Genomic DNA, 288,358 nt, shown 5'->3' on the forward strand with positions numbered 1-288,358 from the left:
AATAACCGGACATACTCAAAGAATTTGGCAAAGTACTACTTTATTATTAGCATAAAAATAAATTAGGGCAATCTGGCGAACAACAAACAGTAATTCATGCACTCACACCCAAATGTGATTATACAAATGTTTTATACCTCGATATGCATCATCTATGACATCATCTTACATGGAAAACTGCAAAGGGATGGATTGGTTAAGGGAACATGTGTACCTATAGTATGTATAAGTGTTAATAACTTAATTGGCTGCCCCTTATCTGGTGGGCACGCCTTGAACCACCTCTCAATACAAAAATGGCAGCGGGTTGGTCTTTGCAACATTATATAGCATGTTGCTACATAGACCCTCTGATTGGTTTGCATGCCTTCCCCAACCTTGGACTTTCGGTAAGAAAAACGAAACTCAGGTGCCGAGAGTAACATCAGAATACTCCCCACTTTCCCAATTAGTCCATCATCTCTCATCGGTCAGGCCCCAAGCCAAGGATTCTCCTTTGTAGTTGACCTTGAAGCCTGTTCTCTGTTCTGGGACCAGCAAGGGAGTGTAGGCACACCATTATCTTCATTTGGGCTAAATGAATAGCCCTTGTTTTTGACTTCTGAATCATGTGTGAGGAGACCACAAATGTGTCCATCTCGACCTTCCATTTACTGCAATTTGATTCAAATGAGCTGGGTGTCTTTACCCTTCTTAGCCTCAGCAGACTTGCTCACTCCATCTTGCATAGGTTTTCTGAATCTTTATTTTCCAATACTTGGCTCCTGCAGATGTTTTCTTCTATGCTTAATCTAAGAGAAATATGCCTTACGTACATGGCTTATCCTTTTAACTTCCCTTGTGCCTTGCAATTATTCCTTGAAGTAGCATCCTTGATCCCAGGCCAATAGAATCTTGTTTATTCCTCAGACAAAGCAGTTTTTCCAGCATCTCCTGACTCTGCAGATCTGGTCTGTTTCTGAGGTAGGTTGATTGGTTTCAATGTGGCTCCAGCATCCATCTTTCCATCATGGCTGCTCTAGCCACGTAATGTTTTCTTTTGCAGCAAGTTTCTATACGCCTCATCTACCTTGCGTTTCTGCGTATATACACTTATTAGTCAGCAGGTTACTTTATCTTCTTTGCACATATGATTTCTTCATATATGATTGCATTTTTCTCTTGTTACATCCGTTACATCTTTATTCTTTGAGTATTTGCACATCGTTTCAGTGAGTCTCGGTATCTTTCCTCTATGACGTCACTCTGCTCTTGTCAGATTTCACTTATAGCTCTATACTGCCCAATGGTGTGTGCAAACATCCTTCTATCCTTTCAGTGCGAGGGTACATCCGATACAGTTGTCTGAGTGCATATCGTCTCTCATACACTCGATGTGGTATTGGGATGATACCTGATGTCCCATATAGGGCTCTTCTCCTGCTGTTGCAGTATGATGGAGTTGAGGGGGCAGGAGCTGGGGGGGGCGTGTCCACCTGCTCCTCTACAGCAGAGATATTCTTATCCAGTAGCTAATGATGCTATCTAATCATGAAGAACGTCTTTTAAGTCTTTACCTGGTGGACATGTCTGGAATTCTTCAGGAATTATCTGTGCACCTTAATCTAAGTCGCCCATAATTCAAAATTATCTTCTTTTGTGTTAGTTTTCCAGGTAATGGGTTGATTTCCCTTTCCTCCATGGGTTTCCCACAGCAACCAGTTCAAATGATTGATCTGCTCATTTTAGGTCAATCCAGTTGATATACTCAATCGTTCAGGTTTTGTACAACCTCAGTCACCTTATACAGGCTATTTTACTGAGCAGCTGATTTGTTATCACTGGCAGATAACAGCAGCATGGCTAATATCCTCTCTTCGAAGTGTGAAGGCTGGCCTTTTTGTTGTACAGGCTTTTTCTGTTGTTTGGGTCCCTTTTTATATATTTCTTTTTCATGCATGTCTAGACTAGGCCCCATTGTTTCTTTGGTGTTGTGTACATACTTGGCCAGACTTAGGCTAGAGGTTTCTTGGTCTTCCAATTCTTTTTGGATCATTTCAGTGACATCCTGTGGGTTTCTTCAATAAACTTGCTCAAACAGGGAAAATGTGGTGGTAGTTTGGAGCATGTTCCAGACAACAAACAAAAACCATGGTAACAGACCACCACAGTTTCACTGATCCTTCTCGATTACCTCTCTGAAGAGATGTGTATGGTCTTTCGTAACCTCCTGAATACACCCTTAGTATGTGGATGGGTAGGATCTTGATTTCTAAAAGTGTTTCCATCCCTTCCACTACTTTTGGTATGAAAGATGAGCATTGTCTTTTAGGATTTCCTGTTGAAAGCCTGCCTTTGTGAAGTAAGACAGGAGGATCTTTAAGATGTCCCAAGTGATGTTGGCTGACAGTGCAACACTCATGGGTAACATGTACTGCAATTCCATGCGGATTGAATATAATGGAACCACCTCTTGGATGGTTTGAGTGGTCCTATGATGAGCATTACGATCATTTCAGAAGGTATGTTGATGATAGGCATCAGTTTTAAGCACCACTTCAGGATATCTTTGCTGCTGGTCTTCTGAAAAATATCACAAGCCTGAGAGGACCTTTTCATGCTGCTGTATATTCATGGCCAATGGAGCTGGCTCAATATATGATCTTGAGTCTTCGTCGTACCCAATTGTGAAGTCCTTCGACAGATGAGGGCCAGAAACATGACAGCTTTTTGGAAGGATTTGGCGACCAGCAATTGAAGGCAGCTTTTTCTCTCCCCTCTTGGATTAGGTTACACCCTGTATAACAATCCTCTCCGGTCCAAAAAATGTTCTTCTTCAGGCCTTCTTAGTACGTAGTACGTTGTTCAATGGCTTGTTTTAAAAGAGCATCCCTCAAGTGTGGGATTGTCAGGGAAATTGGCCACTCCTGAATGTCAGAGGTGCAGGTGAGACCGAACTTTTCTTTAGTAACTGGGATTGTTTCAGTGATTTGTGGGTATGATGTAATTCCGTAAATTCACTGCATCCTAAGATTCTGCTTCCTCATTCTGCTTCCTCATTTTGTTGTTTCCAGGCTTTCTTCCGATTCTAACTTGGGGGCTAGATCTGTTCACATGTCAACTGTGCCATGTTGCCAGCCTTTGCCAATCTCAAAAAGAAGAACCCCAACATTGAAGAGATGAATACCAGTATTCCCTCTTTAATTGCCATTTATGGCAACGCCTCCAACATCAATAGAGCTCGTCAGTGCTAGCCCCGACCGGAGTGCAATTGAACTATAGAAGCCGGGCGAGGTACAGTTGTACTGGGTGGCGGGGAGGAGAGGGGCTATCAACAACAACTACGACGTCACACCAAATCTATTCATGTTTGTTACAGATATATGTCTAAACATCTAAATGTGGTCAGTAAAATGTGGATACAAGAATGGCTTTTAACTTTGATATAGGAATATATATTTTGGATAAATAATCACAAGTTTTTCAGCGAAAATAGATTGAAGCAGTTTTCGTGTGACATAAAGGTCTTGATCGTTTTGTACACCAATATTTCTCAGGACATGGAAATAAATTATAGCAACCTTATACTGGGTGGAAATAATGTGCCCCCATGGCCTGAGGACAAACCGAACATTCGGACACCTGGCATAATGGCTGAAAACCACTGCACGCTCTCCAAATCGCCCAAGAACGGGCTCCTTTCAGACTAACTCCACTTCATTGTCAACACCTCCCAGGCCCTAACACAGGGGTATTCAAACTTTTTTATGCTGAGCCCCCCTTGAGTAAAATATTGCGGCCGCCCCCATTGAGTAAAAATATTGTTGCTGGGTCCCCGCCAGATGCCATATCTGCTATATTTTCTATTATTAACAGTTACCGTAATCCCTTTTTGAAGAGCCTCGTGCCCCCGTGGGCATCCTTCGGGCCCCCCTCAGGGGGCCAGCCCCCCAGTTTGAAGACCACTGCCCTAACAGAATACTTGCTCTCTTTTGGGTATCAGGCTTTGCGCCAAATCATCTTCCTGGAGATGCAATCAAACTGCCCCGGTGGCTCTACTTTAAGGATCGGTCTATGCAGAAGCTTCTGGATACCACTTAAAATACTCCCAGGAAGGCTTTCTACCCAACGGGTGAGTGGTCGCAGAGGCATAGGCTGGTGTTTCTAAATAAACTCCCTATAATAATATGAAACCCACAAATAACACAAGGTCTCCATGATGTAGAGGGGCATGGCCAGTCCAACTCACCAGACACCGTCTTTGGATCCACAGATAATCCAACATAGGGTGGCCCCCCAAATACTCGACACTTTGTTCCCAATTCTAAGATTTGGCTGGTAGCTGACTATTCTCTCACCTTCCCCATATCGCTCCTTTGTAAGTTGCATGCTGCTCCAGTATGAGGGAATAAGTAAAGATAGTAAAAAAGAAAAGGTCAGGCGCGCACTCTAGTTCCCAGTCATTTTAATTCTTAAACTAGTAATAACAGGGTTTGATCCCAGCAATGTTCAAAAAATATACCAGGGTTAAATCCCAACTGCCAGTAGTTCAAATGCACAATAGTTCTGCTCCTCCAAGTACTTTCGAGTCTCCAACTCTCTTCAGGGAGGCTGTGTTTCTTTTCAACTGTTGCCAATTACTCTTTTAAGGACAGTCTCAAGGAATTCTGGTCATTGTAGTGATGGCACAATGTTTTGTTCAGGATACCAGGAACTAACTCCCCTCCAAACACACACATTTTACACAAAATTGGGGGAGGGGGGAAACCATGAATATGGCTCTCCAAAGGGAGGGCATGACAACCCCCGGTGCTGCTGCCTCCAGGACCCGGGCTTACTGAAATATCAAGTAAAAAGAAAAGGTTAGGAGCGCACTCTAGTTCCCAGTCATTTTAATCCTTAAACTAGTAATAACAGGGTTTGATCCCAGCAATGATAAAAAATAACAGGGTTAAATCCCAAATGTGAGTGGTAACAGGGTTGGATCCCACAAAATACTAGTTTAAGGATTAAATTAAATGACTGGGAACTAGAGTGCGCGCCTGACCTTTTCTTTTTTACTAAATGTTGCAGGAAGCCCGGGCCTGGAGGCATCAGCGCCGGGGGTTGTCATGCCCTCACTTTGGAGAGCCATAATCATGGTTTTTCCCTCCTCCCCCAATTTTTGGTAAAATGTGTGTGTTTGGAGGGGAGTTAGTTCCTGGTCTCCTGAACAAAACATTGTGCCATCACTACAAAGTCTAGAATTAATTGAGGCTGTAATTAAAAAAGTAATTGGGAACAGCTGAAAAGAAACACAGCCTCCCTGAAGAGAGTTGGAGACTCGAAAGTACTTGGAGGAGCAGAACTAATGTGCATTTGAATTGGCAGTTGGGATTGAACCCTGGTATATTTTTTGAACATTTTGTGGGATTGGAGGAGCAGCACTACTGTGCATTTGAACTGGCAGTTGGGATTGAACCCTGGTTTATTTTTTAACATTTTGTGGGATTTAACCCTGTTAGCCCTCACCTTTGGGATTTAACCCTGTTATTTTTTAACATTGCTGGGATCAAACCCTATTAATACTAGTTTAAATATTAAATGACTGGGAACTAGAGTGCGCGCCTGACCTTTTCTTTTTTACTTAATGTTGCAAGAAGCCTGGGTCCTGGAGGCAGCAGCACCAGGGGTTGTCATGCCCTCACTTTGCAGAGCCATAATCATGATTTTTCCCCCCCTCCCCCATTTTTTGGTAAGATGTGTGTGTTTGGAGGGGAGTTAGTTCCTGGTCTTCTGAACAAAACATTGTGCCATCACTACAAAGACCAGAATTCCTTGAGACTGTAATTAAAAAAGTAATTGGCAACAGCTGAAAAGAAACTCAGCCTCCCTGAAGAGAGTTTGAGGCTCGAAGTACTTGGAAGAGCAGAACTACTCTGCATTTGCACTGGCAGTTGGGTTTGAACCCTGGTATAATTGTTGAACATCTTGTGGGATTTAACCCTGTTACCATTCACATTTGGGATTTAACCCTGTTATTTTTTAACATTGCTGGGGTCAAACCCTGTTAATACTAGTTTAAGGATTAAATGATATGGAACTAGAGTGCTCGAGTGACCTTTTCTTTTTTAATAAAATAGGCCATCACTCATGGATTGATTATCGGTGCCTGAAACCGTGGGCAAATAGGCGGCACGTTGCACACCCCAGCGGTCATCAGGCAAAACTGGTAATGCTCGAACCGGGCCTTGAATGTGATGCTCCACCCATCGCCAGGCATAATACACTAAAGATGATGGGCTCATTACAAGTATGGCAGCGGGGGGAAAAAAATTGGTGGTAACGAAATGACCGCCACTTTTCCGGCTCGGCCATACTACGAGTATTGCCCCCAGAGTGGGATTGTTGCCATAAAATGGACATTAACTCTGCCACCGCCATACTGCCGGACCAAGTGGTGGTAACAGTAATTACGTTAGGCGGTATTCTGGCAGATTAACGGCCTGAATACCGCCCAACTCGTAATGAGGCCTGATTACCCCTCCCCATCCCACCCCACCCACTGCAGATATCTATTTAGTGGAAAGTGATAGCCCTACAGACTCATTCCCAAGGCAAGGGAGAGAAATATTTGATTGTTACATTGCTTGTGTGTTATATGTGGGGGGGGTCGGGAATATCAGGCCTCATGGCAGCAGAGAGTACAAAACGCAGCAGTGTGATTGGCCAGGGGACTTTCTAAATATGTCTCTGTCATCTGCTGGCTACTCTCTGCACTGGCTTCCTATTAAAAGATCTCGCGGATGGGTTTTAAATGCCGGCATGGCATAGCTCCTATATGCCTGAAATCCAAAATGTGCCTTTACAGGCCAGCCCGGCGCTTAGGTTCTGAGGATAAGGGTCGCTTTAGCATTCCAAGAGCGAGGTTCGGCCTCAGAGGTGACCGGGGCGTCTCTGTCGCCGCCCCACGGCCTCGGAATCAGCTACGGTTGAGTTTGCAGAAGCTGTGTCATGATCTGCTCTTGAGAAACCCCCTCATGGCATTAGAATTGTGCTAATCTTTCACAGCATCTACACGTGGCATTCTACAAATACCCGTCACAAATTCATTAGGCACCCACAACAGGCGACACACCTTAGTTACACATTCTGCTGGGATGGGCTGGAACTAGAAATGCACACCTCTAATTGAGAGCTGTGGGGATTCCAGGGCTGGCCAGTGCCAATCCTTGCCTGCCTGTATACACCTTTTCCCACAGAGCTGCGGAAGAGCCTGCCAGGACCTATCGCCACCCCCGACCCCCCCGTCCCCCACCCCCCGCTGCCATCGCTCTGCGTGCACTGCTGTAGAGCCGCACAGCCCAGCATGGTGCCCGCGATCGGCGTGCCAGTGAATCGCCCCTTTGCGTCTCATGGGCAGCTGTGCGTTCCTTCCGCCTGCAATGCAGTGAGTGGCCTGATGGGGGCGCTCTGCGAGTCCAGCCTCTGAGTGTGGCAGCCAGGAAACAGCCTCGCTCAGAGAGCAGTCGCCTGTCTCGTGGAAAAGTGCTGTTCTGCTCTCAGAAAGTACGACTCGCGCGGTATCACACACTTAAGCACCCCAGAGGACGCGTTTCAGACATATTGCGCCAAACCCGCCAGGGCATTGATATTATCTGGACATTCTGGCTTCCACCGATGCATGAGGCAGGCCCCCGGGCCATGCCGGTGTCGTATGTATTTGCACAGCGCTCGCTGCATGACTCAAGTCCAGCATTCCAGCGGTGCTGTAGTCCCGAGTCTCTTCTCACCAGATCGGTCTTGCACTTTTTTCCTGACAGGCATCAAGTTGGGGAGTCTTTTTTACCTCTCCAGGGAAGTTATTCTACAGGCGTGGAGTGAGTTAATGGAACCCTGACCCCTAACCCTTCAAATGTTGGGGCAGGGGTTATCTTCAGAGGCTGTGGGGGAGGGCCAATCTTACTTGTGTCGGGGCATCTAACTTCTTTTACACATTCTAATGAGACTAGGCTGTTGCAGCGTTCATGTTGTTCATGTTACAAACAGTTAACTCTCTCCTTCAGTCTGAAAACACCCACTTAAGAACTGCTGTTAGAATGAGCGCTCTGCTGTCCCCCCAACCCTTCTGATCTCGCGATTTGAATTGCCTAAAAATGTATGCACACAAATGCAGGTGCTAACAATTAAAAGCTTTACATTAGTAATTGCGGGGCCTTTATTAACTGTGCAGCCGCGGACACCCGTTTAGTCTAAGTCTCATTTCCTGGCAGCCAGGTCAAGTCAACAAAAAACAATTTTTCAGTGGGGTGGGAGGGGGCTAAAGCCCAGGCCGCCCCGTGGTCGAGGGCGTTGCAGTAGGGCAGACTCTAGCTCGCACAGCCCCACACGCTGTTGAGTTATTTTCTGTGTGGGGTATGTTATGTTATGCCGGTGCCAAGTCCTCATGTCATTCTAATTATATTAAGAAGCAGTTTTCATTGCACCCGTTTTGGGGCACCAACTCAAAGGATCAGCACCATGGGCAACCCCAGGTTTGAGTGGATGTTTGCTCTTAAGTTCTGGCCCTTAAAGCTCAAAGACCCCGCAAAAAACTGCGGCGGGTTTTAAAACCCCAAATCGAGGACCTTAAATCCAACAGGAGAAACATTGCTCCAGATCTTTCTCGGACTCAGAAGCCGGCAAGACGACATGCACGCCCACCCTAAACTCTTGCTGTGTCTTCCACGTGACAGCCTTTACATGTTCCCAACTTTGCACCAGTCTCTGTGGGATAACGCCCCGATAGGGCAGTGATAGAGCAGAACTGGCGGAAGGATTTTTGCTGCTAGGGTTAGGCAAGGTTGCCTTCAGTTAGAACTGGGCGGTGTGATGCTGCCCCTTTAAGGGACGCATGCACGCGGCGGCGTGACGTTGCACTCTGCCGTGTGCACTATAAATAAAGGGGGCGTTCCCGGGTGAGGTAGAGCTACCGGGGAGCCTGAACTGCATAGACATGTCCGTGGTGCAGTCTGTAGCGGGAGGGGGCTCACGGGCAGCGGTGTGCACCCAGAGTGCACCACAACAGTGGCGACCGAGGCACGGATGCATCCCAAGCCGGGCGGTGATAATCAACGGCGAGTTTTGATTGTTTTGAAACATCAGCACCGTTTGATCTTGCTGCAGGGCAGGAGGCAATCCACGCGGTCAGCGGGCATTTTGTGACTGGGCCTAGAAAGGCCACGGCAGTGATTTCTTTCACTTCCAAAGGCCATCCAAGCCCAATTTTCGGAATGCTTGGCAGCGGATTGCTGCTACTACCACATGCTGTGGTTTTGGACAGAATTTTTTTTTTTTTTTCTGTTTTCACCGAGTGAAGGGTGGTTCCTGGAGAGGCCTGCTAACCCATTAGGACAGTCTCTAGGCCCCACCTGGCTCACTTTTTGGGACTCGTACCCACAAGAGGGGGAAGATATTGGGTGACATCTGCCCCTGGAAAATTCGCTGGCTCTTCACAGGATCAAGCTGGTGGAAGGACTGAAGTGTCCTTGGCCTGCCTGCAGGGAGAAGAAGCCTGCTGACCTACAATTTGCCTGCCTGCACGAGGAGAGAGCCTGAGTTGCTGCCTTTGGTGTCTTATTCAAAGGTGCCTGTGCGCTCTATGCAATGGACGGCGGTGGACCAGCAGCACCCCAACAGCAACCAGATCAAGGTCAGCCTCAAGCCCCTGTTCAACCTCCAGTGCAGCCTCCTGTGGCAGCTGTCCAACCTCCTGTACAGCCTCCTGTGGCACCTGTCCAGCCTCCAGCCTTACCTCTTGGGGCAGCTGCTCAACCTCCAGCGCAGCCCCCCGCGATGGCAGCACCACAACTACCAGGTGCAAGATCCCCAGGTGCGTTACCACCAATGCCTGAGTTTCATATTTCGGGGGCGCCTTAGAGCCTGGGGCCACATTGGAAGATGCGGATGGACAGGCTGTAAATGTACTTTCGTGCCACAATGGAGCCTAATGATGACAGAAAGTTAGCCACCTTGCTGTATTGTGCAGGTCCAGCTGTGCATGAGGTATTCCTGTCGCTTCAGCCACGTGATGTCTCCTATGCTGCCGCGAAAGACGCTCTGCATGGATATTTCTCACCCCTTGCCAACGCAGATTATTAAAGATTCCTCATGGGGGCAGCACGCCAAAAGGACGATGAGACACTTGACACGTTCTATGGAAGGCTGAGAAGGTTGGCGGTGCCATGTGCATGGGTGGATCCTGACACAATTATCAGAAATCAGTTGATCCAGGGCTGCACGTCTGGCAAACTAAGAAGACAAGTCCTGAGTGAGCCTGGCATCAGCCCGTCACGCATTCTGGAAAGGGGAGGTGCCAGGAGGTTTCTGACCTGCGAGCGTCCAGAATGGAAGTGGGGGTACGCCCCATCAAGACTGGAGAGATCTGTGCAGTCGGACACGGCAATGGAGCCAGATGTGGGGGAATGAGTCAGCGAGAGAGGGGGTCAGCCCCTGCCAATTCGTGCCCCAAGTGTGGATATGACACTCGCCACCCAGCGGAATGCCCGGCAATCGGAAAGACATGTGGCAGGTCTGATGGTCCAGACCACTACACCAGGATGTGCAGGGCCACCGCTCCGGTAGTGGTCTCCAGAGGCCCGGTGCAGGCTGGTTTCTTCCAGGAGCAGCACCCTCAAACGTTGCGCAGCTTGATCAGGCGGAGGACAATTCAGCTCTCGATGAGGAAGAGGAGGAGGAAGAAGAAAACGTGTTCTTCGTATCCACCATTGGCGTATCGAAGGCAAAGACAAGGTGGCAGCCTCGATGTCTGATGATGGTGAACGAGTCCTCAGTCCCGGTATTGGTAGACACAGGAGCTTCCGTCAATGTTATGGCTCGTGAACACTAAGACGCCATGGCATGCCCACCCACCCTGACCAAGCTGAAGGCCCGAATCGTCAAATTTGGAGGAGCAGACCCAATACAGCTGGACGGTACATTCATTGCAGATGTCGAACATGGTGGGCCCGATTCTATGTGACGCCGGTCAGCAGCAACACCCTGCTGAGCTGTGCGGCGGCAGAGGCACTGGGTATCGTGACATTTGCATACTCCATCTATGTGGATGACATCCAAACCCTCCTGGAGAAACACAGGGTCCTGTTTGAAGGAATTGGACAGATGGTGGGGGACGCGGTCAAACTGCACATAGACGACTCGGTGCAGCCTATCGCTCTGGAGCATCGACGGGTCCCGTTCCACCTAAGAGATCTGGTGGACAAAGAGCTCAACAACCTAGTCAAGTTGGACATTATAGAAAAGGTCGAAGGCCCGACACTGTGGGTGTCCCCCATTGTTGTCGCTCAAAAGCCGAAACAACCAGACTCAGTTCGCATCTGTGTGGACATGCGCCTGCCCAACAAGGTCATTAAGAGAGAGCAACACCTCACGCCCACGATTGATGATATCATCACTGAACTGCAGGGTGCCCGGTTTTTCTCAAAGCTAGACATATGGGTTGGATACCATCAGGTGGTACTACACCTGAGTCAAGGTACATTACAACATTTACCACCCACAAGGGCCTCTACAGGTGTAAGAGGATGAGCTTCGGGGGTGTCGTCCTCAGCAGAGGTATTTCAGAATATCATTCGGGGGGCGCTGGCAGACCTGGATGGTGTTTTGAATATTAGTGATGACATCCTAGTATTCGCCAAATTGGAGGCGGACCATTTGGTGAAGTTAGCCAAGACGTTTGAACGCCTATGATCTCTGGGCCTGACACTACACCGAGAGAAGTGTGAATTTCTCCGCACCACCATTGAGTTCTTCAGTTCTGTGTTCAGGGCTGGTGGAGTTTCGCCCGATCCACGCAAGGTGAAGGAAATTATGGAGGCAAGGGCCCCTGAAAACGTCTCGGAAGTGAGGAGTTTCCTCAAATGGTCATCTATTGTGCCCGTTTCATCCGCAATCTGGCAGCTAAATCCAAGCCGCTCAGGGCCCTCACGAAGAAAGACATGGCCTGGCAATGGGGCCCTCTCGAGCAGGCGGCTTTTGAGGACATTAAGGGTGCTCTCACAGCAGAAGATATCATGGCCTTCTTCGACCCTGCACTGGAGTTGGAAATTGTGGTGTACGCCAGCCTGTGTGGCCTGGCAGCAGTGCTAACACAGATGGGTATCAACCAAGAGGTCCGTCCCATTGCGTATGCCAGCAAAGCGCTATCAGAGAAGGAGCAAAGATACTTCCAGATCGAATGGGAGGCCCTGGCCGTCCTGTGGGGTTGCCGCCATTTTTGATTGTATGTTCTGGGACAACGAGTGACAGTGGTCACGGACCACAAACCCCTGCTGCCCATCCTTGCAGGGTTTTCGTCCAAACCGCCAGCCCGAATTGAAAGGTGGATGCTGGCCCTGTTAGAGTATGGCGTGTCATTAGTCTACCGCCCTGGAAGCAACAATGCGGCGGACTTCCTGTTGAGACACCCACGAGAGGGCACTGGTGGGGTGCTGTCTACGTACGCAGAGGAAGCAGATTAGCATGTACAGCTTGTGGTGGAGGCCGTGATCCCCAACTCGGTGCCCATACAGGTCCTTGAACAAGCATCTGGCGAGGACGACTGCTTCAGAATACTCAAGTCTGCCATCCAACAGGACTTGTGGCAAATGGTAATTGACTCACTGGCAGCCAGAACGCAGGAGGCCAAATCCACCCTGGAGCAGCTATGGAGAGTAAGGGGGGAGTCAACATTCTCGGACAACGGACTCCTGCTGAGGGGGGACAGCATTGTCATACCTCAGAGTCAGACACAGCAAATGATAGTGCTGGCAGACCAGGGCCATCAAGGTGCGGCCAAAACAAAAGCATGTCTACACCAGAAGGTCTGGTTTCCCAACCTGGAACGGAGGGTGGAGGAATTTGTGGCATCATGTGTGAGGTGCCAAGCATCATCCCCTGCCCAGAGAGAGCCGGAGATTGAGACCATGCCGAGAGGGACCAAACCGTGGGAGGTCGTCCATGCTGACTTTGGCTCCACGTCAAGGGGCACCCACTTCTTGGCGGTGGTCGACGAGTGGTCCCACTACCCGGAGGTGGAGTTCATCGAGTTGGTGGCTTTCGACAAGGTAGCTGTGGCCATTGAAAAGATCTTTGCCACCCATGGACTGCCCACGGTGCTCTGCTCCAACAAAGGCCCGCCATTCCAAGGGGACAGCTTTGCGGGTCTGATGGAGGAGTATGGTGTACATCATCGCAAGGTAATGCCGCTGTGGCCTCAGGCCAATGGGGAGGCTGAAAGAATGATGCGGACCCTCAACAAGGTCTTTCACATTGCCCAAGGGGAAGGGAAGTGCCTGGAACAGGCACGGTACAAATTCCTGAGAGGATACCGCAACACACCCCATACCTCCACGGGGCTGGCTCCAGCAGAGGCAATGTTCCAACGGTGCCCCCGAGACCTACTACCAGAGCTCGGCGAGCGGGAGCCCGCCGTAATCAACAATGAAGAGGTGGAGCAGGAGCGCCATGAACGGACGGCAACCGAGAACATTCGGAGAGGCCTGAAGCCGCAGTGGTTTCAGCCGGGAGACGAGGTACTGGTAAGGAACCAGCACCCCCAAGAAAAACTGTCGCTGACCTATGAGCCGGACCCGCTGGTTGTGGTGGCGGTGAAAGGGTCAATGGTGACTGCATCCGATGGAAGCACCTCGGTAACACGCAATGCAAGCTTCTTCAACTGCTTGGGAGAGCCAAGGACTGACCCTACGCCCAGCGGGCGGCAGTGGAAGTTCCGGATGAAGGGGGTGGTCCCCCATGCCTCCCGAGCTCCCCAGCTCGGGATCTGGTGGGAGAAGGAAATCCGAGCAGAGATGTTGGCAGGAGGTACCCACAGAGGACTGGGCGAGGGAAACCTGCCCATCTCACGGACTTTGTGTTGGAGTAAGACTGTGAATGGGAGCCATGAATGTCCCGAGGACCCGGTGGCTGCTATGGAAGGGGCTCTGGGTTTTGTCTGCAATGAATGTAGTAGTTGGAACTGTTCAGCTTCCTTTGTTCAGTCTTTTGTTTTATATGAAAAAGGAGGAGTGTGATAATGCCCCTTTAAGGGCCACACGCAAGCTGCGAAATGACGTTGCACTCCGCCGCATGCACTATAAATAAAGGGGGCATTCCCGGCTGCGGTAGAGTGACCGGGGAGCCAGAGCTGCATAGACGTGTCCGTCGTGCAGTCTGTAGTGGGAGGGGGCTCACAGGCAGCGGTGTGCGCCTAGAGTGCACCACAACAGGCAGGTCTGGTGGGGCTCTGAGCCCCACTAGGGCTCTGGCCTGATCCGCCTCTCGGGTCAGGGCCTGTCCAGAGCAGGGGCCAGTCACACGCCACACCAGCTGCCGACTCAGTCCTTCACTTTTGTAAAAACAAATGAAAAACCAAAAGGAAAGACAGGCTCCTGATCTGTCGACAGCACATACAGGGCCATGTCTGCCTCTCTTTCAGTCCCCGCTACCTGACTGCTAGTCTGACCCCTGGGGCAGGACAGGAAGTCAGGTGGGTTGGGCAGGAAGTCAAGCAGACATTCTCCTGTAAGACAAGTGCTGCCAGCACACCAGGAGCATGTCTTTTTTTGTACTTCCCCAGCCACTCACTCATTGATTGGCTGGAGCAGGAATTGAACACTTCCTGGTGGTGCTGTGAGGCAGAAGCACATTCAAACAGATAAGTGAGCCCCTTTCTTGCCCACTTCCTCCTTTTCTCACCCTTCCCAGTACCCTTTATCCCCTTTTGTTGCCAGAAAGCATTTAGCTGCCCCCTTGACCAGATTTCCCCTTTTCTTGACCCAGTCCCATTTAGCTGCTTTAGCTGTCCCTTAAACCCTTTAGCTGCCCCATACCCATATTGCCCCTTTCCTTAGCCCCAGTCCCATTTACCTACCCCTTTAACTGCCCCAAACCTATTTTGCCCCTTCTCTTGACCCCAGTCCCATTTATCCCCTTTTATTGCCCCTTAACCCTTTTAGCTGCCCAGATCCGTTTTGCCTTTTCCTTTGACCCCAGTCCCATTTAGCCTCTTGTTTGGCCCCTTAACCCTTTTAGTTGCCCCATACCCGTTTGACCCCTTTCCCTGACCCGCCAGTTGCACTTAGCCCCTTTACCTGCCCACAGACCTCTTTAGGCCCTTTTTTTGGCCTCCACTCCCCTTTCGCCCCTTTTGTTGACCCTTAACCCTTTTAGCTGCCCCAGACCCGTTTTGCCTTTTCCTTCACCCCCAGTCCCATTTAGCCTCTTGTTTTGCTCCTTAACCCTTTTAGTTGCCCCATACCCGTTTCACCCCTTTCATTGACCTGTCAGTCGCATTTAGCCCTTTTAGCTGCCCCAGACCCGTTTTGCCCCTTCTCTTGATCCCACAGTCACATTTAAAATGCCAGAAAAACATACCATTCTGTTGTAAAAAAAATATGATTGCTTCAATGCCCCCCTGGTACAAAGGGGGTTTGCTCTGTCGTCTGGAATTCTGGGGTCTACTAATTGACTGCAGTAGGCCTGGATTTATTCTATCATGTCACATACATACAAAATCACTTTAGATGTAGTAGTACTCATGAAATTTGAGAAAGTTCAGACAAACAATAGAAATAGAAAGTACAGCTTTTGTTTTATTTTGCTGTCAAATGCATTTCGAAGTCATGCATTTGGAATCTTTTTTTAAAAATTCAATGCCCTCCTGGGCCTCACCTTAGCACGCGTGTGTGCGCACACACACACACACTTTCATCCACCAGTCAAGCACCCATACAGCTTCTCTGTCATTCACATGATCGCCCAGAATATGAAAACTACATTCTCATTCACACACGCACTCATACCGTTGCACAACTTTCACACTGGGTTCATTTATGCATGCGCGTTTACGAACATTCCATTCAACACATACACGTACGTACTTACACAGACACCCCTTCACATGCATGCACTCATACATTCATACATACAATCCGCGCACACATGCATGCACACAGACAAAAATGCTTTGTAGACCTTACCTGTTTCACGCCAGACTCGACATGATGCCACCTCCTTAGCTACTCTCTAGGCCTCTGGCTCTCGTGCTCCACACAAACAGGAACCAGGAAATAGGGAGAGCTTCTTGGTTCCTGACATGCACTGAGAAGCCAGAGAGCAACCTCTGCAAGCTTGTTCTTAAATCTTCTCTGTTTTATGGAATGTATCGTTGGGCTTACTTTCATTCCATTCAGTTCAGCAGCATTGCACAGAGTTCCGCAATTGCAAAGCAGTGAGAGAGTGCATCTGGCATTGGCCACGATATACTTAATTGGTTAGGCTAGCTCTTGAAACTTTCAGCCTCAGATGAAGAGTCGGTGAGGACTCGAAACACGTGTCAGTCTACTTTGTTATTAAACTCATTGGACTCATGAAAAATCCCTCCTTCTTTGAATTACTTGGAACACCTGTCACTATTGCACTGTTCTGTTCAGCGCAGTGAGACTGAGAACTGTCTGTGTTCATTTAGGTTCCTAACTGTGGGTGGCATCTGGCAGTGCTCCCACACCTCTCAGCCACCTGCAGCTTTAGTGCTTCCCTAATTTCTTCAGAGTACAAGCACTGTGGACTTTGACTTGTTCTGCCAAACCTGTGTGTTTCATTTGGCTATGATGTTTGCAGAAATTCTCAGCGGAGAGGTATTATTGATAGCCATAGGAAATCAACAAATGTATTGGGTGTTTTATCCCACCATGATGCACATTATTTAACAGTGATCTCATCTCATATCTCCTATTTTCGTTTTCTTGCTTTACCAGGGATCATGATCACCCAAAAATAAACTTCTGGATACAGGCCTGACATTAAGGGCCTGATTCATGGAACGTTTTCCTATGGGATTGCGCCATTATAAAACACTTGCATGAATCAGGTCCTAGATTCATGGAACGTTTTCCTATGGGATTGCGCCATTCTAAAACACTTGCATGAATCAGGTCCTAGATTCATGGAACGTTTTCCTATGGGATTGTGCCATTATAAAACACTTCCGTGAATCAATCCCCTAGATTCATGGAACGTTTTCCTATGGGATTGCGCCATTCTAAAACACTTACATGAATCAGGTCCTAGATTCATGGAACGTTTTCCTATGGGATTGCGCCATTATAAAACACTTCCGTGAATCAATCCCCTAGATTCATGGAACGTTTTCCTATGGGATTGCGCCATTATAAAACACTTCCATGAATCAATCCCCTAGATTCATGGAACGTTTTCCTATGGGATTGCGCCATTCTAAAACACTTGCATGAATCAGGTCCTAGATTCATAGAACGTTTTCCTATGGAATTGCGCCATTATAAAACACTTCCATGAATCAATCCCCTAGATTCATGGAACGTTTTCCTATGGGATTGTGCCATTCTAAAACACTTGCATGAATCAGGTCCTAGATTCATGTAACGTTTTCCTATGGGATTGCGCCATTATAAAACACTTCCATGAATCAATCCCCTAGATTCATGGAACGTTTTCCTATGGGATTGCGCCATTATAAAACACTTCCAGGGAATACGTCCTAAACCTCTGAAGCTAAATTCACATTCTGAATAACCTCTCGATGAATGATTGAAATATACCCAGCTGATTGGAAACCCTACTCATATTTCCACGTGTGTACTGCACCCCATTTATTCCTTCAATCATGTGTAGAGAGATTCCTGCCTTCATAGATTTGAAGATTATAAACCCCAAGTCCTGGTGACCAGTGAAATTGACAACTATAAATGCCCACTCAGCTGCTGAGTGGGCATTTACAGATTTTGGGTGGTCCTTGACTGCTCAGGCTCTACCCTGTTGGGGCCTCTAGTTACGGAGGGGGATACGACTGTGGTAGTAAGAATGGGTGTGCAGTCACTGCTGATGGATTAGTGAGAGGATGTGGCTGTGGTAGTAGGAATGGGTGTGCAGTCACTAATGATGGATTAGTCAGGGGATATGGCTGGGGTAATGGAAATGGTGGTGTAGTCACTGCTGATGGATCAGGCAGGAGATATGGTTGTGGTAGTGGGAATGAGTGCAGCAGTCACTGATGATGGATCAAGCAGGGATATGGATGTGTTAGTGGGAATGGGTTTGTAGTCATTGATGATGGATCAGGCAGGGAATGTGGTTGTGGTAGTGGGAATGGGTGTGCAGTCGCTGCTGATGGATCAGGCAGGGGATATGGCGGCAGAAGTGGAAATGAGTGTAGTCACTGCTGATGGATCAAGCAAGGGGCCTGGCTGTGGTAGTTGGAATGTGTGTGCCACCACTGCTGATGGATTAGTGAGAGGATATGGCTGTGGTAGTAGGAATGGGTGTGCAGTCGCTGTTGATGGATCAGGCAGGGGATATGGCTGTGGGAATGGTTGTGCAGTCGCTGCTGATGGATCAAGCAGGGGATATGGCTGTGGTAGTGAGAATGGTTGTGCAGTCATTGCTGATGGATCAGGCAGGGGATATGGCTGTGGCAGTGGGAATTAGTGCAGAAGTCACTGCTGATGGATCAAGCAGGGGATATGACTGTGTTAGTGGGAATGGTTGTGCAGTCGCTGCTGATGGATCAAGCAGGGGATATGGCTGTGGTAGTGAGAATGGTTGTGCAGTCATTGCTGATGGATCAAGCAGGGGATATGGCTGTGGTAGTGAGAATGGTTGTGCAGTCATTGCTGATGGATCAGGCAAGGGATATGGCTGAGGTAGTGGGAATGATTTCAGGAGTCCCTGATGATGGCAAAAAACGTAGCCAGTATTTTCTGAGGAAGCAGAGCCTAGTACATGGTCGAGTTTTACTAGAAGTATTCAGAGGATGGTTGTGTGATGGACCTGAGATGTGCTCAAGTGTGATCTTGAAGTACCATGGTGAGGACAAAGGGAGTGAGGTCAGGGAGGTAGAGATAGAGATATTGGGGAAACGGTGGTATGGCTGTGGGTAATGGAGACGTGTCTGTGTTGAGGACATAGGCAGTGGGGGTCAGTGAGGTTGGAAGGCAGATAGCTGGGTCACTGTGTGTGGATGCAGGGTAGTGGAGAAGTCACAGCGGTGAGGACACAAGCAGTGAGGGTCAGTGAGGTTGGAAGGCAGCTAGTGGGATCACTGTGTGCAGATGTGGGGTAGTAGAGAATGTGTGTGTTGAGGACGCAGGCAGTGGGGGTCAGTGAGGTTGGAAGGCAGCTAGTGGGGACTCTGTGTGCGGATGTAGGGTAGTGGAGAAGTCAATGAGGTGAGGACACAGGCAGTGGGCTCACCGAGTGGAGGCGGGGTCGGGGAGAATTCACTGTGATGGGGACACAGGCAGTGGGGTCAGTGAGGTTGGAAGGCAGATAGCTAGGTCACTGTGCACTGTTTGTGGATGCGGGGTATGGGTGAAGTCACTGTGATGGGGACAAGGGCAGTGAGGTTGGAATGCAGCTAGTGGAGTCACTGTGTGGATGCAGGTAGTGGAGAAGTCACCGTGGTAAGGATCACAGGTAGTGGGGTCAGTGAGGTTGTAAGACAGCTAGTGGGGTGACTGTGTGGAAGCGGGGTAGGGGAGAAGTCACTGTGATGGGGACACATGCAGTGGGTGTCAGTGAGGTTGGAATGCAGATAGTGTGGTCCTCATGATTTGGGTGCAGGTAGTGGAGAAGGCGAGGTGGTCAGGAGTGGTGGTATGGGGATGCAGGTAGTTGGGGACGGTGAGGGGGGAGTGCAGGTACAAGTAGTCAGTTTGGTGTGGATACAGGTAGTTGGGGTCAGTGAGGCAGGAGTGCAGGTACAGGTAGTAAGTTTGGTGTGGATGCACGTAGTTGGGGTTGGTGAGGCAGGAGTGCAGGTACAGGCAGTAAGTCTGGTGTGGATGCAGGTAGATGGGGTCAGTGAGGTGGGAGTACAGCTACAGGTAGTCCGTTTGGTGTGGGTGCTGGTAGTTGGGGTCTGTGAGACAGGAGTGCAGATACAGGTAGTCAGTTTGGTGTGGATGCAGGTAGTCGGGTCAGTGAGGCAAGAGTACAGGTACAGGTAGTCAGTTTGGTGTGGATGCGGGTAGTCGGGGTGGGTGAGTGGGGTGTGCAGGTACAGGTGGTCAGTTTAGTTTGGATGCAGGTAGTTGGGTCGGTGAGGCAGGAGTGCAGCTACAGGTAGTCAGTTTGGTGTGGATGCAGGTAGTCGGGGTCAGTGAGGCGGGAGTGCAGGTACAGGTGGTCAGTTTAGTTTGGATGCAGATAGTTCGGTCAATGAGGCGAGAGTGCAGGTACAGGTAGTTAGTGTGGTGTGGATGCAGGTAGTCGGGGTCAGTGAGGCGGGAGTGCAGGTACAGGTAGTCGGTTTGGTGTGGATGCAGGTAGTCGGGGTCAGTGAGGCGGGAGTGCAGGTACAGGTAGTCAGTTTGGTGTGGATGCAGGTAGTCGGGGTCAGTGAGGCGGGAGTGCAGGTACAGGTGGTCAGTTTAGTTTGGATGCAGATAGTTCGGTCAATGAGGCGAGAGTGCAGGTACAGGTAGTTAGTGTGGTGTGGATGCAGGTAGTCGGGGTCAGTGAGGCGGGAGTGCAGGTACAGGTAGTCAGTTTGGTGTGGATGCAGGTAGTCAGGTGGGTGAGTAGGGTGTGCAGGTACAGGTGGTCAGTTTGGTGTGGATGCAGGTAGTTGGGGTCGGTGAGGTCGGAGTACAGGTAGTCAGTTTGGTGTGGATGCAAGTAGTTGAGGTCAGTGAGGCAGGAGTGCAGGTAGAGGTAGTCAGTTTGGTGTGGATGCAGGTAGTTGATGTCGATGAGGAGGGAGTGCAGGTACAGGTAGTCATTTTGGTGTGGATGCAGGTAGTCGGGTCGGTGAGGCGGGAGTACATGTAGCTAGTGGGGTCACTGTGTGTTGATGTGGGGTAGTGAAGAAGTCACTGTGGTGGGGACACAGGCAGTGGGTGTCAGTGAGGTTGGAATGTAGCTAGTGGGGTCACTGTGTGTGGATGCGGGTTAGTGGAGAAGTCGCGGTGGCACAGATCATAGGCAGTGGGGGTCAGTGAGGTTGTAAGGCAGCTAGTGGGGTCACTGTGTGTGGATGCTGAGAAGTGGAGAAGTCACTGTGGTGCGGATCACAGGCAGTGGGGGTCCGTGAGGTTGGACTGTAGCTAATGGGGTCACTGTGTGTGGATGCGGGTAGTGGAGAAGTCACTGTGGTACGGATCACAAGCAGTGGGGGTCCTTGGGGTTGGAATGTAGCTAGTGGGGTCATTGTGTGTGGGTGCGGGGTAGTGGAGAATTCACTGTGGTGAGGACACAGGCAGTGGGTGTCAGTGAGGTTGGAATGTAGCTAGAGGTGTGACTATGTGTGGAAGCGGGGTTGGGGAGAAGTCACTGTGATGGGGACACATGCAGTGGGTGTCAGTGAGGTTGGAATGCAGATAGTGTGGTCCCCATGATTTGGGTGCGGGTAGTGGAGAAGGCGAGGTGGTCAGGAGTGGTGGTATGGGGATGCAGGTAGTTGGGGCCAGTGAGACGGGAGTGCAGGTACAGGTAGTCAGTTTGGTGTGGATACAGGTAGTTGGGGTCGGTGAGGCGGGAGTGCAGGTACAGGCAGTACGTTTGGTGTGGATGCAGGTAGTTGGGGTTGGTGAGGCGGGAGTACAGGTACAGGTAGTCCGTTTGGTGTGGATTCAGGTAGTCGAGTCAGTGAGGCGAGAGTGCAGGTACAGGTAGTCAGTTTGGTGTAGATGCAGGTAGTCGGGTCGGTCAGGTGGGAGTGCAGGTACAGGTAGTCAATTTGGTGTGGATGCAGGTAGTCGGGGTGGGTGTGTAGGGTGTGCAGGTACAGGTGGTCAGTTTGGTGCAGAGGCAGGTAATCAGGTCAGTGAGGTGAGAGTGCAGGTACAGGTAGTCAGTTTGGTGTAGATGCAGGTAGTCGGGTCGGTGAGGTGGGAGTGCAGGTACAGGAGTCAGTTTGGTGTGGATGCAGGTAGTCGGGGTGGGTGAGTAGGGTGTGCAGGTACAGTTGGCAAGTTTGGTGTGGATGCAGGTAGTTGGGGACGGTGAGTCCAGTGTACAGGTAGTCAGTTTGGTGTGGATGCAGGTAGTTGGGGTCAGTGAGGCAGGAGTGCAGGTACAGGTAGTCAGTTTGGTGTGGATGCAGGTAGTTGATGTCGATGAGGAGGGAGTGCCAGTACAGGTAGTCATTTTGGTGTGGATGCAGGTAGTCGGGGTCGGTGAGGCGGGAGTACAGGTAGCTAGCGGGGTCACTGTGTGTGGATGTGGGGTAATGGAGAAGTCGCGGTGGCACAGATCATAGGCAGTGAGTGTCAGTGAGGTTGGAAGGCAGCTAGTGGGGCCACTGTGTGTGGATGCAGAGAAGTGGAGAAGTCACTGTGGTACGGATCACTGGCAGTGGGGGTCCATTAGGTTGGACTGTAGCTAGTGGGGTCACTGTGTGTGGATGCGGGTAGTGGAGAAGTCACTGTGGTACGGATCACAGGCAGTGGGGGTCCTTGAGGTTGGAATGTAGCTAGTGGGGTCACTGTGCGTGGGTGCGGGGGAGTGGAGAATTCACTGTGGTGAGGACACAGGCAGTGGGTGTCAGCGAGGTTGGAATGTAGCTAGTGGGGTGACTGTGTGGAAGCAGGGTAGGGGAGAAGTCACTGTGATGGGGACACATGCAGTGGGTGTCAGTGAGGTTGGAATGCAGATAGTGTGGTCCTCATGATTTGGGTGCAGGTATTGGAGAAGGCATGACTGTCAGGAGTGGTGGTATGGGGATGGAGGTAGTTGAGGCCGGTTAGGCAGGAGTGCAGGTACAGGTAGTCAGTTTGGTGTGGATACAGGTAGTTGGGGTCAGTGAGGCAGGAGTGCAGGTACAGGTAGTCAGTTTGGTGTGGATGCAGGTAGTTGGGATCGGTGAGGCGGGAGTGCAGATACAGGTAGTCAGTTTGGTGTGGATGCAGGTAGTCGGGTCAGTGAGGCAAGAGTGCAGGTACAGATAGTCAGTTTGGTGTGGATGCAGGTAGTCAGGGTGGGTGAGTAGGGTGTGCAGATACAGGTAGTTAGTGTGGTGTGGATGCAGGTAGTTGGGGTGGGTGAGTAGGGTGTGCAGATACAGGTAGTTAGTGTGGTGTGGATGCAGGTAGTCGGGTCGGTGAGAAAGGAGTGCAGGTACAGGTAGTCAGTTTGGTGTGGATGCAGGTAGTCGGGGTGGGTGAGTAGGGTGTGCAGATACAGGTAGTTAGTGTGGTGTGGATGCAGGTAGTCGGGTCGGTAAGGCAGGAGTGCAGGTATAGGTAGTCAGTTTGGTGTGGATGCAGGTAGTCGGGTGAGTGAGTAGGGTGTGCAGATACAGGTGGTCAGTTTGGTGTGGATGCAGGTAGTTGGGGTCGGTGAGGCCGGAGTACAGGTACAGGTAGTCAGTTTGGTGTGGATGCAGGTAGTTGGGGTCGGGCGGGAGTGCAGGTACAGGTAGTCAGTTTGGTGCGGATGCAGGTAGTTGATGTCGATGAGGAGGGAGTGCCAGTACAGGTAGTCATTTTGGTGTGGATGCAGGTAGTCAGGTCAGTGAGGCGGGAGTACAGGCAGCTAATGGGGTCACTGTGTGTGGATGTGGGGTAGTGAAGAAGTCACTGTGGTGGGGACACAGGCAGTGGGGGTCCTTGAGGTTGAAATGTAGCTAGTGGGGTCACTGTGTGTGGATGCGGGGTAGTGGAGAAGTCACGGTGGCACAGATCATAGGCAGTGGGGGTCAGTGAGGTTGGAAGGCAGCTAGTGGGGCCACTGTGTGTGGATGCAGAGAAGTGGAGAAGTCACTGTGGTACGGATCACTGGCAGTGGGGGTCCATTAGGTTGGACTGTAGCTAGTGGGGTCACTGTGTGTGGATGCGGGTAGTGGAGAAGTCACTGTGGTACGGATCACAGGCAGTGGGGGTCCTTGAGGTTGGAATGTAGCTAGTGGGGTCACTGTGCGTGGGTGCGGGGGAGTGGAGAATTCACTGTGGTGAGGACACAGGCAGTGGGTGTCAGCGAGGTTGGAATGTAGCTAGTGGGGTGACTGTGTGGAAGCGGGGTAGGGGAGAAGTCACTGTGATGGGGACACATGCAGTGGGTGTCAGTGAGGTTGGAATGCAGATAGTGTGGTCCTCATGATTTGGGTGCGGGTATTGGAGAAGGCATGACTGTCAGGAGTGGTAGTATGGGGATGCAGGTAGTTGAGGCTGGTGAGGCAGGAGTGCAGGTACAGGTAGTCAGTTTGGTGTGGATACAGGTAGTTGGGGTCAGTGAGGCAGGAGTGCAGGTACAGGTAGTCAGTTTGGTGTGGATGCAGGTAGTTGGGATCGGTGCGGCGGGAGTGCAGATACAGGTAGTCAGTTTGGTGTGGATGCAGGTAGTTGGGATCGGTGAGGCGGGAGTGCAGGTACAGATAGTCAGTTTGGTGTGGATGCAGGTAGTCAGGGTGGGTGAGTAGGGTGTGCAGATACAGGTAGTTAGTGTGGTGTGGATGCAGGTAGTCGGGGTTGGTGAGTAGGGTGTGCAGATACAGGTAGTTAGTGTGGTGTGGATGCAGGTAGTCGGGTCGGTGAGAAAGGAGTGCAGGTACAGGTAGTCAGTTTGGTGTGGATGCAGGTAGTCGGGGTGGGTGAGTAGGGTGTGCAGATACAGGTAGTTAGTGTGGTGTGGATGCAGGTAGTCGGGTTGGTGAGGCAGGAGTGCAGGTATAGGTAGTCAGTTTGGTGTGGATGCAGGTAGTCGGGTGAGTGAGTAGGGTGTGCAGGTACAGGTGGTCAGTTTGGTGTGGATGCAGGTAGTTGGGGTCGGTGAGGCCGGAGTACAGGTACAGGTAGTCAGTTTGGTGTGGATGCAGGTAGTTGGGGTCGGGCGGGAGTGCAGGTACAGGTAGTCAGTTTGGTGCGGATGCAGGTAGTTGATGTCGATGAGGAGGGAGTGCCAGTACAGGTAGTCATTTTGGTGTGGATGCAGGTAGTCAGGTCAGTGAGGCGGGAGTACAGGCAGCTAATGGGGTCACTGTGTGTGGATGTGGGGTAGTGAAGAAGTCACTGTGGTGGGGACACAGGCAGTGGGGGTCCTTGAGGTTGAAATGTAGCTAGTGGGGTCACTGTGTGTGGATGCGGGGTAGTGGAGAAGTCACGGTGGCACAGATCATAGGCAGTGGGGGTCAGTGAGGTTGGAAGGCAGCTAGTGGGGCCACTGTGTGTGGATGCAGAGAAGTGGAGAAGTCACTGTGGTACGGATCACTGGCAGTGGGGGTCCATTAGGTTGGACTGTAGCTAGTGGGGTCACTGTGTGTGGATGCGGGTAGTGGAGAAGTCACTGTGGTACGGATCACAGGCAGTGGGGGTCCTTGAGGTTGGAATGTAGCTAGTGGGGTCACTGTGCGTGGGTGCGGGGGAGTGGAGAATTCACTGTGGTGAGGACACAGGCAGTGGGTGTCAGCGAGGTTGGAATGTAGCTAGTGGGGTGACTGTGTGGAAGCGGGGTAGGGGAGAAGTCACTGTGATGGGGACACATGCAGTGGGTGTCAGTGAGGTTGGAATGCAGATAGTGTGGTCCTCATGATTTGGGTGCGGGTATTGGAGAAGGCATGACTGTCAGGAGTGGTAGTATGGGGATGCAGGTAGTTGAGGCTGGTGAGGCAGGAGTGCAGGTACAGGTAGTCAGTTTGGTGTGGATACAGGTAGTTGGGGTCAGTGAGGCAGGAGTGCAGGTACAGGTAGTCAGTTTGGTGTGGATGCAGGTAGTTGGGATCGGTGCGGCGGGAGTGCAGATACAGGTAGTCAGTTTGGTGTGGATGCAGGTAGTTGGGATCGGTGAGGCGGGAGTGCAGGTACAGATAGTCAGTTTGGTGTGGATGCAGGTAGTCAGGGTGGGTGAGTAGGGTGTGCAGATACAGGTAGTTAGTGTGGTGTGGATGCAGGTAGTCGGGGTTGGTGAGTAGGGTGTGCAGATACAGGTAGTTAGTGTGGTGTGGATGCAGGTAGTCGGGTCGGTGAGAAAGGAGTGCAGGTACAGGTAGTCAGTTTGGTGTGGATGCAGGTAGTCGGGGTGGGTGAGTAGGGTGTGCAGATACAGGTAGTTAGTGTGGTGTGGATGCAGGTAGTCGGGTTGGTGAGGCAGGAGTGCAGGTATAGGTAGTCAGTTTGGTGTGGATGCAGGTAGTCGGGTGAGTGAGTAGGGTGTGCAGGTACAGGTGGTCAGTTTGGTGTGGATGCAGGTAGTTGGGGTCGGTGAGGCCGGAGTACAGGTACAGGTAGTCAGTTTGGTGTGGATGCAGGTAGTTGGGGTCGGGCGGGAGTGCAGGTACAGGTAGTCAGTTTGGTGCGGATGCAGGTAGTTGATGTCGATGAGGAGGGAGTGCCAGTACAGGTAGTCATTTTGGTGTGGATGCAGGTAGTCGGGTCAGTGAGGCGGGAGTACAGGCAGCTAGTGGGGTCACTGTGTGTGGATGTGGGGTAGTGAAGAAGTCACTGTGGTGGGGACACAGGCAGTGGGGGTCCTTGAGGTTGGAATGTAGCTAGTGGGGTGACTGTGTGTGGATGCGGGGTAGTGGAGAAGTCGCGGTGGCACAGATCATAGGCAGTGGGGGTCAGTGAGGTTGGAAGGCAGCTAGTGGGGCCACTGTGTGTGGATGCAGAGAAGTGGAGAAGTCACTGTGGTACGGATCACTGGCAGTGGGGGTCCATTAGGTTGGACTGTAGCTAGTGGGGTCACTGTGTGTGGATGCGGGTAGTGGAGAAGTCACTGTGGTACGGATCACAGGCAGTGGGGTCCTTGAGGTTGGAATGTAGCTAGTGGGGTCACTGTGCGTGGGTGCGGGGGAGTGGAGAATTCACTGTGGTGAGGACACAGGCAGTGGGTGTCAGCGAGGTTGGAATGTAGCTAGTGGGGTGACTGTGTGGAAGCGGGGTAGGGGAGAAGTCACTGTGATGGGGACACATGCAGTGGGTGTCAGTGAGGTTGGAATGCAGATAGTGTGGTCCTCATGATTTGGGTGCGGGTATTGGAGAAGGCATGACTGTCAGGAGTGGTAGTATGGGGATGCAGGTAGTTGAGGCCGGTGAGGCAGGAGTGCAGGTACAGGTAGCCAGTTTGGTGTGGATACAGGTAGTTGGGGTCAGTGAGGCAGGAGTGCAGGTACAGGTAGTCAGTTTAGTGTGGATGCAGGTAGTTGGGATCGGTGAGGCGGGAGTGCAGATACAGGTAGTCAGTTTGGTGTGGATGCAGGTAGTCGGGTCAGTGAGGCAAGAGTGCAGGTACAGATAGTCAGTTTGGTGTGGATGCAGGTAGTCAGGGTGGGTGAGTAGGGTGTGCAGATACAGGTAGTTAGTGTGGTGTGGATGCAGGTAGTCGGGGTGGGTGAGTAGGGTGTGCAGATACAGGTAGTTAGTGTGGTGTGGATGCAGGTAGTCGGGTCGGTGAGAAAGGAGTGCAGGTACAGGTAGTCAGTTTGGTGTGGATGCATGTAGTCGGGGTGGGTGAGTAGGGTGTGCAGATACAGGTAGTTAGTGTGGTGTGGATGCCGGTAGTCGGGTCGGTGAGGCAGGAGTGCAGGTATAGGTAGTCAGTTTGGTGTGGATGCAGGTAGTCGGGTGAGTGAGTAGGGTGTGCAGGTACAGGTGGTCAGTTTGGTGTGGATGCAGGTAGTTGGGGTCAGTGAGGCCGGAGTACAGGTACAGGTAGTCAGTTTGGTGTGGATGCAGGTAGTTGGGGTCGGGCGGGAGTGCAGGTACAGGTAGTCAGTTTGGTGCGGATGCAGGTAGTTGATGTCGATGAGGAGGGAGTGCCAGTACAGGTAGTCATTTTGGTGTGGATGCAGGTAGTCGGGTCCGTGAGGCGGGAGTACAGGCAGCTAGTGGGGTCACTGTGTGTGGATGTGGGGTAGTGAAGAAGTCACTGTGGTGGGGACACAGGCAGTGGGTGTCAGTGAGGTTGGAATGTAGCTAGTGGGGTCACTGTGTGTGGATGCGGAGAAGCAGAGAAGTCACTGTGGTGCGAATCACAGGCAGTGGGGGTCCTTGAGGTTGGAATGTAGCTAGTGGGGTCACTGTGCGTGGGTGCGGGGTAGTGGAGAATTCACTGCGGTGAGGACACAGGCAGTGGGTGTCAGCGAGGTTGGAATGTAGCTAGTGGGGTGACTGTGTGGAAGCGGGGTAGGGGAGAAGTCACTGTGATGGGGACACATGCAGTGGGTGTCAGTGAGGTTGGAATGCAGATAGTGTGGTCCTCATGATTTGGGTGCGGGTATTGGAGAAGGCATGGCTGTCAGGAGTGGTGGTATGGGGATGCAGGTAGTTGAGGCCGGTGAGGCAGGAGTGCAGGTACAGGTAGTCAGTTTGGTGCGGATACAGGTAGTTGGGGTCAGTGAGGCAGGAGTGCAGGTACAGGTAGTCAGTTTGGTGTGGATGCAGGTAGTCGGGTCAGTGAGGCAAGAGTGCAGGTACAGGTAGTCAGTTTGGTGTGGATGCAGGTAGTCAGGGTGGGTGAGTAGGGCGTACAGATACAGGTAGTTAGTGTGGTGTGGATGCAGGTAGTCGGGATGGGTGAATAGGGTGTGCAAATACAGGTAGTTAGTGTGGTGTGGATGCAGGTAGTCGGGTCGGTGAGAAAGGAGTGCAGGTACAGGTAGTCAGTTTGGTGTGGATGCAGGTAGTCGGGGTGGGTGAGTAGGGTGTGCAGATACAGGTAGTTAGTGTGGTGTGGATGCAGGTAGTCGGGTCGGTGAGGCAGGAGTGCAGGTATAGATAGTCAGTTTGGTGTGGATGCAGGTAGTCGGGTGAGTGAGTAGGGTGTGCAGGTACAGGTGGTCAGTTTGGTGTGGATGCAGGTAGTTGGGGTCGGTGAGGCCGGAGTACAGGTACAGATAGTCAGTTTGGTGTGGATGCAGGTAGTTGGGGTCGGGCGGGAGTGCAGGTACAGGTAGTCAGTTTGGTGCGGATGCAGGTAGTTGATGTCGATGAGGAGGGAGTGCCAGTACAGGTAGTCATTTTGGTGTGGATGCAGGTAGTCGGGTCAGTGAGGCGGGAGTAAAGGCAGCTAGTGGGGTCACTGTGTGTGGATGTGGGGTAGTGAAGAAGTCACTGTGGTGGGGACACAGGCAGTGGGTGTCAGTGAGGTTGGAATGTAGCTAGTGGGGTCACTGTGTGTGGATGCGGGGTAGTGGAGAAGTCGCAGTGGCACAGATCATAGGCAGTGGGGGTCAGTGAGGTTGTAAGGCAGCTAGTGGGGTCATTGTGTGTGGATGCGGAGAAGCAGAGAAGTCACTGTGGTGCGGATCACAGGCAGTGGGGGTCCTTGAGGTTGGAATGTAGCTAGTGGGGGCACTGTGCGTGGGTCCGGGGTAGGGGAGAATTCACTGTGGTGAGGACACAGGCAGTGGTGTCAGTGAGGTTGGAATGTAGCTAGTGGTGTGACTATGTGTCGAAGCAGGGTTGGGGAGAAGTCACTGTGATGGGGACACATGCAGTGCGTGTCAGTGAGGTTGGAATACGGATAGTGTGGTCTTCATGATTTGGGTGCGGGTAGTGGAGAAGGCGAGGTGGCCAGGAGTGGTGGTATGGGGATGCAGGTAGTTGGGGCCAGTGAGGCAGGGGTGCAGGTACTGGTAGTCAGTTTGGTGTTGATACAGGTAGTTGGGGTCGGTGAGGCAGGAGTGCAGGTACAGGCAGTACCTTTGGTGTGGATGCAGGTAGTTGGGGTCGGTGAAGCAGGAGTGCAGTTACAGGTAGTCAGTTTGGTGTGGATTCAGGTAGTCGGGTCAGTGAGGCGAGAGTGCAGGTACAGGTAAACAGTTTGGTGTGGATGCAGGTAGTCGGGGTCGGTGAGGTGGGAGTGCAGGTACAGGTAGTCAATTTGGTGTGGATACAGGTAGTCGGGGTGGGTGTGTACGGTGTGCAGGTACATGTGGTCAGTTTGGTGTGGATGCAGGTAATCGGGTCAGTGAGGCGAGAGTCCAGGTACAGGTAGTGAGTTTGGTGTAGATACAGGTAGTCAGGGTCAGTGAGGTGGGAGTGCAGGTACAGGTAGTCAGTTTGGTGTGGATGCAGGTAGTCAGGGTGGGTGAGTAGGGTGTGCAGGTTCAGTTGGTCAGTTTGGTGTGGATGCAGGTAGTTGGAGTCGGTGAGGCAGGAGTACAGGTACAGGTAGTCAGTTTGGGTGGATGCAGGTAGTTGGGGTCGGTGAGGTGGGAATGCAGGTACAGGTAGTCAGTTTGGTGTGGATGCAGGTAGTTGGGGTTGGTGAGGCAGGAGTACAGGTACAGGTAGTCAGTTTGGGTGGATGCAGGTAGTTGGGGTCGGTGAGGCAGGAGTGCAAGTACAGGTACTCCATTCCGTTTGGATGCAGGTAGTTTGGGTCAGTGAGGCAGGAGTGCAGCTACGGGTAGTCAGTTTGGTGTGGATGCAGGTAGTCGGGTCAGTGAGGCGAGAGTGTATGTACAGGTAGTCAGTTTGGTGTGGATGCTGGTAGTCAGGGTTGGTGACGCGGGAGTGCAGGTACAGGTAGTCAGTTTGGTGTGGATGCAGGTAGTTGGGGTCGGTGAGGCAGGAGTGCAGCTACGCATAGTCAGTTTGGTGTGGAAGCAGGTAGTCGGGTCAGTGAGGCGAGAGTGCAGGTACAGGTAGTCAGTTTGGTGTGGATGCAGGTAGTCGGGGTCGGTGAGGAGGGAGTGCAAGTACAGGTAGTCAGTTTGGGGTGGATGCAGGTAGTTGGGGCCAGTGAGGTGGGAGTGCAGGTACAGGTAGTCAGTTTGTTGTGGATGCAAGTAGTTGATATTGATGAGGAGGGAGTGCCAGTACAGGTAGTCATTTTGGTGTGGATGCAGGTAGTCGGGGTCGGTGAGCGGGAGTACAGGTACAGGTAGTCAGTTTGGTGTGGATGCAGGTAGTTGGGGTCGGTGAGGCGGGAGTGCAGGTACAGGTAGTCAGTTTGGTGTGGATGCAGGTAGTCAGGGTGGGTGAGTAGGGTGTGCAGATACAGGTAGTTAGTGTGGTGTGGATGCAGGTAGTCGAGGTGGGTGAGTAGGGTGTGCAGATACAGGCAGTTAGTGTGGTGTGGATGCAGGTAGTCGGGTCGGTGAGAAAGGAGTGTAGGTACAGGTAGTCAGTTTGGTGTGGATGCAGGTAGTCGGGGTGGGTGAGCAGGGTGTGCAGATACAGGTAGTTAGTTTGGTGAGGATGCAGGTAGTCGGCTCGGTGAGGCAGGAGTGCAGGTATAGGTAGTCAGTTTGGTGTGGATGCAGGTAGTCGGGTGAGTGAGTAGGGTGTGCAGGTACAGGTAGTCAGTTTGGTGCGGATGCAGGTAGTTGATGTCGATGAGGAGGGAGTGCCAATACAGGTAGTCATTTTGGTGTGGACGCAGGTAGTCGGGTCAGTGAGGCGGGAGTACAGGCAGCTAGTGGGGTCACTGTGTGTGGGTGTGGGGTAGTGAAGAAGTCACTGTGGTGGGGACACAGGCAGTGGGTGTCAGTGAGGTTGGAATGTAGCTAGTGGGGTCACTGTGTGTAGATGTGGGGTAGTGGAGAAGTCGCAGTGGCACAGATCATAAGCAGTGGGGGTCAGTGATGTTGTAAGGCAGCTAGTGGGGTCACTGTGTGTGGATGCGGAGAAGCAGAGAAGTCACTGTGGTGCGGATCACAGGCAGTGGGGTCCTTGAGGTTGGAATGTAGCTAGTGGGGTCACTGTGCGTGGGTGCGGGGTAGTGGAGAATTCACTGTGGTGAGGGCACAGGCAGTGGGTGTCAGCGAGGTTGGAATGTAGCTAGTGGGGTGACTGTGTGGAAGCAGGGTAGGGGAGAAGTCACTGTGATGGGGACACATGCAGTGGGTGTCAGTGAGGTTGGAATGCAGATAGTGTGGTCCTCATGATTTGGGTGCGGGTATTGGAGAAGGCATGGCTGTCAGGAGTGGTGGTATGGGGATGCAGGTAGTTGAGGCCGTTGAGGCAGGAGTGCAGGTACAGGTAGTCAGTTTGGTGTGGATACAGGTAGTTGGGGTCAGTGAGGCAGGAGTGCAGGTACAGGTAGTCAGTTTGGTGTGGATGCAGGTAGTTGGGGTCAGTGAGGCAGGAGTGCAGATACAGGTAGTCAGTTTGGTGTTGATGCAGGTAGTCGGGTCAGTGAGGCAAGAGTGCAGGTACAGGTAGTCAGTTTGGTGTGGATGCAGGTAGTCAGGGTGGGTGAGTAGGGTGTGCAGATACAGGTAGTTAGTGTGGTGTGGATGCAGGTAGTCGGGGTGGTTGAGTAGGGTGTGCAGATACAGGTAGGGTGGTGTGGATGCAGGTAGTCGGGTCGGTGAGAAAGGAGTGCAGGTACAGGTAGTCAGTTTCGTATGGATGCAGGTAGTCGGGGTGGGTGAGTAGGGTGTGCAGATACAGGTAGTTAGTGTGGTGTGGATGCAGGTAGTCGGGTCGGTGAGGCAGGAGTGCAGGTATAGGTAGTCAGTTTGGTGTGGATGCAGGTAGTTGGGGTCGGGCGGGAGTGCAGGTACAGGTAGTCAGTTTGGTGCGGATGCAGGTAGTTGATGTCGATGAGGAGGGAGTGCCAGTACAGGTAGTCATTTGGGTGAGGATGCAGGTAGTCGGTTCAGTGAGGCGGGAGTACAGGCAGTTAGTGGGGTCACTGTGTGTGGATGTGGGGTAGTGAAGAAGTCACTGTGGTGGGGACACAGGCAGTGGGTGTCAGTGAGGTTGGAATGTAGCTAGTGGGGTCACTGTGCGTGGATGCGGGGTAGTGGAGAAGTCGCAGTGGCACAGATCATAGGCAGTGGGGGTCAGTGAGGTTGTAAGGCAGCTAGTGGGGTCACTGTGTGTGGATGCGGAGAAGCAGAGAAGTCACTGTGGTGCGGATCACAGGCAGTGGGGGTCCTTGAGGTTGGAATGTAGCTAGTGGGGTCACTGTGCGTGGGTCCGGGGTAGGGGAGAATTCACTGTGGTGAGGACACAGGCAGTGGTGTCAGTGAGGTTGGAATGTAGCTAGTGGTGTGACTATGTGTCGAAGCGGGGTAGGGGAGAAGTCACTGTGATGGGGACACATGCAGTGGGTGTCAGTGAGGTTGGAATACAGATAGTTTGGTCTTCATGATTTGGGTGCGGGTAGTGGAGAAGGCGAGGTGGCCAGGAGTGGTGGTATGGGGATGCAGGTAGTTGGGGCCGGTGAGGCAGGGGTGCAGGTACGGGTAGTCAGTTTGGTGTTGATACAGGTAGTTGGGGTCGGTGAGGCAGGAGTGCAGGTACAGGCAGTACGTTTGGTGTGGATGCAGGTAGTTGGGGTTGGTGAGGCGGGAGTACAGGTAGTCTGTTTGGTGTGGATGCAGGTAGTTGGGGTCGGTGAGGCAGGAGTGCAGTTACAGGTAGTCAGTTTGGTGTGGATTCAGGTAGTCGGGTCAGTGAGGCGAGAGTGCAGGTACAGGTAGTCATTTTGGTGTGGATGCAGGTAGTTGGGGGGTGAGTAGGGTGTGTAGGTGCAGGTGGTCAGTTTGGTGTGGATGCAGTTAGTTGGGGTCGGTGAGGCCGGAGTACAGGTACAGGTAGTCAGTTTGATGTGGATGCAGGTAGTTGGGGTCGGTGAGGCGGGAGTGTAGGTACAGGTAGTCATTTTGGTGTGGATGCAGGTAGTCGGGTCGGTGAGGTGGGAGTACAGGCAGCTAGTGGGGTATTTGTTTGTGGATGTGGGGTAGTGAAGAAGTCACTGTGGTGGGAACACAGGCAGTGGGTGTCAGTGAGGTTGGAATGTAACTAGTGGGGTCACTGGTGTGGATGCAGGGTAGTGGAGAAGTCATGGTGGCACAGATCATAGGCAGTGGGGGTCAGTGAAGTTGTAAGGCAGCTAGTGGGGTCACTGTGTGTTGATGCGGGGAAGTAGAGAAGTCACTGTTGTGCGGATCACAGGCAGTGGGGGTCCGTGAGGTTGGACTGTAGCTAATGGGGTCACTGTGTGTGGATGCGGGTAGTGGAGAAGTCACTGTGGTACGGATCACAGGCAGTGGGGGTCCTTGAGGTTGGAATGTAGCTAATTGGGTCACTGTGCGAGGGTGCGGGGTAGTGGAGAATTCACTGTGGTGAGTATACAGGCAGTGGGTGTCAGTGAGGTTGGAATGTAGCTAGTGGTGTGACTATGTGTGGAAGCGGGGTAGGGGAGAAGTCACTGTGATGGGGACACATGCAGTGGGTGTCAGTGAGGTTGGAATACAGATAGTGTGGTCTTCATGATTTGGGTGCGGGTAGTGGAGAAGGCGAGGTGGCCAGGAGTGGTGGTATGGGGATGCAGGTAGTTGGGGCCGGTGAGGCGGGAGTGCAGGTACGGGTAGTCAGTTTCGTGTGGATACAGGTAGTTGGGGTCGGTGAGGCGGGAGTGCAGATACAGGCAGTACGTTTGGTGTGGATGCAGGTAGTTGGGGTTGGTGAGGCGGGAGTACAGATACAGGTAATCCGTTTGGTGTGGATGCAGGTAGTTGGGGTCGGTGAGGCAGGAGTGCAGGTACAGGTAGTCAGTTTGGTGTGGATGCAGGTAGTCTGGTCGGTGAGGTGGGAGTGCAGGTACAGATAGTCAATTTGGTGTGGATACAGGTAGTCGGTGTGGGTGTGTAGGGTGTGCAGGTACATGTGGTCAGTTTGGTGTGGATGCGGGTAATCGGGTCAGTGAGGCGAGAGTGCAGGTACAGGTAGTCAGTTTGGTGTAGATGCAGATAGTCAGGGTCAGTGAAGTGGGAGTGCAGGTACAGGTAGTCAGTTTGGCGTGGATGCAGGTAGTCGGGGTGGGTGAGTAGGGTTTGCAGGTACAGGTGGTCAGTTTGGTGTGGATGCAGGTAGTTGGGGTCGGTGAGGCAGGAGTACAGGTACAGGTGGTCAGTTTGGGTGGATGCAGGTAGTTGGGGTCGGTGAGGCGGGAATGCAGGTACAGGTAGTCAGTTTGGTGTGTATGCAGGTAGTTGGGGTCGGTGAGGCAGGAGTACAGGTACAGGTAGTCAGTTTGGGTGGATGCAGGTAGTTGGGGTCGGTGAGGCAGGAGTGCGGGTACAGGTACTCCATTCCGTTTGGATGCAGGTAGTTTGGGTTCGGTGAGGCAGGAGTGCAGCTACGGGTAGTCAGTTTGGTGTGGATGCAGGTAGTTGGGTCAGTGAGGCGAGAGTGTATGTACAGGTAGTCAGTTTGGTGTGGATGCTGGTAGTCAGGGTCGGTGAGGCGGGAGTGCAGGTACAGGTAGTCAGTTTGGTGTGGATGCAGGTAGATGGGGTCGGTGAGGCAGGAGTGCAGCTACGCATAGTCAGTTTGGTGTGGATGCAGGTAGTCGGGTCTGTGAGGCGAGAGTGCAGGTACAGGTAGTCAGTTTGGTGTGGATGCAGGTAGTCGGGGTCGGTGAGGAGGGAGTGCAAGTACAGGTAGTCAGTTTGGGGTGGATGCACATAGTTGGGGCCAGTGAGGTGGGAGTGCAGGTACAGGTAGTCAGTTTGGTGTGGATGCAAGTAGTTGATATTGATGAGGAGGGAGTGCCAGTACAGGTAGTCATTTTGGTGTGGATGCAGGTAGTCGGGGTCGGTGAGGCGGGAGTACAGGTACAGGTAGTCAGTTTGGTGTGGATGCAGGTAGTTGGGGTCGGTGAGGTGGGAGTGCAGGTACAGGCAGTCAGTTTCGTGTGGATGCAGGTAGTTTATGTCGATGAGGAGGGGGTGTCAGTACAGGTAGTCATTTTGGTGTGGATGCAGGTAGTCAGGGTCGGTGAGGCGGGAGTACAGGTACAGGTAGTCAGTTTGGTGTGGATGCAGGTAGTTGGGGTTGGTGAGGTGGGAGTGCAGGTATGGTTATTCAGTTGTGTGTGCATGAAGGTAGTCGGGGTCGGTGAGGCGGGAGTACAGGTAGTCAGTTTGGTGTGGATGCAGGTAGTTGGGGTCGGTGAGGCGGGAGTGCAGGTACGGGTAGTCATTTTGGTGTGGATGCAGGTAGTCGGGTCAGTGAGGCGGGAGTGCAGGTACAGGTAGTCAGTTTGTTGTGGATGCAGGTATTCGGGGTCGGTGAGGCTTCAGTGCAGGTACAGGTACTCAGTTTGGTGTGGTTACAGGTTGAGGGAGTTCCTGTGGGGAAGATCCACGCCCTGTGGGTCACTATGGCAGGGGTGCAGGAGGTACTATAGGAGCGGTCCGCTACAACGGGTGTCGATATGTGGAGTGCAGGTAGGGCGGCGACGCTGTGATGGAAATGCAAGTGGAGTTACTGTAGTGGGGGTCACATGTTGGGGGGTCACTGTTAGAGTGATGATGCATGGGTACTTGCGGAAGATGGGCAGAGGGCAGATACAGTGGGTGTGTTTCTGAGGGGCTGCAGATAGTGCGATGCCGCGGTGGTGGGGGGAAGGGGGCTTGTAGCTTCTGTGCATGACAGGGAAAGTGGGTGCCACTCTGGCCATACAGGTGGAGGGCTCACTGCGGTGGGAATGCAGGGTGTGCGGGCGTCGCGGATGCCACCGTTGGTGCTGCAGAGCTGCTGCAATTGGGGATGAGTGCCATCTAACATTGAGAGCCGAGGCGTCTGTGTGTTCTCGTTAGGTACCAAAAAACTCCCGCCCGCTCTCGCCGGCCGCGCAGTGACGTGTTTTCCGCCCCCCCCCCCCCCTCCACCCCCTCACAGGTTTCATTAGATGTGTTTGCTTTGACAGCGGTGGAGACAGAAAATGTAATATATGTCAGCGCCGCTGATGCGAAATCCACACTGCTGACGTCATCGTGGGTCTCTGAGGGCCGCCCCCTCCCGGCAGAATCTTTACCCTTTATTCTCCTTCTCTCTCTCTCTGCCCCCCCCCCGCCTCTCCTACTCCATGCTTTCCCGATCTGTCCTTTCTACCCCCACCCTGTGCCCGCCGCCGACCCTCTCTCTTCCCTTTTCCCTTTACTCTCGGGCCCCTCACCCCCAACCCCTTTCCCCCTCGGTGTCTCTCCTTTCCTTTCCCTTACACTTCTGTATGTCTTCATCGCCCCTCGCCCACAACCTTGCCCCTCCCCCATCCGTCTGCTCTCTGCATATAACACCCCTTCAACTCTGTCCCCCCCCCCGCCCCCGCCTCTCTGATTTGCTCTCTATTCTAATACCCCCGCATCATCCTGTGCGGCGCCTCTCCCCGGGGCACTGAACAGCGAAACAGGGTAAAGGTTCCTGGGGCGTTGTGGGTGGGTGACATGTTGCTAGGTCTGGAAAAGACCCGGGGCTACGCTGATGTCAGAACTGTCGGGACTGGGGGCTAGCCAGCCTTTTGGTTGTAGCTCCTGAGATTCTATCGGGGGCTACAACCAAAAGATCAGGGGAAATAGCCCCCTTAGCCCCCCCTAGCAACGCCTCTGGGTGGGTCCATTTCCCTCAGATAGAGGTGGGCGGCGCGGGCGAACGCTGGAGATGGGGGTGGGGAGGGGGCTGCATGGGATAGCCGTGGGGACCACGATGAGGGTAGTCCCTCCCTTCCCTGCTCTGGACCCCTTTCCTCTATCCGCTCACTCCCAGCCCCAAAACCCCTTTTCTAACACAGTCCCTCTATCCCCTCACCCCCTCTACTGCCAGACCCAACCGAGCCCTCTCTTTTGACCCTTCCTTGTCGACCCGAGCTCGTCCCCTTCTCTCTCTTTCCACGTGTTCTCCTGTTTTAACCGTGTACGTTGTTCACCTCGCAACATCCCTCAGACCCTGATACCCCTCGTCCTCTCATATCTACCCCCCTCTGACCGCACGCCCCTTAGGCGATCAGCTCTCATTGCTTTCCTCATCCTAAACCTCTCATCGCTCACTATTTCACCTTTTCAAAGCTCCTCACTCTCACTATTCCTGCTTCCCTTACTCTTAGGTCACACTATTTCCTTTCCTCTCATAAATCCCAGCTCTCACTGTTTTCCCCTTCCCTTACTCCTCAGACGCCCTGCTTATCTCTCACTATTTCCAGCTTCTGTTATTCTCTTAGTTCTCACTACTTCCCTTATCACACACCTCTCTCTATTCCCCTTCCCTTATGCTCTTAGTTCCCACTATTTCCTTCGCTCCCCATACACTCCGGCTCTCACTGTTTTCCCCTTCCCTTACCCCTCAGCCCTGCTTACCTCACACTATTTCCAGCTTCTGTTATTCTCTTAGTTCCCAATACTTCCCTTACCACACACCTCTCACTACTTCCTCTTCCCTTGCGTTCTTTGTTCCCACTATTTCTCATACTCACTTTACCCCTGAGAACTCATTATTCCTCTCTTCCCTTACTTCTCAACCCCATATCTCTCATTATGTTGCACTTCCCTGTTGCCCATAGCTTCAACTATTTTCCTTACCCCCCTCACCCCACACCTCTAACTATTTCCTCTACTCCCCTTAAGCCTCAGCTCTCACTATTTCCCCCTTCCCTTACTTCTCAGCCCTGCTTATATGACACTATTTCCCTCTTCCCTTACTTCCCAAACCCCCTCAGTGCTCCTAATTTCCCTTTTTGCTAGCCCTTAGCTCCCACTCATTATTTCTCTCTTCATTTACCCTTCAACTCTCACCAACTCCCTGTCTCCTTGCCCTTCAGAGTTCACTGTGTCCTGTTCAGTGTACCCAACATCTCTTACAATTTCCTTCTCCGTTACCCCCTCGGCTTTCACCATTTCCTCCTTTACTTACTCCCTAACCTCTCACTATTTCCTTTACCCCTCAGCTCTCACTACTCCCTCTTTCATTCATCCCCCCTCAGCTCTCACAAGTTTTCTCTTCCCTTACCCCTCAGTTCTCACTATTCCCCTCATCTGCTACCCATCAGTTCTCACTATTTCCCTCTTCTCTTACCCATCAGCTGTCACTATTTCTATTTCTCACCCCATCAGCTCCCGCCATTGCCCTTCTTCCCTTACCCCTTAGAGCTACAACCTCAAATCTACTTCCCACATTCCTTGTCTTTCCCTGTTCCCTATTGCCTCAGGTTGTACTGTTGTCCCTTACCCCACAGCTCTCACTATTTCCCTCTTTCATTTTGCTTCCGCTTTCAGTATTTCCCTCTTCCCTTACCACTCTGCTCTCACTATTTCCCTCTTTCCTTCCCTCTCAGCTCTCAGTATTTCCCTCTTCCCTTACCGCTCTGCTCTCACTATTTCCCTCTTTCATTTTGCTTCAGCTTTCGGTATTTCCCTTTCCCTTACCTCACAGCTCTCACTATTTCCCTCTTTCCTTTTGCTTCAGTTTTCAATAATTCACTCTTCCCTTACTGCTCTGCTCTCACTATTTCGCTCTTTCATTTTGCTTCAGCTTTCGGTATTTCTCTCTTCCATTAGAACTCTGCTGTCACTATTTCCCTCTTTCTTTTGCTTCAGCTTATGGTATTTCACTTTTCCCTTACTGCACAGCTCTCACTACTTCCCTCTTTCCTTTTGCTTCTGCTTTCGGTATTTCACTCTTACCATACCGATCTATTCTCCCTATTTTCTTCTTTCCTTTTGCTTCAGCTTTCGGTATTTACCTCTTCCCCTACCGCTCTGCTCTCACTATTTTCCTCTTTCCATTTGCTTCAGCTTTCAGTATTTCACTTTTCCCTTACCGCACAGCTCTACCTCTCTCTTTCCCTTTGCATCAGATTTTGGTATATCACTCTTACCGTACCGCTCTGCTCTCACTACTTCCCTCTTTCCTTTTGCCCCAGCTTTCAGTATATCTCTCTTACCTTACTGCTATGCTCTCACTATTTCTCTTTCCTTTTGCTTCAGCTTTCTGTATTTCCCTCTTCCACTACCTGACAGCTCTCACTATTTCCCTTGTTCCTTCTCCCTCCGCTCTCAGTATTTCCCTCTTCCCTTACCACTCTGCTCTCACTATTTCCCTCTTTCCTTTTGCTTCAGCTTTCGTATTTTACTCTTCCCTTACCTCAGAGCTCTCCTTGTTTCCCTCTGTCCTTTTGCTTCAGCTTTCAGTATTTCACTCTTACCTTACCTCAAAGCTCTCCCTATTTATTTATTTCCTTTTGCTTCAGCTTCTGGTATTTCCCTCTTCCCTTACCGATCTGCTCTCACTATTTCCCTCTTTCCTTTTGCTCCAGCTTTCGGTATTTCCCTCTTCCCTTACCGCTCTGCTCTCACTACTTCCCTCTTCCCTTTTGCTTCAGCTTTCGGTATTTCACTCTTCCCTTACCTCACAGCTCTCCATATTTCCATCTTTCCTTTGCTTCAGCTTTCGGTATTTACCTCTTTCCTTATCGCTCTGCTCTCACTATTTCCCTCTTTCCGTTTGCTTAAGCTTTCAGTATTTCACTCTTCCCTTACCGCACAGCTCTACTTCTCTCTTTCCTTCTGCATCAGATTTCGGTATATCACTCTTACCTTACTGCTCTGCTCTCACTACTTCCCTCTTTCCTTTTGCCTCAGCTTTCAGTGTTTCACTCTTCCCTTACCTAACAGCTCTCCCTATTTCTTTCTTTCCTTTTGCTTAAGCTTCCGGTATTTCCCTCTTCCCTTACTGCTCTGCTCTCACTATTTCCCTCTTTCCTTTTGCTTCAACATTCAGTATTTCACTATTCCCTTACCTCACAGCTCTAACTATTTATCTCTTTCCTTTTGCTTCAGCTTTCAGTATTTCCTCTTCCCATTCGCTCTGCTCTCACTATTTCCCTCTTTCCTTTTGCTTCAGCTTTCTGTATTTTCCTCTTACACTACCTGACAGCTCTCACTATTTCCCTCGTTCCTTCCCCCTCAGCTCTCAGTATTTCCCTCTTCCCTTACCGTTCTGCTCTCACTATTTCCCTCTTTCCTTTTGCTTCTGCTTTCAGTGTTTCACTCTTCCCTTACCTCACAGCTCCCCCTATTTCTTTCTTTCCTTTTGCTTCAGCTTCCGGTATTTCCCTCTTCCCTTACCGCTCTGCTCTCACTATTTCTCTCTTTCCTTTTGCTTCAGCTTTCGGTATTTCACTCTTCCCTTACCTTACAACTCTCACTTTTTCCCTCTTTCCTTTTGCTTCAGCTTTCGGTATTTCACTCTTCCCTTACCTCACAGCTCTCACTATTTCCCTCTTTCCTTTTGCTTCAGCTTTCGGTATTCCCCTCTTCCCTTAGCGCTCTGCTCTCACTATTTCCCTCTTTCCTTTTGCTTCAGCTTTCGGTATTTCACGCTTCCCTTACCTCACAGCTCTCACTATTTCCCTATTTCCTTTTGCTTCAGCTTTCAGTATTTCATTCTTCCCTTACAGCTCTCACTATTTCCCTCTTTCCTTTTGCTTCAGCTTTCAGTATTTCCCTCTTCCCTTAATTCACAGCTCTCCCTATTTCCCTCTTCCCTTTTATTTTATTTCATTATTTATAACGCTCACCGAGCGCAAGAGCAACAGAGCACTTTACAATGTCTGGAAGCCAGCATTTGACATGATGTTTGGAAGAAGGGGGAAATAGTAGATTTAGTCGGGCGGGAGGTATTGATGGAAGAGCCTTGTTTTAAATGCTTTGCGCAACTGGATGATGATGGGGGCACGCCAAGCTTGCAGCGGGATTGAGCTCCTTTATTTTACTCGCCCTTTCCATCCCAACCTCCCACTTACCCTCTTTTTACTGCCTCCCTGTGTCCCACATCCATCTCCCCCTGTGCCCTCCTGCCTCTCTTGCTATGTCTGTATTGCTGCCCGGTACCCTCCCTCCTTCCCCCCAGGCTTCTCTCCTTCCTCCTGCATTCCCTCGGCCCCCCCAACCCTCCCCGCAGCCCCCCTCCAGCTCAAGCAGGTGTACATGTCTAAAGGCCTAGAGCAGGTCTATATTTAGCTCTGTTTGTCATTCCCAGATTCATTACCAACTCCAGAGATTCTGCAATGCAGTGGGAGTGGGAGGGGGCAAGGGAACAATAGAAGGGGGGAGGGGTGCTGAGGGACAGACAATGACCTAAATCCTTACACTCATGAGTCCATTCTGTGCTCGTGGGGCCTGAGAGCCAGGCTTTATAAATAAATGTTGTATGTTGCCAGGAAGGTGTATGTAGGGCCAGGTCCATTATCTAATAAGTATTTAAATAGCACCTGGTGCAGTATATTAAAGATATGCATATAATTCCGAGTACATCATATTATACATATGTATGAAACACCCTATTACAGAAACTTTGCACCGGTGCAAGTGCAATGATGCCCGGTGTTATCAGTAGGGCAAAGTTTGCCCTATTTCTAAAAACACTGGGACATATTAGAAAACCATTGCACCATGACAAGTGCAGTTTCGCATGGTATAAGTCCCAGGGCGAAAATTGCCCTACTGCAAAAAAGAGACATTTTTGATCAGGCTCGGACTGGCCTATAGGCACTGGTGTAATGGGCCCCCACCCGCAACCCCTGAGGTGCGGGGGGCCACATGCTGCCCATGCCCAGCAAGGGGGAGGCCAGTGGCAGTGTGGGGGGCCTTCAGCAGGGCTTGCAGGGGGGCCCTCACATTTTGTGTTACGCCACTGCCTATTGGACAATAAGCCCAATCCGCCCAGTCTCGCTTGCCGAACTGCCTGCCGCTTGATACCCGCAGCTGTCTCCCGCCACTAACTCTGTCTCACGGGCTGTGAAGTGCATTGGAACTGCCTCGACGATGTCGAGCATCAAGAACTTCTTCAGCACCAGGTACATTGTGGTTCTGCCCTCCTGGTCATTCTCTGAAGGCCACTAGAGACAGTTACGACCCCTTGCCCCTTTGGTTTTGAAACCAAATGACCTTGAACAGTAAGTCGATTGCTTTACCAACTACCCTCCTGTCAGTATGCATAGTGCATCTATTTCCTTTGTGAAACTGTATGTCCTCTGTGTTCCTTTTCAGTGTGGGTTTGTAATTGTAGTGTGCTAGAACTGTCTGTTGTAGTAATAATAAAGTAGATATTTTTATACAGCATTGACTGGGCAGTCCCTTTTATCATTGGGTAATTGTTTTTCGCTGTGTTGCAACTAGCCAACGATCTATGACCTTGCGGCGATAAGCCTGCCATTCTGTCCACTTTACCAAAATTGGACAAGGAGGTCTTATCATTTACTTGTATTCCAATCTGTTCGGGTCCCTTCTGGTGTACTAGAGATGTGGGGTTGATTGATGGTTTAGAAAGGGCCACGAATCTGAGGGCCTGTCTGCCTCTATCCGCGGCCTTACAATAGGCCCATGGCCAAAACAAAAACACAAAATGCTGCTGTGGACCACTTTCTTTGGTCAAAGTGTGATGAATTCAACCTTCACCCCGTGTGGAGAGTGCACTTGCCTGGGCTTTTTGATTTTCGTTTACTTAATGAGAATGAATGATGGGAGATCAACCTCTGTAAAATATGTGAGGCCATTCCTGCTCATATTCTCCACACTCACAGCACAGCAGAAGAATAGCCATTTACTCTGTGAGTAAACCGCTTACCAGCGCCGCCCTACCCTGTCATGTGTAGCTGACACCTGACAGCTGTGGGTACATCAAAAGCCCTTGGTCGTGGGCAGACTGATTAGCATTTCAAGTCCCTATGGATTTGCATCTCCATTGTTACATCTCGCTCGTGGTGGCAAATACTGAAGAATGTTAATTAGCAGCCTCAGGGAAGGCCTGGGTGCAGGACGTGACAATGGAGACCAGAGACCAACACCTCTTTGTAATGCAATGTGTCAACTTGGTAGCAACACCCCTCCTTGGTATGAAAGGGCAGTGAATGTCCTGACTGGAATCACTCCTTTCAGAGCAGGGAAGCATGTGAATTTTAACAGACTAATGTCTGCCGGCAACCCCCTACTTCAAAGGAGGCCCATGTTGGGACTAAGTGCCACATAGGGCTCAGTTAATTAGGGAGACACTTTGATATACAGCAGACAGCAAGATGGGGTGGGACTTAGAAGTATATGTTGCCATCCTTGCCCTGTCTGTTGGCAAGCGCTCTGATTCTGACCCGAAGCATCACTGAAGATTGTTGGTGGGGACCCAGGATTGGTTCATTAAGGTGCGCTTAGCCTGCACCAATCACTGTGGCCTGTTTGGCTTTAAAAGACGGCTGAGCCCCTCATCAGAAGACATGGAAAGGAGTAAGAAGAAGGACTCATTTGGACCCAAACTGACGGTACAGTCTACCTTACATCTTCTGCCAGTGAAGGAAGGCCAGGACTTCCAAGAGGGAAGCAAGATCCCTCCCCTAAACATCTCCCAGGGAACAGAGAGAGATACTGGACTCAGAGGACCCATCCAGCAGCTCCAGAACCGGTACCCAGCCAGCACACAGGGTGCTCTGCTAGGTTCTGACAGCAAGCTTCCTAGGTTGGAAGTGCGAGAGAGTCTCTGGACAAAGGACAAGGCTGTTGCCTGCTAACACCCTCCTGTGCTTTGTGCTGTCCACCTTGACAAGACACAAGCCCTGCGAAGAAGCTAGGAGAAGTGCCACTCAAGCGTCATCCAGCGTCCACCTTTGCAGTCACCAGAGGCGTCCGAGATGCCTCGACCAGCATTCCAGATCTGCCAACCAGCACAGAGACAAAGATTCTTGTTCCAGATCCACCACGCCGGACAGCCTGCAGACGTCCGCCCAGTCTCGCTTGCCGAACTGCCTGCCGCTTGATACCCGCAGCTGTCTCCCGCCACTAACTCTGTCTCACGGGCTGCGAAGTGCATTGGATCTGCCTCGACGATGTCGAGTACCAAGAACTTCTTCAGCACCAGGTACATTGTGGTTCTGCCCTCCTGGTCATTCTCTGAAGGCCACTAGAGACAGTTACGACCCTTTGCCCCTTTGGTTTTGAAACCAAATGACCTTGAACAGTAAGTCGATTGCTTTACCAACTACCCTCCTGTCAGTATGCATAGTGCATCTATTTCCTTTGTGAAACTGTATGTCCTCTGTGTTCCTTTTCAGTGTGGGTTTGTAATTGTAGTGTGCTAGAACTGTCTGTTGTAGTAATAATAAAGTAGATATTTTTATACAACATTGACTGGGCAGTCCCTTTTATCATTGGATAATTGTTTTTCGCTGTGTTGCAACTAGCCAATGATCTATGACCTTGCGGCGATGAGCCTGCCATTCTGTCCACTTTACCAAAATTGGACAAGGAGGTCTTATCATTTACTTGTATTCCAATCTGTTCGGGTCCCTTCTGGTGTACTAGAGATGTGGGGTTGATTGATGGTTTAGAAAGGGCCACGAATCTGAGGGCCTCTCTGCGTCTATCCGCGGCCGTACAATAGGCCCATGGCCAAAACAAAAACACAAAATGCTGCTGTGGACCACTTTCTTTGGTCAAAGTGTGATGAATTCAACCATCACCCCGTGTGGAGAGTGCACTTGCCTGGGCTTTTTGATTTTCGTTTACTTAATGAGAATGAATGATGGGAGATCAACCTCCGTAAAATATGTGAGGCCATTCCTGCTCATATTCTCCACACTCACCGCACAGCAGAAGAATAGCCATTTACTCTGTGAGTAAACCGCTTACCAGCGCCGCCCTACCCTGTCATGTGTAGCTGACACCTGACAGCTGTGGGTACATCAAAAGCCCTTGGTCGTGGGCAGCCTGATTAGCATTTCAAGTCCCTATGGATTTGCATCTCCATTGTTACATCTCGCTCGTGGTGGCAAGTACTGGAGAATGTTAATTAGCAGCCTCAGGGAAGGCCTGGGTGCAGGACGTGACAATGGAGACCAGAGACCAACACCTCTTTGTAATGCAATGTGTCAACTTGGTAGCAACACCCCTCCTTGGTATGAAAGGGCAGTGAATGTCCTGACTGGAATCACTCCTTTCAGAGCAGGGAAGCATGTGAATTTTAACAGACGAATGTCTGCCGGCAACCCCCTACTTCAAAGGAGGCCCATGTTGGGACTAAGTGCCACATAGGGCTCAGTTAATTAGGGAGACACTTTGATATACAGCAGACAGCAAGATAGGGTGGGACTTAGAAGTATATGTTGCCATCCTTGCCCTGTCTGTTGGCAAGCACTCTGATTCTGACCTGAAGCATCACTGAAGATTGTTGGTGGGGACCCAGGATTGGTTCATTAAGGTGCGCTTAGCCTGCACCAATCACTGTGGCCTGTTTGGCTTTAAAAGACGGCTGAGCCCCTCATCAGAAGACATGGAAAGGAGTAAGAAGAAGGACTCATTTGGACCCAAACTGACGGTACAGTCTACCTTACATCTTCTGCCAGTGAAGGAAGGCCAGGACTTCCAAGAGGGAAGCAAGATCCCTCCCCTAAACATCTCCCAGGGAACAGAGAGAGATACTGGACTCAGAGGACCCATCCAGCAGCTCCAGAACCGGTACCCAGCCAGCACACAGGGTGCTCTGCTAGGTTCTGACAGCAAGCTTCCTAGGTTGGAAGTGCGAGAGAGTCTCTGGACAAAGGACAAGGCTGTTGCCTGCTAACACCCTCCTGTGCTTTGTGCCGTCCACCTTGACAAGACACAAGCCCTGCGAAGAAGCTAGGAGAAGTGCCACTCAAGCGTCATCCAGCGTCCACCTTTGCAGTCACCAGAGGCGTCCGAGATGCCTCGACCAGCATTCCAGATCTGCCAACCAGCACAGAGACAAAGATTCTTGTTCCAGAGCCACCACGCCGGACAGCCTGTAGACGTCCGCCCAGTCTCGCTTGCCGAACTGCCTGCCGCTTGATACCCGCAGCTGTCTCTCGCCACTAACTCTGTCTCACGGGCTGTGAAGTGCATTGGAACTGCCTCGACGATGTCGAGCACCAAGAACTTCTTCAGCACCAGGTACATTGTGGTTCTGCCCTCCTGGTCATTCTCTGAAGGCCACTAGAGACAGTTACGACCCTTTGCCCCTTTGGTTTTGAAACCAAATGACCTTGAACAGTAAGTCGATTGCTTTACCAACTACCCTCCTGTCAGTATGCATAGTGCATCTATTTCCTTTGTGAAACTGTATGTCCTCTGTGTTCCTTTTCAGTGTGGGTTTGTAATTGTAGTGTGCTAGAACTGTCTGTTGTAGTAATAATAAAGTAGATATTTTTATACAACATTGACTGCGCAGTCCCTTTTATCATTGGGTAATTGTTTTTCGCTGTGTTGCAACTAGCCAACGATCTATGACCTTGCGGCGATAAGCCTGCCATTCTGTCCACTTTACCAAAATTGGACAAGTAGGTCTTATCATTTACTTGTATTCCAATCTGTTCGGGTCCCTTCTGGTGTACTAGAGATGTGGGGTTGATTGATGGTTTAGAAAGGGCCACGAATCTGAGGGCCTGTCTGTGTCTATCCGCGGCCGTACAATAGGCCCATGGCCAAAACAAAAACGCAAAATGCTGCTGTGGACCACTTTCTTTGGTCAAAGTGTGATGAATTCAACCATCACCCCGTGTGGAGAGTGCACTTGCCTGGGCTTTTTGATTTTCGTTTACTTAATGAGAATGAATGATGGGAGATCAACCTCCGTAAAATATGTGAGGCCATTCCTGCTCATATTCTCCACACTCACCGCACAGCAGAAGAATAGCCATTTACTCTGTGAGTAAACCGCTTACCAGCGCCGCCCTACCCTGTCATGTGTAGCTGACACCTGACAGCTGTGGGTACATCAAAAGCCCTTGGTCGTGGGCAGCCTGATTAGCATTTCAAGTCCCTATGGATTTGCATCTCCATTGTTACATCTCGCTCGTGGTGGCAAATACTGGAGAATGTTAATTAGCAGCCTCAGGGAAGGCCTGGGTGCAGGACGTGACAATGGAGACCAGAGACCAACACCTCTTTGTAATGCAATGTGTCAACTTGGTAGCAACACCCCTCCTTGGTATGAAAGGGCAGTGAATGTCCTGACTGGAATCACTCCTTTCAGAGCAGGGAAGCATGTGAATTTTAACAGACGAATGTCTGCCGGTGTCATGCGCCGCCAATGTTGGGGGATATGGTCGCGGTGGAGACTGGGCCGCCATTAGTCAACCCTTCACGTACCACCACGCACTGTGTTCAGCGGTCTAGTTGTTTCCGCAGCGCTTGCTTCGGCACGCCTATTTCTTTCCGTCACACCCGGAAGCCTGCGCGTTGCAACCCTCTCGCGTCAGGCTCCGGGTGAGACGCTAGTTTTCTCTGTTTTCCGTTCCCGTCTTCTGTCAGTTCTGCCGGCCCTCCCGGCCGGTGCATTTTCCCGTGCCTTCCCTTTGTTTCCCCGTTCTGTTCGTTTCACGCCCCTTTTCCTCCTCGCCTAATTTCTTTCCCGCCTCTCTCTAGCTCTACGGACTTTCCGCTCTGGAGGTTCTCTATACTTTCTGCCTTCCATATCATCTGGAATCTACTCAACACAGCTACGCCGGGGGTTTTTTATGCCATCAGGCTTTTTCCCCCATATAGCTTGCTCCGGCAGAGAAGCCGCTTCTAGACCTTGTTGTATCAGGTCAGGGTGGCTTCCTCCCGGGGTAGGCCCTATCCTCCATCAAAAAAAACTGCTTGGTGGAAGAAGAGATTGGGACCGCCCAGGGAAACCATCGCCACAGGTGAGGAGGTGGTCGGAGGGTTGGAGTTAGAAGAGGAAGAGGGTGATTCGGAGTTTGACTCTGACAGATTGCAACGCCCGAAAGAAACTATGGCTACCCCCGAACAGCTGCAAGAGCTGATTCAAGCTGTACAAGGAATGAACGTTGAATTACAGAACGTCAAGGCTGAAAATGCAGCATTAAGACAAATGATTACGGCTTGAGAATCTAGGGAGACTGATCTCCCTCCCATGTCTTTGTCCTCTGGCAAATATGATGGATCGCCAAAACGTCTCAAGGAATTTCTCGAATCTTGTGCCATTTATTTTGCCTTTCGTCCTCATACCTTTGCCAGCGCTCATACCAAGGTGGGGTTTGTTATTTCAAATTTAATAGGAAACGCCCTGGCCTGGGCTTCCCCACTAGTAACCAGCAACAATCCAATACTCCAGGACTATGGCGCCTTTGTTACCTTGTTTAAACAGACCTTCGAACAGGCTGAGATAACTCACATAGCTGCAGAAGAACTGCTAGACGTTCAGCAGGGCAGCAGCGATCTCAGGACCTATATTTCGTCCTTCAAACGCCTAGCGACAGAGGCCGGGTGGCCGGAACATGTGCAATTTACAATATTTCGTCGTGGTTTAAAAGAAGAATTAAAGGACGAGCTGGCTCGTTTGGCACTTCCCACCTCTCTATCTGATATGATGTCCATAGCCCTCCAGATAGAATACCGTCTCAGCGAACGGCGGGCCGAACAACGAAAGTTGCGCATCCCAGTCAACTCACCCTCCTCAGGAACCCCTTCTCATCTGTTACCCTCAGCATCAAGCAAAGAAGAACCCATGCAGATAGGCGCCGCAAGAGCCCCATTAACACCTGAAGAACGTAGAAGAAGGCGAGACACTGGTCTCTGTTTGTATTGTGGATCGGATACGCATCTACTACGAAAATGTCCAGCGGTTCCCCCCCGTACACCGGGAAACGACAGACCTCGGAACTAAAGGGGGCAGGTTTCCGAGGTATGTCTTCTCGCCCCTATGTAACCTTGGCTGTTACCCCCCAAGGTGATACTATGGACTCTCGTTTGATGGTAGTATCCTTACAGATACAAACGTCCACCAAGAAGCTAACTACGCTAGCCCTCATTGACTGTGGTGCTGCTGGAGTCTTTATGGACACCATTTGGGCTGATCAACAAGGTATTCCTTTGGTTCGGCGTGAGGATGTCCAGAAGGTAGAAGGCGTTGATGGGACCCCGCTTTCCTCCGGTCCCATCACTCATACCACAGAACCACTCACTGTGGTTATCCAACATCATACAGAACATATGAAATTTGATCTTATTCGAGCAGCCCACTTTCCAGTCATACTGGGTATCCCATGGCTGAGAAGGCACAACCCCTCCATTGATTGGTTCAGGAATACCATTACCTTTGAGTCGGGATTCTGTAAGGAACTCTGTATGCCACACCGGTCACAGGAAGTAGTGAAGGTCCTCGCGCCTGAAGCCACCACCAAGTGCGAGGTCTGTTGCATTCCAACTGAATTGGAGGAATTCCACGAAGTCTTTGTTGACAAGACGATACTAGAGCTACCCCCACATCGTCCAGAGGACTGTGCCATAGAACTCGCACAAGATGCATTAGTCCCCTTCGGGCAGATGTTTTCGCTATCTCTCACTGAAAAGGTAGCTCTACGAAAATACTTGGACTCCCACCTGACCAACGGATTGATCCGACCTTCCAGATCTCCCGCAGGGGCCCCATTATTTTTTATCCCCAAGCGCGATTCTACAGAATTAAGGCCTTGCATTGATTACCGGGGCCTCAATAAGGTCACAATAAGAGACAGATACCCTATGCCGCTTATTGCCGACATTCTGGAGGCAGTACAGGGGGCCACCATCTTTTCTAAACTAGACCTACGAAGTGCATATCATCTTCTCCGAATACGCGAGGGTGATGAATGGAAGACGGCATTCCGTACACCTTTTGGGCTCTATGAGTATCGGGTTATGCCCTTTGGCTTAGTGAATGCCCCAGCTGTTTTTCAGCGCTTCATGGATCGACTATTCTCTGAAGTCCTCTTTATCTTTACAGTGGTATACTTAGATGACATCCTGATTTTTTCTCGATCCCCACAAGAACACGACCAGCACCTACGAAGCGTATTAGATCGCCTTCGGGCCAACTGCCTCCTGGTAAAACCAGAGAAGTGTATTTTCAAGACCAGCACAATCTCCTATCTGGGATTTATCCTATCTAAGGATGGTGTCTCTATGGATCCTGGAAAGGTATCTGCCATACTGCAATGGCCCACACCTACCTCACTGAAAGACGTCCAACGATTCCTAGGTTTGATGAATTTCTACAGAAAATTTATCAGTCATTTTTCTCAAACGGTATTGCCTATTACGGCTTTACTCAAGAAGGAAGCTGGCTCTTTTGTTTGGACTGACCAGGCCGACAACGCTTTTGAGCTATTGAAGAAATTGTTTTGCTCTGCTCCAGTGCTTCGCCAACCTGATCAAACTATACCGTTTGTAGTCGAGGCCGATGCCTCCGCTGAAGCTTTGGGAGCTGTGTTATTACAAGAACACCAGGGAATTGAGCACCCAGTGGCCTATCTCTCAAAGACCTTGTCGGTGAGTCAGAAGAACTATTCGGTTATAGAGAAGGAACTATTAGCACTCAAGACGGCTTGTGAGGAGTGGAGACACTTGCTGCAGGGTACCGTCTCACCCTTCATTCTGCGTACTGACCATAAAAATTTGAAGGTCCTTAGGGGGATGGAATGCATAAATTCCAGACAAGCACGATGGGCGCACTTCTTCAGTCAATATGACTTTGTCATAACCTACATCCCAGGCTCCCAGAATGGTCTCGCCGACGCCCTTTCCCGGCGAAATACCCCAGGGATGGGTGCCACCTCTCCGGCAGAAGTTCTTATTCCCCGCAACAGGATAGTGGGTATCATATCGACATTCCTTCAGGAGGTTAAAACTGCAACCACTGAGGGCATGGAAGTCATCTTACCTCCAAAAAAGAGACAAGAGATAACAAGGTCAGGGGGGCTCCTTTGGTACAGACAGAAATTGTTCATTCCCACACAAGCTTTGCGCATGAAGGTTATGGGATGGTGTCACGACCATGTTACGGTCGGACACCGAGGACAGAAGGGCACTTTGGAGCTAGTATCTCGTACGTTCTTTTGGCCCTCTATGTCTAAGGATGTCAAGATGTACTGTAAGGCCTGTCCGGTCTGTGCGCAAAGCAAGGTTTCTGTATGTAAACCATTAGGGTTGCTAGAACAACCGGAAACACCATCACGTCCTTGGTCTCTTATCTCGATGGATTTTATTGTGGAATTACCCGTGTCCCAGGGATATACCTGTCTCATGGTCACTGTTGACTCTTTCTCTAAGTTGGCCCATTTTTCCCCTTTAGCTGGTGTCCCCACTGCCCCGGAATTGGCCGAGGTGTTTCTCAGGGACATATTCCGACTACATGGACTCCCTGATAGGATCATTTCTGATAGGGGGAGTCAGTTCACTTCTCGGTTTTGGACAGCCTTGTGCCATCGCATAGAGATTAACAGAGCTCTGTCCTCGGGGTTTCATCCCCAGACCAATGGCCAAACCGAACGACTTAATGCCACTATAGAACAGTATCTAAGATGTTACATAAATCGCCACCAGGACAACTGGGTATCCCTTCTGCCCACCGCAGAATTTGCCTATAACAATTCCGTACACTCGGCTACCAACCTTAGCCCTTTTTTTTGTACCTATGGGCTCCATCCCCGAGGAATTCTCCCCTTACTCAGTTCCCCGACCAACATACCCTCTATTGAGTCCACATTAGCCGACATTTCCACTGCCCATAAGAGCGCCCTGACCAGTTTGTCCTCAGCAAGAGAAAGGTATAAGTTACAAGCCGACCGACATCGCCAGCCGTGTCCCCTATGGAAGGAAGGGGATCGCGTATGGCTATCCACTAAATACCTACCTCGTTGGTTGCATCCTACAAAATTGTCCCCCCGTTTCGTGGGGCCGTTTAAGGTCTCACAGAGGGTAAACCCTGTAGCCTTCAGGCTCAGTCTTCCCAAGGATATGCGACGCATTCATCCAGTCTTCCATTCTTCTCTCCTGCGCTCGGCTGATCCCAATACCCCCAGAAAGAGAAACCTACATCTCCCTTCGGATCCCGATCCTGTTCCCAAAGAATATGAGGTTTCCCACATTAGGGATTCCAGATTTAGAAGGGGAAGACTGGAATATCTGGTGGCTTGGAAGGGATATCCCCGTTCGGAGGATTCCTGGGAACCGGGGTCTTTTGTTCATGCCCCCCTCCTTACCCAGAGGTTCCATCGTTTCCACCCTGGCAAGCCTGGGTGGTCCAGGTATAGAAGGGGGCATACTGTCATGCGCCGCCAATGTTGGGGGATATGGTCGCGGTGGAGACTGGGCCGCCATTAGTCAACCCTTCACGTACCACCACGCACTGTGTTCAGCGGTCTAGTTGTTTCCGCAGCGCTTGCTTCGGCACGCCTATTTCTTTCCGTCACACCCGGAAGCCTGCGCGTTGCAACCCTCTCGCGTCAGGCTCCGGGTGAGACGCTAGTTTTCTCTGTTTTCCGTTCCCGTCTTCTGTCAGTTCTGCCGGCGCTCCCGGCCGGTGCATTTTCCCGTGCCTTCCCTTTGTTTCCCCGTTCTGTTCGTTTCACGCCCCTTTTCCTCCTCGCCTAATTTCTTTCCCGCCTCTCTCTAGCTCTACGGACTTTCCGCTCTGGAGGTTCTCTATACTTTCTGCCTTCCATATCATCTGGAATCTACTCAACACAGCTACGCCGGGGGTTTTTTATGCCATCAGGCTTTTTCCCCCATATAGCTTGCTCCGGCAGAGAAGCCGCTTCTAGACCTTGTTGTATCAGGTCAGGGTGGCTTCCTCCCGGGGTAGGCCCTATCCTCCATCAAAAAAAACTGCTTGGTGGAAGAAGAGATTGGGACCGCCCAGGGAAACCATCGCCACAGGTGAGGAGGTGGTCGGAGGGTTGGAGTTAGAAGAGGAAGAGGGTGATTCGGAGTTTGACTCTGACAGCCGGCAACCCCCTACTTCAAAGGAGGCCCATGTTGGGACTAAGTGCCACATAGGTCTCAGTTAATTAGGGAGACACTTTGATATACAGCAGACAGCAAGATAGGGTGGGACTTAGAAGTATATGTTGCCATCCTTGCCCTGTCTGTTGGCAAGCACTCTGATTCTGACCTGAAGCATCACTGAAGATTGTTGGTGGGGACCCAGGATTGGTTCATTAAGGTGCGCTTAGCCTGCACCAATCACTGTGGCCTGTTTGGCTTTAAAAGACGGCTGAGCCCCTCATCAGAAGACATGGAAAGGAGTAAGAAGAAGGACTCATTTGGACCCAAACTGACGGTACAGTCTACCTTACATCTTCTGCCAGTGAAGGAAGGCCAGGACTTCCAAGAGGGAAGCAAGATCCCTCCCCTAAACATCTCCCAGGGAACAGAGAGAGATACTGGACTCAGAGGACCCATCCAGCAGCTCCAGAACCGGTACCCAGCCAGCACACAGGGTGCTCTGCTAGGTTCTGACAGCAAGCTTCCTAGGTTGGAAGTGCGAGAGAGTCTCTGGACAAAGGACAAGGCTGTTGCCTGCTAACACCCTCCTGTGCTTTGTGCCGTCCACCTTGACAAGACACAAGCCCTGCGAAGAAGCTAGGAGAAGTGCCACTCAAGCGTCATCCAGCGTCCACCTTTGCAGTCACCAGAGGCGTCCGAGATGCCTCGACCAGCATTCCAGATCTGCCAACCAGCACAGAGACAAAGATTCTTGTTCCAGAGCCACCACGCCGGACAGCCTGCAGACGTCCGCCCAGTCTCGCTTGCCGAACTGCCTGCCGCTTGATACCCGCAGCTGTCTCCCGCCACTAACTCTGTCTCACGGGCTGTGAAGTGCATTGGAACTGCCTCGACGATGTCGAGCACCAAGAACTTCTTCAGCACCAGGTACATTGTGGTTCTGCCCTCCTGGTCATTCTCTGAAGGCCACTAGAGACAGTTACGACCCTTTGCCCCTTTGGTTTTGAAACCAAATGACCTTGAACAGTAAGTCGATTGCTTTACCAACTACCCTCCTGTCAGTATGCATAGTGCATCTATTTCCTTTGTGAAACTGTATGTCCTCTGTGTTCCTTTTCAGTGTGGGTTTGTAATTGTAGTGTGCTAGAACTGTCTGTTGTAGTAATAATAAAGTAGATATTTTTATACAACATTGACTGGGCAGTCCCTTTTATCATTGGGTAATTGTTTTTCGCTGTGTTGCAACTAGCCAACGATCTATGACCTTGCGGCGATAAGCCTGCCATTCTGTCCACTTTACCAAAATTGGACAAGTAGGTCTTATCATTTACTTGTATTCCAATCTGTTCGGGTCCCTTCTGGTGTACTAGAGATGTGGGGTTGATTGATGGTTTAGAAAGGGCCACGAATCTGAGGGCCTGTCTGTGTCTATCCGCGGCCGTACAATAGGCCCATGGCCAAAACAAAAACGCAAAATGCTGCTGTGGACCACTTTCTTTGGTCAAAGTGTGATGAATTCAACCATCACCCCGTGTGGAGAGTGCACTTGCCTGGGCTTTTTGATTTTCGTTTACTTAATGAGAATGAATGATGGGAGATCAACCTCTGTAAAATATGTGAGGCCATTCCTGCTCATATTCTCCACACTCACCGCACAGCAGAAGAATAGCCATTTACTCTGTGAGTAAACCGCTTACCAGCGCCGCCCTACCCTGTCATGTGTAGCTGACACCTGACAGCTGTGGGTACATCAAAAGCCCTTGGTCGTGGGCAGCCTGATTAGCATTTCAAGTCCCTATGGATTTGCATCTCCATTGTTACATCTCGCTCGTGGTGGCAAATACTGGAGAATGTTAATTATCAGCCTCAGGGAAGGCCTGGGTGCAGGACGTGACAATGGAGACCAGAGACCAACATCTCTTTGTAATGCAATGTGTCAACTTGGTAGCAACACCCCTCCTTGGTATGAAAGGGCAGTGAATGTCCTGACTGGAATCACTCCTTTCAGAGCAGGGAAGCATGTGAATTTTAACAGACGAATGTCTGCCGGCAACCCCCTACTTCAAAGGAGGCCCATGTTGGAACTAAGTGCCACATAGGGCTCAGTTAATTAGGGAGACACTTTGATATACAGCAGACAGCAAGATGGGGTGGGACTTAGAAGTATATGTTGCCATCCTTGCCCTGTGTGTTGGCAAGCGCTCTGATTCTGACCCGAAGCATCACTGAAGATTGTTGGTGGGGACCCAGGATTGGTTCATTAAGGTGCGCTTAGCCTGCACCAATCACTGTGGCCTGTTTGGCTTTAAAAGACGGCTGAGCCCCTCATCAGAAGACATGGAAAGGAGTAAGAAGAAGGACTCATTTGGACCCAAACTGATGGTACAGTCTACCTTACATCTTCTGCCAGTGAAGGAAGGCCAGGACTTCCAAGAGGGAAGCAAGATCCCTCCCCTAAACATCTCCCAGGGAACAGAGAGAGATACTGGACTCAGAGGACCCATCCAGCAGCTCCAGAACCGGTACCCAGCCAGCACACAGGGTGCTCTGCTAGGTTCTGACAGCAAGCTTCCTAGGTTGGAAGTGCGAGAGAGTCTCTGGACAAAGGACAAGGCTGTTGCCTGCTAACACCCTCCTGTGCTTTGTGCCGTCCACCTTGACAAGACACAAGCCCTGCGAAGAAGCTAGGAGAAGTGCCACTCAAGCGTCATCCAGCGTCCACCTTTGCAGTCACCAGAGGCGTCCGAGATGCCTCGACCAGCATTCCAGATCTGCCAACCAGCACAGAGACAAAGATTCTTGTTCCAGAGCCACCACGCCGGACAGCCTGCGGACGTCCGCCCAGTCTCGCTTGCCGAACTGCCTGCCGCTTGATACCCGCAGCTGTCTCCCGCCACTAACTCTGTCTCACGGGCTGTGAAGTGCATTGGAACTGCCTCGACGATGTCGAGCACCAAGAACTTCTTCAGCACCAGGTACATTGTGGTTCTGCCCTCCTGGTCATTCTCTGAAGGCCACTAGAGACAGTTACGACCCTTTGCCCCTTTGGTTTTGAAACCAAATGACCTTGAACAGTAAGTCGATTGCTTTACCAACTACCCTCCTGTCAGTATGCATAGTGCATCTATTTCCTTTGTGAAACTGTATGTCCTCTGTGTTCCTTTTCAGTGTGGGTTTATAATTGTAGTGTGCTAGAACTGTCTGTTGTAGTAATAATAAAGTAGATATTTTTATACAACATTGACTGGGCAGTCCCTTTTATCATTGGGTAATTGTTTTTCGCTGTGTTGCAACTAGCCAACGATCTATGACCTTGCGGCGATAAGCCTGCCATTCTGTCCACTTTACCAAAATTGGACAAGGAGGTCTTATCATTTACTTGTATTCCAATCTGTTCGGGTCCGTTCTGGTGTACTAGAGCTGTGGGGTTGATTGATGGTTTAGAAAGGGCCACGAATCTGAGGGCCTGTATGCGTCTATCCGCGGCCGTACATGCCATCGGCCAGACCCCCTGCCCGAAACACGTTCGCCAGTCCACGTGAGTACGTCGCCCCATCCATGATACCTTTCTTATTTTGGACAGCACAAGCGGTACATAACCTCTACCTCTATCCGCATCATCCGGCGCCTGTGACTCACCCATTCCCACTACATTTGTTGCTCTCTCCACATCGGCTCCTGGCCAACCAAGTCCCCCATCATACTCGACTTGACTAAATCTGCCGCCACTTATACGAACTTGTTTGCTCAGGAAGGCTACTGCTACTAATGATCTAGAGATCCTATCTCGACCTGCACGCCCACTTGTATTAGCATCACCTAGCCTATATATATCTAGTGTGTACCAGATCAATCTTAGCTCACGTGTGCACTGTTGTCGGAACTCTACTCAGCCTGTACCGCATGTCTTTATTTTGCCACTGTGCCATCGCAAATGCAATATCTAGCGCATGTGTACATTGTAGTAAGAACCTTATTTAGTCTGTACTGCATGTCTTTATCTTGCTAAGGTATCACTGCAATTGCACCATCCAGCTCTTGTGAAGCATTATAGCCAATATTTCCACTTAGCCTCTGTATTGCATCTGTGTGGCCTAGCCTTCAGTGTTCTGCATTGTAATAGCCTTACCATGTGCAAGTGCACAATCTGCTTTGTACTAATTCTATTTAGCCTTCCCATGCTTTCAGACTTCTGATTGTTACCCACCTCGGCTCACTCAGATAGACGAGCTATATAGCCTCAGCTCTACCACCCTCAGAATCTTGGACTGCATGAAATTCTAGCCAGGAACCACTAACATTTGATAATCGCCTCACCTCACCTATGCAGTGATACCATGCTACTACACCCTTCCCCAAGGCAACTGCTCTCTTCACTGAGGACAACGCACTGTGCGCTGGGGGTTCCCACCAATATACTACTTCTAGCACTAGCCGGCCTAGCTGCACTCAGCATTGTGCGATCTGTAATTATGACCCCTACATGTAGACCTTCAACTGCACTCTCAAGCGTTGAGCTGCCTAACATCTACTTAAATGACCCTGCTTTATGGCTAGAGCACTTCACCAAAAAACTTCACCCAACCAACCATGCTCTGCTCATTTAAGATACAAAAGATTAGGAACTAGATTCCTGGGCAGGATGGGCCATCCTATACACCCTTGCATCCTGTCCAATCGCTTAATGCCTAGCCTGTCCCACCAATCTCCCATTTCATGTACTCCTGTTCACTCTCAGGCAGTCTCAGCCCCACCTAGTAAACCACTCAGATCAAGGCTGCGCTGGTCAATGCAAGATCCCTTGCAGCACATGCACTGGACATAGCTGATCTCATCAAGACTCAGGAGCTTGATCTCCTTGCCATCTCAGAAACCTGGCTGCACCCCGCCTCTGGCCCGGCACTATCCCTGGCTATCCCCCACAATTATACCATCTCGAGATGCGACCGTACCTCCAGAGGTGGCGGGATTGCATTCATCCATAAAAATTCTCTTGGACTTAGAACCCTCCCAAGTACAAACTTGGAATTGGCTAAGCTACTCTCTGTCAAACTTCCCAAATCTGCCAATCAAACAGCCACTCTACATCTAATATACAGACCACCCAGTCCTCCCACAACATTTGTGGATGACATGTCCCTAGTACTTGACAAAGCTAAAACGAATTCTCAAACAATCATCCTTGGAGATCTTAATCTAGGCTACCAAGACCCCAACGACCTCACAGCCACCGACCTCGCTAACACCCTTACCGATTTCGGCTTCTCCCATCATATACATGAACCTACCCACATTAAAGGGAGATCCCTAGACTGGCTAAGTGACACTAATTGCAAGATTAGCCTGCTCTCTAATGTTCCGTGCACATGGTCAGATCACCACATCATCACCTTCATTATTGAATCAGACCATTTGCCTAAGCCGCCCATTGCCCCTGCCATCCCCACCAGAAACAAAAAGAATATCACTGCCGAAAAACTTCTCCCCCTTATCCTTCCTACACTTAACAACATCACTAACCTCTGTTCAGACCCCACCACCCTGGCTGATACCTACAACAGACAGTGCTTTCAGCCATAAACTCCATCGCCCCCTCTTCAACTAAGGAGTCCTAAACAGCATGCGCCCCACAACTCGTGGTTCACACCTCGGCTTAGAGCGTTGCGTAAAGAGAAACGCACTGCGGAGGCTCGGTGGAAAAGTCACCCGTCTGAGGCCCACAAGGACAGTCTATTCCTTGCTACTCTCAGCTATAAAGAAGCCATCTTTCAGGTTAAAAAAGATTCTTATAATAACCACATCCTGACAGCACAATCTAACACTAAGGAACTATGCAAAATCCTCAAGGAACTTGAGACTCCTGCAGCACCCCCCCTGACTCCTGTACTAAAGATAGCACCTGGTGCTCCAACATACAGTCAGCACTTTTGGGCAAAATTGCAACCCTCCAATCCAAAATTAAAAACAAACAAAACTCGTCACAGTCTGGTCAACTCCTGACCGTTCCCACGCCTAACACCTGCCAAACTAACCTACTCTGTAAACCTTTTATATTCTCCCCTCTTACTACTCAAGAGGTTGAAGGGATTATAAAAAATCTCAAACCCTCCAACTGCCAAGGTGACCCCTGCCCTGCTCCCATAATCAAGGAAGCCTCACATGAATTAGCCCCCTTCATCACGGCCTTCATAAATGCCTCCTTCAAAACTGGCATTGTCCCTGACAACCTCAAGGATGCCTGGGTAATCCCTTTACTCAAAAAGCCATCACTCGACCCCAATATACCTACCAATTTCAGACCTATCACCACTGTCCCCTTCCTCCTCAAGATCCTTGATCGTGCAGCATACCTGCAGATCCAAGACTATCTTGAATCCAACAACCTTCTTGGATTAAGACAATCCGGTTTCCGCCCCAAACACGGGACGGAAACAGCCCTAATCGACTTGAAAACCCAAATGGAGACTCTAAAAGACAATGGGAAGCTAGCGCTACTCCTTCTCCTAGACCTCTCTGCGGCATTTGATCTGGTCAATCACCAAATATTTTGCCAACATCTCAAATCAGCAGCCCACTTCTCGGACTCTCCCAATGCATGGATCCACTGCTTCTTAAGCAATAGATCCATGCGGGTCTTCTCACCGTTGGCATCTGCTGACCCCTCACCAATTCATTGCGGCGTCCCTCAAGGGCCCTGTGTATCACCCACCCTCCACAATGTGTTCACTAAACCCCTCTTCGATGTGCTCGACTATGTGGGTGTCTCCTACACCAACTATGCGGTCGACACCCAGATACTTATTCCCATCACTGGTGATCACATAGCCGATTCCAAATCACTGAACGATGTCTATCTGGTCATACAGGCCTGGCTGGCACAACATGAATTATGCCTTAATGACGAAAAGACAGAGCTACTATTACTAGGCTCGACTCAACGTCTCAGCAAATTAGACCAAGCCTTTAAGTCATTCAATATTGACGGCAATGACCTCAAGGTATCGGTAGACACTAAAACCCTAGGCGTCTACCTGGACTCGACCCTTTCGCTGAACAGGCAAATGAACGCAGTTAGGTCGGACTCAGCCTACACCTGTAAACTTATCACCACCTGCAGACCTTTTCTCAACCCACACAATTGTATTACATTGGCAAGAACACTCATCATGTCAAAAATCGATTACTGCAGTGCCCTCTACCTGGGGACTAGTCAGTCTAACCTCAACAAATTGCAAACAGTCCAGAACAATGCTATCAGGGCCGCCCTCAACATCCCTCGGCAATCCCACATCTCTAACACCCACTCCGACTTCCGTTGGCTCCCAGTAAAACATAGAATCGCTTTGAAAACTCTAGACTTGACCCACAAATGCCTGGACAACAAAGCACCACCTTACCTAGCCTCTTGACTCACACTCCAGACTTCCACGCGACCCACCATAACTCATCATGCCCAGATTCAAACTCCAAAAAGCTGGTGGGTGAGTTTTCCTGTCCTAGCCACCAAGCTTTGGAACTCCTTGCCCGCTCCTATCAGAATGGAGCCTTCTTTTCTAACCTTTAAGAACAAATACAAATCCTGGCTGTTCTTGCAGAATGTATGAAACACCTACCCAAGATTTAGCTCTGTCTTGTAATATACTGTAACTGTGTATATATCTTCTGTATTGTGTTGTAAATATTTTCTACATTGTACGTATGGTAACTGATCTCAAGAAAATGTGCCTGGTTACCCGAGGTCCTGGTTGCGCTTTACAAATAAAATAAAAGAAAAAATAAAAGAAACCGATATTCATCCCTGGAACACTAGTGCCCCAGAAGTTTATTTGTCACACAAATTGGGTCATTTCTTTGGCCAATGTGGCCCAGTTTGATGAGTTACTTCACTCTCCAGAAAGTAGTTTTGACCAGTGTTACTGAATAAATATTCTTTAAAATGGACCATTTGCATGACATTTTATCAAAAAACTCCCCCTCGGGTCCTTTTAAAACAGTGTCACAGAAGGAATAAATAGCCATTTGCAACTGTGGGCCACTTTTTCGTTGGCCTCCGAGACAAGTTTATGACCCAGTCCGACCCTGTAATTGATGCATTTTTGCACCAGGGCAAAGTTTCCCCCTGTTGCTAATACCTTGCTAAAATGCACTTGTCATGGTGCAATAGTTTCCTAAAACCTCCCATTGTTTTTAGAAGTAGGGCCTAGTGCTAATACTGTGCAACTTTGCACACTTGCACTGGTACACATTTTCTGTAATCTGGTCCCTGTATATTGTGGTATACCTAATAATACAGCACCAGGAACATTATAAGTGCTCTATAGCACCAGATACGGTATGTAACATGTATTTCTGTAGTGCTAAGTATTCATTAAGTCACTGGCATGTTCTTTGTGATCATATATATAGTACCTGGTTCGTTATGTGATAGCTAGCGTGGCAAAGTGAAAGGCCTGTCCTCGCCACCAGACCTGGGCAGGCCTCTGTGGTTCCGGAAAGCCAGAGAGGTTAGCAACCCGGAAGCAGAACAAGGCGGGAGCAGGAGGTGAAACCTCCGTCCCAGGGGCCCCTCCCACCACTCTCTGGCGCATATGTGCCGGCTTTAGACACTGACGACCACGGACACTGAACATTGGCTTTGGCAATGGTGGCTTGGAGACCCCCAACCCAGCCTGTCTGCGATTAGAACCTATGGCACCCGATAGCAGAGCTGCCAACCCCCTGAGGAAGCTACCCTAGCAGGGGGAATGCCCACCGCGTATCCAGGACGTACAGGGCCGCGTCTGTAGGATAGTTTATGTTTAACACATTAGAAAGGCGCCAGAAGCCCTTGGGCAGGAAGGAGCACAAACAACAAGGCATCCAGGCAAAGGTCCCAAATCACGAAGTGGGAGAGACCAATTAGGCAAGTAGCAGGTAAGATAGCTCAGCGTGTTGAGTACTCGCTGCTGCGAACTAAGCGTCATCTGCAGGTCGCAGGTTCGAATCCCGGCAAGACCAACTAAGAATTTCATCCTACCGAGGTCTCTAAATTAGTACCAACTTCAGTTGGGGGATATTGTATGTAAATATGTTCTTTGGAGTAAAGCGCTATATAAAAACGCACATAAATTTCATACAGATCCTTTGTATGTTTCAGCCGATCCATGATAGAAATTAAGTAAATGCTTTCTTAAAGATTGCCAAAGAGAGCATGTATCGCTTAACTGGAGAGGAAGGCCATTTCAGAAATAAGGCCCAGCAAAGTCAAAAGCCAGGTTTAGCACATGGCTTCACTAGACACTTCGAGCGGTAGAGCACGGGTGCTGGACTTCAGAGCTAGTCATCTTTGCAGGAAAACCGGTGCCCTCCCATACAAGCACTTATGGATGACCCGAAAGGCAATATGCTCCCTCACAGGAAGTCAGTGAGGCGCGGCGCGACCTTCGCTAACACGGTCCCTGTGCTTGAGTTGGTTGGTAATTCGCACAGCACTGTGTGCAGTGTACTCGTGGTCCCCTGTAATGAACCATACAGAAGAATACTACCATAGTCTATTACAGCACTACACGCACCGCGTGTGTGCAAGTCTCTTTTGATAAAAATTGGCGAATAAGGCAAAGGAGCTTGAGATTATAGGATGCAGTTAGTTGTTCCTGCGTAGTCCAGAGTAGTTCCTCCGCAAGCTGAAAGAGAGACACTCCCTCACACACGGGTGCCTACCCAAGCGGGTCAGGGTGTTCCTGGCCTACCACCCACAAAAGCAGACTCAACTCGGGCACAGTGCTCAGAAAAGCTTGGAGCTAAACAATGGCATGGTGAAGGGGTGGGACTTCCGCCTGGCCCAAACATGGCCACTGGAGCTTTTATCATGTCACTGTAGTGCGGTCCCACAGGAAGGGAGCAAATAAAGATTGACATACAGCCCCACCAATTAAATGGGCCCAATCGAAGAGAAAGTGAATCTCAACTTTGAGGAACCAGGACACAACTGCAGGTCTTGAAGGAGGCCTATATAAAGCTGGCCATTCAGAAGGGAGTTTGGAGTAAGGATGGAAAGAGCAAGAAGGCGAGAACACTGGGAGAAGCTGGAGAAGCCCAAAAAGTAGCATCCCTTCATAGAAGCCCTGTGCATTAATGCTTCCAGTGAGCCAAAGAGGGCTGGAGGTGATTGGTGGCGAGGACCAAGGCTGTGTGGAGATACCCCAAAGAAGCTCCCTGCACTGGGAGATCAGTGAGGATCCTGAACAAGGCTAACAGGCCCTCAAGAGAAAAGTTCTCTGACTGTTGCCTAGAGTGGCAAAGACACTATATCTCTTGCGGGTCAGAAGGGCACGACATGCCCTAAAATACAGATCTAGTCAGATGGACACCATTTTCTCTAAAATACAGATTTGGTGAGAAGGGCGTCATATGCCCTAAAATACAGATATGGTGAGAAGGGCGCCATATGCGCTAAAATACAGATATAGACAGACAGGCACCATATGCGCTAAAATACAGATTTGGTGAGAAGGGCGCCATATGCCCTAAAATACAGATTTGGTGAGAAGGGCGCCATATGCCCTAAAATACAGATATGGTCAGAAGGGCGCCATATGCCCTAAAATACAGATATCGTGAGATGTACACCATATGCCCTAAAATAAAGATAGGGTGAGACGGGCACCATGTGCCCTAAAATACAGATTTGGTGAGAAGGGCGCCATATGCCCTAAAATACAGATATGGTGAGAAGGGCCCCATATCCATTATAGTGACGTGGGGCACTAAAAACCCAGACTAGCATGTACGTGGTAGGCACTATCCTCCTTTCGTGGGTTTCAAAAAGAAGGGAGGTTGCTTTAACCCTGTGAATACCACTCGTGGCAAAGAAGCAGCTGGTGCTATATCCCAGGGACGGAAACCTGAGGCAAGATGAGCCTGGGTGCTATATGCTCATTCCACTGAACCAGGAAATCTATGGGTGCTATGTGTTCATTCGTATGAACCAGGCAGCATCTGGGTGCAATATACTCATTATAGTGAACCAGGAAGTACCTGGGTGATATATTCTCATCACTGTGAACCAGGAAGCGTCAGGGTGCTATATGCTCCTTACTGTGACCCAGGCAAAGTCTGGGTGCTATATCCCTGGGACTGAAACCTTGAGCAAGATGCAGATGATATGATATGATGTGGCATTTATAATGCGCCTATACACAGGTGTTTCAAGGCGCGATGAGGCAAGGGAGGGGGAACATAGGGAGAACAGATACAACGATCTTACTCGGCCAGGTGACATTGAGATCGCGCAAGTGCAGGTGAGGGGGGAGGGGAAAAGTGCCAGGGGGAGGGAGGCAATGCTGTACATGGGATCAAAAACAATAACAAGAAGTGCGCCCAGCAGGTGCAAGGGTAAGTGCAGGCAGCAGGTGTCCAAAAGTGCAGGTAGGGAGACTGTTGGGTTACAGATACAGACCCAAGTGCAAGTGTTGCCGGGAGGCAGTGCAGGTTTGGCGTGCAGGGACCTGTGCCTGAAATCAGAGGGTAGCCAGGTGACCAGTGCAGTAACAGACAGGAAATCAGCAGGGAACAGCAAGAGAAAAGGCAGAGGCAAAGAGGAAGGTCTTCAGGTGCTTCCGGAACCAGAGATGGTTCTCCTCAAAATTCAGGGAGGCAGGGAAGCTGTTCCAGAGGGAGGCCCCAGCTGAAGAAAGAGATCTTTCACCAACCCGTTGCTTGGAGAAGCGACTGACTCTGAGGGAGTTGGAGGTGGAGGAGTGAAGAGCTCGAGTAGGAAGGTATTTACGAAGAGAGAGTTGGAGGTATTGAGGGCCCAGGCCCATACGGCTTTGTGGACAATGCAGAGGGTCTTGAACTTAATCCTCGCAGGCACTGGGAGCCAGTGCAGAGATTTCAGTCCTGGAGAGATACGATCCCTGGTCTTGAGGCCAAGGACAAGTCTTGCAGTCCTGTTCTGGATAAGTTGTAGAGGGCGGAGAGTAGAAGCAGGCAGATTTAGTAAGTTGCAGTATTCCAGCCTAGAGAGAACCAGAGCTCTGGAGACAGTGAGCTTCTGGGGGAAGGAGAGGAAAGGAAGAATACCTCGGATGAGGTGCAGTTGGTAGTTTGACTTCTTAGAGATGTCAGAGATGTAAGGAGCAAAGGAGAGCGTGGAGTAGAAGATGAACCCGAGGCTCTTAACCTCACAGATGGGAGCGGGAAGAGGGCCAAGGGAGGCTGGCCAGAAAGTTACAGGAAAGGAGGGTGCAGGTGTGCCAATGAGGAGAATCTCCGTCTTACTGGCATTAAGGCAGAGATCATTGGTGGCAGACCACTCCTGCATAGCAGACAGTTAGAGATGAGAGAAGGAGTTGAGTGTCATCCGCAAAGCACTGTCATTGGAGCAGAGAGCAGCAATGCAGCGGGCAAGAGGTGCCAGGTATTGGTTGAACAGCCAGGGAGAGAGGTTAGACCCCTAGGGAACACCACAGTTAGAGAGTGAGATAGTGGAAAGTAAGGACCCGAGTTGGACCTGAGAGGGTTGATCAGAAAGGAAAGAGGTCAGCCAGGCCAAGGCATGATCAGTGATACCCAGGTTATCACAAAGACGATTGAGCAGGATGGCATGGTTGACCGTAACAAAGGCAGAAGAGAGATTAAGATGAGGACAGAGGGGAGATTAGAATCAAGGTTAGAGTGCAGTTCTTCACGGATGTTTGGGAGAGCAGTTTCTGTGCTTCTGGCTGCTCTGAAGCCAGACTGATGGTCATGGAGACAACCAACAGATTCAGTGTGAAGATTAAGCTGGGAGATGGACAGCTTTTCCATGAGTTTGCCCAGGAAAGGAGTGATGGAGATTGGGCGATAGTTACCCGGGCAGGAGGGGTCGGCTGAGGGTTTCTTGAGAAGAGGGTGCACAAGAGAGTGCTTCCGGGGTGAAGGATAGGCTCCAGTGGCAAAGGAGTGGTTGCAGATGTCAGCCAAGGCAGGGGCGAGGGTGTCAATGTGGTCTTTGATGGTTTGGGAAGAACCTGTTTTGACGAGACTTTCATCGATCAGACTTGTCTATAAACCTCATCAGGGGAGAGCAGAGGAAAGGCAGGGAAAGATGGAGGAGAGGTGGCCGCAGGGGAACCGGAGGTAGAGGAGAAAGTAGAGGGAGGATGAGCAGAGGAAGAGAGAGTGGACAGGATGTCCTGGGTTTTAGATATGAAATGAGAAGCCATGGCCGTGCAGAGGACCTGGAAGGGGACAGGAGAGGTAGAGACTGCAGCAGGATTGGCCAGCTCCTTGCAGATTTTAAAGAGTACAGCCGAGTTGTTAGATTCCGCAGAGGCACGGGGGAGAAGGGTGCTATATGCTCAGGACTGTGGACCAGGATGTGTCTGGGTAATATATGCTTGCTACTGTGAACCAGGAAGCATCTGGGTGCTGTATCCCTGGAACTAGAACCAGAGGCAAGATTAGTCCAGGTGCTATATCCTTGTTACTGTGCACCAGAACGTGTCTGGGTGCTGTATCATGGAACTAGAACCAGAGGCAAGATAAGTCTGGGTGCTATATCTTCGTTACTGTGGACCAGGAAGCGGCTGGGTGCTGTATCCCTGGAACTAGAACCAGAGGCAAGATGAGTCTTTGTGCTATATTGTCGTTCCTGTGGACCAGGAAGGGTATGGGTGCTCTATCCCTAAAACAAGAACCAGAGGGAAGATCAGTCCGGGTGCTATATCCCCCTTACTGTGGACCATGAAGCATCTGGGTGCTGTATCCCTAGAACTAGAACCAGAGGCAAGATGAGTCTGGGTGTTATATCCTAATTACTGTGGATAAGGAAGCAGCTGGGTGCTGTATTCCTGGAACTAGAACCAAAGGCAAGATGAGTCTAGGTGGTATATCCTAGTTATTCTGGACCTGGAAACAGCTGGGTGCTGTATTCCTGGAACTAGAACCAGAGTCAAGATGTGTCTGGGTGCTATATCCTCATTACTGTGGACCAGGAACCCTCTGGGTGCTGTATTCCTGGAGCTAGAACAAGAGGGAAGATGAGTATGGGTGCTATATCCGCCTTACTGTGGACCAGGAAGCATCTGGGTGCTGTATCCCTAGAACGAGAATCAGAAGCAAGATGAGTTTGTGTGTTATATCATCGTTCCTGTGGACCAGGAAGCGTATGGGTGCTGAATCCCTGGGAGCTAGAACCAGAGGAAAGATCAGTCCGGGTGCTATATCCTCATTACTGTGGACCAGGAAGCCTCTGGGTGCTGTATTCCTGGAACTAGAACCAGAGGGAAGATGAGCCTGGGTGCTACATCCTCAAGCCTGTAGTCCTGGAAGAGTCTGGGTGCTGTAACCCTGGAACTAGTACCTGAGGGAAGGTGAGCCAGGGTGCTACATCCTCAAGCCTGTGGACCTGGAAGAGTCTGGGTGCTGTAACCATGGACTAGAATGAGAGGGAAGATGAGTCTGGGTGCTATATCCTCATGCCTGTGGACCAGGAAGCTTCTGGGTGCAGTATCCCTAGAATTAGAATCAGGAGGCAAGATGAGTCTGTGGGTTATATTGTCATTCCTGTGGGCCAGGAAGCATGTGGGTTCAGAGGCCCTGGAGCTAGAACCAGAGGGAAGATGAGTCCGGGTGCCATGTCCTCATTACTGTGGACCAGGAAGCCCCTGGGTGCTGTATTCCTGGAACTAGAACCAGAGGGAAGATTAGTCCGGGTGCTATATCCTAGTTACTGTGGATCAGCAAGCATCTGGGTGCTGTATCCCTGGAACTACAATGAGAGGGAAGATGAGCGAGGGTGCTACATCCCCAAGCCTGTGGACCTGCAAGAGTCTCGGTGCTGTAACTCTGGAACTAGAATGAGAGGGAAGATGAGTCTGGGTGCTATATCCTCATGCATGTGGACCAGGAAGCGTCTTGGTGCTGTAACCCTGGAACTAGAATGAGAGGGTAGATGAGTCTGGGTGATATATCCTAATTCCTGTGGACCAGGAAGCGTCTCAGTGCTGCATCCCTTGAACTAGAACGAGAGAGAAGATGGGGCCGGGTGCCCCTGGAACTAGAACGAGAGGGAAGATGGGGTCAGGTGCTATATCCTCATTGCTGTGGACCAGGATGGGTCTGGGTGCTGTATCCTTGGAACTAGAACTAGAGGGAAGATGAGTCTGGGTGCTATATCCTCATTCATGTGGACCAGGAAGTGTCTGAGTGCTGTATCCCTTGAACTAGAACGAGAGGGAAGATTGGGTCAGGTGCTATATCCTCATTGCTGTGGACCAGGAAGCACCTGGGTGCTGTATCCCTGGAACTAGAACTAGAGGGAAGATGAGGCTGGTTGCTATATCCTCATTCCTGTGGACCCAGAAGCATCTGTATGCTATATCCCTGGAACTAGAACTTTAGGGAAGATGGGGCTGGGTGCCCATGGAGCGAGAGGGAAGATGGGCTCAGGTGCTATATCCTCATTCATGTGGACCAGAAAGCGTCTGAGTGCTGTGTCCCTTGAACTAGAATGAGAGAGAAGATGGGGCCGGGTGCCCCTGGAACTAGAATGAGAGGGAAGTTGAGAGCGGGCGCCCCTGGAACTAGAACGAGAGGGAAGAAAGGGCCAGGTGCTATATCCTCATTCCTATGGACCAGGAAGCATCTGGGTGCTGTATCCCGGAGACTGTGTTGTATTTTCTAGTTCCTGTTGGAGACCAGTAACCCCATGGGAAGGGTTTCCTTGACCTATTTTGATACTGTGGCATATTCACCATAATCCCTTTTTAAAGAGCCGTGTGTCCCCCATGAACATCGCCTCCCCACTCCCCAGAGGGCCAGCCCCACAGTTGGAAGACCACTGCTTTAGGCCAGTCCCAGAGCTAACAAATGACGTCCATGTGCTTTTGGAAGACTTATTCTTTATTTTGTTGTGGAAAGAACTTTTTTCCTCATATGAGGCTATTTCAATCCCCTCCCACTTGAAAAGAAGATCCCATTTAAATCTTGAAATGTCAAGTTGTTGATCCACCGCATGAGCTATAGGTAATGTATGTTACATATTTATACAGTGCAAATGACATTTTATTATAAGCATTTAAAAAGTGAGGTGTATGGTAGAGGTATGTACATGGCATGTTATAAGTAGCTATAAGAACCACGCCCCAAAAAAGATTCGATGAACTTTCTCGTTATTTCGTACACGTTTAAATTGCAGGCGTAGAAATGCCTGACGATGAAAGGACGTCGTACCATAAGAATGGCGTGCAAGTATGTACGTAGCATCGTTATATTTTTGTCAGGCAAGGGGATTCACCTTGTGGTAGCAAGGTAATGTTGAGGCTGTGCTCTGTAGAAGGCTGATGGGGCAGGCCAGGATACAGCACACCGCAGCACATAGAGGCAATATCAATGAACAGGTAGGGTTTCAGCAGGTCAACCTGAATATATCATCTTCTAGTTCCAGACACAAATCACACAATTACACTTGATCAGTTCTTTGGATAGGGAAAAGACAACAGAATCAAAGCGCTGTAACCGTTCTTACGATAACCGTATAACTATGTTCAGAACACAGAGGGCGGGTATCTCGCTCCCGAGTCCCGCTCAAGCATACCCAGTTGAGAAGCTGAAAGCGCGCGTCAATGATAACCCTTGAATTAACTCCAGCTAAACTGGAGACCACGATTCATCAAGGCAGTCCAGGTTCAGTGTTGGGTGTTGTCACAGTAAGTCTGCTTGGTGTCACAGAAGGAAAGGGCGAGCTTACAGTGCAGAGGCTAAGAAAAGGAAGAGTGCCTTCCGCAGAGGCAGTGCTAGGGTGTGACTGAGGGGGCTATAGCCTGGGTCTTTTGGTTGTAGCCCCGGATAGAACCTCAGGGGCTACAACCTAAAGGCTAGCTAGCCCCGAGTCTTGACAGTTCCAACATTAGCGTAGCCCCGGATCTTTTCCAGACCTAGCAACACCCCTGACCTTCGGAAAGGTCAGGGGTTCCTTTTTCATGGTCTTGAAGCCTTTTGGGGACTTTCTAGTGGTAGTCGAACCGGTTAGCCAATGAGGGCAAAGCGATGTGTGAAAAGAGAAGCAATGCACAGGCTGCCCACAAAGCTGTAAGGGTAACACACAGACATGAAGCTGTAGAACCTCGCGGCTCAAGTAAAACGGGAAAATGGGGAAAGTAGAAGCCCCTCGGACAGGGGGAAGGGTCTGATGCACGTCGGACTTCAAATTGATAGGACAACAGTAGGTGTTATGTAGCCTCAATTCTCCTGCTACTGGGCAGCGTTCAGGCGACACAGTTCTCTTTACAAGGTGGAGCGAAGGCTTCCATGAGCTATGAGCAAAGTTGTACCACAACTTGGTTCAGAGGTGTTTCAGTCATGCAGGTAAACAGAGAAAAGTAGGTAGTAGACAGCCTTCATCTCTGTCGCTTGAGATGTAGGCAGGCGATGCTCTCTAGAGCGGTAGATCGGCAGCTGAAACTGCAAAACAACAACACAGTAATTACTAAAAAATAAAATGGATTGCCAAGCAAATCTCTACAAAAATGACGCTCCATACTAAGTATTAATTCAACCATTAACCAGCCACCCCGGCAAGGGAAAGCACACTTATACAAGCTGAATATTTACTTATCCTTATAGTAGCACCCCTGTGGGAATTCATAAACACATTACAAAAATAATTAAAGACTGGTAGCAACATAAATAAAAGTGCACATTCAAAAATAACAAGGAATAGTTTAGAGGTACCACTAAGTGAAGACATGTATCTTTTAAACAGCTGTTTTAATTTGTAAACAAGAGATTCCAACATTCGCTCGACATATATACTCGGTAACAAAATAAGGTATGTTCAACCGACTGATACAAAATACATAGAGCACAGTCAGAGACCAAGTGATGCAAGGCAATCATTTGAAACAATGAAACTGTTAACAGCACATTTTACAAAAAGGAAGAACAGGCATCTTCCACTACTTGTAGCGATTGAAAAAATAGAGTTGTGCCAAATTCTAAGGACCATTTAAAATGTAATCATTATGTTCCACGTGTTTCCTTAACTGTTTAGTACTTTTTAGTGAAATGTGCTTTCCCTTTCTCTTCCTTTGGAAAGAGTTTGCTTGTAGGTTTTTGTAAATGTTCAAATAATGGTCTTGAACCCCTTGACTGCGTTGTATATATTTTGGAACAATCTCTTAAATATGTCTTATTTTGGCATGGAGTAGTACGTATGTAATATGAATGTTAGAATCTTTCGTTTTTGAAGTAAAATATGTATTTAAAAGATTCCTTTCAACCATGAATACAACCTCACGTCTATTTCTTGTTGTATTTAATGTGTCATTTAATTTGTACTTTCACAAATGTAAAAGTAACTTGTATTACGTTATGTGTTTAGTAATCCCCATAGGGATAATACTTCAAGTACTTTGCTTATATCCCCTTTTGAAGAATTTTGGGCCACCCCTTATATGTCAAAATATGAGTATTTACTTATAAATAGTCCGAGTACCTGGAGATTAAACTGTAGGAGGGCTATACAAATATCCTCAGCTAAATAAGAGTTCCAGTTAACTTGTATAAAACAAGGGACACCCCATTTTATAACACCAATCTCTTTCATACATGATCATTCAAAATGTTATCGTTACTTAACTATTATTTGAAGGTTGTGCTAACCATCACTTCATTACTGTGCACAATAGGCCTCTATATTTAAAATGTGTCTAATATACAAACATATTTTATTTCTCAAACCAAATACAATTAAATGTAACAAAAAATTGAAAAAAAACGTCAATGTTAAAAACATACATCCAAATAAATATATACTATTTTTATTTAATGTGTTATAGTTAATCATAAACTTCACACATATAAAATAATATACTACAGAAATAAATCGTATTATATTATATATTGCATAGACATATAGGGTCTAAAAAGTTGTATTGACAGAGGTTTACCCATCACATCCTAATTTTTGTCAACTAGCTACGATGATACTCACTCACTATATTGGCTCCTCTTCTCCAACACTAAGCTACTTTTGACAATGCGCTGCTGAATTTTTGGCTTGTAGTTTGACCCCACACCATATATGCAAATTGGAAAATGTGTGGTGCTACGGCAAGCACGCTACAACGAAGAAGAAATGTAATAGACATTGGAATGTGGATGTTTCCAAGTAATTGCAGACATTCGGCAAATGAGATTATGCCATTAGTTAAGTAAGAGAGTGTTCTTCAGAATTCTATTATTGTGGTTTAGGTGATGGAAGTGCTAAGTGGAACAAAACTGTCAGGACAGCCATGAGTGTGTGTGTTTGTGGGTACATCAGAGACATTCTGCACACAAATAGTTTATGATTGACACAACTGATGCATGGCAATATGTCATATTTCCCATGGCAATATGTCATATTTCCTGGGGTGAATATTATATCCTGGAGAATTTAATTGGCCATGCAGTGTCTTAAATGAAAATAAGAATGCTGCTATACGGAAGCTATATATGATATGATATGATATTTTATTTGCATCACGCTCGTACACAAGTGTTTCAGAGCGCGACTAGGCAAGGGAGGGAACAGGGGAGAACACAACACAACAGCAACAACAATCTTACTAGGCCCAGTGACATTGAGAACGCGCAAGTGCATGGGAAAGGGAAAAGGGAAAAAGTGCATGGAAGGGGGAGAGTGGACAGTGCTGAGCAGAGGAGAGCAGATAAATAATAAATAAAAATAAATAGAAAATTGAGGCAATAAACAGTGGTGTGGTAATGCAGCCAGCAAGTGGCAAGTGCTGTGTTTAAGGCAGCAGACTGGGTAAGTCTGATAAGTGCAGAAAAAGGAGAAAAATGGGGTGGGGGCTGTATGGGTACAGATACAGTCCCCAGTGCAAGGAGTGGCCAGGGGGCAGTGCAGGAGAGTGGTAGGGTGAGCAGGTACCAGGGCCCGGGGACAGAGGGTGGCCAGGATCACAGTGCCAAGAGAGAGCAGATCAGCAGGGGAGAGGGGGAGCGAAGGCAGAAGCAAAGAAGAAGGTCTTGAGGTTCTTCCGGAACCGGAGATGGTTCTCCTCAAGTTTTAGATTGGCAGGAAGGCTATTCCAGAGGGAGGTCCCAGCCGAAGATAGAGATCTACCCCCAGCTTGTTTCTTTGAAAAATGATTGACCCGGAGGAAGTTAGAGGTAGAGGACCGGCCTAGACTATCAGGCTTGCCCAATACACACAATCATGCACAGTGCCTTAGGAGAAAGATATTAATATGTGTTTTGATGCATTATGCAGCACACTTTCTGAGAAAAATTGGTTAAAAAGCCAGAGCATTTGCAATTTATTTGTAAGGTAACGCCAATCCAAAATACAATACATGCAAGTCACCAACAGTGACAAGAACATTAATGCTTTAATGAATGTAATGCTTTGCATTAAAAATGCCATTTCACAATCAAAAGATGTCCAACTGGCTGCACAATGTAGACCAGTCTAGACACATAATAAAATATTACACTAAAGTATTCCATGCCACAGTAAGACATACCTAGACTGGTTGCACCAAAATGCATGTCTAGCCACTAATAACACATATCATGCCAGCTTAGCTGGACATGGATGCCCATTACAATTTAGTGCACAGTACTGGGACGAGGAAGAGTAGGGATAGTAATGAAGATTACCAATAAGTAATCCAGGCATTAAACACAAGCACACACACCATTCACCATACAGTCATACAGACCCAACCACCCATACATTTACATGTGCACCCTTTCACCATACACTCACACATGCACACCCAGGCAGCCACCCATACAACATGCACTTACTCATTCACACACATTACAGTATATACATATGCACCCACACGTACATGCACGCACACACATTGCAACAAAATACATGTTATTACCTTTTTGAATCCATTGGTCCAGGGAACGAGGCCTTCAGCTCCCTGCAGGAGCAGCCAGGAACGCTTGTTCCCGTCATGTGCATAGGATCTGGAGGCTTCAGTGTCATGGGGTGTGGGGGAGCCCTAGGACTTGAAAAAGAGATAGTTTCTATTTGAAGTCCCTCTGACTCCATAAACACATTATTTCTGTTACAGGAGCAAACCGTAATGGAAATAATTTCTTTATGAAGGCAGAGTGACTTCAAAAAGAAACAATGTATTTTTTAAGTTGTAGGACTCCTCCCCCCACGACATAGATGCCTCGAGCCTGGAGGCTTCCATGTCATGGGGTGTGGGAGAACCCTCGGACTCGAAAAATAAATAGTTTCTTTTTCAAGTCACTCTTTCTTCATAAAGATATTATTTCCGCTATCCTGTAACGGAAATAATTTCTTTATGAAGGCAGAGTGACTTAAAAAAGAAACAATTTATTTCTGAAGTCCAAGGGAGCCCCATCTTGGGACATGTGGCGGCGGGGACCCCCATACCACAGGGGCTGCAGGGGCCCCAGCTATGCCAGTGATTCTCAAGGAGGTTATTTCGGGATATCCTTTGAGGAGTTCCTCACAGGAATGGGAGTCCTTGTCCCCACAGGGAGAGTCTCTTCTGGCGAGGTTCCACTTGCCTTTAACCCTAGGGAGGGTGTTACAAAGTGGGCTAACCTCCCTAATCTTACAGGGGGGGGGGGCTGCCTCTTGGGGAGAAGGGACTCGTTTCCTCGATATGTTCATATTGAACATACACGCGACGGAATAAATGACATCTGTGAGGCCAGACTAGCCTGAACCTTTTTGATTTTTATAACCAAAGGTAATTCTGGTTATTCTGCTTCTGTACCTGAGCTCTGCTAATGAGACTCACTTTTCAAAAGCATACATTCAGTTGGGTACCCGAGTATGGCGCTGGTCCCAAGTGATCTACAACACAATGTTAAACGATGGGTGCTCAAAAGGGCCTTTCTTGTAAGTGTGCCCCTTGGTTGACACGTGTTTCGACCAACTCTGGTCTCTGAGCTTTTGTTTAGATCTAAACAGAACGTGGAACGCCATCGGGTGCAGGATCCCACCTTGACACGGGGATCCGTGTAATACCAGGACCCAGGGAATCACCCTTTAAGTTTGTGCACATACTGAGTTCATATTCCTCCAGAGGGGAAAGACAAGTTCAGAACCAGTGCCCAGTTTTGATAATGTCATGGTGCATGCTCCCAAACCCCTGAAACTGGTGAGCCCATCCCTGACTCTGGCATCCTTGGGGGCTTATCAGGCCCCAGCTAGGCTGGCGCCAGGCTCATGGTAGGTGATAACTACATGGTCTATATACTCAGCTCTGGGAGGCTGAGCCATTCAGTGCACGGTGTGGCTTGGGACTACTTTACCTGAAGAGGCGGGATACGGTTAAGGGGCCTATTTGCCAGGAACTACTTCCAAGGCTACTTAAACCGCACCCTGCAAACTGAACACGCTTCGCGTTATTCTACACTCCTGCAGCCTAATGCTCACCGTGTCAGTTCAGCTCTTGCTTCCCTTCAGCCACGCCCGTCCAGAGTCTTCTATCCATCAGGACCTGTGAAAAGAGAAGAACAGGAGTTATTAAAGCGTTGAAGGCCTTACCTGCAGTCAACATCCTGGCCTCGCCTTCTGCTTATCCACGTACCGCCGCATCTGCAGAAGAGCAGAACAGAAGGTACCCTCTCAGAGGAAGAGAGGGAAATCGGAAGGAGGTGAAACCAAAACCAGCTCCATTCAGTTGGCTAATATCTTGTTTTGACTTGCAGGCGAATGTCCCCTGAGGTGAGAACGAAGGGAAGACGCGGGCTAGCACCCTCATTTTAAGCAGCACAACACCATTGCAGACATCATCCTTCGGACACGAGTACGCCCCCGTGGAGACCAGATGAGCGTGACAGAACGCGAAGCCTTACACAAATTCTCTACCTGGGCGTCATAGAAACCTCGTAAACTGATCAGCTAGCCCAGCTTTTGGGGGAACTCAGGGCCGAGGTACATTCAGCTAGACAGGAAACCAATGCCTTACGAAGAGAACTGATTGAAGCCAAGGAGCACACCGACGATCTCGCCAGACAGCTGCTCCAGTCACAGGCGGGGCAAACGCTGCTACCAGGAGTGGGGTCAGCGGTACCCACTGCGTCAAGCAATTCAGTTCAGGTGGTCCTCCCAGGAGCTGTACCTTTGGCACCCCCTGAATGATTTGCTGAGGATCCAAAAAGGTATGCAGTGTTTATGAATCAGTGCCGTCTACATTTCCTATGCAGGCCAGGAGCTTTTCCAAACAACCAGTCCAAAGTGGCTTTTGTACTTTCATATTTTAGTGGCAGTGCAGCTGACTGTTCGGTACTGCTGGTCAGTCGGGATGATCCCATCTTGAGAGACTTCCAAAGATTCCAATTGGATATGGAGAAGCTGTTTGCCCGGCGTTGCCAAGGTCAGGCTTTGGACAACGAGCTTTTGTCTTTGCGTCAAGGCAAGCAGGATCTGTTAACATACATTGCGACCTTCAACAGATTGATTGTGGAAACTGATTGGCCGGATGACAAGAGAACAACGCTGTTTTACCACGGTTTGAGAAGGGAGTTAAAGGACGTTTTAGCTCAAGTGGTTAACCCGCCCAGAGACTGTGCTGAATACATAGACTTGGTGGTCCAGCTAGATCACAGACTGCAGAACTGTAAGGCAGATCGTGCTAGAATTGACTCTAGGGTATTTGTACGCCCCAAGGAAAACGCCTCCAAGATCACCGACGTATCAGAACCCATGCAAATTGGAGGAGTGCGAGGGCTGTTATCCATGGCTGAAAGGGATAGGAGAAGACAACAACAGCTGTGTTTGTATTGCTGGTCAGCCAGCCATTTCCTCCGAGAGTGCCTAGTGAAAGCACCCAAAAAGGCAGTAGGAGTCGCTGGCAAGGTAGAAACAGAGTCTGAGCCGGAAAACTTCTCCGCCCGGCAAGCGTAGAGGTCTGCTTGCCGAGCGAAAAGAAGGACTCCCAGACCTTGCACCTAGTTTTGCCTATGGTCCTTAAAAATCACCAACAACCGTCTCGTATGCATGCAGTCAGAGCATACATCGACAGCGGAGCCACTGGAAATTATATGGATCAAGAATTGGCTTCAAGGATGAACCTTTCCCTTTGCGAAAAGGCAACAACAGACTTAGTCACCACAGTCGACGGAACTGAAATCGCTTCGGGTCCGGTAACGCACTCTACGACAGAGATGACACTTTTGTGCCAAGACGGCCATCGGGAAACCATTGTGTTTGATATAATCAAGGCTCCACAATTTCAAATAATTCTGGGAATGTCATGGTTAGAATCACACAATCCTTGCATAGACTAGCGTGGCAAGAGGCTGACCTTCTCCGTCGACTGTGCTCAAACTTGTTATCCAACTAAAGGATCTTTGGTCACTGGAGCAACAACGACCATGAGACCAACCAACCCCTACCTCTGGTATATCGAGACTATCTGGATGTATTCCAAAAGGATCAAGCCAACACACTGCCCTCTCATAGGTCGTATGACTGCCAGATCGACCTAGTACCAGGAGCACAGATTCCTTGCGGTCAAATCTATGCTCTCACAGAACCCGAGAACCTGCATTTGAGAAAATATTTAGACCAGCACCTGGCTAACGGTTTCATTCGCCCGTCCAAGTCCCCGGCGGCTTCACCCTTATTCTTCATGCCTAAAAAAGGAAGGTGACCTTAGGACTTGCATCGACTACCGCGCATTGAATCAGGTCACTGTTAAAAAACGTTACCCGTTGCCTCTGATTCCTGACCTACTGGATAAAGTTAAAGATGCCCGGATTTACACCAAGTTAGACCTCCGCGGAGCATACCACCTGGTACGGATTAAGAAAGGGGACGAATGGAAGACCGCTTTCCGCTCCAAATATGGCTATTTGAGTACCAGGTGATGCCTTTTGGCCTTTGAAATGCCCCAGCAGCGTTCCAGTATTTCATGAACGATGTTTTGCGAGAATTGATTGATGTGTGTGTCGTAGTATACATCAACGAGATTCTGGTACACTCCCGTTCAGAGCAAGAACACGTGAAACATATCCGCACAGTTTTAGACAAACTTCGACAACACAAACTATTTGCAAAGCTGGAAAAATGCTTTTTCCATGTTACTGAGGTCGAGTTCCTTGGATGTGTCCTAACCCCTCATGGTGTATGCATGGACTCACGAAAGGTTGATGCCATTCTCAACTGGCCGTCGCCAACCTCGATTAAAGGAGTTCAGAGTATGCTCAGATTTGCAAACTTCTATCGTCGCTTCATTCCAGGATTTTCGCAACTAGTGCATCCCATCACCTCGCTGCTGCGCAAAAACAATCGTTTTCAATGGTCCGATGAGGCTGAGAATGCCTTCTAGGAGCTAAAACAAAGATTCATATCAGCCCCGATCCTGAAACACCCTCGTCCAGACCTACCGTACGTGGTGGAAACGGATGCTTCCAGTCTGGCAATGGGAGCGGTCCTTTCACAAAGAGACCTCGAAACTGGTCAACTGCACCCGGTAGCCTTTTGGTCAAGGACGTTTACGCCACCCGAGTTGAATTATGCTATTACGGACAAGGAACTGTTAGCTATCAAGGCGGCCTTCAAAGCTTGGCGGCATTACCTCTTAGGAGCTAGGCACACCATAACAGTAATTACCGATCACCGCAATTTACAGTACCTGAAGGTGGCAAAAGCTCAATCATCTCGCCAACTCTGATGGGCATTATTTTTTGCTGAATTTGACTTTGTAATTACTTACCGACCTGGCTGTCGAAATGGCAAGGAAGATGCATTGTCCCGTATAGGAGCAGACGAGGAATACGCCAATCCCGACCCAGTGCCCATCATTCCTGGTGAAAAAGATTCTTGGAATTACTACGTCTCTAACGTTAGATGACATTTAAGAAGAAATCTCTCATCTCATGGATTCCAACACTCTAAAGAATTGGTCGACCAGAAGTCCTCACCATTCAGTCTCTAACCAATTACCCTATTTTCGAGGACGTCTCTACCTGCCCAGCAGAGAACCTCAGGAAAAAGCTGTTTCAAATTACCACGAATCATTAGTAGAAGGTCATCCTGGAATCGCAAAAACTGAGGCCAAGATCAAACGGCATTTTTGGTGGCCGACATGGCGTAAAGACATCAAGCAGTTTGTACTATCCTGTGGAGTTTGCGCTCAAAACAAGGCCCAAAAAACAAAATCACCAGGCTTGCTACAGCCATTAGACATTTCACCTACAATCCACCTACATCTTGGCATACCCTATCGCTTGATTTTATAACGGACCTTCCTCCTTGTAACAGATTCAACACAATTTTAGTGGTGGTGGATTTGTTTTCGAAAATGGTCCATTTCATCCCACTAAAAGGATTACCCTCAGCTTCAATCGTGGCTAAAGAATTTCTGGAGCAGATTGTCCGAATACACGGATTTCCTTCCATACTGATCTCATACCATGGCAGCCAGTTCATCTCACGCTTCTGGAGGAAATCTTGCGAGTTAGCTCAAATCGATGTAAGACTTTCCACCAGTCACGATCCCCAACCTGATGGTCAGACTGAGAGGACAAACCAGACCTTGGAGCAATATCTCAGGTGCGTGCTACATCAAACTGAAAGCAGCTGGAAGGATGTTTTATGGATCACCGAGTATGCCTATAAGAACTCCCTGCATTCCAGTACAGGTCAAAGTCCTTTCTATACAATTTACGGGTTACACCCGCGAACTTCCAATCTTGACCCGCCACAACCTCTGGAAATGCCAGCTGTGAGAAGTTTGCACTCTACCATCACTCAAGCCTTCAAACAAGTGACGGATCATCTAAAAGAAGCTAAGGAAAGATACAAGAAAGCAGCTGACGTGCATAGAAGTGAAGCTCCAAGATATCAGGTTGGGGATGAAGTCTGGTTGGGGTCAAAGCACATAACAGTGAAAGGACCTTGTACCTTCAACCCCAGATATTTAGGTCCATATACCATTAAGGCCATTATCAATCCGGTGGCAATGAAATTGGACTTACCCCCACACATGAATATCCATCCTGTGTTTCATGTCTCACTTTTGAAACCAGCGCAACCTGGAACACGAGTTGTGAAACCACCGAAACCGATCACAGTCAACAGGGAACCTGAGTTTGAGGTTAAAGAAATTCTTGACTCAAAAATCACCAAATCAAAACTATTTTACTTGATAGACTGGAAAGGGTACGGACCACATGAAAGATCGTGGGAACCCAGCGAAAATGTGCATGCTCCACAGCTTTTAAGAAGGTTCCACCGTAATCACCCGAACAAACCAAGACCAATGGGTGAGCCCGCCATTAGGGGGGTCTTGGGGGGGAGTGCTGTCATGGTGCATGCTCCCAAACCCCTGAAACTGGTGAGCCCATCCCTGACTCTGGCATCCTTGGGGGCTTATTAGGCCCCAGCTAGGCTTACCTGGTGCCAGGCTCATGGTAGGTGATAACTACATGGTCTATATACTCAGCTGCGGAGCCATTCAGTGCAGGGTGTGGCTTGGGACTACTTTACCTGAAGAGGCGGGATACGGTTAAGGGGTCTATTTGCCTGGAACTACTTCCAAGGCTATTTAAACCGCACCCTGCAAACTGAACACGCTTTGCGTTATTCTGCACTCCTGCAGCGTAACGCTCACCGTGTCAGTTCAGCTCTTGCTTCCCTTCAGCCACGCCCATCCAGAGTCTTCTATCCATCAGGACCTGTGAAAAGAGAAGAACAGGAGTTATTAAAGCGAAAAAGGCCTTACCTGCAGTCAACATCCTGGCCTCGCCTTCTGCTTATCCACGGATTGCCGCATCTGCAGAACAGAGTGTACCCTCTCGGGTAGCTACTCACCTGGGGTCAGCCTCCTCCAGGAACTCCATCAAGCAGTTCTTCATCATCCTGAATTGTGCCGCACCTCGACACCGTCTAGTAACTCCATCGAGCGGTTCTTCCATCTTCTTCCTGGAATTGCGCCGCACCTGCCGAACAGAAAAGACAAAGTGGGTTAGTCGCACACGGCAAAGGAAAGCTAATTAAAACTTACAATTAGCACGCCTCGCACAGCGCTATACTCACCGGCAGGAATCCTGCTCATCATTGTCAGGAGAGCCAACCCATCATCTGAAAACCGCTCAACTCCACACCTGAAAGACAAGAACGAACATTAGTTACTTTTGAGCGAGAAAGACTTAAGGCAGCTATTCCAAGGAGTTTTTGGGATTGAGACTTACCTGCTCATTCCGGTTCTTCCAATTCAGCAACCTCCATCAGATCAGTGAAGTAACTTGAACTTGGAAAGACTGTATATCCGCGCCCCTGCCAGAGAGTGCAGGACGGAGAGCTCACCTATAAAAACACCAAGGTGAGCCAGAGGAAGAGAGGGAAATCGGAATGAGGTAAAACCAAAACCAGCTCCATTCAGTTGGCTAATATCTTGTTTTGACTTGCAGGCGAACGTCCCCTGAGGTGAGAACGAAGGGAAGACGCGGGCTAGCACCCTCATTTTAAGCAGCGCAACACCAGTGCAGACATCATCCTTCGGACACGAGTACGCCCCCGTGGAGACCAGGTGAGCGTGACAGATAAAGACCAGAGTTGGTCAAAACACGTGTCAACCAAGGGGCACACTTACAATAAAGACACTTTTTCACACCCATCGTTTAACATTGTGTTGTACATCATTTGGGGCCAGAGCCATACCCAGCTACCCAACCCAATTTATGCAATTCAGACTGAGGTTCGGGTATACCTTATAGTACCCGGGGCAGCAAAAGTCCACACCAACACGTTATATCTATGGTTAGCGCAGAGTGAGCAGAACTACCCCTCACCCATACTTCACTTCCGAAATGCTCCATGATGAAAAGTATAATTCAAAGATGTAACTCTGCTGAGCCTTTCTGCTGGCATCCCTCAACAGCCACCTTGTGCTTTGGCAACACGGAAGTTACAGAGTAGCCTGTGCTTTCCTGCAAACAGCCTGATGAAGCCAAAAGGACTAACAGACAGAGACTGGCTTGCACCATGGCCAGCCCTGATCCAAAATACGTAAGTGTGTGTTCCCAGGGCTTGGTGGCAGATTAATCAATATAAATGATGCCAGGGTTCATTTGGTGGTCTCCGGGAATCTACATAATACAGGCTGAAAGCGTTTGGTGTCCTTTTATTGCCAGCTTGGTTTCTAGTGACCTATGTCCCCTGTCAGAGTTATCAGCTGCCCGGAAGCAGGTTTCACCCAATACAGACTATATCGGTCTAGCCCTAGAAAAGCCTTTGTTCTCTCTGGAAGGACATGTCAGCTACCGGGAGAGCTGGATGTGCCCTCACTGTGCAGAGAGTGGACCTGTGCTATCAAAGACCGAATCTGTCACTAAGATAAAGGCCACACCAGTGTGGTAATTACTAGAGCATCTTTAAAGTAGCAGATATGGGAGCGGGTGGAACTACAGTAGCGCAGGACAGACGTTGCAGTCCACAGAAAGGGTCCCACCATCTCGGAATCTCAGAGTGCCCCAAACCCCTTCCTACAAAGCACTCATGGATTGACATCACTGAGAAAAGGCACTGATCACAGCAGCCAGGGTTTGACCCCTACTGACGGCTTGAAACAGACCGATCCACTGTGAAAGATTTACTATAAGAGCACCCATTCAACTAAATCATCTTTGGACTTCAGAAGACGAAGGATTTCACCTGGACCCTTATCAGAAAATAATCTTCCCAGAGTCCTCTGCCAAAGAGGTGAAGATACAGGCTCCAGGAAGGGAGAAAGACCCTCCTCTGCCCCATCCAAGAGGAAGATTTCTGGTGAATTGTGTGGGCACGCCTACCTGCTGCCTGAATACTGGAATGTGGAGTTTAGGTACAGGGTCCTGCTCACTGGAGGCAACAGTCCCTACAACTGCTCTCTTGCAGCCTTCCTGACTGAGTAATGCAGAACAAGGATTCCCCCTTATCCATGAATACCCTAAACGGAGTTCTGCAGCAACCCAGGAGTCGAGGAACAGCTCTGGGCTCTGTTTTCCGCATTAATCTGCTTTTGTGCTAATTCAATGACTTTCAAGAACTATTTGTTAGCAACTGCATGCCCGTGGAGCTTCTTTTGACACTCACCGCTTTTCAATCCGAATCCTGCCGCCAAACAAGCCACTGACTCAACCATTACCTGCCTGGGCTCTAGCTGTGTTCGAGCCAATTACCACTGAAAACCGCATCAAATCGTTTGACCTTGCTGAGCCAACTCAACCACTTTGAGACACCGACTCGACCAACACCTGCCTGTTCTTCACCAAGTTCGAGTTGATCGCTGGACCATCTCTAAGTGACTTGACCGTCTCAATGCACTCATTGGGAACCACAGACTCGATCGTCTTGACATTAACCTGGCCCATTGTAAAGTGACTAGAATCTCATGACACTGATGTGCCTCAGCAGCAAGCCTAAAAGGTATTTGTAGTGGATCTGTGCCCCTGGCCTGTCTTTAAGGGTTCCAGTGATATTTAAGACCATACTCTTCATTAAACTTGAGAGAAGGAAATGAAACCCAGTTTGTATTGGCGCTGGATCCGTGAGGACTTCACTAAAATCCTGTTGGCGTAGGTAATTGATAAGTCATGACACTTGATTGAGTGTGTAGTCTTGATTTAATCGGCAACAGATTGCCAGTTTTTGTCAAGGCACGTGTTGTGCTTGTTCACATGAGGAAAGCCAACACATGTTTCGACCAAAGGTCTTTATCAAGGCTGTGCTGTGAGTGGTGAAGTGAAGGTGTATGTTGGTGACATGGTGAGTTTCGGTGAGTAGTAACAATGCAACATGAAGAAAAATATTAGAAAATTAAAAATTAAAAAAATTATAGCATACATAGTTCATATATACAATGTGATTGAGTGCCATGAGTGGATTTGTGACAATTTAATACATGTACATGTTAAAATGTGCCACAGATAATAAGTCATAATATAAAGGCCCCAATGGGCACGTATCGGAGCAACAGTGAGTTTGCACCAAGGATGGGAGAAAGGAAGAGAATGTTTAATTAGCTTTGGTGAACTCAGTTTCAGTGAACTGAATATTTATTGATTTGGATTCTTACCAGAGTATTATAATGGTGGTTGTCCTGGAGTAAGGATGCTGGATAGCCACTAAAAAGAGGAAGAATGTGGATCGTGTCTATGAACAGTATAGTAGCCCAAACAAGCAAAATAAATGCTGCTGGTATACAGCTGGTGGTATGTGAGTGAATGGTGGGGTCGGCGGTGCCACAGTGGGTGGGTTTGACCACGGGTTGGGGGACATGTTGTGCCGAGGATAGCCTAGTTGTGGGCTACCAAGGATGTGACATAGGGCAACTCAAAGTAGGGATGTCTGGATAGGCTGTGCATGTTGCCCTTGTATGGGGATGCTGGATAGCCAATAGAAGATGTAAGAAGAGGATCGTGTCTATGAATAGCGTATTGGCCTAAGGGAGCAAATTCGATGGTGCTGGTATACAGCTGGGTGGTGTATGAGTGAGTGCTGAAGTCTGATGTGCCGCAATGGGTGGGTGGGGCCACAGGTGGGGGGCATGTTAAGCCGTGGATAGCCAGGCAGTAGGGTTCCAAGATTATAACATGATGCAACTCTCAGTAGGCATGCCTGGGTAGGCTGTGTAAGTTGGAATAGTGGGGCTCACAAAATGTGGGGTCAAGGGTGTGGGATTACTCTAGCCTTTAGTGAGTATGGGGCGTTGTGTGCTGTTGTGGGTGAGCCCGGGTAGGACTGCTGTGTTAAAGCTGGGCGAGCCGAGGATGTGCACCACTTGCAAGCGGGCCCCCTGAGCGAGTAATGGCGCCGTGGTGAATAGTGTGAGCCAACAGGGTGATGTGTCTAGTATGGCATTGAGAGATAAGCACGCGTCTAGATGGGGAGGTGCTTGGGTCTGTGGCGAGTGCCCGGAGGTACCGTGTAGGTCGTCTGTGTGGCAGGGTTTAGGCGGATGTTAATATGCCTAGGCTGCTAACAGGTTTCTTGGGACGCAATGGTGAAGACATCAGAGGAGCATTACGGGTTGTATCGGAGGGCCCTCCTTATGGGGGGATGGAGCCGAAAGTGACGCGCGTGTGCGTGTGCTTCAATGCACGGTGGGGAAGTGGGGAAACAGTTGGACGAACGGGAAGCTTTTATTTTGTGCTGTTTTTCCCAATAAGCGCAGGTATAATGACTACAAATAATCAAGGGTATAACCGAGGGTATCTGTAGTTCATTGTAATGTACGCGCAATTATAGTAAAAAAAGATATTAAAACATTATATATTTTTACAGCAATAGTGATGAGGGGGGTGCAAATCACTGCAAGTGACTTGATAGCTTTTCCTTAAACGACTGTAGGCCTGGTAGTGTTGTAAAATATAAAGTGGCCTTCGCCAGTGGCCTGTTAGTGTTAAAGAAAATGGAGAGTGTTTTAAAATATATAATGGGCCAACAACAATGAACAGTGGTGCTAAAAAGTTTCCAGTAGGCACTGCGGAAGGCCATGGCCAGTGGTGGTGAAAAATATACAGTGGGCAGGGACAAAGCACATGGACAGTGATGCTGAAAATTATACGGTGGGCACGGCTGAAGGCCATTCCCACTGTCCATGGCCAAAGACGCCGAAAAATATACAGTGCGCACGGCCAAAGGCGATGGACAGTGGTGCTGAAAATTATACAGTAGGCACGGCCAAAGGCCATGGACAGTGGCGGTGAAAATTATACCGTGGGCACGGACGAAGGCCATGGACAGTGGCGGTGAAAATTATACAGTGGGCACGGCCGAAAGCCATTCCCACTGTCCATGGCCAAAGGTGCCGAAAAATATACAATGAGCACAGCCAACGGCCATGGACAGTGGTGCTGAAAATCATACAGTGGACATGAACAAAAACTATTTTACAACAAAACCATTGAAATTCAAGGAAAAATCTAACTTTACTTACCTTAACTGCACTTCAAATAAACACAACAAACCCTTGAAATTCAGCGCATTAGGAAACTCAAGACCAGCTTACCTCTGTGCGTTCCCGTTGCAAAGCCCAAGAGCACATGCAAAATGGCATTATGGGGGAGATCAACGGAAACGCAGCAAGTTAAGCTGGTCCTGAGTTTCCCAATGCGCTGAATTTCAAGGGTGTTGTTGCATTACGTTTACTCACCTTAACTGCACTTCAACTAAAGTTTTTTCCTTGAAAAAAAAAACAATAAACAAAATTATATATATATATATATATATATATATATATATATATATATATATATATATATATATATATATATATATATATATATATAGTGGCTGTGTAGTTATGGTTAAGTTGCTGTTTCCATAGGAAGAGCACTTTTTGGGCGGCTTATAACTTCGCTCCTCCTGGACGAATCCTCACCAAACTTTGCAAAAATAGTATATGGGCCAATCGGAATTGTTTTGAAAAGTTTGATGATGTTTGGTGCAGGGGGGCAAAAGTTATGGGGGGGGTCCCAAAACGTCTTTTTTCCCATAGACTGAATGGGGGAAAAACTTTGCGCATGCCTACAGGTCAAACCGTTGGATGGATTTTCACCAGGTTCATGGCAGTGGCAGGTGCTTCATCCTGAAAGCGTGCTTTTGTAAATTTGGTGACAATCCATCCAGTAGTTTCCTTTAAAATGACCAAAAAATATGTCTAAGAAAATTAGTGATATCTATATCCGCTCTGCGGTCACACTTCTCTGTTCGCTCCGCGGACAAGATACAGATTGGCCAGGGGGTGCCGTCATGACCGCAGACACGTGACGTCTTCGCCGATTGGCTGCAGCGAGCCGTGATGTGCATCAGAATGTGTGGATGCGCCCGACATCTTGGATCTGAAGACAGCGCGGTCTCCACCAGAGGCGAAATGTTGTTTCGGAAACAGTTTTGCTCTCCTACAGTGCGTGGGGAGGTTCACAGAGTAAGAGATGGGTTAAATAATGTACTTGTTTTGGCAGCAGGTGTTAATGATGTATTCTCCATGCCAAATGCTGTTTAGGAAACTATTTTGATCTCCTACAGTGCTTGGGGAGGTTCAGAGAGTAAAAGATGGGTGAAATACTGTACTTGTTTGGCCGGCAGGTGTTAATGATGTACTGTCTATGCCCACCTTGTTCGGGATGTTTGTACGTGCATAAAATGAGGGGTCTAATAAGGGTAGTATTTCAGTCCATGCTATGTACAGGCACCTTGAAACTGTTCTAAGGACACGCGTGGTGTTAGCAACCATTGAAATTGAGTACATGCCATTATTACATTATTTATTCCTATGAGTGTACTATTGATTAGTACGCCGCCATGGGTGTGACATGCTGCGGTGGTTGTGGCCAGGGCCTAGAGTCTTGGATGCATGGTTGTAGGCTGTAGGCCGAAGGCCATACTTCCAAGACTGTAGGCCCTGGCCACAACCACCGCAGCATTTCACAGCAATGGATACACCTGTAGTATTGATTATTGATTAGATGGTTGTGGGGAGTGTGTACAGTCTTGGGTGCATGGCTAAACGCCATACACCCAAGAACAAAGTTATAAGTACTAGAGATATAAGCCACTGCACTCCCACACATTGTAATATCTATGGACATACAGCTAGGAGTCTAGCCTCTGGCCAGAACAAGAGAAGCATACCACACCTATCGATACAACCGTACTTCCGCACATCACTCAGGTGGTTGTGGGCAGGATGTAGAGTTTTGGGTGCAGCCGTTATTACATTATTTTTTCCTATGAGTGTGCTATTGATTAGTACGCTGCCATGGGTGTGACATGCTATGGTGGTTGTGGCCAGGGCCTAGAGTCTTGGATGCATGGCCGTAGGCCATAGGCCGAAGGCCATACTGCCAAGACTCTAAGCCCTGGCCACAACCACCGCAGAATTTTACAGCAAGGGATACACCTGTAGTATTGATTATCGATTAGATGGTCCGCACATCACTCAGGTGGTTGTGGGCAGGATGTAGAGTTTTGGGTGCATGGCTGCAGGCCATAGGCCGTACGCCATATTCCTAAAACTCTAGGCCCTGGCCAGAACCACCACATCATATTACAGCAATGCATACACCCGTACTATAGCTTAGCAGTCAGATGGTTCTGGGAGGGTGTACAGTATTGGGTGCATGGCCGGAGGCCATGCACCCAGGAACGACCTTATAAGTAGTGGAGTTATAAGCCAATGTACACCCATACATTCAAATATCTATGGACATATATCCAACTCTCTAGGTCCTGCCCACAACCACTGCAGCATATTAGACAGGCACGTTAGTGACTGTGTTGTTATGGCGAAGTTGCTGTTTCCATAGAAGAGCACTTTTTGGATGCCTTATAACTGTGCTCCCCTTGGACGAATCCTCACCAAAGTTTGCAAAAAAAATATATCGGACACTCTGAATTTCTTTGCAAAGTTTGGTGATGTTTGGTGCGGGGGGGAAGTTATATGGGGGGGTTCTCAAAACATCTCTTGTCCCCTTAGACTGAATGGGGGAAAAAGTTTGTGCCCGTGAACATGTGGCGCTTTCCCTGATTGGTTGTGGAACAGCGTAAAGTATGTTAGCTTTCTTCGGTGCCCCCGCTATCGTTTATTCATGTTTGGGTGTATGCGGACATCGCCAGAAACACCTACAAAACAGGACAGCATTGCACATGTCACACTTATGTAATACTATTTGAAGTTCGTGCTCACTGTACCACTACCAATTAGTGTGTGTGGGTTAAAATGTTTTTGGAATAATATTGCCGTCAGACAGGCGTTCTAAGTTTTGAAAACTAAGGCCACCATCTGCACTCTTTGCTGGAAACAGCGATTCTGAATGTGTATGGGAGTAGAGGTTCTCATAATTGGATTTTAATATGTTGATGCAAAGTAAGAATGTATTTGTCTTCTGAGCGAAGGTCACATGAGTTGCTTTTTTGGTTGGACACTCAATACGCCCGCGCATCCGAGTGAATGTATAAGGGGCAATTGTTCTTTGACCTTGAGCGAAAGAAAAACCTTTGAAGAAATTCACGGAATGAAAGGGTCGAAAAAAATAGCAATTGATAAGGTTATGTTTCAAAAATTTTGTAAGGGACATGCAATATCAATCCACGAAGATTCTTTGATGCAAACGCATTGGTGTCTGACTTGCAGAAAAAGAATGGAGGCAGTACATTTTGTGTAAGTTTACTTTTGCCCACTCTACAGCGAAGCGCGCTTTATTTTTACATTACCGAAAAACTATTTGTGCCATTATAACTGACGTATTATCTTTCTGTGATGTTACATTTTCCCTGTGAAATTGCAGAGTGCACAGGTTCCGCATTTGTAGGGTATGAGTACACTCATCCTTTTTTAGCATTAATATTTTTGTTTGAAACGTTATGTTTGCCCACATTACTTTGTGTATCAGTTTGCACGTTCTTTTGGTGTTGTTTGAAATCACGAGACGTAATATTTTTTTAATTGTACATTCATTTTGCTTTCATAACTGCATTATCGTCTTCCTGTGTAGTTGGCATTTTTTTTTCTTTTATGGTGCATGAAGAATCTCAGCGTTTGTAGCCTGTTACTATAGTTACACATGGTCATTTGTAACATTTTAGTAAAAGGTCATGTTTGACCACTTACATTTGTGTATTACTTTGCACATTTTTTGTGACTTTTTAGAAATGTTTTGGTCGAGGTTGGTTATTGACATGTATTTTCTGTTACTTTTCCCACCTAGGTACATCTTGCCGTACTGTCCATGCCATGGGTTCCAGATGCCAAGTGAGGGCTTTTTCGGTCGGCAAATACAACTGCTCGTGAGCGGTTGCCTGTCCATAACAATTATGTGGGATGACACCCTAAGCCCGCTTTGTCCGTACGCTGAACTCGCTATTCGGAGCAACATCACATCATTTATGGTGCTGTAGGCTCAAGGTCATGGCACCTTCTTGGAAATCACTGTGTAAACAAAGCGGCTGCTTTAACCAAGAACCCAACATTTTTGTATGGGAAAAAACCAACGTGTTCTTCATCTTTACCATTTCCAATGTCGCCCTTAGAAACATTGTTATCATTGCATTGAAAATGGGATTACTCCGATGGTCTCTGACAGTTTGATGTTAAATAAACCTACTTTACGAACTCTAAAATGTTCACGTTTTCTTTTACAGTCCAGTCTATTATTTCGAAATTTAAGTTATTAGGTTGTACGTTGCTGTATGTTTATTTACAGGTTCTGCGTCACGTTGTGCTTTTTGCAGCCTACCATGGAAAGGGAAGAGGGATTATGTATGAAATAACCGCCTTCCATTTCTATGGTGGCCATCTTGAAAAATTATTTTTTTTGTAATCCGACCCGCCAAAGCCGCCTCGGATTATAACAAGTAATCCTCCTTTTTAGTAGCACACGTTACTGCTTTGCAAATGTAGACTATTACTGGCAAAGACTATTGCGTCTTTGTATTTTACTATTTTACTGAGAAATATGCAGTAATTGGAGTGTATGCAATTTTTTTTTTAATGTTATTTACACTGTGAAAGGTCGCTATTCACGCATTATTAACTTTGCTTACGGGTGGTTTTATTTTTTGGTACGGCAGGTAATAAGGCAATTTGCAAACAGCATTGAGCAAAGAGGCAACAAATATGGGTCGGTAGATGTACAGTGACAAATTTTGTGCATTTGTTATTTGCAAGGTAGTGGCACTGTTTCTGATGCTTCTTCATCACAGCAATGCTGCTGTTTCTTAGGGAGGAAGGATGCCTTTAGCTGATGCCATTTTCAGATAAGTACAACTTTTGGTAAAGATATGTAATGTGCAGTGCATTGGTAATCGCTGCATACCAATACGTGTTGGCGTTGTGTAAGGGAAATGCTGAAGGTGGACGTTCCTACATCAATATGAAATCTATTTCCACACTGTCCACGAGGCATAGATCTTACTGTTAAGTGTGTACTGATTCTGGGACATCGCTGCATACCAATACGTGTTGGCGGTGTGTAAGGGAAATGTTGAAGGTGGACGGTCCTACATCAATATAAAATCTATTTCCACACTGTCAACGAGGCATGGATCTTACTGTTAAGTGTGTACTGATTCTGGGACATGTCACTGTGCTGTACGCCCGCATATTGTTATTAGGCATTCTTTGCAAGGTCTATACTGTTTAGCAAAAGACTCTTGCTAAAGGGACGTTATGGTTACGTTGCCCTAATGAAAATCTGTGACATTGAGTACAACATTTTTTTTAATTAACAAGACTTATACTTAAATTGACCTACTAAAAACCCATAAAATTCACTTAAAAAAAACTTTGTTAAGGGGACGTTATGGTTAAGTTGCACTACTAAAAACCTATACAATTCACTAAACACACTTTACAAACGTGCCATTATGGTTCAAAGTAAAACCGAAAAACCCCTGAAATTCGCCAGTTATGGTAGGCTAAGCAACTATACCTGCCCGCACCCCTGTGCACTGCTAACAGTAACACCCAGGATATGAAAGATGGCATCACAAATGTCATTGATGACATCACTGATGATATCACATCTGTAGCCCCTTTGTTTTTGTTCACTGACATATATATATATTTCAGTAAAAAAACTTTGTAAAATGGACGTTATGGTTCACAGTAAAACCGAAATCCCTTGCTATTCGCTAGTTATGGTAAGGTAAGCAACCATAACTCGCGCCACCTAAGTGCATTGCTAAGACTAACACCCAGGACATCAAAGATGACATCACAAATGTCATTGATGACATCACTGATGTTTTTAGTGAATTGCATAGGTTTTTAGTAGTGCAACTTAACCATAATGTCCCCGTAACAAAGTTTTTTTGAGTGAATATATATATATATATATATATAGAGTGCGGAGGTCGCCACACTACTATAGTTAAGGTGAGTACTAGGTACCATAGGAAATAAAAAAAATGAATTGGTAATAACTTTTGACTTGGACGATTTTGGATATGCCCCACCTCGCCACCAGACTGGACATTTTGGGAAACATCCATTAAAAATAAAAAGTTATTAAGTAAACCAAAAAAAGCACTTTAGACCTAGTCCCCGTTCATTTCCCATAGACAAAAAAGGTACATTGTTGGTCGCCCGCGCAGTGAAACCGCTTGATAGCTTTGGACCAGGTCCGAAACAACTTGGGCACGAAGCGTTGACTCACAATGCTTTTGTGGTTTGGGGTTAATCTGTTCAGTAGTTTTTTAAATATTTGACGTGGAAGTGGGAGGATGAAAAACAATGAAATGCTATCAGGCTAGAGGCGGGAGGAGGAGGGTGGAGAGGTTGCCATGTGAAATTAGGGAGTTGGTGGTGGGCTAGGGACCAAGTTAAGAGTACGAACAATTTCCATAGCTGCAGTTATACGGAAGGATAACCGCAGCTACATAAGAAAACCTGAGCGAGAATGAAAGTGTGTCACACGGAAACGAGTGTTGGGGCAATGGGAGAGGGTTGGGGTGGGGAAGAGGCCTTGAGGAGAGTCGCAGGAGCAGGCACATATGGGGGGTACTTGGTAAATGCCTGGGAGGGCACGGAAGCAATATAATTTGTCATTTTTCATTATAACCGTGGGTATCAAACAACTACAAAAAACTGTGGCTATCAGAAGTACATTATGATTATACCTGCGGTTATGGGGAAAACGTTTTTTAAAAAAGAAAAACATTATTTTTACAGCTACAGTGAGGTAGGGGGTGAAAAATCACTAGCAAGTGGCATTGTAGTGTTTTAAACAATAGAGTGGGCACAAGTGATGGCTGGTAGTGTTATAAAATATGCAGTGAACACAGGCAAAGAACGTGGCCAGTGGCCATGGCTGAATGCCCTGGCGAGTGGTCCTGATACACATGTAAAGTGGCCATGGCCCACGGTCATGGCCACTGGCCATGGATGAAGGCCATAGCTAGTGGCCTGGTAGTGTTGTAAAATATGCAGTGGGACTGGCTGAAGGTTGTGGCCTCAGGCCAATGGCAAAGGCCATGGCTAGTGACTTAGTAATGTTGTAAAATATACAAGTTCAGTGAAGGTTGACAAAACCCTGTTGGTTGCAGGCGCTGGCAGGGAGTTGGTGCTCCAGTACTGTCGGTAGTTATTCACAGATCAGTCTTGAGATGTAGTTGTGCACTGATATTTATTAATTCAGGTGCAACATAACACTTGCGGCACATTTTGCCTGGGTGATGAAACCAAATATACAGTGGACACGGCCAAAGGCCTGGTAATGTTGTAAAATACAGTGGGCATCGCCAAAGTTCATGCCTAGTGTCTTGGTAATGTTGTAAAATATATAGGGGCCATGGCCTTGGTGCAGACAAAACGATGGTATAACAAACCCTGTTGTAAAATATACAGTGAGCATGGCCGAAGGGCGTGGCCACTGGCCATGGCCAAAAGCCATGGCTAGTGGCCTATTAATGTTGTAAAATACTGACTTGTTTTTCCTCACCGGCATGCAGGACTGTGTCGGATTGAATATGAAATACTTAGTCGAGCAACTGTCCGCATTGTAGGGTCTAGATCAGGGGACCGCGTTTGCACACAGTATATTAACATCCCTTTTATTTCGGAACTAATGCATGTTTCAAGTGTTCCTTGTGCAGTTGCACGTTGATTCTTTCCATTAGAAGTGAGTTCACCTCGCTGAATTCCCCTTGTGCAATTTACTATGGAGTATGCACAACAGGTTAGCTTGTAATCCTTTACAGAGTTCACATTGGTATCACTCATGCATTTGTATTTCACTGTGTCTCAAGATCTAATGTTGACCTACTTTTATGCAACGGATTCACCAAATTTCACCCAATGTAAAATGTTTATCAGTTTATGTACGTGTTCAGTAGTGTGTGACTAGTACGTTTGATGTGCTTTCAGGTCATCCATGATATGACGTAGGGGCTAAAGCCTCTGGGACAATACTTTGTCATTTAAATACTTGCCATTAGTATCTTTAGGACCATTCTGGTATGAACATGACCTTCATGTTAAACAACGTTGAATATTTTTGTATATTTTTCTCTATAGACAACAGTGTAAACTTTAATTAATTCATATATTTCCAGAAAGGACTACAGTGCCCACCTAGACTTTGCCTACATCCACGTTTGCCATGAGGAAGGCTTGGCCCTGGAAATAACCCTGGCCGTACTCAGCCGAAACTGAAGTTAGCAGTTTGTCTATAGTATTTGAGGCTAGATGATCATTGGGTGCAATGTTATTAGTTAGCGAGACCCTTTGGTGCTGAGCCAACACACACGTGTGGCTTAAGGTGTACTTCTTGTTAAGTGTTTGTCCCAAGCTGAAAAGTGCTGCATATTGTTTTGTTTCAATTGTATCTCTTTTGTGCCACATGTCTCTTATGGTGGTGGATGCTTTCTTCAAAACCTTTGATGTTCTTTGGGTTGGGCACTGAACAGTTTACTTTTTGCCCTTTTTATATATACAGGTATTTAACATTAGGAACTGCTTCATGTTATTGCTGTGTTTTTTTTAATTTTGCTTGCATTCAATATTCAAATAAATTGTTTATTTAATTTCTATAACTGCTGTTTGATTTGCATTTTCTATAATATCGCTTGGAGTCATTTCAGTTCAAGTTCTGGACATATTAACCCCCATTTTTGCATGTGTGCCTTGATGCCACTTTCTCTAGGTCCATGGTGAAATAGTTTTGTGGCTGCGCCCCATTTCTTTGTTATGGAATGTTGTAAAACATATAGCGGGCACGGCCGAAGGCCATGGTTAGTGGCTTGGTAATGTTGTAAAATATACAGTGGGAACATCCGAAGCCCGTTTCAAATGGGCACAGAAAAAAAATGGTTGTATAACAAACCCCTTGAAATTCACTGAAAAAACTTTAGTTCAAGTTAAGTTAAGTTGCCAAATATATAGCAACAAAACCCCTGAAATTCAGCACATTTGGGAAGTCATGATCAGCTTCACTCTGCGCATTCCCGTTGCAAAGCCCATGAACACATATATATATTATAAGAGAAGGGATTCACAATGACATTCAAAATGACATTATCGGGGGCAAGTCATTATGGGGGACATCAACGGGAACATGCTGAATGAAGCTGGTTATGACTTCCCAAATGCGCTGAATTTCAGGGGTTTTGCTGTGATAAATTTGGGCACCAAAACTAAACTTTAGCTAAACGACTGCCAGTTGCCACCCTATAGTTAAGGGGAGTCAGACTCCCATAGGAACCTAAAACATTCTATTGCTAATAACTTTTGATTTGTGAGATGGATGTGGCCGACATTTTAAAGGCAATTACGGACACGTGGGCCCCCCGCTCCTCCAGAGTGCAAAGTTTGGTAAAGATTTGTTAAAAAATAAAAAGGGTATTAAGAAAACAAAATGAACAAAAGTTGCTGCCTACTTCCCTTTCCTTTTCCCATAGACAACAAAGGTCAATGTTTGCCAGACCACACAGCCCAATCCGCTGGACATATTTGGACCAGGTCTGAGACAACTTGGGCATGAGGCGTTTACTGGTGGCTTTTTTGTGGTTTGAGGTTATTCCGTGCAGTAGTTGTTTAAATATTTGATGGAGAATGGGGTGCCCCTTCTCCAAAATAGATAGCTATTTCTCTGGTAAATTGCCAAAATAAGGTGTTTTTAGAAATGAAACAGCTGCCATCTTGTTTTTCTCTCGATGTGAGAGATAATCGCAGCTATAGCCGCAGCTATCGGAAAATGAAACGCATGAAAATGGCTATTTGTAGGTAAAAAAACATGAAAATGCCAAAAGGCTATAGGTGGGGTTGGGGGGTAGCTAATGGGCACCAAGTTAAATTTGGGAGTTAGAGGGGGTCTAGGAACTAAGTTTGCAACACTAACTTTTCTGTAACCTCAGCTATATCCACAATAGCATACATCTCAAAGGAAACAGCGTCACAGAAACAGCGTGTGTTGTCAGGGGAATGGCAGAGGGCAGGAGAGGTGGGGAGGCCATCTGGAGAGTGGGGGCACTTGGTGAGGGCATAGAGGGGCAAGAATGCATTTTCTTTCCACCCATGTTTCCGAAATTCATGTAAAGTCCACAGATCCTTTTCCAGAAGCAAACGGGCAGAGGCATTGCTACCAGTGGTCCATGTATCTGTAGTCTGTACATAAAATGACTACAGATAGTAATTTAAAAAATATATATTTTTACAGCTACAGTGACGTCAGGGGTGAAAAATCAATGGCCATGGCCAGTGACACAATAGGCATTTGGGACACCCATCCATGCAGCATCCGGGACTGACCCTGCTCAGTTTCAAAGCAAGGTAGTGGCCTGCACTCTCAGGCCATGTTGCCTATTGAATGTGCAGAAGTTACAAGCCAACTTAGAGCAACATGGGCCCCATCCTCGCTTTGAAGCTAAGAAGGGTCGGTCCCGATTACTGCTTGGATGGCCTGTGTTTTCTTAGTTTAAAATATCTCATAACACACTAAAAAACACATTTAAAAAAAACCTTGCTACTGTCAGTCCTTGAACGTATTGCACACAGAGACCATTTTTGGGCCTTTTGCTCAATTGTATTCTGGTATTTGTAGTTTCCCAGTCAAGATGGGGGGAGGTGGGGTAACTCCACAATTGTACACTTTTTGCCTGTTATAGTTGTATAAGGATTTACATATTTGAGTGGCACTACGTTATATGTACTTTTCAAGTTATCTTTATAAAGCAGAGTATTGTTGAAAGACAGACATGGGGGTGAGGAGGGGAAATGATGATAGGGCAATTAAGTCATGTGTATTTGCCCACGATGTGGCAAGAGTGTTTGCAATCCTGGACACTGGTGCAGTTATTTGCCCCTGGTTGTGGCTGCTTTTCAGGGCACAAGTAAAGGACACATGAGGGAGGACGCGTAATTTTTCAGAGGGCAGACATAGTCCCTTGGGTTTTTTGAGGTTGGCAAGCTTGCTCAAGTTTTTGGCTACCAGTACCAGGATATTACTCAGGTTGTCATGTTCACAGTGCAGACGCGTACCCACAAGACCACAAGCACTTGTTTCGTATTGGGTTGTTGTTTTCCAGAGTAATATTTCACAGCACATTGCTGGGTTTAGAAGGTGAGCACCTGTTATACTTTGCCAGCATATTTATTGGAACATTTCCTCTCTCAGGGTATTTTTCTGGTTTTCATTTGTTTTTTTTTAAGTCTAGTGCTATTTTGTTTTGTGCACTTTCTTCTAGGGGGAAAGTCAATTGAATTACATTTGTATATTTCACTTTAAGATATATGTTCACTTACTGTGCGTATATTCATGGGTGCCAGCTTTTGATTTTGACAACAAGGGCAAATGTGCCTTGGCATATGTGTCATGATGCCTACCCCCGGGCATCAGGACCAAGGCCCTCAGCTCCGGGAGCAGGCATCCAGACATTTGTTTAAACCTCAGCAGCCCCGGCTAGGGTCTGTCTGGGTTCAGTCCTGGCGCCATAGGTGCCAGGCTCATAGACTTTACCTACCTGATGCAGACCATGCTGCAAAAGAGTCCAAGCCTGCATGAGGCCTGGATGGGACTATTTTGTTACAGGGACTATGTTTTACTCGGGCGTGGCTCTAGGGAACTTCTTACCTGGAACTACTTTGGAGGCTATGTAAACCACACCCGAACAGCAGCACATGCTTCGTGTTATTCTGCATCCAGCAGCGTGATGCTCACCGTGCCTGCAGCCAGCATCCAGTCTTCTGCCACGCCCGCGTGCCTGCAGCCAGCATCCAGTCTTCTGCCACGCCCACCTCGAATCCGGAGCTCCTAGAATAAAGAAGAAGAAAAGGACAAGGTTAGAAAACAAACTTATTTCAAATTCCTCACCTAATTCCGGAACCATTTCATCTCTGGACCTGCAAAGTACATCAGTCCTGCACACGTCGCTTCGCCAGCACCAGCGCGGCGCCATACTCACCAGTTCTCACAGCATCTTTCGATCCGGCACTGTCTCCATCATTTCTTCGCCGTAATCCGGCACCTAGGGGACACAAGAAAAAACAAGGTGAGCCAAGGGAATCAACAAATACAACCTCTTACCACCATAGACTTACCACCGGCGGTATTATTCCATAACTCTCCACATTTTCATATGCCGCATCTGTAAAGAGGGAGAAAAACAACACGTTAACGCATGCAATAGTTACCGGACAGCGTTGGGTAACACAGACTCTTACCTGAACGCCAGCAGCAGCTACGAGACCTTCTTCTCACAAACTCAGTTGCAACTTAAGGAAGGAAGGGGACAAGAGTGAACATCGGGCACATTGAACTCTTTGAACTTGATACTTACCAATCCCACCAGGGACTTCAGAGTCAATACTTACCGGAACTCTCCCAACGCCTTCAAACCAGTGAAGTAACTGGTATCTACACGCCCCTGCAAGACACGCAGGATGGAGAGCTCATCTTTTACGAACATAAGGTGAGGTTACTAAGGGGATATCGGAGATGATTAGTGGGGGAGAGCGAGAACAGTTGGGAGGCCATCACTAAAACCCACAGGTAGTTAATCCCTGTCTCCACTTGCAGGAAAATACTTCTTCGGGTCAAGCAGACAAGACTAGGCGGGCCAGTCCAGACAGTCATCTCTGCACTACGCATCACGTTGAAGGAGACCGCAGCTGTCCGGGTCCGATCGACACCCCTGTGGGGTCCAGGTGAGCGTAACAGAATGCGGAGCCTCTCTACAAATACCCACCCGGGTGTTATAGAAACCTCGGAAACAGTCCAACTGGCCCAATTATTGGGGGAACTTAGGGCAGAAGTACATGCCGCTCGCCAAGAGACTAATGCCCTCAGGAGAGAACTGATTGTCTCAAAGGAGCGCACGGATGATCTGGCTAGGCAACTACTGTAAAACCAAGCTGGGCAAACGCCCCTACCTGGATATGGGGGAAACCCAACCCCCGTTTCATCAAGCAATCCAGTGCAAGTGGTTTTACCAGGAAATATTCGGTTAGCTCCACCCGAACGCTTTGCTGGGGACCCCAAAAGGTTCGCCGTGTTTATGAACCAATGCCCCTTGCACTTTTTATGCAGACCGGGAGCATTTCCAAATGACCAAGCCAAAGTAGCCTTTGTATTGTCATATTTTAGTGGCAGCGCAGCGGATTGGTCCATTCCATTAGTCAACCAGGATGATCCTCTTCTCCGGGATTTTCAGGGTTTTCAAAGGAGCATGGAAAAACTATTCGCCAGACACTCACAGGGTCAAGCCCTGGACAACAAACTTTTATCCTTACGACAAGGTAACCAGGATCTGCTAACCTATATTGCAACCTTCAATAGGTTGGTGGTGGAAACCGGGTGGCCGGAGGAAAAACGAATTACATTGTTTCATCGTGGACTTCGGGGAGAACTCAAAGTTGTCTTGGCTCAAGTTGTGAACCCACCTCAGGATTGCAAAGAATTTATAGACTTAGTGGTCCATCTAGACCACCGACTTCAGAAACGAAAGACTGATTGAGCTAAGTTCGAGAACCGGGTATTGGTTAAACCCAACGTTGCCCCCAAAGGAACAGATGCATCTGAACCTATGCAGATTGGGGGGGTTAAAGGACCCTTAACTCAAAAGGAAAGAGAAAGAAGACGACTGATGCAGTTGTGTCTGTACTGTGGAACCTCAGGACATTTTCTACGGGATTGCCCTACAAAACCACCAAAAAAGGTCGTAGAAGTTGCTGATAAAAGCCACATAGAGCCTGATTCGGGAAACAACCACGCCCGACAAGCGTAGAGGTCCGCTTGCCGAGTTTAAAGAAGGACACTCAGACCTCGCATCTGATCATCCCAATGGTCCTACTTGATCCCAGTCAGCCATCACGTATGCACGCAGTAAGGGCACACATAGATAGCAGGGCCGTAGGAAACTATATGGACCACGAATTGGTGTCAAGGATGAATCTACCTCTTTGCAAAAAAACCACTTCGGGTGTCATCACCACAGTTGATGGAACTGAGATTGCCTCGGGGCCTGTAACTCATTCCTCTACAGAGATGACACTGTTGAGTCAAGGTGGGCATCGAGAGACTATTGTGTTTGATCTAATCAAAGCCCCACAGTTCCAGATAATACTGGGGATGCCATGGTTGGAAACACATAATCCTTGTATAGATTGGCGAGAGAAGAGAATAACCTTCCCGGATTGTGCACACAGCTGTTACCCGGAGAAAACTTTGAACAAAGGCCTGGCTACAGTCGTTAACCCAATCGTGCAGTTACCTCAGGAATACCAAGAATTTCAGGATGTTTTTCAAAAAGAACAGGCCAATACATTACCTCCTCACAGATCATACGATTGTCAAATCGAACTCCTACACGGTGCACAACCCCCATGCAGTAGCATCTACGCCCTCACAGAACCTGAAAATCGTCACTTACGGCAATACTTGGACCAATACCTTGCTAATGGCTTTATTCGTCCTTCCATGTCTCCTGCATCCTCAGCTTTATTCTTCGTGCCAAAAAAGGAAGGTGACCTTAGAACGTGCATAGATTACCGTGCAATAAATCAGATTACGGTAAAAAAACGATACCCATTACCTCTGATCCCCGAATTACTAGACCAAGTAAAGGATGCTTGTATCTACACTAAGTTAGATCTCCGAGGGGCATATCATCTGGTACGTGTTTAGAAAGGCGACAAATGGAAGACTGCCTTTCGCACCAAGTACGGATTATTCGAATATCAGGTGATGCACTTCGGGTTGTGCAATGCACCAGCAGCCTTCCAGTATTTTATGAACGATGTCCTTCGTGAACTCATTGACGTCTGTGTCGTATACATAGATGATATTATAGTGTACTCCTCCTCAGAATCAGACCATGTTAAGCATGTGCGTGCAGTCCTTGAGAAACTACGCCAGCACAAGTTATATGCAAAATTGGAAAGATGTGTTTTTCATGCTACGGAAGTTGAATTTCTTGGATTTATCCTGACTCCAAAAGGAGTCCGAATGGACTTTCGAAAGGTGGACGCAATTCTCAAGTGGCCATCACCCAGTTCAGTCAAAGGGGTACAAAGCATGCTCGGATTTGCTAATTTCTACCGCAGATTCATTTCAGACTTCTCCCATGTTGTACACCTCATCACAGCACTTTTGCGAAAAAACAAACGCTTCTTGTAGATCGAAGAGGTTGAAAAGGCCTTCGAAGAGCTGAAAGCGAACTTCACATCAGCACCTGTCTTAAAGCATCCATGCCCTGAGCTTCCATACATAGTAGAAACTGATGCATCCAGTTTAGCCATGGGAGCTGTCCTGTCCCAGAAGGATCCTGAAACCGGTCAACTTCACCCAGTAGCGTTTTGGTCCAGAAAGTTCTCAGCACCTGAGTTAAACTACGAGGTACCGATAAAGAGCTAATAGCCATCAAATCCACCTTTAGGGCTTGGCGGCACTATCTTCTTGGTGCCAGGCATACTATTACCATAATCACCGATCACAGGAACCTGCAGTAGCCAAAGCCCAAGCATCGCGACAACTTCGATGGGCATTGTTCTTTGCCGAATTCGATTTCGTGATCACTTATCGACCAGGCTGCAAAAATGGCAAAGCAGATGCCTTATCCCGAATAGGGATGGGAGAAACATATAAATACCCGGAACCGGTGCCAATAATTCCCGAGCAAAGAATTCTTGGCATAACTACTCTACAGACACTAGAAGATATTCATTCAAAAATCCAACAACTCTTCGATCCAGCAACCCTGCAGGACTGGGTAAAGAAAGGGCCGGACTACTCAGTCGTCAATGACCTACCTTACTATCAAGGACGACTATTTCTACCACACAAGGAAATACAAGAACTAGTCATCTCCAATTACCATGACACCCTGATGGAAGGGCACCCAGGTATCGCAAAAACTGAAGCAAAAATTAAGAGACAGTTCTGGTGGCCCACTTGGCGAAAAGATGTAAAGTCATTTGTGATGTCTTGTGGCATTTGCGCCCAAAACAAAAGCCAGAAGAAAAAACCCGCTGGCCTTTTACAACCTTTGGATATTCCACCTACACCATGGCACACCTTGTCTTTAGACTTTATTACAGATCTACCTCCATGTAATGAATTTAACACCATCCTAGTTATTGTGGATCTTTTTTCCATGATGGCCCACTTTATTCCTTTAAAGGGGTTACCTTCTGCTTCGATTCTGGCCAAGGAGTTCCTCGAAAACATTGTTCGATTACACGGATTCCCTTCCGTATTGGTTTCTGACCGAGGTAGTCAATTTATCTCGCATTTTTGGAAGAAATGTTGTCAACTGGCACAAATCGATGTGAGACTATCAACAAGTCACCATCCCCAGACCGATGGTCAGACGGAAAGGACCAACCAGACCCTTGAATAGTACCTACGCTGCATACTACACCAGACCGAAAGCAATTGGAAAGATATTTTATGGATTTCCGAGTACGCATACAATAACTCTGTACATTCAGGAACCGGACAAAGCCCTTTTTATACCATATATGGACATCACCCTCGAACCTCAGAACTCGATTCCCCTCAGCACTTAGAAATGCCCGCAGTTTGTCATTTGCACTCTACTATTACACAAGCCTTTAAGGAAGCCACAGAACATTTGAAACAAGCAAAAGAGAAATACAAGAAAAATGCTGATCAACATAGAAGTGAAACTCCACAATACCAGATTGGGGATCAAGTTTGGCTGGCTACAAAACATATACCTCTGAAGGGAACTCAGACTTTTAATCCCAGATATTTGGGACCTTACACCATTAAGGCCATTATCAACCCGGTGGCCGTCAAATTGGAATTACCCTCTAATATGCGAATTCATCCTGTCTTTCATGTTTCACTTCTAAAACCAGTTCAACCAAGGACAAGATTAACCAAACCACCTGACCCCATCTTGATAGTTGGAGAACCTGAATTCGAGGTAAAAAATATCCTGGACTCCAAGATGATTAAATCAAAACTGTTTTATTTGATCGATTGGAAGGGCTACGGACCACAAGAAAGATCATGGGAGCCTAGCGACCACGTTCATGCACCTCGGTTGGTGAAAAGATTCCATCGGAACTTCCCAGACAAACCGGGGCCAGGGGGAAGAACAACTTTAGGAGGGGCCTTGGGGGGGGAGTGCTGTCATGATGCCTACCCCCGGGCATCAGGACCAAGGCCCTCAGCTCCGGGAGCAGGCATCCAGACATTTGTTTAAACCTCAGTAGCCCAGGCTAGGGGCTGTCTGGGTTCAGTCCTGGTGCCTTAGGCGCCAGGCTCATCATAGAAATCAGTCCTGGCGCCATAGGCGCCAGGCTCATAGACTTTACTTACCTGATGCAGACCATGCTGCAAAAGAGTCCAAGCCTGCATGAGGCCTGGATGGGACTATTTTGTTACAGGGACTATTTTTTACTCGGGCGTGGCTCTAGGGAACTTCTTACCTGGAACTACTTTGGAGGCTATTTAAACCACACTCGAACAGCAACACATGCTTTGCGTTATTCTGCATCCAGCAGCGTGACACTCACCGTGCCTGCAGCCAGCATCCAGTTTTCTGCCACGCCCGCGTGCCTGCAGCCAGCATCCAGTCTTCTGCCACGCCCGCCTCGAATCCGGAGCTCCTAGAATAAAGAAGAAGAAAAGGACAAGGTTAGAAAACAAACTTATTTCAAATTCCTCACCTAATTCTGGAACCATTTCATCTCCGGACCTGCAAAGTACATCAGTCCTGCACACGTCGCTTCGCCAGCTCCAGCACGGCGCCATACTCACCGGTTCTCACAGCATCTTTCGATCCGGCACTGTCTCCATCATTTCTTCGCCGTAATCCAGCACCTAGGGGACACAAGAAAAAACAAGGTGAGCCAAGGGAATCAACAAATACAACCTCTTACCACCATAGACTTACCACCGGCGGTATTATTCCATAACTCTCCATATTTTCATATGCCGCATCTGTAAAGAGGGAGAAAAACAACACGTTAATGCATGCAATAGTTACCGGACAGTGTTGGGTAACACAGACTACCTGAACGCCAGCAGCAGCTACGAGACCTTCTTCTTAGGAACTCAGTTGCAACTTAAGGAAGGAAGGGGACAAGAGTGAACATCGGGCACATTGAACTCTTTGAACTTGATACTTACCAATCCCGCCAGGGACTTCAGAGTCAATACTTACCAGAACTCTCCCAACGCCTTCAAACCAGTGAAGTAACTGGTATCTACGCGCCCCTGCAAGACACGCAGGATGGAGAGCTCATCTTTTACGAACATAAGGTGAGGTTACTAAGGGGATATCGCAGGTGATTAGTGGGGGAGAGTGAGAACAGTTGGGAGGCCATCACTAAAACCCACAGGTGGTTAATCCCTGTCTCCACTTGCAGGAAAACACTTCTTCGGGTCCAGCAGACAAGACTAGGCGGGCCATTCCAGACAGTCATCTCTGCACTACGCATCACGTTGAAGGAGACCGCAGCTGTCCGGGTCCGATCGACACCCCTCTGGGGTCCAGGTGAGCGTAACAATATGTTATTCTTGCAGCCGGGAATTTTTTTCCCTATTTGGTGCTGCTTAAATGCAGTGAGTTGGGGTTGTGCAATGTATCAGAGCATTCACCAAGAGACCGGCCATAAAACAAGGGGCTTGTAGCACGCTGCTTAACCAAAGTGTGTGATCCATGGGAAATAATTTACTCTCACTGCACATTACCTAAAACCATTGTGAGTTCTCAAAGCCTGCAATCTTTTATACATAACAATACCACTATCAAAACAGGTCAAAATCAGTTTGTGATTGATGAACGTCTTGAGCGATGGGTTGCAAGTATTTTAAAATATAGAGTGGCCTTGCCCACCGACTATGGCCAGTGGTCTGGTAGTGTTCTAAAATATACAGTGAGCACAGCTGTAGGCCGTGGCCCTGGCCATGTGCAGAAAAGATCTATGGAATCACAAAGCCTTTGAAATTCAAGGAAATAAAAAAGGTACTAATGTCTCCTAAATCAGTTAGAAACTATTGCATTTGGGGTATCATTGTTCTAAGATTCCCAAATCGTGTAATTCTTATTTCCTCTTGGGCACATTGCACTTTGATTCATCAGGGCATCTATGAGAGCGGACCGTTGTATAGTGATTGTTTGTTTTGTATTTATTGTTGTCTTATTTATGTATATGTGTAGTTAAGACCCGAATATATTATCAAACTTCCTGTTTAAAACCAACCCAGAGGCCTGGGCAGTAACTCTGAATATTTTGTTTAAGAGTGTGGAAACCCTAGATCTTTTTCATGCCACCTGGTCCAAAGCATACGATTTATGGTACTTATTTCAACTTCATGGAAAAAATTCCCAAGATTTTGTATGGTTTGGACGTATACCCCTTATCACTATTGAAAGCGCTGCTGTGACGAATCAACTTCCAGGCACCAGTGGTCCGAGGATGAATATCGGTTTCTAAACCATCAATCAGGCCCAAACCTCTAGTACACCAGAAGGGATCCGAACAGATTGAAAACACAAGTAAATGATAAACCTCCTTGTCCTATTTTGGTAACATGAACGGAATGGCAAGCTTATCTCTGTAAGGTCGTGGATCGTTGGTTAGTTGCAACTCTGTGAAAATACTATTATTACCCAATGATAAAAGGGACTGTCCAGTCAAGGTTGTATACAAATATCTAATTTATTATTATTACAACAGACAGTTCTAGCACACTACAAAATACAGCCCACCATGTAAAGGAACACATAGGACAGACAGTTTCACGAAGAAAAGGGTTGCACTCTGGATACTGACAGGAGGGTTTCAGCACCAAGGGAGAAAGGAGTCATACAAGTCACTAAGGGCCTTCGGAGAAGGACCAGGGGGACAGAACCACAATGTACCTGGTGGTTGAGATGATCTTGATGCTCGACAGCATCGAGTCGATTGCAGGACGCTTTGCAGCTCCTGCAACAAAGTTCAAGACGGGAGACAGCTGCGGGTATCAGGCGGCAGGCAGTTCAGCAAGTGAGGCTGGACGGATGGCTGCAGGCTGGCCTACATGGCAACTCTGGGTCAAGAATCATTGTCTCTGCACTGGTTGGCGGAGCTGGAATGCTGGCTGAGGTGTCTCGGATGGCTTTAGTGACTGCAACATGACAACAGTCAATGGTGCAGCTGTCGCAGTTCGAGAGCTCGACTGTCTCCAAAATGTCCTTAAAAGATGGATGCTGGTTGATGCTCATTGGCACTCCAAGTTCTTCACAGGGCTTGTGTCATCCTTTAAGGCGGACAGCCCAAAGCTGAGGCGAGTGTTTTAAGGCAACGGTCTTGTCATTTGTTCAGATACTCTCTGGCACTTTCCACCTAGGAAGCTTACTGGCAGAACCTAGTAGGGCATGCTGTGTGCTAGCTGGGTAACTGTTCTGGAGATGCGTGACGGGTACTGAGTCTCCCTCTGTTCCCTAGTAGATGTTTATGGAAGGGATCTTGCTTCCCTCTTGGAAATCCTGGCCATCCTCCACTTGCTGAAGATGTAAGGCAAACTGTACCTTCAGCCAGGGTCTAAATGAGCCCTTCTTACTCCTTTCTGAGTCATTGGATGATCTGCAAAGTGAGGGGCTCAACCCTCTTTTAAAGCCAAATGGACCCCAGTGATTGGTGTAGGCTAAGCCAACCTTAATGAACCAATCCTGGGTCCCCATCAACAATCTTCTGTTATGCATGAGGTCATAGCCACAGTGCTTTGCAAAAGGAAAGGTAAGGGTTGACAACACATACTAAGTCCAAACCATCTTCCTGTCTGTTGTGGATCAAAGTGTCTCTCTGGTTAATTGAGCTCTCTTTAGCTCCTGATCAAAGCACAGGTCGCCCTTGGAAGTTTGTGGCGAGAACAGACTTTCTGTCTCCATCAATTCACATACTTCTTCCCTCTGAAAGGGCGTCTCCCTGCAGGGGTTGCCTACTGTAAACAGTTGTCCCAGACGTGCCATTTACTGCCCTTCAAACAGAGGGGTGGGAGCTAGCTTCAAGTTGACACATTGCATATCAAAGCAGTGTTGGGTTTCATGTCCTCTTTTGTCAGTTCTGCGATCAGGCCGATCGCTGGCCTGTTTCAATTAACTCTCATCTGTATGCGCTGCCACCAGCAGAACTTAGACAATAGAGAGGGCAGATCAATGGAGCCTTTGATATTTTAATTAGGTTAGCCATGGCCGGAGGAAGGTGTTGCCTTCCCCCTTCCTGAGATGCTTTGATGTACCCATAGCTGTCACATTCCAGCTAAATTTGACAGGGAGGACTGCACCTGTAGGCTGTGTCCCCCCAGAGTACATATGACTTTGTGTTTACTGTGCAGAAAGCAGAGGAAAATTTGTGCGAATTAGCCCCACACATTTTCTGAGGTTGATCTCACATCATTCATTTTCATTACAAAAACTTCAAAAAAGCCCAGGCGAGTGTACGCTCCCTATGCGGATGGTCGAAATCCTCACAGCTGTTATCTCTTGAAACCTTGGTCTGGCGAAGTGTTTTGCATGTACCCAACTCACGTCCTATACATGCAATTCGTTATGAGCTGGGTACTATTTCCTTGCAAGCATGAGCGCAGTGGAAGATATTGTCACTGGTAAGAAAGATCTTATGCCTAGAGTCAGGCTCCCTGTTTGTGGATTTGAAAATCATTCTCGAGTCAGGGATAGTTAGATGGTTGAACAAGGTGTTTGATTATTGTAACATCCTTTTACTGCAGGTCAACAGTTCTCTTGTAGAGCTAAGAGAGAATTCTTGTAGAGTGAAGAAACTCTTATTTGAACGTGATTGGCGTGATACAATCAAGACAATGCATGGATATCCCTTTTTATGTAATTTAAAATGGTATTACAAGGAACAAAGTATGCTGGCCCCCTTTTTAGCAATATATCCAGGGAAGTCGGTAAGGCTGGCTTTCTTACGTTTCTCTGGAACTTGTATCCAACAAAACAGATTATGATCAGACTTGGCCATTTGGAAGCTGATCAGATGGGATGTCGGTTTTGCAAGGTTGTCCAACCCTTGAGCATTTAATGTTAGCTTGTCCAGCTGTTGACGGGTTGAGATGGAACCATTTAAAAATATTCTAATGAGCCCTTGAAAGGGGGAGGGCGAGCAAGTTTGGTTTGCATGTTTGTCAGGTCATACAACTTCAACAATGGTTGCAGGTACTTCTTTTTTTTAAATCTCTTAAGCTTGAAGAATATCTTAAACCTGGTGTAATTGGAACATAGCTCTGTAGAATCAGACGTTTTATATCTGATATCTGGAGGGTCTTCTCATTGTTGATGAACTTGTGTGAAGTTTTAAAATTCATGAACATTTGTGAATTTTTTCAAAAGGTTTGTATAGTCTTAGTAATTTTTATCCGAGAATAACATTTGAGGAAATTGATTTTTTTAATTATTTTTGTTTTATTAGCCATAAAACAATAAGTGTGTGTGCGTGTGTGTAGTTAGTATTATACCAGGGCTTTGTAATTATTGAAGCATTACCATGCTTTAGTAAACACAGAAACCCAAACGTCATTTGCATACCCTAGTTGGATATCATGAATCAGGTTTCTTAAAAATACATTTATTTTATTGGATTTAGTTGCCATAACAACTTTTCAAATTTTATAATACACATTTACATCGTAATTTCACCTTTTTCATCTAATAATACCAATATCACCACCAAAATACAGTACAACAGGTCCAAAAAAAGGAAAAAATACTTAAAATACATACACTTCCCTATACCAATTTTGATCTCACACAAACCAATACAGAATTCATACTACACTCAATTTCATAGAATATAAACAAAAAAGAACAGAGCACGTCGTAGTGCACACCACTGCATCTCACTAGTGCACCACTAGCAGTACCACTGTACTCCACATTCTCCAGTGATGCCTTTTTTTCACTATCAATTTCTTTAAATCATGGTAACACCATCTGTAGGAATTGCACTATGGCTGTCTGTACCCTCGAACGCGTACTTGAGAACAGTATTTGCCACACTTGGTCACTCATGATACAGTTCTGAAAAATTATCACTTGGTCAAAGCATCTTGCCCGAACTTCCCTTAGAGCTTCACACTCTACTATTAAGTGTTGTACAGACTCTCTTTGGTGTGGCACACAGCAGTATCTACAATAGCCTTATTCATGTAACAGCATTTTCCTTTTACAAAGTACGTCTCGGGTTTCCCATAAGTTCAATCTAAACCTTAGGTAGCCCGTACATACTTTCTGCGATGGACAATTCAGTAAGTAGCTCGCTATCACTCCATATTTTTTCATTGCAAATAGGAATATATTGAAATCTTTATATTGGGTGCACCTCGCTAAGTTCTCGGACCAATCCCAGCGATACATTTTAGATTTGGCCTTGTCTGGGTTTAATATCAGTAGCTCTATCGAGACATCAGCCACAGCCAGATTATCTAGGACATGATTTTGCCACTTCACCGCAAATCGACTTCTACATTTTATCAGCTGCTAAGATATCACCTCTAGAATGCTGTTCCTTTTTAAACCTAGAAGACATTTGCGGAAAAAGGCACACTGCTTCCACATTACCTGTGAGTACATGGATACTAAACCAAATTAATTCTGTAAAATAGCTTTAAAATACATTTAAAAATCAATAAAATGTGTACAAAAACATGGAGAGCTGCTAAATTAAGGTTTTATGTGGAACAGTTCAAAACAGTAGGAGAAAATAGTAAAGGAATGTAACTCTGCTGGAAGCCACTTTTTGCTATTGTGAACTTTCAAGGACAAAGAGTAGGCGCAAGGAGGAAATTACACGCAAGGATGATGCAGGTCTGGAGCAGGCCTTGTCAGACTGGAATGCACGTTTATGTAGGGGGAACTGCGCCCTGGTCACCTTCAATAAGACCTGTATGTTAAAACACTTTGCTGAGAAGATTTTCTTGGGTTCAAAATCCAAAGGGCAACTGGTTTAGGGTGAGCAAGATTGAAGCCAATGTATACACGAGTCTGCTCATAGTTTCAGGTATGTGAGTGAGATGTTTCCGCGTGCCATGCTCCCAAGGCCCAAGCTCGGGGAAAAAAGGAGACTTGCATAGAGAGTGAGAGGGCGAGAACATAACTGAAATGTGGGGGATTGAGTGGGGAGAGAGTCAAATAACAAGGCACAGAAACTGCGAAAGTCACAAAGAGGCAGGAGCACATAGAAAGTGAGGCCAATTGAGTTCTACACAAATAGAGATGGAGATGTAGAGAAAGCTTTATAGAACTGGGGCGGGGAGAACCAGGAGAGCAATAGCCCAAGTGCAATATTTTGGGCCTTGCCAGGACTGAGCACCAGCTCACTCAAACCTACACAGGTGAGTATCTGCACTTCTTTTTTCCCCATTTCAGGCACTGCCCATGCGTGTCCCTCGGTGCCCTCCCGGGAAGAACAACGTCCACTGCAAGATAAGGAGCATTATCCTCATCAGATAGAAAGAGTAAGGAGCTCAACAAGGTCTCCAGCTTTACTCAAGTTTCAGAAGTCAGGGATCATCCTGAAGGATAAAGCCCCTGATTGGCCCTCTGTGCGCGGGGGGAGACGCAGCATGGACTGCAAGATAAGGAGCATTATTCTGTGCGCTGGGGGAGACGCAGCATGGACTGCAAGATAAGGAGCATTATTCTGTGCGCTGGGGGAGACGCAGCATGGACTGCAAGATAAGGAGCATTATTCTGTGCGCTGGGGGAGACGCAGCATGGACTGCAAGATAAGGAGCATTATTCTGTGCGCTGGGGAGACGCAGCATGGACTGCAAGATAAGGAGCATTATTCTGTGCGCTGGGGAGACGGAGCATGGACTGCAAGATAAGGAGCATTATTCTGTGCGCTGGGGGAGACGCAGCATGGACTGAAAGATAAGGAGCATTATTCTGTGCGCTGGGGAGACGCAGCATGGACTGCAAGATAAGGAGCATTATTCTGTGTGTTGGGGGAGACGCAGCATGGACTGCAAGATAAGGAGCATTATTCTGTGCGCTGGGGGAGACGCAGCATGGACTGCAAGATAAGGAGCATTATTCTGTGTGCTGGGGGAGACGCAGCATGGACTGCAAGATAAGGAGCATTAGTCTCATCAGACATAAAGAGTAACAAACTCTACAAGGTATCCAGTTCTACAACAACTTTCAGAAGCCAGGGGTCATCCCAAAGCATGAAGCCTGCAGTGCCCTCCAGTGGAGACTTCAGAAGTAGCTGTGGCATAATTATCTTCATCAGGAAGAAAGCGTAAGGACTCGCTCTGCAAGGTAGCCATGCAGCTTTGGTCCAACTTTCAGAAGCCTGGGGTCACCCTGAAGGATAACCCCCCTGCTTGTCTCTCGGCGGAAGGGGGAGAGGCAGCACGCGGCGGCAGGAGCTGGGGGCACCATCCATAGCTGTCAGAATGAGTAACGAGCTCGCGTTCAGCAGGCGGTCTCCATATATCTCCATAGAATAAACAGCCAGCGCGCGCGCCGACGGGCGGCGGGAATCTGCTGACGCTGCGTCACTCCGCAAGGAGCCCTGGTCCCGCGGCGCAGCTCGCGCGCACGGGTCTTAAAGGGGACGCCGCCAGCACGCTGCCAGCTGCAGCACTTTGCGTACGCACACGCACGCGGACATTTGAAGTCCACTCACTTTGGGAATGCTAACGTGGAGATGCACACACTTGGTCCAAATGCACTATGTCCATAATACAAAGCCACCACACAAACAAACCTGTAAGGCCCAAGGCTCGCTTTACCTGTGACATGCATGTGAGCTGTTGTGTTGTAAAGTATTGGGATAGTGTGAGTTAAGGTTCAACTTATTGTGTGGTTAACTTGCGTTGTCTTGGGGAAATAGTTTATTGGCACTGAGGGGTTGTTTTGTACCTCAGTGGTGTTTCACCTTTTTATACACAGAAACCGTAACTGATGTCCCAGTGTGTGAGAGACAGACAAGCTTAAGATCCGGCAAAAAAGGGCTTCCCAGATTTTCGAATCAGGAAAATGCACCTTTTGATTGCTTTCATGCTAATCAGTGGCAAACCCAGAATTCAAGCCCACTTCGTTAGGTAAGACGCTTACAAAAACACTTTCAGCATCTGATCAGAAGCTTTGTGAGAGCGCATGTAAGGATTGTAGTGCGCAGACAATATTTCAGTACAGCTTTTTTGGTTTAAAAGGTGTTCACCTTTTATATTTTGCTTGGATCATTTACCTGTCGTCCGTCTTCCTTGTGAAACGCCTTACTTTATTTTTTTATTTATTTTTTGTATTTTATTTTTACATTTATTTCAGCACGCAAAACCCTGAGGCATCTAGGCGCTAGTTACCGAAAGTGAGTAGTGCATTACAGAAGTGCAGGAAAACTCATATGAGTTCTAGACAAAATGGGTGTTTGTACAGACTGGCAAAGCCTCACCTCGTGGTCTAGGGGCTACATCAGGTGTGCACACAGGCAAATAAGACAAAATAGGTGTTTGCACATTGACTGGCAAAGCCTCACCTCATGGTGGGGGTCTACATCACATCCTGCAGGCAAACAAGCATATGCAAGACAAGTGGTTGCAGATGAGATAGGTTTCGTATACAGTTAATGCTCATAGCACATGTAAGCAACATTCCTGAAGCTGCACATTAAGTCAGGGCCTCAGCCGCAAAGGGTACAGAGGGCTACATCATATATGCACGGTCACAGTAGAATGCATGATAGTGATAGTGGAGACAGCATGGGTCTCGTGGTAGTTAGAAGTCAAGATGGTAACTGACATACATTAATGCATTGCAGTACAGTTGTATTTAGGTACATGAGTAGTGGGGATAACGGAATAGCAAAATGATATACCCTGGGCCCATAATGAGTCACGAAGGTTGAGCGTGCAGAATCATTGAGGAGCAGTCATAGCCATGGAGACGAATAGGATGTAGTGCGCACTCCAATAAGTCATATTCGGTGGGGCCAGGGGCATTCAGACAAGGAGAACCACGCATGCTGGTGCCATATAGGGAGGATTGCCTGATCGTGCAGTGATGTGAGGGGATCGATCAAGCGAAGAGAAGGTGTTAGCCGCGTGAAGTAGAGCCGTGTGAAGTAGAGTATTAGGTGAGTCTTCACCCGGGAGACAGGCTTTTCACCAAAACATTTGCTCTTCCCAAGCCACCTCGGACTAACCAAGACTTGCTGCTTGATTACCAAGCGGTTTAAAATCACAATGGATCTCGAGAGGGATGGAATTCAAGGACTGTGACAAGGAAAACTTGGACTCAGAGTAATGAAGATTACCGTAAGTAATCAGGGTGTTAATGTTAATGGGTCTTGTACTGCACACTTTTGCCACTTGAGTGATCGCTTGGTGCCAGGGCGGGCACTAGAATTTGCGAGGCCCTGGCCAGATAAAGATGTGGGGGGCCCCTTTATTTGCATCGCAGTAAATTATGTCACAAAATGTAGTCAATATCTGTGGGGATCAAAAACTGACTTTCAATATCTGAATTTTAACTCGTAATATTATGGTTATAGCAATATCAAGAGTGAGGCTTATTTTGGAGATGCCAACCGAGTGAGCTGAATCATTTGTGGAGATGGGTACCTCAAAAGAAAGTACTGCGATGAGGAAGAGCAGGACAAAGGGTAATGAAGATCGCCAGTAAATAATCCAAACATACCTAATGTGACTGCTCGTTCGAAGGATGTAAGGTCAGGGATTGGTCCTGGGCCATACAGGGCAAAGTGCTTTTGCTGCAGGATAGTGCAACTGTAACAAAGCCTATTAACCAGAAAGGTTCTGAGGTAGCCGGAGTAAGCAATTCGGCAGGTCTTCAAATGTCATCAATAGGGATCAAGTTCAGAAAAAAGTGTGGGGCATCATTAACATACGTACAGGGACTGAACGTATCCTGTAGTGAAATACCACATTTAATTCAACTGGTCTTTCCTAAAAGAAGAACATTCTAAATAGAAATGAACATTGTCTTTCACAAAATGAATCATCAATAACCGAAGGAATGAAACAGCTGGAGGAGAAATTCCTAAAACACTACTGGCAAAGTATAAAAGGTGTGCACCTTTTAACCCAAACATCTATATCATTGTTTTCATCGGGACACCTCTGGGAACATGGGAAGGTAGGACATGTGTTGTTGCATGCATTTTTTCAGTAGTTTCCTGGTGGCAAATGTCTAAAAATTGTGTTTTTTCCCCCTACATTTTGGACTTTGCTGAGCATTCTGGGTAATAAATTGTAGTGTGACACATGCAAGTAAGACCTCTTTGGATTCCCCCGGGCGTCTTCTTTTCACAAAGAAATTCGGGGTTCCCTGTTTTCCTTGGTGGCTGTAAACACCCCAGGCCCCAATCTGTGTGTTGTCCAGAGGGCCAAAAACACTTTAAATACTGTTTCCCCTGGGCATTCGGTATACCATGGTTTAGCCTTTTCCCTATGCACCCAGGCCAGTGCACCCACACATATGAGGACCCGTTTTCATCGGGACACCTGTGGGAACGTGGGATGGTAGGACATGGGCTGCTGCATGCATGATTCGGTGGTTTCCTGGTGGCAAATGTATCAAAATTGAGTTTTTTCCCTAAATTTTGGAATTTGCTGGGCATTCTAGGTAATACATTGTAGCGCAAGCGACCTGTGCTTTGATCAGGAGCTAAAGAGAGCTCAATTAACCAGAGAGACACTTTCTGAGACACACGCAAGTGAGACCTCTTTGAATTTGCATGAGTGTCTTCATTTCAAAAATACATGGGGCTCCCTGTTTTCCTTAGTGGCTGGGATACCACAAGCCCAAAGCCCCAATGTGTGGGTTGTCCACAAGGCTAAATCCAGTCTTCCAAAGGCCGTTTGGTGTACCAGTGGTTTAGCCTTTTCCCTTTGCACCCATGTAAGTGCACCACACATGTGAGGTACCATTTTCATCGGGGCACCTGTGGGAATTTGGGAAGGGCAGACATGTGTTGTTTTCTCTTCGTTGTGATAATGTTTTGATACATTTCCTACTGCGGTTACTTACACACCCCTTCCGTTTCCAAAATGTGCCCTACATTTAGTCACTGTTTTAGCCATTGTACTCTTTTGTAACCTGCACAAATGACCTATCCGTCAAAAGGTCTGCCTGAGCTCTTTTAAACAATGTATGCTTGTCATTCTTTACCAAATTGGTTTTCCTTATGTTCAAATGCTAAGTACGTCAGTTAAGGTCATCAGCATAAAAATACTGTGTGCCATGCCTTGGTATTTGGCTCCTGGTATTGCTTGTTTTGTGAAACCGTATGAAAAATGTGTGATTTCCTAACTAGAACATTTGAGGGAATTTAGCAGTGAATTGCTTTTCTCAATAGTCATGGAAGCCATTACCTTACTAGTGCAAACATGTCCAGCACATACTTTGTTTTCTGTCACTTTTCCAAATGATGCCAAACTATTGGAATTATGGTTACATAGTTGTTGCATGGCCTGCGCAAATGACCCCTTCCTGAACTTGGAATTCTATCTACTTTTCAGAAATGCATGCCTTTCTGTGTTCCCATTGAGCTTCCTTACCCTCCTCTTCCATTCCGTGCAAGCATGTCCAATAATAAAAAGGGGGGGGGGGGAATCGCCTCCCTCCCACAAAACCGAAGGTACACATATGAAAAATAAAATATCTTTCCAGTCCACATGTTCTTGAAAGCTTGGAAAATGGCAAATTCAGAACTATAACCGCCTACATGTGGGAAGAAAAGGGTGCATATGTGGCCAGGATATCACTTGCTACATAAAAGTTACAAGGCATTGAATGCCGACATACCGAAATGTCCAAAAAAGGGCTCACCACTGGGAGGGAAAACCCTCAGCAGTTAAGGGGTTAAACAAAGAGTGTGATAAGCCCTAGGTGTGAGGCCCCATGGGTCTGATGGCCTGCTGGGAGGTGGGTGTGGGGGTATTTGTTTCTTGAAGCGCATCACAGGGGGTTGGGAGTTGACAACACGGCCTCGCTAAAACAGACACAAAGAAAAGCCCTGTGGCTGGAAGCAACCAACTCCGTGTTACTTATACTCATGGCAGGAGGTAGCTGCAGGGCCCCCAAGAGCACGGGTCCCGAGGTGACGGCACAGACTACCTATGCCTTAGGCCATAGGCTCTGTTTGGCACTCTGGCGGGCCTGCAATGGAAGGAGGTTTGCAGGGTTTGGTAGTCGGGTTGAGAGGGAGAAGAGCAACAGAGCTTTGATGTGCTGATGGCAACTTCATTTCGGAGAAACCGGTCACTGAGCGTTGGTGCATTTTCAGTTGGTAGCCGTCATGTGGTGTTGAGGTGTGGTTGTATGTGGTTTGTTTTCGGGTCGGGTGTTGTGAAGTGCGTGAGGTTTGTGGTGAGATAGAGGTATGGTTGTGTTTAGTTCAAAGTTTGAGGGTGCATATGGAGAAAGGTGAGTATTTAGTACAGTTAGTTAGTGGCAATACATTTCCTACAACCAACAATCTATCCAAATGCAATATATTTCCCACTCCCAATAGTTCATTCAAGTGCGATGCATTCACCACCCCCAACAATTAATTCAAGTGAGATACATTCCCTGTCCCCAGCATTCCATCCAACTGCAGCACAGTTTCTGCCCCCAAACAATCCGTCTACGTGCGACTCATTTCTCACCGCTACAATCCGTCTGAGGGAGCCTAACCCAGCATGATGCAGATGTTACATAGTGCCTGTCCCTGAGCACAGCAGGGAGCATAAGGTTTAGCTATACTATTAGACCAGATGCAGAATGTGGCTATCCTACACATACAGGCTAAGTGTAGAAGTGGCCATTTTACACTTTTAGGCTACATGCCGGCTAGGCTAGCCTATATGAATTGGCTGAATACAGGTAGGTATATGATATCAGAAAATTAGAATGGAAGGGTTTTCTGGAGTACATTAATGGTTGTACTCCACGCTTTTCTGGTAGGTTGCTCTTGCTGGATTATGCATGGTTTAGCGCATTGAGTTGTGTTGATGGGAGTAGGTCCCTTTGCTTGGTCGTGTTCGGTTAGTCCCTGGTTCCATGGGGTTCCTTTCCATGTATTTGCTCACATCGTGGTATGTAGATGTTGTTCAGGCGTTTTCATCGCCTTTGGAGCTGAAGAGCCAGGTTTTCAAAAGCTTTCTGAATTTTAGATCCTGCTCTGTAGTTCGTATTTCTTTTGGGAGAGAGTTCCAGAGTTTTACGGCTATGCAAGAGAAGGCTGATCCGCCAGGTTCTTTTTTTCGCATAGTGTTTAGGTTCTAGGCGGATGTTGTTGCTGGATCTAAGTGCTCTTGCTGGTTTGTAGATGGTGATTTTCTTTTGTGTGAATTTTACTCCCTGGGCGTGGATGGCTTTGTGTGTTATGCACATTGTTTTGAAGATGATTCGTTTTTTGATTGGGTGCCGATGTAGCATCCTTAGCTCTGGTGTGATTTGGTTTCTTCTGGAGAGTTTGAGGGGAAGTCTGGCAGCTGCATTCTGAAGTCATTGTAGTTTCCTCAGCAAGCATTCTGGCATTCTGAGGTATAGGCTGTTGGCGTAGTCTATCCTGGACATGATGGGGGAGATGATGATAAGTGTTTTGTGCATGAAGGAAAGGAAGAATAGTATCTTTTTGATAGTGTGCAGATAGAAGGAGCATTTCTTAATGATCTTGTTGACTTGTGGTTCTAGTGTTAGCTTGTTATCCATTAGGATTCCAAAGTCTTTGACTACTTTGGATGGTTCAGGTAGGGTTCCCAGTTATGTGGGCCATGGGATATCCTGGTTGTTTCCTTAGTTGTTGGGCGAAATCATGATTTCCGTTTTGCCAGGTTAATTATAAGGTTATTAGTGTTCATCCACTGGTAGAGTTCTTTGAGAAAGAGGTTCAGCCTGTTCTGTGGGTCGGGGATTAGTTGGCTGAGGTGAACAGTCGGATGGGCGGCCTACTTTGTATGATCCACTGTATTTTGGTGATTTTACTCTTAAAGTGATCTGTGAGATTGTAACATAGTTTTTGCGAGCGGACTGATGTGTTATTGCACACGGGAGGATTTCTCATCTTGTTTATGATGTTGAACAATTCTTTCTGAGTGTTGTTGGCTTTCGTGAGCTGTTCATTGTAGTATTTCATTATAGGAAACCTCCTCTCTTGGGGTATTTTCCAGGTTCTCATGTTTAATCTTCTGAATGTCAAATGTTTGTGGGGGTGGTGAGAACAACCCCCTCCATCCCTCGGATCATACAGTAAATAATTTCAAGTACAGCTCTGATCTCCAGATAGCTTTTGGGCAGGTGTACATGTAGAATGGTGTGTGTGTGCGTGTGTGTGAGATTGGACATGTGGAGTGTGTTTTTGAGTGTGTCGTACTAAGTGATGTGTGTGTGGGGGGAGATAGGACTGGGGGAGTGTGTGTTTGAGTGTGTTGTACTAGTGATGTGTGTGTGCGTGAGTGTGTGAGGGATAGATTGGACTCATGGAGTGTGTGTTGGTGTGTTTTGTACTAGTGTCTGGTGTGTGGGTGTGTTTCTGGAGGTCTAAGGGGGGAGATTGAACTTGTGGACTACGTGTTTGGGTGTGTTGTACCAGTGTTGTGCGTGGGAGAGATTTGACTCGTAGAGTGTGTGTTTGTGCGTGTTGTACTATTGGTGTGTGTGTGTGTGCTGTCATTTCACACAGTCATTCCATGTCCCTTGCCCACACGTGCTGTCTGTACATATTGTTTCTTCATGTTTGTACCCATTGTGGTCACTTGCATTCTGCCCCTACGCATTCCGCACATAAGATCCTTGCCTGTTGTCTGTGCATTTTATTCATGAGTGCGGACTGTGCCTATTGTGGTCATTCGCATTCTCTGACTATTGAGCGTGCATGAGTAGTGGGGCTTGGATGGCATGGGTCGTCCATAAATGCACATAATCTTTGGTACAAAAGTGTATGTTTTAAGGGTGATGTATTAAACTGTCAAACTTTGTGTGGTGTGTGCCACTTCCAAGTGAAGGCTAGGTTTGTGCTGAAAAATGTGGAAATGTAATTTTGAGATATCCGCCCTAATGTTTTTTTTTTCTTCTTTTGGATCTATGGCAATCCCAACTAAAAAAACAACTATTTTTAACTTTCTTTTGTGTACATGACAATGTCCATAGAAGATGACAAAATATAGCATGAGCATTCTGCAGCGGCTAAATCAGTTTCTTGCCACATTTGGTAACTCTCATGAATGCGGTCAAAATGTACACAGGAGAGGGCCTTTTTCATTTTCCTTTTGCATTGCTGTGCAATCTTAACTACTGTGCAGCTAATGTTGCACAATTCGTCCAGCAGAGAAAGATGTTTGTTTGTTTGTTTGTTTGTTTATTTAATATAGCGCAAACCAAAACCCTCAGGTAGCTGGGAGTAAGCATTACAAGAATACTTAAGAAGTTTAGTTACAAAGCATTACAGGAATACTTAGGAAGCTTAGTTACAGAAGTAGGTAGTTAAATACAATTAATAATAAACAGTTATAAGCAGTGAGTCAGTTGGGAAGAGAGGTGGTCAGGTTAGGCGTCATTAGTCCGTAGCCAGGTGAGGACTTTCCGTCTGAATCTGAGTAGGGTTGGTCATTTCTAAGATCTAGGGGGAGTCCATTCCAAGATTGAGCGGCTATAACCGGAAAGCTAGAGCCGCCGGCTGTGATCCGTTTGTATCTAGGAACCTCTAAGGTGAAGGCATTGGACATTCTCGTGGGTTGGTCAGAAGTTCCCTTGTTTACTCTTTCTACAAGTTAGGGAGGCGCTATGTTATTAAGACATTTGGACGTGAGAGAGAGGGTTGTAAGGGAAATCCTGTCCTTGATTTTGAGCCAATGGGCATCTCTTCTGAAGAGACTCTGTTCAGGATATTTAAGGCTGCTCTGGGGGCATTATTTTGGAGACTTTGTATTTTATCGATAATGTACTTATTGGATCCCACAAATAAAGAGTGCGATGTGGATCTGCACTCCAAGCGGATGCTGATAACACTTGTATTCAGTCACCTGCTGCCTCTCACCATATAAAACGCATAAATGAATAGCTCCTTGCTACTAAGCTCGGCTGGAGGAAAGAAGGAGAATGAACTGCATGTTAATGCAAGTACATTCTGACAGTTCAGAGCTCTGGAGGTATTCAAGGCTACCTAGTCCAGGATGATGTCCCAGTCATTGGCTGAAGCGGCTTGGGGTACCAGGGTGGGCAGAGTGCCACTGGGGGGACCGGTGCATTATTGATTATTGCAGATCAGTGGCAACTTGTGAGTTTTTACAGTGGGGGGTGTCGATACTGCCCTTGAATTAGTGTGCGGAACCAAGTGTACCCTCAAGAACATGTGCATGCTGTGTGCCTAATTTATACCAGTATTGCCCTGTTAAATAAAACAAAATCCTCAGCCTCCCTCTGGGGATCTCAAATGTGGTAACCAAAGGGGCTGGACCCCTCCCCAAGCTAATGGATGATGGGCCGCCGGGTTGAATGGTGAGGTTCACTGGGCACCCTCACTTAGTCCCCATCTCTGGGCAGGGGACAGTCACGCAGTGCCAACTAGGGATCTGGTCCATTTAAGAGCCACAACCCCTACACCAGTGAAACAGAGGCCATATTGGAACAGGGAAATCAGGCCCTTCTCAGCCAAGTCGGGCTCTTTCACTTCTACTTTAGCAGGTGACTCTGTAGCTATTGGCTCTTTAATTTTTTTTTTATTGTGCCATGGTTAAACATCAAAACCTTCAGCACATGTTACCTAGCTATATAATATATTAAAAGTACAAAGAAAGAAAAAAACACATCAAAAAATAAATTAAAAAAATTCATACACTTAAATTCAAATGCTAAAATACAATCTAGAAACCATACAAAAGCATTAAACAAATTATCACATATTCCAATCATGTACATTGTGCCTATTCTATGTGACCAAACGTAGCGCCTCTTTCCAGATGAAGAAAGCTGAGGCAGTCACCACTATTGAATTGGCACAGTAAATATTATTCTAGAATTGATCAATTTGAAGAAATTCCAGATGAGTCGAAATTGAGGAGTATCCCTTCAGATACGCATCAGATAAGATCGGACAGCTGGTAATAATGTGACGAGAAGTTTCAGTAACAGAGTGACATAAACGACAAATTCTGTCCTCGTGTAATGTCCCAGTCCAACAACCAGTATGTTCTTTGGTAGGGAGTATGTTAAATCTTTTCAGCCGCATGCTACGAGGTTTAGCCAAATACGAACAAGGAATATTGGGGGAAAACCCTTGAGCAGAAAACATTCTGTAATTTTATTTTAGTGTGAAGGCTACATAGGGTAGTGTCCGTGTCTCAAACAGGAATTCTGTTCTTCAATAAACAAACTGCTTTAGAGGAATCAACTAAATCCGCCACCTGAAGAGGCGGGTACGATTTACAGTGTGGAATGCTTTGAAAAAGTCAACAAAACATAAATGCAAATTCTTCCCCTCCTTTTTAACAGCTACCGATATGATGCTTTGTAAGATGCAAATATTGTGTGATGTAGCATGAGCCCTACGAAAACCAGTTTGGAACTTATGTACAAGACGTTTACTCACAGCCCAGGCACTAGGTTTTTAAAATATCTTTCATTGTTATATTTGTTTTCATTCCCACGTTCCTTCCCTGTTGCCCTGTGGGCGGTTTGAAACACAATTTACTTGATGTATAGTCGCCTTACAAATGCACAATAAATACATAAATAAATAAATAATAGCATTATCAAGAAGATTTTTGAACTACTTTCTAACATGGCAAGTAGCCGATAGTGGTTGTGCCTGCTTCTGCCTCCCTTTTTAAATACAGCATTTTACATGGATGACCGCCCACTAGAAGGAATAATGCATATCTTTAGGATATTACAAAAAAGGTGTACCAAAGTGCGAGACCAGAAATCGGGATTAGCCCAGATCACAGCATTAGCAATCCCATCAGGGCCAGGGGCCCTGGAATTGTTGAGACCCTTAATAATAAGCTGGATATCAAGGATGTCAAAAGCCAGTGCTGCACTCCATTCATGGGACCCAGCAGGGAGGAAAAAAGCATGATAAGTGGTATCAAAATAAATAGCGGTAATTGCTCTAACCCAGGAGGCCTCCGACACTGAATTTTCTTCCCATTGATAACGGCCTGTAGTAAATTTCCTTATAAGGGACCAACATTTTTTATTGTCATTGTTCCGCAGGAGCTTGAACAAGAACATCCAATCGGTATTTGAGGTAGAAGCTTTAGACTTCTTAGCCAGTTTTTATACCAGGTAGAAAGATTTGCTGACTGTTTTCTTTGTTCTGCAAGGGACAGTATATTTGTGCCTTGTAAACTACCCAGTATCAGCAAGCTCACGCTAAAGTTGACCATTATCAAAACAAAATGCAGGCACTGCTAACTTTAACTATGTTCCCATTCTGCATTATACCATCTGACAACCCTTGCACTAGTGGTCACTGGAAGATCACCAGATCTTCCAACATACCATGTCTGGTGGTGCCCAGATACAATCTAAATAGAGCCAGAGGTTCTAGCTTTCCAGTATTAGCCGCCGAGCTTTGGAACACTCTCCCTCAGAATATTCAAACCATTCAAACCTTTAACAATTTCAGAAGCCATGCTATCATTTGGATACTAAATAAAACATAAAACAACAGCTCTTGACACCACTAACCGTTAGGTGATCGGCACATACTACTGCTATGACCCAATGTATAATATGTATAAGTTTAATATGTATATTTGTACCATTGTAACTTTACCTTGAATGTTCAAACTGTATTCATGCATATAACTGTCTATTCTATGCCTTGTGACCACTACTATCCTATAGCGCCCAATTACCTCTGGGTCAGGTACGCGATATAAATAAAATAAACAAACAAACAAGGTCAACCCTTTTTGTATGGATGGTCTAGTTTGGTGATAGTCCCTTTTCTTGCTTTGAATTAACGCATCATGAGGGCTATCACAAATACAAATTTTCACAACACACCTGGTGTACAGACATATTTGTTTCCCCAATATATTCATCATCAGCCGAAAATTCCAATCGTGAATATCTAACCAATTAAAGATAAAGGGTCTCATTACGACCCTGGCGCTAAGTGTTTAACGGTGCCGTAAAAGGCTGCGGCGCGTTAAACACTTAGCGCCTGATTACGAGGTCCCTTTGCGGGACCCGACCTTAACAGCTGGTTTTACCAGCCGTTAAAGTAGGGACCCGCAAAGGGACCTTGGTGCTAAGTACGGTACCGCAATTTGCGGTACCGTACTTATCGCCTTCCCCTTTCCCATTGAGCCCTATGGGGCAAAAATGGGAATGGGGAAGGGCCATGGAGGAAGGGGCAATTACCGTCCGCCAACCTTGTAATGGGGTGGTAATTCCCCCTTTCTCCATGGCGAAGTCGGTAAGTTACCGGCATGGACCATGGTGCTATTAGCACCATGGTCCTCCGCCTGGGTCGTAATGAGGCCCAAAGGCTTTGTGGGAAAGAATAAAACTATAGAGCCTATTGATATTAAACTCAGTCCAAATAATTTGAATACCTTGGGTGTTAGTTGTAAGCTTGGTTTCTGAGTATACCAAAATAATGGGGTTGACCATTGTTAATGGCCAACTAAGTATAGCATGATCACTGATACAAGTATGCCGAATGTCTAATGTCTAGGGCTCTACTTTGTGCCCATAATTCATGATCAATTAATGCATCATCCGAACAAGAGGAGGCGGTTCCATTTGACCAGGTGGTACGAAATGGAAAATTAGAATGGTCCTTAAGATTCACACATAGTAGGTCGTGGGACTAGATAAGGGCATCCCATTTCAAACTGCGGGGAGTATGTCGGCCCTCAATTCCGTATTCCGCCATGGCCGAGTCAGGTGTAACAAAAGTTACTGGGAGGGTGTGGAGAGGGTTTTTTAAAATCTTCTGCCACGATGATGTTCCCATTAGGACATACTTGCGCCCAACTCGTTAGTAAACTATCAAGAAAATTAAAATGTCTACAATATTATCATCGGCAATCAGGATACATAAATTTACGATCAAAATACGGAGATGGGTATTTTTCAGAAAGGAAATAATAGCAGGTAGTACATATGGAGACAAAGGGTCAGAAGGGAACGTTTTTAGTTCAAATTGGGTTCAAGCTCCTATAGCTAGCCCACCCTTAGGACGACATTTGACTGGGTGGCATTGCGACATAGTACCTGGAAGCCATCAAGATGACATTGTTTAGTTAGCCAAGTTTCTTGTAATAGCAAGATCTCACTATTGAAGATGTGAGGAAGGCCATCAGGATGTACTTGGAATCAACAATGACCTCGACTGTTCCAACAAAGCCAGTTCATGCAGTTCATGTAGGTAGTAGGTCAGTAATGATCCACACTCGGCGTGTCTGGGATCCACTGTGCAATCTCTTGTTTATCCGAAATAGTCATCCTAGGGTGCTCTAATAACGCATGTAAGCTAGACCTTTCAGTAGAAAGTGTATCGGAACAAGTAACAGGGACCGATTTGGGGGACAAGGATTTAAAACAAGTGGTTCTAGGCATACTAGTAATGTGCTTCCTGCAAACAGTGAGATCAAAACCTAGGCTGTATAATTCAGTGATGGAGGAACACAAAAGGGATACAACAGCAGGAGAAATGAATTCAATCAAGGCACAGTTGGTAGGGCTATCAATGGAAGGTAGGTCAATGTGAAGCATATCGTTTGTGCTAATGTTAATTAGGCAGGGAATTGTATGCCACAATTCCATTAGAAAAGTATGATTTTAAAAGGGGGTTTCGGGACGAGGGTTGAGCTCGGTCAATTTGCCCCATTTTCCAGTAGGGAATATGTCCCTAGATGCCTTAGGATTAGATGTGCCCGTTTTAGTTTGCATTGATGGAATGGTGGGCAAGGAAATACTATTGGTGGGCATTACAGAAGAAGACAAAGTTAACTCGGAATTGTTTGGGATAGACAGATTATGATGGATGAAATCTTGACTAAACATGTTCAGAATAGCTTTAACCGCCCTAGAGGGTTCAGTGGTGATGTTAGTCACTGATGAAATCCTTGCAGTGGAATGCCCGGATTGGTACACACCAAGTTGATTATTGCTTGGAAACAACCATTGGTCCAACGGGCCCAGTAATAAGATGTGCCGCAGCGTACCATCACCTTGTTCATTCATGATTAGAGTTTTCTCAGGATTGCATGCTGGTGGCCATTTGGGTAGGTGAGTGACAGATTTAACAGCAGCAGAAAGCTCTCCAGCAGGGACCCAGGGCTAGTTTGCTTTTGCTTGATGCGCTTCCTACTGTGGGGCTTACGAGTGCGATACCAGGAATCAGACGTTTCCTTCTTACTACAGGATGAATGACAGGAGTAACCTTTCATCAGAAGGACCTTCATGAATGGTCGATAGATTTGAATGCCCGCAATACTGTGAGCTCGATGAGGCGATGTAGGGACGCTGACGACAACATCCTCCTCACTGGCCTTCTCTTCAGCCACAGCCACCATAGGGTTCTTCTGGGTATTCGAATGGCAGTCAAGCAACACATCTACTACTTTGGCCAGGATATGCTTTAACTTGTTTTGGTCTTCTGCAATACCAGAGCATGATGTTAGTAATGCTTACAGTTTGGCCACCAACATGTTGACGGATGAGGAGGGCAGAGGCTCATTAGTGGCCTCTAAGAGGGATGACAAGGAGCTCTCGTCGTCGCTTGCCGAATCTGATGAGTCCGATGATGATATCAACTGTTGAAGATCCAGGCTCGCAGATTTGTATGTATGATATAGTCAAAACCATTAGTAGTGTCCATTGGTGCAGCCCACCACCCAGGGAATCCATCTGCAGGCTCGGACACAGATTCAGAAAACAATCGTCATTATCAATAGCAGAGGATCCAAGGAAAGAGGTTTCTGTAACGGCTGCTTCACTGGAAAAAATAGGTGGCAAATCAATCGATTTAGGGCAATTGGCTGTTCCCGTTTTGGCAATTGAAAGAAAATCTGAGATTTTAGGTTGTTCCCATCGGAAATATCAGTTTCTCTTTTTTTGATCGCGGTAAATCGAGAGCACTCCCAGTTGCTGTCAACGGACTGTGAATGCGCTTGCTACCATTTTGCGTTGAGCTGCATAGGACGTTTTTGCGCAGTTTGGTTTTTATAATTTTAAAAATAAATCAAAGCCAACTGTTCAAAAAGACTACTCACTGCGGTTGAGTATACACAGGGGAAGGCTTCACAATAGATCGTCGAGGTAGAGGAAGACACTGCGTGCAGGCCCTCGAAAGCAAGCTCTGCATTGCGGGAAAAAGCCTCCCAGCGCTTCGCGGTGAGACGTCAAGTTCCTTAAAGGAGCCAGGACCAATTTCCAGAGTTGTAGACAATAGTTCCCAGACATGTCTGCTCACTCCAAAAGACCGTCCCACACCGAACAGACTTTGCCACACTTTGCAGCGCAGGGATGCGGTGGCACCCGTTACGCCAGTGCATGGGAACTGCACCCAGATCATCCTTGCAAGCACAGGGGGTCTGGTGTGAACCATCTACAGGAACAGGGGCTGCACTGTTGTATCACCTGTCTCAGAGGGCTAAAGTATATACCAAACAGTAGGAATGACAGGAGCAGCCCCTGCAGCACTGCATATGCTGCCTTCCCTTTGGCCATGTTGTAGGAGCCCACTATCACTTGCTATCTGTGATATTAGGTAAAGAGTCAGACATCTGTGACACTGCCCAGATTGTTATATCATACATTGCAGAGAGCTACAACAACAAAAAAGCTCTCCTGCATTTCCCCTTAAGTCTGCTGTGGGTCCTCATTTTGAGGCAGAACTCTCAAAGGCGTCCCCGGATAGAAGCTCAGGGGTTACAACCAAAACGACTAGCTAGCCCCAAGTCCCGGCAGTCCCAAAATTAGCATAGCCCCCAGATCTTTTCCAGACCCTGTTGTTCTGTTGTGAGTCGGGTTTGTAAATAAACTTCAGAATGTGAACACAATCTCCTTTTCCGCCATCTTGCCAACGACTCGTACAGGGGATGCAGCCCATAGTTGGAAAAGTCCTTCTCAACAGGGAACGCGAGCTCTGATACTGGGTCGCGTTCAGGATTCATTTTAAGTTAGTGGGTAGTGCATGCATCGACGGTCATGCATAGTCTCCCTGATTTCAATAGACAGGCTGGCCCTCATTACGACCCTGGCGGAAAGTAACTGACCTGACCGCCATAGCGTAAATAGCGTTTCCGCCATTGCACGACGGAGTAAAGTGCGGCTAATTCTGACCCATCGGGCACGAGCACTACGCCATGGCGGAAGTGCAAAGTCCGCGATGGCGGAAATGTCCCCAAAACGCCCCTCACCGCCGTCGTACGGCGCCCTAGGTGCAATTCCGCCACCCATCATAGCGGTCACCGTAATGAGCGGTAATCGCAAAATACGGTGACCGTAAATATACGGAAACGGAAGTAAAAACATGGGCCCGGAACGGGAAACAGCACGCCGTACACCTATAAAATCAGAATCCCAAAACAACCATCAAAAATCCTACCCTGCGACACATCCCAACCCGTTAGCCACCCTAGTGAAAACAATAAAAATGGGAAAAGTTGCGAAAAAAGCGTGCGACCGCAAGCGGCAGGTCCACTTCTCCCATGAGGAACTCACCGTGCTCACAGAGACCCTCCAGGAGAATGCTGCCGTCGTCTTCTCGACGCAAATGACCAGGACGTCACTTGCGAACAAGAAGGCCATATGGGCCCTGGTGGCACAGCGGGTAAGTGCGGTGGGGACCGCACCCCGCAACCCACAGCAATGCAGAAAGCGATGGGACGACTTGCGGATACGCGTACGGAGCATACTATCAGCCAACCGTAACATTGCCACAGCTACCGGGGGAGGATCGGAATCACCCATCAAGTTGACCCCCTGGGAAGAAATCTGTGCCTCCACCATTGGAATGGAGAGTATAGAGGGAGTCGGAGGGATGGAGAAAGGAGTGCAGACATCCGAAGAATCAGGTAGGTGGGCCAAATAAAACAATGCTAAATCCACAATGTCCAATCATGTGAAGTACCATGTGTCCACATAGTGCAACAGAAACACATGTCCAGGAGAACGTCCACATACATTGGCCTGATAGCGCACTTTAAAAGTCACTTTAAATACATAAATAATTAAAAATCCTAAAAACACCCTCTACACGTGCAGCATGCACACCCTAACTGCAGGCTGCAAAACAACTGCATCCTCAATCCACACAAAAATGAAACCACCTCCAAGGCCCTGACCCAAATCACCCTCAGGTACCACCCCGATGCATGTGATACATTGCCATTCCAATTTCCACATACCCATAAATAACGCTCGCCCTCCTTTACTCCAACACAGGGTCCGATTCAAACGACGAGCTTCAGGACACCCCTACCAGCACACCTGCAAAGAGGGCCAAGACCAACGGCCAAAGACCCTCCACCTCAGCTGCACAGATCAAGACACGGCAGCAGCACAAATCAAGTGGCAGCACACAGGAGGGGACTTCAACAGGCACCCCAGCAGCCAGCATGCCCACAACAGCAGCACCACAGGTCCCCCCAATGGATGCCACAGAAGGCACTGCTTCTGGTGGCAGCAGCACCATAGGTGACACTGCATTAATGGCAGCATGCTCCGACACAGAAAACGGTGCTGTCGATGTAGGATCCATCCATGACCTGTCTCAATCCCCCTGTTTGTTTCATCCCGTACACCATGAGGATACCACGCAGGGGCACCCACAAGACGACGACTGGCCATCCCCCACAAGCCCTGTGGCAAGGCAACATGAGGTGATCAGCCCCTCTGTGACACCACCGCAAATGGGCATGGCCCAGCAGAGTCAACAGTCCCTCGACCAGGTGATCGTGCAACAGCAGCAACTGGCCACGCTCCTCAAGGAGCATGCTGATGAATGTGGGGGTACTAAGGCAGCCATAGAAACATCAACTGAGACACTTAGGTCAGAAATGGAGAGAAGTACAGAGACACTAAGGGCACAAATGGAGAGAATCACCGAGAGCCTGAGGGTACAAATGGAGAGAAGCACAGAGAGCCTGAGGGGGGAACTGCATGCGACGTCCAAAGACGTATGTGCTGAACTTGCCGCTGTGCGCCGTGTGCTCACTGAGCTCTCACAAACCCTTAGGGACATGCATGGACGTGAGCAGGCAGAGACATCATCCGTTGCAAGTTCCGTCCAGGGCAGCCCCCAACGTAGATCTGGGATGAACCTGCGCTCCACAGGCAGGGGTGCCCCTGATACCCGGAGAGGGGGCTTGCAATAGCGTCTGCCCACTGACAATGAGCATCTTTGGACACTGGTGTTCGGGGGGGAGGTAGGAGGGTGGAGGGGGTGTGTTGGGCTTTCTTGGGTGGCGGGTCGATGGGGTGTGTAACATAATTTCACATATGCTATAAACATTTCACAATCATCCAATGAGATGTGTGGACATTGATCTTTGTGTACGAGGCCTTTATAGGTGTACAGTCCATATTGTGCATGTTCCAGACACACACAGTGCCACAAGTCCCGTGTCCATGTATCAGCTACCAGGCGTGAGTGCTAGAAGCATGAATCTATGATAATCTGACGAATTTCACGGCCCTCCTGTGCCTCGCGGACTCCTTGAGGTGCTGCCACATCCCCACCCTCATCATGACCATCTTCAGGTGCTTGCAGTTCTGCGTCAGGGGGCATGGGCACATTTCTACGTACGCACATGTTGTGTAGCATGACACATGCCATGACCATCTTTGCAACCTTCTCATGGCGGTACAGGAGTGCCCCGCCAGACCTGCTGAGGCAGCGGAAATGAGCCTTCAGTAGGCCGAATGCCTGTTCTATGACTACACGGGTACGTGAGTGGGCATGGTTGTAGTCCTCCTCATGCTGGTTCTGTGGGTTCCGGAGTGGTGTAAGGAGCCATCTCTTCAGTGGATACCCGGCATCACCTGTATGTGGACAATAAAGGATGTTTGTGGAATGACATAGCTACTTACGCATCCCCCCCCTTCCTGCCAGGTCATTGCCGCATCACATACCCCACATTATCATGCATGAAATGAGACTCACCGAGTAGCCAGGATCTGTTCCCTGCGTGTCGCTCCATGTAGCGTGGTATTGTAGAGTTCCTCAAGACCATAGAATCATGGGTTGATCCAGGAAATCGGGCACAACAATGTGTAATGATCCTGTTGGAGTCACACACCATTTGTACATTAAGAGAATGATATTGTTTTCGGTTGCGGTACTGGGCCTCCATGGCATGTGGGACAACCAATTCCACATGGGTGCAGTCGATGGCACCAATGCAACCCGGTATGCCGGCAAGTGCATGGAATCCCACTTTTGTGTTCGTAATTTCCTGCTCCGAGCGTGGTAGAGAGATGTAGTCGTCTGCGTGCTTCAGGAGGGCATCGAGCACTTGCAATAGTGTCCGTGACAACAGTGGCTGTGAAATGCCATGCAACTGTCCGACTGTGTGCTGGTAGGTGCCTGTGGCCAGGAAGTGTAGTACAGACACCACCTTCAGTAGGGGTGGGATGGCGGTTGGGCTATCTATCATGCTGGCAAGGTCAGCGTGTGTCATGTCCACAAAGGAGGTTATGGTGTCCCGGTCCAAACGGTAGAGGGTGTGGATCTGCTCATCAGTGAGGTTGAACGGATGAGCTCGGAGGCGTGGGATTGCGGGCTGCCTGCGTGGTGGTAGTGGCTGTGCTGGTGGGCCTTGCTGGCCCTGCCTTGCCCTCCTCCTCCTCCTGCGTCTCCTCTGTGCGGCCGGTTGTTGTAGTAGTTGGTGTTCGTCTTCTTCTTGAAGTTGGAGTACTTGCAGTGCTATCAGGTCCCCCAGGGCCAACATCGCTAGTCCTGCCGGTAGCATTTTGGAGTGGGGTTGGTTGTGGGAGGGGGTTGGGTGTGCAATTTATGTGTTTTCAGGCAGTATAGCCTCCACCTGTGGTGATTCATTCCACCTGTGCAAGCTGCAATCCCCTTTGGGCGAGCACGTCCCGCACACAACGCTGCAATTCGACGCATGGCATCTTGCTATTACAATCATGTATTTAATCCCAATGGCAGTGGAATATTGGTTCATATGTTCATTCTGCTATGGTCCTATTGTTTCACATACTATCTTTACAGTCGCGAACAAACTTGTGAAGGGTCAGTGGAATGTAGTACTCGATTAACGGTGGACCCTCATGCAGCACTGTACCGAGGTTCACCGACGGGCGGGGCGTCCCATTTGTGAGTGAAGGCAGTTGCCATTTGCACACACTGCCGCACTACATGGATGAATTTGTGATTTCAAGCGGTCACAGATGCCTTTTCGACGTGATGTTGCAAATGAGGAATTCGAAGGACAGCGCTTTCGGTTTTCAGCTAGCGGCGAGGAGACGCCCACAGGTCTGACTGCAGATATAAAGTTCTATTGTTTAATGTCCTTCGGACAGGGGCCATGGCGAGAATGCAATGATTGATATGAATAGTATGGGATGCGCAATAGCGTAGTGGACGATAAGGCAGGACGTTCCCAAATACATGTTACTTCACAACACTAGAATTCCGGGCTGGAGCACAGTGGATTTTGCAGACTGCATTACGCACAGACTCAATGGAAATTTCACATGTTATGTGAGTAAATAATCAGGCGTTTTCATACCGGGATGAGGGAATGATGTATGGATGCATGGACAGATGATTTAATTGAGAGTTTACCATGTACATGGCTTTTTGGAATCTATCCACTTCCCCTGCGCTATGTGATGCAGAGCTGCCATAGTGGGACCATCGTCTATCTGCCCTTGTTGAACCCTCCCTGTCTCGACGCGCCTTCAAACACTTGTGTCTATGCACGTTAATAATCCCATCTAATGGATTCTGTTTTAACAGACGCATGCACACAAAGACTCGTTTGTAATAGTGTTTTCACCTCGATTTATATAGTTATGATTCGCAAGTGATTTTTGGGTGGGAATAATCCTTTTGAGTGGGCTAACATGCATATGGCTGTAGATTTAGTGTGATCATTGAAGTGAGTAATTCAAATTAAGTTCTGATGCCCATACCATTCTTTTTCATTTCATTTGGGTGACAGGTATCTCCTCCCCTTTTGCCGCTGCCATCTGTATGCCACTCCTGCAGATGGCTTTTACTCCCAACACCTGCTGCTTCGTGTTAATCAGTGGAGCACCATTACGATCTTATGGGACGATCGCCAATGGGCCACATGCCCTTACGCAGTGCTAGTGGCTAGGAGCAACATATCGACCTTTCAGCTGGACTAGTGCCTACCTAATGGGACGGCCCTGCGGTTCTAGGTGCTTCCATGTTGCCTTTTTGAACGTGAATGTAGCCCCTGTGTACCATGAAGGAACAGGGCGTCACACAAGAAGAAGCTGTTCATTTATTGCGGATGCAGCCCACAATAATGAAATATATTTTGGAGTTCATGACCTAATAGCTGTATGGGCTTGGTGATTTTGTTGTGCATTAAATTTCTATTATGATATTAACCGTGTAGCGTTATTCTTTGCAAGTAATGTAGCATATTCCTATTTGTGGAGCGATGTATTGTGAGAAGATCTGCATTGGGTTCCGGCTTCTGAGTATAGTTGCGTGGTACTGTACTTGGCGCGTTTGCCTACGAAGCCCACTGAGGTCAGGGATAGGGGCTGCCATTATGACTGTTTTAATGATGTCATGCTCAGGGGCGGGGGATTAGCTTTTGTGTAACAGATGCCGGTCAGCCAGGTGGATTGGTGGAATGATGTGATTATCAGAATATGGCTGGTCACAGGTGCCTGTGTTTGCGTGCGTTTCTTGGAGGGAGACTGAGGTCATGTCCATTGGAATAGCTTCTGTATTCGTGCCATCTGTGCCCTGCAGCTCCCATTGGCCCCTCTTGAGATGGGCCTGGCTGCTCAGTCACTCTGCCAACTTGTGTGGTACATGCTTATGCTGATGGTTGGTTTGTTTACTGGCAAGAGTACAGGGCTGGTGCAGTCTCCCTCAGGTTACTGCTTTGAATGTTGCCTTACACTGGTGTCAAGCGATGGGGGCCTGTTGTTGTTTTGTCTCATATTTCAGTTCATATTGCTGTACTTGAACCTTCACATGCCTGTGCTGCATCAGTACGGCAATGGTGACATGGCAAATATGGATGGCCACTCACAAGGCACTTGGAGCCCCTACATTCATTTGTTCGTTGGCATGCATGGGTGACTTGTACATTTCACTGCTTGCATTGTGTGACTTCATTGCACCTACGAGGAGTTGTGCAATGTGGCCAGGGAGTGGTGTACAGGCACTCAGTAGGGCCATTTATGGTTGGTTCGCGTTGCCGTACTTCTCACCATGGCGGAATGGTACTTTCCGCCATGCTTGATGGCGTTAGGTAAATGTCCGCTAGGGTCAGAATTCGCGTACCGTTGCGCCATGGTGGTAATTACGGTTTCGCATGGCGCGCGTGCGCGTACTTGGTGCAGTTAGCGTTGGCGTTCACTACGGTGTCGCTAATGACATCGTACTTTACGGTGACGGGTCATAATCGCACCGAGCGCTATTCGATGGCGGTATTGCATTTCCGCCATCGTTTTTCGATTTCCGCCAGGGTCGTAATGAGGGCCGCTGTGTTGGCAGTGCAAGGTAGACCAAAGCAGAATATCTCAAAACTATGAGAGGTGATGTGTCCAAAGGGACGGTTCCAAGTTAAAAGCAATTCTAGAGCCCCCCCTAAATCCTCAGTTCGGGCCCCGTTACAAGCGACTGGGGATAAAATATCCTTTTGCACGAGACAGAATAGTGGCTTGCAAAAGCCCTGCATCTGGCATTATACTAGAGTCCTGGATCCAGACGAAAGATCATCTATTCAAAAAGAATGAGAAATAGCAGTATTCTTACACCTCATAATACCAAGGTCCAATAGATCTATCTGAATTTTAATTACAAATTATTCCAATTTCAAATGTTGTAATATAATAATAATAATAATAATAATAATAATAATAATAATAACAATAATAATAATAAGCTTTCTAGCAGTTGGTCAGGCCCATTTTTGTTTTTGGACGTTTGGTGGTGCTTTAGCGCCACCTTGTAGCCAAAACCATGTAACACACTAGAAGAGTGAAGGGAAAGGGTGTTGAGAGGCAGGAAATTTGGTTGGCGTGGTAACTGGCAATGCTTGTGGAATGCATCACGGATTGTTGTTTATTGTATTGCCACCATATCACCCAATTAGGGGTTGTTTAAATAAATTGGTGCCCATCAGGTCAGGTTAGGAGGTAGAACTACCAAGGCGTCTGTCCAAGCCGGAAAGGATATGAGGGCATGGCCTGTGGAGCCTGTACCCCCCTCTCTGCAGTCGGGTGGTGGTAGGGTGCAAAGCCCCACACATGTATGTCATTCTGAGTCCTCAACAAAGGCACAGACCCTCATCATTATTCCTCATCGCTGTCCTAGTCTCTTTTTCTAGTCCCTCATCCTAGTCCCTAATTCCTGTCCAAAGTCCTAGTCCTTCGTTCTAATCCTAGTCCCTCATCCTAGTCTCTCATCTAGTCTTAGTCCTTTATCATAGTCCCTCATCCTAATCTTTCATCCAAGTCCATGTCTTCCATCATAGCCCCTTGGCCTAGTATTTAATCCTATTCCTAGTCTCTTGCCCAAATCTCTCGATCTAGTCCACTGTCCTAGTCTTAGTCTGTTGCATCAGTCCTGCATCCACGTCCCTTGTTCTCGTTCTAGCCTTTTATCCTAGTTTCTCATCCTAGTCTCTCATTCCAGTTCAAGTCTCCCGTCTGGTGTGTCATTCTAGTCCTACCTCCTCAATTTAGTTCAAGTCTCTCTGTTTAGTTTTTCATATTTATATGAGTATACCTTCTGTCCTAGTCCATCATCCTAGTTGCCTTGTGCCTAGTCCAGGTATCTCTTACCTGTACTACAGCCTACTCCCTTACCCCTTTTTATTCTCTCCCCCTAGTCCATTGCCCTCAACCTAGTCCTTCATTCCAGTCCCCAATCCTAGTCCCTCATCCTAGACTCTGGCCCTATTCACCATTTTCATCCTGGTCCTAGTGTCTCATCTGATTCTCTGATACTAATTTTAGTCCCTTGTCCTTGTCTCTCATCTTAGTCCTAGTCTCCTCCTACTCCCTTATTTTAGTCCCTCCTTCGAATCTCACATCCTAGTCTCTAATTTTAGTCCCTCGTTCTAATCACTTGTCCTAGTCCCTCATCTAAATCTCTTGTCTGAGTCACACATTCTAGTCCTTGTCTTGGTCTCTTATCCTGCTTTTACTCCCTTGGTGTAGACTCTCATTCTAGGTTCTCATTCTAGTCCCTCAACCTAATCTCTTATCCTAGTCCCTCAACATAGTATTACTCACTTGTTGTCACGAGTGCGGCCAATGGGCACAGGGCATAAACTATACCTCAGAGTACACACTGTATATTAGGGGAGTTGCATGAGGTAATGCTTGCATATAACATAAACAAGGTACATGGCAAGCTGATCTGAGTTTTAACAGATATTCACAGGAACTACAAGGGAGCTGGCTGTAAGCAAAGAGACATATAGAAAGCAAAGGCAAGCAAATAAAATGGGCAACACGGATCGATCAGAATAAAGAGTTTACTGGAAAATGATATGGGGTCTCCACAGATTAGGGAAAGCCCTTGGGATCAGTACCAGCAGATTAATTTTAACAACTGTCATACAGCAGCGGCATGAGTTAGGTGTGCCGAAGAGACTATTGTACTCAGTGTAAGGGTGAAACTGGAGACCGTTTACTGAGGCAGGCAAGACTCCAACGGAATAGACAAAGGCAACATAAGTCCTTCCCTTATCTGATCTGAACAGAGACCAACTCGGGGTCACACTGTCAATGGATACAGAGCGGAGGCACAGCAGTGGACCAAGATGTAATACTGGTGGAAAGCAGCATAGAAAGAAGTAACCATGTACAGAACATGTAGAGAAACAAAGTACAAAGCCGAGACTGGAATATCAGGACACACAAAGCAATGGGTTCGGACAAGACAGGTCGCTGCCAACACAGCGAATATGAGGGGTTCAGGAAACTCAGAGCACTAAGAACAGGCACTAGAACTATGGACTGAAGTCCAGGAATTAGTCAAGCAAGGAACAAAGAGGAAGCTAAATACTTGAGGAAGATACTAACGCAGCACATTTGTGGCATTGGATAACAGGAGCGAAGGACAGAAAAGCAAGCAGAATGAAAGGGAGAAAACAGCTTAGGCAGAAACAGGACAGGTCAGTGATGCAGAAATGCTTACAGAAAACAGAGTGTTTACAGAAAGTCAGAAAGGCAACATAGATACCAGTATAGAACTGGATGTCCTTAACAGCAAAACAGGACAGGGGTTATAACACAGACTAAGGCAGGCAGGTTTGAGAAGTCATAAGCAGGATTTCAAGGAAAGATTCTATAACAGGCAGGATCCAAAAGCAGACTGGAAAGGTGCTGCAAGGCAGTAACAACAAACAGGATTCACAAGGCAAAATCAGAATATTCAGAAAAGGTTCAAAACTGGTCACAGGAGCACAGAAGCACAAACTCCCAGTGGAAGCAGTTGACTGAACAACTGCGTCTGTTCAAAATGAGCTTATAAAGGCCCTCCAATCCCACAGCCCAACAGGGTGGAGCTGATTGCAGTCTCAGGCAGCTGTGTTAAATCTATCCCAGTTCTGGCTTCAGTAGCCCCCATCAATCGATTGTAATTAAGATCTCTCTAGCTGTCAGCAGCCTAGTCTACAGTAGCTTGGAACAGGTGAATGTAATCAGGGCCTCTCCAGGTCTTAGTAGCTTGCTGCAAAACTACGTTGCATGCCTCCTTCAGCCCTCTGCCTCTTGGACAGCATACATATACCAAAATGCATCTGCCAGTTTAACCTGAAATGGGACATGAAAGTAGATTGGTCCAAAACTGCAGCGATAAAACAAGTAAACTAATGAAGGGGCAGTTTGTTTGTAGGTTTTAACTCTGCAAATATGCCATAAACAGAGTCTCTGAATCTGTGCAGGTAGCGGTGTTTCGGTGGCAAGTGGGTAGGATTGTGACACGTGTCCTAGTATATCACCATAGTCACTCATCCTATTTCTTGATACTCAAACCAGCCTTTTGTCTCAGTCTGCCTTTTTACTTTTAGTCTGTCTTCCTAGTCCATTTCCCAGTTTCTCATCATAGTCCCTTGTCATTCATCCTAGATCTAAACTCACATCCTAATCCCTCATCCGAATTTGAGTCCCAGGACCTCTTCTCACATCCTAGACCCTTGTCCTAGTCTCTCATCATAGTACCTCATCCTAGTTCCTAGCCATCATCCTCGTCACTCTTCCTTCACTCTAGTCTTTCAACCTCATCCTATTTCCCTGTCCTAGTCTCTAGTGCTAGTCTCTTTTCTTAGTCCATGTCTTTCATCCTCCTACTTCTAGTTTCTCATCCTAGTCTCTCTTAATAGTCCCTCATTCTAGTTGTACCCCATCATCATAGTCCCTCTTCCTTCTCTTACTCGATCATCCTTGTCCATCCTTCTAGTCCTGGTCTCCCACCCTAGCCCCCCATCCTAGTTGTTAGTACTATTCCTAGTCTATCATCCTAATCCTTCATTTCAGTTGTAATCCCTCAGTCCAGTCATTCATCCTAGTGCCTCATCCTAGTCCTTCATCCAAATCCTTGTCCCCGTTCCTCGTCCTAGTCTCTCAGCCTAGTACTAGTCTCCTGCTGACTCCCTAGTCCTAGTCCATCCTCCTAGCCTCTTACTCTAGCTCCTCATCCCAGTTCTAATCTCCCTCCCTTGTCTGAGCATCTGATCCTAGTTTCTTGTCCAAGTCATAGTGTTTCCTCCTTGTCCCTTGTCTTAGTCCTAGTCACTCATTATAGTCCTAGTGCCTCCTCCTAATCTCTCACCCTATTCCGAGTCTCTGTTCCTAAGCTCCCATATTAGTACCTATTTTTAACCCTATTGCCTTGCCCCAGTCTCTTGCCCTAGACATCCGTCCTTGTGGTAGTCTCTCCTTCCAGTCTCTCTTACTATTCATCGTCCCTCACCCGAGTCCCTAATGGCCATCCCTCATCCTTTTTCCTCACCATAGTCCTAGTCCTGTCTCTTAGTCTGTCATTTTATACTCTCATCCTTGGCCTTCATTCTAGTCCCTCGTTAAAGTTCCTGCACTGCAGTCCTGGTCCCTCATCCTAGTCTCTCATCCACGCATCGTGTCTTTGACCTAGCCTCTCATACTAGTCCTACTCACCCATCCTAGTCATATCTTTAATCAAGTCCCCTGTCCCAGTCTTAGTCACAATCTCTCAGACAGTCTCTCAGTCAGTCCCAATCACAGTGTCTAGCTCTCTCCCCTATCACCGTATCGTTCTTTTGTTTCCCACTCAATGTCCCCCTTTGTCTTTCTCTCAGGCTTGCTTTCTACCTGGTTTGCTTTCTCTTTCTCTCTTTTTCTTTCTTCTTACTGGGGAGGATGGTGTGGGTCAGAGTTGAAATGGCACAAGAAAAGAAACATTATTAAGGTTGAATGTCTGGAAGAGCCTGGACACTGAACACATGAAATGGGAAGTCATCTCCTGGAATTTCACTCGTTTATGCTGCAAAGATCACTCCCTAAACCTACATTTGAATCGATGGGGGTTATTTCTCCATTTTTCAACTGGTGGCCAGGCTTGGTTGGAGGGATAGAGGTGTTCTTGGATGTTAAGCTCAGTATTAAGCATGAAACATACAGGCGTGGACTGAATAGAGCAGCTACCTGTGTTGTTACTGGGATACACGGTAAGGCATGAATGCTACTCCTATGTTTCAAGTGCAGAAAGGGGCATAGGACCGTTACTCTATTGGATCTTTGACAAGATCACTATTAACCAGCATGCTAAATGAATGTTGATGCCCTCTTTGCATGTAATGTAATGTCATTGTCATTTGTATAGCGCCTTATCCCATTAGCATGGTCTCAAAGCGCTGTAGGTTGAACGCCTTTGGGAGACTGAAGTCCAGGTATGGGAAATTCAACAGAGGAGTTTAGAATGTGTGCATGCATTTGAGACCATGCAAAGGTAGGTAGGGGTAGCCAAGTCCCTGCGAGCCACCCATGTTGAGTTGGCATGTGGATGGGTGCTGTGAGGTAGTCTGGAGAGTATGCAAGAGCAGGAGACTCATTATGTGTGCAGCTAGACCACATTTTTCTCATTAGGGATAGCTGCATTCTTGTAGCAGGTATGTTCTACAATGTGTCTTAGAGTAGTGTATGATTGCAGATCCGTGCGGGTGGGTGGCCGTGCCTTCCGATATCTTCCATAGGCATGGATTGTGATACGTACTCGTGTGTCCTGGATGGTTTCTTGCTTTCATTGATGCAGCTGAATATGAAACAGTGGCTATACTCCAAAGGCACCTAATTATGAACCAGTGGCTACACACCAATGCAGATAAAAAAGAGACAGTGCCTATACTCAAAATGCAGCTAAATAAGAGACAGTACCTATACTCAAAGCAGCTAAATAAGAGGCAGTACCTATACTCAAAAAAGTAGCTAAATGTGCAGTAGTGGCTAGACTAAAATGTGCAGTAGTGGCTAGACTAAAAAAAAGCAGCTAAGTATGTGACAGTGGCTATACTCAAAATGCAGCTAAATGTGAAAGAGTGGCTATACTCAAAAATGCAGCTAAGTATGCGACTGTGGCTATACTAAGAAAGCAGCAAAATATGAAATAGTGGCTATACTAAAAATGCAGCTAAATACGGGACAGTGGCCATACTAAACAATGGAGCAAAATATGCGTCAGTGGCTACACTAAATAATGCAGCAAGATGTGAAACGGCGGCTATATTCAAAATGCAGCTAAATATAGCAGTTGCTAAACTCAAGGCAGTTAAAAGTAACACAGTGGCTGGCTATACTCTAAAATATTACACAATGGCTAAACTCAACCAGTAGCTAGATTCAACAAAGTAACAAATGTAATCAAAGTGCAGAGGCAGTTAAAGCCATAGCAACCATAAAGATCAGGTAGTTGCAAGACAGTGCTGATAAATCCCAAAACAGAACTTGCTATGCACTTGCAGGATCTGAATGACAAAAGGCCCAGTAGGACGGTTTTTGTTTTTGTTTTTCTTCATCCCTGCTCCCCCTCCGCCCCCTCTTTTGTCTTGTGTATTGAAAAACCTTTTGCTGTATAGGCTCATTATAAATACCCAATAAATAAATACAAATATGCGGCTAGATAGTCGTCGACTCTTACTTGGAAGTAGTAGCAGACAGTTCTGGCGGCCTGGCTGGGGTGCCCAGGGCGCACCGGCAAACAGGTGAGGGGGATGCCGTTTGCCATGGCCCTTAGCCAGCTGCCCTGGGGGAGCCTCTGAAATAGAGCTCTTCTGGTTATGTGTCCCTGACCTGGAGAAATCCCCAGCAGGATGGGCAGGCAGGGGGAGTGGAGGGAGGTGGGGGGTTAGACATGTGAGTACACTGTGCAAGAAAAACCCAGGGAAGCCATACAAAAAAGTACACAATCTTACCCAAAGAGAGGATTCACGCTGCAAGCAGGGGTTCTAATGGGCCTACATTGGCTGCACATGGCTGTTAAGCTGATTCTGGATCTCAGTATAACACAATATTCTCATCTCGCTGTAAACAATAGTTAGCCAGTGGAACATTGCGTCCTTCACATGGTCTCGTATATCATGTATGTCTCTATTCTGTTTCACGGTGGAACAATCCTACTTTTTGGCCCTGTAAATGGATTATTAGGGGACATACCATCCTGTTTGACATCATTCACAGTCCTTGGTAATTGAGGCTTGAATGTGCGCTCAAACCTTATTAATGAAGCCATGTTGGATGGTACAGGGATCAAAATAATTGTATTGGCCTCTGTAGCAAATTGTGTAAAGTGCAGTATTCATGCTTAGCTGCTGACGAAATATACCATAGATATTTATTAGCCTGCAGAGTTTACAGATCACGCAATCAGGAGCGGCTCATCCATAATGGGCGAGGAGGTGTCGACCCACCGGGTCTTGGCCCCCTCTCACCCATTATGGAGGAGCCAGCCCAATAAAATACAAGCACTCTCTCAGCTGTTTTTTACCTGAGGGAGTGACCTTAACAGTGTAAGGGAAACCTTGTTTCCCTTTCACAGTAAAATGTCCCCAACCGTGCAAGCTCATTGACCGCCGCAAGGCTGGGGGCGTTTCCTTCCCCAGCCTCGCATGGCTCAATGGAAATGCTGGCTGGGGAACTGCACGTCTGTATGTGCACGGAGGCGCTCCCGCGCCACCTCGTACATACAGAGCAGGCTGGAGTGGGGCAACACCGGTCCCATGCTCAGGCCCCTTGCACGCATGTGCAGGTGCCAGGAAACATCCCGATTCCTGTTCATGCTTGCAGAGGGCTAGAGCACTGGAACCTCCGGACCCACAGCAGAAGGTACGTTTGTGTATGTTCATTTTTTTAAATTTAAATGATGTGTATGGATGCGTGGATGCTTGTGTTGTTAGATGAATATAGGATAATGGATGCTGGTGTAAGTGCTTTCTGTGTGTATCTTATGTATAAGTGTGTGTTTGTATGATCGTTTATTTAGTATTTAAAAATGTGTGTGTGTGGGTGAGTGAATGCTTGTTTTATGAGTGAGTACATGATGGATGCTCATGTGAATGAAACAGTGTTTACTGCGTATGTGTTGTGTAATGTGTGTTTGTATGCTCGTTTATATATTATTTAAGTATGTGTATGGATGCGTGTATGCTTCTGTTATGAAAGTGCATGATGGGTCCGTGTGTGAATGAAAGAGTGCTTGCAGTGCATATGTTGTCAACATGTGTGTGTTTGTATGTTCAGTTATTTATTTAAATATGTGTATGGATGTGTGTATGCTTGTGTTTTGAGTGAGTGCATGATGGTTGTTCGTGTGAATGAAAGAGTGCTTGCTGTATGTAGGTTGTGTGTGTATGTTGTGTAAATTTGTGTGTTTGTATGTTTATTTATTATTTAAATATGTGTAAGGATGCATGTATGCTTGTGTTATGCAGTAGTGCATGATGGGTGCCTGTGACTGTGAATGAGACAGCTAGTGCTTGCTGTGTATGTTGTGTAAGTGGGGGGGGGGGGGGGGGGTGTGTGTGTGTGTGTGTGTGTGTGTGTGTGTGTGTGTGTGTGTGTGTGTGTGTGTGTGTGTGTGTGTGTGTGTGTGTGTGTGTGTGTGTGTGTGTGTGTGTTTTTGCGCTGGTCTGAGATAATTTTGGCGAGTGGGGTAGGAGGTTTGTAGAATAAAGGCATTTTAAAAATGCCTTTGTTGCACAAACCCCCTCCCCATCTGCCAAAATCAACTCTCTGTCTGAGGTGCTATGTGGCCCAGGAGACAGGGATGGTATTTGTTTACTGGACATCTATCAAAGACGTCCAGTGAAAAATACCATACCTGCCCCTTGATCCCCCAGTGCCTTGCATACACACATAATCACTTTGATTTGATAGATGTCCAGTAAACAAATACCACCCCTGTCCCCTGGGCCCCATAGCACCTCAGACAGAGAGTTGATTTTGGCCGGTGGTAAACAAGTATAAGTGTTATTATGTAGCTAGACTGGCATTTCAATGGATCCAGTTCAGTCATTTCATATTGTGGTATGGCATTTTGTATTGGCCATCTTTGCATGATAATTGTTATTATGTAGCTCGATTGGCATTTTAGTACAGCCAGTTTGGACATGTTTTCATATTTTGGCATGCATTTTTAATGGTGAAGCCAACTGGAGTATGTTCTTATGTGGGTGCCCTGCCATATATTGGCAGCACAAACATGGACATGTTTTCTTACAGTATCATTACTGGCATTATGCACAAAGCAAACATGAGTATGTTCTTATATGGGAATAATAGGGTATAATGTTGCAGTCAGCATGGAAATGTATGGGCACAGAGAGTGTGAAAATGGTTTATACTGGCACATATTGTGGGAAAAGGCATCATGAAAATGTTTTGTAGAAATGCTTACCCTACAAAACCCAATTGCAAACTGTTTGGCTTTTTACATAATTTTTCTAAAAAGTGTGCTCTAAAATGCACAATTTTCACCCATTATTTAAAAAAGTGTCTGGGGGAACCACCTCAAACTCCCCCTTGAGTCGTGATGGCTACCTCACTAGGCTCGGTCGCTCTGCCATATCAGGGACAAATATTTACGCCCCTCCAGTTAAAAAATTCACCAGCCGCCACTGCATGCAATAAATGTGACATGCTGACCAGAACTTCACATTGCATGTTCTTTGATCTGAGCTGGATCTTTATGGAGTCAACAGAAATGCATACCTTTAAATGTAAACTGAAATGAACAACTACAAAAGCCCAAATTATTGCCTTTGTCGCTATTTGTTTATCCTATGTGTGTGAAAGATATCCTTTTTGCTACCCAGCCTTTTTCAACAAGCATGACATAGGCAATAGCTCTGGCTTTTGTATATTGTAAAAGGAAAATGGTTTCTGTGTGTGTACACACACAGACACAATTATCTATTTGGAGATGTGTAACTCACTGCATGCATACAATGTTCATTCTGAGTGCCAAGAAAAAAAGATTGGGGTCGAGCGAGGAGTAGGGAAGTTGGAAAATGAATCACACAAAAACAGGTGGGTACTTTTTCCAGCCGGCAGAGAAGATGCATCCCAAAACCCCAAAATATGTCACATGTAGGCAGAAGGTGGATAAATGGTATATTATGTTATCAATTCTTATAGGCCACACGTGCACCAAAGGGTATCTTGGTGCTAGGATACTAGGATACTAAGGCATCACCACTGTTCTGGCTTAAAAGAGGATCGTCTTGCGACATCGATGAAATTGAAGGTGGTTCTCCATGCTCCGAAGAGCAGCTAGGAGTTCATTCCAAAGGATTCCCGCCACAACAGCGAAAGCCCGACCCCAACCCGTGTCAGCCAAAATGTAGGGATAACCACAAGATTGGCCATCCCAGACAGCAGAGTACAGCCTGGGATATAGGGCAAAATGTGTCCTGCAAATACTCTGCCCCCTGATGATAGAAAGCCTGGTGCACCGGCAGAGGGCTTTGAGTGTAATCCTCTTGGCCACAGAAAGCTGTAAAGAAGGTCCTTATGCATCCCATCAAGCTCTCTGGCATCTGTGAACTATGGTACTAAGATAGAACAAAGGAACGGACGCCTGGATGTGATGCACAGTCATTTTTAATACAAGTTCATAAGATACACTGGAAAGGCACACACAGCTCTGCAATCAACTTGCTTATATAGGATTTTTCAATGATGCAATATCCATATGCAAATTCAGGATACATATCTGATTGGTCCTCTTAACCAGAAAAAAGCCCTCCTTATCTTTGATTGGGTGGCTTATCTGTCACTCATAAAGCCCAGATGAGCACATTATTGGCAACCACTTGCTGACTAACACATAGACTGATAAGCTTATTTTGGACCCAGCCAAACAAAATTACACATCCTTTAACTCCTGCCAGAAACAATTCTTATCTGCTTCTCGAGGTCCTGCCAAGATTCAGTCAATGTCTCATACCGTGGAAAACCCAATAAGCTCATTTGTTTGCTGTCAAGTAATTCAGCTGATCGGTACTAATTGGTAACTTTCTTGCCTTTATCTGATTTACCACCAATCATGTCTGATTTTCCCAGCCTCTGTAAGCATGATTGAGGCCTTTTTAACACCTGTCCGCACAATGCCATTTTATGTTTGGCATCCATTTCAAAACATATCTCAGTCTGTTCTGCTATACTACCAAATGGTTAGTCAATATTTACTTTTAAGCATATCTCATTTTTTATTCAGTTTCCAGAATATATTTTTACATATTCATGATATGCATCTAACACTTGAGGCACCCTTGACTTCCTGTGTCCCAAAAATATGGATCGCCCACATGCACTTTTTTAAAACTTTAAAAACACTATAATTCTAATTTCTGCAATACTGGAACCATTGATCAGCCTATCATGTTATCTGTACTTAGTTTGAGGGGGGCAGAGGTCTGGTGCCCCTATACGCTCCCCCTCTGGTCAGTATTAAACAACTTGTTCAATACACGACCACTAAACCCAATGTCAACCCTCCCCTATATACAGCGTACCTATGCATCCCTGTCTCAGTCACCCCCCTCAATGTGGTGTTTCATCTCAGCATGGGAGGTACCATAAAAAACATTTCTAAAGAATCAACAGTGTCTTCAATCATTTGTACTCTCTTAATCTAAAACATATATCTGTCTCCTTTTGCCAAAAGACCATTGCAATGTTTCACCCTCTTTGAACTTTTGTATATTTGTATCCTCAAAGGATAACTTTCTTTGCTCCTGTCTGGATCCCCCCCCCCAATTATCCAATCAAATGCAAACATAACATACACACCAAGCAATTTTTGGCAGCAACCAGAATCGGGAGAAATCATTACTTGAGGGAACCCACCAGCCCATTTTCTCCTGTTCTGTCCATGTGCAACATTTAGGTTATTTACTCTTTTTCCTTTCTCCCACCCGACAACATTTCCTTGTTTCCCACTCTCTCGCCATCCACATTTTAATGTTTGTCTTCCTTTTATTTGTCTTCCATTGACACATCTTCCACCCGATTCATCTTGTTTTAGCTTATGCTGCATCCACAGACTTTCTTTATGATTAGTCCGTTTGTTTTATTTGCTCTTTGAGCTGCTTTCCAGCGAGTTCAATGGCCCCTTTTCATAGGTCAGTATTTTTGATTTCATTGTTCTTTGCAACCATAGAGTACTCAAACTCTCAATCTTCTGATTTGAATAAGATGGGCAGTGGGGGGCATTTGATTGTTTCTGGGGAACACAACGATGGGGCTGTCTCACAAGACAAACTTTCCAAAAAGTGGTTGCAACTGGGCATCTGGCTGGGTCCCTCGAAATCCTTTTCACACTGGGCTTTTCTCCCTGCTCACAAGATCGGTTCCCGTCAATCACCTGGTGTGCAGGTATCTCTCGTCCATCTGTAATATAAAACTGAATGAGTTTCTTGAAATATAAGTGTATCTTTATCGTCAGCACTGCCTCCTTAAACCCAAACCTTATAATACTTGTGTCCCTCCTTTAAGCATTCCTACCTCCTAAAACAATTTCTACTGCATTTTCTCTTTTTTTCTAATATAATAGGATGGCTTCTCCGTCTTTCTTTTCGGCATATCTTAGTGTCACCTTTATTCCATACCTATTGGCTGATACCATGGTGTGGCTATGACATGAGTCTATAAAGCATATATTTATCTTTTCTTTGTCCTGGCATTGCTCTATTTTTTTCATGGGGCTTCTGTCTTCCGAACAATGTTAAATAGCAAAGGAAGCATTGTCTCTGTGGTTGTCACTCTTCTCCCCACAGATATGTACAGTCTCCTTCTTTATGATACAATAATAAAAGTAAAACAGACTACATAACAAATTCAAAACACTTTTTTTCTTCAGTTGCTCCCTTTCTTTCTTCTTGGTGCATCCGTAGCTGAAGAAGAAGATGCTGGTATGGGTTCCTACTCCCTGTAGAAAACCAAAAGAGAGGCAAAGTCATTCTTTTATGTTGGCAAAGCGATCAGTTATTTCCTCAAGGTGTGGACCTTTGCTCTTTCCTTTTGATAAAAAAATGTTTACTGAGGTCATCTCTTGACACTCTCAGCACAATCAACTATAGGCTTGCGTTTCTGAAAAAATAAAGGAATTGTTGGTGCACTTTTTAGTCAACCTGTCATTAGAGTTCTAACAGGCCTGTGTTTAGTCTTTTCTATCATGCTAAAAATGTTCTCTGTACTTTTGAACTCCTCCTCCTGATGGCATGGGGTTGCGGTCTCTTCTTTCTTTGCTGTATTTATTCTGTTGAGACATAATTAATATTTTCCATCGCCCTACCTACACTAATCTTGCCTACCCATGTTATTGGGAACCCAGCACTATTCCTATTAAATGCATGTGAGTGTAACTCATAGCAACACATTGTTTTGCCTATTCTTAAAATATTATGCATTTGCCAAATGCACCTATGTGGCATTTCTCTGTCACCAGAATTACAAAAAAGTTACTCCACCTTCTATCCAAAGTCTTCTTCATTCTCGTCGTTAGACATGTCCATACGTATATATCTATGCTAGTCTATGCTCACACCTGTTTGCACTTTTCTTGGGAAAATGCTACCTATTCAAAAGGACTGTATCCCTTACTGCCTTTTTTCTGTACTCACCTGGATCCTCTCACTCCTAATAATGATCAATAAAGTTTGTTCACACACTTACTGTGTCAAATGATACTTACCTTTTCATGTTCTACTTGTCCACTTATACTTACCTTTGTCATGATATAATGTTTCTTCCCATTATATTGCTATACACTGCTAAGGCCATATAGACATTCTTCCCATGCTCAAAAATGACAATAATTTTCATCTGTAAAACATAAATCGACATCCTCATATACATACAAACAACGTTTTTGTTACTTACTCCCATATGTTCTTTGGTGTAGTTCTATAAAAATGTCTCTTCTATTGTCAGATCAATCTTGGCCATCCATACCCCTTTGGCCTGGTATCAGGTTATATTATCCCCACCAATAATATCCCCATATATATGGTTGTGTGGTAAGGCCATAGGCAATATTATTAGTGGGGATAATTTATGGTGTTAATGGGGCCAGGGGTTGCAGGGTGTCACCCGCTCGATTAAAAAAAGGATGGAGGTTGCGGGGGTATCTCCCGCAGGTTCCATGGTTTAATATCGCCACATAAATATGGCAATATTCTTGTATGGTGATATTTTTGCGTCGATATTAACACATGGAACCATTTGGCCTTTCATTAATCTCATTTTATTTTCATCAAACTACACTACACTAATCAGTTATAAACAGCACCATCAATTGTGCTTATAGTTTCGAATCTGGATATCTAATCCAGACTTTCCTTCATTACCCTTATCTCACAACGTTACTCTTTGTTCCTTTATTTGCACCTTCTATCAACTTTTGATGTTTTAATATTCATTCATCCATTCATTATTTATTTATTCATTTATTCCCCTGAATTGACGTCGATCTTTTGGTTATAAACTTCTTACTACAATGCTTGTAGCTTCAACTGCTTCTAATTACCTTACATTAGTTGGTCTAACTGTAACACAAACCTCTCATTTTTTACATATGTATAATCCCTTACATGTGTGTACCTTTTTATTTTGTTCCCTTATTCCTTTCAATACTCCCATGCCCTGAGGGCCTGTGGTCCACAGGCCACTGGGAACTCTCTCCAAGTCTTCCTGAAAATATGCTGGGTTCTGCTGCATTTTTATCATTCTCTGTGAGATTTCCCCTTTTCTCTATTTCTATCCAATATGTGATGCTCCTAAAAAAATACCCACTTCATTATCTATTTATTCGTATCTAAACATGTCATCACCAGTAATATCAGTCGGCCTAGACCCTTTTGTGAGAACTATCACTGTCCTCCATCGCCTACCCTCATCATCCATTCCTTAGAGCATTGCCTTTTCCTTTCATACTATGGCTGCATCAAATTCTTCAGGGATTGTCTGCCCCCCTCTTCGTCCATAGGTATCCATGATTTCAAACACAAATTCATCAGGTATTCTCACCATCTTCTCTGCTAGGCCAGATAGCCATGTTAATAGACTGTTCACCCCATGAATAAAAAAACCTCCAACTCGACTGGAACATCTCGCAGAGCCACTTGCCCTGTGAGTGCCAGTATAAATTTGCCGTGTTTAATTAGCGTATTCCAAGAATGGAACACACTATTTCTTGTTCAATAAATAAAATCATCATGTTAAGTTTTGTCGTCCAATCCCTTCCTAAAATGCTAACTGGTATCTGTTACAAATATAACAAATGATCAGTCATGTCACACTCTCTCTCTATATAGACCGGTAATTAATCAGTAAAAAATAACTCAACTTGTAGCTCCAAAGAAGCCTTAATCATTTATGGCAATTCCCACCATTGGATAGTTTTCCTCCCGTATACATGGACGTGCAGTCCTGGTGTCTACAAACAAAGCAAAGGTTTCACCTCCTACCGTCATATTAACCCCCGGCTTCTCTTGGAGGTCTAATATCACTGATAATCCTGAATACATCAAGTCGTCCTGTGAACTGTCCTATTGTGGGTGCATGCATACCCCTGTTCCTGTGAAAGGATTTCCTCCTACCACAGTGGCACCTCCTATTCTGGGTGTCAATACCTGTCCTGTGTTGGCATATCGCTAAATTTGCATTGGGGCTCGTTGCAACTGCCCCTGTAGTGAATTAATTTGCACTTGCTCTAGCTGCTGTACCTGTTGCACTCTCATTGTTTGCGTCTGATACAATGTCTGATGCTGGCCGAACCCTTCCCTAACTTGTGAGCTATATGCTGGAGGATAAGCTGTCCCCCCCTCTTGACAATTGACCATTTTGTACATATCCTTGGCTCCCGCATGTGCGCGCAATGTGCCCTGTCATCCCGCGTGTCCAATAAACAGGAGGACCCCATCTAACTAGTCCCTCTTGGTTAAACCCTGCTTGCATATTCTGCCTCTCATTCTATATATTCTGAAACCTACTTTGATTATTTTGAAATCCACCCCTTCCTATATAACCCATACCTCTACCTTGTGGTATAAACCCATTTCCTCCTTGATCCATCGGGCGCGGATTATTTGTCTGTAATGTACCTAATGTTTGCTGTATTCGTAGCCCTTCGCTACCTCGTGAATACCGCCCCTTCTATGGCATATGTTGACAATGTTTTTCTGAACTAACTTGGCTTCCTCAATTTTCCTAGCATCGTCTTTCTTCTTATTCTTCTCCTGCAACAGCCGACAGTGACGCAGTATAGTCCACTGTATCTCATGCCACTGTTTTGCTTCCATTCCCACTTGCTTCTTAAGTTGCCTCTCTACCTCTGTGATAACTGACATAAAATGTGGTAAAATACTGCCACTGTTTTTCCCCTCGGCTTGCGTGTTTCTTTCAAGAGTCCAGTGCTCCTATTTATAGTCTTCAAAAAATCTAACTTCTTTTATATCATTTTTTAGCAAAACATAATATCCCTAACTGGTATTCCTAATATAAACCAAAATCACCATGTATGTATGTATGTGTGTGTGTTCTTATTGCAGTATTGAATTCCTTCTTCTGACTACCAATGTGTGTTTTTTATGTGCATTGCTTGCAATCCATTGATTGCCTGTACTTCAACAAGATCATGTGTGCGTGCCTGCGCATGTGCATCTGTGCATGTCTGTGTGTGAGCGTATGTGTGTGCGCATGTGTGTGTGTGTGTGTGTGCGTGTGCATGTGCGCACGCGCGCGCGGATGCGTGTGTGTGCAATCACAGGCTCAGATCCTTGCAAGGTCGAAACATTGAATGCCATTACATTTGGTAATACTCCTGTGTGAAGTGCTACATAGAAACCTGATATTATTGTTACTAATAAGCCTCAAAGCTTATTTATATGAAGGCCTGTGACCAGCAATTGTTCTGGAAGGTTGTGTGGTGACTCCTAGAGATGCCTTTGCATAGTGTTCTTTAGTCTTTGTGACTTCAAAACCCCCATGCCTTAGATCACCATAGCGCACTATGGATGTGGAGCTCTTGCATATGTCATGTTACTTGGATTCATACCACGCTGCTGCCGTTTGCCTGGTCTCCAAGCCCTCGGGCGGATCTGAAAAGGTGAATACAGAAACATCTGAGTCCCCTGCGGGAATGCACAATGTGTGCTCAAAAAAGGGACAATTAGGGACACCTGGAGGATTCTGCGTGATTGTGAAAGTAATGGCAATATGGCTCGGCCCCTGCAGGATCCTAACCTTGAAATCTCGCGGTATCACTTCTGAGGATTCTCCACAATGCTGTCAGTGGCACTGGTTGGTCCAGCCATTGTCCTGCACTGCCTCTAAGAGGACACACGTGGAACTGCAAGGATTCCACGCAACCTCATTTTGAATTTACATTCTTCCTGGATGAATGAATGAATATCTGACGGGGCTGCAACTCTCTTATGGCGTAGAAGAGAAGCAATCGGCTAAACTGAAATTCAGATGTTCTCAAGGCGCGGGGAATCATCACAGAAAAATAAGGTGGGAGCAAGAATTAAAACAATGAGACAATGCAGGGAGAATTACTTGGTAGTTTAGGAATTGGGCAGAACAAGATGGAGTTGTGCTTCCACAAAAGGTTTGTCTTTGAAAAGTGCTGTTCCATGAAGGACAACACCCAAACCTTTGGGGCTAGCTAACCGATCAGGGTCCAGGATCTGCTCCCGAGCCGGGGCTTTATTCCCCTTCTTAATCTGCCCTCCATCCTCTTTTCATTTTCAATTGGTGAGCTGGTGCAAATGGATCTAGACCATGTGACCAAAGCCCACCCACTTCTCAATCACTGCGCACCTTTTGGTGCCTTCTTGTTTTTCCACCCTTTTCCTCCTTCTTTAGCTCTGCTCCAGACTTTTTTCTTTTGCAGTTGGTGTGCTGGTACAAGTGGATCTTGGTTCTGTGACTTAGACACCACCCACCTGTCAATCACTGCTAATCCTTTGGTGCCTTCTTGATTTGCCACCCTTTTCCCTACTTAAGCAGCCCTCCAGCCTCTTTACTTTTGCTGTTGGTGAGCTGGTGCAAGTGGATCTTGGTCACGTGACCTAAGGCTCCCTCCAGCCACCCGACAATCATTGCTAACTGTTTGGTGCCTACTTGTTCTTGACCCCCTTTATGGCTACTGAAGCAGCCTTGCAGGTTCTTTTTTTCTGCAGGTGTTGAGCTGGTGTAAGTGGCTCTAGACCATGTAACCCAAATCCCACACGCCTGCATAGACTTGCCCCTTCCTTTACTTTCTTAAATGTTAGATCAAAGGGCATCTCTTTCCCGGGCGTCTGAAGCGAAGGACAGATGAAAGAAAGACACGTTTCTGTTTGGACCTGTGTTGGCCGGAAGGACCAGAACCCCTGCTCCTGTAACATGAGGTAAACTCCCTGAAATATGTGTTTCACCCCTCTCTCCCAATAGCCCATCCCACCATCACCACTCATCGCCAACCATGCCGCTCACCAGCAATTATGTACACCACATCGCAGCAACCTCACCCGGATCACCATAGACCGCATCAGCACTCCATCACCCACCACTACACGAAAGCTGATGCTTGCCAATGTCTGCCCAGCAATCAATCATGCAGCCGAGATCACCAACCTCATTGCCACACATGACTTGGATGCCATCTTCATTACAGAGACCTGGATGACATTCCCCTCCAACCGCATCCCAGACTTCCTCACCCCCAACTTCTACTGAATTCTACAAGACCGTCCAAAGAAGGCAGGCATCATGGCCATGCACCAGTGGCGGCTGGTGACTTTGAAAGGTGGTGGGGCATAAATTAAGTGGAGCAAATGTCAAAGCGATCGAGCGCAGCGAGCGTGCCTGACCCACATCGAAAGGGGAAAATGTTGGAAAAATGGCTTGCAAAATGTACAATTTACTGTCCAAACCCACACAAACATGACCTCAAAGACCTTAGGTTTTAGGTACTAACGATGAGAGTGAGATATGTGTGTAGAAGCCAATGTTGGAGGTGTGGTGGGGGGTCATGTTGTGCATTGTAATGTCCAGATATTCCTTGTTATGTCTTTTGATTATTTTTCATGAATTTCTGTGAGCCTGTTATGCCATGCTCTACTTTCGCATGTCTTATTAAGCTATATTATTCATGCTGTGTCATGTCACACTGTCTCTGGGTGCAAACTCAAAGCTCGCAAACTGTCAGCAGTTGATTGGAGCCTCCTTTCTGACTGTGCACGTACACCTCACAGGTAATCCAGTCGAAACGGCACTCACCCTCACATGAGTTAATGCTACAGCACAGACAGATACGCATGTTGGACTCGCAACTGACATAGCCAAGAACATTGCAACTGACGAGATGTCATGATGGCTGCATGAACCCGTCCGGTACGCACATTCTGATGACGTTTTAAGCTATTCTGCATGTAATGTTATGTTAAGGCGTTTTTGAAAAAAATCCTTCTGTGAAGTGCCTGCCGTAGTGTCAATTAATGTGCAATGAGTCACCCACACCCCAAGAACCCCTTGAACATGAAGTTTCCCCGATTCCCCGGCCATGCATAGCAAACCCCAAATTCTTACAGAAATGTGTGCTCATATTGTTGACGAGGGAGGGAAAGTATTTTGTTTGTTTCTATGCCCATTATGCTTTTATTGCATTTAAGACACATCATAGGATAGGCAACGAACAATTGTAGAGAAGAGAAACCTGAAGTGTCCCCTTATGGGGCTGTATATTGGGCCCACTACTGTGTTTTCTGCTTGCATTCTGGTACTTGTAGTTTTCCTGTCTCAAATATACCTTTAAGACTACAAGCAGCATAATACAAAACAAAATAGGGCCATGCTAGCAATAGCTACTCAAAACGAACTGGAGTTATCCTAATTTATAATCTTCTTTTGAGCTAAATGACGGAATAATTTCCCAGAGAACGCATTTCTCCATATTCATGATTTTGATTAACATACTAATGCATTCTGGGAGTTGTAGTGTATACCCATATCACTTGAAACAATTAAACTCAATTACCCGATCATAATGATTTGTAAAAGGAACACCAAGGGCAGGAGCACTATCCCCCTTTCAAGGGCTCCCTCGAACTAGTGGTGTGGGAGAAGGCGCGGCAGGCAGCCTCTTGCTATTAAATGCACCCACCGATGCAGGCCCATTTAAAAACAATAGGGTGCTGTTGTCAGCACCCTATTGTAATTAAAAGCGCCCCAATGCCACAGGCGCATTTAATAACAAAAGGGTACCATTCACCCCCAACCACGCCAGATCGGGGGAGTCTTTTAAGGGCTCCCCCGAGCTGGCGTAGTGGCAGAAGGCGCGGCAGGTGCCCCTTTGTTATTAAATGTGCCTGCTGCGGCAGAGCGCATTTAATAACAATAGGGTGCTGATGCGCCCTATTCACATCATTACCTCCTGGTAAAAAAAATAAAAGTGGCACATCCTGGCCCCGCCACCCCCTCCGCCCTGCCCCCCGTTGACCAGGGGCACACGGGGGGGATACCAATTCGCCCAGGGCGCTGCTGCCCCTAAGGCCGGCCCTGCCTGATTCCGCACTGGTTGCTGCATTACAGGAGCACATCATGTCACAGCAGAATCCCCTTTCCAACCCTCGGCTGCCCCTTCACCAGTCACTGATATCAAGCGATTAAGTGCCAATCGGCATGAAAGAAAGACTACCACCTCAGAATGCGTCACATTGTCAAAAGAAAAACCGGGACTGGAAACAGCGTGCGACTGACATGGAATCATCTCGTCACTATACACTTGTGCAATTTACTGTTATAAAACGGGGGCACCTGTTATGCGCGACACAGCACTAACATTAAAAAACACTTTCGATGAGAAGCAACCCTTCCCGGTTTTTTCGGAAAGGTCAGAGCAGGACTTCTTTCCTGGTTGTGTGTTCTTAGTGTATTCTGGGAAGCAATTGTCGTTATACTCAAATCAACTTGTGACTAAAGTACTAGGAAATAAATAAAATACAAACAGACAAGTGATTCTGCCCAAACTCGGTGCCCCGTGGCAGGAGTGGCTGCACAGGAGGACGTGTTTACAGTTTCTCAGAGAGTTCAGCAGTCGACGATCTCATTAGCTTACTTAGATGCTGGAAACGGGTGTTTTCCCCCTGCCAAACCTGCTTCTTTAAGCAACCCGAGGGTTGTGTGTTCAGTAGACACAACTGAATGTGACCTTTTAAGGTGGGCCGGTCAGGTGGACGACCTGCTGGTCTAGAACCGCAGGGCTCCCCTACTCTCCTAATCCCCCCACCCCCCATCATGGAAGCGGCCAGGACTTCTTCTTGGTCGCCTGCTTTTCCCAGTGATTGAAGTGAGTGGGAACGGTTGGGAGCAGCATTCCACTACTTTTATTTTTTACTGTTAACAGTTCCTCCAATTTTTTCACACTTCTCCACTTTAACGCCCAATAGCAGCTCCAGTTAATATTAGATCTGTTTCAACTCAACTGGCTGTCAACCACCATGGCTGAAGCTGCCGACGGAAAAGCCAAACAAAGATGGAGGAGGCGGCCCTGTAACCTGTGCAGAGTCCTCTTCTGCCTCCCCTTCGCCCCTCGGTAAGGGGGAGGTCACATAAGAAACAGCGCCAAAATTTACCAAAGCCCGCCAAGGGCAAACAATGGAAAGGGGCATGGTAACCCCTTTATAACGGGCGTGCGTCCTACGGCAGGTAGCATCCAGCCCCTGCAGTAGGACGCCCGCCGCAGAGAAGAGAGGAATTTTGTTTCAACCCACCCACCCCACGAAGGAACATGAAGAGGACAGGGCCTGGCCGTTGCTGTCGCAGGGTGGCCAGGTAGAGTTATGGCGGTGTTTGGGCAACCAAGCACAACAGACAGACTCCGAATGAGCCACGAGGAAGCCAGAAGGGTCTTCGCGCTTCTCAGACCAGCGCCTCTTGGGAGCCTAATGGCAGGGGCGTCTGGTGGTATCAACAAGTCTCAGCTTCCCCCAAAAGAAACAGCGCCCTCCCCGCCCACAGACACCTGCAAGGGCAGGCCGGGCTCAGGCACAAAGGGTGGGGAGAGTTGGTCCTACTATGGACTTGGTGCAGAGGAATAGGGGGAAGCAGGCGGATTGGACACGGAGCAGGCGCCACACTTATAGACTGATTTTCACTAAATGTGTGCAGTGATTCTTTTGTTGTGAAAATAAATCTGCAGCCAAGTTTGCCATTTTAAGAACAACTGTCGCATTCCAACAAATTTTCAGAAAGGGGAAAATAAAGCAAAACGGAAGAATGAGAAATATGGCTAATTGGCTATGGGTACAAATGGACAAATGCAGGGGTTATACAACCCTTGAAAAATGTGTTGCACGTTGCTGCCGTCCTCCCTACTCTGTCCTCAGCTGGGTTCACAGCTCCACTACTTTCTTTGATGCACTTCTACCACTGGCTTCTTCCTGTCTCCTGTTTGCAGGGCGGCTCGCAGGTGACAGCAACCCTTCAGTATGACGGGGTGGAGTTCAGCCTCTTGCCTCCACTTCTCCAGGTTCTCTCGGACTGGCCAGGCTGGGGGGACAAGGATGCCCCACGGCTCCCTTGGCCCAATGTCAACGGTCTGCGCTACATGAAGTGGTCCAGCCCCGTGCCTCTCTTCACCCCCCCAACCCCTGGGCCGAGTGCCAGCGCGTTGAGAATAAATAAAATAGAGATACTCTTTATCAGTTTAAAGTAGCTCGCCGTCCTTCCAGGGCTTTGGGGCTTTCGGCAAATTCCAAATTTCACATGTGGGACTCTTGCCTAGGCTCTGCTGCTGCCACCTCTGCGGCTGACCACGCCCTGGACAACTACAACAACCGAAGTAAAGTCAATGGTGGTGCCGGGCATGCGCATGCACCCATCACCCACCCACTCTCATAATTAATTCATTTAATTGGCTGGCAAACAGCCAATGAAAATTCAATACATTCTCTTACTATGCTGTAGTGTATGCAGAGAGAAGATCAGATCCCATCTGAATACAATACTGCACTGTTTGCACACAGATTAATGCTGGTGGGGCCACTACCCTAGAGCCCCACCAGCCTCCTACATTAAATGATTACCCAAAGTGCACAGAGGTACATGTTCCATGCAATGTATACACAAGGAAAACTGTGTGAAACGGGATGCACCCCTCTGTGTATGGTCAGGCCCAGCCACAACGCAATGCAAGATCATTATTTATTTACTGCACATTGCCGCTGTGCTGTGTCTAACAAAATAAATACAGACACAGACAGAAGTAAACAATTTTCTCTGCACTCCCTGGGAGTAGAGAGTAGCACCCACATGCCCTAAATAAGCGCCTGCCACTGCCATGCACGCAACTGGATGCCACCTCCATTGGCTGTTTCAAAAACATTTCCTGATGCTTCCTACTCTCCCCAACAGACACAGTCACTTTGGAACTAATCTACAGAACACCCAAGCCCAACACTTCCATCATCAGCGACTTCATGGACTTGGCCACATTTGAGCACACCAACATCTTTGTTGGTGAATACAACATCCCAGACAACCCAGTAACCAAGTCAATGAAGGAAGATCTCCACTGCCTACTCAATATTCTGAACCTCCGACAGGACACGAAAGACCCAACTAACAGGCAAGGAAATATCCTTGTCCATATCATCACTGCCCTATGATTTGATTTGGAGGGCAGTGCCCCAATTCTGTTGACCTCGGTCAAGTGGATACTTTGTGCCTTGATTCTGTTGGGTACATGGCCATCTCAACAGCAGAAGATGGCACCCAGAGAAATGCTGTTGATCACATACTGGATCCATTTTGGCTTCCTACTCTGCTGCTTCCATTACCCATTCAGCAAATGCCATACTCAAAGGGGTTGAATCTTTTTGGCAAGCCCTGGATAAATGCAGTAGTTCTTCGAGGGCAAGCAAGCTGCTACAAAGACAAGTTGAGCGAGTCTCGGATCTTGCTTGGATCTTGTTAGAGGCATGGCATTGTCCTCAGAGGGTTCTGTATTTGGTAGATGGAACATTTGAGTGATTAACTGGAAACCCGAGGCCTCTCAGCGACTTAGACTAGTTGGAGTCTGTTTCTGCTGTAAACAGTTGTGGCGATGAAAGAAACATATGCAGGACATCAACAAGCAACTTCCTTCCCAAAGCTAAGCTTTTTAACCTTTCACATTCAGTCATATCCTCAGCCTGAAACTCCCCTTTCGTCTTCCTGGGAAACTGATGACGCCACTCAAATTCTCCAGCAACCTTATTTGTCCCACTTCAGGCCTTCCATCTTCTTTCACTTGCATGTGCGCCAGTAACACCCATGTCAGACACAGTAAGAGGGTGCCTTGTGTGCTTTGTAGAAGTAAGGAAGACTTCCAGAACAGATGCCTGAGTAATTTCAGCGGTACTCATTGGCTATAAAGTCGAATTTAAATCCATTACTCTATTTCCGGGGATTTGAGATTCTCTACTTACTCAGCATCAGCCCATGGGAGATGCTCATCTTCTGCTGCTTCAAAAGATGCACTAGAAGAGGGCCATCTTTGGATGTGAACAACAGTTTGTTTCCCATCTTGTCCCTAGGATGCATGTCCAGCACTTGAAGTGATTAAATGAATACATCGACGTTCGAGGCAAAAGTGTGCCAGTTCAAATCTGTGTTTGGTCTCAAATCAGCAATAAGGGTGTTCATGAAGATATTAGCACTGGTACATGGAAAAAGCATGATGTGTCCGCCCTACCTTAACAACTGGATGGATCATCATGCCAGCTTCAGTGAAGCATCCAGTGAACTCAAAACAGTAGTGAGCACCTTGCAGGAGATCGGTGTACTCCTGAAGGTGACGGAACATTCGCGGCTACCATCTCAGGATTCCAATTCACACAGGGCAGGTTCAGGACACACCAGAGAATGGAAACCCTCCAGGGGTCCCAGGATAGTCAAGTCAAAGAATCATCTGCCTGCTGAAAGGCCATCTCCCTCAAGGCCCCAAATGACCTCACTCGGAATCTCAGCATCTCCGGAGGCTTATGATCCACCAGAAGCAAGGATATCTGGGGACTTGAACTCTGCCAGTGCAGGAAGGAACGAACCCTTAGACAGGACTTGGAAGCTCCTTCCCGTCAACACCAGACTTTGCCCCTTCCTGCTACATTTCAGGAAAGAGCTCTAAATTCCTCCTATTCAAGGAATGGTGCTACGCTACCTTAACACCTAGGGCAATGCTGCCTCCACTCCCTACCCATCCCAAGACTGGGAGATAAGCCCCTGACCCGTGTACTCCTCTGGTTGCTTGTAGATCCCTTGATGCCAAATTGGCAAACCTCCCTATTCCCAGCTTTTAGCACCTTGTTCCCTTGTATTTATCCCTTGCGATATTCTTTGCTTTGTATTTCCCCTCCATGACTTGTAAAGCACTCTGGTGCATCCCGCAGACAGGTCTGTACTCTATAAATACACTGATAATAATAGCAATAATATAGCAATAAAAATAATCTAGCAGAGCGCTTGAAGCCTCCCCAGCCCTCAGCAAGATTGGGGTTGAGCTATCAGTGTGGGATGGCAGCATCCTTCTTTGTTATGTCTTCATCTTCTGCCACTGGTCTTGCAAATCCTCAAGTGCTGGGATCCAGGCATTCATCCCCGGATGCTCATCTGCTGCTCTCTGCTTCTACGAAGGTGCGGCTCTGCAACGGTGTCTGGACAGAGCCAAACTCAGGAAGGAGCTTCTGCAGTCTCCCTCCCACCGTTGATGGTAACAAAGGTGTGAAGAATCAGCTTTGATTCTCCCAAAATCCCTGGACAAGGACTCCTCTCATGCAGCCAGGGTCTGGCAGACACCTCCTGATCCAGTCCCTGGGGTTGGTATTTGTTATCTTCAAGTTGCGGAAGCATAGTCCTTGGTTTATACTTTATCAACAGTTCTGCAGGCGAATGCCCAGTCGACTCATGTGGTGTGTTGCGATAACTCCTCAACATCTGTGAGATCGCTTGTGGCATAGACATAAGATCTGCAACAGCCTTCTGCCGAGTTTGTTTTATTGTAGCCATAAACCTTTCAACCATACCATTAGCCTGTGGCCACAACGGGGTGATTTTCTGATGTCTGAAACCCAGGTGCGATGCAAACCTTCCAAACTCTTGTCCCTGAAAAGGTGGACCATTGTCAGTCTTCACTGCATTAGGGACACCCAATTCACTGAACAGATCATCCAGGACTATCACCACATGATAAAAAGGCTGTGGATGCCACATGTTTGACTAATGGGAACCGTGAATATTCATCTACCGCCACTAACAGATGACCTCCTTCCTCCAAATTCCCATAGAAATCAATGGCCACCCTCTGCCAGTATCCGTCGGGCATTGGCACTATCTGAAGTGGGCCGGAGGTCTTATCGGTTGCGGTTACTTGACAAGTCCAACAATGTTGCAAAGCATCTTCCACAATTGTATCCATGTGCGTAAACCACACCTGGTTCCTTAGTATCTTTTTCGTTTTTGCAATACCCTGATGATCCTCGTGTGCTAGTATCACAAGAGCTTTCTGGAAACTTTTTAGGGCTACCAATCTATTTCCCCTAAGTAGCACTCCTTGATCAGTTGCCGTCACCTCACTGTGTATTCTTGTCAACCTCTGGAGATCTCTCCTATCCACCCCTTCTTCTCCAAATTGTTCCGCATCTAAACATCTCCACTTGTTAGTTTTGGTAAGCTGAATCGCTGCCTGGATTGTGGGATCAGCTTTACTCTTTTCTACAAACACCTCTTTCATGATGGCTGGGGGAAGAGCATTAAGGGACAGTTACGATATGTATGCCTCCGCCTCTTCCTGCATCTCATTCTCAAGTGATCCTTCAGGATGTCGAGACAAATAGTCTGTAGGGTTAGACTCTTTTCCTGGTTTGTGAATTATAGTATAGTCATATTCTTGCAGACGTATACCCTACCTTTCTATGTGTGGGGGCATTTTGACTCTACGATGCCCCAAAAGTGACAGAAGAGCTTGATGATCTGTGATTCGAATAAATGGCTTGCCTATGACAAAATGGTTGAATTTCTCACATGCACACACTGCATTAAGACTCTCCCGCTCAGCCTGCGAATAAAGCCCTACTAGCGTATGCTACAATATGACTCTCAGGCTATCCCCTTGGGTCTGTCTGAGCTAGAATGACACCCAGGCCAACCGGACTAGCACCAACTGTAATTTCAGTTTCCCAGACAGGATTAAAGTAGGCAAGCTGTCGATCACTGGTCAGCTCATTCTTGAAAAGCAGCCTTACAGTTCTCATTGCAAACGAATGCCACATCTTTCTTGAGCAACTGCCTGAGTGGATCGGTTAACATTGCATATCTAGGAAGATATCGAGCACAATAACCTGTCATCCCTAAGAAAGACTGTAGTTCCGTCACATCTTTCGGAGCCTCCAGACCCAGAATTGCATTGACTTTGTCCGGGTCTGCTTTGATTCCTTTTTCTGAGAATATGTGACCAAAGAAACATAGGCTATGCCTATTAATGTACATTTTGGGCCATTCAAAGTTATACCATTGTCTTGCAGTATTTTGCAAACTTGTTTCAGTGCATCGTCATGTTGATTTTGGGTAATACCAAATATCAGAATATCATCGCTGTAATTGAAGGCGTTTCCCACAGGTACAATAAACCGCCTAATCGTCTCTTGGAATTTTCAGCAGTTGAAGAAATACCAAAATTAAGGCATTTATACCGGAACAGACCTTCATGAGTGGTGAAAGTAGTGATAGGCCTGGATAAAGGAATGATCACTAATTGATGGTAAACTTGATTTAAATCGAGCTTTGAAGATCTGGTGGCTTGATTGAGTTGAATTATCATATCTTCTATATTAGGCCCAGGATGTCTTTCCCTTTGTATTGCAGTATTGGGAATGTGCATGTCCAAACATAGACGAAGATGACCATCCACCTTGGGCACTACCACTAAAGGAGACACCCAAGGTGTGGGACTGTCAACCTTCTTGATGATTTCATTATGAAGCAGCTGTTGCAATTCCTGCAATACTTTTGACTGAAGATGAAATCCTATTCGTCGGGGATGTTGAGGTACAGGACGGACGGAAGGATCAATGTGCAGATGTATAACATTGTCTTTCAGCTTCCCCACACCTTAGAATAATTTCGGGAATGTGCCCTTTAGCTCTTCACTGGCCAGTTCTTTCCTTGACAAGGTTTGCAAGTCATAGTTTTGTGAAGGGATTCCTTGTACCATTTCAGACTGATCATATTTGACATCAATAAGTTGTAGTTCAGTTGCGGTTTTATAGCGAAGGAGACACCTACCTATTGCCGGACTACTTATGACATGTATGTTGACAGATAGACAGGAAGTTTTTTTATTTTATTTTTATTGATTCGGCTGAAATTTTCAACCTTTCAACAGAATTTACATAATACAATTCATTTTACAATTGAAACTTATTTCTACATACATTACAATTAATATTAGAATAAAAAATAAAAAGTAAAATTGAGAAGAAAACAGAAACATGAGTCACATATTTAAACTATTCCCTTCCAGACCATTAATGACATTAAACGTGAGCAAGTTTATATCATCAAGATCATCAGTATCTAAATTCAATACAGGTAAAAAATTTGATGTTGCATATCCAATGGATTTTGAATGAATGTGATAAACATGCTGCCATAAATCCTTAGCATCCATACACATTGAGGAATAAAACAAGGACAGGAACTTTTGTGAATTAGGTCACACCTAAATTTCCCTTTAGAGGCCAATGGTTGTGTTGCTCCCCACTGAAATATTTGAGATTTTGATGGTTGCAAAGGGTATATATTTGCTATTCCTTCATAAGCTTTTTCACTCATCACGTTTACTGTGTCTCCTGTATCAACCAGAAAAGGTATGTGTTGCCCACACAAGTTCCCTGTCACTTTTATGGCAACCCTGTCATCAGATGTATCATAGATCAGCCTAACATATTCCTGGCTATATCTGTCATATTCTTGATACTGATCTGCATCCAGATGTTCCCCTTCAATTGATGGATTTTCATAAGGATCTTCTAATTGCATTTTGCTTTCTTGATTTTGAGTTTGGTATAACTGTATAGTCTGATCTTGTTCTTGGCTGGCCTGTTCGGTTGCTTCTATTTGCAAATCTTCTACTGCCCTGATGAATCCTGGTCGTGTTGCTTCATAGGTTGTTCTGTCAATTGCATTAGGCCTTCTAAAGTCTTTTTCCTGATATGATTTTGTGTTGAATGTCTTTTGCATATCCTGTCTTCTGTTTGGCGATATTTGCATGTTGGACCTGTATACAGGTAATTAAGGCATTCTCTCCCTACACATTGGGCCTCATTCCGACCCAGGCGGTAAATTACCGCCTGGGTCGTACCTTTACCACCATGGCGTAAACTATGTTTACGCCATGGTGGTTGGCGGACTTACCGCCCCATTCCGAGGTTGGCGGGGCGGTAAGTCCCCAATCCCCATTTACCCTTCCCCATTCCCATTTTTGCCCCATAGGGCATAATGGGAGTGGGGAAGGCGTTAATTACGCCACCGTAAATTACGGTGGCGTAATTAACAACAAGGTCCCTTAGCGCCATGGATTTTAACACCTGCAGGTGTTAAATCCTCCATGGCGCTAAGGGACCTCGGAATCAGGCGGTAAGGGTCGGCGCTGTTTACGCTGCCGTAAACCCCTTACCGCCTGGGTCGGAATGAGGCCCATTGTCTGAAAGTGATTTTCTTGACCACATCGTATACACATTTGGCCTAGAGTCGGGCATTTACCCTTATGTGGGAATTCAAATCCACAACGATAACATTGGGCCTCATTCCGAGTCATGCCGGTAAGTATCGGTATTTTCCGGCATGGCGTAAAGTACGACACCGTGCTGGTTGAAGGCCGAAAATTACGGCCCATTCCGAGCTCTCGGACACGCGCTTTCCGCCATGCCGGAAAACCCCCCGAAAAACCCCTACCGGCATGCAATCGACACGTAAAGTACTACACCGCCCTGTAAGCATTAGCGACAGTGCATTACGGTGACCGTAATTTACAAAAACCGTAAATTCCAGTCTCCGCAAAAAAACGGATCCGGAAATTACGACATCGCACAGGAACGGGAAGGAGAGCGGCGGCCATCTTTAAAAACACAATCCATTGCCATCCGCAGCTGCCAGCAGCCCTGTGAGGAAAGTAAAGTCGTGAATCGGATCAGGCACCGCAGGACATGCCGAAAGCACCAAAAAGGGCGGCGGATCGCGTCCGCAAGGTGAAATTCTCCACCGATGAACTGCAGGTCATGGTAGACTACCTGGCAGAGCATGCTGATGTAGTCTTCAGCGGCGACATGCACAGGGAATCAACCCTCCGCAAGAAGACCATCTGGGCGGAACTGGCACAGAGGGTGAGCGCTGTTGGAAGCACCCCCCGCACCCTAAGGGACTGCCGCAAGCAGTGGGACGACCTGCGGGTGCGGGGCCTCCTCTCCAGCAACCACAGCCAGGCCCTGCAGATGGGAGGTGGGCTAAGTACACAGGTCCAACTAGAGCCGTGGGAGGAGACCTGCGCGCAGCTCATTGGCACGGAATCCATAGAGGGCGTGGGGACCATGGAGTGCGGCGGAACGACTTCTGCAGAAGGAGGTGAGTGTTGACAGTGTACACTGGCAATGTCCATTGCATCATGTAAACTGACCCAGGGGCCATCGAAGGCGCCCTCTCGTGTTGCCCTCCCCCCATCCAACGCATCCCCCCATCCAACAAATGCTGAGGCAAGTGCCGCCTAATGCTGGCCCAAGTGCGAGTACATAACGCACATCAACCATACTGCACTGACTTGCACAGCCCATCATGCACACCGTCCAGCGTGGTAGGCATAGTACCTGCCGAAATGTACATGAACAGGGCACAACGAATCACTCCCAAACATGTGTATATGTCATCACCATGCACGTGTACCACTGCCATAGCTACCCCCCAAACTGAACAACCCGTGAATGACTGAAATGTCCATGCAACCATGTATGCAAATAGGACATAGCACATACACTAATGTTGTCCCTCTCTCCTACCCCCACAGGCACAGACCATGACAGCACAGAGCCCCAAGGAAGCCAGCCAAGCACCTCCGCGGGTACTGGCAGGGCCAGGCCGAAGCCAGCAGCCAAAAAAACCACCCCTCAGCCTACGGAAAGGCCACTTGAAACTGGCAGACCAGCATACCACACAACATCCGCGGCAGCAGCTGAGCAAACCCCTACCTCAGCACAATCGAGCATCTCAGGGGAGGCTGCCGCTACCGCACCAGATGAGTGGGAGCCCAGCCCGCCACCCATCCAGGGGCCCATGTCGGAGGACGACCAGGAGAGCATGCAAATGCTGGAACCATGCCTCGTGACACTGGCGTCATGCAGTGACTCCGGGGATGCACCATCACCAGTGCACAGCCTTGAACTTAACCCGCTGGGGTGTGACGTCTTTCCCCCCAGTCCACCCATACAACCCCCTGCACAGCATGCTGGTGCAAGTAGATCCTCCGATGGCCTCCCTTCACCTGACCAGTTCAGAGTTCAGCAATTGAGCGTACTCATAGAGAACTATATTGAGGATAATCGCCAGACCAGGGCTGGACTGCATGAGGAACTCGATCAAATGCGCCAGTCCCTCAACGACTGCACCACCAGATTGTGCGACTCCCTGACGGACAATACAACCCGGCTATGCCATGTCCTCAACCGCATAGCAAATGCCCTTGAGGCAGGGAGTCAAAATACGGAGCCACAGCAGGAGGACACGTCCGCGACAAGTGAGGCCGCGCAAGGCAGCCCGGAGAGACGCCTCCGGCGTTCCTTACGCAAACGGGATTTGCCTCCCCCAGACAAGGGCTCCAAGGGACATTAGCCATTCCTGCCACATGTGGTCCCCAGATCCTACATGGGACGACTGCTCGGGAGTTGGGGGGAGCGGGGAGGGGGGTGATGTTGTGTTCTGGGGTTGGGGGGAGGGGGGTGATGTTGTGTTCTGGAGTTGGGGGGAGGGGGGAGGGGGCATGGGCATTTGCTGATGTAAGCACTGTTTTTTCATTTCTTTTTATCTCAATACACAATTGGTGTTGCAAAGTTGAACCGTTGTGGACATTCTTCATTGCACTTTTTGTCCATCTGCACATATGGCATGGGCCCATTCGACACCAGATATCAGTGGAGGGGTCAGCCACCAGTCCTGGTTCGCCGGCACATATGTGCATCACGCAAACCTGGTGACTGCTGCATCTACACGCATGCACGGGTATGGCCATAGTCTGGTTGCCCCATGGGTCTGTTCAGGGGGTTCATGATAGGGGTCATGTGGCTTGCTGTTAGGGTACATCCACCAACAGCTGCATGTGTCGCAAAATGAGGTGGGTGTGTGGACTGTCATGGTGGTGAACAGTACTTGGCTGTCATGGCAGGCTTTCGATGATGGCCATATGTACATGTACATAGATATATTCGGCACGATCAGGGACACAAATATGTGTCCGATGCAATGTAATGCTGTGGGGTGTCATGTCTACATGATGGTCCGTGAACGGGGGTGTGGACATCTTGGGGTACATGTTCCTTTGTCGCATGCTGCTGTTCTGATGTCGGATCATTCTGGTGCTGTGTACTGTGTACATTCTCATTTGGCTGTGGATCATGTCCATCATCCAGCTCTGATCCATTCTATGGTGATTCCCAACACTCCTATGGGGGTGCCATGCCGGTGACTTGATATCGTACCCCTGCTGTCCTCCGTGAATTCCACTTCCAGGGGTGGGTCTCCAATGTGGTGCCAGGCTGGGCGATGCCACAATGTGAATGTGCAGTGTGCCCTCGGATATGCACTTGCGGTTGTGGTGTCCGCCAATGAGTGGTGCTGGTGTAGTGTGCCTATCCCTTGTCAGTTGGTGTAGATGTAGTGTGATGTGGGTGCCTTATTCTGGCAAAGTGAAAATATGTTCATATGTGCCATTGCCCTGGTTGTTTGGCAGGTTTGTTGTCAGGGTGAACAACGTACAATGGCTCCATCGTTTCTACGCAGTTGGTTCATGCAGGCACCCACCCTGTGGCACCAGTGCACTTGCATGACACAGTCAGACGACTCAACAGCCAGCCAGACAGGTCATCCTGCATGTTGGGCCATGTGGCGCGGTAGCGTGCTGACCTCTTTCCTTTTCAATCGACCCTCCCAGGTCCAACTTGGGGCCCTCTTCTCTGACATCTTTTTCTCCACCTGTGGTGTTCCCCAGGGATCTAATCTCCCTCCCTGGCTGTTCAACCAGTATTTGGCACTCTTTGGCCACCGCATCGTCACCCTCTGCCCAAACTTTCAGCGCTATGCGGACGATACCCGGCGAATTTTCAGGCTACCCTCGGCATCCTCCTCTCCTTCCCTCATCTCTGACTGTCTGTCTGATATCCAGGAATGGTGTGCAGCCAATGAACACTGCCTTAATGCTAGTAAGACTGAGATTCTCCTCATCGGCACACCCACTCCCTCCTTCCCTTAAGTTCAAAACACTATGCATTGTCCACAAGGCCTTCTGGGGCCTGAATGTCTTCCTTCCCAAGACCTTTGCTCATCCGTCTCCGACTCACTCAGGGTCAGCCGCTTCTCGGAGCAACGAGCTGGGGGTAGATCTCTCTCCGCGGCAGGGACCTCCCTCTATAACATCCTTCCTGCATCCCTGATATTTGAGGAGAACCATCTCTAGTTCCGGAAGCACCTCATGACCTTCCTCTTTGCTTCTGCTTTCTCTCTCCCTCTCCCCTGCTGAATTCTTCACTGAAACTGCACAGGATCTGCATCTGGGCCACTCTCTCCGACCTCGGTCCTGGGCCCAGCCACTCTCCACTTGCACTGCCTCCCTGGCAACCCCTGCACTGCGGGACTGTCTCTGTATCCCTACAGCCCCCCCTTCCCAGCACTTGTCTGCACTTACCTTGCACTTGCCACCAGCTGGCCCTATTAATTTATTTTTGGATATTCGACTTACTTTGTACTGCACTTCCGCCCTCCCCTTGCACTTGCACTTTTTCCCTTCTCACTACCCCTGCACTTGCGCGGTCTGTGTGACACCTGGCCTAGTAGGATCGTTGTCTGTCTTCCCCTTGTTCCCCCCTCCCTGCCTCGTCGCGCCTTGAAACACTTGTGTATAGGCGCGTTCCAAATGCCATATCATATCATGTCATATCAGCAGGCCCTTTGAGTCATGTATAGTTGTTTGGTGACGGGCCCACCCATGTGTGCGGTTCTTGGTAGTGTTGCATTCCATCTGCACGTAGGGGGAGTGGTATTGTTTGCAGTTGATGTCCGCAACGTGCATGCCAAGCTGGTCCACATACGACCTGTGGGTGTTGTCAGGGGCACCATTGTCATTTGGCATGCCTCCATTTGCTTTTGGTCCAGCTTTACTGTTGTGTGTCTCATGGGTGGTCCATGTTGGGGATCGGTGGACCCTTGTGTGTTTGGGGATGTGTTTGGGGGGGGTGTAAGGGCACTTGGATATGTGGCCGCATAATGGACGGTTGTGACATGCCACTGTGTGCTGGTGGGTGCCTTTGGCATGGGTGTGGGGCACAGGCAACACCATCACTTGTGCCGGGTTGGCACTGTACATTTGTATGGTGCTCGCTTGTCTTGTGTCTGTGCCGCAATATGGTGGTGACGGTGTCACAGTCTAGGTGGTCAGGGGTGTCTATCTGGTAGGCCTTCTCCTAGAGCGTCAAGTCATGCTACGTGTGCATGGGGGCTGCAGGGGTGGTAACAGAGGATGCACTGGTGCTCCATGCAGGGCCTGTCTCCCCCCTCCTTCTACCCCTGTGTCTCCTCAGTGGGGGGGCCTGGTGTTGTTGCAGGGGTTTGTGTGGTTGTGGACTTGATTGTTCAATTGGTGTCATCTTGGTGTGGGAGGGTGGTGGTGTGTGGGTGTATTCCTTTTCTACTATGCCAGACTCCTGGCCTCCGTCTGTGTTGCATGTGTGCACCTGTGGCTCTGGGTCCCACTGCTCAGGGTTCTTTACTCCTTCTCTGAGATGCCTGTATGTACTCCATGCCGGTAAGGTACTTTACGGCCTTGAGGAGGACGTAATTTACATGTGGTCCTTACTTGGAATCAGCTCCGGTTTACGCCATGGCGTTAATTTCGCCATGGTGGTGCGCGCGCGCGACCCAAGACCGTAAATTACGGCATTGTAGTTTACGGTGCCGTAATTTACGGTCTGAGGGGTCGGAATGGCATGGAGCGGAAAACCATGCCGGTAAATCAATACCGGCATGGTTTGTACCGTGCCTCCAGACTCGGAATGACCCTCATTGGGGGTCATTCCGAGGTTGGAGGAAATGGATTACCGGCGCCTGTAAGGGCACCAATGGCGGTAATCCCTTACCTCCATATTCCGAGTTCCCTTTGCGGGTCCCTCTTTACCTCCTGCTTTTAGCAGGAGTAAATTACGGGACCCGCAAAGTGACCTTGGAGTAAATTACAGCACCGTAATTTACGGTGCCGTAATTACCTCCTTCCCCATTCCCATTGAGCCCTATGGGGGCAGAAATGGGGATGGGGAAGGGCTATGGTGAATGGGGAATTACCGGTCCATCCAACCTTGGAATGGACCGGTAATTACTCCATTCACCATGCCGGTATTCCATGGAGTAAATAGCTCCATCGTTGCCAACCATGGAGCTATTTACTCCATGGTGTAGTCCTAACTCGGAATGAGGGCCATTGTCTTTCTGATGCATTTCTACAGCTATTATTCCACCATTCTTGGCGAGGTGTTGTGCCAGAGTATCGTGTTTGCCCCTGTACATTCTGACCTATGGCAGCGATGGTATCTAGTCTCTTTGGGTCCTCAATGTTTTCCGCTTGAGTGTCAACTCATCATACAATCTTGCCAGTTCTAGTACATCCTTTAAGGGAAGCGGTTTCTTCAGGAGGTGTTTCCGGAATTGTAACGATATGCATCCCTCAATGACTCTTAGGGCCACATTAGGACCCTGGCGGTAAGGGGTTAATGGCACCGGTAACGGTGCCGGCACCGTTAACCCCTCACCCCTCTATTACGAGGTCCGCTCGGGCGACCCGCTCTGGACGCCTGGTTTTACCAGACGTCCTTTGCGGATCCCACGAGCGGCCCAGCATGCTAAAAACGGGCCCGTCATTAAAGGGCCCGTTGTTAGCATGCTCCCCATTCCCATTGAGCCCTATGGGGGCTCGAATGGGAATGGAGATGTACCGGGTCCGGGTTCCCTGGATGGGGAAATACCGGGCCCTTCAAGGTCGGAATGGCCCGGTATTTCCCCATTCAGGGAACCCGGACCTGAGTTTGGAGGCAGCCATGCCCTTAATAAGGGCATGGCTACCTCCAAATTCGTAATGAGGCCCTTAGTCTTATTGCATCACTGGGCCTCATTACGACCCAGGCGGTAAGGGGTTTACGGCAGCGTAAACAGCGCCGACCCTTACCGCCTGAGTACGAGGTCCCTTAGCGCCATGGAGCTTTTAACACCTGCTTTTAGCAGGTGTTAAAATCCATGGCGCTAAGGGACCATGGAGTTAATTACGCCACCGTAATTTACGGTGGCGTAATTAACGCCTTCCCCACTCCCATTATGCCCTATGGGGCAAAAAAGGGAATGGGGAAGGGTAAATGGGGATTGGGGACTTACCGCCCCGCCAAACTCGGAATGGGGCGGTAAGTCCGCCTACCACCATGGCGTAAACGTAGTTTACGCCATGGTGGTAAAGTCACGGCCCAGGCGGTAACTTACCGCCTGGGTCGTAATGAGGCCCATTGTCACTAAAGTTTACAAACTCGCAATATGTTGCTTTCCTCTGTAGTCGTAGTACCAACTCTGCTATAGTTTCATGTGGAGCTTGTGTACATTGATTAAATGTATAACGTTCATAGGGCCTTATTACACGGACGGCGGTAACCATGGCGCTATTAGCGCCATGGTTGCTGCCGGTATTTTACCGATTCCGCCTTGGTGAATGGGGGAATTACTGCCCCATTCCAAGGTTGGCAGGGCGGTAATTCCCCATTCACCAAGGCCCATCTCCATTCCCATTTGAGCCCCCATAGGGCTCAATGGGAATGGGGAAGGAGCAAATAACGCTACCGCTATTAGCAGTACCGTTATTTGCCCTGAAGTCCCTCAGCGGGTCCCTTCCTTAACGTGTGGTCTGGCCACACGTTAAGGACGGGACCCGCTGAGGGACCTCGTAGTATGGTACTAAGGGATTACCGGCACCGGTCCCCGTAATCCCTTAGCGCCATCCGTGTAATGAGGCCCATTGTCTCTGTTAGGGGGAATTATTAATCTTCCACTGAGAGCTGTGACTAGCAGTTGGTATGTTGTTTTCTCTTCAGGTGGTATAGTCTTGATGATACTTTTTATTTCTTTTCCTACCAGGTTTATGAAGATATCTAATGTATTTGGGGCCTTCTGATTTCCTACTGCCCTTAGAAACTCTTCAAACTCGTCTACCCACTCCTGCCAGCGTTGTTCTTGACTATATTGTGGCTCAAGACTGGATGGGTTTGGGCGGCCTAGATAACTCACTGGGTTTGTGGATATAGATGTTCCAGACATGCCTTGAGATGGGTTTATGTCTCCACTTGCATTGTCAAGAGACTTGCTTGCTTAGATTTCACTGTTCTGAAAGTTTTATGCTGTATGTCACTGTTTGTTGGAATATTGTTTTAAAAGCAATTGGGCCTCATTCCGAGTATGGCGGTAAGGGATAGCGGCCACCGGTAACGAGACCGGTGGCGGTAATCCCTTACCGCCATACTCCGAGTTCCCTCTGCACCCTCGCCCTTAACGCCTGCTTTGAGCAGGTGTTAAAGTCGAGGGCGCAAAGGGGCCTCCAAGCCAATAACGGTGACCGTAATGAACGGTCACCGTTATTTGCATCTTCCCCATTCCCATTGAGCCCTATGGGGGCTCATTCGGGAATGGGGAAGAGCCTTGGTGAATGGGGAATTACCGCCCGCCAACCTTGGAATGGGGCGGTAATTCCGCCATCCACCAAGGCGCTGCCGGTCCGGGTACGGCGTCAACCAAGGCGTTAATAGCGCCATTGGTTAGCGCCGTACTCGGAATCAGGCCCATTGTCTTCTAGGTATTTTCCTTGTGCTTTTGTTTGTTGATTTGTTGTATTTTGTTTCTACTTTCACTTGTATGTTTGGTTTGTGTGACCTTTATTTATTAGAATCCTTTTTGGCCTTGTACATTTAATTACTTTGCTTTGTTTGAGTTTTGGGTCAGCAGGAACACTGTATTAATGAATTCAACACGTTGAAGTTCCTTTTAGTCATGCATATGTTGCATTTCGCCGTTGTCTTCCAGCTTTAAGGTTGCTGTGTACATTTGTCCATTACAGTACAGTGTTTATAGCATCTCACTAGTTGTGCCGTATATTCAGATTATATCAATCTTATATCTTCACTTTGTAACTTTGTTTATTTTAATTCGTAATGTGTGTAATACGGCGTCAGAAACTTGTTTTTGCTTGCATTCGCTGCGTTGTTATAGCAACCCCTATGATTTCAGTTAATATGGCTGCACGTTTCCTTATGCCACTGGCTCCTTTCCTCTATTCTGTGAGGCTATGCTGCAGCTCCGTCACTGGTTTTGGGATCTGGTGGACTTCGCGCTCACGCCCTAGTGAGTAGCGCAGATTTCGTATTTTTTCTTTTTAAAATGCTTTCGTCTTTCGCGGAGCAATTCACTTGTTGCCTTTGTTTCTGGTCATATATATGGCAATATAATCTGTCTCAATTAAATCATTGCTTCACTTTTTATATGGGACGGTAGCACTGCGGGTCCCTATACGCTTCTTACCATTTTAACGATTTCCTCCGGCAGCCTCTGCACCCTCTGCGTCTTTCTCCCTCACTTTTTCCGATTCCCAGCCACAACCTCCTCCTTAGCTCGCTTATTTGTCTTTCCTTCCTTGCCGTTGTATCAGCCACCTCCACAGGCTGCGTTTTTTATCCTTTAGTTGCTGGTGTGGGTTATTTTTCCTCGTCGCCAAATGTTGTGGATCACTTTGTACACATATTCGCTATCATATTAATGAAAGACCAGGACGCCATGTAGTTCCTTCTTCGTTTAATCTCTTATATAAACTGACTCTTCAGAGTCCTTTATCTTTCCATATTCCACCCACCACATTCCAAGAAGTCTATATTCTTTACATTACAACAGTATTGTGGGGGCGGATCAAATGGGGGCAGAATCCAATGAAGTGAGAAGCAAGAATAAAGATCCTAATATGCCTTAAATATTCAGGAATCATTATAAGGCAGAAACCCAAAAGAACAAACGTTTTTCAATTGGGACTTCAAGTCAAAGAGATCCCTGAATACTGAGGGGAGGAAGAGGGATTGGGAGTTGTGCTGCAGCAAGGGTAAGGCAATTGAATCTAATGGCCATAACCTGGAGGGAACTGAGGTCTTGAAATGTCCTTTCTGATACCGGAAAATAGATGCGGATGGAGGCGGAGTGAAGATATTAGCAGTGAATCCTGTGTGCGAGGAGGCAGCCGTAGTGGGTCCTGTAGGAGAGCCAAGACACCGTCAGATGATTCCAGGAAGCTGTGGAGCCAAGGGCCAGGTGGGCCGCAAGAAGGCCACAGGCGGGGAAGCATCATTTGTCGGATATCCGCACCTGGAGCTGTGAACGCAGTTGAAAGAAGAGCTGAAATCGAAAGCACAGCGGCCCAGAGGAGATGCCAGGAACCAGTGAGTGTAGTGGGAAGAGCACTCGAACCGGGCGCTCCTGGGGCTGTGTGAGAAAGCCAAATTAGATGCAGAATGGAGGGGAAAGGCTATGCCCGCTGAAATGAACCCGAAGTAATAGGGAAGTACAAGGACAATATAATATGCAAGCAGCAGAGTGAAAAATCACAACACATGAAAACCGAACTAAAGGTGCCAAAGTCCCAATTAGATGCCAAATGGCAAGTATGTGTGAAATTCAAATATGGCGTATTGAAAGCAAAACATGAGTCATATGAAGCATACAAGAAAGCAAGTATGGAAGATTGCAAGCGAACATTAATGTAAAGTAGTGAAGGAACAAAACCACCACAAAGTGAGATATGTATGACAATACATTGTGGCAAGGCCAAATGTCTGGCAAATGAGAGAACGCATTGTGGCAAGGTGAAGAGGGTGGCTAATAGAAGACAAGTGAATGTGAACCATCACACAGGTAAACATACAGAAGAACCTGGGTGGGCTAGAGAGCCTAGGGATCCTGGTTGCGTGACCTATGATGGGTGGACCATCTGGTCTGACAACTGCGCCCAGACCAGAGAACCCCACTTGTGAAAGCCAAAGAGGTTGCTGAAGTGAAATAGGATAAAGCCATCTGATTGAACTGTTAAGAAACTAGAAAGAGTATAAAGGAGGCCTGGAGTTGCTTTTGAATATTGAGAGAGCGAGAACAAGTACAAGTGGAACCGTTTTGAACATGGGGAAGGGAACCCCAAGGTTTTTTGGAACTTTCTTGAACTTGGGAAGGGAACCCCGAGGTTTTATGAAACTACCTTGAACTTGGGAAAGGGAATTACGAGACTTTTGTGGAACTATCTTGAACTTGGGGAAGGGGAGCTGAAGAGTAAGCCAGGAGCTGGGAGAAGCTCAGAACTTTCTTTGGAACACTGTTTCTTTTATTGCTGACATCCCTACACATTGTTTAGCTTTAATTGTGAGGGCAAGTATAGGGTTTGGACACAGAGAGACTTTTAAGTTGAACTTTCTGACTCAGACTTTCCTTAGTTTCTTTAGGTAGGGAAATCCCACCTTAGCATAGGGCAAGTTAGGCCTTCAACCATCCTGATATTTGAGTTAATAAATACATTCTTGTTTGAACTTGGAATCTGTTGTCTGTGTATTGCTACATGATGCCTTCACAAAAGATACCAGCTACATTGCCAGGCTACATTGCCAGCACCATTGCCAGGCTACATTGGGTCCCTCAATGGCCTAGGGCAGCGGACATCATCAGAGAAGGTCAGATTGTCCAAATGGAAACAGCTGACGTGAATACTCAGGGTTCATTTAACCTTTGCTTCTAATTTGAAGGGGCACCCAATGGAACTGTGGATTGACCTCAGGGTTGCAATGTCCTCCATAAATCACAGTGGGGCACTTAGTCTTCCCCCTCGAATTTCCTGCCATTGAGAGTGAGCGAGTGGGAGGTAGGGAATGCTTTCTCACTAGAAGCTGTCCACATTCCAGGCAGCAAGAACTGCATTGTAGATTCCCTGAGCAGGATCTTTAATTCTTCTCACACTCTCTCTCTCTTCCCCTCTTATTTTTCTTAGCGAAATATCAATGTGTCGAAAATCCAAAGATAGAATTGTTTGCATTGAGTTGTGAAGTAGTTTCAAATCCTTTGCTACCATACTCCCCAACGAGAAGCCTGGGCAGTGGTAATACCATGCCAATATTTTGCCCAAGAGCCTCGTGGTTGGCTTGCCCCATTTCCCATGATCCAAGTAGCCCTGCTCAAGTGGGGCGGGGCGTGTCATGTTATCATGGTAACCCTTTTGGGGCAAGATGTTCTTGTATCCATGGTTGGAGAAAATGGCACTGGAACCCACCTGCCTTCTTGCCCATTGAATTGTTCTCCTCTCACAAAAGTGGTGCTGGTTTACAACAGAATGGCTAACCAGGGATTTAGCAGTCGGAATTCAAGAATCTAGGTGCCCGTCCACCCTATAATTATACACAAGATCTCCTTTGTCTGCCTCCACTGAGCAGGTCAGGTGGTCACAGAATCAGGGGAAGATCTCTCCAATATGGCCTCCTATACTTCTTGCCTACTACACATTGTTGAGCAGGCAAGACTTTTTGTTCCAAATGTACTCCCACTGCTTGGACGTCTTGTTAGTTCCCAAGCCTCTTCAACCCCCTCTGTACGAACCCTTAATGGAATTCCCCCTGTGTTTCTTTTCTTGGAAAGTGACATTCTTGGTGGCAATTACATCAGTGTGGCAGCTGGGGGAGTTAAGAGGTATATTCGCTTTTCCTCTAAACCGAAGAGTGCTGCCGACATAGCCACCAAATTATATGGGCATGAGCCCTTGGGTTTGAGGGGCTGGGGCAGCTTGCCCGGAAGCCCCTGTGGTGCCACTGACTACAGTATGGCACACAACACAACTAAAACATGCAGAAAAAGGGTGCCTTTTTAATGTGTAAAACACAGAGATCTGCCTCTGTGATTTTTTCGATTTAAAGGTAGCATTTGAATTCATGCCCGGTAGCCACTCATCAAGGGCTTTGTCAAAATATTACAGCAAGGTCTCAGTGGGGCTCAACAACCTACAGGTAATTTATCCCACTGTGTCTTTGCTTCTTTTAAGTAGCCCATTTGGCATGGCTGTTATCGCACGCTCCAGTAGGCACAAGTGTGAAACAGACAGCGAGTATAGCCCATTTCTCTGTGGGATAGGGAGTTTAGGCCGCAGAAGAATTAATCGAAGAAGAATTCATCAAATTGTTTACAACAGATTTTGCCCCAAATATATGTGGGGGGGTTTAGTTGAATAACTAATGTTGGGGTGATAAGGAAGGGGAGGGTTGCTGTGGTTTTCCCCTGCATATATTTGCTGCAATATCGGCCAGTAAAATAAAATACATTTGATGATAACTTTTCGATCAGATCACACAAAATCTTTTCCTGTCAAGTCCCAGCTCACTGGGGTAGGACGACAAGAACTGCAAAGCCCCTCAACCGGTGCTTACTCTGAGGAAATACCTTCACAACATAACATAAACCTCTTCTTTTAACCCAAACACTGCAGACTCATCTATACTTTGCCTGCCAGTGGCGGTTGGGGAATGTTTTAATTGGAGGGGCGTAAATATTCCCCACAAATATGCCAGATTGTCCGCACATAGCGAGGGAGCACAAACCAACCCATGGGGGGCATGCGGGAGTAAATCCCAGAGAATTTTCTTTTAATATGCCGAAACCTGCTTCCTGGGGCCAGGACGCTGTGGTCTATCTTGCATCCTGGCCCCTGCAAGGTGAGTGTCCCCCTTCTTGCTCTCTGTGCCCTGTACCTTCATTTTTGCTCCTATCTGCAGTTTGTCTGCCCTTTCCTCTCCTTTCTTCCTCCTTTTTTCATCTTTCCATGCCTCTGCCTCCATTTTTGCCACTTTCTGCCATTTCTCTTCTCCTTTCTCTCCTTTCTTCCTCCTTTTTTCACCTTCCAGACCTCTACCATACCTGGATATCTTAGGCGACCGCTGCCCTGCCCTCTTTCCTGCCCCCACTTCCCCTGATTGGGTCCTCCTCAAAAGGAGGTGCTTCTTACCAGTGCGCCCCAGGGCAGCCCCTGCCCAGGCAGTCCTCGGATACGGACCCCAAGGCAAAGGGCAGCTCCCGAAGAAGCAGCTCCAGTCCGTGTTTGCCCATGATCGCCTTGGAAGACAGTAGCCAGCCATCAACCAGCAGCGACTGACAAGGTAAGTGTGATCTGAGTGGGGAGTACAGCAATCACTGTATTTCAAAAGCCCTGCAATTCCTCTTAGCTACATAACATAGCATACCAAACTTAAAAGTAAAGATTATTTCTATCACTTCTGTGTGCTAACCTTTAGGTGGTTTTATTTTACCATTGTGTCCCAGACGTAGGTGTTCTACCTCTATCCAGATATCTCAAATCTAGGTGTTTTGCATTTTCTGTTGTACCTCCAATTTAGGAGTTCACACTCTGCAGGTGAAGTTTAACCATGCGCCTCACTTAGATATAATGGTGAAGTTTAGCCATGCATCACTCTTAGATAGAAATGTGATGTTTAGCCATGTGTCACACTTAGACTGAATTGTGGAGTTTAGAATGTGACACACTTGTACTGAAAGGTGAAGAATAGCCATGTGTCTCACTTAGAATTGTGAAGCTTATCCATGGATCACAGTTAGATAGAATTGTGAAGTTTAGTCATGCGTCACACTCAAATAAAATTGTGAATTTTTGTCATGCATCAAACTTAGTGTGAAAGGTGAAGGTTAACCATGCATCACGCTTGGACTGAATTGTGAAGTTTAGTATGCATCATACTTGGAGTGAAAGGTGAAGCTTAGCATGCATCACACTTAGAGTGAAATGCGAAGATTAGCCATGCATCACACTCAGATAGAATTGTGATGTTTAGCCATGCGTCACACTTAGACTGAATTGTGGAGTTTAGTATGCGTCACACTTTGAGTGAAAGGTGAAGATTAGCCATGTGTCTCATTTAGAATTGTGAAGCTTAGCCATGCATCACACTTAGATAGAATTTTGAAATGTAGCCATGCGTCACACTCAGATAGAATTGTGACGTTTAGCCATGTGTCACACTTAGATAGAATTGTGAAGTTTAGCCATGCAGCACACTTAGAGTGAAATGTGAATATTAACCATGCGTCACACTTAGAATTGTGAAGCTTAGCCATGCATCACACTTAGAGTGAAATGTGAAGATTAGTCATGTGTCACATTTTGATAGAATTGTGAACTTTAGCCATCCATCACAATCAGATAGAATTGTGAACTTTAGCCATGCGTCACACTTAGAGTGAAATGTGAAGCCACGCATCACATTTAGATATAATTGGGAGGTTTAGCATGCATCACATTTGGAGTGAAAGGTGAAGATTAACCATGCGTCACACTTAGATAGTATTGTGAAGTTTAGCCATGCGCCACACTTAGATAGTATTGTGAAGTTTAGCCATGCGCCACACTTTGACAGAATTGCAGAGTTTAGTATGCGGTGAAATGTGAAGATTAACCATGCGTCACATTTAGATAGAATTGTGAAGTTGAGCCATGTGTCACGCTTAGAGGGAAATGTGAAGTCTAGCCATACGCCACACTTAGATAGAATTGCAAAGTTGAGCCATGCATTACACTTAGACAGAATTGTGGAATTTAGTATGCATCAAACTTGAAGTGAAATATGAAGATTAACCATGCGTCAGACTTAGATAGAATTGTGAAGATTAACCATGTGTCGCACTTGGATAGAGCTACGTTTAGCCATGCGTCACACTTAGAGTGAAATGTGAAGACTGACCATGCGTCACATTGAGACATAATTGTGAAGACTGACCATGCGTCACACTTAGAATTGTAAAGTTTAGCCATGCGTCACACTTAGAGTGAAATGTGAAGATTAACTATGCATCGCACTTATATAGAATTGTGAAGTTTAGCCATTCGTCACACTTAGAGTGAAATGTGAAGATTAGCCATGCGTCACACTTAGATAGAATTGTGAAGTTTAGCCATGCATCACACTTGGATTGAAATGTGAAGATTAACCATGCATCACTTAGCTATGTGTCACACTTAAAGTGAAATGTGAAGTCTAGCCATGCGCCACACTTAGACAGAATTGTGAAGTTTAGTATGGGTCACACTTAGAGTGAAATATGAAAATTAGTCATGCGCCACACTTAGATAGAATTGCAAAGTTGAGGCATGTGTCACACTTAGACAGAATTGTGGAATTTAGTATGCATCAAACTTGGAGTGAAATGTGAAGATTAACCATGCGTCAGACTTATGAATGAAGATTAACCATGTGTCGCACTTAGATATAGCTAAGTTTAGCCATTTGTCACACTAAGAGTGAAATGTGAAGATTGACCATGCCTCACATTGAGACATAATTGTGATGACTGACCATGCGTCACACTTAGAATTGTAAAGTTTAGCCATGGGTTACATTTAGATAGAATTGAGAAGATTAACCATGTGTCACACTTAGATTGAATTATGGAGAATAGTCATACACACTATGCTATCAAATCAGTGTCTACCATTACTTGCACATCCTACACATCTGGAATTCCCTACGAAGAACTACAGCAACGAACGTTCTAGCACTTATCTGTTGCTAATCCCGAGTATCTGGGTATGGCCAAGCAGAAACACCTATCAGGGATCCGATTTAACAAACTTCCGACCGATGATAGCGGTAGCAGCTGTGCAGTAAGAACATACGTTTTGGGAATGATCTCCCTGTCACCACCCATCAGTCTTCACCAAACAATTTGACCCATCAAGATACAAGAAGATTCCATGCCTTTGACAGGCAATGGAAGTTGAACACAAACAAGGTCCCCCCAGAAAACACACACACATTCAAACACACCACTATGCCAACTCTTGCCTCTGCACCAACAAACAATTAGTACGCAGCTGCACCCCTCGAATAATTTGGCCTAGCTGCTCACATACGTACGCACCTCCAAGATCACCTCAACAGTCTTTAGAACGCAGCTATACCCGTCTAATTCGACCTAGTTGCACACATAACGTTACCCTCAAGCACCAGCGCCACCAGAATGCAGATACCATAGTCCATTGGTCTTACTGCAAACATTCTACTGCCCTTACACAGCCACTGCACCACAGCTAGCGCTAGTATGCACCTACACATTACCTATTGCACTCTAGCTGCACACATAACAAGTGCACCCATGCACATTGTACTACAGTTTGCAATTGGTTTTGTAGTGTAACTCCAATCCAAAAAATGCATTAGCTGCAAGTGACCAACAGTGCACAGGAGCATTTCTACCGGAAGCTGGCCAGCCCTGCTAAGCCTTATTTGGCCAAATGCACACACACATTCTAATTCTACTCTGTGACCTCAAACACTCTGGGCAACGGTCCCCGAGGGCATTCCCACCACAAGCACATTGAGACTATAAGAATGGTAAAAGGCGCTATATAAATGACAACTACAATACAATAAAATGAAATGTCCCAACGCATTTTCACCCACAATATATGCCAGTATAAAAACATTCTCACACTGGCTGCGCCCATACATTTCCATGTTGGCAGTGCCTTTGTATGCCATAATTACTGTATAAGAACATACTGGTGTTTGCTTTGCACATAATGGCAGTATTGATACTCTAAGAAAACATGGCTGCACCAGCTCTGCCAAGATATGGCAGTATCCCCACGAAAGAAAATACCCTGATTGGCTTTGCATAAGAAACCATGTCCTAACTGGCTACACAATGTAGTCCAACCTAGACACGTAATACCACTTAACATGTTTGCTTTATCATGGATGACCAGAATAAAAAGCCATACCATAGTAAGAAAGGGCTAAACAGGCTTGCCCAACATGCCAGTCTAGCCAAGTACACATATCAAGCTTGGTTTATCATAGATGCCCAATTAGAAAAACTCATGCCACAGTAAGAAAGGTCTAGACTGGTTGCCCCCAAATGCCAGTCTAGCCAAGTAACACATATCATGCTTGGTTTATTATAGATCCCCAATTAAAAAAACTCATGCCACAGTAAGAAATGGCTAGATTGGCTGCCCCAGAATTCCAGCCTAGCCGAACAATAACACATCATCCTTTCTTTCATCAAACACCGGATGATGTAAGAAAGGATGATGATTTTTTTTACTGGGCATCTATGATAGATGCCCAGTAAACAATGCATTGTTGTGCACTTCACCCTGATTCCTACCCCTCAACCACTCCCCGGCCCAGCACAAACACACATGTACAGACATATTCACACAACACATTCACACAGAGCATTCACTCATTCATTCATACATACATCCATACACCATATACTCACTCATTCAAGCACACATTAACATAAGACAAAAATATAAAAATCTTACCTGCACGCGGCCCGATCTGGAGTCAACTCTGCCACGGGCTGCTCTCCCAGCTCCTGCTAGCGCATAAATGGAACCAGGAAGCAAAGTACTTCCAGGTTCCTGCTCATGCGCAAGAAGGAACCGGAGTGCCTCTGACACGGCGCCTCGCTCAGTTTGTATGTGCACAGGAGGGCCCCCTCACACATACAAGCATGCAGTTCCCCAGCCATCATTCCCAATGGGCCATGCAAGGCTGGGAAAGCAAAACACCACAGACGTTGCATGGAGCATGTACGGTTGGGGAACTGAACTGTGAAAGGGAAACCTCAACAAGCAGCCGAGGGAGCGCTACTGGCCTGGCGCAGCTCCTCCATAATGGGTGATGGTTCTGGTGGGTCAGTGCGCCCTCGCCTTTTATGGGCGAGCCACCCCTGGTGCCTGCTTGGTTGTCATAATCCTCCTCCCCTTCGGCTGACTCCCACCCTGACACAGCCCTCTCTACTCTCCACTCTGCTATATCTGATACTCTTGATATCCTTGCCCCTGTCATGAGAATCCGCCTGAAGCCCAAAGCCAAATGTAACTCCTGGTATGACTCGGATCTCGTCACCCTTAAACGCAAGTGCAGGGTGGCAGAGAGGAAATGGCGTGCCTCATGTTCATCCTCTGACAAACTGGCCTGTCGCCTGCTCCAAAGGCAATACCGGCTCTCCGTTCTCACCAAGAAGAGAGCCCTTATCCAATCCTGCATCTCTGCGGCATCTAACAATTCGGCTGAACTCTTTAAAATCTGCAAGGAGCTGGCCAACCCTGCTGCAGTCTCTACCGCTCCTGTCCCCTACCAGGCCCTCTGCACGGCACTGGCCTCTCACTTCATTTAAAAAACTCAGGACATCCTGTCCTCACTCTCCTCTTATCACCTCCCCCGCTCTATTCCCTGCTCTACCTCTGGCCCTTCTGCAGCCACCCCTCCTCTCTCCTTCTCTGCCTTTCCCCTGTTTTCTGCTGACGAGGTTTCGAGACAAGTCCGATCTATGAAAGTCTCGTCAAAACAGGTCCACCCCTGTTCCTCCAAAACTATCAAAGACCACATCGACTCCTTGGCTCCTGCCCTTGCTGACTTCTGCAATCACTCCTTCGCCTCTGAAGTCTTCCCATCCCCTCTCAAGCACTCCCTTGTGCACCCCCTTCTTAAGAAACCTTCTTCCGACCCCTCCTGCCCTGCTAACTATCGCCCAATCTATCACTCCCTTCCTGGGCAAACTCCTGGAGAAACTGGTCATCTCCAAGCTTAATTTCCATGCTGAATCTGTTGGTAGTCTTCATGACCATCAGTCTGGCTTCAGAGCTGCCAGAAGCACGGCAACTGCTCTCCTGAACATCCTTGAGGACCTGCTCTCGAATCTTGACTCTAACACTCCATGTGTTCTCATTTTGCTTGATCTCTCTTCTGCCTTTGACACCGTCAACCATACCATCCTGCTCAACCGTCTCCGTGATAACCTGGGTATCACTGGTCAGGCTCTGGCGTGGCTGTCCTCTTTCCTCTCCAATCGACCCTCCCAGGTCCAACTGGGGTCTTTCCTCTCTGACATCTTTTTCTCTACCTGTGGTGTCCCCCAGGGATCTAAAATCTCTCCTTGGCTGTTTAACCAGTATCTGGCACTCCTTGCCCACCGCATCGCTGCTCTCTGCCCCAACTTTCAGTGCTATGCGGATGATACCCAGCTCATTTTCAGGCTACCCTCGGCCTCCTCTTCTCCTTCCCTCATCTCTGACTGTCTTTCTGCTATCCAGGAATGGTGTGCCGCCAACAACCTCTGCCTTAATGCCAGTAAGACTGAGATTCTACTCATCGGCACACCCACTCCCTCCTTCCCTGCAGCTCTCTGGCCGGCCTCTCTTGGCCCTCTTCCTGCTCCTACCTGCAAGGCAAAAAACCTCGGGGTCATCTTCGACTCCACACTCTCCTTCTCTCCTCACATATCCGACGTCTCTAAGAAGTCACACTACCAGCTCCACCTCCTCTGAGGTTTCCTTCCTTTCCTCTCCTTCCCCCAGAAGCTCACTGTCTCTAGAGCCCTGGTTCTTTCGAAGCTGGACTACTGTAACAGCCTCTATCTAAATCTGCCTGCCTCTACTCTCCGCCCTTTGCAACTCATCCAGAACAGGACTGCGAGACTTGTCCTTGGCCTCAAGCCCAGTATCTCTCCAGGACTGAAATCACTACACTAGCTCCCAGTGACTGCGAGGATCAAGTTCAAAACCCTCTGCATCGTCCACAAGGCCTTCTGGGGCCTTGGGCCAAAATACCTTCAACTTTCTCTTCCTAAATATCTTCCTTCTCGAGGTCTTCGCTCATCCGCCTCCAACTCCCTCAGGGTCAGCCGCTTTTCCAAACAAGGAGTTGGGGGTAGATCTCTCTCCGCTGCAGGGGCCTCCCTCCGGAACAGCCTTCCTGCCTCCCTGAAACTTGAGGAGAACCATCTCTGGTTCCGGAAGCACCTCAAAACCTTCCTCTTTGCCTCCGCTTTCTCCCCCCTCCCCCCTGCTAAACTTCTGAAACTGCACTGAATCTGCAACTGGGCCACTCACCGTTCCCGGTCCTTGGCCCAGCCACTCTCCCCTGCAGTGCCTCCCTGGCTTCCCCCTGCACTGCGGGACTGGGTCTGTATCCCTACAGCTCCCCTTCCCAGCACTTGTCTGCACTTATCTCGCACTTGCCACTAGCTGGCCCTTGTTATTTATCCTGTATGCTATTAACCATGTACTGCACTCTCCCCTCTCCACTTCCCCCTTGCACTTTCCCTTCCCCTCTACCCTTGCACTTGCGCGATCTGAATGACACCTGGCCTAGTAGGATCGTTGTCTGTCTCCCCTTGTTCCCCCCACCCCGCCTCGTCGCGCCTTGAAACACTTGTGTATAGGCGCGTTACAAATGCCATATCATATCATATCAACATAAAAACAGCATGTTCCCCATTTTTGCAGGATAGCGCATTTCTGCACAACAAGATGCATGCCATTATGAAACAGTGACTAAAGACTTCTGTGGTTGTCTCATGTGAGTCAGTCCTGGGTTTCCGTCTCACTTTAGATTGCATCCTGGTACTTGTAAGCAAGACCTTGTGAAAAACTACTAATATACAGGAATGCAAAATGACATGCACTAAAAAAAATAGGACTTGCAGTGCATGACACAAGACCACTGTTTTTGCATATTTTTGAGTAATGAGAGAGTGACTGAAACAATTGTTATCTGAGAAAGTGTTTGATGACTTGTCTGCATTACTAGCTTTAGTGGGATTTAGTATTTTTAAAGGTCTGGTGGAAAGGCCCTCTTTGTAGGTCCCCAGGAGCAGCGCCTGCCCAGAAGTCGTGGTGTAAAGGCAGTAGTGCTAAAAGTGTACCAAGAGAAGTAGTGGAACTCCACTCCCAATCGTTCCCGCTCACTTCGATCTCTGACATATGGCTAGAGAGAAGGCCAGGGAGGGCCAACACAAAGGAGAGTTTCCAAAGTAATGAGGAAAAGGAAATATGTATGCCTGTACCCAAAGACAAAACTTTCTTAAGCAGGAATCTTGAAGACTTAGGGTCCGGTTCATGGAAAATTTGCCCGGTTCAAAGTGACTTTGCACTGCTAAAAAGTGACTTTGCACTGCCAAAACAAACCCTGATTCATGCAACTGTGCAAAGTGTTTTTTTTGCTATTTATAATGTTTTCTAGTACTGAGCCCTGCGCTACACACCATCAGGCATCCACACGCTTGCGGAAGTGATGCCCCCTGGCACAAGCAAAATCTTGGCACCATGGTGGCCTACAGAAGAAGAATCATGATTGCAGCTCCCCTGATATCTTGCTCCAGAGATCAGCGAGTGCACCTGCCTACCTGCCCCAGCCCCAAGCCCTGACTTTACCTGGCCTCCATTCATTTATGAGTGGAGTCAGCAAAGCGGCAATCCTACTCCTTTTGTTGAACTTCTTTTTATAAAAGGGCCAGAGTGTTCTATTTAGGCAACTATTCCACGTTCCGGGGCCGTACCAGGTGATAATGGCCTGCAATGCAAGGATCTTTTAATGCAAGCCAATCCCATCTAGGAAAACCTGAACAATGGGGCATTAGGGCCAATCAGAATCCTGTGGCACGTGTCGGGTTTGCTAAGATTGAGGTAACCAGGGGAAAACACAGGACATAGCGAGCTTGCGACTCATTGATTCTGTGTGGGGAAAAAAAGAAACGGTTCCATGTGTTTATAACGACAACAAAAACAACGACAACTTTTTCAGCGACACCTAAATAACGAAAACAATTCGAATTTAATTTGGGAGGGGTCATCCCCAAACCCACCTGTTTCTACAGCTTTTTTACCCCCGCAAAATAATCCCACCCTTTTTAATCCCTTGCACCAGCCACCCCCATATATACTTTTACAAAAATATTTTAAATGTTTTCGTTATTTATGTGTCATTGAAAAAGTTTGTCATTATTTTATTTTCGTTATTAACACTGTGTACCAAAAGAAACATAGGCACTATGCAAATGAGAGACAGAAGTGGCTTCTATTTGCATGGTTCCCCTCTTGAGTGAAGCCCCTCTTCCATGTCCATGGCATGAGCATCAAGTTGCCGGCAAGAGGCCGAACATTGCAGACTCGGCTTGAAGAGTGTGTAGCGTTGGGAGAAGTTATGAAGAAGTCAGGAGAGAATGACCAGAGGGACGGAATGGGGAAGGGGTATTGGGGTCCGGGAGCAGATGGCCCACTATAGCTCTGGGGGATGATGCATTGGCTAACAGCTTTGAACGCAGGCTTTCATGTGTGTATAAGTCCTGAGTAGATACAAAGCTTATTGGCTGGCGACGGATTCCAGGGTGCCTACAACATATCTCACCCGGCACGCCCATCCATTTTTGTGATTCAACATCACTGTCTGGGCCCCAACAATACACTTGGGAAGTTGGCATTCATGATTTTAATTTTATTTTATTGTTTAAAGCGTGGACCTAGCGCGAGAGCAGCGGAGCGATATACAGAGTGTGGGTACCCGGCATTTGGGCCGGCATCTTTTAGTAGCGCAGTACTGTGAGTTCTGTGCATCGGTATGTGCGTCCATTGGGTTTAGTCCTTGGTCAGGTGTTGTTGAAAGAGCTGTGTTTTGAGATATTTGCAAAATTGGAGAATTGTGGGGGCATTCCAAGCCGGCACCGGGATCGAGTTCCAGAGTCTGGGTGAATGACAAGAGAAGGATTGTTTGCGGGTCCTCTCTTTGCGAACGAGTTGTGGTTCAAGCCGGTTGGTTGATTTGCTGCACGAGGAGTGTGTGCCACCAGAAATGCGGAGCATAGCCTCTAGATACGCCGGTGTGCTACTTGTGACTGCTTTGTAGATGATACATGCAGTGTTGAACAGTATCCTGGCTTGGAGTGGAAGCCAATGTAGTTTGCGTAGGATTGGGGTAATTCCGTAAAATTTCTGTGCTCCCGTATTAGGACGTGCTGCAGCGTGGTCAACTGCTTTTAGGGGAGCCAAGTGAGCAGCATAGAGCCCTGTCAGGAAAGCATTTCCCCCATCAGTGTACGAGACCACAAGGGCATGCCCTACGGTCCAGATGTCCTGCGGCGGGATGAGGGGTTTGATTTTTGCAAATGATTTTGCTGACTCTGAAAGTTGTGGATCAAACCCATCTATGCGCATATCATCGATCCATTGTTGCACAAGTTATTTTTTAGTGGGCGGACCGATGAGGACGAAGTCAGTCTTGGATGGGTTTAGTTTGAGGTAGGCAGTCAACATTCAGGGCTAGATAATAGCTAGGTAATCGCTGAGATGAATGATCTTCTGTGAGCTATTTGCTCTCAAGTACAACTGAGTATCGTCTGCGTATTGGTGGATGGCTACATTGGGATCTGAAAGGAGAGTGTCCATATAAAGGTTTAAAAGGATTGGTGTGCGGATGGAGCCTTGGGGGACTTCACAGGAGACCTGGAGCCAGTTGGAATGCAACAAGTTCATCAGGACAGCCTTGTCTAGTTTCTGTGGGTTCATTTGGCTTTGGTTCTCGAGGGTGATGAGGTAGGCAGTCAACATTCAGGGCTAGATAATAGCTAGGTAATCGCTGAGATGAATGATCTTCTGTGAGCTATTTGCTCTCAAGTACAACTGAGTATCGTCTGCGTATTGGTGGATGGCTACATTGGGATCTGAAAGGAGAGTGTCCATGTAAAGGTTAAAAAGGATTGGTGTGCGGATGGAGCCTTGGGGGACTTCACAGGAGACCTGGAGCCAATTGGAACGCAACAAGTTCATCAAGACAGCCTTGTCTAGTTTCTGTGGGTTAATTTGGCTTTGGTTCTCGAGGGAGGACATCATGCAGTGGGAACACGCAGCACACATGCACATACAACAGGCCCAGGTCTGTAATGAAGCCAGGAGCCTTCAGCAGGATGAACCATCTTTATTCAACTCCTGAGGCAAACTGCCACTTCCAGGGCTTTCTACCGCGCATTCACGAACCTCGTGCATGCACATTAGCCCATCCATCAGAGCTTCAAGGCTCCGATAACTGTGTGATTGACAGGACACTACATCTCCCCCTGTCGAGCAAAACAATGTCACTTACAGTTCGGTCTTTACATTTCTTCCATTAGATGCACCGTTCTTCTGATACATCTGGCCGGCCTTGCTCGACATCCTTCTGGCTCTTCCTCAGTTTCTTCTCTCGCTGACTCACTACCTGAGGTCACTGAATTGTCTTCTCACCATGTTCTTGACCCTCTACCTTGTACAGCTTGAAGTGGGAGACATTTCAAGTGACTACTTTGGTAGGGGATTGAGCAGTCACCATTGTTCCTTTGACATGGGACACTGTTAGGTAGTCTGGATCAAATATCGAGTCTGGTTCCCTTTAGTGCCTTCTACAGACAAGCACCTTCTCCTATCTGCAGGTTGGAGCTCTTACCTCATATCCGGCTATCAGCATAGGCCTTCATGTCCTGCTTCTTGCATGCGCCCGTCTCTCGAGCCTGTTCTGCATCTTCTTTCGAATCACCTGCCAGGTAAGGAATCCTGGTTCTAATTCTCCTGCCGAATAACAACTCAGAGGGACACTTTCCCATCGTGCCATGAGGAGAGTTCCTGTAGTCGTGCAACATTTTGCAAAGGGCTGGTTTGAGTGATATAGATCTTAACTCATTCTGTTGGCGGACACTTTTCGAGGCTGCCCATGAATCGTTCCACCATGCCATTTGCCTGTGGCCAAAGGGGAGTAATCTTCCTGTGTGGGTGTCCATGTATTCCATGAATTTTGCAAACTCCCGTTGAATGGCAGGCCGTTGTCCAACTTGAGAACTTCCGGAAATGCCCCACACAGAGAAGATGCTATCCAACACTGGTATAACAGCACTAGAGGTTGTGGATGATACCATGTGTACTAGAAGGAATCACGAATACTCATCCATGATGACCAGCCAGTACTTGCTCTCCCCGAACAGGATAAAGACATCAATTGCCAGGTGAGTATATGGGAGTTCTGGCATATCCGACATCTTTAGGGTTTCTAGGTCATTAGGCCTGGATGTGTACTGGCAGAGGTGGCAGGCGACAATTGTGCATTACACCATCTGATCAAGAGGGGCGTGGCCTGATGTCCGAGGAGTGAGGACGCAGGCTCCCTGAGCTCCGGCTAACCCACAGCAGTCCGATCCTTTTCTGGGTGCCATTGGGATCCACCAACGATCGAGGCGAAGAACTGTGCTTTCCGCCCTACTCCGACAAAAATCGGAGCCCGAGAAGCCTCTGCCGCGATCCGGCCCGGCTCCCCCTCCTCCCCATGCGAGGCGCACAAGATGGCGGCCGACTCGCGCTGACGGACCCGCGGCGCACATCGGGGCCGGGGACCAGCAACCACAGACCCAGGCAGACCCAGGCTGTTCACGAGTGCCCCCCTGCTGATGTCCCTCCCTGGGGGCACGGCACGAACCCACGGGCCGACAGCCAGAGCCTGCTAGGACCCCATCAAGGACCGGAGGTGGCCCCTCCCCCCACGGCCTGAGCGCCCCGGACAGCCGCCGAGGGCCGGCGCCACGCAGGATCACTGTGCGGCTGGAGCCCATCTTGGAGGAGCTGCACGCCGGGGGGCAGCGCTGACCCGCGCCGGGGGGAGCTGCACCCCACCAACGCATCTGGTGAGTGTCCCCCCTGATCAACGACCCGGGAGCCCGGTGTGCCTGCCGGAGGGAGACGCCACTCTGCTCAGGAGTGACACGCTGACGGACCCCGCCGGGACCGCTCACCCCACCACCCGAAAGACACCCCAACATCAGGGGGCCGCTTCCCCGGGGCGGGGCCCCCTCCATCGGCAGTGCCGGCGACCGCTGCCCAGCTCCCTCAACCCGCGACATCAAAATTCCGGATTCCCGGACGACCACCTCCACACAGGGGACCCGAGCGTCCGCTCCCCGAGGGAGATCCTGCTTCACCGACGGGGGCCGGGTCATCACTCAACCACCCAGCCCCATGACCCCACAGCACCAGAACATTGCAGCCCATCCGCGGCACTCACGGACAGCCCCCCCCTGGGGCCGGCGCACCAACCTCCTCCACCTACCAAGGGAGACCACATCCGTCAAGGTCTACGGCTACTCCATAGTGGACGAATTAAACAACCGGACTCTGGTAATTCGCGCTGGGGAGCTCCCCCCACCGCTTCAACCACATATCATACCACTTGAACGGTCGCCATCTCAAGAGTCCCTTCAGAGGCCCTTCAACATCATAGACCACCCCAGGGGGACATGCCCACGGTCCCTAGAGACGCAATCACGCCTTGAGGCCCAGACCATCAAGGTGAGCGGCAGAACCACACAGCCTCACACTGGACTGAAACAACCTCTGAGAGCCCACACAAGACACTTCCCCAAAGGGGAACTACAGATACGCTGCATCACCAGGTGAGACCAGGCAAAAGAGAGATGGCCGCCGCCAGGAACAAAGCCAAGAACGCTACCCTAGACCCCTTCATAACACCCAAGCCTCACCCCACTGCCCAATCCACCCCGAAGAACCCAGCAAATCACGATGGCCCGGAAGAAGAGGCCAGGCATAACCAACTCATAAGGCAAGACGCCCGCAACTTAACGGAGCGCGTAACCATCATTGAATCCTCCCAGAAAGACATTTCAGACGGGACATCGTCGCTGCAGAAAGAGGTTGCAGACTTAAAACGCAAAGTGAGCTTCCTAGAGGCGAGGTCCGAAGAAGCAGAAGGGCGGGCCAGACGAAATAATATCAGGATCCTGGGCATACCGGAGGAAACGGAGACCATGGATCCCTATACGTAGAATCCCTAATACAGCAGGAAATAGGGGCATCGAACCTCTCACAGGGCTTTGCCATAGAGAGAGCCCACAGATCTCTTCAGAAGAGGCCTCCTCCCGGATCCTATCCCCGCCCCATCATCGCTAAGGTTCTCAACTTTCGTGATCGTGAGGTGATTTTGAAATTCTCAAGAGATGGAGGAGAAATAGAACGGGGCATTTCAAAGATCACCATATACCCTGACTATACCCAATCGGTACAGAGAGCAAGGAATTCCTTCGTTCCGATCAAGGCCAGGCTGAGGAAACTAAACCTGAAATACATGCTCCTATACCCCTCACGATTAAAAGTAATCCATAAAGGGCGCGCGATATTCCTAGAATCACCAGAGGCAGCCATCATGTGGATGGAACACAACAGCCTGGCTGAGGTCCCCACAGAATCCACATCTGAGAAACACAAAGAAAGCAACCAAGGTTGATCGCTTACTACCACGGCCGGGGGACCCAAGCCCCTTGCATCGCACCCTAAACCAGAATGAAGCTACACTATCACTGAAGCAAAACTACCAAGTGAGAATGCTAAACGACTGCGGGGCTTGCCTGACCTCCTGCCCATGGACACAGACCACGGACCCACCGATGCCCAGTGCAGGCCAGTTGCCTGCACGCACCCACTCGCACCAGAGACCCGGATTAGGTCAGACAGCGCGAGAGCGCCCGAGCACTGCACTCCGGTGACAGAAGCTGGGCGCGTCAGTTACAGTTACTTTTTTCAAGTTGTTATCGTTTCGACTGTCCTACCTCAGATGAACAATGACTGGCCGGGTCTAGACCCCGAACCAAAGGCTAGGTCTGCCCACCCCACACAAGCGAAACATCATGCATCTCACGATGCAACACATTTGACAAAGGAGGAAGGGGAGGCGCTCCCCACAACGAAGAACCCACTCACGCAATGGCAGCAAAATTCAAGCTAATCACATGGAACGTTAGAGGGATGGGAACATACATACGGAGAAACCGAATACATTCATACCTGAAGAGAAAAAGAATATCGCTGGCCCTTCTTCAAGAAATGCACCTAACCAAGGAGGCCACAGACAAGATGGTGAACTACTGGGGGGGCCAGGGCAACGGCGCATCCTTCTCAAAGTATGCAAGAGGAGTCTACACGTGGGTCAGTCCGGAAACACTGTTTCAACAAATGGGGGTCGAACTGGACAAAGAGTGAAGGTATGTAATAGTGTGGGGCATGCTCGAGAACTCTCCTCTATGCATAGTAAACTCATACTTTCCTCATCACAACATATCCTCTCACATCAAGGAACTATGTGCCAGATTGCTGCACTACAGAGAATACACGTTCATATGGGGGGGGGGACTTCAACTCCGTCATGAATGCTGAACTAGACAGATCAGTGACCCCACGCATACCTAACAGCCCTTCCCCAGGGCCCCTCCCCAAGATGGTGGCTGACCTACACTTAACCGACATTTGGAGAGACCTCCACCCCAACGACAGATCATACTCATTCTATTCGGCTCCCCATAACCTCCACACCAGGCTAGACTATTTCTTCATCGCCAATGAGCTAACCCCACAAGTAGAATCGGCAGAATACATGGGCAGATCAATATCGGACCACTCCCCTCTACTGCTGCAGCTCTGTTTCAAGGGCCCTCGCCCACCCATCCCGATGTGGCGCAAAGTGACGTCCATTGACCACCGAAAAGGAATCAGAATTGAAACCGATCAGGGAAGACTGCAGGGCGGCATGGGAGAGACTCTCAAAGTTCGACTTTTCTGTCCGCACCCTGAAGGCCCACAGGGAAGCAGATAAGCCGGGCAGAATACTCGCATGGTTATGTAGAAAGGAACACTCGAGACAAGCCCTCAAGGAGATTAAAGACAGCAAGGATACGACCCGCAGGACACAACAAGAGATCAACGACACCTTTACGGATTTCTATAACGACCTATACGCACATAAGAACGAGATCCCTGCGGCAGACATAAGAGACACCCTGGCCGAAGTAGGACTACCCAGGCTGAATCAAGAACAACAGGACAAACTGGGAGAAGCCATCACGATTGAAGACATCACGGATGCGATTAGATCCCTATCCACAGGCAAGTCCCCCGGGACAGATGGCCTCATCCCAGAATTCTACAAAGCCTACGAGGAGACCTTGTCCCCTATACTACATGCAGTATACATGGAGGCATATGAGTCGGGCACTCTTCCCAATACCATGAGAGAAACCCTCATCGCCCCAATGCTCAAGCCAGGCAAACCAGCAGACAGATGTGATTCGTATCGCCCATTGGCGCTCCTAAACTATGACGGCAAAATACTAACAACCATATTGGCTAAGAGGCTTTCGAAGGTGATCGGATCTCTGGTGCATGAGGACCAGAATGGCTTTGTTCCAGGACGAAACACCACTGCCAACCTCAGGAGGCTCCAACACATAATAGCACACACGACCGAAAGCGAGGAGGACCTAGCAGTACTTTCACTGGATGCCATAAAAGCCTTCGATTCTATCTATTGGGAATGGCTGATAGAGACCCTGAGGGAATTTGGGCTCGGAGAGCACTTCATCCGCTGGATCAAGGTCCTTTATAGCGACCCAGTAGCAAGAGTAAAAATGGGCGCTATGGTATCAAGGGCCTGGCCCATCCAGAGGGGCACCAGGCAGGGATGCCCGCTCTCACCAATGCTATATATCCTAGGACTGGAACCAGTGGCAATATACTTTAGGAAACAGTTCTTCGACGCTGGCATTAGCATTGGTGGGTCGGACAACATTATCTCCCTATACGCAGATGACGTCCTTCTATACCTGCGCGACCCCCTGGAAAACGCCCCGATTGTACTGGATGTCTTGGACAACTTCGCGAAATATTCGGGGATAAGATTCAGTAGACAGAAGTCATGCTCGTTCCCACTTGCAAGACTAAAGGGTAAACCTGTGGAGGAACTTCCAGAGATCGGGATCCGTTGGCAGGTGGACACCTTTCGATACCTAGGCCTGGACATCACACACACACCAATATCCACCCACAAGCACAACACGGAGGCGGCAATGAGTGGAGTGCGTAGATCCATACAATTCTGGTCGAAGCTTCCGCTCTCCATGATGGGCAGAGCTGCAATATCCAAAATGATAATTCTCCCCAGGTTCCTCTACCACTTCACCAACGTGACATACTACATCCCCTCATCCTTCTTCAAGAAGCTAGAATCCATGATGAGAGACTTTCTTTGGGGACGAGCTAGGCACAGACTCACGCTAAACGTCCTCACACTCCCCTACGCCGAAGGCGGTATTCAACTCCCCGATTTCCAAAGGTACTTCTTGGCGGCTCAATCGACGCACCTAGCAAAATGGTTATTAGATGAACCTACAGCGGAGCTTAATCTGCTATCCCAATCCTCCTCACCACTACACCCCAAAGAGTTAATTTGGAACACTCGAGCAGGCCCATCCAACCCACCCATGATACTGGAGGTCGGGAGACAGGTATGGAGCAGGGTGAGATCCATAGTCGGACTGCAACACTCATACGCACCCGACATTCCCATGCTGGCGGACATCTGCAAAACCCCCAGCGACCTATCAACGACGAGGAGATGGGAGAGTTACGGCCTTTACACATGGGGGGACATGTTCTACGAGGGACTCTTCAGGGACTTTGACTCACTCCAAGAAACGGATGGACTCCCACCAGGCCAATTCCTCTGGTACCAAAGAGTGAAACATGCAGCCAAAGAGAACTGGGCCGAATGGCCCGAGGAGCCAGAGACACATCCCCTCCTGAGGGAAATATACGAACTCAGCGACGGATGGAGACCGACGTCTAGGCTGTACACCCAAATAAACAACAGATCCAATCCAAAGAGCGCAAGACTGAAAGAAAAATGGGAGTCAGACCTGGGGACCGAAATCACAGAGAGCGAGTGGTCAAGTGCCCTGATATATCCAAAGGAGGTATCTAGGAATGCCAGGTTTAAACTGATCCAACTGAACATACTCTACAGAACATATATGACCCCGCACAGGATATCCACGTTCAACAACACAGCCGACCCAAAATGTCCCTGGTGCTCCTCAGACCTGGCAGACATGATCCACATGTTCTGGACCTGCCCCAAAGCTCAGAAACTATGGCAGGCCGCCCAACAAACCTGCAGGAACGCTGGCCTAGAGACATACGAGTGGACACCCAAGGAGTGCCTATTGGGCACTTACCCAAGACTAACCAAAATCAAGCACCTAACGAAGATTATGGATATGGCCTGCGTGTTAATCAAGAGGACAATTGCCATGGCCTGGAAATCCCCAGCAGGCCCCAGGTATGAGCCCTGGATCAAAGAGATGGAGAGGTGGACCACGGCTGAAACTAGAGCCTGGGAGGAGGGGAACAGACGGGGAGGCGACGACGTGAACAACACGTTAGAGGCTTGGAGGGCCCTCCTGAGAAACATGATCTTTTCAACGACCTATAAACCTCCCTGACCCTGTCCCCCCCCGAACCCCAGAAGACAACAGGCAGCAAAGAACAGCCCATCAAACCTAAGTACTCAACCTTGTCGCCGCTCTGAGTGGACAAATGCAGAGAACTGGCTCCGGACCCATGCCCCTAACCTAGAAACGAGGAATACAAGGCCCTAGTACACGGTGGGACAGTCACTGTTGTTATTCTGTTTGTTTATTTGTTGTTGCATTTTTATAAGACTAATTGGCACACAATGTATGCATCAGATGATACAACCCAGAGGAGTTGCTTAACAGCTTTCTTCTTCTTATGTATGCACACTTATAAATGCCAATAAAAACATTTAAAAATAAAATACACCATCTGATCAAGTCCTGGGAGCCTCATGGTATATCTCACCTGTCTTCGTGGCCATCACTCCTGTGTCCTTCATGAGCTAGGTCTATGACCTGCTGCCACAAATCCATGGGGATCACTATTCGGTGTCCTTGCATGACAAACCCTTCTGCCAATACTGTTAATTCCTCTCTTACATTCCTGAAGGCTTGAAGTTCCATCAAACCAGAATCAACCACCTGTCTGTTTATGAAGTCTGTATCTCTTCACCTTCCAGACCTAATCAGGTCCTAAACTCGCAACTGCATAGCGTCCTGTTCCGTGTGCTCCAGGATCCCTGCTGGTGTGATGGCCCTTGGGGGCCCCTAATGGAGGAGGAAGTTCACATACTCCTCTGCCACTGAGTTATTGGTGTACGTATCTGAGGGGGGATGCTGAGACATGAAATATGCCGGGTTGTACTCCTTCCCCGGCTTGTGAACATTTGTGAAGTCAAAATCCTGCAGTTGCAGGCCACATCTCTGTATTTGTGGCGGCATCTTACATTTGGAACTGCCATAGATGGTCACTAGGGCTTGGTGATCCGTCACAATCTTGAAGGGCTTGCAGAGGAGAAACATCTGAAAATGCCTTCAAGCCCGTCGACAGCCAGACCCTCCTTTTCAGGTTGCAAATATCTTGTTTCTACCTTTGACAGGCTCTTGCTGGCATAGGTGATCACTGCTCTGGGGGATTCTCGCCTGGGTTGGTGTTGCGCCAGGATGGTCGCAGGCCTACTGGACTAGCAACTACAGTCACTTCTGTGCACATGTTTGGGTTGAAGTAGGCCATGCGTTCAGCCGAGGCAATGTCTTTCTTTATTTGTGTAAATGCCTCCTCACATTGCTGAGACCATCGGAATACCCTGCCCTGCCCTGCTTGGCGAGCTCCCTAAGCAGGGCACTGGTGGTCACAAAGTCTCAAAGGTGTCGGCTGCAGTAGCTGGTCATCCCTAGAAAAGACCTCACCTCACTGACATCCTGGGGAGTTGAAATCTTGGAGATGGTGGCCACTTTGCCTGGATCAGGGCTCATGCCTTTGTGTGAGAAGATGTGTCCACAGAATTTAAGGTGAGACTTATGAAACACACAGTTATCCTTGTTCAGTGTCAGTCTAGCCTCTGGTGGCTCCAAACAGCAGGATGTCATCACTTAGCTGTATCACTTTTTGCTAAACCCGGAGGGACAGCACACCAAACTACTTGATCTAACACATTATAGAATGTCCTTCTCGCACATTGAAGTACTGACTATAAATAGAGCAGACACGTTAGCCTTCTCTGAAGATGAGGTAGTGTGAATCTGAAATCTGATTAAGACAGCAGGAGAAGAATTACAACAAAAAAATAAACCTGAGGAAATTAGCCAACACCTACATGCTACAACATTTGCAACTTACCATCGTGCCCAGCGGATACCTAGAGGCTTGAGAATCAATCTGGAGCCTACCCTTTGCAAAGAAAACCCGAAATTCATGAAAAGATGGACACTGATTTTGAATAAATATCCCCTTGATTTAATTGTATTAACTTTAGAAGAAATCCTTACATTTAATTGAAGCAGATATAGAACAAATTATGTCCTCGATTATACCTATTTTATCAAAAGACGAATTAACATCGATACTAGAAGATATAAACCAAAAATTGGACAACAACATGTGAGAGATCGAGTCGAAAAAAATAAGAAAATTCAGAAGAGACACCTTTGACTACAAATTGGATATTGTGTACTCTTGGAAACCATATTATTACGAAAGAGACAATCAATCAAGATCTTCCAATCCCAGCTTTGTCAAATAACCTCAGAAACCTAATTCAGGTACATCCTCTTCAGACGTTCCAGTGCAGAAGTGGAAGTAGAACAACTTTCCATTAATCCAGACAACAAACAGGAAGAGAGATCAGGGCCATCATTGGCAAGTGGCACCACTGAAACACTGAAAGAAATTGCCATTGGAGCTTCATTTTTAGGAAGAGACAAATCACAAGAAAAAGCAAGAAGAAAGAATCTGCTAAGGGAGGTACAACTCCCTCCGAAGAGGACTTAGTTATCAATATTTCATATCTTTGCTTAACCAAATTTCAGAGGAAAACACTACAGAAAGGACTCTTGTTTGTTCCACATTACAACAGCTCTCTATTTAAGGAAATAATTGACTTCTTTTGTCTGTTTAGGAAGATGAAGCTCAAGTTATTTTTTGAGACATTGGAACAAGAAGAACATACAGAAGACACAGAATACTTGGAATTATGTCTGAAAAATAAATGTATGCACCATTACAGAACTCAACTCTTTCATGGATATGTACTTAACAACTTTATAAAAATCTACTTCAAGATAAATCGTAGAGGCAACTTCACACACCGAGAACAGCAGGTTCTGAACCACTGAACCAACTATGGACTAACCCAGACATCATACTGAAACCAGTCGACAAAGGTGGAGCGTTAGTAATAATGGACCTTGAACAATATAAACATGAAATGGAAAATCAACTTGGCGATACAAACACCTGCATGCAAGTCGATTGTGATCCTACTGATCAAGTGAAAGCACTGGTTCAGCGAGTACTTGATGAAGCTGAGAATAACGAGTTCATTAATTCTAACACTAAGGCTTATTTGACTAACAATCACCCTATAATGCCAGTTTTATACATTTTACCTAAAATTCAACAGAACTCGACCAGCCCAATAATCGCAGCTACCAATAGTTTGCTTGAACCTTTAGCCAAATATATTGATTTAATAGTACAACCACTGGTTCAGAAAAACCTGTCTTACCTGAAAGAAACCAACGATTTCTTGTTGAAAATTGATGAACTTCAATTTCAAGCGGATAATGATATTCTATTTACAATAGACGTCACCACTCTATATACAAACATTCATCACCAATATGAAATCGATGCAGTAGAATCTTTACTACTGTCACCCTCAGAATGTCTTGCAGACAAGATCTTTGTCTTGAAATTTTTAATAATTGTACTGAATAATAATTTCTTCAGATTTGAAGATCGCTATTACATTCAAATAGCGGGAATGTCGATCGGTGTAGCAATGGGACCAAGTAATGCCAACAATTATATGGTACATTTAGAACATGAACACATTCTTACAAATGATACTTGGAAGAAACATTTAAAATGCTATTATCATTACATAGATTATATTTTTGGCATTTGGTCAGGTACTAGACAAGAACTTGAGGAATTATTTACTTAAATAACTCCTAGGACCAAATTCACTAAAAAAGAAAGCTTTTCAAGATTAGAATTTCTTGATGTGGATATCTATGTTTAAAATGGTAATCTCAAGACTACAATCTACTCTAAACTGACAGACAAGAACAGCATATTGTTAGCCTCTAGCTTTCATCCAAAAACTACTATCAAAAGCATTCAGTTTAGTCAATTTTCAAGATATCGACAGATTCTCTGACAATCAGCAGTTTGCTGAAACATCCTGTGAACTATCCAACACTTTCCGGGAGAGCGGTTACACTAAGCAGACTATTCAGAAAGAGATGCAGAAAGTTAATAACATTCCAAGGACATAGAGCTTATTACAAAAAGAAAAAGTCACCTCTCCCAAACTCCTATATGTGACTACTTACTCACACCAAAGTCCACAAATTAAGTGCATCCTTAAATCGAATTGGAATATTCTACATCTTGATCCAACATTAGGAACGGTATTTCCCTCAGTGCCTGCATTTGCCTATAAGAAAAGTCAATCATTGAGAGACTCAGTGGTAACAGCAGACACCCGCGCGATTAGAACCAAATCACAATCGTATAGGGGGGCATTACCATGCATGAACTGCCAACACTGGTATATGGAATCAGATACCTGTGTGGCATCTATTACGTGGGAATCATGACAAGGAAAGCTAAAAGCCGGTGGACCGAACACATGTCCAACATCCATACCCTCTCAGAAAGATCTCCAGTAGTACAACATTGTAACGAGTTTCGCCACACAGTATCACAAATGCAATTTGTGATGTTGGAACAATTAAAACAAACCATGTAGGGGAGGCGATTTAGTCAAATTATTACTTGGATTGATCGTCTGGAAGCTCTGAGACCGAGAGGAATGAACACAGACCTATCTATCCTGTTTTCTTTAGTTCACGATGCCCGTGATTAGACTGACCTGATATCTCTTCAGAATGTACTTGGGGTTGATCAATATGATCTTCACCACATTAGAGATATATACAATAAATCAGTTTACTCCAAAAACATTAAGGTTCATTAATTGATCTCTACCCCTACCTTATGGCCATAGCAATAAGGTGAACTTTGATGATAACGATAAACAATGTCATGATGTTAGCTGTAGAGAATATGTTAATTTTCATAAATGTTGTACTCAATTCCATGAACCAGAACTGACTGTTAAATATGTACTTGAATATGCATGACCTGTGTGATGTCAATTGACACAATTGTGTATTCATTGATTTAATGGAACAGGTGTTCTTCTTGAAATCTATAAGGAACGATTGGTTGAGATCGATTTATGTAATAACTGTACAGGATGTTGTATTTTAGTGCATCCGGCATTGTTAAATCACAATGTAAGTAATCTAACCAAGAGTAACTTGATCACTTATACAGTCTTGGTACAAAGCGATTTAAATGTATTATTTTTCCCTTTGAAACCTACAAGGCACGCAATATCAAGCTTAATTAATCATACACATATACTTGGTGCTGACCTTTGTGTATTTGGCACTGTCCAATTATAACTGGAATAACGAACACATAACTACCTGATCCATTAGGCGAGTTAACTTTAGAGAATGGTGTGATATGTCGCATTGATTATATACATATACTCGCTATCGAACAATGACAACGTTACCATTAGTAAACTAAAGTAGTTTCACTTTAGTAAAGGCTATTGACATCCATATGAAATTACGATCACGTGACTCGAGCGGTCCACGTCACCGCGCACGGAAGTCACATGACACACAATATATGGCAATCGCGGGCCTGGAGGCCGCTTGATTGCTTGCTCTGCCACACACGATTTGCCTAGTGAATCTGTTCCGATCGAGACAAAGGTATGTTTGCGAAGTTGATGGAGACGTGATAGTTCATTCTATCAGTGCTTCTTTAGAACTTAGTAAGTGATATTTACTGTTCCCCTTACAACACACCCATCTAGACATTACTAAAGTCTTCGAATTTTTCTCATCTCAAGTAAGTGGTATTGAATTGAGTAAGAGTTGGAACATAATTTTGACATGCTCCTCTTTACTGCGAGTGGTTAATGTGAATACATTTGCATTCACTTAATAATTTCACTTTGACAGGAAGCACCGGGGAACGGTTTAGAATATACAGCCCACATGAGCTTCTCCTACAGCCAGTGATACTTTTACTTCAACTGAAGTGGACCTTTTTTCATATGATCACAAGGTCAGTAGCGATCTCCCACCTAGCCGCACAGCTGGGACATGCAAATCAACGACTCAATGACATAGCTTCAGCTATTGTGCAGCCAACGCGAATAGAAGCCCGAGCGGCAGAACTTTCAGCCTTTGGGATTTGTCCCTTTATATATATTTCGGACAACAGTCATATGGACTTTTTTGCAATAATATTGGCCCTGATTTGACAAAGGCTCGTGGTAGCCGAAACGCGTAATCAAGCAGAGGGCTACTGTTCTCAGATGTAGCTACGACTCATATAGTTTATGCTATTAAACAATCTTTTTCTTTGGCGCCGACTCCTGGAGTCACTTGTGTTTTTTCATAGCTGTCATTGAAACTGTTGCTTATAAATACTAAATCAAAACTCCAACAAATTAAGAACTGTGGTCCTTCACTTTTAGAAACTCATTTGAGTCCCCAACACCAGAAGAAGAATCATAGGGCCTCATTACGAGTATGGCGGTAGCCATGCCGGTAAAACCAGCACGGCTGCTGCCAAACACGTAAAATTACTGCCACCCAGCAATGGGGACGCACCGGGGCATTCCGACCCCGGCAGACCCGGTCCGTCCCCATTGCCGGATGATGGTATTCATTAGTCCCCATTCCCATTGAGCCCTATAGGTCTCAATGGCAATGGGGAGGTTGGATGCACCGGCACCATGCATGAATGGTGCCGGTGCATCCGACGAGTTGTGCTTTCGGGTGCCGCTCTGCCAGCCAGGTCAGACCTGGCGGGCAGAAAGGCACCCACGAGCACAACTCGTAGTTTGCCGGTCCAGTAGAAACAATGCCGGTAGCTTACCGGCGCCGTTACTACCGGACTGGCAAACTTATAATGAGTCCCATAGACTCGAAACGCATAGTGTCAGCACAGTTTTCAACAGAACCCCACAGAGTTCACGATCATCTTTGGAAGACTTTGCTCAACTGAACTCAAATTTATCATTCGGATTTTGACCTTTAATTGAGCCAATTGTTTTGAGTTGGTTTTATGCACATCTGTTACAGTATGTGAATACAACATAAACTTTACTAATCTATCAAATGAACAGTTGAGACTTGCATTTACATTATGTTAAGTATACACAACAATTAGGGTTTTGTAACAAACTAAAACTATTTCAGTATCTTTTTGAAGTTTACGTTTATCAATTAAATTAATCACACTGATTACTACACTTTATATTTTGTTTATTAATTGTTTATTAAGATTCATAAACTATTGTTGAATTATGTTCTCTAATATTCATCGAGGGATTCTTCATTTTTCCCCCTCCATTGTGTGCACTGCTTTTTGTCTGATTAATTTTTTGTTCCTGTTTTCTATTTTATACCCTTTAGCCAGGAATATATTTGGCAGTCGCACCTTAAAATTTCTAGAATTATTGCTTCAAGAATCATTTTATTGAAATAATTTTAAGTGCACCTCTCCAACCCCTCATTTTGCTGTATCACTGTTGTTGGAATAGTTGCCAACATGCCTAATCACTCTCTGAACCTACCAATATTTCAGCTGCTGAGTAGATGCCAAAACTGAGTCTCTTGTATCTGAAGAGCCCAATTGGTGTGGTGAACGTAGTGATGTAGCGTTATTGTTGGTCTATCATGATCTGATGATAGCCTTTGTTCAAATCAAGCTGCGAGAACACTTTTGCCCTGTTCAGCAGGCTGATCATGTCATCCAGTTGCATTCCGGGATGCCTCTCACGCCCAATGGCTTTGTTCGCTTGTCGCTTGTCCACACATATGCGTGCCTTGTCAGAGGATCCTCACTTGGGTACGGGACACAGGGGGTTGGACCATCAGCCGGTTCAATTATTCCTTCCTTCAGCACCCACTGTATTTCTTCTTCAGCAAGAGGTTGCAAGTGAACTGGTATTCTCCTCGGGTGCTGAGTCACCGGCGCTATGGATTTATTGATGCAGCACACATGCGCATACAACAGACCCAGGCCTGTAATGAAGCCAAGAGCCTTCAGCAGGATGAACCATATTTATTCAACTCCTGCAGCGAACTGCAGCTTCCCGGGCTTTCTACCACGCATACGCAAACCTCAAGCATGCTCATTAGCCCATCCATCAGAGCTCCAAGGCTCCGTTAACTGTGTCCTTGCCAGCACACTACAAGCCTGGTGCCTGCTTGAGAGGTAGGAGGTAAACCAATTCAGAACAGTGCCAGAGAATCCCATCCTGTCAGCAAAGAGGGAGCGAAAGCTGTGGTGGTCGACTGTGTCGAATGCAGCCAAGAGGTCAAGGAGGACGAGGAGGCATGAGTCGCCCTTGTCCATGATTCCATGATTTGGAGAGTATCATCTACCACCTGGATGGTGGCTGTCTTGATGCTACACTTTGGGCAGAACCCTGACTGATAGTCATTTAGGAGGTGGAGTTGTTTGATTCTGAAGAGTAGCTGTGTAGCAACTACTTTTTCCAAGATTTTACCAAGAAACGGGAGGTTCATAATGGACCTATAGATGGCAAGGTTGTCTGGATCTAAGGTTGATTTTTTCAAAAAGGTTGTATGAGACCAGTCTTGAGGGTGTCCGGGAATTATCCTTCTGTGAGGAAGGCCTTGATGATGCTGAGAAGCACATTGAGCGCCGGGCCCGTTAATTGGTTAATTGTTTAATGATGGAGGCCACAATTATATTTCCAGAGTAAGAAGTAGGTTTGAGGGAGCCAATAATTTTTAGGAGATTTGGGGGAAAGAGAGGTGAGAATTTGGTTTAGAGGGCAGTGTGCGTGCTGGGGTGCAGGGGATGCTAATGCTGTCAGAGGTTGATTAGATGGTCTCTCAGATTTTGTGTATTTTTACAATAAAACATTTGTTGATACTGTTCCATTTTTCCTCAGTTGGTGGTACCTCTCATTCAGGTAGGCTTTACTATTTCAAAGAGGGCTTTGCTCCTGTTAGAGGCTCCTGCAATGGTGGTGGAGTTCTAAGCAGCTTTAGCCTCAATAATCAGAATCTTGCGGTTTATGTGCAGAGATGTGAGATTGGTGAGGTCTCTCAAGTTATGGTCTGTGTGCCACCATTGCTCTAGGGCTCTGATTGAGCGTTGGTTGGAGGCTAGCTTGGAGGTGTACCATGGGGTGGATGGTGAGGTCTTAGCCCGGCTGGATTTTGGGGGGGCATGAGTGTCCACCAGTTTCATAGTAGAGTTGCTGAACAATTCCAGGAGGCCCGAAGCATTCCCTGTGGTGGGGAAGTTTGCAAAGTTTGCTTGTGGCTAATTGAGGGGGCGTTTAGCCTGCCTTTTGTGAGCCATAGTTGAGTGGGTGATTGATAGTGGGATGGTGGCGTGGTTAGACCAGTCATCAGGTGGGATAGGGTCTGCACAGGTGATGCAGGGGGATGATGTGAAGACTAAGTCTATGGTGTTGCCTTTGTTGTGCGTGGGGGGAGCACAATTTGCTTAAGGTCCATGGAAGCGGTCAGAACAAAAAGCCTGGTTCGAGTGTGGTTGTCAGCCTTTGACTCTGGGACGTTAAAATCTCTGAGAAAGACATTATTTGAATGTGCTAATTTGCAGAGGAGAGTAAAGTGGGGATGTCTGCAATGAAAGAGTTCCTCCTGTGAGGTGGAAGGTGATGGATTCCTTGTGCAATAGAGGGAACCGGCAGCCGAGTGATTCAAATGACGTTGTTCTGGGAGAGGGGATGTTGAAGCATGGCCAATCGCTCCTGAGGATTTCCTTATTTTCTTTTCTTGAACTGTGAAGCAGAATCTCGTTTAAACCTGGGCAAGGGGAATTCACCCAGTGTATAAAGAGAGAGTGTGTTTACATTACAAATTCAATCACTATTGTTTTGAACTGCCATAGTGTGAGGTACACATATCCTGTTTGGTAGTAAAAAACATGCCTTGGCTACCGTCCCTGCCTGTATCCCAATAAGTCGTCATTGTCCAATTTAATGCCTAGGTTCTTTGAAAACAAGATGCAGTAAGAGCGTTCCCTAACTGAAAGACGCCAACAAGAGGAATGCGTGTCTCTAGTTTCCCTGACTACCTACTGACATTGCCTTACTTTTGGTCTGGGGTCTCTTTGAGAAAGTCTGAACTCATCCAGTCACTGGCATCTTTCAGGCTTTGTTGAAAGCAAGGAAAGGGACATTATACCCGGATCTTGATCAAGAGAGAAGATGATCTGAGTATCACCTGCATCAGTAAAACAAGCATTGCCACTTTCCATTAGCCATTGTATAGGCATTTCCAGCCATGGTCCTCTGGGGCCCATTGGAGTATAAAAGAAGAAGTGCACTCTAAATTTTGGCCATATGCCAAATGCGGGACAGATGGGACATGGTTGCCCTCTTCTCCTGCTTTCCACAGGGGGACTCTGCATGGCCTCCATGCTGCCTTTTGGAGGGCCCTTGCCACATTGGAACATGCACTCACAGCATTCATTTGAATTGCCCTATTTTACATGGAGAAGGATAGACACAGCACAGAATGTTTGGAATGCAGGGCCTCATTACGAGTACGGCAGTGTGGGAAAAAATGGTGGTAATACCACTGCATTAGGGCTGCATTACCGCACTGTCGTACCACAGGTTTGGCAGTGAGGTGAAGGATTTTCCTCCAGCAAAGACCTTACAGCCACAAATCTGCTAAATTGATGGAATTACCGCTGGTGGTAATTCTGCCTAAATCCCTGTGGAGTCCTATGGACTAAAAGAATTGGGGATTTACACCGCCTATCACCACTTGTCATCGGGCGGTAAATCAGCCAGACCAGGTGGTAGCAAGGGTAAATCCATTTGGTGGTTTTCTCGTGGATTTGCCATTGGACTACCGCCAAACTTGCAATGAGGCAATTAGTCCAGTTGAGTGCCTCTCGAACATGAAAATTGGTTGCAAACGTGCGGCTCTGTCACCACACTGCCAAATGTCAAAATTGGAAGAATGAGTAAGGTGGCGGGGTGTGGGTGGCAGAGGGCGAGCGTAACGGCTCAAGAAAATTGGTGAACATGCCGACCCATGAGGATTGTCAGTAAAATAGCCTAAGCCACTCTGAAATGGACCTGGAAAAAACAGAGGAACCACTGTACATTCTTTTTTTAACCATACACCTGGAAGCACCTTGTTTGCAGGTTGTGAGGTAGAAATCACAAAGAAATAGATAAATGTATAAGTAAGATCGCACCGGCCTACGCGGACGTTGGTAGATTTGAAAGGAGGCATGTGCTTCCGATAGTCTGATAAGGGTGGGGAAGAGTGAGTCGGATCACAGACCTTGTCATGTGACTGACTCTGCTCCATTCCTACCGGTCTTTGTTTCAAAATCTACCATCAAGAGAGAAGAAGAGGGAGCATGCAAAACTCAAATTGTGAAACAGCTTCAGCTGCAAGAAAACTTTGTCCTCAAAATGTGGGCCACACTCAACTCATGCCGTCACCTCATAATGGGCAATACATGCGTGGAAAGGTGCACAGATAGCAACTCTTCATAGATTTGGTAAAGGGATGCCCCTAGCTCCAGCCCCTAAGCACACTCTTTCCCTTGTGGATCGTCCCTGACAAAGAAACACCCAAGCGAGTATAAGCCCCCCACAATTTCATCTCTCTCCATTCACCTAGAGTAACTGTGGAGGGACTAGAGACTCGACCAGCTGCTCCAAAAGTAAGCAGAAGGGAATCAGGCGGTCTGAACTCGATATCCCACCTAGATAAATGAGGACCACCTTGCTTAAATGCAGCAAATGCAACAGGACCTTTTCAGCAAATGAGGGAGACAGAAAAAACAATGGCACACACGTCTCCTGATTCACATTAAAAGGAGAGAGGGGTTTGGGCAAAAAGGATGGACTTACCCAGAAAACCTGAACATCTGGACCCTAAGCCTCTACTTAAGGACTGTAGGCCAGCTCCAGGCAGACAGCATTGAGTAGGCTGCTGGTCACGTGACCAGGCCCTGTCTCTCTGTTTCTCCACCCACCTCCAGTTTTTTGCGCCTTCCAAGCCTCTATTGATGGACTGTAGGCCAGCTCCCGGCAGACAGCATTGTGTAGGCTGCTGGTCACGTGACCAGTCCCTGCCACTCGGTTGCTCGGCCCTGCCACTTGGTTGCCCTGCCCACCACCTATTGAATCAGTTTTTCTACATGTCCTCATTGCCAGCATCCTCAGCAAAGGATGTGCAAAGACAAGGACCTCACCTGTTTGGGCCTGTTTGGGCCCGATAGGGTCAAGGGCCTGACCTGTCACCCTGCATTTCACATTCAAACTAATCCCTACTACTGCTACTCACCAAAAGACATTCTTCCTCTACAGCCCATCCCCACTCTCACTAGGGTTCGAATGGCCAAGTGCCCAGGGCAGCCCCAGCAAGCTACCCTAGTGAACCTCAAAACTATTGCCTGTGCCCCATCCAACACCTACGGACCACATGCACAGGCTCACGCATGCTGATCGATCCTCACTCAGCAGTCGCTCACACTGCAGAGATTGCGGACCTCATCTCGTACAACAACCTTGATGCTCTGTTCATCACTGAAACATGGTTTACCCCATCCTCCCCACATGTTTCTGACGTCCTGCTACCCCATGTCTGCTGCGCCCCAACATGCCGACCGGCCAGAAAACAATCGTGATTGAATTCGTAATGTAAACCCATTCTCTCTTTATACACTGGGTGAATTCCCCTTGCCCAGGTTTAAACGAGATTCTGCTTCACAGTTCAAGAAAAGAAAATAAGGAAATCCTGCTATGCAACAAAGTTCCAGCACAGTTCCGTGCAACTTCAACTGGTCAACAGAAAGTTCCAACACATAAACTAGAAAGCTCTTGCTATTCCTTGAACAGGTTCTCACTTCATCAATAGCAACAATAATTGTCTTGGTCAGGATGATTTGCCACAACTGATACATTCTAATGAAATATAACTTCTTTGTAACAGCTTTACACTGCTCTTCTTTTAGCACCACAAACAACATAAATTGTCTCTGTCAGGACCACTTTTATAGTACGTCTTCAACTTCCACCTGCTTTACTCCCATGCCAGGCCTACTACCTCAGTTCACATCTGGTTTACTCCCATGCCAGGCCTAATCCTCCAAAGGTTTGCCATCCTGGTATACTGCCCTGCCCGAACAACGTTTCACAACAAGTGCTTTTGTGGTTAAGATCAACTGACGAGAGGTTCACCCCAGCTTCAGAGTATTCAACAGATTGCAGCTTCAAAACATTCAACAACTCTTCAGGGAAAACAAGATTCTCATTGGTGCACTTTAATACCCTTCTGTAAATAATGCTCATCTCCTTCTGGATATCCTTTTCCAGACGGGCAGCCTTTTTTCCACTCTCATTTCCCCACTACACAAGTAACCAAAGACTGACAGGGATAGGGTATTTTTATGCTTCTCCCTTGACTTTGGAAATGTGAGTTTATACCAGCTTTTACCATATGTTGTACAAAGTATGGGCAACCAGTTTGACAATTTATGGACCTTTCATTAGCCCCCTTCTGCTGGTGGCAATATCTGCTGGATTGTATTTGCCTTGATTTTAGTCTCTTTTGGCTTGGGCAATACTTGTAGGTATTAATTCTTGACAATGTCACCTGATCGAGTTGCTGGGTTTTTCCACACACTAACACATTTTAAGTTAAAGTAATTTGGCTTTGTTACAGAAGGCTTTCACTGCTTTTCACTAGTTCGGTATTCAAAATTACTTTGAAAACCACTTTCACTCATACACAAGTGTTGCTTCCTTGCCGAAAGGCCTGCCTTGGACACGCGAGCTTGTGAACTCACCGGATAAGGCGTGCGCTTCCATTCCCCTCGCCGCTCGCAGAACTTCTGCTTCTGGCTCCTCGCGTCCCGGCAAACCGCTTCTCTTAGTCTGCCATCACCCGCGCCACCTGCAATAGGCCCTTCTCTTGGTCCTGAGGCCCTCTGGTGCACGCCAGCCACCGGAGAAAGCATCCTGGGAAGGAAAGCTTCCCTCGCTTTCACTTCCCGCTGCACCGCATCTGCAGAACAGGTCCCCAGGAGGCAAGCTTCCCTCTTGCACACTTTCTGCAGCACAACCTCTGCACTTCAGGTTTCAGGAGACACAGACCCTCTCAGGGCTGGCAGCTGATAGCTGTTGAACAGTGGTCTCGGTGTCTTCTCTCTCCTCCAGCTTCTGCCTGGGCTGCATGCATGAACTACGCTGCTTCTGCTTCTTGCTTCCTCTACTCCTGCCTGTGGCCTGCACGTGAGGGGGCCTTTTAAGCCCCTCTGTCTCCATCAGGTGAGAGTCATCTGAATTAACGATCTGACAACTCCTGCAACATTGTACCTTTTTAGACCTCCTTTTCATCCTAGTACTTAGGGAATTAACAGACTTGAAGTCCCTAATGGCAAAGTTAGGTTTTTGAGTTTGATTTTTACTTTTAAACCAAACTTTGTTCCTTATAATATTCCTTAAAGGAATATCATGAGGATTAATCACCAGACTTGATAGAAAAGGGGAAGGCAATTCTTTTAAGACGTTATTATTCATAGATTTGCTTTTACTGTACCTTTGGCCGTTAAGGAGGTCTTTAACTTTACAAGTCTCTAGAATTTTGGAAGGGTTTCTATTTCTCCCAAGGCCTAGGGGTTTGTGATTGTTTTCACCCCTATTTACATGAGTATCTTGTGGAAAAGCAAGGTGGTTATTACAACACGCAATGACACACTTTGGCAAATACTGCATCTCATGCCACAGGATCTCCTCACCCCCCTGGGCCTCGTCTCCTCCCAGGTGACCCTCCTGCAGACCACCACCCGCATGGTCAGCATCAGGAAGGGTCTGCCTTTCCCTGGCCACCTGGGAGGAGACTTTAGGCAGGGCTTTAGTGAGGGATCCGCACGATTCATCACACCTTCCTGCCTTATCGACTTCTGATGACCCACTAGGCTCCCTCTCTGACCTGCACCTACGGGGGCTCTATCACCATATTAGACTGCATTAACATTCCTACTGTCTCCAATACCTGCCCACTTGAACTTGTGCCACTACTCTCCGACCCTCCATTACTTCCTCTTGACAACACTCTTGCTCTCATCCTTCCTCACCATTGCTCCCTCACCATTAGATCACTCCTTAATGCATTTCTATGCGGCAATCCCTCCGTCACCCTCTCTCCGCTCCTGCCCCCACTGTCCAAATGTAACTTTAAACCTGACACCCATGGAACCCTGCATTTCCAAGGTCAGGAACTCACTCTATTTGCTCTGTCTCTTCCCGTAGCCTCCTCCATAGATCAAGCCTTCCTTGAGGAATCCGTACATAAAAACTGAAAACAAAACGAATGGGAGTTTTGACCTATTTTCGGCCAAGTGAAAATTACGCACGGCTGAAAATGTCGACCAAGTCCCCCATTCGGTGGCATTACAGTGAACAAGGGCAGCGGGGGCTGTGGGGTTGTTCCCTGCACCCTTGTTCACTGTAATGTCAGTGGGGGAGTCCCCCGCACCTGTCAGAATAAAGTTTAAAAAAGAAAAAGAGGACCCTGCAGCGCCGGTTCCCATCCATGCAAGTGAAGGGAACCAGCGTTGCAAAGGGATGCAGGACCCGGCAGCACACAAGGAGGTGTGCCGCCCACAGGTAAGTAAATTGCCATCGTTTTACCCATCTGAAAAAACCCTCAGTTAACCGAAATAACTTGGCCAACTGAATACTCACAAGTGCTGAGCCTAGTGGATAATCGGATCACCAACTACTTTGCAGCCAACAGCCTCACCAATCCTATTCACTCTAAATTCCTCTGATGACACTCCATGAAGACAGTTCTCCCATATGTCTCCAACTTGCTCACCACTGCTTCTCAGTCTCTCTTTAATGTCCATTCTTCTGGATCTCTTGGCGGCCTGTGACACGGTTGACCACTCCTCTGTCCTTGGGACCCTTAGGCATCCCAGCATCCAGGACACATCACTCGTAAGGATAGCTCCTACCCCTCTGCCCGCTCCTTCTCTATTTCATGCAACTCTCTCACCTCTGCGGCTCCCACCCCCAGCAGGAGTCCCCCAAGGCTCAGTGCTGGCACCCCTACTCTACATCCTCACTTGGAAAGCACATCTCATCTTCAGCTTCTCCAATCAGCTTTTTGCTGATGAAGTCCAGAACACCTTCTGTTTCCCCACCTTCACCCCAGACTTCATCACCAGCACCCCAAATTGATTCTCTGCCATCCAGCACTAGATGGCATATCAGTGGCTCATGATAAACCTGGACAACACTGAAGTCATCTATCTCCCTGCGCATTAGGCTCCACCCCTTACGTCCTTTCCTCTCAACCTGCTCACACAGTCCCCTAAGGCTCGCAACGTCAGCACTCTCTTTGGCAGCCATCTTACATTTCACTGATTCATCAGCTCTAATGCAAGCACTGCTTGGCTTAACCTGCTCAATCCTGGGAAAATCTGACCCAACCTTACATACCACTCCACCAAAACATTCACCTCCACCCGTACACCGGTCTAAACTATTGCTCCAGCTTCCTTTTAAGCCTTTCTCTCTGTACCTTTTCCCAACGTAAGACAAATCTCAACTTTGCAAATCACATCTTCTACAGCCTCCATCACTCCTCCCCCTCCACCTCTGGTCCATCACTCAGAATTCCTCCCTCTGAACATCACCAACACAATATTGCCACTCTACAAGATTTCAAGGAAGCCCTCAAACTCCACTGCCTCTTCTTTCAAGGATCCCTTGGCCTTTCCCATCACATCATCCCCTCTCGCCTTGTTCCGTTGTTCTCCGTCACTGTCCATTAAATATATCCTTCATTCAGGATGTATATCGTTTCATATTGTAGATATTTGAGTTTTCCACCAAATTGTGCTGCCCCTAATTAATGATTCCAGACAGATCTTCCTCCGTCACCCGATCTAATACGTACTTAAACTGCTCGAGTACCACTGCTCGAGTACCACTGACATTTTGTAAAGCATCCTGGACTGAGACTGTCAAGCATACCGTTGTCATCCTCTTGCCCTCCGCTTCTGAGCCAAATGATTTTCTTTACTCACAAAATACAATACAAATGCAAAAATATCAACATGCAATTGAGCTCCAAGGAGCGCACCTTCCTCCCCCACAGTGTCCCGCCCGGGACAATTCATCACCCAGAAACCATGGCAACGCCCTGAATGCTGCAACTTGTATCAAATGTAATTGAACGATTGCTCACAGGAGCTTCTTCAAGGAAGTCAATTTCTCCAAAGCAAGGGGAACTTCATTGGTTGCTGTTGGAGCGTTGAGCAAATGTCAGCTTCTTGCGCATCTCCCGGCAGGGCTTCTATCGCATGGGCCTCTTCTTCTTTTTGGACAAGCGATGATAGCCCGGTTACGCAACTGCCTGTTTTACCGGCTGTTCCTTCTCCTCGAGGATAAAAGACGCTTTAATCTTCTGGCCTCAGCCCCTTTGGAATGCTGCGCCGCTAGCAATCCCTTCGCTATAAAGTCCTCTAGTAATTCAGAAAGCTCTGAACACTGACATTTTCATGATAAAGCTATGATTTGGAAAGAGCTAACTGTGCTGGGCAGTGCCAGGAAGCCCCAGGGTACCAGCGTGCCCATTACCCTGACCTTTACCATGTTCGTTAGTGCAATTAGCCACCTTATAATTACAAGTTCGACTATTTCCTTGAGGTAAATGCTTTAGAGTTGCATTTGTCATTCTGATAGCTTTCACTAACTGTAGTTTAAGGCAGCTTTCCCTTGTGCAGAGAATGTGTAGCAAATTAAGAGAACAGAGCAAATATGGACAGCACAGCAAACGCTGTAGGGGGCAGGAGAAAGGTCCCCGTGCTACTTCCTGCGTCTCCTACAGATGGCAAGAAGATCCACTCTAGCGTAGATTAAATGGCCATCTCTCGTCAAACTCACAAACGACCGGTGGCCACGCCCTTGACGGCTAGTCCCACCCCTAACCACACCTTTTCCTGCCAAAGCTCATGCCCACCCGCAGTTGAGCCGCGAATCCGCCCCCATCAAAATGATGTCCCACTCTATACGGGGTTACCTTCAAGCAGTTACACTCATCATCAATGATGCCGTTTTTGGGGTTCCAATCCTTGTGACAGTGATACCATTATGGGTAGGGTGACCAGATTTTGAAAATAAAAAACTGGGACAGGCCACTGACATGGAAGTAGGACTATAGCTTCAGCTGTGAAACTAGCCCTACTTCTATGTGGGTGGCCTGTCCCGTGTCATGTTTATTGAGTGAGGAGAGCGCCCGGGGTCCCGAGAGTTTTAAAAAACCAAATCTGTGATTTGCGAATCTGGTGGATATCATCACAATTTTTGACCAAACCTATGGAAATATCATGACATCGGGCCAAAAACCGGGATGGTATCCACCCGATCCTCAAATCCCAGGATGGGTTTTTAAACTTTAAAAAGTCTCTGGACCTCAGGACGGAGGCACAAATACCCGGACAGTCCCGGCAAAACCAGGACGTCTGGTCACCCTAATTACGGGTTATCAAGATGAAATCCACAATAACGCTATATAAGGAGCCTCTACCATAAATCCCTAGAAGGTGCCCAGCCCTTCTCTGAGCTCCTGCAGTCCTGGGGTTCAGTCCGAGCGGAGCTTCTGCACACTGTTGTACAAGCTTCGAAAATAAGTGATTGAAATGAGAAAATAGGACCGCTCAACAAGTGTTCCCAGGACTCCACTCGGACACCACACCCCTAAAGACCAAAATGAACTCTTCATAAATATCCACAGTCCAGGAAGTAACTGCCGCATCCTGTCATGATCGAGGTCCGCTGAATTGAACCCGGGGTGAGCGACCGCTGTGTGGAGGTCTTCCGGCAGAGTTGTAGGTCTTACAGTTGGGCACAGTTGCTGTCCATCTCTGCTGCGTGAGGATGCCCGGTTCCTCCGCTCTTACCAGGCTTGTCTCCCCATGTACTCAACAGCCTACAACGCAGGTATTTACCTCAAGAAGACACCTCAGGGTCATCCTTGGCCTCCCAGACTGGGTGCATGTTTTGAGGTAACTTAATGTAAGGTGTATGTTATTGGTAATTCTTTAAATGGCAAATCGTTCACATATTTAGTACAGAGGCAGCCAAACTGTCACACTCAAGAGCTATTCTTAGCAGACCCAGTCAGCGTAGCGGTGCCGGATCATTGGGTTTGCAGTCCATAACATCTGGGGGTTGGAGGGAGGGTGATAGGCTGGCAACCCCTGGTATTGAATGTATTGTATGCTTGCAATATATGTTAGTTTGTTGTTGTTGTATGGACTAAAGATAGGAATATGTGCTTTACTTGACATTTGTGAGGATAGTTCATCTTAGTTGTACTGTATGCTGTGGTCGCTGTTTAATAATACACTAAACAATGGCACTGCCATTCCCAATGTTTGTAGATGTTACCTTTTTATACATACTCACCAGAACATTTTTAAATGATTTTTCCAGGCTAATTTCCCTGTTTTTTAAGGGAAGATTTGTATAATTGTTTTTACAGATTTGTTTGGAGATCCGAGCCTTTCATTGGGTGCATATTGTTTTGCTCAAATTTTTGTGTTTTTTAATAGTGTGTGAATTAATTAATGGGAGGACTTCTTGTGCCGTATTGATATAGTATTGGTACATTTTATATCTGATGAAGATAGCTGATGCTTCCTGTTTTGATAATAATGTTGGTGATTGGGTCGGTGGGATGTTTGAGCGGCGCCACCCAATCTGGAGGCTGAAAACCTGGACTTGAATTGCAGATATAAGCCGCATTTCACGCCTGTCTCCAGAGCCACTATCTTTTCTCACAACACTGCTTTCCCTCTACCCCCAGCTACCTACCCACGTATCCCCACTCCAACCCATGACCCTGACCTAACTCCCAGTCCATGGCGCTAACCTGAATTCCTCCTGCTCTAGCTTGGTTCTGCGTTCCAGCTACGGAAACAGTAGTGGGACAAAGTTCCATTACTGGTTCCTGGTCGGCCATTTTGTTTTGTAGTTTTTATTTATGTGAAATTGGCACGTGCAAGGTGAGTGGAGGGCCACTTACCACAAGGCCCACCCCAAAGGATGTCCTTAATATTATGTTATGTTATGTTCTGTTATGTGTTTTTGTACTTCAGAATGATTTCAACAATTGTAAGCGCTTGTTTTTGCAAGTACATTTACAATTGTGGGTTAATTTTCAATAATGATTTTGGGGGGGTTACAAGAAGGAATTCAGAATTAATTACATAATCTGTATTGCAGATGTGAAGCCTTCTTTCTTGGTATGATATGATGGATTATTCATAACACGCTTAATACCCAGAGGTTTCTAAGTGCGGACCGTGTCGTCTTGCTTCCAAGCCGAGCACGTTGACCCTGAGCTATCCTCCCGAGACCAGTGGGACATGATTGAACAGTGTTCACCAGAGCAGGCAGAGTGGGTTTTAGTTGTATTTTGCTGCATGTCTTAAGTACAATGTTGTAAATCTCGCTGGATTTGGTATTGGAAGATTGTTTGATTTTTGGAGAATTGTGATTTCGATGCAGTGTTCCTGGGTGGATTTCTTTTATGGTTTTTATATCAGAACATTGCCTGTAGAACTCCATGCGACATGGCCACTGAGAAGTGTGGCTTACTTGCCAGCGCAGTACACAGATTGCAATTGCACATGCTGTTCCTGTTTACTCCATTTCCTAATGGACATTTCTTGAATGGTTCCTAAACATCTTTTTAATAATAGGAAGTTCTATGTTCCATCATACCCAATTCTCACTTCGTTTATTTCCATTAACTATATAGAGTTATCCGACATGAGATCTATGTTATATCTTCTTCGCTTTTGCATTTTTTATATTTTTGCATGTCTGCGTTCACTTCAGCAATGGTATCCATGCACTCCAGGCAATATAGGCCTAAATTCAAATAATCTTTGCCGATTTGGAATTGTGGCCTTGTTAGGGAGCGCAAAATAACATTTCATGCATTCAGCACTTATCCCGCATATTATTGATTACTCAAGGAATGCACAATGCAATACTTCATTGATACTTCTTTGATCACAACATAAATATGAAATCTATTAATCAATTCAATAATTGATATTAGCTCATATCGGTGTAATATCTTCATTTGGAATGACATTTCGTGTTAAATGTTTAACATCAAATACATGTACATATATAGATTTTGCAAAAAATGTCTTAGTCCTTAGTTGCCTGTAAACACGTGTTTCGCCTAACTGGACTCTTTCAAGGCAGCAACAGGTTTTTTACAGTTCGCAATAGTAACACGTGTTCATTGTGCATCAATGATACAAAGTTACTGTAAGCTTTGAGGCACTTGAGATCTCCAGGCACTGGTCAATCCTCCTGTTAATGGCGTTGCCTTGTCTTAGGGCCAATTACTTGATGCCTCCCTCTTTATTCTGGAATGATGGATTTCCGTATTAAACGTTTTATCCTTTTATTAAATTCTTCTCATGTGTGTAATGATGCCATACATGTATTCCATTTTGGGAGCATGTTACGCCAAGCAAAGAGATGGAGTGATTAGTGTAGTCTTTCAGTGCCTGTGCAGTCCAAATCTTGTGTTTTTTTGGTGCACGTGAGCATGAGAGACGTACCCGTGTCTGTTTCTTATGGGGATTTTCTTTTTGTAAATGGATCAGGCATATGGAAGTAGCCATTTGTATATCTTGGCAGTGTGGAACCTTTAAATATTCCCACAACCAAGAGCACAGGTTCTGCACAGTTACAGCCCGGTTGAGACCTCTAATCATGCACAGCAACATGTGTGTTGCGATGGCTGTGACTCTGGTGATGGTGTGTATATCAATAGTTTGAGTATGTGTGCCTGTCAATTGAGATGGAGTTGTTTTGTGATAAAGGGGTGCAAGTGGGTTTGAGACATCATTTCATAGTGAGTTTGTGCACCCAACAGAGGGTGTTATGTCAGTTGTCATGGTATTGCTTATCGTTGGCATTGTGGTGGTGTGTGTGTGCATGCATGTGCGTGTGTGTGTGTGCATGAGTGTGTTGTGCATGACATAGAATCTGTGTTTCGTCATGAATGTGGGTGGGTTGGGGTGTTGTGAGTGTGGACTTGGTGAGGTTTACGTGTAGGTATACCTGCAAGGCATGAAGTGGGGGGATGTGTTTTAGTCTCTGCTATGTGTATTTGCTTTGTGTTGTGCATTACATTGTGATGTAGAGCCCTGCCTAACTTAGGGAAGTGACAGTGGAGTGATCAACGGGGCCGGGAATCTCCCAGAGTTAGTAGTTGCTGGACCTGGAGGAGTTAAATGTGGAACCCCCAGACTTTGGCAGCTGGGTACCGCACTAAGGAGTTTCGGTATCCATCTCAGCGCCTAAGACACCCACAGTCGCCTGCAGGACACTCCCGATAATGTAGACACGCCCACTGCTCCTTTGGAGACAAAGAGACCCCTTAAGGATAATCATGGGGACACCCAACCACAAGAGGCAAACCACTGCGCCACTCACCACCAAGGGTGTGTTCCCACGTACCATCACTCCACTCCTGACTTTGCTCTTAGTATTTTAACAGACTTGGTCACATCCACTCTCAAACCTCTACCAACCACAACCCTACCACTGACCTCCACTCTAGCCCTTAAAGAGGCTATTTTCCATAAAGTAGGCATGTCCCGAGAGGAACTCCAGCACCTTGACCAGACCCAAGCTTCTAGAATAAGAAAAGGCCCTTAAAATCTGTGGTAGAGGGGGGAGGACTGGAGGGTGTGATATCACCACACTATTTGAAGAGGCAGAATGAGATCAGGTACCCCAGCTACAAAGAGAAATAAGGAGGTCCCAGTGGACTAGGTAGGTCCAGGACAAAATCTCGAACTGGGGGAAGAGGTACAAGATTATGCAATCTCACCTTGGGCCAGGAAGTGTCAGACAGGAGAGGCCAAAGAGTAGGTACCTGGGTCCAAGATCCCAGAACAGGAAGTTGCCTTTCATGTCAGGGAATCGTCAGAGCCCAATTCTGAGACCAGCGGTAACAAGCACAGAGCCCAAGGGGTCCCACCACCATCAAGACATTCTGGAAAACACTGCCGGCTGTTCCACAAGATGGAGATGTGTTGGCCACAGAATCCTGAGCATTGTACAAAATGTAGCAGGGTTTGGGAACCCAACTAAACCTGCGAACCAAAGGCAAAGATCAGGGCCCTTGATTGGACCCTGCAGAAGAACCAGAACAAAGAAAACAATTGGGACTTTGAAATAAACTCTGTTTATACTTTGACTTTACTTGAAAGACAGTTACAAACAGCTGAGAGGGCTCAGAGGGCTCAGAGAGAAGAAGAGGGGATCACGCTGAAGCAAACTGAACTAGAGTTCACTTATTGCTGTTTTTTCCCTTTTGAAGCACCCCTTTTACATAATATACCTAAACTCACGTTCATCCTTGTACAAAATGCATTACAAGCAAGTCTTGTCTGTGTTACCCACTCAGTGCACCCTGTCATAATATGTAAGTAACCAGTTCTACTTACCAGATTAACAATCCACTGAGGATGATGACTCAAAGGAAACTCAAGGGCATGGGGTACTCAAGGCTGTAAGCAAACTGAGACTCACATAAATGTTGCTTGTTTTCTTTTACTCATGCCCATACTAATACTTTGTTCAGTTCTTACAAACTCTAGTTAACTAAGATAGTTAAAGTGTTTTACTAATACAATTAAGGTTTTCTACTAACACAGTTATGGTTTCCTATTAGCAAGGTAGGATTGCATGGTGTAGTCAGTATGCGTGTGTTGGCACATAACAAGTTTGTTACGTAGTGAAATGGTTCAATTAAAGGAGTCATGACCCTAATGTGTCTCGGATATGTGACTCTAATTTGTATCTTTCCCTTTTGCTAGTCCTGCACCTTTGCTGTGGGTATGTTTTGCCAGTGGTTCTGTAATGAATGAACACACTGGCTTTTGTTGTACCCAGGCCTCTCAAGGTCGGAACGAGGAGGAGGGGTCTTCTTAATATATGACCTAGTTTACTGTTTGCTTTTGGATGTTTGTAAATATGTATTGCTTGTTGCACAGGACAGTTTTTGATGATTTTAAATTAAATGAATGTTTTATATCCGTCTGTGTTTTTTCAATCTAATGTTGGTTTTATGAATTGTGAATGGATTCTCGTGACGTGTTATCTATCGTGCTTACTCTTTTTTATGTATGCTTACATTTTGTGTTTTATGGATCATGCTAAGCTCCAAATAAAATCATTACAAACATACCATGGTACTGATTTTCTGCAGTATCATGGCTATTAGCATAACACGTTGCATAGTTCAGCAGTGTTAACACATAATTGATCTGATCAAATCTGAACGATCATGCTAAATTTGGATAAATGTAATTAAGCTTTTAATTTCTGAAATGATAGCTAATAACTGTCTTTACATAAGGCTGTCCATGGAGGCTCAACATGCACTATTTAGCTGTACATATCTCAAACATGTCTGCTTCAGTTTTGAGATATATTGCACACAGTTTAAGTCTACTTGGTCAAAAATATTTCAACTTTTCATATTTGCCAGTTTCTTTTTTGGTTGCTTTTTTGGTAAAAAAAAATGCGGAGGGGCCCCGCAATCCCTCCTATTCCCTTACCCCGCCCCATATATATATTTAATTAAATTTGACCGAATTTCGACCAAGAAAACAATCAAAAGAATTCAGTCAAATTGAGAAGGTCAAGTGTTTTTCGATCAAGTATGCTAATACCAGCTGCACACATCTAGCCCTACGGCTGAAGTATAGTATGCCATATACATTTTCGAAACTCCGATCAGCCAAATTTGAGAGGGATTCACTTTTTAAGCCCAAACAAATTTTTCCAGACATATGCACTAAACTTGGAGGGACAAACGGAATCACAAATATAAAAGGAAATTAAATGCATTCTACAAAACCCACAAGATGGTCTGCCACACTAAAAACACTGTAGGGCAACTGTACATGTGCAGAAGGGGTGGAGGGACAAAATGAATATATAGTCAAATGAAAAATAGTTTGCAAAATGTTCAAAACTGTCCACTGCCCCAACACACACACTTACACCTTGTACAGTCATATGCACCAGGGTCAGACGGCCCAAAATTAACTAATACTTTAAAATGAAAAATATTCCATACAAAAAAACGCAACAAAATATGCAGCCCCCAACGCACCTAAAAACTTCTCTAAGCCAAAATAAGTGTCAATGTTTCTGTACATGTGCATTAGGCCTAGTGGCCATAGTGGAATTAAAAATATACTGCAAAACACACAAAAACATCAGCAGCCCCAACAAATGCCTGTTGACTCATCTGTGTAGCGTATGGTCTGATGGACGAAATAAAAGGAGTAATATACTGCAAAATGACACATATTCAGCAAAACACACAAGATGATCAGCCACACCAGCAGGGCACATGGGACAAAACTAAAACTAAAAAGAAAATGCACTGTGAAAAGAAAAATCTTCTGGGGAATGCACAAGATGATTGACGTACACAACACATGGTAGGGCTGCCAAGAATGTGGAGAGGGCTTGAATGGAAAGAACAAATTACTAAATATAATGCAAAATTTAAAATATTCAGCAGAATGATCCAGATCATCTGGGACACCGTACATAAGCAGAACATTCAACAAAACGTGCACTGTGATCTGCTGCACCAGAAGGTTTGGAGGAACAAAGCTGAGTGTAAAATATACTGAGACCTGAGAAATAATCTGGGGAAATGCACGAGCTGCCCTAAATGTACAGTAGCTACAGAGGAACAAAACAGAAAGAAAACATATGCAAGAAAATCTACAGAAACATCTGTACCACTCAGCGCACACACCCCTCTATTCAGTTTTGGCAAAACAAAATGAAGGACAAACAGCAACATTCTAAATATTCAGTGAAATGAAAGCTACCCCATGCCAAACAGAAACTCAAAAGATGATTGGCAGCACTGAGCAAGCATGGGAGGGTAGGTGAAACAAACAATAAGAGAAAACAAAGCGTGAAATGAGAAATGTTACAGGATACTTGGCTGCAACTAGCAAAGTATGTCTGCCCTACATGAGCAGTGCTGTGGCAGGAACACAATCAAATATAAAACATGCCCCAAAATGAAATGTGTACTATAAAATTCACAAGATGACCTGCCCCACCCTACACAAATCTGTCAACAGAACTCACATACAAATCATACAATATTCCCTTAAAAGAAATAAAGAAGCGGGAAATGAAAACTTTCAAAAAAGGTTACTACCTATACAAATTTGCAGCCTCTATACTTTGGGAATGCCAACATTAAGATTTACCTTACGAATGACTAGTAACATAATATAAAATAAAACCAACAATACTGCACACAATATAAAGCAAACTAAGCATCTGTGTAAGGATCTATGTGATCACTGCGTCGGCCGAAAATGCCGACTTTTTTAAACCTTTTACACCGCATATATGTGTGGGGGGAGGCCCCCGTAGCCCCCTAGATATTAATATTATACACTTAACCCCCACCCCCCACATATATATATATATATGGTGTAAGGGAGGGGTTAAAAAGAAAAAGAAAGTCAGCATATTCGGCCGTCGCAGTTCCCAGGTCGACATTTTTGTACGATTCCTCTGTGGGGTCTATGTGCGATCAGCAACCTTAGCTCGCTCTCACAAATGGCAAGGACAAAATGCAGATCGTTGAATATACTGGGGCACGGCAGGAATCGGAACTTGAAAGACGTAAATATCGCCTTTGTAGGTAAGAGCTGAGGACATCAAGACATATCCTGACAGGCTGTTCTGAGTTAAGGAAACATTACTGGAGGGGGTCGGGTGACCTCTGTGCACTTGGAAATGGTTTGGAAACTGATCAATTATGGTCAGCAATATATACTGCAGAGTCATTGGTCATCACTGCCGCAGCATATCATATCTGGTTAATGCACTGCTGGGTTACCATGGATGCTAACAACTAAATGGAAAATATTGGAAATTATTTTTAGTAGGGACCATTGAAGTAATAATTGAGTGCCTGTTTTTAAATGATATTGTATAATAGGTGTATATGTTTAATTGTGATGGTTTTTACGTATCTTTTTTGTATTGTTTCGTGAGGTGCAAAAAGCTGTTTAGCTAAAAGCACAAAATACTAAATTAAAAAATGTACATCTGCACCTAGGTATGTATTTAAAATGCACACCACAAACATGCATCACAGATATACAATACATTCAGGGGAAAAAACACACCACTATACAATTTAAATAAAGAAAAATATACATGTTCTAGTAAATGACCTCAAAACATACAATCACGATCAGACCTTATATTAAACGACCTCAACACACACAACCACAATAATTAAAGTTAGTAGCTTAGACCAACATATATTCTTACTAGCATCGCCATACCACACTACATAACAAACAATTAACATTAATATGGCAAGTACAAACAGACACACATTCAACATCAGCATACAAACTAAATACAAAATACTAATAACACATCAACCAATTCACACATCAGCAACAATCTAAAGAAAGAGGGTGAATTAAGGTGTAAGCAATGTTCTTTATTTTATGCTGTGTTTAGTGTTTCTGTATTTTTCTGCTGTTATGTTTAGCGTTTTTTTAAAAGCTTAAGCCTTAACGCTTGCATGCCCAACATTTACAGACTTCCCATTTATACAGATTAGGTGTGTACCAAACCTCGGCTTTGAGTCACTATTCGGCCAAAGTTCGGCTGTAAACCAGCTATTCGGCTTCTGCCGAATACTTCCTGCAAAAGTGACTCAAAGCGATGTCCACTTCTGTGATTAGCTGTCTTCTCCCTATTTGGGAGACAGCCAGTCATAGAAAGTAGGGCACTGCTGCAGACGCTGTAGGCTGCAGAAGCCAAATAAGCTGTTCGCTTATTGGCTGCTGCATCCTGACTATAGGAAGCAGCAGGGCCTGCTTGAAATAGCAAGTGAGGGTCGGGAATAAACACAAGGTGAGGCTGCTGGGAACTTTGCGCTCTGCCGAGCTTGCAGTTCCTCCAACCCGCACCCCCACCCCTCATGCGTTGGGGGTGCATCGATGGCGAGACTGCCGTGGAGCGAACTCACCATGCGTGGGGGGGCATAATCACAGAATCACCTTAGGCCGCAAAGGCTCGGGGCATCCAGAAAGGCTGTGGCCAATGCCTGCTTGCATGCCTTTTCACCCCCACTTAGAGGTGCTTCCAGAAGAGACCCAGAACAGGCCCTTATGCTCCCAAATCATACTTACCTGGCAGGGGAGAACCTGTGATCAGAACGGCAGATCTCTCAGGGTGAGGCTCATCCGTTGCACTTTGTGCTGACACCAGCAATGGTTTTAATAAGCTTAGTGAGATATGTGTCCAGTTAATAAACATGAATACTCATGCAATAGAACGGGCCTCATTGCGAGGTTGTAGGTAGCCTTGCCGGTTTTACCGGAATAACTACGCCCAAACTCGCATCCGGCTCTGGCACCCACGAAAAGGGAATCACTGGCCCATTCCGACCTCAGCGGACCCGGTAACTCCCCTTGTGCGGGTGCCGGAGCCGGTATGTAGCCCTACGGCTCAATGGAAATGGGGAGGATGGTAGCAGCGGTACTGTTCATAATCGTACCGTTGCTACCATCATATTCTGCTCGCGGGTCAGACCAGGTGGCTGCAAGGGCACCCGCGAGCAGAAGTCATAGTATAGCGGTATGGTAGCAACGGTGCTGGTAGCGATACCGGCGCCGTTGTTGCCTTACCGCCATACTCCTAATGAGGCCCAATCTCCTAATTGTACTCAACGGAGTGTTGTTCATTATGTTCTACTGATTGTTTAGTTAAAAACTATTCGGCTCACTCTTCGGCTCCAGCCGAATAACTGGCCGAACTATTCGTATTCGGCTGAATAGTAAATTCACTGTTTGGTAGACCCGTTATACAGATAGTAACTATATATATATATATATATGTATATAACTTTTTTACCTTTAAACCCGTTTTAAAAGTGTTTTCATATATATGTATATATATTTTTTTCATGTATTTCATTGTGTGAGTTTGGTGCAGGAGGGCCTCAATTAGGCTGCCATCATTCAAATTGTAGGTTGTAGAATCGGGCACCTGGCAGTCTTAATAAATCATCTGTAAATAATTCACCCTCACTGGTTCAGTGAGAGAAGAGGCGCGTGAAAATCTTTCCCAGCATGGAATCTTGTTCTAAATGTGACCATTTCAGGAGAAATATTTTGAAATGGCTAGGAGCTTGATTAAGGGCTCTTTCGCACAAAGAACACTCAACTTACTAAAATGGCCACCAGGGGCGGAGTTTACGGTCCCACAGTTCATTGATTGCAGACAAAAAGGCTTGCGGGGTAGGACAGGCTATTAAAAAAAAATACCTGAATGTGAAAATATGCAGAGTATAGGCCACGGCGAATACGCCACCTATAAGCCGAAACTCTTGCATTAGAGTACAGAGAGGGAGACGTGTCCTATGAGTAGGGACAGACAGCTTGAAGGTGTTGTTTGGTTATTTTCCCACCCATGACTGGCCATGCTAATCCCTATGGCCATTCCCACTCAGTTCCTGCGCCTCCCTACCCAAAACCCCTCCTCATGGGAACTCTTTGAGCTCGCTTTAATCATGCCTTACCATCAAACGTTGGACTAGAAGTGCCTGCCAGTGTTTTATCAAAGGTGTCTTCTGAGAGTTAATAAGCTGTAAGTGTGCTACTGGTGTGATAAAAATGTCTCATCCAGGTCTGCCTTCAGCCAGTCGATTCATAAGCACTATGCATGTCCTCCACTGTAGTCCTGTTAAAAACAAGCATTGGCAAAGCCAACAGCTTTGGGCATTATTAGGCATTTACAAGACACTGCTATTAGATGCCCGGGTACTCAGCCTTTTCCACCTGCTACCATCAATGGCCAGTTAATGCCACTATGGCAGTGCCTGGCAAGTGTATTTCCAATGATTACACAAAAGCCCAAACTGTTGGCATTGCCAATGCTTGTTTAGGAACGCCACTGGCCTTCCAAATAACTCCCAGATTCATGTACTCAGAAAGTATTTCATTTTTTTTTCGAGAATCGGACTTGGAGACTGCTACAGTGGGGTATAGAGCAGGCAAGCAAGTTCCAAAAGTGGACTGGCCTACTGGTTGGTTCCCGGCCACAGAAGCGGCAGCCAGCGTGACGCACCTTTGATGCCCCGCAGCGTGTCTCGGCCCTAAGTGCTAGGAAAGTCTTGACTGACGTCATCCGGCTCTCGCAGGCCCAATTATGCCGAGCCGAAGCCGCTCTCCTGGGCCCCTCTGGCAGCTGCAGGGAGCGCGCTGCACGGCCTGCCTCGGAGACCCCCTGCAGCCAGGCAGAGAACCAGGCAGCTCCGAGACGCGCGCCTGCGCCATATTGTTTTCGTACAGCAGCTGCGCTCTTTATTTAATTGGGATTTTAAGAACAGTGAAGGCTGTTGAAGAGCTGTCAAAATCAGGCCACGTTTGGGCCCAGTACACTCCCAGAATGCATTGCTGCGGCGTTTCTGTGTGCGCACGTGCGTGAGGGGTAGAGCACTAGAACCGCGTCTTGCGTGATTACATCTGTTAAGGAATTCTGTGCCGTGCGTGGGGAGTGGTGAGGCAGGGCGACTGTCCAATGGATTGGTGAGGGAGAGAGCGAGTGATGGCAAGTGCTCGAAATGGCCAATATTCACCCGATGAGGCAGAAATGCAAACCATTCGCTCTGCTTTAATGTGTCACAACACCCACGCGAACAGAAACATGTCTGTAAAACACACATAGGCCCCGATTCATGGAGTTTGTAGCGCGGTGCAAAGTGACTTTGCACTGCGAATAAACACCCTGATTCCGAGAGCGGTACAAAAGTGTATTGTTGCAGTGCAAAGTGACTTTGTCCCAGAGCAAATTCAGTGCAAAGTCACGTTGCCCCAGTGCAAAGTCAGTGCAAAGTCGCTTTGCACCGTGCTTAAAATTCCATGAATCGGGCCCATATACTTATTTGGACAGCCTCGGATTGGATATGAGGCCTGCGCTCTTTTCGCGCAGAGCTCGTGCAATGATTACTCAGTCTCCCTTACACATGTCTTCCAAAGTGCTGCTTATCGGGTGGCAGAGGGAGCCTGAGTTCGGGAGCAGGTCTTAGAAACAGTGGGCCTCATTGCCGCTGCCGTCCCGCTCGCAGACTTTCACGGTAGCACCGGCACCGATGTTAACGGTGCCGGTGCTACCGTCATCCCCATTCCCATTGAGTCCTGCTGGACTCAAATGGTGATGGGGATTAACATTGTTCCGGCGCCTGACTTCCAGGAACACCGGGGTCGTAATCCCCCGGGGTTTCCGTGAAGCCAGGAGCCGGAAAAAATCATGAGTCCGGCGGCAGCCTGCCGGTTTTAGCAGCACGGCTATGAGGCCTAGTGTCTAGGCTAACCCGGTGTGGGTCCTTAGGCTTCCACTGAACGGCGCAGCGACGTAACCAGCTTTGTCAGAGCGCAGCTCTGTCTTATACCGGCTCAATTCCTCCCCATGGGATGCATAAATGGACGATAGGGAGTGTGATGGGTGCATTTTTGAGTGAGAAGGTGAATGTTTTGCCAGATTAGTGCACAAGATTAAGTGTGAGTGTTGGATGGACTCAGTGGTGGAAGTGGAAAAAAGGAACTTGTGGTATTCTGGATGCATCCAAAAAGGAGGGAGTGGGATGGTCATGCAGATGAAGGAGTGGGGGGAGGGGTGGGTGCCGAGTGGGGTAGGGGTGCCCAGGATCACAAACTTTGGCTCAAATTGTTGGATTTGAAGGTCTACAGTAATAATGTCTTATAGAGTTTACTTGCAAAAAACAAAAATTGCATACTAAAGCCACATGACAACAAGTAAATCCTTATAGCAACATGTTAAGCCAAAATAATATCATTGTGGCTTTAATTTTCAGCTCCTGAATGGTAAACTATAAATCCCAGAATGCAAGATAATCTCAACCTGAAAAATCCAGTTAAAAGCCACGGTACTTTCAGCGAAGTAAGACATGTAATAAAAGAAGTTGTAGAATAAACCAAGGCCGATATGCAGATTCCTTGTCACACACTTCCAGCTCGCTGTCATTCATGATGTTGAAAACAGTTGATTAGTGACTTAAAGCAACTTTATTTTATTGCTTGTCAAGACAGTAGACATTATGGATATAATGACATCTTTAAATGGGCGCTTTGTGTTGCTCACTTTAACTGTCACAGGTAACTCGTGCTTTGTAAGCTCTGTGAGTTGCAAATGTTCCATTATGCATATGAAAGGCCCGGCCACTGATAAAAGAAATATGTTTGCAACCTGAGTACCTTGAGGACCTGCAGAGCCAGGGACGCGCTGTGTGTGTCTCTGCCTCGCTAAGACTTGGGAAACTGGCAACGGGCAACTCACAATGCTTGAATGTCCGGCCTGAACCGATTCCATTTTAGAGCACACTTTTTTGGAAAAATTGGGGATAAAGCCAAACAGTTTGCAAAAGGCGTTTGTAGGGTAACTCATGAAAACAATCCAATAGATGAAAGTCAACAACAGTGCAAATTTCTCCAACACATGTTCATGATGCCTTTTCCCACAATATGTTCCCGTATAAAACATTTTCACACTGGCTGTGCCCGTACATTTCCATGTTGACTGCAACATTATACCCTATTATTCCCATATAAGAACATACTCATGTTTGCTCTGCGCATAATGCCAGTAATGATAGTATAAGAAAACATATCCATGTTTGTTCTGCCCATATATGGCAGCATCCCCACGTAAGAACATACTCCAGTTAGCGTTACCATTAAAAATGCATCCCACAGTATGAAAACATGTCCATACTGGCCGTACTAAAATGCCAGTAGAGCTACATAATAACACTTATAATACTTGCTTTATCAACAATGCACAGTAAAAAATGCCATTCCTGCTCCGTGGTGTGCCAGGGCCTTGCAGTCAGACATAATCACAATAATGATGAATTTTATTATGTGTGATTGTGAGGCGCTGGGGGGCACTGGGGTAAGGCATGTTTTTTTACTGCCCATCTTTCATAGATGTCCAGTAAGAAAATGGCACGCCTGTCCCCCTGAGTCCTGAGCTCCTCAAACATGAACACAATCAATGTGGTTATGTGTGTATGCCAGGCACTGTGGGACCAGGGGGCGGGGATGGTATTTTTTACTGGACATCTATCATAGATGTCCAGTAAGAAAATACCCTGCCTGTCCCCTGGGCCTCACAACGCCAAACATGCACACTCACAATTCAAGTGATTATGTGTGTATGCAAGGAGCTGGGGTCAGGTGGGCAGGTATGGTATTCTTTACTAGACATCTATCATAGATGCCCAGTAAAGAAAATACCATGCCTGTCCCCTGTACACACACAATAAAAGTGATTATGTGCGTATGCAAAGTGCTCGGGGGCAGAGGAGGGCGGGTATGGTATTTTTTACTAGACATCTATCATAGATGTCCAGTAAAAAAAATACCATGCCTGTCCCCCGGACTTCACAGCGACAAACACACACACACACAGTCAAAGTGATTATGTGTGTATGCAAGGCGCTGAGGCGGCACGGAAGCAGGTATGGTATTTTTTACTAGACATCCGTCCTGTAAAGAAATACCATGCCTGTCCCCTGGGCTTCACAGCACCAAACACACACACACAATCAAAGTGATTATGTGTGTATACAAGACGATTGGGGGCAAAGGGGGCAGGTATGGTATCTTTTACTAGACATCCGTCCAGTAAAACAATACCATGCCTGTCCCCTGGGCCTTACAGCACCAAACACACACACACACACACACACAATCAAAGTGATTATGTGTGTATACAAGACTATTGGGGGCAAAAGGGGCAGGTATGGTATCTTTTACTAGACATCCGTCCAGTAAAACAATACCATGCCTGTCCCCTGGGCCTTACAGCACCAAACACACACACACACACACACACACACACACACACACACACAATCAAAGTGATTATGTGTGTATACAAGACAATTGGGGGCAAAGGGGGCAGGTATGGTATATTTTACTAGACATCTGTCCAGTAAAACAATACCATGCCTGTCCCCTGGGCCTTACAGCACCAAACACACACACACACACACACACACACACATACACACACACACAATCAAAGTGATTATGTGTGTATGCAAGGCAGAGGGGAGCAAAGGGGGCAGGTGTGGTATGTTTTACTAGACATCTGTCCAGTAAAATATTACCATGCCTGTCCCCTGGGCATTACAGCGCCAAACACACACACACGCAATCAAAGTGATTATGTGTGTATGCAAAGTGCTAGGGGCCCGGGGGACAGGTATGGTATATTTTTATTGGACATCTATGATAGATGTCCAGTAAAATAATGCCATGCCTGCCACTTGGGCCCCCTAGCACCTCAGGCGGAGAGCTGATTTTGGCTGATGGGGAGGGGGTTTGTACAATAAAGGCATTTTTAAAATGTCTCTGTTGTACAAACCTACCTGGACTCGCCAAAATCATCTCAGACCAGCACTAACACACATATACACACAAACACAAACTTTCACAACATACACACAGCAAGCACTCACTGTCTCATTCACAGTCACGAGCACCTCTCATGCAGTCACTCTTAACACAAGCATACATGCATCATTACACATATTTAAATGATAAATAAACATACAAATGCCACACATTCACACAACATACGCACACAACCTACACACAGCAAGCACTCTTTCATTCACACGAACATTCATCATGCACTCACTCAAAACACAAGCATGCACACATCCATACATGTATTTAATTAAATAAATGAACATACAAATGCACACATTTAGACAACATACATACTGCAAGCACTCTTTCATTCACACGAGCACCCATCATGCACTCTCATAACACAAGCATACATGCATCCATACACATACTTAAATAATAAATAAATGAGTGTTAGGAAAGATTTCATTTATGTGCAATTTTCCCTCCATTAATAGACCCCCCAAACTTTTTGTTTTTGTTTGACTATGCTAACCTGACTTTTTCCAGTGGAGCCGAGCCTTCAGCTGAACTCTCCTGGGCTTTTGCTCACTTGTTATGGGAAAATTGACACGTCCTTCAGACTGTCAGTACTGGGAAGCTGTCTTTGACTATGTTGCCATTTCTTGGTAACTTTTTAACAGTGCACAATGTACCTTCCAGTACCGTGCGTTGGGGTCCCTTTTGGTTTTGTGGCCCTAAACACCCTCAAAGGATTTTTGGTGATTGTACGAGTGTGCCTGGGACGAACTGGTGGCAGCAGTTACGTTTCACAATGTTTTTATTCTTTTTACTGAGTTAAACTGTGTGTTACTGCGTTTGGCTGAAGACTGTGGCCAGGTCCGAAAATGGCCGAGCCAAATTCTTTTGTTCTGGCCCATGGCCATTTTGTCCCTTGCCTTCACCCAGGTCGAGTAACCTGGGTTTTCCTTATTTGGGCATGCAGCCTCCCGTGAAAACTGATCTCTTTCGCAGGCTTCTGCATGTCATGTATGTGTGCCCAGGAAGTGGGTTGGGACTGTCTCGTCCCAATCCACACCACTGGTGCCAGGATGTCTGGAGTGCCTGAATGACTGAGACCACAGTGGGCCGTGATTGGTCCACGTCTGGGATGCCTGCAAGAGAGCAGATCTATTGGAAGTCCTCAAATTGGGCGCAAAGCTAATCTTGGATAAGAGAAGGGGCTCTGCAGCCATTGCAGGTCGATCACCTGTGTTCTCATCGAACAACAGAAGGAGCCAAGTCCCCTACATGACGAAACAGACTTGTGAAACTGCCAGAGACGCTTTGGAAGGTTCGTCCTCTGCTGTCCTTTCAGGCCCCTGCTTTCTTCTTAGATCAAGAAGGCCTGCCAAGGCGCTTCGACCCTTTGGAGTAGTGGGAACAACTGTGTACCACCAAACAAGCCCCTTCAGAATTGTTCCTGGGCCATCCAGAGGACTGTCCAGCTCTACCTCATAGTAACCCGCAGCACCGTCGCTGTCTCGAGTGCAGACCCGAGACTTGGGACATCGCTTGCTTGTGGTCCTGTGCATTCTCCCGCCAAATTTCACAGGCCTAGCTCCTCTGTGTCCTAAATTAGAAGAGTGTCTAACGCTGCCCTCATCCATGATTCCCACGTCACTACCTGGTGGTGACGGTCACTATAGATCCCTGCTGTTCTGCACTCCTGTGCCCTGAAGTCAGCTGCACTGGACTGTTCTCCACCGCAGCCGCTGAGAGACAGAGCCCCGCAAAACTGCAGGACTCTAACCTACTAGCGACCTCGACTAAAACTGACAAAGTTTGGTCTGGACTGTGCCGAAGGTCGGTGAGTACTTGCATCACTTGCCGGTGGCCCCCTGGCACGAGCAATCACTTTTATGCACGGGTATCCCCTAAAGGTATTCAAACTTGGCTGGGTTAGCCTGAGCTCCCTAGCTATTCTCGCCATTTGAACACTGCTTTGCCGCCAAGGGTAGGGCCTCCTCAAATAGTGGGAACCAATTCTTCATCGCTTAAGCCCCTTCCTGACTTGCTAAAGCCCTTCCAAGAAAACCCGTTTTTTGTTCACCTGAGCGATTGTGCGTTTTTATGCACAACTGTACTGTTGAACACCAGGCTCCACTCTTCTTAGGGTTGGACACGAAAGTTAGGGAACGAACACTGATGAATGTCCTAATGCCCTTTGTATGTTAACTGAACCCTCTTTTTGCAGGTTGTGGTTGTATTTTATCACTAAATTGCATCAGGAAATGCAATGTATACATATATTGTATAGTTTAGGGATTTGTGTGATAACTGTTTTCTCATTGCAAAAGTTGCTTGTGTCTATTTGGTCCAGCCAACAATAAATGTAGAGATATTTTTCATATACATTTGTCTAAGAGTAATTTGTGGTTAGTTGCTGTGTGCGCTCATTGTGGGCTTCCGATCACTCTCACCCCTCCTGAGATTTAGTCTTGACCACCTGCCAAGCTACCAAGATTGGTCTGGCTTGTCCAGAAGGTTCCCCTGTTTCACTAAACCGAGGGTGGCCTCCTAAACTTCTGCCCATCAGGTCAGGGTTTAGAAATCCATCTTAACAATGAGCATACAAACACACATTAGAGAACACATACGCAACTAACGCTCTGTTTCCTTCACACAAGCATCCATCGTGCACTCACTCATAACACAAGCATACAGGCATCCATACACATATTTGAATACTAAATAAATGAACATACAAACACACACATTTACACAAAATACACACAGAAAGCAATTATATGTTTATTTATTTATTTGTCAGTTTATATGGCGCCAGAGCCCACAGGCATCCGGGCGTGGGCATTTACACCATCATCCACCATCATACATTCACCTAACAACACAAGCATGCACGCATCCATGCACATCATTTAAATTTAAAAAAATGAACCTAAACAAACGTACCTTCTGCCGCGGGTCTGGAGGTTCCAGTGCTCCAGCCCCCTGCAAGCATGAACAGGAATCAGGAAGTTTCCTGGTCCCTGCACATGTGTACAAGCGGCCAGAGCGTGGGTCCGGGGATGCCCCACTCCAGCCTGCTCTGTCTGTATGTGCAAGGATGCGCAGGAGCCCCCCCTTGCACATACAGATGTGCAGTTCCCCAGCCAGCATTTCCAATGAGCCATACAAGGGTGGGGAAGCAAATGCCCCCAGCTTTGCATGGCTCATGGAGCTTGCACGGCTGGGGAAATCTAACTGTGAAAGGGAAACAAGGTTTCACTTGCACAGTTAAGAGCACTCCCTCATCTGAGGGAGTGGGCTGGCTCCTCCATGATGAGTGAGAGGGGGTCAAGACCTGGTCGGTCGACGCCCCCTCGCCCATTATGGACGAGCCACCCCTGCTCGGGAGAAAGAAAAAGCATCAAGGGCAGATTTCTGGAGACTTTGAACTAAAGGTACTCTCTGTAAAAAGCAAACGAACTTGTGGTACGGCATACCAATAATTTATATTACACTTCCATCTCTGGTTGGACGCGTGAGTGAGTGTGTTGCGTGGATGCACTGGTGAGTGCGAGAGTGAAAGCGTGCATTCTGGAGGCTTGGTGACAGGGTGATTGTTGGACAGATGTATGGGTTGATGAGCGAGGGTGAGGGAGATTTGGGTGAATGAGATGGATAGATGGATGGATGGATGGATGGATGGATGGATGGATGGATGGATTGAAACACTTGTGTATAGGCGCGTTACAAATGCCATATCATATCATATCATGGATGGATGGATGGATGAGAGATTGTGTGAGAGATTGTGTGAGAGATTGTGTGGAGAGTAACCTTCCAACTTCAAAGGTACAAGTCACGCATATGTGTCACTCACCGTTGGATTGGGCACTCGGAGTTACGAGAGCTTGCTTCTCAGGCCTCGTTTTGGGCTCGCCAGCGCCTGGGAACGAGGCGGCTTGCGTTCCAGGCCTCTCTGATGCTGGCGGCGCTATAAGAAGAGCGATGAGCAGTAGCTGATTGCGTCTCAACGTGGTTAGTTCCTGATCGTGTTCCCGCTCCGTAATTTGCTTCCTGTTTTTCTGCCTGTTGCCTTCCCTGCCCATGGTCCTTTCCCTGGGATCTTTGGTTCCTTGTCCCTTGGTTTCCAGCCTGGTTCCTGTTTTGCTCCCGGGGTGGTCTCCAGTCCTGCCTGCCCTTGGTTCCCTTCCTGCCTGGCCTCTCTGGTTCCTCCTGCCTTCTGATCGTGTTCCACCTCTCCTGCCTGCCTTCTGGGTTCTGCCACCCTCTCCTCTACAGCCTGCTAGGTTTCCTTGTGGAACCTTCCCTTCAGCTTCCTACTCTGCCAGATTTGCTTCCCACCGTGGACAAGACCCTTCAGCTTCCCATCACTGTCGGATTTGCCTTGGGACTATCTACAGCTGCTGAAGGACTGACATCTCTACGCTCCCCCTGCCAGTGCTTGCACTGTCCTGACGTCACGAAAATCAGGGGTGAGCACACCGTGACGTTGGGAGTCGGTTCACCCTCCGCCCAGTTTAATCTTGGGTTGAGGTCTGGCCTGATTTCCCACGTCACACTTACCTCGGTGAAATACAAACAGTCTGGCTTCCAATCCAAGATCTTCTGCAAGACAAACAGGTACGCAGCACTCCCGTGATATCGCTCTTAACACCTGCTTATAGCAGTGGTTCTTAGGGAGAAACAGAAATGGCGCCCTTTAAATGACACCCCACAGGAAGGGATTTGACAGTGCAAATAATATTGGATGGGCGGCATAATAAGCAAAACTGATTTTCTATCATAAAACGTGCACTTCTTCACGAACATGTGGCCATAAAATGATGCAGCAGGTTAAGTCATAGACAGTGCTGGAAATGAAAAAACTGTGGTGGGGGAGGAGTTTGGGGGGGTGGTACATTGGGGGCGTGGCCAAGAGGGGGCGGGGCTCGTAGTGTGCATCCAGCAATGCTGGAATACGTTAAAAAAAAAAAAAACGACTTCAGAATTGCCTTTTACCGCCGGCTTTGGCACTGGTGTGTAATGCACAATGCTTGTTACATGTACAACTGAAAGGAATCAGTTGTACATGTAGCGCGGTTCATGGTCTTGGGCGGCTGACTCTGGCCGGATCCCGAGATCCGGCTCCATTTCTGGTGCCGGATCTCGGATCTGACGAGAGCCATCCCAATGACCAGCACTGGTCATAGAAGCAACATAAACAAATGTGCAATTCACCCTGTCCTGACCTCCCCCAACATCCCCAGCTGGCTGTGTTAACAGGCCTACACATGTACAATCAAAAGATTGAGGGGAATAATTTAACGGCCTCGAGATTCATCCCCCCTGAACAACTAGCTCCCAGGGGAGCACCGGAGACCCAAAGTGAAAGCCACAGCAGGCAGAAACACACACGGTTATGTTTACATGCCGCGTAGTGTTTCTACCTGCAGCTGATTTCCCATTTGGGGCTCTCGGGCTCCCCGTGGGGAGCCCGAGAGCCCCAAATGGTAAATGCTACGTTGTCTGCCTAAATCTGCTTTCCCATTTGGAAAAGCAGATTCAGGCAGACACAACGCGGTTGTTTTCCGCAATGCCGCGTTGTGTCTGCCTGAATCTGCTTTTCCATTTGGGGCTCTCTGGCTCCACGGGGAGCCCGAGAGCCCCAAATGGAAAAGCAGATTCAGGCAGACACAACGCGGTTGTGTTGGAAAACGCTGCAGTTTTTCTTACCGAGTTTCTCAGGCTCCTCCGAGCCGGAGGAGCCTGAGAAACTTGGAAAGAAAAACCGCAGCGTTTTCCGACACAATAACGTTGTATTTATGTTTGCGGTCGCTTCAAAAGCGACCGCAAACATAAATACAACGTTTTTAAAGCTGCGGTTTTAATTCTAAGTTTTCCGGGCTCCTCCAGCCCGGAAAACTTTGAAAAAAAAATGCAGCTAGTGCTTATTTTTTGTAAAAAAAATAAATAGCACTTACTGAGATTCAGCTGCAGCTTTCCTGCTCTGGTCTCCGGTCCGCGTCCTCCGAGTCCCGGCACTAATGAAGGGAAAGCCACCCAGCGGTAGACTTTGTTTACTACAGCTGGATGGCTTTTCCTTCATTAGTGCCGCTAAAGCAAAAGCCAGCACAGGAGGGCTTCCATTTCACAAAATGGCTGCGCCCCTGTGCTTGCTTTTTCGAATTTTGAGCTTGAATAGCTCAAAATTTTACATAGGAAGTTTTAAAACGGAGGATGCTAGTATTTTTTTTTATGTGGCCTATCTATTTTTTAAATAAACATTTTTACTAGACCATCCCTTTAATTAAAGTCATAAAAACCTTTCAAAATTCCTTTCTGGCAGAATAGTTTCCACTTTACAGCTATTAACTGAAACAGAACTGTTTATGGTACAATGTTTAATTTGTGCACTGCTGGAGATTAACACGCGAGCAAGAATATTCACATTATTACTTGCTTTAAAGCACAAAATGAAAACTTTTTTTGATACATTTTATTAAACTGCTTGACAATTTTTCTTCAACACAGGAGCTGCAATTTTGCTTTTTTAAATTGAAATTCTATATTGATGATATGGATCGGCAAATGGAAGATCTCTTCCATTATATTATGCAAGAGCTGAGGTATGGTCATGTATTATAAGGAATAAAATACCCACTACCATACGTAAAAAGGAGTTCTGCAACCTTATAAAGGAACTCCACCTTTGGCCTTGTTCCTCTATTATGGCGTTAATCCCCGTTCCAATGGCCCGGCAGCCTAAGTTTCCAGCCCGAGCAAAGTAAGCTCGCATAATGAGGGCCCCGGGTCGTTATCCCCCGTTCCAGCCATTGGATTTTAATTCGTGCAACGGGACACGAGCAGCGTCCCATTGTACAAAGGAAAAATATTTTCCGAGATGGCCACCATGGAAAGGGAAGACGGGGCTCTGTACAGAGCCCGTCTTCCCTTTCTATGACAGCCCACGGGAAGCAAGGGGAAGAAGCAGATGTGGCACCCACCGCTGCCAAAATAAGGTAAGTAGGGGAGTGGAGGGGGAAAAAGGGGAAAAGAGGGTGGGGGAAGATGGAAGTGGGGGGAGCGGCCGTCAGGCGGCATGGAGTGTGGGCTTGCATCCGCGGTTCAGACCCACGTTCCTAGCCATCTGATTGGCTGAATCCCTCCTTACAGGGTGCTAATTGGTCATGAAGCTTCTTGGTGACGTGCAATATCCTTATAGTTCCTAGCCATCTGATTGGCTGACTCCCCCCTTACAGGGAGCCAATTGGTCATAAAGCTTCTTGGTGACGTGCAATATCCTTATAGCGTGCGGTAGGGGGTACTTTATCCCATATAGAATCTGGTCCTTTGGGATCAATCAGCCATCAGCCAAGACTCTACTATGCAAGTAACAACGGACCTATGAAAAGTATAAGGAACACAATATTAGTATAGATCACGTGTTACATATATTCATTCACAGGGGATTCAAGTTGCAATAACACCCATCCGGGCCAAACGCAAGTCGCTGGTGCAGAAAACGGCTGTCTGCAGCAGATCTAGGTGCAGAAAACCGCGTTAAACACGTTTGTCGTTCAATACTCGCTTTCTGTCAGTGCTGATGTTGTAAAAAACCCACTACAGTTATGTGTGAGTCTGCCAAATGTATTGCCCTTTTAAGATGTGTGTCCCTCCCAAGTGTATTGCCCTTTTAAGATGGGCCATGGCGACCTAACAAAAGGAGCAACTGCAGGCAAAAGAAGTGCGACAGAATGGATGCAGACTCCAACAATGGAAGTGCTGTTGTCTCTGCCTCTCACTTTGGGCATGCAGGCCTACACCGTGTGATCATGGTCCTGCAGCCTGGCCCACACTGTGTGATCACAGTCCTGCAGGTCCCTGCTGGTCTGCCCCCCCCCCCCCACACCTGCCTGGTGTCCTGGGTCCAGCCCAGGCATCGTCCATCTGGATGATCCCGGCATCCATGGTGCCCCTGGCCCGGGTCCTCACCGTATATCAGGGTCCCGCCCTGCAACCACCTGTAAGTCCAGGTGACCCCGGCAAACCAACATGGAGCTGGGCCGCCCAGCACCTGTGAGACCGGCCGCGTGAACGCTGCCGCCCCGGAAATAACTACTACTCAGAGAACAGACCGAAACAGACGATTGCTCTCACATTCCATTCGAGCCATTACAGCGCTTCTGCAGATAAAGTATATATAGAACGATGGCTGAACGGGGGGGGGGGGAGAAGCAGACAAGAGTGTAATGAAACACTGCCACCGTGTGGAAGTACATAAGTAGTGTGAGTTATTTCTCATATTAAGGTTTCACTTCTTGTGGACAGGAGAATACATATTTCTGATCACAAGTCCTATATGTAACCGTCTGCCAAAGTACTTTCTGCTTGGTAACATGTTAGGAATTGCAGATTTCTTGGACTTTCGATTAAAAATCTATGGAAAACACAGGCTGTCCCGGCCCTTTGGCTATTCCTCTCACTCAAAGAGGCTGAAAAACCCACAAGTCCACCAGTGGGACCCACTCCTGGAACGTGAAATAAACAAAGGATCTGAGCTGCACTCTGTGCAGGAAACACCTCTGACTTATAGACACCTCTTCCCCACTTCATCCGGCTGTCTCGTTACAAAAGCAATGTCTCTGCCCGCCCATAGGACTCAAGGGGGCGCGTGGGAGGGCTCAGAAAGCAAGGGAAAACGTCAAAAACACAGAGGTTAATGGATGGTGAAATTAAGGCGGGGCATTAGGTTAACGTGGTTAACTGGCGAGGGTGAGGGGGGGGCAAGCTCTGTTCTAGACATAAAGGATAAGAACAAGAAGCATTGACAGTAGTTTGGGCTTTTGTGTGAACCAATTTGGTTGTCAGTATGTAATTTTATTTTCAACGGTGCAGGCTCACGTGTTCAGGGGTTGACATGATATGCCAAGTGCGTCTACAAATGGCAGTTAATGCCTCATATGAATGGTTACGGAATAAACCATTTTCATAGTTTGGTCCCACACGAATCTGATTCTGTGTGGAAGGAGAAGGGTGAAGGAAAAGGTGCTGTGGTAAGCGGGTGTCATTTAAAAAAAAGGCCCTGGACTAGGCGTTTTGCATTCTACATCCTAGATATGAGGTGAGAGCTCCCTTAAATACAAAAGCAAATAATGTAAAATATGGTCTCTGCGTGGCTTTTTCCGCAATCAGAACGGCTCATCAATGGGGAAACGCTTCAATACTAGTGTGAGGATAGGCCCCAGCTGAGCTCTATCCACTGACTAGCAAAAATGTGGCCATGCTCCTCAGGGGTCCTGTAGACAGGTCCTTAATAATCTCACTGTCTTTGATTTTGGATTCATTCGTCCAATATATGTTTGCTTTTTTGGGTGGCACCTGGAAGGAGAAAAGCATAGAAATGGCACAAAAATTAAAATGTATCTTGTGCAGTGCAGTGCAAATATCCCAGAAACGGCGCATCCTAGGACCTTGAAATGTGGTTGAGTTGTGTTCCTCGCGTCCAGACGCTTAAACCTTGAGCTTTGTCCGGTCCTTCTACGACCACATTGATGTTTCACCAATTTCAGGCAACCATCTCATTTCTGAAGGGACTAAAATCCAGGGAAAGGGGTGGGGTGTCCAATGTCATGCAGCCAGTAATGTCCGGAGGGTCCTAACAGGTGACTTCCAAATTTGGTGCAGATTGGTGGAACGGTGTGGAATTGTATAAGCAACAAACTAGCAGATTTTCTGCTTCATATATGTAGTGATGGAGATTGTAAGGCAGTTTGAATGGATTCTTACAGACTGACTGATGGCAGAGAATAGCAGCAGCCTGTAAGAGGTGATGCATTTGTGGGTTGTTTCATTAAGCCATTTCACTGGCTGCTTCCATATGCTCCGATTATGAAAACTGCATGACATGAGTATTCAGTGGGAATGAGTGGCTGCTGTCATAAAGCTAAGGCTGAGTAGCGACCAATAAGACACGGGCCACATGTGAGAGATTTAACTTCACAGCTCCTGGCAAGGTCCTCCCCGTCTTCACTACACGCCTGAGCAGCACCTATGACGGCGGGCCCACTACTGGGGAGTCCTGGCCATGCCCCGATTCCCCAGTGGGGGCTCAACATTGCCTAGCCTAGTGTTTTGTGCTTGGTGCCTGTGTGCCGATGATCATCCTTTGCCACGTCATATGGGCTCGGGGCAGGCAAAGCCGCTTCCCCGTCACTACGCAGAGGCCATATGCACCGCTCTTAATCTGCCTTCCCCTGTCCACCTGCTCAACTGGGTGATTGGGTGCAGCTCCGGAACCTTGCCAAATGCTCCTCACCCCAGGCCTCCTCACTCATGTGACTTGGGATTCAATGCGCCGGGCCCACACCTCTTTGCAGCACCGCGCCGCCCCTCACAGATTTGGCCCACAGCTTTCCTGCTATTTCTGCTATCATTTCCATGGCTCTGTGCCCTTCCCCCAGTCACGCTCCTCCACTCTAACTCACTGGCACTCGGAAAGAGGCAAAAGGGAACCGCTTGTGCTCTCCTTATCGGTGGCACTTGGGGGCCAATATTTACAGTGAGGTCCTTTTCCCCCTCCTTTCAACCATTTTCTAACACCAATTACCTAAATTGGGTGTAATGTAAAGTGGTCTTATATAGCGCCCTTCTGTCAATAATGTTGGCCACGCTGCCCATGGCTCTATACGAAAGGAGAGAAGGGTGTGTTTGTCCATTAGCGGGAAGGCAGATGCAGAAAACGTTGGTGTTGGTAGATGCATGTCAGAAGTAGCAGTTGCATGTGTGTGTCGATATGAAAATCTCTCTCTTGTTTCTGGTTGGTACTGACTGGGTAGGTTAGCCATATGGGCAGTCCCCAGATTGTGGGGTGCAAAAAGTAACAGCATGGGTGCTGATAGAAGATGGATATGGTCTGAATCTGTTAAGTACACTAGACCGGGAGGCCATCTGAAGAAGCGTGGGAGATGTAAGGATGCAAGATGTTAGTAGTAATGTTATGTTATGTTGATTTATACCGTGCACCGCTGCCATTTCCATGGTCTCCAGGCACTCTTGTGGCTCTGTAAGGTAAAGTCAGGTGGGTTAGTTAGTGAGGGAGAGAGGGATAGGATAGCATTTGTGCGTACCTGTTGATGCGTGCAGAATCAGGAGGAACTGGCATATGTGCGTGTGAACTTTCTGGCTGCGCTTTGTTATGTGCACTGAGCCTGTTGTGTCCGGAAGGGTGGCATCCAGCATCTGAGTTGCCTGTTGTTTACAGGTATTGGGTTTGTAGTGTGATTAGAGAGGGGTGTGCAGTTTGCAGGTGTTTTGGTGGGTTGTTTCACTAGCCCTCTGGGGTACGTGAGAGGTGTGAGGGTCTGGAGAAGAGAAGGGGTGGGTAGTTGGTTTCAGGTGATCTCTGGGTGTTGAGTAATTTTATTGTTGGTTTTTCATTCTGTATTGTCCACTGTTTGCTTTGGTCCTGGTGTGTGGTTTGCAGAGTCGCGCGTCTAAACTAAATCTAAACAAATAAATCAGTACAATTCGAGTGTGGCTAAATTCAAAAGGAGCGGACGTCAAATCAGTATGCTTCTAGTGTGGGTAAATTCAAACGCAGCGTTAGCTAAATCAGTACAATTAAAGTGTGGCTAAATTCAAAAGGAGCAGACGTCAAATCAGTATGGTTCTAGTGTGGGTAAATTCAAACGCAGCGTTAGCTAAATCAGTACAATTAAAGTGTGGCTAAATTCAAAAGCAGTGGGTGCCAAATCAGTACAGTTCTAGTGTGGCTAAGTTCAAAAGCAGTGCTAAGTCAGTACAACTTTAGTGTAGCTAAATTAAAAGCAGCGGGAAATCAAGTTAGTACAGATTCTAGTGTGGCAAGATCCAAAAGCGGCGTTAACTAAAGCTGTACCATTCTAGTGTGGCTAAATTCAAAAGGAGCAGGGATCATGTTGTTACAGTTCTATTGTGGCTAAATTCAAAGTGTTGTTAACCAAGTTAGTACACTATTAGTGTGGTTAGCTTCAAAAACAGCATATGCCAAATCAGTATAGTTCTCATGTGGCTAAATTCAAAAGCAGCATTGACTAAATCAGTACAATTCTGGTGTGGCTCAATTCAAAAGCAGCGGGTCACAGTTCCAGTGTGGTTCAATTGAAAGCAGCGGACAGATCTAGAGTGGTTACATTAAAAAGCACCGGGTTACACTTCTAGTGTTGCTAAATTCAAAATCAGCATTAACTAACTCAGTACAATTATAGTGTGGATACATTCAAAATAAGCATTTACCAACTCAGTACAATTCTGGTGTGGCTAAATTCAAAAGCAGCGGTAACTAAATTAGTACAATACGAGTTTGCTTAGCTTAAAAAAGAGTGGACACCAAATCAGTACAGTTGGTTGGTTGTAAAGCCAAGTACTGAGCTGTTTCCTGAAGGTCGGGTGGTTGTTCTCCAGTAGGAGAGGTTTGGGTAGAGTGTTGCACAGTTTCATGTCTAGAACTGAAAAAGAGGATCCTCCTTGCCATTTCTTTTTTGAAGTTGGGGACTAGTACAGTATTGCTGGACCTAAGTGTTTTGGAGGGAGTGTAGTGCTGAAGCTGCCTTCTAAAGCTGAAAGGGCCCATTCCAGGGTATGAACGATGGGCTGTGCCCAAGGTTTTGAAATGTACCCCTTTTTTGAAGGATAGCCAGTAGAGAGTATGTAATGCTAGCGTGATATGTTCAAATCGCTTCATTCTGAGAAATAGTTTTGCCGCTGCATTTTGAACTCTTTGAGGTTTCCTCATTACGTAATCTGGGAGTCCGAGATAGAGGCTGTTTGCATAGTCTAACCTGTATAGTAATAGGGAAATCATGTACATGGCCCTGTGGGTGAATCTTAAGTTAGGTAAGAAGCGGAGTAGCATGGGAGAAACAGCTTCTGACAATGGCTTTGACCTGTGGATCAAGAGAGAAGGTGGTGTCAATTTTCGCTTCAGCATTCTTATCATGGTTGACAGGTTTGGGCAGGGTCCCATCTCATCAGGACAAAGGATTGTGATGGAGATAGAACCTGCAGGATTGCAGAGCATCCATTCTCTTTTGCTAGGGTTAAGTTTTAGTCTGCGTCCTGTGATCCATGCGTCCACCTGTGCTAGGCAGTTTTTCATGTCTGCAGCTTTTGGTGATGCGTGGTTCAGAAATGTGTAGATTATTTGTGTTTCATCCACATAGTTGTAGCAGGAGATACCAGATTTATTGATGATGTCAAGTAGGGGTGTCATGTAGATGTTGAAAAGTAGAGGTGAGAGTGTAGTCCTTCGGGTACTCTGCAGGTAAGTGGGCAAGGCCTTGAATTGTAGGAGCCAAAGATTGTGGTTTCTGTTCTACCCATGAGGAAGGGGTTAATCCAGTGTAGAATTGATTATTTGATACCAACATATTCCAGTCTTTTCAGGAGGATCTTGTGTCTGATGGTGTCAAAAGCAGCTGAGATGAGTGCACTCTCTGAGTTTTCATCCCAATTGTTTTTAAGTATGTTACAGATGAGCACAGGGCTGATTCTGTACTCTTAAGTCTAAAACCCTGGTGTGCCTCTTTCAGGGGTTGGTTTGTTTCAATGATATCCCGAAGTTGACAATATATATATGTTGTAGCCGGACAGGTCTTGACTCCCTTGTCTTAACTCTAACAATTCTCCATCCACACTTGGGGAAACCAGTTGCAGTCAAACATCTTGCTAAATTCAGATGCAAGCCAGGTCAAGTCATCCAGTATGGAACCACCTTTGGTGGCCAGAAGTCTAGAGCGTGTTGCAACCTCCCCATTGAGATACAACAAAATGAAGGCCGCCTCAGACGCTGCTTTGGGAAACACTTCCGGCCTACAAAAGAAATACAGCTAACACTTGGTGAAGAAAATGTTCAACTTTTCTTTACTCTCCCTGAAGCATTCTGAAGGGGCCAACAAAATTGGTATAGGGGAAGAGCCAGGGCACCTAGGCTGAGTAGCCCTAAAGCCCGTATTTTCTTTTTTCCTAATGACCTCTGACACTACCTCTGGGTAAAGTTCCTGGGGTTCTGGAGAAGCAGCTTGCTCCGTTGGTGTGTTTCCCAGGCCTGCAAACCACTATCCCTCAGACTCTAATCCTTCACCTTTCTACTAAGAGTTAGGGCCTCATCGCGGGTAGCCTTTACTCATTCCCTCAGCCCTTCTAGGATACTCCTCAAGGAGCTCAAAGTAGCGACTGCGGAATCCGTTTCAGCTCAGGCAGGAATCTTTCAACTTGTCAGGTCCCATCGAGTCGAATCCCACAGGAGCTGCTGGCCCCTACAGACTCCCATGACTATCCCACCTGCAACCGCCTCCTTTCCCATTTGCAATCACGACACCACTGGGATAGAGGAATTGGGCAAAACATAGACGACAGATTGCTCAATATGCGTAAACTCTTGTTTTTTCCACTTAGCTTTTCCCCTCCACCTTTCCCCACCCCCTCAGGAATTTCACAATGCTAGGTCATCTCTGCTGATTGTCCAGAGATGGAGGATGGCGTCTTCTGAGGTTGAAGAATCCCATGGAACAATAGACGTAACATGGTCTGAACCACCTTCTCAATGAGCAAAGAAACTATCTGCGCGCAGCCGAGAGGGCAGCAACAAAAAGAGCAGCAGCAACTCGAAAAGGCACACGCCTGCGGGTTTACAGGTGCCTTCTGCTAGTAAGAGTTACCGTTGCCAGGGACATGTGCTGTAGTTGTGTGTGGACCTGCGTGTTGCAAGCCCAACAGGTGCCTTACTCTAGTGCTGAGTTGCAATAAGGCGAGCATGCGCACTTGAGAACTGCACAGTAGACTCACAAGGCTTTACAGAATGATGTCTAGGTCCCAACACTGAAACCCTTATGTGCCGACCTGAGAGAACCAGGGGGCACAGGCCCTGTTAAACACCACCCTGACAATAAGCTGGGAGTTCCCAGCATGGTGAGAACTCTCCAGGTGGCTGGAGGGCTCACTACTTCCAATAAATGTTCTCAGGCAGGAGTTCATAATAAATAAACCCTCCCACCACCAGTTACTCAGCAAAGATATGCTACAAAGAGTTTTCTGGCTTCTGATTCAAAACTTTATTGAAGGCCAGCTCAAAAGGCTCTAAAACCAAGCCGTGCGGAAAGAGCCATTTTGGTTCAGATTTTCTGATGAAAGGCAGTTATAGAATATTCATCCAGGTTCTATACTGCCAGGCAGCAGAGGATGAGCCAATCAGCTTTTAGGTTGTTAACCTCCATCTTGGAATGGGAGAGGCCCACCTCCCCTGATGTACACGCTGGTTAAGGAAAATAACAAAACGTACTACGCTCAGCCAACACTGAAATAGACATCTCCTAATAACCGTGCACAAAAGCCTTTTCAGCACCACCTCTATCCCCGGGGAGTACAACATCCACCCACCTTGTGAGTCACAATAGCTTAGCCCTGCATCTGATCGTCTCTGGGGCGCTGACAGGCTTGTACTGAATTGTCATCAATTTATTGAACCATACCTCAAAGTTAAGCCTCATTTGGAGGTTGAAGGATTTTGACGCATTCTCTCCCTAACAACAACTGATATTGTTTTCCACGGGCTTCAGTGATCACTCAGAAAAGCCACAAGAGGATGTCAGTTGACTTGAACAGGGTCAGCTGCCCAAGTTGCTGCCTTAACTCACACTGGACACTGAAAAAGTTGGTAGAAAGTGTATGTCCTGTTTTTCCCTGTGCTGAGTTATACTAGTATTTAATCCAGGCTATTTAATAACTGAGTGTTATTGCTACAATTAAATGTTAATACAAATACTAAAATTACGCTGTCAACTTCTATCTTGATTTCTTTGAGTAATGCCAACAAGGAACTGAGCAAGGCTGTGTTGATATGCATTGGAGACGAGAGAGTCTTGCGCCGCTCCGCCGCCACAGGTGATTGTGTAAAGGCGTTGAGACAATGGGCCTCATTACGACTATGGAGGTAGCCATGCCGCTTCTAGCGGCATGGCTACCCCCCATACGGGGTACCGGGTCTGGGTTCCAAGAATGGGGAAATACCGGCCATTCTGACCTTGGAGGGCCCCGTATTTCCCCATTCAGGGAACCCGGACCCGGTACATCCCCATTCCCATTGAGTCCCTATAGGGCTCAATCGGAATGGGGAGGATGCTAACAACGGGCCCGTTAATGATTTTACCAGGCGTCCCTAGCGGGACCTGCGAGCAGACCTCGTAATGAGGCAGTAGGGGGTTAACGGCGCCAGCAGCTCTACCGGCGCCTTTAACCCCCTACTGCCAGGGTCGTAATGAGGCCCAATGTTTTACTCTAGCGGCTGAATTTGTAAACGCAGGGGCATGTGCTATGGTCTGTGCCACAAGAACAGTCTACGTTAACTCGCCCACGCCTGACTGTCTGTTACCACAAGATGGCTGCGCTGAATAGGTCTGTGTCACATTTGCAAAGGGCATGGAAAAGTAAGTGATGCTTCATAGAAAACATCATTATAATACATTGCTATCAGGTGCGGAGCGGGTGTGCAGAGGTTTTATGCAGGAACAGTGTGAGAGGTGACCATTCCTTTAGTAGAAAGGGTCTTTCTCCTGGTGTGCCCAGAGCGGTGTAGAGCGCAGCCTTTTGGGTCTAGGGAGTGAAATCGTTTCGGTGTAAAACATTGATGTAATTTTCCTATGCCCCTAACCATTGAGTCCATTGGTAGTGTTGGAGTGCCTGGAGAATGGGGGGAAAGATGGATGAGAGGCCGCTCCTTGCATGGCTGAACGCCGGATGGCCAGAGCATCGGGAATGAATTCAATCTTCTTGAGATGCCTCCAGTGCCTCGGCAAACACTTCCCTGATGAAGTTGGCAGAGTTAAAAGGCGTGTGTTGCAAACCCCACCTCATTGCCACTGTGGAAATCCCCCTCCAGGAGAGATCAGGGTGTGCCAGCGACTCTGCTGCAAAGTGACAACAAACATCAGCTATGAGATCACTCTGGGAGAGTGTCTGAATGTACTTTTGGCGCACCTGGGTGAGTGCTTCTGGCTTGTGCTGTTCTGCCATAATGGACTCTTACTATTGCTTTGCACAGCACCCATCACTTTGCTGTAAAGCATTGCTCCGTTGACTCTACTGCTACTATGATCAGTACGCTGACTTGAGGAATATTAATTAGTGCGCATCTGGGTGAGTGCTTCTGGAGAGTGCTGTTCTGCTGTTCAGCCGGGCAGAGGAGAGCTCTTGCCGGCACTCCATATTGGGCGAGTTGTTAATAGCTTCCCTCTTCACCACATTGCATTGCTTTTTCATTGCCATTTAAGCAATGTCAACTTATACGTTAAAAACGACCATGCCCCTGAATGTGGACAAACTCATTGAAGGAGCGCGTGCTCACGTCGAAGGAGGTGAGATACGCTATAACAACGCTAATTAAGCATTTAAGATCGCACGCTCTAAGTCGATGGGCTCCAACATAAGATACTTCTGGCCCATCACAAATAAGGATCAGTCTCCACTAATGGCAAGTCAGCCGACCCCTGCAGCACATAAATGCGTTATCTATGCCCAGGAAAAAGACCCTCAACCGGCATTGATTCAGACTCCTAAACCTGCTACTGCCATCATTGAAAATGAGCCACTTCACAAATATCAAAAAAGATACTTGTCCTCATCCGTTTGATCCAGCAACGACGGCTTCATCGATAAAAATCGATACCATGATACATGCTGTACATCACACAGCCATTCCAAGACTGTACTCTGAAACATTAAAAAATACTAGAAGTCAACCTGCAACTGAAACACTTTCTGAATGGACCGACAAAGAACATCCATCCATGCAAGACGCCCAAATCAGGTATTGCCTGCAACGGATCACCCGAAAAAGAATCGCAAAACCAATATCAAACGAACATAGTTATGCAAATACAATTTGTGCCAAGTGATAACCGAGACTTCAATCTATCTCACTCACTGATAATGCATTCTACATCTCCTACCCCAGCATTAAACTCAACGCTATCAAATGCTATGTCATGTATAAGGCCAACCCCGAGGCCATCATTACGCTTACAGCATTTACCCATAGCAGATTATGAGATCACACTGGCGGCCAGGAATAATGGGAGATTTACTCTCACTAAACTATACTTGCACATGGAAACAAATATTGCCCAGAACACTGAACTGTTAAATACCATTACCTCCCAATGTGACCATATATCTGCCAAACGGAATCAACAGAATGTAGGGCTACAAGAAATGTGTGATCTATCCTCTGCTCAAAAAGCAACGGAAATCTCCATTGCTAAAACTTCAATAATGTAAAGGCACACTCCCCGACGTACACATGCATATCCACCCAACATGAAATACCCCAATGGGGAATGAGACTAAGAGAACAGGTTGCAAGGTTTAGTTGCTTTATATAGAGTTGGCATCCAGAGGACTCTGCTGCCTCGAGAGCACTCTGGCAAAGAATACAATTACATGGGGCCTCATTACACGGATGGCGGAGAACCATGGCGCTATTAGCGCCATGGTTCTTGCCGGTAAAATACTGGCACCGCCTTGGCGGAAAGGGGAATTACCACCCCATTCCAAGATTGGCGGGGCGGTAATTCCCCCTTCCCCCATTGCCCTTCCCCATTCCCATTTTTGCCCCATAGGGCATAATGGGAATGGGGAAGGCGCTAATTACGGTACCGCAAATTGCGGTACCGTAATTAGCTCCCTGGGTCCCTTTGCGGGTTGGTTTTTAACGCCTGCAAAAAGCAGGCGTTAAATTCCCCAAACCGCAAAGGGACCTCATAGTAAGGCGGTAAGGATTTACCGGTACCGGTAAACCCTTACCGCCATCCGTGTAATGAGGCCCATGAACTCATAAGGGGAAAAAGCATCATCAGTGACATCATTACATAAGGGATTACAATAGTTCAGGATTGGTGGTGAGCAGGGCAACATATGTATCCTTAGGTGCTGCTTTCTCCGGATTGGCTGCTCAGTTGGCGGGAGGGTGAGTGTCACGAGGTCCATCTGCCTGTGTCCGGGCGGGGTGAGGGTTAGGTTGTGGTGAGATGTGGCGGACACTAACTGAGCTAGCATGAAAAACTACCACTAGACTTACAATAAACAGTGATCATTAGTATACCTTTGAGTAAATCTTTACAAACCTATAAATTGCATGCAGATAATTATATCATCATTCATTAGGACTTATATGGGGTACCGGGCTTAGGCGTCTTGGTTGGCGTGATAACCTTGGTCATGGGGCGCGCTGGGGTAATCAAAGCAATTATGTGGCACCCTGACATTTGTTAGTTCTAGGGTGCAATATACGGCGACAGAGGTCTGGTTTTCGTAGGGGGCACGCTGGGGTGGGCTGCGCAGCAGGGTCACACTTCTGGTACATCAAGAGAATACCTTAGGAGGGCACAGGGTTACATTGGCAGTCATTTTCCAACAGCGGGGGTAAGAGGGCATGGGCGGGTTTGTGGAGGTGGATGAGCTACAAGGCATGATTCAGGCCGGTTCACACACAGGACAGTGACCACAGAGGAAGAGTGAGATGATACAGTGTATCATTTGTTTCAATTATCCCCGGCGCATCCCTGAGAAAGGGATCTGTGAAGCTTTCAGACAGGGTGAGAAAACGTGGGGGCCATGAGCATGCTGTGCGCGGCGCTGCAGAGAGGAGAGAAGCCTTTTCGTATTATCGAAGTGAGGCCTGGCCCAAAGATGGAGTTGAGTGCACACAAAATGGAAGCCAAGTGTCTCCCGCAATAGCCCCACTTATGCTAATGTTAGCACACGGGCAATGGAGGCATCCCCCGCTAATGCGTGAGCAAGTGGTCCATTTCGTGCTGAATGTGTGAGGGGGGACCAAATGACCCCTCACTCCCACACAATACCTACAATGACCAGCAGAGCAGAACAGTTTTCATCATTGAACACTGACGTTATTGACTACGCTCAGGCAATAATGCCCCATTCCCCGGCTGCTGTAATCCCTGCTGCACATGAAGAAAATGCTGAAGAGGGAATTGAATGCAACAGTGAAGAAAACACCTCTGGGATAGTAATATCACTGACTGAACCTCCTGACTTCCAAGAACTGATATTTGAAGTATTCTTAAATTCTTAAATTCAAAAAGTAAAAGAAAAACTAAATGATCCAAAGTGAGCATTGACAATAATAAAAACCAAAATAAAACTAAAAACCTAACAGCAAAAAGAAAATCCAGCGTCAATGGAGCCAAATAATTCATCAAGGGATTGACTACCCCTCCTCCTTCAAAGATTATCAATACCTGCAATAAAGCACCCCTTACAACAACAACCATAGAGGATGACATGAACATAGCAACAAAATCATCTTTGAACAATCATGCACAACCTAATAAGATTTTGGGCTCACAGGAAGAGGAGACAACTGACTAGATGAACGACATTACTTCACTACCTGTAATGAATGACAATCACATGTCTAAACGGGACATCTCTACAGATACAACGAAAGCTCTATCATAAGATTGAAGCAGTGAAAATACTGCTTATCTAACACTAGAACAAAGGCGAGCGCTACTTCACATGAACCTCCAGACCAAAGAGGAAGACACCCAGCAAAAAACCTGCAAAATTAGAAATGATCGCACCAAAGAATGCAAGAAGGGGGTTGGTAACAACACAAACCTTGATACACGTTTACACCAATCTATACAAAAGGGTGGAGAGTTCAATCTAAAAGGAACGGACATACTAGCCATAACTATGAGCAACAGAGGCACAAGTGATCCCTACCCTAACCAAACCTTAATCTGAAACAAATACAAACACAGGACATTGAGGTGGTATATATAACTAAAAACAAAAGGATGGATACAGCAACCTTGTCAATTCCATCATTAATTATGAAACAAATAATATGGAAAGAGAAAGATAGGCTTGCAACACAGGGATTCACTGTTTCAGTCAAAAAAGAACGAGAAATGATGACCAAAGCCCACACCAGAGAACGAATATATGAAAACACCCCCTCACTTATCCCTCAAGACTACTAAACTGTACTTGCCAACTGTCAAGGATCTAGTGGACGTCTTGAAAGAGCAGTTTATTATGAAGGAGAAACGAAACAACCTAAAGAAACTAAATGGTCATGGCAACAGCAGGCAATCAAAGAAACAAATCACTCTAAGAATGAATAATGTTGAACTATATCCGCTCCTTACGCATTGAGAATGGTGGTTTGTAATACTAGAGGATATACAAAAATCATGCAGCTTAATTATCAATTGACATCACAGACATTCGGATACAAATCAAAAAATTAAGCACATCCAAAGCGCCGGGACGAAACGGTATATCCAATGCGACCATCAAGGCCCATTCAGAACTATGGTCAGAAGCCTTGCTTGCAATCTACAGAAATATAGCTTGCATAGGTCTCATACCCTCATCTTGGAAACAAGCCATACTTATACCTATTTTTAAAAAGGGAGATCGATCCATACCAACCAACTATAGACCCCTAGCATTATTAGACACGGCTGGGAAAATATACGCTAGACTGCTTCTTAGAGATTTGACCAATTGGCTAAAGGCAAAGAGTATGCTAGATCCCCATCAATTGGTTTTGTTAGCGGAATAGGCACGGCTCCTAATTTACTTATTATATCAACACTGAAAAAAAGAAGCATTAGCTAAAAAGCAACCATTATATCTCACTTTCATCGACTTCAGGCAAGCGTTTGATTTGATATCACGCACATTACTATGGGAGAAGTTCAAATCAGCAGGATGCCCACCTTATATACTGAACCTGTTAAAACAATGCTACAGTGAAACATCTATTTGTGTAAAAATAAAAAACAAGGGGCTTCTCTCTCGTGCCATCAGTACATACCGCGGACTCAAACAAGGATGCACTCTTGCGTCCACTCTGTTTAATTTCTACATAAAAGACATTGGGAAAAACCTTGCTGCGGTCAGAAATGTTCCACCTAAGTTGAGTAAACACTCAATAGCTTGGCTGCTTTTACGCTGATGATCTTATTTTGGTGGACCAAACTCCTATTTGCCTACAAAGACTACTAGGTGCTTTGGTCTCGTATGCCCTAGAGAACGAATTAAAGATAAACATCCTCAAATCCAATTTTTTGAAGATTGAGATATCCAACAAAACCAACAAAAATGAATACCTATGTCTAAATGTAAATGATAAAAAAAGGATGCTCCATACAAAGCTGAAATGAAACTCAAAATGATAACTTTATGCTCCCAAGTAACTCTGGTCCATCATAAATATGGCAAATACGCCTGCCTGCCCATTCTAACATTCTACAAACATAAATGTATTCATGCACTAACATATGGTGCACAATCTACATTTTTGAAAAACCAGCCAAATTGGGACTATCTAGAAGGATTATTTTGGAACAGAATATTACCAGTCCTAAATGTTTTCCAATCTCAGTCATAGGATATGAGCTGTGGCTAATCTCTTTGAAGGCTGTTGTTGATTGGAACTCCCTGTCACTTTACCGGAAGTGCATAATGAAGTAATAATTTAAAACAACTGTTATACAGCTCTTATCGCAAGCCCTCGAAAATTGCCCAAAAGACAAGATAAGCACCTGGAAAAACCAATGCAGGGAGAATATGGAAAAAGCAAATATAGATGACTCTACACTGATATTGAATCCAGAATGAGCCAAGCGCAAAATGTGGTATAATGACTGGGCCAACACTGAAGCCACATGTAAAAAATACAAAATCTATAAACACAGGATTTTTATCCCCAAAATGATCAATCAGATCCCCAAATACCTGCAAAGATTTCCGAATGCTGCATATTGATCACAAATAATGAGACTACGATTCAAACTCTGGCTGATCAGAGCAGCCACAGCATCAAGATCCAAAGTATACAATATTGCAATTGCATGCAGGTTTTGCAACTTAGAAGACCACGCAGAAACTCTTGAACTTCTACCAGTACAGGGCCGAGCACTCTCGAAATTAAGGCAAGAACATTTCCACCTGTTTTTCCATATTTATTGCACTTTAACGCCTGAGACAATGTGGTCCATGATTTTGGAAGCTCAGTATGTATCCTTAAGGATAGCTACTATTAACTTTCTCTTAAAATTGCAATTGTGAAAAATGAAGGATGTGCTCACCAAGACATATGAACGGACAAAAGACAAACAAATGATCAGAAATATTCTATTCTGTCACTCAAGATTGGTTGTACCAATGCTGATATTTCAACAAAGATGAATTATGTATTCAATTGTGTGTGAAGGAAGTATACCAACTTGATTTACATAATTGAATGCAATCTTATGTAAAAATGTATATTTTAAATCATGTGAAAATATTAATCTTTTCATGCGAACTATATTTTATATTTGAAAAGTTGCAATTACAACTATCACAAATAAACACATTGTTTTTAAGTACTTTCATTGAATACTAGCAAAAGTACCCGTTCTCCGAACGAGTTCTGTAAACAGACATGAAAATACTCTCATTAATTTTTGAAAATGAATGATCCTGTAGGTCGCTGTTCCGCCTTATCCTGGCATGGTGCAGTTTGTTGCGGTGCATTGCGGTGCAAATATCTCAGAAATCGTGCATTCTAGGGCCTTGCAATGTGTTTTTCGAGGAGTTTTGTTCCTTGTATCGGGACCGGTTGAGAAACAAGATTTTTTCTTTCACTTCCCAGTGAAGATGGTTCACGGCTTCATCACAAAAATCCTCTGGAAAAGCAATTTCACCTGAGGCAGCAAACCTTTATGTTTCCGTTCCCAGTGAACATGCTGTATGGCAGTGTAAAGCTCGGTTAGAACATTTCTTTGTTTCCCTTCCCAGTGAACATGGTCTAAGGCTTTGTTGGCAGACACAATCTCTCAGAAATCCTCTGCAAAAGTAATTTCACCGGATGCAGCAAAAATGTGGAAACTTCTGGAATGCCACCTGCCTTCACCTTCTCCTCACAGGTCCATTTGCATCTCATATTCTTTTTGCTTCCCTTATGGTGAACATGGTTTTCGTCTTCTTCAGCAGGCCACAAAAAATGTAAACTTTTGCTGAAATCCAGGGAAAGGTGTGGAGTGTCCAAATGTCATTTAGCCAGTAATGTCCAGAGGGTCCTAACAGGTAACTATGGAAAATTTGGTGCAGATTGGTGAAACGATGTGGAATTATATAAGGAACAAGTCTTTGCCCCACAAACCCACACACAGCTTTTGACTTATAAATATAGTTGAAACATAAAGCAAAAGAGGCAGTGGCACCTGGAATATAAAGAGATATGTGGGGCGCAGAGAGAACACTGCGCCTCCTCCAGGAACAGATCACAATTCTCTTCTGCTGCTGCAATCTGACCGTGGGCTTGCACCATAATCCTTTGTGTGGCTGAAGACTGCTATGGTGGCTGCAGTGGTTTTAACTGTCCACGTGTAGACTGCTATGGTGGCTGCAATGGTTTTAACTGTCCACGTGTATGCAGCTGCGCGTGCGCGTAACAAGGAGACGAATACTATAGATCTTTACAATGATGTGCTCTAAACAGAGGTGTGATTGTAAGTAGAGCAACACATTTAGAATTCCAAAAAGGCTGCATCCTCAATGAACATGTTTGTTTATGAAAATACCTTCAAAGGATACACACTCAGGTGGGCTAGAATCAAAAACAGCACTTGGAGCCAAGCTTTAATTTGAGGAAGTGGATCAAAGAAGCCTACTGATATGCAAGTAGTACATTCCCTCCACATCCCTTTTTCTTGCCCAGTACCCACCTCCACCAAATGAACTATTTTCCAACATTTAGTTATCCCACCCCTTTCCCTATTAAAGGTATAAATACCTCCTATATACAAATGGGATCTACGTGATTACGGTGCAGCGCGAAGTTGCTAATCCGAAAATATTGAATTCAAAAATTGTGCCCACAGTGATAACATAGATCACTTTCCCTGGCACACCGCATCCCCATAACCCCTTCCGCCCCTACTTAACTTTTCGGCGGCACACTTAAGTGTGGGCAGCCAACTCCCCTCTTTCCCTATAAACTAACAAACGGAACCGAAGTGGCTACCCTTCGATGTTACAACTGTTAGGGACTTGTAGTGAAACAAACAAAATGAAATGTCATCTTTATAAACATATATCAAAAGATGAATGAGGTTGGATGTATAGAAAAGTATGAAATTTAATCAAAAAACATGGTAAAAAAAACCTCGGACTATTTAGTCATGGGAATTAATAGACAGACATGTAAACAATCAAAGAAAATCAATAATACGTTTCATGTGTGATCATAACTCAAAGGTGCTATTGTGTAGAGAGAAAAAACAAAGTTATTTCCGTCTATGGTAGATTAGGGCACAGAGTAAAAGTGATGGTAGTAACTCGTGGGTGACTTGTCAAACTATTTTAGTTTCAATTTCATCTATACATAGATCCCCACACATTTATAGTCCCCCACTTTCAATGTCATGGAAGCGGGGGACAATAGCCCACAACCCCCGCTCCCCATGTTCAGCATTATGGGATTCCATTTTTTTTGTCCCAGCATTCGCCATTTCTTTCGTCATTTTGAGGCAATACCATAAAAATGTCCTATATGTTATGAAGTAAATACCTCCCTTATGAGAAATGTCCCATCTGTTGAGTAAATACCTCCCACAAAAAAGCTTCTTTCCTTTCCAGGAAGAGGTTTCCTCAGAAACCAGGAATTGACTGAATACCTATTTTCCAGAAACTGGAAAATGATGTCCAAGGTTTAGTGGGCAGTACTGGCTCTGAAATTGGGATACAGAATGGAAGTCCTGCTTCCCCCCCTTAACCATCCATGGCCATGTTTACCTTTTTCACCGAGACAGACCAAGAGGGGGCATCTCTTACAGGTGATGGGGAACAGAAGGATTGGCTGAGTCTTCTTGGCAGCTCAAGAGCGATCAAAGGATAGTGTTTCTTCTATATTCCTCATGCAAAGAGTTAGGAAGGTACAGACTCATTTGAGAACCGACACTCCTCACTCAACACGTTAGTATAATCCTGATCATTTCAAGGTGATAACCTGTGGCCTTTGGGCCTCCAGGATATGTAGGTCTCCATTTCCATACAAAGGGCCATCCAGAAATATCTTAGGTTGGCAGGGTCATCCACCCTTTCTAGGCCTCAGCATTCCCACGTGGACGCAAGATGGACCCGAAGATGTGCACATGCATGCACGCACCGGTCGTGCAAGCCCTACACCTAGAGGGAATTCCAACCTTCTCCTTCGGTGGCAAGTGGTGGATCAGAGCCACTCCCAGATGCACGGGATTGCAGCCTCTCAGTTATTCGAGGCAATCACAGGCTAGTTGAGGTCCTGCAGAGGGATGTTAAATGGTGGTTACAGAAGGAAAATCTTCCCTTTCAACAGTCAGTTGCAAATTATGCCGACAATAGATTCCTCTCTGGAACTGGCAGGTCATCACGTATGTGGGATCTGGCGGTAGTACTTGTCTCCTCCAACTGATAGGAACGGAAGCTGTTTTCGGAGCCCTTCAGGGCTTCTGGGTGTGGATGCAGAGTTACGCAGTAATTGTATGACAAGAGAAAACACGCCACTACTCTTTGCATCAGCAGACAAGAGATAGTTTGTCTAGCCATCACCACTTTTGTTTTGCTGTAGTCACCCTGAGTGGGACTGGTATGCTCAGACTTGGGTCCTGTGCCCACTGGGCCTAGAGACCCAAGCTACTCCTCATTGATGAGGCTCAACAAGGCCGAAACATGTTTGGGGATGCTTGTGGTCTCATACAGAAGGGATGTAGCCTAGTGGTTCGGGCTGTACTACTCCTTTTGGGGTGGGACCTAGCCTGATTTGCATATGGTCTTTCCCCTTTTGTAATGGCTTGGCAGGCGAATAAAAAAGGTCTGGAGGATTGCCCAGAGCAATGCCAGAGTTTAAGATTCATTCTAAGCCTTCCAGCCATCACCCCTTTTGTTTTACAATAGGTCTGATGTCATTAAACAAAGGGACATTCTGCAATGGCTGCTGTCGGTGATTGAGGTGATGCAGGATTACATAAGAGAACTGAAATTCTTTCTTTTCTCTAACTGGCCCATATACAAATGCACAGTTCTCCATTGTTGAAATCAGTGTTTAATTTCGCTCTAATTACTTACCTGTAATCTTCATTACTCCTAGTCCCCTTCTTCCTCATCACAGTACCTATATTTGAGCTACCCATCCCCATCGTTAGCACAATTTTCCAACTATTTTTGTCCTGTCTCTCTTCTCCATAGGCGGTATATGTACCCCCTATATCCAACAATACTTTGGTTAACATTTCCTTAATCCAGTTCTTGGCCCCTCCACACTTCAAGGGCAGGAAAGATGGGTTGCAAGTATGATGGGGAAGAGTAGGACTAGGAGCAATGAAGATTACCAGTAAGTAGTCTGAGAAAAGCATCTGAAGACAGAATTCAAAGTTCTTTTAGTGGGTGCCATGCCCTCGACACCTGTGCCAATGGCACATGAAGTCTGACAAGCTGCAAGAAACACTTATGTACATGCACGTTATAAATGCCATATCATATCATACAAGAATTCTGTAGTGTTTTTACAAAGTGTTAGCAGATGAGAAAGCTAAATGGGCTTTCATTAACCACAAGTAAGTGAGCATCTGCCCAGAAAAGGTGCCGGATAACTGAGTGGTACGGGTGGCCATCCTGTCAGCAGAACTACCATCTGACACATCCTGCGCTGGCGAGCCAGTACCCTAATACTGGAGTAAGGAAGGGGTGCGCACTAACTGCTAGCGCGCACCGCAGCCCAGGGAGTGGTGGCACACAAGGAGCAAGAAGGAGCGGCGATCCACGGGCATGGTGCCAGGCTTGAGCACCGGACTACTGAAAAACAGGGGCCCCCACTGGTGAATCATGACTGTGCGGGCCTGAGAGGACAGTGGGCGAGAGATGCAGACGCTGCACGCTGTGGACCCACACACTAAGGAGCATGAGTAAACTGGGGGGGCACCACTGGGAGCCCTGCTTCTGTGAGGTCATGGCTGCAGACCGACAGAGGAATTGACACCTTGTGCAGCAGACAGGGGGTGTCAGCGACGTCAAGAGCAAAGGCCCTCAAGGGTGGCAAAGTCAAAGGAAAGCAGCCATCAACCGCAGCAGTCCCCAAAAACGCCTGCACAAGCCATGGGTACAACACCAGAGGACACGACCACGCCAAGGGATGACCACCTGATCCTTTCAGCCATAACAGAACACAAATCCTCCTGGGAGACTGCGTTGGTGGACCTGAAGGCGGCACTGGAAACCAAGATAGACACAGTGGGGGTGGATGTCAACCTATTGAGACAAGATGCGAGAGCGTTGGCAGAACTTACGATAGGTCTAGAGAAAGCTGTGAAAACTAACATGGACATAAGCACCTCCAACGCCGAAGAGGTCCACATATTGAAGCAACAAGTGTCCAACCTGGAAAACCGAGCGGAGGAGGCAGAGGGGCAAGCAAGGTGCAATAATATACGCATGGTGGGCCTACCGGAGGGGGAAGAAGGCTCTGGTCCTATGGACTACATGGAGAATATGATAATTCAGGAAATAGGAGCTAGCAAGCTCTCCCAGGGGATTGCGATTGAACGGGCGCACAGAGCACAGACGAGGAGGCCTCAACCCGGGGCTCCCTTCCGTGCAATAATTGCAAAGATATTGAACAACAGAGACAGGGAAAAGATCCTAGAATTCTTTCGGAAAGGCGGAACAATAACTCGGGCATCTGCCACAATCACCGCTTACCTGGATTACACCATGCTGGTGCAAAGACAACGCTATAGCTATGTGGCAGTGAAAAGAAGATTGTGAATAGCCGGATTTAAATATATGCTTTTGTACCCCGCGAAACTCAAGGTCTTACACAAAGGCAAAGTGCATTTCTTTGCATCTCCGGAGAAGGCGACACGCTTGCTGGACGCCCAGGGCTGCCCAGAGTCTGAAGATGGTCAGGAGTGAGATGGACAGGATAAGTGACATAGCGCCATCCTTGTGATTGCTGGGGGCGGGTGAAACCATAGCAGGGATACTTAAAGAGGGTTAAAAAGAAAGTCAGAAAAGGGGCGGATATTTATTACTTATACATTCACCAGGTGGACTTGTTGGACTCGAATATAGACATGTGCAAGCTAGACATGAGCTGTGCGTGCGTGGCGATCTTTAGCTTAATACAGGAGACAAAGGATATATGCGACCTAACCCCAGAAGACAGAATAGTTGAAGCGCCAGTAGGGCGATATCTCCCTGCTGTGTCCCGAGTACTGGCTGATAACCAAGAAAAGGGCTAGATGCAGGGGTGCCTGAGATCCAGGGATGGAGCTGGGCATCAGTTGGGATGGGGGGGTGGAATATCTGGAGTTGAGTATTGAGTTCGGGTTGGGAAGGGTGGGGGGAGGGAAGGGAGTTGGAAGAGTTGCAGTGTTATTGGTTAGGGGTAGTTTAGATTGGGGAACGAGCTTACACATGCGAGCGTTGGTGCTTCAGGCAGAGGATAGAGACATACAAAAGGGAGGAGGGACAAGGCTTGAAAATGGGGGACCTTAAAATAATTTCTTGGAACATCAGGGGGCTCAACAACTACCAAAAAAGGAACAAGGTCATGATGTATCTAAGGAGGCACAAAATAGATATTGTCCTAATACAGGAGACTCATCTTACAAAAGAGAAGCTAGAGGTGATCCAGAAAAAGTCGAAGGGGACTGTAATCGGTGTGACATATTCGGCTTATGCCAGAGGGGTAGTTACCTAGGTAGCACTGCATGTCCCATTCCAATTACTACAGTCTACAGTCAACGAGTATGGCATGATGGTGGCAATATGTGGGCTTGTGGAAAATAAAGAAGTATGTATCATAAACACATACGCCGGAATCAGGATACTGTGGCATACTTCAAGACCCTATACAATAAAATAAACCCTCAACTGGGGGGGCGGTCATCTGGGGTGGGGATTTTAACTGTACACTAGACCCAAAGGTAGATAGGTCAGACAAGAAGTTAGACAGACCTGCCCCAATGCTAGGGCCCTACAGACGCTGTTGACAGATTTCCGGCTAGAGGACATGTGGAGGGTACATCACCCACAGGATAAACAGTATTCACATTATTCCGCCCTGCACACTAGGCTAGACTACATGTTTACAACACAGGAGATGATGGTGGAGATAGGGCAGACAGAATACAAGGCGAGGGTCCTATCGGTATTGCCCTATCGCCATTGGCTATCATATGGCAATACCAACCCTAAAGGGCAAGGATCCCAACATGGCGACGGAGAGCTGACGCACTGAAAGATACAATGTTTAGGGAGGATCTGAGAGAAGAAATTGTAAATTATTTTGAAGATAATACTGGGAGTGTTGAGTCGGCTGGCACATTGTGGGAAGCTTTCGAAGTGGTAGTGAGAGGGATAGCCATAGCCAAGTCCAAAGGGCTACAGGGAGGCATATTAAGAGAACTACAGAAGGCAGAGACTAAGCTCAGCAGTGGAGGCAGCACCAAAGAGGAAGCTGAAACTATAAGCCAACTGCAACAGGAGTGTGCAATAACACTGGGAGAGACTATGTAATCTGAACTATAAAAAAATATGTAGAGAGGCAGCATGCAGATGGATACAAACCGGGGAGGATTCTGGCATAGCTGTACAAGAGTGAGACCCCCAGAACACCGATCAGAGTAATAATCGGGGAGAATGGGCAACCAGTGGACACTCAAGAGGGTATAAACCGCGAGTTCCTCAAATATTATAAAACATTATATGGGGATGAAGGAGGGAGCGATAGCAGGGAGATAATGGACACACTGGAAGACATAGGCACCCCACAAATTACCATGGAGGAGCGAGATGAGTTACATACCCCAATCACGCTAGAAGAAGTAGAAGAGGTTGTAGTGCAGCTACCCACCAGTAAGACCCCGGGGGCTGACGAACTCCCTAGCGAGTTCTACAAGTCATATAGGAATGAGGTGCTTCCCCCACTGCTAGCAATGTTAAATGAGGCATACAAAAAAGAGAGGCTACCAGAATCTCTAAGAGAAGCGATTATCATCCCGCTCCCCAAACTCAATAAGACAGCAGTGACTGTGGATCGTATAGACCACTGTCGATGCTGAACCAAGATAGTAAAATGCTCACAGCGGTGTTGGCAAATAGAATGAAACGACTCATAAGTAAACTAATACACCCTGATCAGACCGGATATGTCCCGCATAGGAACATATCTGACAACCTTAGATGACTTCACCGGGTTATAGAGCACACTAAAGGAGACTCGGGGGAGATTGCGATTGTATCGCTTGATGCGATAAAAGCTTTTGACTCCGTCAAATAGCCCTGGTTGAGTGCAGCCCTGACTAGCTATGGGATGGGGCCTGGATACCTAAAATGGGTCAAACTATTGTATAGTGCACCACTAGCTAGAGTCAGGACGGGAGCGATCATTTCAGAGAAGTGGCAACTTAGTAGGGGCACGAGACAGGGATGCCGTGGTCTCCAATGTTGTATATTCTAGCATTAGAGCCCCTGGAAATATACCTGAGACAACAGTATAAAGAAATAGGGATAAGTATAAAAGGTGAACCGCATCTGGTTTCGCTATACAAAGTCGGCATGTTGCTGTACGATACCCTGAGGAAAATCTCCAATATATCCTGGAGGTGATGGAGCGATATGCGTCGCTGTCGGGCATAGCAGTGAATACCCAAAAATCAAATATATTCCCATTGGGGAGGTATATAGGGGTCCCACAGGACCAACTACTAGTCTTACAAATACCAAGGGAAATAAACATGTTCAGATACCTGGGGATAGACATATATCACACGGTGGAAGCAGAACACCAGCATAACACAGAGAAAGCAGTAAAAAACATTGAAAATAGCATGAGGTTCTGGACCAAGCTCCCTTTGGCAATGATGGGAAGAGGGGCACTGCTGAAGATGGTGGTGTTGCTGAGATTACTACATTACTACATTTCTTCGGGAACATACAATATCTGATACCAAGGCGATTCTTCACCAAGCTACAGAGCATATGCAGGGAATTCCTTTGGCAGGGGACTAGGAACAGAATTGCTCTTTGGAAGCTGCAAAATATGCATGATAAAGAGGGTATAAAACTGCCAAAATATGAGATCTATTACCTAGCTAGTCAACTACAATATGTGGCCAAGTGGTTATCAGAAGACTGGAACCCATTTTTCCTGAAAGAAGTGATATGGCTGCCCATATTAGAACTGAGAAAACGCCCAAAAATGATGATGTTGGGATGGAAACTATGGCGCAAAGCCTGTCAGGTCTTAGAAAACCCAACCCGTGTTCTCCGCAAGTGCCGTTAGTGGCACTGGCAGGAGGAGAAGAGCAACTAATAAAAAACATTCGAAGATACTGGGAACCGTGGGGATTGCAACAGTGGGAGACATATGGCAAGAGGGAGAGATAAAAGAATTCAGGGCATTGATGGAGGAAACAGGATTACATGTGGGGCAGCATATTACATATAACAGAATGATACGGCCGATGAGGGTGACATGGTCACAAATAATACTAGCAGAACAGCCAGACGCAGCCATAGAAGCGATATATGATATAGCAAAAGGAGGGCATGGGATTTCGAGATTATATGAACTGATGATGTCCAGAGTGGGGAAGGAAGTGACCCAATTAAGACAGGACTGGGAAGAAGATGTCGGTGAACCCATGAGTGACAGGATGTGGGAGAGGGCCCAAGGATACCATAAAAAAGTATTGAGGAACGCGAGGTTGCAGCAAATACAACTATATGTAACCCACAGAGCATATATGACTCCCCAGAGAATAGCCAGATTTAAGAGCGCAGAACGACAAACATGCCCCAAATGCGGTAAAGAAATTGCGGGGATGACACATATGTTTTGGGCATGTCCACAGATTGGGAAGTTCTGGGAAGAAATAGCCTGCCGACTAGATGATAAAGGAATTAAGATAGATATTGAATCAGTGTGGGCATGTATGATAGGAGGGTTCCCCAGACCACGTCAATTCAAACATGTGAGTAAATTAAAGGGCTTGGCATATATACTCGCCAAGCGTAGAATTGCCATGGGATGGAAAGCATGTAACAGACCAAGGGTAGAAGTCTGGTGGAGAGATCTTCAGAAATTAACTGAAGCTGAAACAGCAGTGTGGCAGGAAGCGGGTAATAAAGGAGGGGAGGAGGAAGCGGAAACCCTGATGGCTTGGAAACACTTAGTGGCCACATTACAAATTCCCCCTGAGGACCAGTCAAGTGACCAGGACTCAGCAGAGGACAGAGAAAAGGGAACCTCCCTAGAAGAAGTAGATGTGGATCGCGAAACAGAGTAGGCTCGAGTTGGAGGGTGGGAAAGGGATAAGATGATATATGTAAAATGCGAAATATTGTGACATGCACTGTAAGGTTTTGTTTTGTGTTTGTTTATGGTAAAATCAATAAAAGTGTTTGAAAAAGAAAATATCTGGCCTTTAGAAAAGCTGTTAAAACATTTTTATTCTAGGCTGAGTTATGCTCTGGTTCTGGCTTTGTGCACTGCCTTCTAGCGCCAAGGTACCTTAGGGTGACCGTGTGCTTTAGAAATGTGCTTAACAAATTTGCTTAACATATTAGGGACCTCTGTTGGACAGCCTGACAAATGTGCCACAATGGGACCACCCCAGCGATCTTCCAGTGATTTTGCCATGCCCTTGCAGAGGAATCCTGGATCCTTGTTGACAGAGGAACAACTGCACCTTGGGATGGCATTCCTTCCGCCGTTGAAGCAAGCCGTGACCTTCTGGAGCTGACCGAAGTCTATTTATCAGCTCCAGCTGCTCCGCAAGCCCAAAGAAGATGTCCCACTTTCCTAGAACTTTAGCATCTCCAAGTAGCTCAATATCGACGTTCTTGTATCCCAGCAATGCCACATTTACCCGATGGCTGGTGCCACAAAGAGGGTGGGCAAAATGACGCTGTGGGACCTATGGAGTTTGCACTGTTAATCTTTAGGAAAAGACCACATTGTGGTACGCTAATCTCATGTAATGCTATCGGGAAAGGAGATCCTATTAAACGAGCCCCCATTTTTTCCAACTGTCTTGCTAAAGTTATTATTTCATTAATTTTTATTTAATTAGGTATAATCACATGTAACCACAGGAATCTACCCCCCATTGCCTCAACTCACGCCCAGAAAATACCTCCACAAGGAACATTCTCATTGGTGATCGGTGCACCACCAGTCCGAGATCTACCCCTCATTGCCTCAACCCACGCCTGCAAAACACTTCCAAAAGGAACTCTCATTTAGGGGACCGGATGGCTACCCGCACCAAAATCAGAACCAAGCATACAACAGCTGTATATACCTCCCACAAGCCTTTAAATCCCGTAACCCTGCAGAAAGCTATAATCAAGACAGCAATTAGCCAACAGAAGGGACATGCCCCCTCCATACCTTTACAATATGCACTAATCAATGCTAGATCTATCCCTGCACACGCCCTCGACACCCACAATATCCTCACCACCCTTAATCTTGATAGCCTAACAACCACAGAAACTTGGTTACATGCAGCACCCGGACCTGCCCTATCCATTGCCCTTCCATCTGGATACACTATCTTCCGTACTGATAGAGCCAACGAGGTGGGGGAGTGGCTCTCATTGCAAGGGAAACTCTCCCCATTAGAGAGCTCAACTCCTCCCTGTCTCACAACTACGACATCCTGTCAACTAAACTGGCGCTTTCTGACTCTATCACCATTACCCTTCACACCATTTACCACCCCCAGGTCCTTCCATGTCCTTTGAAGAGAATCTCCTACACACCGTGGTGCCCACATCAAGCCGACCTCTAAAACCATTCTTCTGGGAGACTTCAATTTAGGTCTTAATGACCCCAATGAGCCAGCAGCCTCATCGCTCTCCAATTCACTCAACACCCTTTGCTTCCTGCATTGTGTCAGTACCCCCAGACACAACAAGGGTTGGATCCTTGAATGGATTGCTGACCTTAACTCTCAGGTATCTGCCCTGACCAACAGTGCTTGCCCCTGGTCAGACCACAACATCGTGCAGTTCTCCATCTCGCCTGCGACCACTCTACTCCCACCCCCATCCATTTGCACCCCAGCTTGGCCTGCACCTTTAAAAACTTTACAATGGAACACCTAGCTCCCACGCTTAGCTCACTCCTACCCAAGCCCCACTTTGCCAAAGACCCTAACATTCTCACAAACTAGTAGATGAAAACCTTAACTCTGGCCATCGACACCATAGACCCGCTAAAGCCACGTAAACTTAAACGATCGGCACATAGAAATGTGTGGTTCACTCCAGAACTTCAAACACTCCATATCAACAAATGGGTAGCTGAATCCAACTGGAAGAAAACTCCATCTGAGGCTCACAAATCACTGTACACGACAGCCTCCAAATTCTACAAAAGGCCATTATCTCTGCCAAATCCTCCACCTACAATGACCGCATTGAAAATGCCAATTCTAACACCTGTGAGATTTTCACCATTCTCAGGGAATTAGAGACCCCCACCATCCCTCCTACCACCATAACCAAAAGGTCACATGGTGTTCCATTATCCAAAATGCCATGCTTACACCTTTGTAGAGGAGCAGCTCAATGCCTCTGAAGGAATCCCGCCCCCATCCTTCCTATATGTTACTTGTTATGTTATGTTATGTTATAGGCATTTATACAGCGCCTTATATATCATTGGTATGATCTCAAAGCGCTGGTAGGTTGAATGCCCTCGGGAACCGCAGTTCAAGTCAGTAGAGAGAGAGTGTCGTATGGTGCGTGGGAGCACCAGATATGTGTGCAGCTGGTGTAGTTGTTAGATGATAGCTGCTTCTTAGCGATAGGTGTTCTGAGGAAATCAGTTGGATGTGTACAGTCTGGTGGGTGGACACCCAGACTGGGTTCTGGCTGTGTTAGGACTGAGGAACGCTTATGCTAGCTGAAATGTGCTTCAGCTAGCTGTGTTTTATTAGGGTGATGAGATGTTCGTGGGGTTGTGTTTGTATGTGAACAGCTAGGCTGAATTATCCGGGGTATAGCTGTGTTCTAGTTGAATGATGTTCTATAGATCCAGTCGCTCCATCCGCTCCATCTGCTTCATCCGCTCCATCCATTCTGTCCGCTCCGTCCGCTCTGTACGTTCCGTCCATTCTGTCCATTCCCTCCACTCCATCTGTTCCCGCCACTCCGTCCATTCCCTCCACTCGTCCATTCCCTCCACTCCATCCGTTCCATCCACTCTGTCCATTCCATCCGTTCCACCCACTCCATCCGTTCCACCCACTCCATCCGTTCCATCCCACCCACTCCGCCTGTTCCACCCACCTCATCCCTTCCACCCACTCCATCTGTTCCACCCACTCATCCGTTCTACCTACTCATCCGCTTCACCCACTCTATGCGTTCAATCATTTTCATCCGTTCTACCCATTCCATCGGTTTCACCAGCTCCATCCGTTCCACTACCTCCAACCATTCCGTCGACTCCACCCACTCCTCTGCTAACTTATTCTTTGTAGTCTATCCACTTTACTCCATTTATTGCACTCATTCCAGTCATTCCACTCATTTCATTCTACCCGATCTATACACTATAGATACACTCCGATTCCGCCAACTCCTTCCACTCATCCGAATCAATCGACTCGACGCATTTTCATCTATTCATTCGGTTCGCTCCAAATATTCGATACATATTTCATCCAGTCCAACTTCGCTCAGTCAACTCTTATTACTCTTCTATTCCTCCGCTCCACCAGCTGCGTGACTCCATCCGCTCCATCCCTCCATCTCATTCATCTACTCCCTCCACTCCATCCTATCATGTCGGTAGGAGCGGTTTTGTTTTATTAGTCTGATTGTATGATTTTTCATTGGGTTGCTGGAGAATTCGGATGTATCTTTAGGGTGATCATTGGAATTATGGGACGAGCCATGTTTTTAGTAATTTGCAGAATGACAAATAGTCTTCAGTGTGCTGGATGTGAGGTGGAAGCGAGTTCCACAGAGTGGTGGCCAAGGCTGAGAACGAGGTTCCTCCGATCCTGACCGTGTTGATGGTTAGGATCACTAGAAGGAGGGCAGAGCTTGACCTTAGGGTGGGATGGGAGTTAAGGTTTAAGTTTGTCTTGCAGGTTTAGAGGGCCAGTCTTGTGCACTGCTCTGTGAGTGATGCACAGGGCCTTGAAGGTGGCCCTTCATCCAACTGGGAGCCAGTGAAGCTTTCTGAGAGCTGGAGAAGAGTGGTCTCTTGGGCCCAGTGTTAGTAACAATTTGGTGGCAGAGTTTTGTGCTCTTTGTAATTTATTAAGGTGGTATGCCCGGACTCCAAGGTAAAGGGATTTTGCATAGTCCAGTCTTGACATTACAATAGACGTAACAGCAGCAACTCTATTAGGAAATGAGAGGTAGGGGAAAATGCATCTGAGAATTTTGAGATGGAAATGACAGGACTTGGAGACGTTGATTTGCAGAGAAAGTGAAAGGTCAGAGTCCAGGGTTCATCCAAGGTTTATTACGGTGGGAGAGGGGGTGGGTGGTTGGCCCATGGATGGGGGCCAGGTTAGAGGGTGTGGGAGAAATTCAGTGTTGCCACACACATATGATTTCAGTTTTAGTGGGGTTTAGGAGGAGGTGGTTTGTAGTCATCCAGCGGTCAATGTCAAGGAGGCAAGCTGCGAGGTTGGGCTGGGAGTTGGGTTCTGGGTTGAGGAGTTTCAGGATGATTTGAGCATCGTCGGCATTGTTATAGCACAGGATATTGTGCGGGCGGATGATACCAGGGAGGATGGACATATAGAGATTGAATAGGAGGGCTGATAGACATGCTCCTTGTGGTACTCCAGTATTGACTGGGTGAGCGGTCGAGGCAAAAGTGGAGAGGAGGGTTATTTGTTTCCTGTTGTTGAGGAAGGAGGCGATCCATTTAAGAGCGGTTCCACAGATTCCTAGGGAGTGAAGGCGGTCAAGTAGGATTGAGTGGCTAATTGTGTCGAACGCAGCAGAGAGGTCTAGAAGGATTAGTGCAGCGCATCCTGCAGAGTCGGCAGTGATTTTAAGATCATCCCAGATTGAGGCCAGACTGGGTGGGCTCCAGGAGGTTGTTGGATTCAACTAAGGCGTTTAGTTGGGAGTAAGCTGATTGGTGTGTTTTGCAAGGAATCTGGTGTTTGAGATTGGGCAGTAGTTTCTGGAGTCGAGGGATGTTTTTTCTAGAGGAGGTTTGACATGTGCGATTTTGAAGGCATCCGGAAAGATTCCCGAGCTGAGGGATTCATTTAGGATGGTTCTTGTGTATTCTCCCGCACAGGTGGATGAGAATATTTCTTTGAGGACTGAGGCCGGGCAGGGGTCGAGGGGGGACCCAGAGGGTTTCCGATCAGAGAGCAGGTCGAGAAATCTGGAGATTGGATTGAAGGATTAAAAAATGGGTGGAGTTGTTGTTGCGGCGGCAGGCAGGGGGGTGTTTGGTAGGATGGACGGATTTTGTGGCGGTGAGAAGAGGGCAGTTTGTTGTTAAGAGAAGTCGTTCTGTCAAGAGCGGTGGAGTAGAAGTGGAGCGAGAGCGAGTCGCAGAGTGATTGAGATGGGGTAGATTGGGCTGAGGTACCGGAAGGTTTGACGAACTCGGAGATGATTTTGTGGAGTTCCTTGCTGGGGTTTCCACAGTTAAGAATTTGTTTGTTGTAGTGGGGTTTTTTTGGCTTTCCGAATTTCAGCTTTATTATAGCGATGGTGCAAGGCGTAGGTGGATCTAATCAGATAGGTTGTTTTTTTTTGCCATTTGCGTTCTAGGGATTTATTTAGTTGTTTTGCAGTCTTTAGTTCAGGAGTAAACCATTTGGGATAAGGACCAAGGCGTGAGGAGGAGCGGCAAGAGGGGGTGAGCGGGATTAGTGAGTTATTGAGCCATGAGTCGAAGCAGTCGATGGTTAAGGGTTCATCCCACGGGATGGTTGTGGGCGGACTGTGAAGCAGTGCTTCGGCTAGGTCAGGGAGGATCTTTAGTTTCTTCCAGCATTTGCGGAGGAGGGAGCGGCTGGTGTAGGGTTGGGCGCGGGGGCCGGGGAGTGGATGGAGAAAGGGACGATGAAGTGGTCTGACCAGATGAGGGCGGTGGCTAGATGTATCTGGTTGTGGGAGCTGAAAATGGCATCAAGGGTGTGTCCTTTAGAATGAGTCGGGCCGTTCATGTGAAGGGAGAGGGTAAGCGCATCAAGGCAGTCCACCAGTGAGTGGGTCATAGGGTTGGTCAGAATGTCTAGCCAGATATTGAAATCTCCAAGAAGGGTTAGAGAGGGGTGGTTTACTTGTACGGTGGCTATGGAGTCACAGAGGTTGGTTGTGAAATGTCTGTCATAGCCTGGGGGTCTGTAGATGATTAGGAAGCTGTGGGAGACCATTGGGGGCAGTGAGAGTTTAACGAGCAGGGATTCACAGAAAGGAGTGTATGTCTGGGAGTCGACGAGTGAAACAGAGAAGTGAGATTTGAAAACGATTGCCACTCCGCCTCCTCTAGAGGGTCTGTTGAGTGGGATGAGGGAGTATTCGGGGGGGGGTTCATGAGCAACAGTGGCAAAGTCGTCGGAGAACCAGATTTCTGTGATAAAGTCTATGTTGGGATTGTCAAAGGAGATGAGGTCAGAGATGCTATATCTATCTATGGACTCTTGAAACGAAAGAGCCGTGGGAAAAAACAGTGGCACTATTTTACCACATTTTAATGTCAAATGTGAAGAAACAAGTGGGAATGGAATCAAAACCTTGGGCTGAGATACAGCTGACAATAGTGCATCACTGTCGGCTCTTGCAAGAGAAAAACAAGAAGAAGGATGAGACTAGGAAAATTCAGGAAGCCAAATAATTAGTTCCAAATAAAAAAAATTCAAAGTACACCATAAAGGGGCGGTATTGACAAGCGGAGAATGGCTGGGAGTACATCAAGCAGTGGGTACAACGCATGCAATTAATCAGCATCTGACGGACCAAGAAGGGAATGGATTTATGCCACCAGGTAGAGGCATGTGCTATAAAGGAAGGGGTGTATTCTAAAACAATCAAAGTGGGTTTCAGAACATGCAGAATGAGAATCAGAATGTGCAAGGAGGATTTAACCAAGGGGGACTAATCAGAAGGGCTCCTCCTTTATTGATTGATTGATATTTTATTTCTATCGCGCTCGTACACAATTGTTTCAGAGCGCGAAAATGTTGGACTTGTGGGATGACAGGGCACATTGCGCAAGTATGCGGGAGCCAAGGGAATGTATAGAATGGCCAATTCTCAAGAGGGGGGACAGTTTGTCCTCCAGCATATAGCTCACAAGCTAGGGAAGGATTTGCCCAAGATCAGACAGCGTATCAAACACAGATGCCGCAAATGCAATAGGCACAGCAACCACAGAAAGCGCAAATGAATCCACTGCAAGGGCAGTCAGAGCATGGCCCTATGCAAACACAGCACTATGCAAACACGGGACACTTGCTGACACCTAGAATAGGGGGTGTCACTGTAGTGGCAGGGAATCCTTTCACGGGTACAGGGATATGCATGCACCCACAATAGGACAGCTCACAGGGCGACTTGATGTGTTCAGTACTATCTGTGACACCATTCCCCCAAGAGGAACCAAGGGCCGATGTGATGATAGGAGGCAAATCTTTTTCTTATTTAGTAGACACTGGGACTACACGCTCATGTATATGAGAGGGAAAATATCCAATGTTGGGAAATGCCATGAATGCTCAAGGGTACTCTGGAGCTACAACTCCAGTTCCTTTTACCGACGAATTACCAGTCTCTTTAGGAGAGTGTGACATGTCTGTTTCATTGTTGTATTCTCGACAGACACCAGTTAACATTTTGGGAACAGATTTGTTGACAATATTTAACATGACGATTTCATTTACTGGCAAAGGTATTGTGTGCTCCAGTCCTGGAATACACTATATGAATGTGGGTGAATTCATATTGGCATTCACATGGCAAGTGGCTCTGTGAGGTGTTCCAGTAGAGCCAGGGGTTTTCCTTTATGGGGTGAGCAGTCTATTAACATGGTTACCTGGCTTAGTGGGAAAGACTACAAGAAAACCTAACAAATTATTGTTTAGACCACAGATACTCATGGACGAATAGGGGGGACAGACTATCCCTATAGAATTAGAAGCAGCCACAGTACGAAGGGAAATGGTAATGCTCGAACAAACAGATGATGAGGGTAGACCATGGAGAACAGTAATAGCTATTGAAGAGGAGTGCAGATTGACTGACACTACTGATGATGACATTTTTAGGGATGACCCCACAGACGATGAAGTAGTGTTTCACATGAGCATCACTTACTGGATTAGAACAGAGAAAAGAGAGATCCCACAGCCGAAGGGGGATAATACGGCAGTGTCCAGCAATTTTTATTAGCCGAAGATGTGGATAAGTTGCCAAGTGTCCTATGGACTATGGGCCCTTATGACGTAGGTCTGTTAAAGGGGGTAGAGGAAGTCAAAATAAAGTTGAAACCAGGAGCAATTTTACCTCAAACACGGCAGTGCCCCATGTCTCGAGAGGCTGATGAGGGTATTTTTAAGACTATTTCAGCACTAATGGAACAAGGTATTCTTGTACCGTCAGAATCATTGTGTAATACCACAGTGTATCCTGTGAAGAAAATCAAAGGAAGGGTTGTGGAGATTCATACAGGACATGAGACCGATTAACCAGATTATAGATGCAGAGTTTCCTTTAGTTCCTAACCCGGCGACGATACTATGCAGTACCCCAGTAGAAGCACGACATTTCACAGTGATTGATTTGAAAAATGTGTTTTTCTTAATCCCATTGCACAAAGACTCACAAGACTTGACTTCATTTACGTTCCGCCAGACTCGTCTGAAACACACTAGGCTGCCCCAAGGGTACTATGAGTCTTCATCGATCATTAACAGAGTCCTCCAGATGGACTGAGGTAATATTGATTTGAAAAGTGCTGTGACACAGTATGTAGATGACATTTTAATTTGTAGCACAACAGAAGATGAATGCAGGCAAGGCTCAATTCAATTAATGACTGTTCTAGCAGACAAGGGATACAAGGCAGACAAAGAGAATTACAGTATTGCCAAGAAGAAGTGTTCTACATAGGACAACTGATCTCACATGATGGAAAGAAGGTGACACCTGAAAGGGCTGTGGCGGTTATGAAAACCGCATACAGTAAAACAGATGCAACAATTTTTGGGACTATGTAATTATGTAAGAGCCTGGGTGTTTGACTATAGTTCGTATACAAGACCCCTTTTGCAGGCTTTAAAGAAAGCACAGGTAGACAAAGACACAATAGAATGGACTGAGGAAATGGAGGAGGGATTTGAAGAGTTGAAAAAAGCAATTTAGGAATTCCCAATTATGCTGAGGAGTTTTTCCTATTTTTGCACACAAATGGGACAGTTATGACAGCATTGCTTACACAGAGGACCACATTCGGCTACAAACTACTAGCGTATTACAATGGGTTTCTAGTCCCAGTTATGAAGGGACACTTTCCTTGTGAACTGTCATTTGCAGCTGCTGTGTTTGCAATTGACAAGTCTACAAGTATTGTGATGGGCTTCTCTATGACGCTTTTTGTGGAACATGCCTTGTTTGCTATTTTAGAGAAGCCCAAGAGTACCTTGATGTCTCAGAGAGCTTCTGCTTATGAAGTGATCATTTCAAACCCAGCGATTAAAATTGTTTGATGTAAAATAGTGAATCCTGCTACTTTTATAGCTGAGCAAGTGACAGAAAGTGACCAGGTACCTGATTGTGCTAATTATATAGAATTCTATGATGAGATATCACACGTGAAAGAAAACATGTTGTCGGGAGGGGAAATCCTTTTTATTGATGGCTCTTTGAAAATTGATCAGTACAATAGACAAATCAGTGGAAAAGGGCATTCTGGTGCAGCTGCAGTGAGGCACAGAGCAAACGGCGAGTTCAAAGTTGTAGCAAGTGCAAGACTATCATCTCACTTTTTGGCGCAAGCGGCAGAGTTGGTAGCGCTTACTGTCGCGCTTCAAAAACACAAAGGGCAGGAAGTGATGGTGTACAGTGACTCCGCCTATGTGACGTCAACCGTGCACGCAGGGCTAGCACGTTGGAAAAGGAGGGGCTACCTCCAAGCAGACGGTACTCCAGTGCAGCATGCATCCTTATTGGACAGGCTTATTAAGGCACTACAACTCCCAAAAGCCATAGCAGTCGTTAAATGCGCCGCTCATACTAGGCGAACAGACTTTATTTCTTGAGAGAACGAAGCCGCAGCCGCAGGAGCCAAGAGGGTTGCATATTCTCCAGATATTTCCATTTTTGATACTCCGGATGTTAAGGAAACAATAGTCATGATTATGGTAGTAAAAGAAGGATTTAATCATTTGCCAAGAACCCAATTAATGGAGAGTCAAGAGCACAACATGAACAGCAGGAATTGTGGAAGCAAAGGGGGTGTTCTTTATCCCACACTGAAGCATTATGGCGACAGGATAGCACTGGAAAACCAGTGATGCCAGTAGCATTGTTAAAGGTAGTGCTTGAACAGCTGCAATACCCTGCACATGTAACTAGGGAAATTCTTGCTGCACTCATTGCAGAAGACTGGCTGGTTCCAAACCTGTTAGAACATGGTGCATTTTATGTAGTAAACTGTATCGTATGTCAAAGGTGTATGGCTAGGCATACACTACGAATGATTAGAGGAGTTATTCCTTGACTGAATGGCCCATTTCAGCATTTACATATTGACTATCTTGATATGCTGCAGGTATGTAGTGGATACTTGTATCTGATAGTGGTGGTGTGTGCCTTCTCCAGGTGGATCGAAGCAGGTCTGTGTACACACCCAGGTGCCACTTTTGCAGCAAAGTTTCTAGTACGTGAAGTCTTTCCTAAATGGGGAGTGTGGGAAGTGCTGAGATCCAATAATGGGGCACATTTTGTTAATGAAATATTTGAACAAATAGCATTATTATTGAATATTAAGCACACATTTTTTTCTTCTGCTTATCACCCGCAAGCAAACAGAATATGTGAGTGACTCAACTGCCTCCTTAAGGAGAGGATTGCTAAGCTCAAGCTGATGTTGAAAAAGGGGTGGCTACATTGCCTGCCCTTGGCTTTATATGCCCTAAGAAATCTGCTGGTTCGGACCATCACCTCACACCCCATGTACTAGTGACAGGACGGTGAATGAGAACGCCTTTAACTCCTCCATCGAGGAGTAGACGTGACCCAGAGTACAGCAGAAATGTTAAGAAATTAGCTATGTGCATATTTGACATGGATGACCCCTAGTACCTCTCTCCTTTCAAATCAACTCAAGTGCCAGGGGGCGCCGTCTCAGAACACAGATGAAAACCATCCAGCAACCAGATCAAGTAAACCTTTATCGGTACCAAGACTATTTGTTGGTGATGCTGTACTAAACAGAAACTTCACTAGGAAGTGGCATGAGCCAAGATTTAACAGGCCCTTTGTTGTAGAGAGTGTTACTTCTTAAGCAGTAAAGGTCCAAGGCAGGCGAGCGTGGATGCATCTAAATGACGTAAAGCCACACACCGGTGAGACCGCAGCACCCCCAGTCATCAGTCCAGAAGCAAGACAAGAAGAAGGATTTCAGCATGTGCAGTCTTGATCGATGACAAAGAAGAAGGACAATAAAACTATGAATGGACAAATGCATATTTGCATTTGGACTGTGACTCCCAGTGGACACGCTTTATAGATATTATAGCAGGCATGCAGATCTTTGCCAGGAGTCACAGGAATTCTGAAAAATGAACTTTAGAAAAACATTGATGTTTCACGAATATGCCTAACTTGGATTTCAAGTTCAATAACTGGAAACGTGAGCAGTACTCCGCCTCGTTTCTCACTGAACATCTGTTTGGCTCAATCTATGGTCTTGTCAGACTGAGATGTGCATCGACTCAAACTTTCTGTTTTTGTGTTTATCCTTCAAGCTTATCCTGCTTTTATCAGAAGGGATGTGGACATCCACACTTTTAGACAGGATCCTAAGAATGGCCCTGTAATCAGAAGGCTACTGGTAGCAATAGTAGAAGAATTCTTGTAGCTACCAAATTCATTACAGTTGCCGGAGTAAAGTGTTTTTTCCTTCCTTAAATTGCAGAAAAAATTAGAAATGTTGAAGTTAACACGATTTCAGGGAATGAGCAAGCTCAGGAAGTTCCAGAGTGGCATAAGTGGTGGGGATTAATATGCTGGTTTGTGATATACATATACACCATTATGCTTTGTGCTTTTCTGTTTCTTTTGATCCGCCTTTTCTGTCTCATTGATCCAAATAAGGCAGAAGTCCCTTTAAACCTCCCCACTCCAGGAATTCTTGTTGATTCGCCCATTACAAATTATCCAAAACCCTTTGTGTTCTCACCTCATCATAAGGCTGCTTTAGAGTTGTTTCCATGGGCTGCTAACATTTTGAGAGAGAGATAGAGGAGAAGTGCTGAAGAAGACAATGATGAGATCAACACATATTTAGACACAGTACACGTGGGTAATAACATATGGTATCAGCACATGAGAAAGTTAGGAGAGGGAACATCTAAGGAGAGTTGCTATGAGTGTTCCCTGATACCATATGCTATGGGAACCTCCAAGATATTCACAGCTACAGAAGCACCAGTGCAAAGAGCTCATTGCCTGATGCATCTCGCACTCTGCCAGACAAGAGGACAGTTCCAAGGCAGAACAGCATCCCTGTTATGGATAACTAAAGAGACATCTCAAAGAGAATATATCATATTATATGATAGGTCATTTATAACGTGCTTAATACCCAGAGGTTTATAAGCGCTGACCCGTGGATCAAATCTGTGTTGCTCCGTGTTGTCATACTTACAAGGGGAGCATGTTGCCCATGAGCTGTCCTCAGAAGATAATTTTGTGCAAGATTTAAAATCAAGAGGGAATCCAGAAACAAGGCATCGGGTAATCAGATATGAACATTCTGGAACAAATGGAGCTCGAATCAGGATGGAAGAAAATAAAATGCTAAATTGTCAAGGCGAGAATAAAGAGGAGATCCGGAGATGCTGGGAAAGAGGTTAATTACAAATCAAAGGAACAGTGCAGACTCCAGACGGATGGGCTGATGGCCTGATTATGTCTAAAGCAGCAGCATTAAATGGATATACGAACCAGTTATAGACACTGCAGAGAACAAATGCAAGAATCATTGGTCAAAGATTACTAAATAGTTAACATGGGTCAACGACAAAGGAGGACCATTACAAATACTACCTCTAAAGACTGCATCCTTGTGTTTCAGAAACAATGATACGAGGAAGGTTGGAGAGAATCACCAGTGTGGTTGAACTTTTGATGTACCAGGCATGAAGGAAGGGACAGTCTTAATGGATCATTATTGGGCTTGTGAGTCCAGAGCCTCTATGAAGCTGCCCAGGGATTGGGGAGGAATGGGCTCCCTTGTGCTTATCCATGTTCAAGCATTAGTGATTTCTAAGAGTGACTTGAACATTTTGGAGAATTTCCAAAAGCATATGCCCATTTGAGGAGGAGAAGATCACTTGAATTCCTCAATCGAGCAAAGAGGGAGAACTATTTCTCAGCTAAATCAACAAAAACCTTTGATGACATTCCATACGAGCACAGACTGTTCAGCAAGACTGCTTTAATCTTCACGACTATCTTTATGTCTGGGATCCGGACAATGGCCAATGCAAAGTGGTTGCAAATCACTTTCTGGGAGCTACTGCAGACAAACAACACTACCATAAAGGGATTCAATTATTTTTCTTGCTTCTCGTAGGGATAGCTGTGGCAAGTAAATTATTAGTGATGCGGCTTGAGGCTTCGAGGTTGAAAGTGAGGAGGTGGTGGTCAGACCATGATTGAGGGGCATTAGCAGTGATGGAGGCCACACAGTTGTAGTCTGCTACCCAGTCAAGGGTTCTCCCTTTGTTGTGGGTAGGGGTGGATACTCTTTGGGTAAAGCCTAATTCTGACAGGGTATTGTTAATGAGGGTACCCTGGAGATCTTTGGGATCTTTGAGGCCTAGGTTGAAATCTCCTAGGAGACTCTGAGAAGTATTTTTTAGGTTGTTGGTGAGGATGGTGGTAAGTTCTTCCTCGAAGGAACCTAAAGAACCAGGAGGTCTGTAGAATAGGTGGATGTTGATGGTTTGGGAGTTGGCAGTGGGAAGCTTAGCTGTGAGAGATGCACACGAAGTGAGGAGGTTTGTGGTGTCAAGTCTAATGTTTAGGTGTGTTTTGGCAATTATGGCGAGGCCTCTGCCTCTGGATTCTGCTCTGTCCGCTCGGAGGATAGTATAGTCATCAGGGATGGCTAGTGAGAGAGCTGGGCCAGAGGCTGCATGGAGCCAGGACTCAGTGATGGCTAAGAAATCTAGTCCATCTGCAAGAATAAGGTCTGCTATATCTGTGGCATGGGCTACTACAGATCATGCATTAATTAAGGCACCTCTTATGGGCGTGGAGATAGTTTTGGTACAGGTGGGTATAGTGCTTAAGTTGTGAGCCTTATGCTTGGTCATAGTATTAGTTAGGCTATGCTTGGGTGTGTCCATGGGGCGGTTGGTAGGGGTGACTGTGTACAAAGGTGGGGTCCGGTTGGTCAATTTATACTCGATGGAATCCCTGGCTCGAGGTTCATATAGTTTGGGTAATCTGGCCCGTAGTTTGGCGTTTCTAGCAGTGAGGATGCATGGTGTAGTGAGATACATAATGAGTGGGGGAATGTTGCGCTAAAGGTAGGGCTAGGCTGGCCGGATAAATGGATGAGGTGGAGAATTACTCTCAGCAATGCTGAGTAGATGCCTGGGAGGTACATTCTGTAGGTGTAGGTAGGGTGTGGCAGTGAGATGGCAGGGCAGTTAGCTACTAGGTGCATCTTCGATGCCTGGGTGGTATTCAAAGATGGGGCAGCTAGCAATGGATGGAGGAGTTTGCTCCAAAATTTGGCCATCATGTTGCACGTTCATACCTTCTCATGATGACGAGAATGGGACCTTGATAGAGGCCCAAACGTTGTTGACGAACCTGCACAACAAAATGGAAGACGAGACAGAGGACATTATAGATGACAGTTGGTTTGCATCCATATTCTCATGGGTTCCTCAGTGGATGGTGAACATCTTTAAGCTTCTTGGAGCAGTATTGATGATGAAATGTTTGGATTCTGTGTGATCAGGATAATCAACCCACAGTGCAAGAAAACCGCCAACAAAGCAGTAGGAATGAAGATAATGATCGATGTTGAATCAGGATTTGGGCCCAAGGAGTTGACTGATGAAGAAATCAGAGAATGCATAGAGGGCCTGCATTGTAGCACCTGAGGGAACGAAGTTCCTATATCCAAAGAACCATAATAAATATGTGGGACAATGGATCTATTGTAGCCCGAATCAACAGTGCAGCTACATGACCTGGAAACGTAAAATCAGCAGGGTCCTTGAAGGGAGTAATGAAGATCTGGACTCCAAAGAAGCACTTCTTCAAGAGAGGATACCAAGATGTGAAGATTGATGAAGGAGTGGTCAATGAATCAACCATAGGAGGAGTGTAAAGAAGCAGCTGAATGCCTCTGCAGGAAGTCCCGCCCCCATCCATCCTATATGTTGGGAGCCAGAAATTGCAACATGCATGAGACCAGTGATTGTGCCTATTCCACAGAGAGTCTTCGAGAAAAGAAATCCCTGAAGGAATATGAAAATGAAAGAAAGAGACATTGGTGACATCACAAGAAGCAAGCGTGACACACTGAGAAGAGTGGCTAAAGAAGAAGATGTATAGACTTTATGGAATCTGATGACGAAATAAAGAATTGAGTAAAAGTTCATATTCTGAATTCAGATTTCACGTATGAAGAGCACTACAGAAAATACAAGCCATTCAATAACTGTACAGATGCAGCAACGCGAGTAGACTAAGTAATGTTAAAGGGTGGCTATATGTAGTGAATAGGGTGCAGGTGGTGCCGCCATTATATAGAAACTGGACATCGGTGTCACATGTTTAGTAAGCTCGGACCCACGAAGAAGGAAGGATCGGATAAGCTGTGTCACAGCAACATGAAGCTAAAAGCATGGAAAGTCCTGGAAGAACTGCCTGGCCTGGTGTCAAAGGATGATGTAGCCAAGAACTGGTTTCCTATTTGAAGAACAGTGACTGTGTGATGCTGAATCGTCTCATGTTAAGGTACAAAGAAAGAATACCATGAGTGCCAAGTTTGTTAATTAAAGACAATTAAATGCTGCAAAACAGGCCAAAATACGGTCTCCTATCAGGTGGGCTAAGGATGAAAATAGAAGGTAGACATGCTGCTCTGAACTTGACATAGCGTGTGCCTATACTCCCTTTATTCCCAGGTGCAAGGATACTTTGCAAGGCCAAGTTCAAAGAAAATCTGAATGGCAGAAGGTTGAGCTAATTGGGTGGGGAGACATGGTCAAAGTCCACTCACTGGCACCTGGGGTACCAGCTTACATGCTGCTAGTGAGCCAAATGTTCCAGAAGGGTACAAGCATGCCAACCAATAATAGAGGACCATATAATGAAAGGCTGTATATTTTGAGAGCCAATAATATACCGTGTACCTAATAACTGATGAGGATGACTTGCACTAGGGGTGGGCATACATTGTACACCTGACTGTAGAGACCCAATCACAACTCGTCCCTATATAGAAAGTATACTTAGATGTTCCCTTTGAGCGTATCACAACCCCCATAGGTTTCTCTTAATTGCCACGTAGTATGATGTCACGTATGATGAATTTTTGCTATATGTTGTTTTTTATGAAATGTTAGGAGAGAACACGAGTGAACGTCTGTTGATGTTCGTTGTAACTCCCAGTTTTAAACAATTGATAATAAAACAGTCAAACACAGTTTTGCCAACTTCCTGAGTCAGTCTTATTTGGAGTAAGAGTTATTCTGCATCCCATCCATGCATGATATGTTACTGAATTAAGGACCTCCCTGGGTTCACCTTGCAAAAGAAAATTGAGACCAACCATCCCCTCAGCCAGCCTTCTTGACCCTGCCATGTTTCACTTCACTAATGTCTTGGAAGAACTCAAAACCATCCTAAAAAGCCTTAAACCATCTCACTGTAACAGCGACTTTTGCCCTGAGGGCCTTATAAAAGACTGTTCAAGCATTCTAGCCCCCCTCGTTACCTCCTTCATCAATGCATCCTTCTCTAATGGGATTGTCCCTACCAGCCTCAAAGAAGCTCGGGTTCTTCCCCACATCAAAAAGCCCACACTAGACCCCTCAATCCCTGCCAACTACCGCCCAATTACAACTATCCCCTTCTTACTTAAAATACTCAACAGAGCATCTCATCTGCAAATCCAGCGATACCTCGAAGCCAACCACATCTTGGGCATGCGCCAATCTTGATTCCACCCAGGCCATGGAACAGAAACAGCTCTACTTAACCTAATGATCCAGATCAATGAAATCAGGGATGAAGGCAAGTCTGTCCTGCTACTTCTCCTTGACCTCTCAGCAGTGTTTAACCTGGTTGACCACAAAATCCTAGGTCAGCACCTATCTACCTCTGCCAACTTCTCCCCGGAGGCCTCAGCCAGGATCGCATCCTTACTAGGGGACAGATTCATTTGAGTATTTCCAGAGAATGCCATTGGCCCACCAGAACCCATCATCTGCGGTGTTCCGCAAGGGTCTTGCGTGTCCCCTACTTTGTATAACATATTCACGAAACCATTATTCACCCTCATGGATTCTATTGGCATATCTTATATAAATTATGCAGATGACATGCAAACCCTATGCCCCCTCTCCGGAAACTACCATGAGGACTCCACCTCTCTCAACTCTGTCTACATGACCATCCAGGCCTGGATGGCCACACAACATTTATAGCTAAACAATGAGAAGACAGTGCTTCTCATAGTGGGCCCTACCACTGAAATCAAAACGTTGAAGCCCCTATACTCATCCTTCAACATTGATAGGACCCCAATACCTGTCTCACCCTTAGTGAAAACACTTGGCGTGTTTCTGGATGCTTCACTTTTGCTATCCCGGCAAGTTAACGCCATTGCCTCCTCTGCCACATATATTACCAAACTAATCAACACCTCCAGATCTTTCCTCTCCCCTGATAGCTGCTTGACTATAGCGAGAGTCACCATACGATCCAGGCTCGACTATTGCAATTCCCTCTTCGCAGGCACTACTGATATAAATATTCGGAAAATGCAGGTTATTCAGTATAACGCACTTAGAGCCGCCCTTAATATCTCCAAAGCTGATCATATCACTGCGGCAAGAACAAATGCCCACTGGCTCCCGATTCGTGAGTGGATCCTTTTTAAAACACTCTCCACCACGCATAGATGCCTATCCAAAGATGCCCCACCTTACTTATCCCATAAACTCACCAAAACATCCTCCTGCAGACCAAGCAGAGCAGCCTATGCCCACGTATCACTCAGCCTAAATGTAAGCAAGCTAAAGCTGGAGGATCCAGCTTCCTAGTAATCGCGACCAAACAATGGAACTTACTCCCGCCTACACTGCAGGCCAAACGGTCTTATTGGACCTTCAGGAAAGCACTAAAAACCTTTATGTTCACCAAACTCTACCTACTATGGCGCCCTCCTCTGTGGGGGCATGTCCAGAATCCCAGGATGTCTGACGAACACTAAATGCAATTAATGCTCTATTTCTTTATACTGTAGGCTTGAGTAACTGGTTATGTAACAGCGCTGTGATGCCCAAGGACTTAGCACGCTTTATAAATGTAAAAATAAATAAATAAATATGGTCTTCCCCCTTTTGTAATGGCTTGGCAGGTGAAGAACGATGGTCTGGAGGGTTGCCCAGAGCAATGCTAGAGGTTACGATTAATTCGAAACCTTCCAGCTATCACCCCTTTTGTTTTGCTATAGTCACCCCGAGTGTGTCTGGTATGTCCAGACGTGGGTCCCGTGCCTGCTGGGCTTAGAGACCGAAGATACTCCTCACTGATGAGACCCAACGAAGCTGAAACATTTTTGGTGATGCATGTGGTCTTGTGCAGAAGGGATGTGACCAAGCAGATTGGGCTAGACTGCCCCTTTTGGGGGTGGGCCTAAGCCTGATTTGCATATGGTCTTTTCCTTTTTGTAATGGCTTGGCAGGTGAAGAACGATGGTCTGGAGGGTTGCCCAGAGCAATGCTAGAGGTTACGATTAATTCTAAACCTTCCAGCCATCACCCCTTTTGTTTTGCTATACTCCTTCCAAGTGTGTCGGGTGTGCCCAGACGTGGCTCCCGTGCCTGCTGAGCCTAGAGACCCAAGCTACTCCTCACTTATGAGGCACAACGAGGCATTAATATGCTTGGGGATGCTTGGGTCTTGTGCAGAAGGGATGCGACCAAGCAGATCGAGCTGGACTGCCCCTTTTGGGGTGGGCCTAAGCCTGATTTGCATATGGTCTTTCCCCTTTTGTAATGGCTTGGCAGGCAAAGAACGATGGTCTGGAGGGCTGCCCAGAGCAATGCCAGAGGTTAAGATTAATTCTAAACCTTAGAACCATCACCTCTTTTGTTTTGCTTGCATCAGACCTATTGTGACATTGTCCACGAGAATGCCTTTTTAATTGGGCCATGTACAAGAACCCCATAGTCACACAGACATTTTTCATGGTCTTCATTCTGGCAAAAGATGGTTGGTGAAAAATGGCACTGCAACATTCCTGTTTACCCCCATTTGGATGGGGTAAAGGAAGGGTGTCAGATGGTGGGGAAGGGTGGTGTACAGGGGTGGGCCACCTGTGTATGAAAGAAAATGTCAATGCCGCTGCTGGTATATCCACTCCTGGGATCAGTGCACCGGCCGACTCGAATAGATTCACATGCTGACCTATCTCGACATTGACGCAAATTTAACCGCATGTCGTTGCAGAAACATATAGGTAACATTTCAAAGCTTTATTTTTCCACTTTTATTTAAAAAGCTTAAAAATAGAACAAATTGAAAAAAGGGGTGGGGAAATAGACGTTCAGTGTGTCAGATTGCCTGTTTAATGGGGTGAGACTGTGCCCCAAAGTCCTCTTCCATAGAGGCAAAGACAAACTCTTCCAGAGAAAGGAGCAAGCCCATTCCCCCAACAACGCCTGGGAACAAGGGGGTGATCTGCTGACGGGCAAGGACTGCTGCAGGCTGAGACCACTCGTACCCTGGAACCTGCTGACTGGAGGCACATCCACTGCCAGTGCCCTCTGGAAACCGTAATGTCTGGGAAGTGCAGAACAAGGACCCACCTTGCCCATGGAGACCCTGAACAGGGTCCCTCACCAAGCAGAAGTCAAGAACCAGCTCTGTGCACGGTTTGCCTGATCCAATCCACTTTTTCAAGCCAGCCCGATCCCTTTGAGTCACGGAAAGCAACCAGAGTTGCCTTTGACACGCACCACTTTTTATACACTCTTCGGTCCATCTCTATGCCGACTTGACCCAGTGGACACCATCGACTCAACCCGTCTCGAACAGCGACTCGACCCACTAGAAGCAATCATATTCCATCTGTCTCTACAACAACTTCACCAAGTGGAAGCGATTGTCTCGATCCGACTTGACCAAGTGGAAGCGATTGGCCTGACCCTTCTCAACGCTGACTCGAACTGCAGAAAAGCATTTAAAAGCCTGTCTCATTGCTTTTGAGATCTGAAAACAAGCTGCAGAGGTATGTGAAGCGGTTGTGTCCCCGTGGCCTGCCTTAACTGACCATAGTGGCATCCGAGGGGTCCCACCCCTTATCATTTAAAGAACATCTTCATTGAACTTGACTTTGCTGATGAAATGATTACCTGTGCACCCCTGTCTTCAGACCCAGAGTGCCTCCTTTCATTCCAAAGTCTGCATATTCTGTTTTCTGCTACAGGGGTGGGCTATATTGTTTTTGATTCGTGCATTGGTATTTTTTGTTTAATTAAAGTCTACTATGTTGATATAACCTTGGTTGGGCATTCTTTTATTTTGGTACTACAGTGCTATTGTTTGCTCTGCTTCTATGCTAGCTCACATCCCTCCTAAAGTGTGTAGAATGCCCTTGACACACGATATCATGAGAGGCGGACGAGTTGCACCTGTCAGGCTCTACCAGTTTTGTCTTCATGATTGAAATCCCTGTTAGTTTGGTGGTAGTGTGGGGCTGAGAAGGAGTTTTATCCACTACTTAAGACTGCATGTATCATCTACAAAGCTGTCACGTGTAGCACACCAGCGTACCTGGCGGCTAAGCTATACATATCTAGTGGCACACGCTCTTGGCGCAGCAAATCGACCAACCAGCTTGAATCACAACCTGTCTGCAAAAAGAGGACCCGCAAACAATCCTCTTGTCATAAAAGAGGACCTGCAAACAATCCTCTTGTCATGCAACCACCCTCTGGAACTCGATCCCGGTGTCAGTTAGGAATGCCCCCACAATTCTCGAATTTCGCAAAGCTCTCAAAACATTGCTCTTTCAACAACCCTTGACCAAGGACTAATTCCAATAGATGCACAAACTGACGCACAGACGTCACACTACTGCGCTACTGTTAAAAGATGAGCGCCCAAATGACGGCCACCCACACTCTGTACAGCGTTCTGCTGTTCTCGAGCGAGGTCCGCGCTTTAAACAATAACATAGAAAATGTATCCCGGTACTCTTGCGGAGCAGCCGTCATTTCGAAACAAGGATCTGGCAAAGAATGTCTCCCCGTATGCAATCTGGTCCGGGAAATCCATGTGCACTCTACATTTATTTTCGAAAGCTGCGCCCACGCTTGGAACCGTGCTCGCTAGGTTCAGAGGAGAGACACTTCCCCCACAAGACCACTTGAGGGTCTAAGAAGGCTCCCTCTGAAACCCCTTGTCAATGTTGCACTGTACAGGAAAAAGTGATGTGCAGTTTTGGGGGTTTAAAAGATGTGCACATTTTGTACTTTGCTGACAACATTATAAGAAATGTTCCAGGTGTTCACGGCTCATCTTCTGAGGGGCCGAGAGACAAACGTTTATTAGGGTGGCTAAAATACCCTCCCTACACCCTCCAATCTTCCCCGGTTGGACTCCGCCCCACCTACACCCCACGCTAGAAGGGACCCCCCAGTAAAAAAAAGTCAATTTCCACCACTGTACACAGACCCTGCAACAGTGGCTGCAGTAGCGCGCCCATATTCCAATATTATAATGTCCCTTTGTTTAATGATGTCTGCTTGGCAAGTTAGACCTACTGTGACGTCATTCACTAGATCTGCCGCTATAATTAGGGCATGTTGTGAAAAGAAACTCTGCCAGTCCGCTTTGCCCAGTCCCGCATCGCCCACAATAGAATTACACAAGGTCCCTTGGTTTGATGACGTCAGCTTTGATATTGCGCCACCGTTCCCTAGGTAACCCAATGAAGAGCCGACTCGCAAGGCCTGCGTGCAGATGTTGAAACTCATAAACTTTTAATGGCGTTTGATGTGAAAATGCTCTCGCACTGATAAGTTTTATGGAGTGCGCTTAGATAGTGCTGTCAATTAGCCATGAAAGCATGTGACGTTTTTGATGGTAGATATTTGAAATAAAATTCTGTAACCGAAAACTTCGTTGGAATGTCTGTGATGATTATTGAATGACAAGGTATTGTCTAAACACTAAATGGCAAATAAAGAACGTGATGTAATCATCGCTCCTGCCCCCTGCTGGGAGGTATGGTGTCCCCGTATTTACAGAAAATACCGCGCACTCTGGGGGCAAAAGCACACGGACAGGTCTGGCCGGAACCAAGGCTTGCGGCAGACGGCGGTTGGCATCTCAGCAACAGCAAAGCCACACACCTCGAAAGACATCACTCATTGAGTGTCAACTCGTTGAGGCTGACATGCCGTCCGGCCGCTTAAGCATCTGCTCACCTCATGCAGGTCCTAACATGGCCGACTGGGCCCCTTAGAGGCAGGGATGAAGTCGAGGGTACACGCAGGTGGACGGAGTCCACCCACTTTTTTCAGAGGGTGGATGCAGTGCCTGCCCCCTGGGTATTTTATAGGTTGTGTGTAAAATGAAAACATTTAACTGACTTTTTTGAATTTATGCCGACCTGGGGATTTGAACCACAGTCAGCAGTCACAGGCACTTCACTATTGCACCATATAGCCTGATGAAAAGAACAATACAACTAAAATTGAAATGACATATTTTGGGACTGCATGTTCCAGGGCAAACATTGGTATTGATTCTTGGAGTTAAAAAAAATTCACACCTTTTAACATTTTCAAAGACAGTTAGAAGAAACTATCCTCTCTTCGTTTTTGTTGGGTGTTGATTTTATGAAAGGCAAATGCCGTTCATTCTGTGCAATTTGTATGGTTATGGAAAGCCAATTGAATGAAGTGTGCATATGTCACGTTGATACAGGTGGGATATGCTCATTTCTGCTGACATCACACCCAACTGCAAATGTTAAAGAGTCCCCCCACTATTTTTAGGTCTTGACCTCTGCTTATAGGGAAGCCCATTTGTATCATTCAATTGCATGTCAACAAACGGTGTTGTGGAATGGAAAAGCATGTATGCCAACGTGCCCCATACCATTCAGAGGCTGCTACTTCAGTCCTGTTTTGTCCATTTGCATTCTGGGATTTGTAGTCATGGGTTTCCTCATTGCAAACCCAGGACTACAAATCCCAGAATGCCAAGGAAATACATATCAGGACTGGGCTAGCAGCTCCCTAATGGAATGGGGCATGTTGGCCTATTTGTGGAAGCGGGAGGAATCCGCCATGGAGTTCTATCTAAAAGCATGGGTTTATTCAGAGCAAGGCATTGCAGTGCCGCCTCAATCATTGGCTGCTGGCTTCAGAATCCAGGAGTGTCTCGCTCCTTACTGCATTCAAAGGGCAGGCTTCAGTAGTCTCGCTTTTTGCCCTCCTCCGGACCACAGGCTTCAATTGGGTCTCACTCACTGCTGAACTCACACTCATGACTGTGAGTAGAACCTCAGTCTTGCCCATGCTTTGGGCGTCTATGTTTGTTCTGAATTCCCATAGGAAATCATCGTAGGCTCCTCCCACTCCAGCGGTTAAGTGGTGGAATCAGATGTAGTCCTGATCTAAGTGCTCAGTCTTCAGTGGAGCGTCGTGGAGGAGCAGGTTGGTGTGTTTCCCTTTCTCCCGCCCCCTCACCCCCGCCATATTGGAACAGCAGGGGAAGAGATATATGTGGGACCCGATGTGTTGTGCCAATACCACATCAAGTGAATGAGAGAGGATATGCACTCAGGAAACCCTACCGAATGTAACCCCATTCTGAAAGAGTGGAAGGATGTCAGCGTGCACCTTTGGACATCATGTAGCGCTCAGTGAAGTCTGACGAGGGCAGAGTAATGTCATGAAGAAGATATACGAGGACATACTGAAACAAATTGAAAATACTTATGATATGATATGATATGATAATTTATATAGCGCCTATACACAATGTGTTTCAAAGCGCTTCAAGGCAAGGGAGGGAACAAGGAAAAATACAATGGCATTCTTACAGGCCATGAACAGTAAGGATGTGAAATTAACTATCCTACTCGGCCTGACGACATTTCAGATAGTGCAAGAGCTAAAACATAGACAAGGAAGGGACGGGGAGAGTGGGAAGGAAATGGAAACAGACAGGCGACTACCGTACTAGGCCTGACGACATTTCTGGTAGAGCCGGAGAAAAACAAGAAGTGAAGGAGAGGGGTGCAGAAAGGTAGGGGGAGGAACAAAACAAGCGACTATCATACTAGGCCTGACGACATTTCAGATTGTGCTGGGGGGGGGGGGTGTGGGGAGGAAAAAAACAGTAAGGGGAGGGGGGAGGAGACAGACAAGGTTGCTAACATACTAGGTCCAGGGACAATTCTGATAGAGTAAGTGCATAGAAGAACGTAAGGGGAGGAGATAGGAAAAGGGAGAAGGGAAAGGAGGAGAGAAGGAGGAGGAGAGTGAGCAGTCAAAAAGAGTGGAGAAGCAAGATTGGAGAGCGAATACAATTGCAGATGTCAGTAGTAACACATAATGTTGCTAGCCAGGATACAAGATGAACATAGAACAGCATGATTCAGGGCCACCATGAGAAAGGGTGACGCACAGTGAATGAATGAAGTCCATAAAAGTCAAATCCAGCATTGGCCACAAGACAGTGATGGCGAAGGAAGGCACCAGGTGGGCGGGGCTTGCTAAGTGGTGAAAAATAGCGGCAAGCAGGAAGGCACCAGGTGGGCAGGGCTTAGGCCAGGTGACCTAGATCCACTTGCACCTGCTCCCCATCTGCAAAGGAAAAGAGGCTGGAGGGCTCCTTAAGTAGGGAAACAGAGCAGCAAGCAGGAAGGCACCAGGTGGGCGGGGCTTGCTAAGTGGTGAAAAATAGCGGCAGGCAGGAAGGCACCAGGTGGGCAGGGCTTAGGCCAGGTGACCTAGAT

Source organism: Ambystoma mexicanum, chromosome 13 (assembly GCF_040938575.1).
Source record: "Ambystoma mexicanum isolate Mex_15411 chromosome 13, UKY_AmexF1_1, whole genome shotgun sequence".
Taxonomy (NCBI): domain Eukaryota; kingdom Metazoa; phylum Chordata; class Amphibia; order Caudata; family Ambystomatidae; genus Ambystoma; species Ambystoma mexicanum.